The sequence below is a fragment of the Macaca nemestrina genome, chromosome 13, assembly GCF_043159975.1.
Source record: "Macaca nemestrina isolate mMacNem1 chromosome 13, mMacNem.hap1, whole genome shotgun sequence".
Classification (NCBI taxonomy): Eukaryota; Metazoa; Chordata; class Mammalia; order Primates; family Cercopithecidae; genus Macaca; species Macaca nemestrina.
Genome location: NC_092137.1, coordinates 30,957,735 through 31,227,654, shown reverse-complemented (window position 1 = coordinate 31,227,654; position 269,920 = coordinate 30,957,735). Strand labels below are relative to the sequence as shown.

Genomic DNA, 269,920 nt, shown 5'->3' with positions numbered 1-269,920 from the left:
CTCACTCCAGCTGTTCATCATCAGGAAGGACCTGAGAGAGGTAGGGGAAGAAAGAAGAAGCTTAGCCAATTTCAGAGCTACTATCCAGGTTTGGTTTTTTCCCACGCAGCTGGGAAGGCATTTTTGTTCCATCAATCTTGTGAGAAGAAATGGGCACAAGAGATACGGCCCAAGAAGCAAATGGGGCCTTCGGTGAATGAGACAAGGTGTTCTCCACCCAGGTTCACACTATGCAAGACCAGGCCCTTGGGCAGGTGCTTTAAAAATCCCTTTTTTGCTACCACAGAATCTTAATGAACATTCAGGGCACTGCTGGACACAGGACAGGGACGTCCTGGAGGCTCCTTGTAGAGGAAACCACCTTATTGGTAGATGGTAGATCTCCTTGTAGAGGAAACCATCTTATCAACCTGGTCCAATCAAGAGAGAGAAACCACACAGGAAGTTGAACAAGGAAGTTTAGTATAAAGACTTTAAAGTTACACAGAGCATTGGAGTAATGAGGGATCAGGTAGTAAAATGTAAGGGGGATACTAAACAATATAATAGCAGATATAGGGGCATCCACTATCCTACAGCTGAGATAGAGTGACAAGGAAAGAGGTCCCTGCCCTTTACTTAGAGCTGATCCAGACTTGACTGCAGATGGCAGAGGTGTGGTTCATGGAATGGCAGGGAAGCCACTGTGGTGCCATGCTGCAGAACTTGCTGGAAATCTGTCCCCTAGGTGGTGAGGATAGCTGTTCCTGGGAGGGCTCTCAACAGAGGCACTCTGTTACAAAATTGCTCACTTTATGTGTAATTTCCTCACAGAAAATATTGAAAAGACGTGTATTCAGGGGTTGAGATTTAATAAAATTAATCGTTTTTACTGCATCATTGAAGACATTCTGAAATGAAATTGGCTTTTTTTTTTTTTTTTCTCCTGCAAGTGAGTGGTGGTAGAGAACACAATGACTAGTATGGTGTGGTTCCACTGCCTCGATTTGCACACCATCAGCATAAATGCCAACAAACAAGAAAGGAAAATAACAGCTTAGTACTATTACTAAAACAGTTTTGACCTCACAGGCCCCCAAAAGGATCCTGGAATACCAGGTCCAAAAACCACCCATGGAGAACTGCTGAGCTAAATGACTTGCCCAAGCTCCTAGACTAGGAAGTGATGGAGTCAGAATTCAAACATGGGTTTGAATTCAAACATAGCTTCAAACCCTGAGATCTTTCCACAAAACCTGTTGGGCTCCTCAAGAAATCACATATCTCTTCCTGAGAGTGTGTGGTGGTAAAGAACACATAATAAGTTGAGAAATAAAACTAAAGTGCAAATGCTGTTTTTATTACCGATAGAACCAAGTAAGTGATATTGCATTAGGTCTGTTAACCAAGTGGGCATGTGGGCTTGATGATTCCAAACCCCGTCAGCCATGCAGCCCAGCCTGGAAAGAGGCCCTGGGGCAGTGGGAAGAGCACACCTCCAGAGAGGCAGAGCAGAATAGTGCTCTCTGTGGCTGCTCACTCCTGGGAGATAGGAAGGCAGAACTAGTCCTGGCCAGCTATTCCTAAATCAGTTAAGTCTCTCCACCTTCATAATACAGGGGAGAAAACTCAGCCATAGAATAGGATTCTCAGATGCTTACTGCACTCACGTTTCATATTTGAAATGTTTTCCCTTCATCTCACGTTTGTATCCTCATCCTGCCCAGCCAAATGGTCTCAGTAGCCAATTTCCGGTCATTTCTTGGATGTGCTCAGCATTTCTTCTCTTGCCTTTGCAACTTTCTACAAAATAGGTTAAATGCACTCAAATGCTTTTTTAGACAAAGCATATTGGGAGTATAGAAATAACCCCACCCTTATTAAGAGACAGTAGGGAGGTGGGGAAGAGAAGCAGTCTAGTATCCCACTGAGCCTCTGAGGGGCCATATTGTGATGGGGACTTCAGAGCTCAAGGCGCAGGTGCTCACAAATGTCCAGATCAGGGCACCCAGAAGTGACCAGCCTCTGGAAAACTAGGTCCCCACTGGTCCTGTTCATGTCCTTGTAATGTATCAATCAATCCTCAATGAAGGATGCCCCTTTAAAATGACCAGATGTTTATGTCTGCCCTCCGAGAAGGGCCATTCCTGGGTACCTGGAAAAGCAATCACATTGTTAGATGGCTAAACAGTGTTAAGGACCCAGGAGTGAGACAAGCCTGATCCCCTGCAGAACAGTGATGATATATCTGTGCTGCCAGATGTGCACAGCCTTCCTCCCCTGGCCAGCCCTCCACAAGCTCAATGGGCTCTGCTTTCAAAGACTTCATAGTGACCAGCTGTCAGCTCCTTTCATCCATCTGCTTGTGCTTGTCATGACATCACCTTCTTCATTTCAACACATCTCCCTTTCATGGCAGTCCACCCTGTCCGGGTTTAAATATCATTTTATGTTGATTGCATTTCTCGAATGGTTGCTTCCGAGTGGCTCACTCCCAGCCACTCCCACAGCAGAATTTACTCCTGGGAAGATTTCCTTTTAGACAGTTAATCCCTATCAGGAGTGTGGATTCCCATTAGGCCTGATCTAAGTGCTTCCAGAAGACTGCCCTGCCCTTAAAGCACCACATGTGTTGGTTTATTTAACTAATAGCTGCTGCCTTTAATGTTGCCAGGAGCCCATGGGGGCTTATGTAAATATACTTTAAGCCAGAAACAATAGAAAGTATGTATGGGGCTTAAGCAGAGCCATCATTGAGTTTAAGAGTTTGGGATTTTGAAACTGAAACCTTTCCCCCATCTCCTTAGAAAGACTTTTTTTTTTTTTTTTTTTTAAGTAAGCAAACAATTAAATGTTGTTAATAGGCATTTAAGAGCTAATCTTTAGAAGAAACAAAGCCTTAAAGATAACCCTAAGTCTTTCTGTTCGAGTGTGAATTCCCCCTTAAAACCCCGTATTTAAGAAGTTTCATTTGGAGATTATCTATTTGTTCATTGTAGCTTGGTCTCTTAATTGTTTGTAAGAGCTCTCACTACTAAAGCCCATTCCTAAGGAAAGTGGTCTACAAAGGAGCCAGTTTGCTTAAAAACCAGGCTCTTAACTTAATTGAGTACTTGGTTTAAAAGAGTTGACTCAATGCCTTTGGGTAAATTTACATGTTGTAAGATGCCTGGACACCTTTTTGTGTCCAATCAGCTTCCAGGATCCATAGATCCCTGGCTTCATTTGAACACATTGCACTTTCGTGTCATGTCATATTTCTCAGGTTTACAGATAACTTTGTGTTGGTTGCATTTTAGAATAGCTTGTCCCCTGGGCATGCAGGGAAGCACCTTAATTCAGCACTAAATCTGAAATTCTGGGGCCAAGATACGAAAATCCATGTTTTCACAAAAAGCTCTTTCAGTGATTCTGAAGTATGTGAAAACTAGTGTTTCAGAGCTTACCAGACAAATTCTGTCAGTTCTGGTTTGTTCCATCCTGCTCTAAGATGTGTCTTAGGTTTCCAGGACACACCAGACTCTTACAAGATTTCCATCCGAAAGGCAGTGGCAACCTCGAACTTCCAGCACAATGGAAAATGCCGAGTAGTTTGTATGAGTCTGCGTGCTTCCTCCTGCCCTGCTCCCTGGAACCTGGGCTTTCTTTAGGGGTTCCCTCAATCCTGAAAGTGGATCTGAAGATGCTGAATTCAACCTAAGGGCAATGTGTGTATGTTGTAGCGAAGAGGATAAAGAAGCGAGTGTTTGGTTTACTGGCGTTGGCATACACACATTAATTTAGGGTCTTCTTCATCTGCTTTGGTAGACAAATCACAAACATTTCCATGAATAACCGCGTCTGTTATGCAAATTGGTTTCCGTCTGCTGGTCTGTTGAGAATAATCTTCCATAATTACAACAGCTATTTACTTACGGGCAAATCAGCTTTCTCACCACCTTCTCCATTCGAGAGAGGCCTCCAACTGCTTTCAGAGCCCATGTGATTGAAGGCTGATGGACTCTGATGTTGTGAGCCTGTTGTTTGAGTTTGTGGGTCTCAGGACAGAAGGATCCACAATACTGCCAGTCAACGAGTGGGGATTAGGCTCCCCCAGGCTTCTCTGCAATAAGATGTCCAGGACATAGTCCTCACGAGTTTTGTAGTGAGTTGAGGAAACAAGGCATGTGGAACTAATGGAAGAGAATTAAGCCCTGAAATGTGTGGTTCTGCTTAGAATGGATGCAGTGAGCGTTTAGCAAGGAAGATATTAGTGCGGGCTGATGAATTAATACTGACACGGCTTCTGGAGAGAAACTTGCTCTGGGCTTATGAAGAGGGGAAGGATTCCTGGAGAAGTCTCAGATGGCAAGGCCTTCCAGGCCCAGAGCAGAGGCTGGAGGAAGGAATTCATGGAACATGGCCTGAGTGCAGAGGAGGTAGGTTTTTCAACCTGGAAAAAACTGACATGCATTGAATAACTACCATCTGACCTGTGTCATGGCAGGTTCACTTAGTTATCTGCTAACAATAGTGACATAGGTAGGGAAGCTGAGGCAGGGAAAATTAAAGTATATTGCTTAAGGTAACAAAACCAGGAAGATTGAGAGTCAATGTTGGAGATGGAGGCATGATCAGAATACATGAAAGTTCTAGAAATCTGGGGCGAATCACTGGGATATGACTCTGATGGCTCTTGATCTATAGCAAAATTACAATGTTGGGAGCATAAATCATATTGGGGTGCAGTGGGGTAGGGGGCTGGGTGGTCGTTCTTACTTTTCTGTATTTTTAAATCTTCCCTCCTCAACATGTTTTTTTCACAATGATTTTGTAAACTGAACCCAGTTAGAATATTCCCCAGTAGGACAGGACAGTATTTACTCTCCCGTTTTACAGGTAAGGGGAACGAGATTAAGAAAAATTGTTTTGCCAGCCATTTTTTATCTTTTTTTTTTTTTTTTTTTTTGAGACGGAGTCTCACGCTGTTGCCCAGGCTGGAGTGCAGTGGCGCGGTCTCGGCTCACTGCAAGCTCCGCCTCCTGGGTTCACGCCATTCTCCTGCCTCAGCCTCCTGAGTAGCTGGGACTACAGGCGCCCGCCACCGCGCCCGGCTAATTTTTTGTATTTTTAGTAGAGACGGGGTTTCACTGTGGTCTCGATCTCCTGACCTTGTGATCCGCCCACCTCGGCCTCCCAAAGTGCTGGGATTACAGGCTTACTAGTTAGTCCCAAGGTGCCGACTCTCTTGGGATGTGTTCTGTTACTCATAATTAATAATAATATTGATAACATAGGAAATAAACAAGGGTGATTCATTCCATACTTTCTTTACTATCCATAGTACCTGATAGGACACAGTTCTTGTCTCCAAAGAGCTTTCATTCAAAGATGGAAGAATTCAAAGTTTGTATTGGGCAGGGGCTTTGGGGGATGCTGCAGCACAAGCTGAAGAGCTCTCTTCATTTTCCTGACTTCCACCTGGGTGAGAAAGGGTCAGAAATCTGAAAGACTGAGTAAACTTCACACTGAAAGAGTGTGAAGTTATGTAAAGAGGCTGCTAATAGATAAAGTAAAATTTGAATTGGATTCACTAAATATTGTCTTTCCCTGCACACTGTCTAACAGATGGAGGGCAGGATTGAGAAGAGGAGGGGAGGCTTGGAGGGAGATCAGATCAGTTGTCGAGAAAAATAAGGAGTAATGCTTTTTCTGCACAGCAGACTTGTAAGTATCAGTCACTTTGTGGCCTGATTACACTTGAGCACAGGGAGTTTTATGGAAGGAGGGATCTGCATATTGTTCATTCACACATTTAGTCAATGAGTATTTATTGAGCACCTACTCTATGCCAGGAACTGTGCAAGACTGGCATTCAGGGATGAATAGACCCCGTCCTGGCTCTCTGTGGTTCACAGTTTAGTCAAGGAGCCTCAAGGAGCCCCAAATATCCAGGGAGTTAGAATTAGTGCAGTGATCTGATAAGGGGTGAGTGTCAGGAGTCATGCAAACCCAAGGAAAGCTCACAACCCTGGGCCAGGAAGGCTTCCAGGAGGAGATGACATTTACTCACCATACTCCAGCCGTGCTGCTCTTCTTGAAGTTGCACATTCCTCCCCACTCAAGGGTATCTGCCCTTGCTGTTCCCTCAGAATCCAATGCTGTTCCATCTCCTTTTGACAGTCCACTCCTATGCTTCTCCAGGTCTTGGCATAAACACCACCTTTTCAAGGAGGCTTTCCCTGACCTCCCTACCCTTAAATTTACAAAATGACCACTCTTTTATTTTTCTTTCCTCATACCCCATTCCTTTCCATTACAACACAAGTATGTGTATATCTAAGTGAATTTGTAAATAACTGTTTACTTTTTTCACTAGTATAGAAGCTCCTTAAGGTAGACTTTACTCTGTGTAGTGCGGTGTCTACCGCAGAGGGAGCGCTCCATAAATATTAAAGGGGCACACGCATAAAATGACCCCAACACAGGCCACAAGCGTTCTTGACACAAGTTAAGAAGCCCTCTGAATCTTAGTTTCTTCATCTGAAAAACTGGATTTATGCATCCACTTCATAGGATTTCTGTAGTGTTGTAGGCTGAACAATGGCCCCCAGTGATGATTATGTTCTAATCCCTGGAACTTGTGGCTATGTCTTCGCAGATGTGATTAAGGTAAGGATGTTGAGATGGGAAGATTCTCCTGGATTACTCAGGTGGGTCTGATGTTATCACAGGAGTCCTTATAAGAGGGAGGCAGATTAGAGGGGCAGAAGGTGAGGTGATAACAGAAACAGAGAGACTTGAAAATGTTATATTGTTGGCCTTGAAGATGGAGGAAGAGGCCAAAAGTAAAGGACTGCAAGTTGGATGAGGCAAAAAATAGGTTCTTCCTTGGAGTCTTCAGAAGGAACCACTCTTGCTGACATTTTGATTTTGGCGTGTAAGACTCATTTGGGACTTCTGACTTCTAGAACTATAAGAGAAAAATATTATATTATTTTAAGCCTCTAAATATGTAGTAATTTGTTGTAGCAGCAAAAGGAAACTGATACATATAGAGATCAAATAAGATAACGTGTGAGAAGACTCTTAGAAAAGCACAAAGCCAGGAATCATTATTAGTTTATGACAGCTCTCCTTTTGTTTATTCCATTTCTGCACAGTACTATGTAAGTTCCAGCTACCATAATGAGAGGAGATGCTTGAATAATAGCCCTAAACCCCAAGGAAGGATATTTTTTCATGGTTTATAATTGCCATAGAGCTTGAAAATCTTCCAGGTCTTATAGTTCTTAATTATGCTCTCATGCATATGCATCAATTACCCACATGCTCCTACCTAGTTTGTTAATGCAAAGATTGTTTAAAAAAAATTTGGAATGGTTTCCTCCGCATGCATTTCCCTCTGAAAATATCCTATGAAATATTTTATCTCCACTGCAATGATCTGCTTCAGCTGGGACTTGCTTGCCAATCTTCCCCAGCACAACGGAATTAAACCTCCACTCTCTTCTGTTCCAGTCCTGGGGCCTGTTTATTCTACCTGCCAATCCTCTCCACAAAACTCCCAATGGCTTAATTGCAGATTTGGTTCTCTGGGTTTGCGTCTGCTTTGCTGGGTATGGTCTGCAATCCAGGAAAAACCAGGGAGCACCTGACCTAGAAGTTTATATTTAAACGGCAGTGGAGGAGGAAGAAAGGGTGTTGATGTTTTTGCTTGCTGTTTCTCCCTGTTACAAGTGGCTTTGTTGGGTCCGTGATTCAAGCCCACTGAATTCCAGCTGAGTCTCTGAGATAGAGGGGTGGTTCCCCATGCAAATCAATGACTTTGCCACGTGAGTCCATGTAAATTTCCTGTGTGACTCTTCTGGTGACGTTCAGTTCCACCTGGCTCAGTTGCCCAATCTGGAAATCAGTTCCTCCTCTTCTTTCTGCTCCATCTCTCCTTTCCTTTTCCCTTGTTCTAGAGACAATCATAGAAACTATACCTAATTATTTGTGTTGGGGAAATCCAAATAGATCTCCCTGGGGACATTTTCATCATGTGGACCAATGTTGTTCTCTTGGTGAACTAAAGGATAGCAGTCTGCTCTCAGTTTTTGAGTGCTAGACCATATACTTTTTTAAAAATTTATTTTGTGAGAGAGGAGATCTCACCTTCAAAATCTCTACTTTGTAATATTTGAGCTATATCATTAGGTAAACCCCTTAACTTCTCTGTATCAAGGTTTCCTTATCTATCAAATAAAAATAATAATATAATCATTAGGCAGGGCATGGTGCCTCACACCTGTAATCCTAGCACTTTGGGAGGCCCAAGCGGAAGAATCATTTGAGTTCAGCAGTTTGAGACCATCCTGGGCAACATAGCAAGACGCTGTCTCTACTAAAAATAAAAAACTTAGCCAGGCATGGTGGCATGTGGCTGTAGTCTCAGCTACTTGAGTGGCTGAGGCAGTAGGATGGCTTGAGCCCAGAAGATGGAGGCTGCAGTGATCCATGATTGTATTATTGAGCTTCAGCCTAGACAACAGATTGAGACCCTGTCTCAAAATAATAATAATAATAATAACAACAACAATAATAATAACAATAACAATAATAATAATATTATTATAAACATGGTATGTCATTGGGAGAATTAAAATAATATGTAAATGTACATATTGAACATGGTTGTTCTTAGAATACTTGTTTCTTTCCCTGTCTCTCACTCTCGTTTTCAAGCTTGAGGAGGCATGTGCACCCTCTATGAGTTTTCTTTTTTTTTTTTTTTTTTTGAGACGGAGTCTCGCTCTGTCGCCCAGGCTGGAGTGCAGTGGCACGATCTCAGCTCACTGCAAGCTCCGCCTCCCGGGTTTACGCCATTCTCCTGCCTCAGCCTCCCGAGTAGCTGGGACTACAGGCGCCCGCCACCTCGCCCAGCTAGTTTTTGTATTTTTTTAAGTAGAGATGGGGTTTCACTGTGTTAGCCAGGATGGTCTCGATCTCCTGACCTCATGATCCGCCCGTCTCGGCCTCCCAAAGTGCCGGGACTACAGGCTTGAGCCACCGCGCCCGGCCGAGTTTTCTTTAAAGGAAGACTCTGGGCTTTTGGTCTACAGAGCCAGGTTCAGTTGGTCTTGGGAGAAGTCGGGGAATCTGTACTTTGAGCAAGTTTCCCAGGTGTTGTTGATGCTGGTGGTTTTCAAATTCTGCTTTTAGAGACTGTTTCATGGGCTGCAAATCAATAAGCTTGGACCATAAGCATTTTTACGGCATGGCTTCTGTGGTGTCAACTTGTGTTTACTCATAATGCCTATGGCAAAAGAGGTAACCAACACACTCTGGCAGATATCAAATGAGTACCTCTGTACACTTTCAGTATTACCTGATTTATTTTTTTCAAGTTTTACCGCTCATGGCAATTAGAGGGCTATGTATAAAGTACACTACTGCAACAGTCTATCATCTGAGCCTTCAAACATATTCCTAAGAGAAGTTCGAAACTCCCATTCTCTCCCTGCATTCCAGCATGTCCAAATCTAACTGTCTTTCAGTTCGAATGCCATATTCTCTATGAAGCCTTCCCCAGTTGAAGCTAACACTGCCCTCTGCTCCAACCAGTTTCTCTATGTCATTTAAAATGGATTAATTCTATCATTTCTTTTCTATTTGCCTTTGCTCTCTCAGCAGCTTAGAAGTTTTGATGGTTTTACCTGTAATATCTCACAAATCCATCCCCTTCTCCCATCTCGGCCACAATTGTTCCAGGCCCGGCTCCATTATCTTGCTTTTATTAACCAAAAAGCTAGTCTCTTGTTGGCCTGTCTACACCATTCTAGCCCCTTCTAGAAAATTGCTCTTTTTTGCAGCCAAAGGGGGCTTTTGAACACAGGAGTGTGATAACATCATGCCTCCTTACTCGCCTGCACTCCCACTTAAAACCCTTCAACGGCACTGCATCTCTGTGCTATTAGGGTAAAGCCTAGAGCTCCTGACATGACCTTCAGAGCTCTGTTGGGTCTGGCTGCCTCCCCTCCTTCTCCAGTCTCATCTTGCGTTATGGCCTCTCACTCAGGTCTCCTTGCAGTTTCTTGAATGCAACATGCCTCCTCTGGCCATTGGGCCTTTGCATATGCCTAGAATTCTCTTCCCATCCCAGCTGCTAGACTAGCTAACTTTGTTTTCAGCACTGAGTACACTTACTCAGGAAAGTCTCCTCTTGAGCTCAGTAGACAGATGGTGTAAAGTACTATGTCACTGTGAGGTTTGGAGACAAATATTTTCCAGTGAGCAAGAAGTTGAGTGCTGTGACTAGGTAAGTGGAGTGTGAAGGGATGGGTGGGGTGAGAGGTATAGGGTCTCTGGATTGAGATCAGTAATACAGATATTTCATTAATGTTTATCTCCACAAGAGCAAACCTTTGTCTGTTTTGTTTGCACTGTCTTCTTCACCTTAGCTGGTAAGACTTAACACATACCAGGTGCTTAGTATACATTTGGTGAATGAATAAAGGAGTAATGGTGGATAAAGAATGTGCAGTTTTTACTTTGAGTTGGGGCTCTCATTTTGGACCCACTGAGAAAGCATCTGGTTTCATTACATCCTGGGAATCAGAATTAGGCAACTGGTCTCTAGTTAATAAGTCAGAATTGAAAATTTTGGGAACACTAATTCATGGCTTAACTTGGACTCAGGAACTATACTGATTAGTTGCAATACGACTATCTTCAGTAAATTTAGGTCCTCAAAATATTCTAAGAAAGTAAATTTTGTAAAGTCTGGAACAGACTTCAGGAGACAGATGGCTTTAGAGTACTATGTCGATGAGAATTTTGAAGACACAGTGTTTCAGAGAGCGAGACAGTGACTGCTGTGTTTAGGTAAATGGAATGTGGAGGAACGGATCGGGTGAGAGATGTAGAGTTTCTCGATTGAGATCACATACCCTCCATCCAACACTGAAACCTAACAGTAGAATGTAAGAGTAGATATGGCTTGGAGCGGGGAGGTGATGGGAAAATAAAGAACATGTTCCAGAAAAGGATGTTCAAAAGGTGAAAAAAAACACGGAAAAAGAAGGATTGAATGAAGGGCAGCAGTACCCAGAGCCTACAGGAAATAAAAAGGGTCAAGAGAATGACTGGGCACAGTGGCTCATACCTGTAATCCTGGCACTTTGGGAGGCCGAGGTGGGCGGATCACCAGAGGTCAGGGGTTCGAGACCAGCCTGACCAACATGGAGAAACCCTGTCTCTACTAATAATACAAAAATTAGCCAGGCGCGGTGGTGCATGCCTGTAATCCCAGCTACTCGGGAGGCCGAGGCATGAGATTCGCTTGAACCTGGGAGGCGGAGGTTGCAGTGAGCTGAGATCGCACCATTGCACTCTAGCCTGGGCAAGAGTGAAACTCCATCTCAAAAAAAAAAAAAAAACACACAGGAAAGAAAGAAAGAAGGAAGGAAGGAAGGAAGAAAGGAAGGAAGAAAGAAAGGAAGGAAGGGAGAAAAGGGCAAGAGATTCTAATCCCAGAAGCTGCCATTGACGTAGGTGGGGTTTCCTGAACCCGCAACCAAGCTTCCTTCCCAGGCAGCCCCAATTAAGGAGATTGTCCAAGGCAGTCATAACTGCAATGTGCTCTTGTGCCTTATTTCTCATATGATTGCCTGGTCTAGAGCAGTCTCCTGAGCAGAAGTAAGCCATCCAGATTCTTCTCTTAAAATCTGAAATTGGAATAGTGAGGGATTAGGAGAGTTATTTATCAGAATCTGAGCCTAAGGCATATATAGAAATGGGGCCAGAATTGGCTCTAAGGCAAGCCCAAGCTGAAGTTATGGGAGCAGAAATGAGGGGTGAGGAAGCAGATCTGCAGAGAGAAGATAGCCCAGGACAGAGAGAGGCAGAAATGCAGGACTGTTTGCATCAGGGAGAACAGCGGCTTGGGCCCTGTACCTGCCATTTTCTTGGATTCTGTTTCCAAGAGGCCTGCCTGACTGGGTCAAATAACTGTGAATTCTGTATCTGTTCAATAAACTCTTGTTTAAGTGGGCTAGCTTAGCTTAAGTGTATCTCTTGCTCTGTTCTCTATATTCAAAAGAAATTTGAGAAGCAGTTGGTGACTAAACATGCAATGGGGCAAACCATTTCATCCTGAACTGGGGATGTGCCTGAGAAGACCCAGCTTTCCCAAAGGAACCAAGAACACAGCCTTGGAAGAAATGAACTGGAAATATCATGCTCATCTGTAAGTAAGCTGAAAGCCAGTTCTTGTGTGTATATATACAGTGGCATTCTCTATTATTCACACTTGACTTGGGGAGATTCTCCTGATTGGACATCTGACCTAGTGTGAGTCAGGTTAATGCCCTGCAACAGAGGAACAATGCTATGGTGGAGCCCCCAACACCAAGGTCCCAAGTGGAGACTCTTCTTTGTGGACTTGGGAGGTGGTAGTGGAAGTGACCAGGAAATGAATTAGTTTGGTTTTCCTCCCCATGGCAGCCTGGCCTTGCCTAAGTGTTTGTAGGCCCTCTTTCCATGCTTTTCTAGATTATTTTAAGGGATTGGTACCACACTGAGGCTCTTGTAAAATCACACTGGCTGCTATTCCCCTTGGACAGTGTCTCAGTCACCAGCTCTAAACGCCTTCAGATGTTCAAGGCTGCAGACTCAGCACCCACTTCGTCGGCCTACATGTTGTCAGCCAGTCAGCAAGTGTTTCTTAAGCATCCCCTGGGAGCCCATTTCTGTAGCAGGTGCTCTGTGCACTTGACTTCTACATGTGAAGAAAACAGTTAATTGACTGCTTGATGTGCTCTCCTGTTGGAAAGGTTCTGCTTCTTTGGTGGGTATTGCCAGGGCAACCAGACCAAGAGTCTGTTAATTAATTAATGCAACAGTGATTGCACCCAACCTTAGCTTAACAGAAGAGAAAACTGATTAGAATAATTTGCTTCTTGGTGAGGAATGGGTCAAAGAGAAACGCAGAGTTTTACAGCAAAGTAGAAGCTTTGTCCCATTTTAAAGCTAACTGGAACAAAACACAGATAATGGGTGTGGAGGCAGTGATGGATGAAAATAGTTCATCTTATAATCAACCAGAAGACCAGCAGCTAAATACTGGAATGCTGCCTTCAGAAAAAAGGAAATCACAGCATCAAGAGTCAATCACAGGTAAGGCTCAAGTGCAGAGTTAGGGTTCAGACCCCTTGTAGAGGCTAGCCTTCTAATCGGGGATCCTGAAAAGATCCACTTAGAAGGGCTTTGGTGGAAGCAGTTGGGAATTCAGGAAGAAAGACACAGACATGTATGTTTTGTGTAATTTTTTTTTTTGCTTAATTGTATGTATATGTGTGTTATAACAAAAATAATTTGTGATTGTCCAGGTTCTTCAAAGATTATTGATGGTTTATTAAGTTTATTTTATACAAAAAATAAACTACATAATGGTTTTTTACTTAAGGAGGCAAATTATTTTTCCCATAGTCCTAGCTGTCAAAGCACAAAAAGTGCTTTGAGCCTTATTCTTGAACCATAAGTTTTCTGGTGGACTCCAAAGGAACTCTTTTGTAGGCTGCACTAAGCCAATCAGATACTTTCTGTCTTCAAGATTTTACACTAAAAAAGTAAATTAGTTAGTACTGAAAGCTTGGATAAGGTGAGAAAGGAAGTCGCAGAGACTTGGTATTAGGCAGCCTTTTTTTTTTTTTTTTTTTTTTTCCCATGAGAACCCAGAAACAGAGAACAAGACTAGAAATAAGGAGAATTCATTCATTCATTCATTCCTTATTCAAAAGTTTTACTGAATCCCTTCTATAAGCCATACCCTCTTCTGGGCACAGATGATACAATAGTGAATAGAACAAAGTTCCTTTCCTTATGGAATTTACATGCTAGTGAGGCAAAGGAGAGACAAGAAATAAATAAACATATTATATGCTCAGGCAATAATGAGTGCTACGAAGGAAAATAAAGCTGCTAAGGCAATAGAGATTGATGGGATTGAGAGGCTGCTACTTCAGATAAAGAGGGCAGGAAGGTGAAAGAGGACAGTAATCCATGTGGACATCCAGGGGAAAGGGTGAAGTGGGTGGCTGAGAGGATTAGGGACAAGCTTCACGTAGTCCTAGAGAAATGGAGACAGGAAATCTCAAGATCTGGCCATCCTACTGCCCTTGGGTACTGTAAGATACTCTGTCATGCATCTAATGAATTGTCCCTTTTAGCATAAGCCAGTTTGAGGGTTTTTCCTTTTTTTGCAGCTAACAGATTCCATTTCTAAATCCAGAAGGTAAGTCTACAGCAGTTAGCTATGAGCTACCTAGAATTCCGGCCGAGGCTCCCTAGTCAGAGAGTGTGACTCTTCACCACCACCCTATGGCAATATCCTTGCAGCACAGGGGCCTTCACAAGGGCAAAACCCAGTCTGGGAGCCAAAGAGATGCCAAGAGATAATAACTCTGCAGCTGTTTCTTATTCCAGTGTTAGCAAATCTCGAAACTGGAAAGAATTATATTCTTGAAAGCATTAAAAGAGCATTTATTTGTGCCAGGGTCATTCTGTTTCGGCTGGAGGGTTCAGGGAAATGTGGAGAGGTGAGCTGTGATTTTTTGAATTGAGGGCCAGAGCTGGTCCCCGTCTTGGATTCAGTTTATACAGATTACTCTTTGATGTTTCTGAACGATTCTACATGTAAACCTGGGGTCTGATCTATTTCTGGCCTTCTGATCTCACTATAACTGAAAATCCAACCAATAAAATGGGAACTCTCTAGAGTTACATGGATTCTTGAGGCACACATGTACTCAAATGTCAGCAAGGAATATATGCAGCAGTGTAATTGGGGGTTACGACTGCTGCTGTGCTTGTGTTCAAGGGAAATAATATGTATTGAGTACCCTGGTGCCAGACACTTGACATACATTATCTCCTATGCCCAAAGAATTTACCCCTTTCTAAAGATGAGGAAACTGAGCTTCAGAGAGATTCGGTATCTTGATGAATTTAAAAAAAAAAAAATGCTGATTTGCAGCTGGGCCTGGTGGCTTACGCCTGTAATCCCAGCACTTTGGGAGGCTGAGGCGGGCAGATCATGAGGTCAGGAGTTTGAGACCAGCATGGTCAACATGGTGAAACCCTGTCTCTACTAAAAATACAAAAATTAGCCAGGCGTGGTGGCAGGTGCTTGTAATCCCAGCTACTCAGAAGGCTGAGGCAGGAGAATTGCTTGAACCTGGAAGGTGGAGGTTGCAGTGAGCTGAGATCACCCCACTGCACCTCAGTCTGGGTGACAGAGCTAGACTCTGTCTTGAAAAAAAAAATGTTGATTTGCAAACAATTGAAGATGCGTCTGGCTGGTAAAGCAGGAACATAATATTAAAAAGATTTTGGGGTGCTCACAGAGAACCAGGGCTAAGCTTCCAGAGGGGATGCTAACACCAGACAGCTGAACTGGTGTGATGAGGGAACCACGGCTACTCTCATAGAGAACTGCATGCCAGTATCTGCACCACTGCCACTTCCATTCTGGAACTCCACTGGACTGCTTCTGCTCTTGCCGCCGACACTGTGCTTCTTTTGCACCAGGAATTAGACCTTTACTCTGTCACTAGTCTCACTTCTCTTTTGTCTCACCAGCTCTAAGGCAAAAAGTTTGGTGCCAAGGCTTGACTGGCAGAGTGTAAATCTGGGCTTTAGCCGCAAGGAAGGCTAGGAAAGGAAGTAGCTGGTATTTTTCAACTATGTTGGCAAAGGCTGTTTCAGTCTCTCATGAAAGTGGGGAAATTCCCCCAAGATAGAAAGTGGCTCAGAAGGAGGCAGCCAAATAAAAGTCACATGCCCACCAGAGCTGCAGCAGTGACATAGTCAGTGAGGGGTGGGTTTGGTGCTCTATTTCCAGAGCCCACTTCATATTTCCTCTTGCAGGGGTCCCAAAGTGGAAGGCAATGCTCACTTTTTAAGATGTTGTTGAAAAACCATAGTGTTGAGCATTTTCAATATGCCCAACATTGTAACTAAGATGTGAGGGTATAAAGATGCAACAGATATGATGTGATGGTTGCCCTGCAAGTGATAGCTTCATCTTCATCACATAGTCCTGAGCAACAGTAATGGATGACTAGTTTATTGATTACCTTCAGTACCAGGTGCTTTGTATACATTATCTCTAAAGCCTGACAACAACCCTGCAAAAAGATACTCTTAATGCCAGATGATGAAACTGAGACTAGAAAGGTTACATAATGTGTTCAAGTCACACAATTAATGAGTAGCAAATCCCAGGGTAGAAAATGAGGTCTCTCTGGCCAACTCCAAACTGGGGAAACTGGGGCCAGAAAGATTCAGTCGTTTGGCAGAAGTCTGCTGTCAGTTGATAGCAGAGTTGGGATCAGAACACTAGCCTCTGACTCCAGTCCTTATGAGCTGAGCTGACTCCACACAGTGTTCAGCACTGCCTTGTCTGGCATTGCCTGGCCCCTCTTTACCTTCATTGTTCTGAATGCCTTTTGTTCAGTCCTGAGGTTTTCAAACATGTCCTTTCCAGCTCCATTGTTTTGAGGGACAGTGACCATCTCAGCTGATCCTGCCCAGGAGTGGGGAGATGTTACTGAAGCCAGACCACCCAGAGACCTCCTGAGGGCAGGCTGGAGAATCAGGGCATCAGCCAGGTGATCTGTAAGGTCACAGCCTGATCTGCTCTCCATGATGAGGGTTCCTCCCTGAGGAGCGTGACTCCTTTGTGGAGAAAAAGCTCTGGATCTTAACTCCCCTCTATGAGACTGCTGGGCTTTGTCTCAGGTGATCATCTTGACTGCTGGCAAGTTCTGTCCCTAAAGGACAAAGACAGTCAGCTGGTGATGGTGAACTTCCTAGTGATAAAAGAGGACTTTTGAAGAAGAAACCTGTTCAATGAGCACTGTTATTGTCTCAGAGAACCTGTGGCAGGGGCGTGTCATGAGTGAAGTTATGAGGGGGTTCCATGTCTGGTAGGGAGAGACGATATAAAAGAGGTCATGAGAGGCCAGGAGAAAGGAGAGATACATAGAGAAAGGAGAGAGAGAGATAATATGAAGTAGGACAGTTGGTTCTTTACTCCACATCTTTCTTTCACACCTTGAACTACTGTCCCAGTTTCTACCATGATTTTCTAACCTTAGTTTTCATATTGCCTCTTAATGAAACATGATCTATATCTAAGGGCTTATACATTATTATCGTTGCTGTATTAGCATCAATGGGCCATTTCCATTCAGTTTCTATAAATGGGATCTCATACCACCTCTCTGCCCCGAATTCCCCCCCTCCCCTCTCTGTGTGTGTGTGTGTGTGTGTATGTGTGTGTGTGTGTCTGTCTCTCTCTCTGTTACACACACACCCCACACACTAGTGAAAACTGCAGGGTCAATGCTGCACCCTGGAGATTACTTTGTGTTTGAGAGTCCAAAGAAAAACCCATCAGCCGTCAAGGGTTTTAATTATTTATTTTAAATCACACAAGCAATGCATGACTATATTCTGGTTGTAAAAAATTCACACAATACATCTGAAATGAAAGTCTCCCCAAGGGAATAATTTTAAACAGCTCTGGTCCTCACCCACCAGCCCCCGGGTCTGTGGTGGGCCAGTGCTGGGAGATGTCAGTGGACCTGGTAAAGGTTTAGGGAAACACTGAGCTCTTGTAATACAGGGAAGGCTAGGGAAGCAGGGATCACCTGTGAAATGAAATGAGAGTAGTTAATGGAACTTATCCTTTATGTTTAGGAGTTGTTGACTTTGCCAGGGATGTGCTCTTCGATTTTTGCAGTTTTCTTTTAAGGGAGTGAGGAAGAGGAGGCCTGGGCTCCTGTATCTCTGTAGGGACTCACTCTTTTCTCTAACGGGCTACCTGAAGACAGCAAGCATCACAGGCAGACGCTCAGCATTCTGCTGTATTTGCCCATAGCAAGTGGTAAGATTTTTGTCAAATTCATGTGTTTCTCACCAATATCCTAATATTGAGTATTTCCTTTATGACTTGATAAGCCCCTGTACAAATCTGCTATGGGGCCAAATGGAGATGAATGAAGAGTTTTAGTAAAGAAGTCAGAAATGTATTGAATGAAAGAAAGATCCAGATAGAAAGTCTCTTGGAGACCACTGATTTAGTTCTTCACTTTTTAGAAGAAGACATGAAAGTCCAGAGAGGTTTGGTCCAATACCCCAAGTTACATAGGCAGAGTTGGGAGCACAGAGAAAACCAGAATTCTGGTTTCAGACTCCCAGCCTGGTGTTTCTTCCATTACGCCAACGTTGGAATCCAGCCACCACTGTTAGCTACCTAGAAAACCTGGGCTGGTCTCAATAACCCTGGGCCCCAGTTTTATCATCACTCTATCTCCCTTACGGTAGCATCGCTAAAAGCTTCCAATAAAATTGTGACTGTTAAGTACCATGCAAATAGCCAAGCAATTTTCAAGCACACACACAAAAAATGAACTTCTTTTCAGTTACTGGAAAGACACATTCTTCATTAGTTAGTCATGTACAGTAGCGTTTTGCGAAGCATCACCTAACTGGATCAAAGATTTTAGGAATCTGACCCTGGAAGCTTTGCTATTTTATTTTGTTTTGCCTTTTAAAGTTTCTTAAAAATTGGTGTTATGTGATCATAGGACATTATTTTAAATTCATTTAGGTGTGATAATGGTGCTGTGGTTATGTTGGCAGATGTTATTAATTTGAGGAATGCATGCTGAAGTACTTCTGGGTTGTTTAGGGTTATTATTTAAGGGTTATATATTATGACATCTGTAATTTACCTTTCAATGGTTCAGCAATTAAAAACCCACGCATATGTGGGCACATACATATATGGCAAAACATTAACATTTTTTGAATCTAGGTATATTTCATGTGTGGGTGTCGAATATACTATTGTTCTATTTTTCCATATATTTGAAAATTTTTATAATAAAGTGGCCTATAAAATAAATTCTTCCAATGACTCTGGTTCTCTCTAATGTTTTGAGAACCACTGATGTAGAGCTATAGAACATGTGACCAATGACAGTCTGTGAGTGGTCTCTCCACGTGACTGATTATGACATGGGATTGTCTATGCTCCTGGTTCCAGATTAAGAAGAAAACAAAAGAAAATCTTTCAAATTTCCTCCTTGGTGTCTCATCAGAATTGGAACCACTTTTCCTCTGAAATAGTGGTGAGGTTCTATTTTCCTTTGCTTTGTTTTGACAGTCTGATTTGTCCGTTAGTCTGAAATATTGAAACAGTACGCCATCTTTCCCATTTCCAGGAAGGCCTACAGGTGGAACTGATTGGACTTGAAGGTATTGATTAGATCACTGGTTCCCAAACTTGGGTGCCTAGAGACATCATCTATAAAATTTCAGCAGGCTTAGGGTGAGGCAGTGGCATGTGACTCTTAGCAATAACAAGAGATAATTCTAATGTATATCTAGGTTTGAGACCCAGTGTTTTAAACTATGATGACAACAAAGTCAAGGTCATGGATTTGGTTCCCGATTTAAGAGATATTTAGCTTTTCATAAGGAAAAGTTCTATTCCATAGTTACAATCTATACACCATACTCTGTTCTACCATTTAAAAATAGGGGTCCTGGTAGAAAAAAACTGAACCAGGAAAAAGAAAAAGGTAAATGAATCAGGGCAATTTACAACAATGACAACAACAAATATATATATATATATATATATATATATATATGTGCAAAATCATATTATATATAGATATCTATATATATAATATGATTTTTCCTTATTGTTAGAACCTGGTACATTCTGTTATAGAGGTGGCTGCATGTTATTGATGGGTGAAAAGAGGTTTTTATTCGTTGTTCTTTGATTACTAAATGTATCAACTACCTCAGGAATTTTGGATGAAAAGGTAAAAATGTTTTGTCAGCATCAGTGAATCGTGATAAAAATGAGTGATGTTTTTTAATGAAGAACACTCAATGAACACTTATCAGGCAAGCATGAAAGGAGAAACTGAACCTCAGGAAACAGAAAAATTAACCCCCACTCACCCAACCATTTTTATTATTATGAATTAACACTTTCTGGGGCCTCTAAAAGAAAGGAAATGCTGTAAAGGAAAACAAGAGCAGCTCTCTGGCATAGCCTTCGTTTCTGCAGTAGGAATCAGCAGGATCCTTCACTGGCACACCATAAAGCAGCTTCCCTTGTTCTTATGTAATACGTCTTTGCAGCTTAAACCTTTAATTAACCAGAGATGTCATCAAGAAAAGTTTGCCAAGGAAGAGGATGCCTGGTTTAATTAAAAAGATCTTTAATAGTTATTAAAGAAATCAATTTGGAATTCAGGCCTGAGAGCAGTGATGGGGGAAGAAATCACTGAGAGGAACTTTTCCATCTCTCTGGGTAATGGATTTTAACCCTATGATCTGCACTGCTTTAAAACCCCCAGGGCAGTGGTCCAGGGCATGGAGAAGGATGCTTGTCACTCATCATTTTTAAATCTACATCCCAGATCTAAGAGAGCAGTTCTGTCTTATACGGGAGAAGCCCAATCTTTTTGGAATGCAGTTATCCTGGCAATTGAAAGAAATAGGAAACCTTTATAGATTGAAAATCTCCTACCTCATAAGTATAAGCTATTTTTTTCCCCAAAGAGATGCATTATTTCTCCCTGAGGATTTGCACTTGAACTGTACATCAGGCGTTTTCACATTACTGCTCCAACTGGCCTTCCTCGGATCAAGCTAGAAAAAGGGATTTGGCTCTTTGGAGCATAAGAGAAATATTATTTTCACTTGTCTCATGAAAATGATGACACAAAAGGTGAAATAGCCACAGGATGGGCAAAATAAATTGTCTGTATGGCAAAAACTGTAAAAAGAAAAGAGTTTTTATTTTAAAAAACAGCATTCTGCCAACAGGGGAATGATATTAATATCATCATCTGATGCAGCCCAGTTGAGTTCAAACGCTGAAAGCACTTCTCAAATAATCTATGTTTAATTAACATTTGCACAGCACTTAGAGAGGGAAACTGAAGACAGGTGCAGTGCATAGCTGCAAAAATGACTTTCCTGTTGCAATGTAGCTATTTCTCAGGTGGACTGAAGCGCCTCTATCTAAGACTCAACATTACTCAACAGAAACCCAAGAGGAAGGACCAAATCTTTTAACACTCAAGCCTTTGTTCAAATCACCAGCTTACAGAAGAGCTGGAATAGGCCTTATTTATTTGTATTCCTCACAGTAAATTGCCCAGAGTCTTGGTCACAGTGTCTTTGTTCATTGTTTTGCTCATTACCTAGAAACTTCTGGGCTTAGCAGCCTACCCACCCCACTGTAGAAATGCCTCAGCTCCCTGATTCACTTATCCTGTGAAACTTAGTGAGGGATGTCACTTGGGAGCAGTGTTGGGTAATGCAGATATGTTATAGCCCACAGTTTACCAATGAACTCATCCTGCTGTTGGCAGTTCATGCAATTTCTCTGGGCTCCACTTGACTCATTTACCAAATGAGGAGGATTGAACTACATTAGAGTCCAAGGCCCCTCCTAATTTAATCTGGTGCACTCTTTCCCGTTCGTCCTGGCTGGGTAGATCTGTTCCCACATTAGAAAATGGAAACCAGGAAAACTTCAGTACTTATGGAAACACTGGTGGTTGGAGTAGAGGTTGCAAACTGGCAAGCAGCAGGCTGGATTCAGACTGCAGACCTGTTTATTTAGCTCATCCAATGTTTTGGTGGGCTGGTGGTGGGGGTGATTGAATTGGTTGATTACAGTTAAAATCCAGGAGGTTTCACATCGTTATCTGGACTTAGGCTTTTGCTGAGAGGTTGGAAAACTCTGGCAACACTTTACTTGCACTGGCAATGATGAGTTGGAGCTGATTCCTTGCTAGTCCACTGTGGACCCCACTACTCCCTACTGTGTCCTCAACATGAAGGTTGAATAGCGGTTTCAATAATAGCAGTTGTTGTCATTGTGTTTATGTTGTTTTTCCCCTGATCCTATCCCATTTCACGCATTCATGTTACTTTCATGGCCCATGGAGGTATATGAGTGAGAGGAAGAGGTTGTTGGAAGAATGATTGTATTCTGGTGTCAGGAATCCCTTGCCCTTCAAAGAGACAGTGTGCTGCTACTGACTGCTTTCATGAGCTGCAATGTGGGTAAAACATCTTCAGCTGGGTAGATAGGATAAGACTGTCATTGACTGATATGCGCAACCTAATTACTTCCTTAGTTGCTTGAAGCTGGCTTCATTTGTCCAAATTGTCTGTTCTTTGGATAATCATCTTGCCTATTGTTTATTTAGAATAATGCCCCACATGAACATTTAGAGTATCCCAAGTTCAGCACACACGCAAAAGAACTTAAATAGCAAACCTACATTTTTACTCATCTAAGCTAATTTCCTTCTAGAACCATCACCAGAAGTCCTTCTGTTCATTACAGTGGGCTCTAATTTATTGTCTAAAATAGAAATTTCTTGAAAGTAAAATGATGCAGTATTAATAATTATGCCAGAAAAATCAGAATAAACCAGGATTTTCCCAAGCAAACTGGGGCATAAAGCCACCCTGCTCAGTGTGCAATATCTAGTAGTGACTTGATGACAAAATCTGCCATCGGTCACTGGAGGTTATACTGGATTGTCCCACATCCACTCCTGGGGTATGCTTGGCTCCTCTTGCTGTTGAAGTCCTATCCAGACTGGAAAGGCCCCATCACAGTTCCCTATTCCTTCTTGGATCTGAGCTCTCCTGCCCACTTCTACCTTTCACTCATGCCTCTCAGCTTAAGCTTAACAGGAAAGACTGTCTTTGTCAGAGATAATGCAGGTGGCTCTCAGATTTGGCTGTCTGAAATTGGGGACCTGGGGAGTGACATCTGTCCTTAGATCCTTCTATTTCTTCGCCTGTGCTGCCCTCTTTCAGAGTCTCCTCTAGATAATTCAAGGGAAATAATTTTCTTTTTCTTTTCTTTTCTTTCTTTTTCTTTTTTTCTTTTCGTTTCTTTTCTTTTTTGAGATGGAACTTCACTCTTGTTGCCCAGGCTGGAGTGCAATGGCGCAATTTCAGCTCACTGCAACCTCCGCCTCCCAGATTCAAGCCATCCTCCTGCCACAACCTCCTGAGTAGCTAGTAACTGGGATTACAGGTGCCTGACACCATGCCCAGCTAAGTTTTGTATTTTTTAGAAGAGACAGGGTTTCACCATGTTGGCCAGGCTGGTCTCAAACTCTTGACCTCAGGTGATTCGCCTGCCTCGGCCTCCCAAAGTGCTGGGATTACAGGTGTGAGCCACCGCGCAGGTCTCTTTTACTTTTCTTTAGGCAAACTTGGTCATACCTTCATGCTAGAACTTTGCATATTCTATGGGGGTGGGGGGATGTGGGGGAAATTTCTCAGATCGCCACAGGGCACCATCACTGAAGATCAAACCACTTTACACAACCAGCAAAGACATATCATTGTAGCAGTATTAAGTTTTACACTTGGCATTTGGGTGAGGAACAAAGAAAGTTTGGGGCATTTCAAACAGTAAAAGAAGCAGGCTTTTGAAATGCAAAGATACAGATCCCTTTCAAGGAATCGAATATAAGAATAAAAGGAGGGAGAGGAGTTGAGGGTAGTGGGCTGGTGAAAGGAGTTGTTTAACGGAAAGAGAAAGATCCAGAAAGGTGACTGTCAGATCCCTTAGATAAAGCCACCCATCTACCTGTCAAAGATGAGAGGAAAATCCAGCTGGTTTTATTTTTTTGACAAAGATGCACCGATGTGGCAGAAAGATGAGGTAAGGGGTTGGTAATAGCTCATCCTCATTGACCACGTGGTTTAAACTATTCCATCACTCTATAAGAAAGCCTTGCAGGAGACCCGGGACATGCGGTTTTGACAGGATCTACAGTGGCAAGGAAAATGGAGAGGAACACAGAGGAAAGGGGGGTTGACGTATTATTTACAGTGGAGAACTTGAACAGAGTCAACTGCAGGAGTCAGCCCAAAGACCTGTATCTGTATAACTGTGGAATAAAGACAGACAGATCTTTGAATTTTCACTGCTGCTCTTTTTGCTGCTGGGGAACCCTGCCAGGGCTGGGCCAGCATGTGTGCAGCTCATCTTCTCATTGTGTTGCAATCTGTCCTGCTACCGCTTACCTTTCCCTATGGCCCAGAAGAGGTAAAGACCTCAACAGAAAACTGTCTGGGCCTCTGTGGGCGAAATTTCATTAGGTTGGCACAGAGGGTGTCTCGCTGGTTGTGACAGGTCTAATAAGTGTGCAGATGGCAAGACGCAAACACACAGTCACTAGCGCACACACAGCCTCCCTGAAGTCACTCAGTGGGCAGAGAGGAGGGACTTGGAGAATCTGATGCAAAAGGAACAAAGGCTGCAACCTCTGCAGCGGGCTGAGCGAGAATGACGGGGAGACGGCTACAGGAAATGAGAAGCGAAGTGTGAGAATCCACAGCAAAAGCCGCCGCAGAGCATATGCATCGGACTTCACAGCTTCCTCCTGCTTCCAGCTTGCATTTGCTCCATATGCTGCTTTACACTGCTTTCCGGGCTGTAATGGGTTTCATTCCATAGTTTTTATACTAACATGAATGACTCACATCTGCTCCAGCACCCAATTTGCTCTCTAATGTCTTCGGCTGTGAGGAGAGAACAGCTTACACAGAACTCGCCAACAACAGGAGTGATAAAGAAGGTCCTGATCCAAGACAAGAAAGGTCAGAACCCTAAATGCGTCAGCTGGGAGGGTCTTTGAGAGAACATGACATTGCAGATAGGAAACCACAGACCCAGAGAAATGTGGAGCTTGGCTCCACAATATCAAGACTGAGGAGGTAGATCTGTTTTAGGGCACCAGGAGAGTCCTAGTTCAGAGTGTATTTATTTTTTTTCATTTCCTGCCATGTTAAATCTTTTGCTAGGAGCTTTTCTTCTCCATATTGGCTGTGATAAGAAAAAGGTAACTTGGATTAATCGCCAATGATAGCTAATCCCCTGCTGGGATCAGCCATACTCTGCATTACTTAAGCTTGTTATTTTATTTATTCATTTTTTGAGACAGGGTCTCGCTCCATCACCCAGGCTGGAGTGCAGTGGTGAGATCATAGCTCACTGCAGCCTCAAAATCCTGGGCTCAAGTAATCCTCCTATCTTAGCCTCCCAAGTGGCTGGGATTACAGACACATGCCACTTCGCCTGGCTATTTGTTGTTGTTGTTTTTAGAGGCAAGGTCTCGCTATGTTGCCCGGGCTTAAAGCTGGTTATTAAAGAGTTTCAAATCTATTCCTGAGCATGGGGGACCTCTGGATAGACTGGGTGCCTGGAGAGACCTACAGAACTGGGCCCCACACATGGACACTCACTTCACTTCCAGATGTTTGAAGTCCCACTTGAAATCTACTTCAGTCCTAATGACATTTACTGGTTTGACAACCTAAACTGATACGATCTCAGGCTGGATCAGCTAATGACACCTAGCAAAACTGGATTCCCTTGACAGCTTCCATAGGCCCAGGAAGTCTTCCTCACTTGAGTAGAGGACAAAATAACGATTTGAGAAGAAAGTCATTCCTGGAAGGAAATTTCCACTCTCTGAGACATTGCAGGCCCCGCATGGAGCTGCCTTCACCCCATGGCCTCAGTTTCCCCATATGCCAAACAGTCAGAATGAGGCACCTCAACATCTCAGCAGTGTGGTGGTGCTGCACCATCTCAAAAGCTTGGCGGTGTTCTTGTGTAACTGTCTGCCATCTGTTACTCAGAAGCGGTATTACAAAGCACTGAGCAATGGACTCCTGTGCTGCAGCTTCTGTCTGGAGCCAACAGCAGCTCAGCAGCCTGCCTGGGGGGTCCCCTGCAGAGCCTGCAGCAAAACGCTTTGTAGGCCCGAACCTGCAGCTCCAGGGTGAGGCTCCTGAAAGAGGTCCAAGGTGCTTGGGATGCTGCAGAGGTGAGTTCTCTTGCTGCTCCCCCTACTCCTCCCATGATGGTCATTTACCTGGGCCCTTTACTGGGCCAAAGCGTTGGCTGGGGAGCCTGCTCCCATCTTTCAGTGTGCAGAGTTCTGATAAAGGCAAATGCTAGATCAACCCCGGCGTTCTGTGTGATGGTCTTAGAGCGCAGGTAAATCTTGAAAGGGCTGGCAACAGTGCTCACCTTTTCTGGGCTGTTTAATTTCAACTGCAGTTCTCAACCCCAAACTTCTTATCTACAGCTCAGTCAAGAACTCTCTGGGGTTGTGAGGCAGGACTTCCCTGTGGCTGAAAGATAAGGTACCCAAAACAGGAGGCTTTGAGTAGATGCCTCCATTTCTCAGTACATGTCTTTGGGGAGACATCTTATTGGAGAAGGAATTCCGGAGCCCTGATTTACTGCTGTCTCACCTGCACAGAGGTATGGGAGCTTCCTCTACACGGAGCTCTGTGGGGAGACAGGGGCAGGGAGGATGATGGCTGCCACAGTGGGTGTATCATTTTCACCTCCCCAAGAAACTGGATGAAGCAAGCAACCCTCCAACAAAAATGGCATGGTTCCTGCTGCCTCTGCTCCCTAGACAGAGCAAGGTTTTCTCCCTTTGAGTGCTCAGATCACACCAGCACCTTGCATTCAGCTTTCACCACTACTCATTTGCTTGTCAGAGGAGGTATTTTCTCTCCATTTTACAGATGAGGAATCGAAGGCTGGGGGAAGGTAAATGACTCACCCAAGACTCACACAGTGAGTGTGACAGCTAGGTCAGTACTCTCTGGTCAATGACCTGGCCATGATTCCAGCCTACTTGAGCCTACATGGGAACTGGAGTCAGAATTTGCTTTGCTTCTAGATCCAAGCGGTTTTAATCTGCAAGTGGGAGGGGGATGCACTTCCCAAAGGACCTTGGGAAAAGGGGCTTTTGAAAGATCACCCTGTGCACCCAGTATCCCCCTGCCCAGGGTCACTTTCCAAGAATCCCAAGTGGTTGCTCCAACTTTGGACCTCTTTTTTTGCAAGCACAAAGCCCTGATGCTTACAGGGAGAGAAAACCTTCATGGGAGATAATTGCGCCTTAATTTTTTAAAGGATATCTTTAAAGTTAAATTTAGACCAGCTCAGCTTTCCTTCCATTAAGCAGTAAAAGTTACCAGGCACCTGCAAGCAGGCATAGAAACACCCTGCAGGGTTGGCTGAACGCGGCCTTGGCCCTCAGTGGCCAGGCAGATGAACCGCGAGGTTGGGGCAGCAGCACTGACGGCACCCTGGGATCCCAGCGCTGGCTGTGGTAGGACAAGTACCTTGAGGGTGGGACCTCGGCTTGAGCGCCACGTGCAGCCCCCGCGATGAGCGGGAAAGTCCTCCCAGGCACAGCGCCGCCTGGCGCGAGCCGGCTCTTGGGTCCCAGCTGGCAGCTGGGGGTGGCGGGCATCCCAAGTGCACCGCTCCCCCCACGCCTTGCCCCAACCCACGATGGTCTGGGAGCTGCACCCAGGGCTCGGCGCGGGCGGTCCCGCAACAGCACCGAGCGCTTCGGTCGCCGGGCGGCGGTAGCGCCCCCTCTCAGAGCCCCGCTCACTCCCACCTGGGCTCGCTCCGAGTCGGCCTGTCTGTCGGGCCCGCCCTCCCAGCTCACTCCCTCCGCCCTCGTGCTCCTCCCGGGGTGCTTGGCACAGCCTCGGATTCCTCCTTCTCGCTGCTCGAGTCAGTTTCCCTATCGGCGGCAGCGGCAGCAGCCGCGGTGGCGGCGTGGGGAACATCTCGGCAGCCACCGCGCTTCTCGCGCTGGAGCGGGTGTCCAGCTTGGCTGCCCTCGGTCCGTCCCTGCCACGTTTCGGGTCTCCCCGCGCCCCCCACCCAGGCTAGCTTCTCTTCAAAGTGGGAAGGGCGCCTTGCAGGATCCCGCCGCCCCTCCACCCGGATCCTAGGTCTGGCGCTCCCTAGAGCGAGGCGCTCGCCAGGACTCCTGCCCCGCCAACCCTGACCGCCGGGGGGTGCCCCAGGGACGTAGCGCCGCGGAGAGGAAGCGGCAAAGGGGACCATGCGGCGCCTGACTCGTCGCCTGGTTCTGCCAGTCTTCGGGGTGCTCTGGATCACGGTGCTGCTGTTCTTCTGGGTAACCAAGAGGAAGTTGGAGGTGCCGACGGGACCTGAAGTGCAGACCCCCAAGGTAGGCGGCTTGGCGGCTCTCTGGCGCGGAGCCCGCGTGCAGGGTTTCCGGGCTCCCGGGAAACCAGGGCGAGGGTCTGGGTGCTGAGAGCAGGTAACAGCCGCCGGATGTGACTACCATGTGATGTCTCTGGATTTTAAAACGCTCGGGGGCATCTCCGGACCCGCGGTGTGCGTAAGTGGCAGTGGGGTGTGGGTGGTGGGCGCGCGCTCGCCTGCGGAGCGGAGCTCCCAACTTGAGCTGCGCGCGAGGATCCCGGGGCGGAGAGGGCGCTGCCGACTGGCGGCCCAGGGGCTGGCGGTCTCTGGGCGCTGCCAGAGAGTCGCCGGCGGTTGGGTCAGGCGGCACGGCCGGCCGGTGCTAGCGCCCGGGCGAAGTGTGGCGGCTGCGCTGACCTCCTTCCCGCAGCTGCCAGGCCCGACCTGAGGAGGCCGGAGGCCGGGTGCGCCGCGCGCGCCTGTGCGTTGCGGGCGAGCGCCTTGCAGCCTCCCGGGCGGCTGCCACCCCTGTTCTCTAACTGTTTCGACCGTCTCAGCGGCAGTGGAAGTTGAATGTGCCCAGAGCACCACGAAAGAGACTGTAAAAACAGACGCCTTAGTATTGGCGGGGAGTTGAGGAAATGGCAATCCAAATGGGTTTTCCAACTCCTGCCCAGTCAGTTCCTGTGAGGGAGCCAGAAGGTTCCCCCTATAGGTTCACTCTTACCTTCGGATTCAGAGCCCTGTAGGGGCAGAAGAAAAACTTCCCCACGGCTCTCTGAAGATTCACTGGAAATCAGTTGACAAAAGGCAGATCAATAGGCGGAAAGGCATAGTAATTTATTTGATCATAGTTTTTCGTGACATGGGAGCCTTCAGTTTTCTCTTCACAGATTTGGCCTGGGGACACCGAAGGGGGATTTCCTGGCCAGCCAGGATATCTTTATAAACTGGGTCCAGTACAGTTGTCTAGGGTTCTGGGCAAAAGCCTTGGAGGAGCTTACGGTCGGAAATGGGAGACTGAAAAACAGGAAGATGTGGGCGGGAGGTGGAGTCTCACTAGTTAAGTATAGTACAGAGCACCTACTGTGTGCCAGGTGCATAGTAGGTGCCTTCCTCGTAAGTAGTTGTAGGAGTTGGGTGGTAATATGCTTGTTTCATAGATCAGGAAAACAGGTTCAGGGTCTTTAAGTCACTTACCTTAAGTCGTTCTACTGGTTTAAAAGCTGACCTCCACGCTCAGGGTTTCCAGTATATCAAGTTGCCTCTCGGTTTCCCCTTTTTAACAAAGTCTTTTAGCACTTATGTTCTGGAATCTTGCCAATGCTCAGTCGATTTCAACAAGCATTTATTTAGCACCTATTGTGTGCTCAGGCAGTGTGTTAGGTGCTATGGGTAGAGAGAGAGAGAATTTATTCTCCAGAGGGAGAGGAGTTCATTGCACCAGGATGAGAGGTGTGCACAGGGCTAAGATGGTTCAGTGCACTGGGTGTCATGGGAGCCTGAGGGCTCCTTGGAGGAGGACATAGCAGAGCTGAGTTGAGAAGGATAAACAGGTTTGTCAGTAGATAGAAAGGGCATTCCAGGTAGAGGTTAACTGCACGAAACAGGCTCAGAGGAATGACACAGCACGTTGTATGAGTGTGGCATAATTTGAGCACCAAGTGTGTGGAGGTTGGAGGGATAAAGTCTAGGGAGGTGTGTAGGGGCTGGGTGGGGTAGGATCTTGTGGGTGTGAGGACCCCTGGAGAGGGTCAGGCAGTGAGGTGGCGAGGCCAGATCGATGACTTCAAATTGCCTTTATAGCACCAGATCACTTTTCTCACTCAGTCCCTGACCATAGATCTGGAGAGCTTTTCTTCTTTTTCCCTAGGTGGTTCTGCTCCCTGTGATGTAGTTAATGATGCCTGCAGAGACATGAACTTTCTCTGTTTTGCTTCGACCCTCATTACCTTAAGCTCGCTTATTCTTAGTTTACACCAGGGATCTGGGATGAGAGATCTGTTTCCTTCTTTGTGCACTCTTTGTCCCTCCTCCTCTCCTGCCTCTTCTTATCCTGGCGTGTGCTCAGCACACATTTATCACAGGCAGCTGTATGCCAGGCTCTGTGCTGGGTTTGGGGGCTGCTATGCTGAGCACGCTGTGTCCCTGTCCTTTGATGTGGAGATAGGGGGCCACTTAAGTTCCTGGACGAGGCAGAATTACAAACAAATGAGTGGTACTTTGAGGTGGAGAGTGGTTTAGTAGCAGGATTCAGGACATCATACTGTGCAGTCACAAAAGAGGAGGTTCTCTAGTTTTGAACCAGTTGCCCTTTTTCTTAACATCTTATTCCTTCTTTTCCTCATTTTCTGTATCCTTCTATAACCATGAATTTTTATAGACTTAGAAAATCTTGACACCTTTTACTATCAGGTGCCTTCTTTTATTGTTGTTGTTAGTGTTTTTCTCTTTCCTGTTTTCCCCCTGTATGTGTGGCTTTGTGTGTCTACATATATGTATTGTGCATATTTGTGGATGTATTTTGTGTCTGGTGGATGAACGTCACTCTGTATCTTATAGTGTGTATGTACCTGAGAAGACAGGAAGAAAGACAGAGACTCCTTAGGTAACGCCAGAACAGTTTTATTTCCTGTGACTGATGTAGACAGGAAATATGTATGACATGTCCAAAGGAGCACAGTGGTACCAAAACCCGACTGCATGTCAGAATCACCTGGAGAGCTCCATTAACATACATATTTTTGGGCTTACTACAGAGATTATGACTCTCTGAGTTTGGGAGAAGGTTCTAGAATTACCATTTTTAGCAGGGCTGCATGTGATTCTGAAGCAGCCTATTGATGGTTGGCATTTGGAAGCTAGATGAAGAATACCAAGTCTGTTGACTGTGGTTGGTTGGCTCCATGTAAATATAGTCAAATGATTTTCTTCTTGAGTGTGCTCATGAACCTAACCCATGTGAGCCTATGTGCGCATATTAAATAACAGCCCTGAGCATTTCTCTTTACAAAGTCACAGACTCCATTTACATATATTAATTCATTTAATACAACAACTACACAAGGGAGACAAGAGAGTACTTTTATGCAGATGACATTAAGGAGGTGAAAAATTTGGCCCAAGCTAACCAGGCTGTCCAAGTGGCAGCATCAGGACAAAAATGGAATGGGATCCCTCCTGAAACTGCCCACTGCTTGCTTTTTCCATGCCGGTAAACCCAGAGACTGCCTGAATTGACAGCAGGAACTCCCCCACCCACTTCCCAGAGCTCCCATGGCTCATCCCTAGATCCTCACCCTTAGAGAGCTCCAACAGGGTTGTGTAAGGGAGGTTCTAAGGCAGGAGTTACTGCAGAGGGACATCACCCCTGCCCTTGGAAGGCACCATGTGGGGCACAGGAAGCTCCCCTCACTGGAGGGAGCACACCCTGATGAGGAGAGTCCCTGTGATGGGGGGGTTGCAGAGGCGTAGGTTTAGGAGGCATTTGCCAGTGCGGAGATTGTTTCTTCAACAGTGGGAATTCGGATGGGACTTCTATCCATCATAGGGGAAAAAAATGGTTTCTGAGCGAGTTCCGTGCTCTAGGTTTTCCTAGCGTGTAATCATGGGGACAGGTCTTTGCCTTGGACATGCTGAAGCCTTGGAGAGGTTTTCTTCCTGCTCAGGCCTCTAGGCATCTTCCCAGCGTGGGTGAGGGAGTCAGCTTTTCTTCCAAAGCAGAGGAGTGGGCTCCCTTCCCTTGAATATACTCAGAGAAATCTGGAAAGGTGTAGAGATGGGAGAGAGCTGTATTAAGGGCTCCTGGCCTGGGGACCACCCGACCCTTAGATTCTGTGGAGCAGATTGCCTTCAGAGAAGCAAGTTCTGGTTCTGGGCCATCAGGCCATTGTTCTCTTTTCCTCATGGTCTTAGGAAATGTCTCCATTCACCTAATGACAGGATCTCCAAAGTGGGCAGGATGAAATGAAATCTCTGGTTGCTGGGCCCCAGTGCAGGGGAAGTGAAGAAGACATGCTACACTCCTGGTTTAAGGAAATTTATTAGATTTTTTTCTTAGTTTCAAGAAGGGCTCGTTCTTTCTATTAATAGCTCAAGTAAAGAGTTCTTTAAATTTGACTTTTTAATGTTAATTTCATTCTTTTACTGCCTCCCCCCCCCAATTATCCAGCAAAGCTCTAATTTCTAACTGAAAAATCATGTAACAAATTCAGTGTTTTAATTCAGACTGTATTTGAATGGTAAATAGTATGCCACTTAAAAGTAGCTGAAAAATGTTTTAATTTCTTCGCCCTCTATCATTCATTTGCCATTTGGAGAATCATACAATAACTGACTAAAATTTTAAAAATATCAGCAAATTTGTCTCTTATTTCCAAGAAACTAAATATAGGTGCTTAGGGCTTAGTAAAAGCAAAAGAATTGTAGGCCTGAGGGTAATTTTCGAGGAAGGTATTGGAAATGTAAAGGCTTTGAATAAAATGCCTCTGGCCCATGTAAGTGTATTGGTGCTGTACTAGAAATATAACAAACACCATTAAAAAACAGCTTGTCTTTCTGTAACATTTGCATCCCACCAATGCCTTAAGTATATGACACTGTTATTCCTCATTTAGTAGATAATTTCTCCCATTAAAAAAAGTCATGAATTTTAGAGAGAGACCTTATTAATCTACTGATGCTCGGTATGTGCATATTGGACTCTGTCCAGGGAATTTTGTAACCATCCAATGGGTTCTTGTTGCCCACTTCCTAGACAGAGCCAATGTATCAAGACAGGGGAATTGCAATAAAGAGTTTAATTCACGCAGAGCGGCTGAATGGAAGACTGGAGTTTTATTATTACTCAAATCAGTCTCCCTGAAAATTCAGACTTGTTTTTTTTTTTTTTAAGGATAATTTGGGGCCACAGAGTGGGAAGTATTGATTGGTAGGGTTGGAGATGAAATCATAGGGAGTCGAAGCCATCCTCTTCTTCTGAGTCAGTTCCTGGGTGGGGGCCACAAGACCAGATGGGCCAGGGTGGCGCTAGCTTGATCCATCCAGTGTAGGATCTGAAAAATATCTCAAGCACCAATCTTAGGTTTCGCAATAGTGATGTTATCCCTAGGAGCAACTGGGGAGGTTTAGAATTTTGTGGCCTCCAGCTGCATGACTCCTAAACCATCATTTCTAATCTTGTGGCTAATTTATTAGTCCTGCAAAGGCAGTCTGGCCCCCAGGCAGGATGGGGGTTTATTTTGGCAAAGGGCTGTTTTCATTTTTGTTTCAGTGTTCTTCCCAAAGTTAGTGCAGCCTACAACCAGGATTGAACAAAGACAGCTTGGAAGTTAGAAGCAAGATGGAGTCGGTTAGGTCAGCTCTCTTTCGCTGTCCTAATTTTCTCATTGTTATAATTTTTGCAAAGGCAGTTTTGGTGTGACTCTGGCATGACCAGAAGTAGCCCGTGATTAGATGCGTGCTCATCCTTTCAGTTGTTGTGCAGGTGCCTGTACAAGGCGCTGTGCTTTCTTCCATTCTAAGGCAGTTCGCTGGAGCAGGTGTCTGGGTGGTGTTACACAGCTGGCTCCTGCAGAGGCTCTTGTGAGTGACTGAGAAACATGGAGATAGCAGGTTGGAATCCCAGGTTGTCAAGAAATTGTATGTGGTCACTTTCTAGATGTCAAGAAGCTTTTTCTAAAACAAAAACAAAAACACTGAGCCTCTATCCCATGGGTCTAGTATGAAATTCACCCTGGGTCATTTTTGGCCTTATTCTGGGTTGTCCCAAGGCCCAGGGGCTTGTGCAGAGTCCAGGCCTCTGGTTGTCAGCACTGAGTCAGTGGTGGCTGTGCCATGTCCCAGCTCCCTTTCACTGTCCTAGCCCACTCTCTCCCCCAGGTCCCTGCAGGAGGCCCTATCCCAGGGACCCACAGATGTCTGTTCTAGGGTAATCTCTTTTAGTCAGACTGGGGAGCTCTATGTCTCCCTAACCTTTGTTTCCCAAAGTGACCTGATGTTTTTGGAAAGAAATACCAGGAATTCCCGTCTCAAACTTCCCCAGAGGTACAGAATGATATCTACTCAAATCAGAGAAGACAGAGGGGTGAAGCAGGAAGGGAAGATCCATTAACGGCCCTGTCACAAGCCTCCCCAATCTGTCCAGAGACTAACCTTTTTCAGGGCTGCCCATCTGGATGTATCATTTAAAAGCGCTAATTTCCACTCATCAGAGGTCATTTGTAAACTAAACAGGGACAGAATAAGGCTGCCGTGGGCTGATGCCTGAAGCCCAGTATTCCTGCACAGCCCGGTTTTCATGCCCTCTGATTTTGCCTCCTGCGCCTATATCCTTCACCATGCCTCCCCATCCCAACTTTCTAAAGTGGCCTTGAGACCCAGGAACCAATTTTTGAAGACCTTCATTGCTTGAGCCCTTGTTTCATTTCTAATGTTTGCAGTATTGTCACTCTTCTATAGCATCCCAAAGTCCCCAGTGCATTTTTTGGAAAATAATCTGAATTGGAAAGCAGGGCCAGATCCCCAGCTCCTCTCCTGGGGGAGTCTGTGAACCCTGCCATGGCTTTTGAACATTCTACCCCAGAGACCCAGAATCGTAGACTCACCATCTGTTTGGGGAAGGGAGTCTGGACGTGCCCGTGCCCTCTACCACTGGCTGCAGACCCCTGCCACTTGCCTGAGTTTATCCTGGGCTGGGTGTGAGCCTTTTTCCTCGCAGGGTCCTCAGAGACTCATGCTGCATGCAAGCGGCAGGAGATAGAGAGAGTCCCACCTTCTCTTGGTAGCTCCCATCTTGTCAAGATCAAGTGTGTTTTACTCTCTGAGTTTTCTGATAGACATGGCAGCTGGTGTGGCCAGTGGCAGCGCCAGGGATGACTGAGATTCCTCTCTTCCTGGCTCAGTCTCCTTGACTGTGAAATGGGAGCAGCCCACTCTAGAACTGTCTGACCCCCACTTCCTTGCCAGCAGTCTGAGTCTTTTCAGGTTAGTTGTGAATAACTCTGAAGTGAGACCTTACGGCTATAAATAATTATACCGCGGATACTCTGTGCCTATTACTTATCTTTTAATTATTTTACCAGAAATGCTAGATTAACCAAAAAATAAATCAGTCTCAGTCCTCAGATGTTGAGCTGATTAAGAAAGAACCCCTTTGGGATACTGAAGAACATGAACACACACATATACACCCACAGGCACACACACACAGAGGTACCCTGGGGAATTCTACAGGAGCTCCTGCAATGTGCTGGCTCTGGTATTTTGGTATTTCAGAATAAATGGCCTGATGTGACCTTCTGGGGTGACAGTCTTTGCATTTGGCAGTGGCTGCTGTCATCCCAGGGCCTAATGAGCACTAGAGGCTGACAGAGGGACAGAAAAGGGGACATCTCTGTGGTGTGGGAAGTGTGTGCCACCCAGCGCATCCTCTTTCCTCCTGCTGTTCTGTCCATGCTCCATCCTCCCTTTCACATTCTTCCTCTGTCCCCTGAAAAGCCAGCCTGGCTCTACAGCCCCAGGGTCCTGGGACAGGGGCTCCAGTGGTGGCCGGCCCTCTGCCCTCTGCCCTCTGTTCTGTAGGAGCCCAACACTTCCCTGCAGGCCCCAAGGTCAGGAGCAGCCTCCTCTGAGAGCGCTGCTCTGGACACAAAGCTAGTTCTTTCCTGAAGGAAGGAGGTTGCCACTCTGGCCCTTCTATCAGCAGGAGCCCTTATCGCTGGGAATACAGAGCCATGTGATCCCCTGCATCCCGGACAATGCTGGTTTCAAGTACAGAGCCTCTTCTGCATACCATTTCCTGGAGACAAGATGAGGCTCTTAAAAAATAATTAAATTCGCCTCATGTCACTTGTCTTCTTAACTGTAAGCACTACAGAGATCTTTCAAGGAAATGCAGGAGAGCAGGGCACACTCACCATGTCCCTGCCCTGGGATTTGAATGCCCAGATGAAGAGAACAATCACCCTGGCTGCCTTCTTCCTAATGATCCTGCGATTGCAACCCGATCTGCATGCATGCTAGGCCAGGAGAGAGCCTGAAACATCTATAGAACTAGTAGGACCACTCTCTTGACAAGCTCTCTCCAAAGAGGTTAGCTGTCTCTTTTCTCTGTTTGCACTATGGTTTGGAAATAAGGATTTTCTTCCTTAGTTGTCTGGGCTGAAGATTTATGTAGCTTCTCTTATTCCTCAGAGAACAGTAATCATTCATGTCCCTCCCACCCCCCACCTCCCAGCCATAGAGACTGGTCCAATCAATATTTATGTGCCCATCTCTCGCAGCTGCAACATGCAGGCATAATAGATGCCAGATTCCTTGATGGCCATTGAAAAATTAACCGGTGCCTGTATTTCAGGCTCATTGTTTCCCAGGATCTCAGGGAGATCAGGCCACGTGGTCTGTGGATTAATTAAGGCACCCAGATAATTGGCTATTAATAGATGGCCAATTGATGGCTGCCAGCTGGGTGCTGAATTGACTAATGTCCTTATGGTGGGCAGGTGGTCTTTATCAGAAGAGGAACTAGCTGAAAGACTCGACTAATTAAAGGGTGAATCAGGAAAAGAAGATAAGAGGTAGGTTCTTTCCCCACCACTTGGTGTGATGTTTTACAGCTTACAAAGCATTTATATTCACAAATGCCTCATTTGATCCTTACTGTGACCTTGTGAGGTGAGTGTTACTATTATTCTCGTTTTCTGAAGTGTGATGAATCTGAGGGTATAGCAGGGTGGGGACTTGGGCAAGCTAGCCTAGCCAGGAAGTGGGCTTCAACTTGCTCTTTTGACTGTCATGCATATGCTATTTCTGCTAGAGCCACGCTCAACTTCAGGTGAGATTCCTTTGCCAGGGAAAATGAAACATATACGTGCATGTTATATGTTTGTTTTCATGTGGACAAAAAACTAGTGCACTTGCTGAGAAAAGATGCCCTCCCTCTGTGAAAATACCAGCATTGCTTTTTTTTTTTTTTCTTGTTTTCAGTTTTATTTTTTAACTTACAGAAGGGAACTGGAAAAGGGATTAAGGGAGATAGAGAGCTTGTTTCTGGAAGGCCAACAGAGGGTCTGGAGGACTTTGGGTTTTCTTCTAGGAAAGGCCAAGTTTAACCCATGCTTGGGCCAGTCAGGGCCAGTCCACAGGATCACTGCTTTCTGGAGTGGGAAGAACTGGGACTGTAACAGCAGACTCGGTGGTGCGAGAAGTGGAGACAGGCTCTCCACCCTTCCCCCTCCCCACAAGTCCCACTATCAGGTACTGACTCTGGCCTTACCCAGGAGCCCACGCTGCCCTGCTACCACCTCCCTCCTGGGCCCGCAGGGTTTGCTGGCAGGACAGGAGGCTGTGCTGTTCATTCCTAGGCTGCTCCAAGTTAGAAATCAGCAGGGTTGTGGAGTTAAGACGCAAACTGTTTGAGTCCCTTTCTTGTTTTTTTTTTTTGTTTTTTTTTGTTTTTGTTTTTTTTGAGACAGAGTCTCGCTCTGCCGCCCAGGCTGGAGTGCAGTGGCCCGATCTCAGCTCACTGCAAGCTCCGCCTCCCGGGTTCACGCCATTCTCCTGCCTCAGGGCTCAAGCCTGTAATCCCAGCACTTTGGGAGGCCGAGACGGGCGGATCACAAGGTCAGGAGATCGAGACCATCCTGGCTAACCCGGTGAAACCCCGTCTCTACTAAAAAATACAAAAAACTAGCCGGGCGAGGTGGCGGGCGCCTGTAGTCCCAGCTACTTGAGTCCTTTTCTTAATGAATGTGGTCCTTAAACCATCGGAAGCAATTCCCTTCCAAGAGGAAAAATGTAATTTGAAAGAACCTAACACATCCTATTTGAAATGTAAGACAAGTGCCTGGGGAAATGACTCCAGGAAGTGACTTTAGAAGATACCCAACGTCACCTTAATGTAGGGTGTCCTGCCTGCATCTCTAATGCTGGGGTGTCCTGCCCATACCTCTAATGTAGGGGGCACCCTGCCAAGTCTTGCTGGTTAGCCTTGAAAATTGATGGACGACCCCGCAGTTCTGTCTGGTTGGTGGCCTGCTGGTTCTACCCAGTACAGGGACCAGACTCTGTGGAGGATTTGGAGGTTGGGTTTGAGTTATGTCGTTGCTGCCCACGTATATGTTTAAACTTAGGAAAGCATAAGATCAGGAGGCTGCTGATGTCTTCCTGGATATTTTGTCTGCCGTTCCAGTAAGCTCCTGGGCCCATGGTGGTGTTTTTGTGCATGGCCTAAACAATAAAGTTGGTGCTCTGCTCTAAGATCCCAAGCAGAAACATGACTTTTTACTCTTGTCCTTTTTCCCCAAGCATGGCAACGTTAAAGGACACTGCATTTTTAAAAACTATGTGTGGAATAAGAATGAAAAGAAATGTAAACCTAGATGACCCTGATATTTTCCCTCTCCACTTGGAAGCCCTGATGGTTTTCTAATCATTTGCTCAGATCAACTCTCTATAATTCTCTCTGCCTGTCTTAAAACTGAAATTATGATTTCTGCTCCAGATTTTAGCTTTTCTCCTAAAATTGAGTGTATATTTTGGTAAACTTCTTGGCAGTGTCTACTAAAGCTAAACATATGTGTACATCTATGACCCTGCAATTCAACTCCTACATATAAACCCAACAGAAATGCTGTGTATTTTAGGGAATGTCATGCACTTGAATTAGAGTAGGCGAAGTTTTTCTGTCAAGGGCCAGTAAGTATTTTTGTTTTGTTTTGTTTTTTAGGTTATATGGTCTCTGATGTGACTATTCAACTTTGCAGTTGTAGTTTGAAATACAATAAGTAAATGAATTAGTGTCACTGTGTTCCAATAAAACTTTATTTATGGAAGCAGATATTTGAATTTCATATATTTTTCACATCTCATGAAGTATTCTTCTTTTGGTATTATTTTGAAAGATTTATAAATATAAAATCCATTCTTAGTTTGTAGGATGTACTAGGACAGGTGGCAGGCCAGATTTGACCCACAGCCTGTGTGATTCCATATATATAAAGTACAAGAACAGGCGAAACTCATCTCTGGCATTGTAAGTCAGTTCATGGTTACCTTGGTTGGGGGTACTGACTGGATGGGGACAGGACATTTTGGGGCACTGGCACTGTTCAGTTTCTTGATTGCGGAGCTGGTTACACAGGTGCATTCACCTTGTGAAATTCCTTGAGTACATGTTATTTTCTCTTTGTGCATTCTACTTCAGTAAAAAGTTCAAAAAGAAAGATCTGAACTGAGTGTGTGGCTCCTGACTCCAGGTTTTAGCACCTCATTTAGGGTCGGAGCCTAGCAGTTTCCATTCTTTCTATAGCCATTGGCTTCTGTTTCCCAAATAAGTCTTTGGAAAAGGTCTTGGTTTGAAAGTTACCCACGTCTTATTCCCTTTTATAGACAGAGAGACATTTAACAACTGCTATGGCGCAGGCACTAGCTAACCAAAGTATGTGCTGGATCATAGGAAGATGATGGGTCCTAGAGTGGGAAGGCATTCAGGACAATGGGAACTGTGAGTAGGACTTTGGCTGGTATAGTAGCTGCATGGTACATCTGGGATGAAATCTACCTAGAGTTATAGGTAAGAGGTGAAGGTGTGATTGCAGAGAATAGAATTATGTGATGTGAGCTACTGGCTTGTAGAAAACTAGCTTCTTGTTTCTGCATCCAGAAGAACAGGCAGAGAACTGACAAACTGAGCCTGTAGTGTTGGGTGCTTTCTGAGTTAGTCATCTATTCTTTTTAACAACCCTGCATGGCCGGCATTCTTAGCTTGGTTTGTCATGTGACGAACACCAAGGCTTAGGGAAGTTTTGTGACATATCCAAGATCATGCTGTTTATAAGCAAACCAGGGATCTAGATTCCATACCAGGTCTGTCTGCCTCCAGAGCACCCAACCTCTTTCCACTTCCATATGCTCACCCCAAGCTTCCTTCCCTCCCCTCACAGCCACGTTGAGTCTGTGAAAGGCAGGACTTGAATATATTTTTTCCTTTGCAACTTGCCTTTAGAGCTGGGTTCACTGTGTTTGCCAGAGTGAACAGTTTAGATCAGAAATTGTTGAATGAAATAGTCTTACATCAGAAGCTATCTCTTTTGGGATGAGTCATTTTAAAACAATGTTTAAAGAGAAAACTTTACAGTATTTTCAGAGAAATATGTTGTGCTTTCACTGCTATCTGACATCCTCTTATGAATGCTGTCCTGCCACAGATGACTGGGAATGTGTCTGGTCCTAGGGTTAAACTTTAAAAAAGGAAGTCTCCAAAGTATCACATTTTTGAGAGTGTGAAGGTGCTTTAGGAATACCTCAAGACGGATTAAAGAGAGGACAGTGAGGAATTAACCAACAGATGCTGAAAATACAAAGGCCATTGTGGATGGCTAAAAACTGCAGCATCACCCCTCAGAGAGGACGCGTCCTGTGTTTAGCATAACACCACCAATTATTTGGTTGTTTATGCTGAGGAGTTGAAAGCTATCATGTGCCGGGAAAATACTCAGCATGGAGCAGTAATTATGGATCAGCAATTATGGATCAGCTGATAATAAAGGATGTATTGGATTGACTGCTAATTAGATCATTAGCTGCAAAAACAAATACCTGCTATTAACCATAAATAAGCTGCACTTATGATATTTTCTATGTTTTATGCTTACTCCTTTTTATAATGTGCATTTCTTTTCTTTCTGTGCCAAGGCTTCCCATTTTCCCCAGTCATACTGAGCGTATTTGTGGGTCAATAAACATTGAGCCACAATTAAAGTGTTCTTTTTTCCTTCCACTCTCCTGGAGAATGGGGTGGAGAAAGCGGACATGCATCGAGCGTCACGTGTAAGGTCCTTGGTGAAGTGTAGTCTGTTTTCTCAGGGAAGAAATAAGGGCTCTTTCAAGGCTGGATCCAGGTCTTTCCTATGGGCACAGAGTCTTTGTGAGGGGTAAGATCTCTGTGAAATCAATGCTGCAGTTAATTGCCAAAGAAATGACCATGTTGCTCTTCCTTCTTGTGGCACTTTGAGGTTTGGTCCTTGTTTTTCAAGGTGGCTGGGATGAGTCCTTGGGAGCCTCAGGTGCCTGTATCCCCCACTCCTCACTACCAAAGAGGGCCTCTTCCTATAAGTAGGTTGACTGTGTGTCCCCAGCAGTGTGAGGTGCCAGCTGCTTTTCTGCCCAAGCAGGCCCTGAGTTCTGTGGGTAGGATGATCTGCCAGAGCTCCTGGGCGCACAACAGGATGTCTGGAGAGAGAAGTTGCATGCAGCAGGAGGCTCTGGCTGTGCTCTCAGTAAGTGGCGCAAGTGACCGTCAAGTGTCCTGCATTCAGTGCTAGCAGAAGACCTGGTTTGTGACCTCCGTTATTCGCCAGGAGTCCATGTAGAAAGAAGAGGCTTCTAGGGGAGAGGTGAGTGTGAATGCCTTTTAGGAGAAATGCTGGGGGCTTTATCTGCGTCAGTTATTTATTCCTCACAAGCACCCCGCAAGGTGGGCAGGCTAAGATTCAGCTACTGCTACCAGTACAGTCATACTCGTTATTTAAGGCCGGTGCCTTTCTCATTAAACAGTGCCTGGGAGGTTGCAGTGAGCCGAGATTGTGCCACTGCACTCCATCCTGGGCAATAGAGGGAGACTCTGTCTCAAAAACAAACAAATAAACAAACAAAAACAAAAAAACAGTGCCTGAACCACGCTAATTGTTAACATTTTCTTTTTTCAATATTATCTCTGGATGGTGTATCGATTACCTTTATTTTTACCAGTGAGGGACTTGAGCTTCCTAAAGGTCCAATATATTGCCCAACACAACAAGGGTGACATGATTTGGGGAGGAAATCCAACCTTACAGAACAACGCCTGGTAAATATAAATGCAATTGTCAAACGTTTATCCCCATGTATCCCTGCAAAGATTCTCTTCTTCCCCTCAGCCTCACTTTCCACTTTGACTCAAAAGAGAAAACACAGCTATCCATTTTGCAGTTCCTCCCACCATGAATAAGTGGTGGAACTAAGACAGGACATAGGATGCTAGAGCCCTGGTGGGAGTACCACTGGGGCAGTTGGCAAGCGAGAAAGATGGGTGAACTCCTTGGTTTCCTCCTTTGAGTGCCTATCAAGCGTGGGGAGACAGAGTGGGCAAAATCACCTGTCCTAGGCCACTGAACATCCTGCAAACCCATATAGGGCGTTGCTGTGTGGGAAGCCCTGTGTAGGAAGCAGGGGGGAATCCTGAGGGAGTGTGGAGTGTGTAGCAGCAGCTCTCTGCTGGCCCCTCCCTCACCACTTCTGATTCCCGAACACTGTGTTCCTCTTAGATGTATCGCTCTATTACCGGAAAGATACAACTGTGTCTCTGGGGAGGCTGTTTAATGGAAGGAACTGCAAGATGGATAGCTGTCTTTGCTCTCTTTTGAGTCAAAGTGGAATGTGAGGCCAAGGGGAAGAAGAGAATCTTTACCGGGGTACATGGGGATAAGAGTTTGAGACAATTGCTTTAGCTCAGAAAACTGTGTTCAGCCACAGTTTAATCTCATCCTTAAAGCTGTTTCACTAAAATAGGAACCTGTTATTCCACAGGGCTGCTTATTAGAAGAAGGAGGATTTAGGGAGGTCTTTTAAAGTCATTTTAGTGATTTTTTTGAAAGAAGCATTTGTCGGAATCCACTTGTCCCCAAAGCATCTGCTGTTTTAGGAGCATAACACTAGTGGAAGCATAACAGGAAGGGAAAGCCAGTGTCAGGATAGGAGATAGGCTAACTGAGCAACCCACTTTTATTTAGTCAGTATAGGATGCCTGTCATGGGTTCTATACTGTTTTGGGCACCATAGACCAGGTAGCCCATGGGTCAAATGCAACCCCCACTGTCTCTACTGTTTTTGTATGGCCTCCGAGCTAAGAATGGTTTTCATATTTTTAAATGGTCAGAGAAAAACTCCAAAGAAAAATAATATTTCATGACACATGAAAATTATTAATACGTGAAATTCAGACTCCATGGTTCATCAATAAAGTTTTATTGGAGCACAGTAACACTCATTCCTTCACGAATTGTCTATGGTTGCTTTTATGCCACAATGGCCAATTTGAATAGTTGTGATGGAGACTGTGTGGCCCACGAAACTTAGATCTTTACAATGGAAATAGAAAATATTTTGTGTATTTTTTATAGAAAACAAAAATTTATAGAAAATGTTTGCACACCCCTGACCTTTTGTTTCTCAGTGTGGCTCATGGGCCAGAAGGGTTAGTGTCCCTTATAATTCATTAGAAATGCAGAATCTCACTCCATTTCAGACCTACTGATTCAAAGTCTGCATTTAGTAAGATCCCCAGGTGATGTGTGTGCAATTAAAGTTTGAGAAGCCTGCATTAGATGATGTGCTTGCTCGTGAAAAGCCTGTGTGAATCGTACTCCACAAGACCAGCTCTACATTTGGTGCCACTTGTCCTTATTTTCTTGGAGTTACATGCAATTCCAAGCTCCCATTCCCCCATGTGGGGATGGGGATTCCTCTTCTACTCACGGCTTCACAGCGATTCCGGAAGCTTCCTCCATGCCAGGTAATGTGGGAAGAGCTTGTAGTCTTCCAGCTATCACCATCACGACTGTTTCGTCGTTGACTGTGCCCTTCATGTTCTGCTGATCCCGGGCTAGTGGCTTCCCTGTGGTACCCAGACCCCCCTGTGTCCAGCAGCCGGCCTTCCTAGGAGCATCACACAGCCATTTTAATTGGGCTCTGCTACCTTCTGGGACACCTACGACTCTCAGGACTGGCCGTGTTCCATTCTCCTTCCAAGCTGGAGGAATTCTCTCTCTCTCTAGTCCTCAAAGGCATTGCCCTTTTTTTCCCCCACCCCCTGGGCTATTCATTCTTTCAAATAACACTGGCTTTTGTAAATGATAGAAGATGGCCTATTTCCTGGTATCTCTGCTTTGGGCTTAGGAATACGATCTTCCTGGAAGCTAGGGAGCATTTGGATCTTGGTTATCTGCTGAGGTCAGGGGTTGGGGCAAGGCCGAGGCGGGAGTGGGAGGTAGATGGAAGTGAGAACAAGTGCAAACAAATATCCTATTATCCTAGCACCTCTACACCATGTTATGATGCAGTTGAGGGGACACAACTAACACTATCTAGGACAGTACTGAATCTGGGATATCTTCCTGTAGAACAGGAGACAGGTTCTGTGGGAGCTTAGAGAAAGAGAGATTATTGGGCGGCAGTGGACAGGGAGGTGTCTTCCTAAGGTGGCAGGACTCAGCATGAGTGACTAGAGATGAATGGAAACCAGGAGTGGGCCAGATTGAGGAAAAGTTCAAAAATAAAGCCATTTGCTTATTTTTGTTCTAAGACCAGAGGGTGTCGGATTTCCCCAGTTGGGAATATTATACTCCACTCACTGGGGACTTTTTCAGTAAATGCTTTGGGTTTAAGGATTTTAATTGTCTATAGTATGTTTATTGCTCTTAAAGAGGCAATTCAGTGAAATTTGAACTTGGCATTCCCTTTCTCTTACCCTTCTGGCCTAAATGAGAGTAGCTGTGTATGTTCTGTATTTCTCACCAGGCTTGAGTCTGGCTTTTCTTGACCCTGTTTTCAATTTTAATTTGTGTAGCTGCTGTTAGAGAAATTACCTGTGGAGAAGTCATCTTGCCTGTCTAGATTCCTTACAGATGAAGCCTTGGCAGGGCCATGGCCAAAGTCACTTAGAATGCCCTTGGACGGGCATCCTGGGCATCCCGAGTTCAGAAGGTCTGAGTCCATGCACATTGGTTGGAGAAAGCGAACCGTGAAGACATCCCTGCTGGTGTGACCAGGTCCTGGAAGAATTGTTTCTTGTGTATACCAAACAAAGAGGCTGGCAGATCCGCAGAGGTTATTTGAGATGTGTGCTGATCCACTGCACCTCTTTCCAAATTGCTCTCTTAGGAAGCTGAAGCAGGAAGGGTCCTAACACAGTGGACATGGAAATATACTCATCATATACCAAGTATAAAAAAAAGAGGATTCAAAATTGTGTTCATGGCCGGGCGTGGTGGCTCATGCCTGTAATCCCAACACTTTGGAAGCTGAGGTGGGTGGATCATCTGAGGTCAGGAGTAAAACCCTGTCTCTACTAAAAATACAAAAATTAGCCGGGCATGGTGGCACACACCTGTGGTCCCAGCTACTCGGGAGGCTGAGGCAGGAGAATCACTTGAACCTAGGAGGCAGAGGTTGCAGTGAGCCAAGATCGTGGCACTGCACTCCAGCCTGGGCAACAGAGTGAGACTCTGTCTAAAAAAAAAAAAAAATTGTGTTCATAGTAGGATACTAATTTGTTTAAAACAATATATATACATTGAAAAAAGTTGTCGAGAGAAAATAAAAATGGATGATTTACATAAATGGGCTATTGTCTATGTGATATTTCTCACTGCAACTTATTTATCTATCTTCTCCTTTTACTCACCACCCTCTCCTTCACCCCCTTTGAGATAAGCAACATAAGAATCTGGATATGTGAACTTCAGTAGCTTTCTCTCTGCATTGTGTAACTGGTTTGTAAACATGTATAAACATTTACAGATCTGTTTTGGTTGTTATTAAAAAGGAGAGTGAGAGATTGATCACATTATATATACATTGCATCTTCTCCACTTAAGTGTATGTTCTAGAAATCCTACTGGTCAGCTAGCTCATTATTTTTAATGACTGCATAACATTCTGCAGTGTGGATATAACTTATTTCCATTTGATGGGTATACACCTTATCTCTCGTCTCTTGTTGCTACAGACAGAGCTGAAATAATCTATGTACACATATTCTTACATGTTAGAGCTTTTGCTTCTAAAGTATAACTTTTGGGAAGTGGGAATTCTGAATCAAAAGGGGTCTGTAATTTTTATATTATGTGTATTTTAAGATTGCTTTGTAAAACAGTCTACATTTCCATTAGCAAAGTATGCGAGTACTCTTTCCGTAGCATCCTCTTTGGTATAAATGTAGTCATTTTCATTTTGCCAACCTAACCTAAAGAGTATGAAATGGGATCCAATTATAATTTTATATTCCTCTGATTACCAGAGAGGTTGAGTATGTTCTCATATGTTTATTGCAGGTAAGGATCTGCCCTTCTCTGTAGGGTCTATTCATATCCTCTGCCTATTTTTCTACTGTACTGTTTATCTTTTTGTTGCCAATTAAAAGAGCTCTTTGCCTGTTATTGATAGCTCTTTATTGGTCATATATGTTGCAGATTTTTTTTTCTGATTAATTTATTAATACCATTGACTTAATGGTATATATTGCCATATAACTTTTTGGCTTTGAAAAATATAATCAACTATGTCTTTTCAAAAAATAGCTCATAAATGCCCTGTCTTGATTGAAAAGATTATCCTAAGTCCTAGATTGTACATAGAATCTCCCAAATTTCTTCCTTTGTATGATTTAAAAAAAAAAAAAAACTTTTAAATCTTAGGTCCATCTGGGATTTATTTTTATGTCAGGTTTGAGGTAGGGATTCAACTCTTTCTATTCCAAAACGAATAGTCATTTGTGTCAACATCATTAATTAAATAAGCCATCGCTTTCCCCACTAACTAAAAGACCATTTTGTCATATAATTTCCCATAAACATTGGGTTCTAGTTCTGGGAACTCCATTCTTTTCTATGGACCTATTTGTCTTTTACTATGGCAATATCATACTTTTTTACCAGAATTTTCTTATTAAATCCAGTAGTTACTTCTCAGTCTATTGAATTTCCTAAGTATAAAAATCACATCATTATCAAAATAAGTCAAATTTGTCTCTCTTTTTTGAGAGTATCTTGACTATTTTATTGTCTTATTTTGTTGCATTCATGAGAACTTTCAAAATTAAATGTCATGGCAGTATAGGACTCTCTTGATTTTGATGCAAATGGCTTTAGTGTTCATTATTTGCTGCTCACCTTTATTAGATATTCTGTATCACATTTTAACTTGCCTTTTGATTTACTTTGAGTTTTTATTAGTTTTTTTTTGGATTTTTATCTTTTGATTGAATCATATTTCTCTTTTATTGATGCAGTGATTTATTTTGATTTTCTTGTTTTGAATCATCCTTGAATTCCTGGAATAAACCATATTTAGTTACAGTTTATTTTTATTTATACTACTGGGTTGTGCAACTCATTTGGAATTTTAACATCTATTTTCATGAGTTGGATTTGTTTATAGTTTTTTTTGGTACTTTGGTTTTAGATTTAAGTGTATATTGCTTTGATAAAATGAATTAGGGAATTTTTTAGCAGATGAGAATAGTTTAAATAACTTTCACTGATTTATTCTTTAATGATCATATAGAACTCAGCTGTGAAATTATCTAGTTCTGTTGACTTCTTCAATGGTAACCCTTTAGTCACCTTCTTTGTCTCTGCCATGATACCTCTAATTGCTCACCAAATTCTGGTGTCTCGTTGTTTGGGCACACAGCAAGATTGCATTTCACATTCTCCCTTGCTTTAACTAGCATGTAACTAACTTGGGTCCAATAAAATGGAGTAGAAATGATGGGTTCTATTTATAGGCCACACTATAAAACCTCCCATGCACACTCTACCATATTCTTCTCCTTCTGCCAGATAATGTAGGGCCACGTGATGTAAGATGCTTTGGTCTCTGAATAACTGAATGGGAGAAAACTCCCCTGTTGTCCAGAACACCTACCCAAGACTACTGTGTAAGCAAGAACTTCTACTTGTTAGCATAGCCTATCTTCCACTATTGCATATGGTAGCTGGTCTTTTCACGTTTTCTACTTCTTCTTTGGTCAGTTTGGGTAGTATCCATTTTGTTAGTAAATTCACCCATGTCTTTTAGGTTTTCAAATTTTACCAGAGTTGCACATAGTATTCTCTTCTAATTCTCTATTCTACACCTATGGTCAAATCTCCATTCACGTTTCCAATCATATATATTTTATCCTTTCTTAAACCTACTCTATCTCATAAGATGTTTTCAAAGAGCCAGTTTTTGCATTTATGTATCTTCCTATTACATTTCATTTTTATTCATTAATTTTAACTTTTCTTGCTAGTAGTTTTCTCTATTTTTGAATATTCCTGTTTTAGAAATAATTAGGGCATGTAAGGTTGTACATTTCTTTTGCATGCAGTCTTTGCTGTGTCCCATACATTTTGACTGTCTTCCTCTTCAGTTCTTACTAGATGATTTATATTTTTAATTTTGATTTTCTATTTGTCTGAAGAGCTACTCAGGTAGGAGCATGTTTCTCAATTTCAAAATCCTTAGGATTTTTGATACTTTTAATTTTGGATTGTATCGAATTATGAGATGAGAATGTGGCCTATCAAATCTTTACTTTTCAAAATTTTTAAATTTTTATTAATGACCAATTACATAATCAATATTTAAAGTGTCTTTTGGACATAGGAAAGAAAGCCCCTGAATATTCTTTTTTTTTTTTTTTTCCCTGAGATGGAGTTTCGCTCTTGTTGCCCAGGCTGGAGTGCAATGGCGTGATCTCGGCTCACTGTAACCTCCGCCTCCTGGGTTCAAGTGATTCTTCTGCCTCAGCCTCCCAAGTAGCTGGGATTACAGGCATGTGCCCCACACCTGGCTAATTTTGTATTTTTAGTAGAGATAAGGTTTCTCCATGTTGGTGAGGCTGGTCTCAAACTCCTGAGCTCAGGTGATCTGCCAAACTCAGCCTCCCAAAGTGCCGGAATTATAGGTGTGAGCTATCGCGCCTGGCCAAATATTCTTTATTTGATGGTTATATAGTTCTGTCTCTACATACGTATTAGATAAATATTCTTGATCCAACTTATCATTCTTTCTCGGTTTATATCATTTTTTGGTCTGCTATTTCTGTTCAATTCTGAAATCATACATTATAATTTTATTTTTATCAAAATCTTCTATCAAGAGTTTTGGCTTTATGATATTTAGTGCTATTTTGTTTTGTTCTTAGTGATTTGTATTTTAATAAATTGTGCCTTAACATTCACCTTATCTGATGTTAATATCGTCTGTTCTGGTTTGTTTTCATTTGCATTTGACATCTATTTTTAATCTTTCTTTACGGCATAAAATGTTTCTTATAAATTACGTATAGCTCTCCGTTGACCTGAATACATATTTTTATTTTTCAATCCAATCTGATGATATTTGTATTTTAATAAGAATGTTCAGCTTATAAAAATTAGTGAAACAATAGATATGATTAAATATATACTATTTATTTTATTTTTATCTTTCTCCATTTTATTACTTTTGCCAGTTTGGCCAATTACTACTTCAATTTCTCTTTCCCTTTTTAATTTGGACATCTTACTATATACCATCTATGCTGACTGTTATCTTTATTTCTAGGACATTCAAAGGCATATTTCTGTGCAATCAAGATATCAATGATGATTTTACACCCCCCTCCTTCTGCCAGGATGTTTTACTCACCCATTCATTATCATCCTAATAAATATATTTTGGAGACAGGGTCTCTCTCTCTGTCACCCAGGTTAGAGTGCAGTGGTGCAGTCATAGCTCACTGCAGCTTCAAACTCCTGGGTTCAAAAGATCCTCTCGCTTCAGTTTCTCAAGTACCTAGAACTAAGCTGTGCACCACCATGCTCAGCTAATTATTATTATTTTTTATTTTAGAAATAGGGTCTTGCTATGTTGCCCAGGCTCACCTAGAGTGATCCTCCTGCCTCAGCCTCCTGAGTGGCTGGCATTACAGGCATGAGCTACTGTGCCTGGCAGCAGCCTAGTAAATTGAGCCTTTTATGAGTACTTTTACTTCCTTACACTTGCATACACTGTAGGCAGATAGGCTTTTAGAAGACTTTTATTCACCCTACCTTCCACTACCCCTAATTACTGGGCTTTGCTGAGATAATTAAACACTTCTAAAACTAAATGTTAAATTTTTCTTTGCAGAATCCCTCCTCTTTTTCAAGTATTCTTATTTGTCACTTCCATTACTTGTTTCCAGTCACTTTAATACTACCTAATTAGATTTAACTGTACAAATTGCAAGGTTCATCATACCACTGTTTTCTCTTCTTTTTATCTCACCCATCTTGAGATTTCTGTTTGAGTTCATTTATTTTTTGATCAGAATATCTTCTTGAGATAGGGTATGTGGGTTATGTTTTCTATAAACTCTTGCATCCGTAAATATTCTACAAATTAGACAGGTGAATAACATCTGCATTGGACACTTGGCAATGTATGGATGGTTTTGTGGTTTGTTTGGTTTTTTTTTTTTTTTTTTTTTTGTAATTTTTTTGAAACAGGGTCTTGCTCTGTCACCCAGTCTGGAGTGTAATGGCGTGCTGACAGCTCGTTGCAACCTCAACCTCCTGGGCTCAAGTGATCTTTCCTGCCTCAGCCTCCCAAGTAGTTAGGACTATAGGCATGTGGCACTGCACCTGGCTAATTTTATTATTATTTTATTATTTGGTAGAGATGGGGTCTTGCTAGGTTGCCCAGGCTGGTCTTGAACTCCTGGGCTCAAGTGGTCCTCCTGCCTCGGCCTCCTAAAGTATTGGGATTACAGGCATGAGCCACTGTACCTGGCCTGGATGGTTTTCCATTGTCTTCTGGATTCCAGTTTTGCAGATGGCATATGATTGAAGTCACATTATTTTTTCTTTGTTAGTTACCTGTTCTCTCTGTTTGGAGCTTGTGACATTTTCTCCTTATCTTTGGGACTTAGGAGGACACCTTGGTGTATGTCCTTTCCCATGTCTCTTGCAAGAAGCTCAGTTCCATTTGCAGACTCAGGTCTTTCTTCAAGTCAGGTAAATTCTTTACTTCCATTTGTTTAATTCTTGTCTCTTCTGTATTTGTTCCTTTTTCCCCCTTTTGGGATTATTGTTATTCATAAGGTGGGTCTTTAGAGTCTGTTCTCCAAATATCTTTTTGCCCCTGATTTTTATTTCTTTGTAGTTTTGCTCTTGTGTGTGTGTGTGTGTGTGTGTGTGTGTGTGTGTGTTTCTACTTATCTTCTAAGCCTCTAATTTAGGTCTCTACAGCAACTATCCTTTTCATCAACTACTCTGCTGAGCTTTATAGTTTGAAAAATCATGATTTTTATTCCCAGAAAGTCTTTCATGTTCATGTGCTGTAATTGAATACCATTAAGTGCTGTTGTTATTTTTTGTTTGAGTTGCCCTTTGTCTCCTTTAGTAGCTCTGTTTCATCAACAGCTTCCCCTTCTAAGTGTTTTGTTTGCTCATGTCTCCAGCTTCTGGTCCTCTTTGTGGGTGGCCTTTTTTTTTTTTTTTTTTTTTTGGTCCACTTTTTTCAGCTTAGGACCAGCTGCCTTCAGGCAAAGTCGACAGAGAATGGTGGTGTGTGAAAGAATTAAAGAAAGAGGAAAGAAACACGAAAGGTGGCTCACCAGTCAAGACAGGTTTGTTTTCTCTAAAACAAACCTGATAAGAGCTTCTGGCCCAGTTAGATCAGAGGCATACTGTTTTACAGACTAAGAGTTTTTAAGGATTCAGGGTGGGGGAGTTTATTAGAGGCTTGGACTGCTTCTGTGTCTCTTTGCTGTGCTTATCTGGGAGGGAGAGTTGTGTGTCTGTTCCCATACATTGTTCTGCAGCTGCAGGCATACCCCCGCTGCTTTTAGCTTCCCTATCTTAGTGCACCTGAAGGGAAAGGAATGTGATTATTAAGGCCCGCTGTTGTACTGGGGCCCATTGTATGAGGGTGAAGTTTGGCAGTTACCCAAGAGACTTTCCCCCGACCTCCCTCTGTGCCCGGACTGTCTTACTTGTGTTTTACTGTCTGCTCTTTTCGGCTGCTTATAGTTAGAAGAGAAGTGATTTCCTTGAAATGCATGAGGCTAGAAAAGGAGCTGGAACTGAAAGTGGTGGTGTTTGTCCAAGATGATGATGCTCCTGCTCTGTCAGTGTGTTGCAGTCTCAGCTCCTATTACCTTGTAGGAGCAGTACCACCAGGCAGGCTGTCGGTTCCTTGCAGCACCAAAAGGAATCCCCTGAGCTACCCTAGCTCCAGGCTACAGAGGACTCAGTAGGCCTGTTCAGCTTCCCATCCCTTCCTCTGGGCCACAGAGACAGGAGGTCCTCTCAGAACATTCTTGACAGCTGGAGTTGCCTTCCTCCCAGGGGCCTCTCCCACTCTGGGCCAAGCTTTCCCCAGGATTCAGGGACATCTAATCTTGCTCCTGTGTCTGTTCTTAGATGTCGTTCTCTAGGCTCTCTCTCAACCCTTTTCCACCCAGCCCTGCAGATCCTGAGGTCTCACTTAGACTCCACACCTGTGTGCTGCCCTCAGCGGCTCCCTGCAGTTGAATTGGTGCTGAGAGAGACACCACTATCTATCAGCAGGGGCACATTCAAGCCACCATTATCCAGAATTGCTTCATCGATTTCTGAAATTTCGACAGCAAATGATAGAAACTTCCAAGCAAATATTCTTTTAAAATTTAGATTTCTTTGAAATCTAAGGAAAATGAGAAGGTTTCTACCTTGCATTTACTTCTCTATCCTGCCACAGTCTAAGAGAGGGATTTCAGTGTTAGTTTGAAAGGATTTTTATTCATTGGGAAGTGTTCCTAGAATTTTGTTAGTAGCTGCATACAACACCACTGCTGCAGAGGCCTAATTCATCTAGACTGGAATTACTTCCTTACTAGGATCACTTGGGGACTTCTAGGTTTAATCCATCACAAAGTAAGAGTTCCAGAATCACATGGGGATGAGATTCCATAACCAGAGAATGGAGGACTTGGTGAAGCATGAGGATCAAAGTGAGAATCTGGAGATGGCAAGGAGGTTTGAAGTGACGTCAGGGCAGGCTGCGGGGGACTGTGGGCCCACAACAATGATAGTGGATCTTTGTCATTCAGGGGATAGGGGACAAAGTGGATCCTGATTCACTGGGAAATCAGTTGACCAATATATTATCATCAAATATCCTTTCCAATGAGAAGAACTGGAATGTGACCTAGGTCATGGATGTTGGTCTTTTTCTTTGACGATCGTGACATCTAACAATAATTAGGTCATGAAGAGGGATTCGAGAGATCCTAATTTTTTAGCATGTGTTTCATACCAAACAATGTGTCTGGTGCTGTCCCATACATCTCCTGTAATCTTAGCCAAGACTCTTTGTTAGGTAGCGTTTTCACAGTTTACCATGAGGAACGAGCCTCTGAGAAGCTAAGGATCTGTGAATACGAGGTCACAGGTCAGTAAATGCTATGGGACATCTCACAAGCTGATCAGGAGGTTGGCTCCGATGTGCCAGTGTTGTCGGAAAGCACAGGTTTTTGTCCAGCACTGGTTCACACAGTGCTTAGGCTGAGAAAGCAGCCACTGGCTGTTTGCTCTCCTGTGCCTGGAGCTGGGCTCATTGCACTTTGGGAGGGGCATTTTGGAAGACACTTCTGCTGCACGGGCAGTAGCAGGAAGACAGGTGTGACCACAAGCCTTTCCCAGAGGACAGTTTTCTATGGCATTGGCAATTGAAATGGGAGCTCAGTTCCCAGACTTTGGAGGGTCCTCAATGGAACAAGGAGGGATACAAAGGAAAAAAAAAGCAAATACACAGTTTTAGTGGGAGAAGGCATCCAGCCCCATCACTAGAGACAACAGCTGTCTGTAGGACTGTCCTATTGGTGACCATGCTTCTGACGGCCTATTTAAGACATCAAAAAATAAATAACATATGAAAAAGAAGAAAACAAGATGTAGTAAAAGGAGGAAAGTATCAAATTGAAATTCATCTTGCATAGAAAAGTATGACTAACGCCGGATAAGGACCTTTGTCTGAAAAAAAAAAATGTTTTAAGCAAATGTCCGTTTACCTGCAGCATCTCACTTTATTTTAAAAGGTAAAAAGCTTTAAAAGGCTGAAAAGGGATGATGCATGTCAGACTGTCACAGCGATGAAGCCAGGACTCCCAATAGGGGTGGGTTCAGGGCTGAGCTTTTTTTGCAATTTGTGGTGGTTTGTTATAGTTTATTTTCTGCTTAATGGGTTGTAGTTTAAAGCAATGGGTAAAAGCCACACAGAGGGCTTATAGGAAAGTATCCCTAGTCAAACCAGCCTGGTAAATAAGCAGTTAGTCCTCCCTGCCTCTGCCTTTTGGCTTTCCTGTTGTTGATTCAGTGAACAAATTAAATTTCACAAATGTTTAGCCAACATCTACTGTGTGTCCAGTGCTGTGCTCAGCATTATGGCATCGAAGCCTAAGCCCTGGCCCTTTTCCCTGGAGACTTGCGAAGTCCTGCAGGCTAGCCACCCTGGAAGGTCCCTGTCCTGGTGTCCTTGGAACCTGCTGATGAAGAATCTCTGGGTCTTTGTCCTTGATCCCTGCAGGCTTGTGCCCTGCAGGCTGGGCAGCTCAACAAGGTGGCAGTCCCCATCTGCATCCCGGGTAGTCCGCTGGAGCTTCACAGCTGCAGTGGGGAGGAGAATTGTGTTCTCTGCCTCAATCCAGCTGCTGTCTTTGAGAGGCCAGAGTGCCTGTTGTTTTAAATCCTCTAGCTCCGCTGAACAACCATAGGGGTAGGAGACAGTGTGTCTAACTCTGTCTTACAAATGGGGTACCTGAATGAGGGAAGACCGAAGTACTTGACTCCCAAGTCATTCAGGGATTTGGAGTTAGAGTTCAAGTTCCCACCATTTTTCTCAGCCCATCTGAGTCAGGATGAGTCGTATCTTTAAAAAAAAAAATCTGACTTTTAAGAATGGTTTTGCATGAATCTAGTGCCTATGTGAGAGTTGATAATACGTGTCACAGGGTCATTTTCTCCCACTCAGAGAAAAAGACCAATCAGCTTTACATTAATTCCCCCCAATTTTAGAACAGATGGTTTTCTGAGCACTTAGAAAAAAAAAATGTAGTGATTGCTACAGGGCAAGTATGGCTTGCCCAAGAGCCAAGCATGCCGTGTGAACCTTGGTTCTTCTTTCCTGTGGTTGTTTCCCTCGGAGGTCAGGAAAGGATATAGGAAGGCTGACATCTTGCCCATATGCTGCCATTCTCTTTCCCTAGTGATCTAAGTGGCTGCTGTGCCAGGATATGGCCACAGTCTTCATTGCAAGCCAGCATCATGCTTGGTATTTCTTGTTAGGCTCTGATTTTTCTCACTGGAGGTTGCCTTCTGGGTAAAAAAGGTGGTTCTTTTCTTTCTGTGACTTTTAAAATCTTTGGCATATTCAGTTTCTAAGTTGCCTAGTGTTTGGAAGGCATGGCCTTTGGAATCACTCACTGTCTACAGGTGGGACAACCACTGATATGCTTAGCCAGAGAACAGTGAACAGAGTGCCTAGAAACAAGGGTCAGGAGGAAGCTGTGTGCTCTCTGCATTTAGGGATTTAGGAGGTAAGAAAGGGAGAAGGAAGGATCTGCTGTGGCTATTCGGAGGCCTGGAATATTTTTTCAAAGAAAGGCAGTACAGAAATTAAACAAGTTTTTGAAAGATGAGGCTCAAAGACAAGGAAAGAATGGATTTGTTTTTAACGATTTCAAGTAGAATTGAGGCTGTTCCTGCGATTGTTGGAAATAAAATTGGTTAGAAAATGATGTCAGCAGAGAGTGGAGACTGTGAACCAGGAAAATAAATGAGCTCTGAAATCACCTTCTATTTTATAAATATTGTTTCTGGAGCTGAGAAAATTGAGACAGATTATTCCTTTTTCTCTCTCCCAAGCTATGGGTGGAAGAAGCCCTGAGTTTCCCATTTGGACCTTGTGAGGAGCATCTCATCTTGTCCTGGCGCGCTAAGTAGCTTTGTCTGCATTTAGACACACTCCATTTCCCTTTCAAGGACCACTATCAGCAGTAGCCAATTACAAACACACCTCATAACACATTATTGAGACACACTGCACGCAAATAAGCTGGAGAGATGTTTAATGATTGTACCACATTGCGTCCATTACAATCTGTCCGCACTGCCGCAGGACGGAGGGGCCAGTTCCTGTGTGAGTGTCTCTGTGTCTGTGTGTTTATGTATATTTCATTTTCACTGCATCCTAATTAGATATAACTCGAGCCAAGCCAGTTTATACTCTCAAGGAAGGAAAGGGAGAATCATTTCACATTCTGACAGCCTCCTTTTAAGCCAGACACTCCTTGTCTTTAGTTTTCTAAAAGTATCAGTGCTATTAGCAGCCTGAATTCATCTGGGAACAAGGAATGATGCATTTTCCGACTCAATGGGTGGCTTCCTTCTGTTATCTGTTTCTCGTGGAGAAGTAAAAGGTGGGCAATTCAGAGAAATGTTACATAGGCAGTCACTTCCTCCACTCTTTCATCTGCTGGCTTGGTTTTGCAGTGAGAGTTTGCTGAATTTTATTTTCTCTGCCATTTGCCATTGCTGTTGGTTTTGAAGTAATGGCTGCATTTGGCCACAGTAACTAACAGCTGCATTCCAGGCCTGTGTGAAGTGGCAGCTGATTCACCAAGCACAAGGCCTCCCTTTATGGGGTTAGGGGTTGGAATCTGGGAATGAGATAACAGCTGGGCTGAGCGGGGGGTTTAACCAGAATCCTCACATGTTGAGGTTAGAAGCCTTTGAGTTGATCAGGTCTACTTGGCCTCTCCGTAGTTGATGTTGAGACTAGGGAGAGGAAGTTACTTTCTCAGGAGTATCAGCTGGTTAATGGCAGAACTTACCTAGAACCTGGCCTTTATGCCCCTAGTCCAAGCTCTTTTCAGTCTGCCTGTTCCAAGCTGTGCTGTGCTTGCCTCTGTAAAATCCAAAGCTCAGTAGGGAGCAGGGAGCTGCCGACAGGAATGTTGGGTATCTGCTAGACCCTCCAGCCATGACAACTATCACAGAGCATGCATATGATTAATGCTTATATAGTTCTCATTCCCCAAGGACACTATTTGTGTGCTGTAGGGGCTTCTGAAAAAGGGCATATGATTTCAAAGGATTATTTTATCAAAGGATTGTTTTTATCCTCATTCTTTTGGAAAAACCGAATGCCCAATGCTCCAACCGGTGTTGCCTTTCTTGCATTTTGCTCTTGGAGATCTGGGCCTTCCTTGAAGGAGTAGCATAGGGAAGAGAGAACAAACCCTGTGTTTGCCTTTAAGTCAGCTAGAGATGTTTGCAGCCTGATGGAAACTAAACTGGATTAGGTCTTCTAGAGCCTGCCTGTGTAGTTGAGCGGGTGACGTGTCCAGCCTCCCTAACTTGGAAAAAACTTACTGTTCACACTTCATTCATACGTTCCTTAGTCCTTGGCAAGCAAATTGCTTTTGAAGAATTTATGTCCCCATCTGCCACTTCTATTAGTAAGGGCAGTATTTGTGACTGATGTAGTGATGATGGAGTCCTGGGGCCCTGGTGATTTGATGTTGTCCATCTGTAGCCTGAAACTTCAGGGTTCATGTGGGGTCAGAGGCAGGAGTCTGGCCTTGGTATTTCCTGAATCACACTGCCTGGCTGGGGAGCCTATGTTTGCTCACAGCCAGGCAGATGGTGCCAAGTAGTGGCGTGTTCCTACTGCTACTTTTGCAGCCAGCCAGAGATATGAGACAGGACAGCTAGCTAATTGGTATTTTGAAGAATCTGCTGTGTGTTTCAGCGTGAGTGTGTGGGTTGTTGGGGAAGTGGTGAGAGTCTGAGGTGTGGGGTAAGATCCTAGTCCTAAAGAATCAGCTGTTTTTTGGCTAATGGTCTATGGGAGAGCAGGCTTCAAGCTTTAGAGGAAAGTTAAAGGAGAAACAGGACTGAGGTGAAATGATCAGCACCATGGAAAGCACCCTGTTGCTTGAAGTTTAGGAAACCCTTCCTAATGGCAGAGACTTGGCCTCACGTCTGTGCCTTCCCTACTATTCTTTGATAACAGAAGGAGCTAATGAGAAGGACAGCGTTTTGTTTGTTTGTTTGTTTGTTTTTTTGTTTTCCCTTCCCATTCTGCTAATAGAGAGATCGAGTCTCAAGAGGTGACTCGTCTGAGATGTAGTGGTGAGTCAGTGGAACAGGCAAATAGGACTTCCTGTATAATGTGGCTGCTGCACCAGACAACCTCTTCTGGCTATTCCTCCTGGACACCATTACAGTCTCCTTGTTGCTGGACACAACAGCAAAGAGAACAATAGAAAACTCCAAAATGCTATTTTCAGTGGAATTAGAGGATAGATAACATCTGTGGAATGTGCAATGTGTGCAGGGGCTGTCCTGAGCAGGAGGGTTTGGGAGAGGCCATGAGGGGGAAGTAGAGGTTTAGGAGAGTAGCTAGTGGGCTCAGGAATAGCAGGTGGCAAAGAGTGACAGAAAAATACACATCCTGGATATGAGGGGCATCCTGAAGAGCCACAGCAACATCTCTTATTTGTAATCAATGCAAGTAAGGACTAGGGTGAGCAGAACTGAAGAAACGTACCTCCTGGGCCTGCTTTGATTCGGAGAAGCAGAGGCGGTGCATTTATACAAAGGACCATCCAGAAGACACCTATCTGCAAGAGACAATGTTTCTGGCAGCAAATAAAAGAGCCTTCCTTCTTTCCTTCCTTAACATGTTTGAGATACAAATATTTTTCAGTTTGATAAAATTTTGTGTAACCACCATTTAGATCAAGGTACAGAATCTTTTCAGCAGCCCAGAAATCTCCATGTGCCTCTTTCTAGTCATTAGCCCTACCCCACAAAGAAAGCTTACTTTAGTAATGAAAGTCTACTCTGGGCCCTCCTTCCATCCTCAGAACTTCCTGCAAAGAAATGGTCCGAGAAAGCCTATCTCATACAACAATAAGTAATAAAAAAGTAATTAGGGTCATTGGTAGATTAGAAGCAATGTTATTAGAGGGAAGAATGTCAGCAAGAGCCATGAAAATTACCCCCAAATAAGGAACATTCCCAGAAAAATAATTTTAGGAGCAGATGAAAATTCTAATCACGGATTTCACAGTGAATTTAAATAACTCAACAAAGCAATCATTTCTATGAAGAAAGACCCACCAAGCAGAGATAAATTTCAGGAAAGGATGACAAAATGGCAAGAGGTGGTGAAATGTGAGCTGGCAGAACTCAAGGAGGAAATAAAAGAAAAAAGGCAAATTTGTCTCAGAAATGAAGATGAAGTTGGAAGAATCTCAAGGGAAAATAGACACTGTGGAAAATGCAGTGTGGAACATAGATGAAAGGCAAATAAATGAAACATAACTCAGGGAAGCATTAATAAAGATTAGAGAGAAAATGATTGACATAGAAGACAGGCAGTGGAGAGCCAATATAAGCATAATTTTAGTTCTAGAAAGAAAACAAAAAATAACAGATTTAAAAAATAGACACATAGAAAACACAAACAATAGAACAAATATTTAAAATATTAGGCAGGCTTTCATGATATAAAAGAAGACTTAAATCTAAATGTTGAAAGAGCACAAATTTAGGTGTTGGGCAAAATTACCCAGAATAGTTCACACCAAGATTATAGCCTTGGGAAGTTTTAGACAAGAAAGATAGGGAATAACCCCTCCCTTCCCCTTGCCTCCCTTTCCTTCTGTGAAAGTAGGATAGAAAAGTGGGTATGGAGGTGGTGGGCAGGGGACATGGCTAGAATGGTTGGACGATTGGTTAAGAGAAAGAATAATTTATTGAGCAAGTAAATAAATATAAAGAGGATAATAGGAACCGTGTTTTTTACTGTTTGAAAGGGGATTTCTAAACATGGAAAGAAGGAAGCCTAGAAAAAACCTAGCATGCTGAATTGGAATTAGAAGTGTCAGTATGTACATATATACATACATATTTTTCTTAGCTCCTTCGTCTGAAAGCAATGGAACTCCAGTAGCAATGAGTGCATGCTGAGTACTCAGATCTTGGTTTCTTTTTTTCTTTTTTGAGACAGGGTCTTGCTCTGTCATTCAGACTGGAGTGCAGTGGTATGATCTTGGCTCACTGTAACCTCTGACTCTGGGTTCAAGGAATTCTTTTGCCTCAGCCTCCTGAGTAGGTGGGATTACAGGCATGGGCCACCATACCTGGCCAATTTTTGTGTTTTTAGTAGAGATGGGGTTTTGCCATGTTGGCCAGGCTGGTCTCGAACTCCTGACCTCAAGTGATCTGCCTGCCTTGGCCTCCCAAAGTGCTGGGATTACAGAGATCTTGGTTTCTAAATAGTGCCCTACACTGCAAGTTACCAGGGCACCTCAGAGAAGTGGTTAACTTAAGGGATAGGGCAGAAAAAGTATAAAATGAACCTGAAAGACCTTGTCTTTCCAGAAAGTCAGGAAATGCTCAAGAAAAGATGGAGATGTGTCAAAAGGACACAGAAGCCGGCTTCAAGGACTTTCCACTGACCAATTGAAAACAATATGAGCATCAAAGTAAATATCAAATAATCAGAGTATTAGATTACAACCTATTGAATAAAATAGGAATCTGTAAATCCATACTGTTAAAAATAAGTGAATGAATAGATACATAGACAGTAAATAAATAAGTGCAGGAGAAGAGACTCTTCCCTACAAAAGGATGATGACTGAAAAATGTAGAGAGAATGATGGAGGTACATATTCACCACTTGGTCACCATAACTGTGGTAATTGGCAGAGATTGGTAGTTGCTGATGGATGCTGTCTTGTGGGTGGAGGTTTCATAAGAAATAGCACATTGGCACAATATTAGTAAAGCTTCCCACAAAAGTGTAATCAAATAACATGGAAACATGGTGAAATTTCAGTGGCAAAATTTGGCAGACACCAACTTGGCCAGATGATGACGGTTAACATCACTAGCGGTGGGACAGGTTGAGCTAGTGTGCTCCTGGATGTGATGGGCTGAGAAGAACATACTGCCATTTCCACTGTGCCAAGAATGCATAGCTTGTGTTTGGTTGCGAGGAAACATCAGATGGACATAGCCTGTACAGAAGGAAAGGCCTGTACTGTTTCAGACTTTCAAAGATTTCAGAAACAGAGAAAGACTGAGGAATTCCTCCAGACCGGATGAGACTGATGAGACATGACAACTAAATGCAACACGTGTTGGTAGATAGGATTCTGGACCTGGAAGTGAAAAAGAGACATTGTTGGGATATTTGGGAAATTCGCATAGGATCTGTGGACTGGGTCTGTGCTATATCATTGTTGAGTTTTTGACAAGGAGTGCTATATGGTGATGATATAGGAGAAGGGTCCTAGTCTTTGGGAGGCATGCACTGGAGTATTTAGAGATGATGGGAACATGTGAAAAAAATCTGTATCTGTTTCTATCTTCTGTCTCTGCAAAAATGGGGAAAATGTAGCAAAATATAAAATGTCACCATCTAGAGGATTTGTGTGGAGGAGGTGTAAGAATTTGTACTGTTCTTGCAACTTTTCTTTAGGTTTGAAATGACTTCAAAATTAATAAAGAATGGTGAAGTAAACAATAAATAAAAAGAAAGACAGAAAGAAAGACTCCATTGGGAATCCAGGCAAAGAGATCAAGTCACTTAGGAGGAGAAAAATATCAGGTTGGCCCCAGTTTTTTCTGCAGCAACTTCCAAATTCCCAGAAGACAGCGAAACAACATCTACGAGATAAAGCAGAGACAGAAAGTGTGAGCGAATGATGTATATCCATTCTAGCCATCTTTTAAGTATAAAGACAGTTTTTGGACATGCAATAACTCTGGGAATATTGTTCCCAGGAACCCTTCCTGAACAAACTAGTAGAGGGTGAACTTCAGCCAACAAAGTGAAGATGGAGGGTGAGCACTGAATAATTTTAACTGTAAAACTAAACTAAAACTGAGTAAGACAAATATGAGGATTAGGAGAACAGAGGAGAATATAAATGTTCTGTGCCCTGGTGATATAGAAATGACACAACCAACAAATACTGAAAGGCAAAGGGAGAAAAGAAAGTTCTCTGAATGCCTTGTTCTGTAATAGCAGGGAGTCAAAAGATATAATTGAGAACTGACAAATGAAGTAATATAAGCATAATTATACTTAATAAATGGTAGACATTTAGAAAGAGGGTATTATTGACTAAAATCAGGTGGTGGGACTGAGACAACAGCATTGCCGGAGAAAATTGTGCCTAGGGGCTATGTAATATGTGCGTGTGTGTGTGTGTGTGTGTGTGTGTGTGTGTGTGTGTGTGTGTTTTCTTCTCTATAAGCAGCTGCCATTGCATTAACATCTCTGTGCACTTTCACAACTGGCTGTCAGGATGTACGTCTCTTTCTCTCTCCACCCCAATCATGCCTTTGCTATGCTTCTGTGGGAAGAACAGTGAAAGGGAATATACCAACTTTATCTTTGCTTGTAATGTAGAGTTAATAAGTCTTGTCTAAAGACATAGGTTAATGTTGTAGTTATGAATGTTACCACTAGAATAAAAACACAAACCTTCCTGGAAGAATCACACCAGAAGAACAATCACAGAAAGATGAAAAATAATGCCAAGAAACCCAGAAGACATAATATAAAATGAGATCTAGGAATAAGCCTATTTGCCATATCACTAAATATAAATGAATTTAACTTACCTTTTAAGAAGAGTTTCAGAAAGGATCACAAGCCACAACCCAATTCTAAGTTGTTTATAGAGATGCCCCTAAAGCAAAGTGATACAGGAAGGTTGAAAATAAAAGGATGAGTAAAGGAACACCAGGCAAATGCTTTAAATGTTACTTTAAAATAGAGATATAAAAAGTAGTGGTTAGAACTTGCATTAGACAAAGTGGAATTCAGATTAAAATGCACTAAATAAGATAAAGAAAGGAACTGTGTAATGATAAAAGGTACATCTCACAATGAAAAAAACTTAACAGCAGTATTGAAAACACAGAAATTTTAGGAGATACAAGGAGAAATAGACAAAAACATGCTAGTAACAGATCACTTTAATTTACATGTCTCAGTCTCCAGATACCTGGACAAAGATTAAAAATCAATATGGAAGCTCTAATTAAATAAGTAATAAAGTAGATCTGGTTGATAAATAGCAAACCCTGTAGATTAAATGAAGAGAATATATCTTTCAAGGGTCTATGAAACATTCACAAATATTGACCATCTATTAGGGAACATAGATAACCTCAATAAATCCCAAAAGGTAGAAAAAATACAGACAATATTCTCTGATTACAATGCAATTAAACTAGAAATTAATACTAAATCAGAAAAGCAAAAGTCCATTTAACTGGAAGTAAAATCCAGACAAAACAAAAAACACTCAATGCATGGCTGAAAGAGGAAAAGAAAAACTGAAATTGCAGATTTTCTGGAAAACAACAATTAATGAAATCACTAAATAACAGAACAAAGGTTATATAGCTAAAGCAGTACTCAGAGGAAAACTGATGGCCTTAAATATTTACACAAAAGAATGATCAAACATGAATTAATCATCTAAGTCAAGAAGCTGTATCAGAATAAAATGAAATATTGCAGAAGGAAAGCAGAAGGAAGAAATATATAAAAGTAGAGAGTAATGAGTTAGAAAACAAAGCAGTTAAAATAAATTTCAAAGCTGGTTTGGGGGTGTATTCGTCCATTTTCATGCTGCTAATAAAGACATACTCGAGACTAATTTATAAAGGAAAGAGGTTTAATTGACTCACAGTTCAGCATGGCTGGGGAGGCCTCAGGAAACTTACAATCTTGGGGGAAGGGGAAGCAAACATGTCCTTCACATGACAGCAGCAAGGAGAAGTATGAGTGCCCTGCGAAAGGGGAAGCCCCTTATAAAACCATCAGCTCTCATGAGAACTAACTCACTGCCACAAGAACAGCAGCATGGGGGAAACCACCCCCATGACTCAATTATCTCCACCTGGTCCCTCCCACAACGTGTGGGGATTATAGGAACTACAATTCAAGATGAAATTTGGGTAGGAACACAGCCAAACCATATCATGGGGGAAAAAAACAACAATAAAATAAACTACTAGTTAATCCAATCAAGAAAATGTGGGAGCAAGTGCAGATGCATAAAATAAGGAATGATATGTGAAGAACAGTGACATAAACAGGAAACTAAAGGAATCAGGTGACTACTTTGTTCAGCTCTATGCAAATAGATTTGAAAAGTGGATTTTTTTCAAGAAAATAAAAATTACTCAAATGGGCCCAGAAAGGAATCCAAAATTTCTAAGTCAGAAATTTTTTTAAAAATTTAAACAGGTATACAATCTTCAAAGAAAAATGCACTAGTCCAGATGGTTTTACAGAGGAAATTCTACCAAACTTCTAAGGAATAAACATTCCAGTATATGCTAGAGCATAGTAAAAGAAGAGAAACAAGCATAACTTTTACCAAAACTTGACAAAGTAGGCACACATAGAAATCCAAAGACTAATCCCACTTAAGGATATCAATTCAAAGATCATTTAAAAAGTAGCAAAATAATTTCAGCAGTATGTTTGAAGACTAATCCATCATAAGACGGTTTTATTCTTGGAATGCATATATGGTTTTATATCAGTGAACATTAGGAGAAAAAAAGATATTATCTTCATAGATGCTGAAAAGACCTTTGAGAAACTTCAGTGGTCATTTTTAAATTAAAAAATGCACCCAAGAAAGCTTGACTGGCTAAGGTTATACTGGTGGTCCCTGACTCATGATGCTTTGATACAATCTTTTGACTTATTATGGTGAAAAAAATAATATACATTCTATAGAAACCATACTTTGAGTACCCATGCAACCACTCTGTTTTTCACTTTCAGTACAGTGGTTAATAAATTATCGGAGATATTTAACACTCCATTATAAAATAGGTTTTGTGTTAGGTGATTTTGCCTAATCATAGGCTAATGTAAGTGTCCTCAGCTCACTTAAGGTAGGCTTGGCTAAGTTATGATGTTCAGTAGGTTAGGTGCATTAAATGTATTTTTGGCCTATGATATTTTCAACTTATGATGGGTTTATCAGGACATAACTCTACCATAAGTCTAGGAGCATCTGTATAGTTAAGGTACTTTTTGTAAACATGCTAAAACACATCATCTCAGGCTATAAGCCAGCATTATGCTTATTGAGGAAACACTAACGGAATTCTCACTAAAGAACAAGGATTTATGCTATTAGTACTGTTACTCATCATTGCACTGGTGATACTTACCAGTGCAATTAGACAAGCAAAAACAATAAAAAAGAGAGATAGGGAGGAGGCAGTGGTTGCTATATGCAGATGCTATGGTTGCATGGCTGGAAAACAAAAGATTATTCACTGAAAAACTGTTTCAAACAATAAAAGAATTCCATAAACTAACAATGTGCAATAATTAGTAAACATAAATTAATACTTTTCATATATACAGACACCAAACAGAATACAGTAAGTCCTCAACATTGAGGATAGGTTCTTGGAAACTGCAACTTTAAGCAAAATGACATGTAACGAAACCAGTTTTTTTCTCATCAAAGTTATAACAAAAAGATGTTGAAGGAAATGTTATTCAAGGACCTATTTTAAATCATTTTGCTTAAAGTCACAGTTTCCAAGAACCTGTCAATGATGTTAAGTAAGGACTTACCGTATATTGGCAGAGAAAGAGCCACCACTTACAATGACAAGAAATGTAAAAGAGCTAATAATAAATTTAAACAAAAAATATTCGAGATCTATATGAAGATTTAAAAACTCTACTGAAGGATATAAAAGGATCCTGAAACAAATGGAAAGATTGCTCTTGGATGGAAAAACAATAGACATCATTCTATTTAAGTTAATTTATAAATCAAACACAATCTAAATAAAAGTACCAATAGATCATTTTTTAAAAACTAGTTGTTTGTTTTAAAATTCAAATAAAAAGGTAAATAAAAATAGTGAGAAAAATTCTGAAAAAAATCATATGGGGGGACTGGTCTTACTAGATATTAAATTTATTATAGTGTGTCATTTATTGAAACTGTGTGCTACAGAGACATGCACATATAGTTAAAAGGAACCAAGTGGTTAGTCCAGGAATAGACCCAAATGCATATGATCATTTAGTATTTGATAAAGGTAGCATCTTAAATCATTGGAGGAAAAGATTAAATATGTTCCACTGGGATATCTGGTAGCCCTGTGGGGGAAAATAAAATTGCATCTATACCTCATACCATATATACACCAAGATAAGATTCAAAATGAAAATGAAATGTAAAGGTAAAAGCAAGATTATAAGAGTACCAGAAGAAAACAGACAAGGTGTCTTTCTAATGAAGACTTAAATCTTGAAACCATAAAATAAAAATCTGATATATCTGACTAAATAAAAATTGGAGAAAAAAATCTTCTAAGTAGCAAAAAGAATCTGCATAAGTAAACTGAAAAGACACATGACAAAGGCCTAATCAACTTAAATAAAGAGTTCCAAAGGGTCAATAAAAATGAATTCCAATCCAATAGAAAATAATAGGCAAAGGATATAAACAGGCAATGCACAGAAAAAGAAATATGAATAGCCCTAAATTTGTTAAAAGATGTACTTAACCTTATTTCATCAAAACTCAGTTATATAGGAATAGCATGTTTTATCTATTTGATTGCAAAATGAAAAAAGGGCAGGCTGCACAACAGTGTGTATTCTATACTAACTTCTATATAAAAAGTGGAGTCATTGTAGAATTAGAATAAATTCAGAAAAACATGGGTTTGAACTATGCAGATTCACTTATGTATAGATTTGCTTCTGCGTCTGCCACCCCTGAGACAGCAAGACCAACCCCTCCTCTTCCTCCACCACCTCAACCTACTCTATGTGATGATGAGGATGAAGACCTTGATGATGATCCTGTTCCACTTACTAAATAGTAAATGCATTTTATCTTCCTTATGATTTTCTTAGTAGCATTTTCTCTTCTCTAGCTTACTAATTATAAGAATACAGTATATGGCCAGGCGCGGTGGCTCAAGCCTGTAATCCCAGCACTTTGGGAGGCCGAGACGGGCGGATCATGAGGTCAGGAGATCAAGACCATCCTGGCTAACACGGTGAAACCCCGTCTCTACTAAAAAATACAAAAAACTAGCTGGGCGAGGTGGCGGGCGCCTGTAGTCCCAGCTACTCGGGAGGCTGAGGCAGGAGAATGGCATGAACCCGGGAGGCGGAGCTTGCAGTGAGCTGAGATCCGGCCACTGCACTCCAGCCTGGGCGACAAAGCGAGACTCTGTCTCAACAACAACAACAACAACAACAAAAAGAATACAGTATATAATACATATAACATACAAAACATACATATGATTACAAAATAATTGTTAATCAGCTGTTTATGTTATTGGTAAGGCTTCTGGTAAACAATAGGCTATCAGTAGTTAAGTTTCAGGGAAATCAAAAGTTATGTGCAAATTTTCAACTGGGCAGGGAATTGATGCCCCTAACCCCCACATTGCCCAAGGGTCAACCACATTTATACTTAACATCTATATGTATCAGAAATTCTAGAAAGATAATAAAACAAACTAACAATGGTTTTCTTTAAGGGTTGTGGCATGAACTGGGGATGGGCAAGGGTAGAAAGGAAACGTTTCATTGTATGCCTTTTTAATTTTGAACCAGATGAATGTATTCTTTAAAGGGATTATTAAATTAATAGGATTCTGACATAGTCACTGAGGTATTCATGTCAGAAAACAATGCACATCCCCTTGTCCTCCACATACAGAAAAGTATGTAAATGCTTCTATTTCAACCCAGTGAAATTGCCCAAAGGTCTTCCCCCTCTAATAAGCCATGAAGGATAGAGGCAGAACTCGTTAGAGCCCATAGTGAGTTTGGCAGGTAAAATCAGCATTATCTTGAATCACTAACCTTTATTAGGCACTGGAGTGTTTGTTTGCGGAATGTAGTGCATTTACTGAATATGCAGTTTGGATCTCCCCTGATAATATGTATGGATCTGGATCAAGTGTTAAATGCTTGTTCTGCAGCTTTTTGAGATGTAGAATGTGATTGAGGCCAGCTTGAGATTACTCAGTTCCCAATTATAATGTAAGTTTGAGAAGCTCTGATCACATAGAGCATAGGGCACAAAATGGTGGAGGTGGAACAGATCATGGAGATTAACTAGGCAAATATCCCCATTTCAGCAGTTAGTAAATACTCCAGCCTGGGTAGAAGGTACTCAGCTAGTTAGTGCTGAGCTTGAACTAGAAGTTGAGGTTCTGAGTACCAGTTCTGGGCTATTTCCCATCTGTCCATTTCCCATGACACAAAGGTCTTGGCCAGTCAGTACAGTCTTGCTCTACAAACAGGACAAGGAGCTTCAGCATCAGCAGAGCAAAGGCCACCTGTGTTAGGAAGTCTGTTGGGTGTGAACAACAGGAAGTGTGACCCAAATAGGCTTAAACAAAATAAGAATTAGTGAACATAACTGAAAAGTCTGGATAATAATACTCCTGGTCCTTCTCTGTAACAAAAACCCTATTTTATTTTCTTATAGGCCATAGCACTCTCAAAAGTATTTCATTCAATTTTTTTTTTTTTTTTTTTGCTTGTTTGTTTATTTGGTAGCTCCATGACTTCAGGGGACTTGTCTGCCTTGCCTTCATATCTCCCATGCCTAGAGCACATCTTAGGTGCTCAATAAATACTTGTGGAAAGAGTTAATTCTCTGCCCTTGGAGTGGAGAGTGGAGGATGGAGCAAGCACATGGTCTGAGAGTGGGGAGAGGGATTGTTTCCCAAAAGGCATTGAGATGTAACAGTGGGTGCTAAGAACCAAAAGATAACAAATGTCCACTGCACCTCAAAGACTTTCAGGTAATCTCCTTTAGCTCTTTTCTCCTTCCTGTTTCCCAGAAAATGTCTTCACTGTTTTTGTATTTTCTTTTATACTGAACTTAACTCAGGAGGATGGGAAGAAGCTTCCATCACTGTATCTAGTTGTCCTATCTCCCACAAGCAGGAGCACCTTGGGACCACCTGCCACTGTACAGAGACCTTCTCCCTCTTCCACAGTTAGAGGCTCATGACTATTTTTCCTTGATTTAGAACCAGGACTATGCTGATCATGTGTGGTCTCAAAGCAAGGAAGGAGGAATATGGTTGTAGGAAGGCACTTTTAATGGGACGCAATTAGAGGATGGGAATCCAAAGAAAGTGGGGACCTAGATTCCTGAGTTATCTTCAGGGATCAGCATCTGCCATTGCTGTGCCTCTTCATTTAGATGAGTTGTGATATGGCTGGATGGTGGTGGCGGTGCTGGTGGTAGTGTGTTGGTGGTTACCATCTTCCTCATGTGTACATTTCCAAGGTATTCAGAAAAGGTTTTCACGTAGGGCACGTATTATCAGAAGACTCCAATATTAAACCAGGACTGTCATGTCTGGTTATTGGTTATTGGCAAGGCTTCTGGTGAACAATAGGCTGTCGGTAATTAAGTTTTGGGGAAATCAAAAGTTATGTGCAGATTTTCAACTGGGCAGGGGATTGGTGCCCTTAACCCCCACATTGCTCAAGGGTCAACCGCATTTCTACTTACATCTATATGTATGTATAACAACGTATATCAAATACATATCATTTGATAATGTATATCAAAAACATTAGAAGATAATGGCAGCATCTTCCCTATATATTTCTCAGGATTGGTGCAGGGATCAAATGAGACAAGGCATGGACAAGTGCTTTGAAAATTGTAATGCACAAGACAGAGGCTAATCTTTTAATGACTCTGTTTTATCCTCATACACTTATACATCTTAAAGACTGTCTTAGATTAAAGCCCTCAACTTCATAGGAGGAAACTGAAGTGACAAGAGACTTAGCCAGGGCCATATACTTAGCTAGTAGAGGAAAACTTTTCCTAGCCACTGTGAGAAGACATATACTGTAATAGGCAGAATAATATGCCCCCAAAGTTGTGCACATCCTAATTCCCAGAAACTGAATATGTTAGGTTACATGACAAGAGGAAGCTAAGGTTGCAGGTGGAATTAAGTTGCTAGTTAGCTGACCTTAAAATGAGAGTATCCTGGACTACCCAGGTGAGTCTCATGTAATCACAAGAGTCCTTAAAAGTGGAAGAAGGCGGCAGAAGAGGAAGTCAGTGATTCCATGTTAGAATGACTCGACCCATTGTTGCTGGCTTTGAAGATGGAGATGAAGGAAAGAGGCCATGAGTCAAGGAATGTGGGTGACCTAGAAGCTGGAAAAGAGAAGGAAACAGAATCTCTCCTAAAAGCCTCTAGAAGGAACGCACCCTTGCTGACACCTTGATTTTAGCTCGGGGAGGCCCATGTTGGACTTCTAATCTAGGCAGGATAATAAATTTGTCTCGCTTTCAGCTACCAAGTTTGAGGTGATTTGCTATAGCAGTGATGGAAAACTAATACAGGTACCATTTCTCAGATTTTACACATGAGAAAACTAGGCACAAAAAGGTAGAGAGACTTTTCTTGTCATATGTCATAGCTACTTTGAGAACTTTTTCTAGGGAAAGTAATTGATTTGTTGAATACAGTATATTCAATAACCGTTCTATGGGAATAGCCTGGGAAAGATTATGACTTCAAATAGCTGGCCTTGGAAATAAAATTTCCTCTCTTTGTAGCCAGCCTGCAGTACCCTCATGGAGGGTCAAAAGCTTCAAAATTTATTTTTCAGTGATCTAGTGTCCTGATGAGTAGGAAGTGACTTTTTATAGGACCAAGAACATCTTAGGGTCAAGTAAAAAGTAGAAAGTCAAGACAGGGATCGCTTTTATTAAATGGAGTTGGAGACTGGCATATGCCCCTTTGGGGGATGATTTCTTCCATGTCCAATTATTGACTGAGTGGGAAAAAAGTGGCTTAATACAGAACCCACGCTATGTCAGATACTTAGCTTGCAATCGCTCCTTTGTTAGGGCTGATGCACATTTGGTAGCACAACTGGAGCAAGGTTGAAGTTTGTAGACTGTGAGAGCTGGGTGGGATCCTGCTGGTCACCCCATGTTGTCTTTGTGTTAGTGACATTAAGATATCCAACAACAAATCTCTATCAAGACTAATTCACCTCTGTGTTGTCTTCTCTGGGTTGTTGCCACCTGGTTTACTTTTTCCACTCCCACTGTTGTTTCCATGACTTGACTCTGCTTCTGGTACCTCTTTAACTCAGCTCATCACTGGTACTCTTAGTGCTCCGCTAGAATATGTTCATTGACTCCACTCCAGACTTGACATTTTTGTGGTTATTCTTGGGTGTCAACTCCTAGCCTCTTCCTGATTTTGATCTTGATATTTCTATCTTGTGGCTGTGACCTGGCTCCTGGTCCAATCTGTTCATTGGATAGAGGAGTTACTGTGGCCAGGGAAGGGAGATGACTTGCCTGGATCCCAATATCACTGGGGCAGCAATGGGTCCAGAGCTCAGTTTCTCCTACTCTATTCCCTGCCCCTCATCTGGCATTCCCCTTACGGTGAGTGTCTGTGTGGGTCAGAAACAGCCTATGCCTTCCAATCTCAAGACCAGCCTCGTGTTCTTTGTGAAAATTACTTAATAGTGTATTTCCATTCTCCATGTGCAAAATGGGGAGAGTAGAGAAGAAAGTGAGCAACACTTGGCGAGTGGTGAAGTCCGGCATGTGGAATAAACTGGATCAAAGGAGGCCCAAGGCTATCCTATTGCTGAAGCAAAAAGAGTGATCAAGAGCCTCTGGCTACATATTGCCCATGTCTGTTTCCTGTGGTTCTCTGATCACACAAACAATTATGGCCTCCAAATGGGGCTGGGTCTGTCATGCGTGTCCATGTGAAGAGACCACCAAACAGGCTTTGTGTGAGCAGTAAAGCTGTTTAATCACCTGGGTACAGGCAGGCTGAGTCCGAAAAGAGAGTCAGCAAAGGGTGGTGGGATTATCATTAGTTCTTATAGGTTTGGGATAGGCGGTGGAGTTAGGAGCAATGTTTTTCGGGCTGGGGGTGGATCTCACAAAGTACATTCTGAAGGGTGGGAAGAATTACAAAGAACCTTCTTAAGGGTGGGGGAGATTTCCAAAGTATATTGATCAGTTAGGGTGGGGCAGAAACAAATCACAATGGTGAAATGTCATCAGTTAAGGCTATTTTCACTTCTGTTGTGGATCTTCAGTTGCTTCAGGCCATCTGGATGTATACGTACAGGTCACAGGGGATATAATGGCTTAGCTTGGGCTCAGAGGCCTGACAGGGTCAAAGCTTGGAGCTAGGGTAGATCTTATTGCACTAAAATGAATATGAATCACCTGGATATAATGGCTTTCCAGTGAATCAGCATGATTGAGAAGGGCCTCTGGGGTCCTGCTTGGGGTACTTCAGTGCAGGACTTGGAAGAGTATGGCAGCTCTACTGTTCCATGCTCACAAATGTTTTTCTTAATGGGAGACTGCAAGTCTGCAAAAGTGCTTTCAGTCCATTTGCATTCAACACCTGCTGGATGCTACAGAAATAAAGTGATGTATACATGATAGATAATAATAAGAAATGTAACACTTGTCATTTGTTAACGGTGCTATTCATTATTCTTCACAACAGAGTGGCATGATAGATTCACGTTATCTTCCTAAAGAGGAGAGAAGCAAGTGCGATGTGTGCAAGTTGACATGCCATGCCTGTGGTCTGTTCTGTGGATGTGCAGTCCCAGGCTCCTCAGACCCTGCTTCTCAAGGGGGCATGGCCTCTCCTCTAGATAGCTAATAGAACCTTAGATTCCCAAGGCTGGAAGAGAATGAGGACACTGACCAGGTTGTCAAGATCTGAGGCTTGTTCCTCCATAATGACATTACTTCAAGCTCTTTGAGCTGTAAGAGAATCCATCTCAAGCTAGCTTCTGCAAAATGAGACTAATGTGTAGTAACCCAGAAGTGTGATCATGGAAACGAGACCTCATGAAGAGTTTGGAGCCAGGGAATAGAAGGCTGTTGGGAGCCCAGGACTAACTCTTTCTCCATCCCATCTCTCTCCTTCTCTCCATAAATCTGCTTCATACTTCTTTCCTTGCAAGCCAGGTTTCCCTGCTCCTGAGCCTACATGGTGGGCAGAGATATTACACTTTCAGTCATACACAGAGCACCCTGACCTGCTCTCAAGTTCTTAGGTAAAAGACCCTAATTGGACCAACCTCAGACAGGAGCCACTTCTGGTTCAGTAAACTGTGTTAGAATCATATTGTACAAACATAGCATCCAGGAGCCTACCCTTGTGGATTTTCATGGTGTAGTTAAGGAGATCTTTGCAAAATGAGCAATCGATTAGGTTGGTGCAAAAGTAATTGCAATTTTTGGCATTAAAAGTAATGGCCCAAACCACAATTACTTTTGCACCGACCTAATAAAAGGTACCCATGTCACTGACCCAATGGTCATCTCGTCATTGATCACTACATTGTCTATTCACTACACTGTACATTTGTATTTTTATGACTACATGTAATGACCAGGAACTCATCCCCTGAAACAGCTCAGACAGCTGAGGATGCTTCTTTATATTGACTGAAATGGGTCTCCCATCCCAGGTCAACTTTTTGAAGCCATAGAGAAGGAGCCTTATCTCCTTTCATCATGACAGATCTTTGGATAATTGAAGACACCCTGGAATTATTGACCCATTCTTCCTGTGACACATGTCTAAGTCCCAGCATGTTCCTGGTTGTTCTTCAGAATATGATCTGTTTTGTCTATATCCTTCTGCTGGAGATTGAATGTTTGTATCTCCACAAAATTGTTATACTGAAGCTAACCCCAGCTGTGATGATTTAGGAGGTAGGGCCTCTGGTAGGTGATAAGTCATGAGGGTGGAACCCTCATGAATAGATTAGTGCTTTTATACAAGATATCTGTATTAGTCAGGGTTCTGTAAAGGGACAGAACTAATAGGATATATGTATATATGAAGGAGAGTTTATTAAGGAAAATTGGCTCACATGATCACAAGGTGAGGTCCCACAATAGGCTGTCTGCAAGCTGAGGAACAAGGAAGCCAGTCTGAGTCTCAAAACCTCAAAAGTAGGGAAGCCAATGGTGCAGCCTTCAGTCTGTGGCCAAAGGCCTGAGAGCTCCAGGCAAACCGCTGGTGTAAGTCCAAGAGTCCAAAAGCTGAAGAACTTAGAGTCTGATGTTTGAGGGCAGGAGGCATCCAGCATGGCAGAAAGACAAAGGGTGGAAGACTCAGGAAGTCAGCTCCTCCCACCTTCTTCTGCCTGGTTTATTCTAGCCGCACTGGCAGCTGATTGGTCAGTGCCCACCCACCTTCAGGGTGGGTCTGCCTCACCCAGTGCATTGACTCAAATGTTAATGTCACTGGCAACACCCTCACAGACACACCCAGGAACAATACTTTGGATCCTTCAATCTAATGAAGTTGACTGACACTAAGTATTAACCATCACAAGACCCCAGAGGGCTCTCTTATCCCTTCCACCCCATTAGGCAACAGCAAGAAGATGGCTGTCCATGAACCAGAGAGAGCAGACCCTCACCACACACTGAATCTGCTGGTGCTTTGATCTAGGACTTTTCAGGTTCCAGAACTGTGAGAATAAATTTGTTATTTGTAGGCACCTAGTTTATAGTATTTTATTATAGCAGCCTGGATGGACTAAAGTGGAAGTCCCAGAATAATATCTTGACTCATTCTGGATCCTTTGACAGGAGTGGCCTTGGGGCAAGTACAGAGATGATCTCTGTCAGGAGTTGGCAAACTATTCTGTTAAAAAACTAATTAGTAAATATTTGTAGCTTTACAGGCCATGTGGTCTCTGTCACAACTACTCAGCTCTCCTGGTATGGCACAAAAGTATCCACAGACGATATGTAAACAAATGAGGATGGCTGTGTTCCAATAAAACTTTATTTATATATACTGTAAATTGAATTTCATATAATTTTTATGTATCACAAAATATTATCCTTTTGACTTTTTTTCCAACCATTTAAAAATGCAAAAGCCCTTCTAGCTCACCTGTCCTGCAGAAATGGAGGGTGGCTGGGATTTGGGCCTCAGGCCATAGTTTGCTGATTTCTGGTCCACATGCTGTCGTTAAAGGTCCTGATTACCTCCCCCAGTCAAAGCAAACCCAGTTTCTTTCACTCATGCCTGAAATACCTTCACTGCTGAAGGAGAAAGGCATTGTCCTTCATAAAAGAGGAAAAGGACACATCAGAGGGTCTGTTTAAAAGTGAAAATATTTTTGAGGGAGATAATACAGCCTCTAAAACTTAAGTGTGAATTAGTACTCACTTTGTAAAACACTCGCCAGTTTGTAAAACGTGCATTACTTACTTCTCTTCTCACGGTAACAGTGAAGTAGATATTTTTGATGTTCTCTTCACAGATGAGAAAAAAGTCCCTTAAAGATGAAGGGACTGCCTTCCCTTCATCTTTAGGGATGTGGTGGCTCATGCCTGTTTTGGGAAGCTGAGGCGGGTGGATCACCTGAGGTCAGGAGTTCGAGACCAGCCTGGCCAACATGGTGAAATCCCGTCCCTACTAAAAATACAAAAATTAGCTGGGTGTGTGCCTGTAATCCCAGCTACTCAGGAGGCTGAGGCAGGAGAATGACTTGAACCCAGGAGGCAGAGGCTGCAGTGAGCTGAGACCACGCCATTGCACTCCAGCCTGGGCAACAAGAGTGAAACTCTGTCCAAAAAAAAAAAAAAAAAAAAGATGAAGGGACTGCCTTAGGCAGTGCAAGCAGAGCTGGAAGTTTCTCCAGGTGGGTCAGATGCGCTGCCTACCTATGCTGTTAGAATCTAACAAGCCATTCATTGGCCATCCACGTGTGCCTGGCTAGAGAAGAAAAATACAGGTGAATCAGATACAGCTCCAGTCCCAGGGAGCTCTGAGGGCAGTGGGGGAAGAACCTAGTGTTATTGTCAGAGCTTGGCTAGGTGAGAGTAGGGTGGTCTGGGGATCTCAGAAGAGGGGGCCCTCACCCAACCTGGTTGTGACCTGGGGGCCTTCTTCAGGGACACTCTGCTCCATCAGTGGAGGAGGGGTGGGTTGGCCTGATACTTTTGGTGTCTGGAAATGATGGGAACTTGGGAGGGTGGAGCCCTTCGGAGGCTCCATCTTCGGAGCCCTTGAGAGGATGGAGGAGTGGATACCCACCCTTGCCTTACAAGTTAGTCCATGGTGGCCCAGTTGCCAGGCAACAGAGTTCTCTGGATCAGCTCTGTTTCCTCTGCGTGTAACTTGGATGAGTGTTGAAGGTGGCACACAGAACCTTGTGAAACTGTCAGACTGAGACTCTAAGGTCCATTCAGCCAGTTTGACTGAGGCTGGGGAGGCCTTTGAGAACAAGCTCCCTCTGCTATCTTTCAGGTGTAAACAAAGTCTGCATGGTAGCTTTGGAGTGAGCACACCAGCTGCTTGGTATTTCTGGGATCCCTTGCATGAAATACGGGCTCCTTAGCGTCACCTGTCAGATCTGGTGCTTTTTGTTTCATTAAAAATAAAACAGAAAACCCTCTAACCAATGGCATTAAAGAACCTCTAGAAAATAACCCTCTGCTTTCTCAAGAAAGATGTCAGTATGTCCACGGCAGGATTGATGAAAGAATTCTTGAAGCAGTGAAGAAAACGGGCCAAGCTTAAGGGAGCTGGCATAAGAAGTGAGAAAAAAATAAATCCAAACCTGAAAACGTGTCTGTCTCCAGAAACAATAATTCTGCTGGCTAACCCCTTAACAGCTGGTCTTGCGTGATTTTCTTTGGCCCAAGTCAGCTAGTCTATAAGAGGAAACAGTGACAATCACATACTTTTTCTTCTTGAGCCAGTTAACAAGTAATTATTAAGCCTCCTCAGCATGGCCATCACTATGTCATTGGTATTGTGGGGGACTCAAAAGAAGCAAACAACATGATCCAAATGTTTCATCAAGCTCAAGTTCAGCAGAAGGGAAAGGATGTCTAAGTCCTGCTTCAAACAGTGAGATGAGCTAATCAGATGTCCCACTCAAGTTGAGATTGCAAATGCTATAGGAAGGAGAAGGGTCACAGTAGGCTAGGATTTCAAGGAGAAGGAGGGGTTTACTGTTTAGATCTGCAGAGAAAATTAGAAAGGCATTTAAGGAAAGTCAAACAGCAGACAACAAGACACCTCCTCCCCAGGCTAAAGACATTCTCCATTGATGGTCATGCTTCATCATTCACTGAGAAATTAGTCATCCAATCTAAGCTGCTCATCTTTCTTTACCAAACCTTTAAACCTTCTTGTATCTGCATCTGCTATTTCCCCTCTTGTTACAATGGAGGATGCAGCCCTCCTCTTATCTAAAGCCAGTCCCTCCCCTCATCCTCAGGATCTTATCCCCTCTTGTTCTTCTCATAGGCATTGCCCTGCCAAAACTATCTCATCCCTTTCAGGGAGCAAAATCCTCTTTCATCTCAGTACATCATTCCCATTAATATACACACATACTCTAGCATCACCCATCCTAAACATAACCCCATCTAACTGCATATTTTCCCTTGTATTAGTCAGCTTTATCCACAATAATGCTACACAACCAGTAACCACAGCATCTTAGTGACATACAACTAGCATGTGTTTTTTCTTACAGGTGTGTGGGTTGGCTAGAGTTCCACAGATCTAAGCTGGGCTGCAAGTTGTGGGTTGTGTCCCAAGCCTGTGCCACACATCGCTCCTTCTCCTTCATCCAGAGGCTACCCAAGACATGTTCTCACAAAGAAAGGAAGGACCACAAGACGCCAAGCCCCATCAGGCAAGCACACTTCAAAGTCCTGCTCAGGGCATATCTGCATATCCCATTGGCTAAGCTTAACATCAGTGAGATGAGACATACACTCCTCCCATGGAGATTGAGGGAGACGGAGTATTTGCTGAATAATAATCTAACCTGTTCTTCCATCTTGTGTCCCTTTTTTTCTGTTTCTCTTGATAGCCAGACTTCTAGAAGCAGTTGCCAACACATCATGTCCCCATCATGTTCCTTACCCTTCAATATCTCTTCATCCCACTTCAGTGGCCTCTGCCGCAGTCGCTACACCCGTGCCCCTCTTTTTTCTCTGAGTTTGTTTGGGCTGCTATAACAGAATACCATAGACTGGGTGGATTATCAACAACAGAAATGTATTTCTCACAGTTCTAGAGGCTGGGAAGTCCTAGATCAAAGCGCCAGTGGATTCTGTATCTGGTCAAAGGTCCACTCTCTGGTTCATAGACCGCTATCATTGTGCTATGTCCTCACATTGCAGAAAAGGGGCGAGGGTGCTCTCTGGAGTCTCTTTTATACAGGCACTAATCAATCCATAAGGGGTCGACCATCAGGACCTTATCACCTCCCAGAACTATGCCTTCAAATGCCGTCACATTGGGGTTTAGGTTTCAAAATACGGATTTGGAGGGGACACAAACATTCAGTCTATAGCATCATCTGTATTGCCAAATCCAATGGATGTGTTTTCATCCGAATCTTACCTTCTCTGTCTCTCAATAGCATTCCACACAGTTGGCTGCTCCCTCCTTCTTGAATTATTTTCTCTTGGATTTTATTACTTCACCAGGTCTTGGTTTTTCTCTTTCTTCTCTGGCTTCTCCCAGTCTCTTTCCTTCTCTCCCCAGCTCAGTGGTGGTGTTTCTAACGACTTGGTCTAGAAGTCTTCCTCTCCTCTCCTCTCCCCTCCCCTCTGCTCCCCTCCCCTCCCCTCCCCTCCCTTCCCCTCCTCTCCTCTCCTCTCCTCTACTCTCTTCTCCTCACCTCTCCTCTCCTCTCCTCTCCCCTTTCCTCCCCTCCCTTCCCCTCTCCTCTTTTGTCTCCTCCTGTCCCCTGCCCTCCTCTCAGTAGATCCCCTTACTTTTCAGAATTTGGAATATCTTCTCTCTGTTGACTCCTAAATGTGTATTTCTAGCACAGTTATCTCTGAATTTTAACCTCCTCTTATATTCAGTTGTGTCAACATTCCCACTTGGAGGTCATGTATACTTCTAAACTTAATACTTCCAGACAGAATTGCTATTTTTCCTTCTATAATTTGCTCCCTATGTCTTCATCTGCACCCATAAATGTCCTTCAACAGCCCACAGTGGCACCCTGCTCAGAGCATTTGTGAAGTTGTGTCTTCTGCCTGGAATGCTTTTTGCCTTCTTCTCCCCACCCGTCCCTTTCTTATGGCTGATGCCTTTTCATCTTCTGGGTCATATGGTCAAATGTTACTAACCAGAGAAGCCTTCTACCATTCTGTCTAAAAGGCCACATTCCCCCATGGTGCCTCATTTTTTAGATTGGTCTTGGGTTTTTACCAGTTACCATAATTAAGTGGTTACTTTAAAATTTGTTCTCTTGGATTTTATCTGTCTCCCTAATTAGAATGTATCCATCCTAGCAGGTGCTTTGTAAGTCTTTGTTGAATTTATGACCTTGAAAGTCTTTGTTGAATTTATGACCCCTTGGAGGTTGTCTAGTCTGCTGTTTGCCAATCTGCAGGCTATGAACCCATGGGGGAGTGGTGGAATTATTACCCTGGGTCCAAGAGTCCATAGTGCACCAATCATTCCTTAGGTACAGGAGGACTAAATAATAAATCTCACTCATATGTGTACTACTTTTCAAATGATGGGGTTGTAATAAATAAAATATAGATTTATTTGAAGATATTACTAAGTTCACAGGTCCTCTTTATCTTCATGCATTTTCTTAGTTAATGTACGTAAAAGTATACCCTTTCATGGGGTTTTTTCACACTGAAAGGTTGAAAAACTGCTAACATCATTCATATGACTTCTATCTTTACGGTTGTGAAAACCGAGATCCAGGGATGAAGTTACTTGCTCAAGGTCACATTCTTCTGCAGTAGAAATGCCTGGAGCGGGAGGGAAAGGAAAAGGTCAGGGGCCCAGGGAGCTATAAGCTATACAGCCTGGTGATGAGGAGCATGGCTGAGACCAGGCACTGCAGGGACCTGCTCAGCAGGACGGTCCCAAGGCTGGGTGCCTGTGCTGACTTGTGTAATTAAAGGTAGTGACTTCTTAGAGGGTAACCGCGAGTTGAGTGCTAGCAGCTCTATGTGCCTGAAAACCAAGGTTTAGTCCAGAGTAGTGTGTGGTCCAAGTCCAGAGATCCTAGGAGGTAGTGAAGACCTAATGGCTGGGGTGGGGAAATGATATGGCTTGACTTTGTCCCCACCCAAATCTCACCTTGAATTGTAGCTCCCATAATCCCCACATGTCATAGGAGGGACCTGGTGGGAGGTGATTGAATCACGGGGTCGGGTTTTCCGGTGCTGTTCTTGTGATAGTGAATAAGTCTCATGAGATCTGATGGTATGATAAGGGGCAGTTCCCCTGCACACACTCTCTCGCCTGCCATCATATAAGTCCTGTCCTTGCTCCTACTTGCCTTCTGCCATGATTGTGAGGCCTCCCCAGCCATGTGGAACTGTGAGTCCAGCAAACCCTTTTCTTTATAAATTACCCAGTGTCAGGTATTTCTTCATAGCAGTATGAAAATGGACTCATACAGGAGGTGATGGTGGCAGAGCACGTGTCACATGTGGAAAATAACTGGGCATCAGTTCAAGACAGCACAGAGGAGCTGAGGGGTCCCTGCAGTGCACCAAAAGGAAATGAAGAGACTTCTCATGAACCCACGAGGTTGGAGGGAGATACCGGAGGAGACAGAGGTGGTGGAAGTCAGGGATGATAGAGGGGACTGGGTGATAGAGGTGGTGGAAGTCAGGGGACTAAGTTTTCCCAGGTGCTGTGGCATGGAACACATCAGTGCCCAGGCCAGGGTGCAGCAGAAGCTGACTTCCCTGCCTACCCCATGTGCCTTCTGCCCTGTGGCCCTGTGCCTTCCTGTGATTAACCTTCCCTTGTTGTCATTGACTTGGAGTTGAACTCTTCTGCAGCCATTCTTGGGAGCATCTTTTTGAGGCCCTGAAGGTCATGCTTTAGTACCAGCTCCTCCCTCTCTCTGGAGGCCCTTCTCATTATCCTGATAGCTCTGGGGTGCCCTGATGTCCCTGGTAGTAAATGTGCCAAGGAGATCCAAGCCTGCCTTTCTGAATGCCTGGAAGATGAGGGAGTGGGGCATGGAGATTTCGGGTCAGATTTCTAGTTAGACAAATTAGTCTGGCATGGTTAAATGCCACTAATGGGAGAGTCAGATAGCTTTCATTTGGCTTTACCTGGCAGCTTAGCAAATGTGCTTGAATGATGTTCCCCTGCATGGAGTACTACACTGTATCCCATGCAGTACAAAGCATGCCACACCCGTTACTTTTTTTTTTTTTTTTTTTTTTAAGATGGAGTCTCACTCTGTCACCCTGGCTGGAGTACAATGGTGCGATCTCGGCACTCACTGCAGCCTCTGCCTCCCATGTTCAAGCAATTCTCCTGCCTTAGCCTCCTGAGTAGCTGGGATTACAGGTGCATGCCACCACGCCTGGCTAATTTTTGTATTTTTAGTAGAGATGGGGTTTCACCATGTTGGCCAGGCTGGTCTTGAACTCCTGACCTCAGGCAATCCACCTGCCTCAGCCTCCCAAAGTGCTGGGATTACAGGCATGAAGCCACTGCACTTGGCCACACACATTCCTTTAATTCTCACACCAGCTATGGGTGAGCCAGGTTAGATGAAGAGACTGAGGTTCAGGGAGGTTAAATGACTTGCATTAGGCTGCTCAGCTACCAAGGAGCAGAGAAACCCATTATTCGTCTTGTTTGAGATGTCTGCACCCATGCTTCCTGTTAGCAGTGTTTCCAAGAATATAGCCCCACTCCATGGCCCAGGCAAGCTGAGTATCAGCTCAGGGCACTGAAGTGCTTTATAAACATCTGGAGCTAGACACATGAACTGCAGTGCTTTACATGCCATGCTGGCTGCCTGGTCCAAAAAAGTCTTTCCTCTGGCCTTGAGATCCTTTGTTTCCTGAATCAGCCATCATCACTTCAGTACATGTTCCCAGTCCCTGTCCTGCCCCATGTCTTCAAGATTCCAGCATCACCTCTTCGAGCTTCAGCCAACACACTGAACCATGTATATGTAGTATGTTGTCTCGACTGGCTTACCTCTCTTAGCCTCAGTTTCCACCTCTTTGAGACCATTTCCTTATCAATAAAATGGGGGATAATAATGCATTGTGTTGAAGATAAAAGGATAAAATTGAAGAAAGTATCCTACACAGTGGGCAGTCCTGATGCTTGTTCAGTATGTGTTAGCTGAGCTGCATTTGTGGAGTGGCTGAGCTGAGATAAACATCCAGATTCTGACTTTGAATCCAGTGCTCTTTCTCCCCTACTGGGCTATATACAAGCAACCTCTAGATATCATGTTCCTAAATCCACCCCCAAATCCCTGAGGAAACTGCGGGATCCCTGGCAGCTCACCAACCACCCAGCCTTTCACCAGCACTTCTCCGGCTTCTCCTTGCTTTTGCTGTTTTAAGACTCAGCAGCAGCAGCCTGAGCGGGAGCAGGTGCAAGGTTGTGTAACTGCCCTGTCCTCAGATCACACATAGGGAAGGACTTGGACCTCGGGTTGCCTAGCACAGCGCAGCAGTGCCTGCCCACTGAACCATGGCTTCGTCACAGTGATTCCTAGCTGGGCACCTACACCTTTCCACAAAGAGACGTCCAAGGAGGCCGCAGATCTGATCCCAACCCCACTGCTCAGCTTTCTCGGATACTGTGCATATAGATTGAGTGCTTGCCTTGTGCCACACTCATGCAGTGGGGTATAGGCTGGAGGTTAAAACTGGGTGAAGGATGGGACCTTTGAGATCAGCTGAAACTCAGTGAACCCAGACATGGCCAGATCCTGCTTCCTCACCCTCCTCCTCCTCCCTCCTTGTTCTGTTTTCTTATTAACTGGAACTAATGGGAGAAAATGATTAGACCAGACGGCTCGTTAATGATTATCGATTCACTACATTCCTTTCACCAGGTGCCTTGAAGGGAAAAGCCAGACCATGATCCTCATACAACAAACTCAGTTATACCTCCAAGAAGGTGTGGTGCTTGGCTCCCTGCTTCCTCCCTTCTCTGATCCCCACAGCTAAAGGCACTTAAGGCCATCTGCAGGTTCTGACCCAACCCATGCCCTGTCGATCAGGCTGGGTGCATGGCAGGGACAGAATTGTCAAGCATTCCAGTTTGCCTGGCTCTTTCTAGTGATAGCACTGGATGCCCCATATCCTGGGAAGCCCTCCAATCCTGGGCAAACTGGACCACTGGATACCCTAGCAGACTACATTATTATTATTATTAATAATAGTAGTAGATTTCTTTTTTTTTCTTTTTCTTTTTCTTTTTTCTGAGATGGAGTCATGCTCTGTCACCAGGCTGGAGTGCAGTGGCGTGATCTCGGCTCACTGCAACCTCTGCCTCCCAGGTTCAAGTGATTCTCCTGCCTCAGTCTCCCAAGTAGCTGGAACTACAGGCATGTGCCACCACACCCAGCTAATTTTTGTCTTTTTGGTAGAGACAAGGTTTCACCGTGTTGGCCAGGATGGTCTCAGTGGATCTTGACCTCATGATCCACCCGCCTTGGCCTCCCAAGGTGCTGGGATTATAGGTGTGAGCCACCGTGCCCAGTCGATTGCTTTTTTATTATTATTTCTTCCTTTTTATCATCATCATTATCATCAGTAACTAACATTGAACACTTTCCATATGCCAAGACTTATGCCACACACTTACAATTTTTTATGAGGTAGATAATACCCTCAGGCAGCAGAGGCAGAGGTTACAGTTAGTTCACCCATCAACCCTTGCATGATTGCCCTGAGTACCTAATTCATGTTTTCGGTTTCGGGTCAGCCTCCTAGTCCTTTGGTTCTAGAAGCTGGCTTTCTCCGAGCATCTGCCTTGTCCTGATCTCTGGCTTTCAGCTCCATCTGTGACTGAGACCTGCTGACTATTATAGCCTCGGTGATTGAGGCCAGCCTTGTTCCTCACCTCCCGCATCTCAGAGTTCTGCAAGAGACAAGAGTTGCCCTTGAACTGTTTGTAGAGACTTGGCCTTTCTGTCTGCTTTCTGGATCCTGAGGCTGCCTTGGCCCCTGCCTGAGGCCAAGTGCCCTGCTTTTTGTGTGTGTTCTGTAGGTCAGGAAGCATTCTTCTTCCCTGTTGCTGGGACTGTCTGCAGTCCACTGACTGTCCCAGGACTCTGCCTGATTTCAGGTCCTGGCATCCTTGAGACTGTTGGTCAGTCCCTTATTACGTGTAGTTGGTGCGTGGTTGACCTTACTGGGATTATTTGCAACTAGGTAAGTTTGTAGGAGCCTCCGCTCCCTGCCCTGTTGATGTGACATAGACAGTACCACTCTTTTTATATCAGTCTGAGTATCCTATAACTAGGAAGATAAATAGGCTGCTGAAAATAACATCTTGCACTCCAAAGGCACGTATAAATGACTTTTGGATAGGGTGGGCTCGATTAAAATCAAATTGATTCAAATCATGATTTGAATCACTAGTCAGGAAGAGTCGATTAAATCAATATTTTTCCTTCAAAACTGCATTCATTTTTGATATAATTTTAAGGCACAGTCTTCACAACTCTGACAGAGATAGATGTGGTTTTCATTTTTAGAAGTTACATACCATGCATTTTTAAGCTATGATTTATTTTGACATTTCATTGAATCAATTTTGCAGCCACGTCTGAGTCTTGAGTGATGACTTGGTTATTTTATTTACCAAAGCTAATCAAACAAATGTGTATAATTTTCCCAACAAAATAAGCATGTGCACTTTGGAATGTTTAACCATTTTTTGCTATAAGTGTAAAAATGTGTTTTTTGCTGAGATAAATTGGACTGTTTGAGGCAGGTCCAACCCAAAACACTTGTAATATTATATTTTGGAGTTAACTCAGTCTTTACCCTTTCCTTCCTGTTTATTTTTATGTTAGAAAAGAAAGGTAAGCTTTTCAACTTTTGTAGTTCCCAAATGATTTTCAAGTTTAGACTGAATCAGTCTCCTTTGGAAAACATTCTTGTTATGTGTAGAGAAGAAATAGCTGTAATGACAAATTTGATATTTGTCTTCATTATTGCCACGAATCCATATACTTGACTTCTGCCGGCTATTGGAGTGACCTTCACAAGGCCTTATCAATATCATTCATGATTAACTGAGCTTTACCATATCTGAAAAGATTCTCTTCACTAGGATCCACTGGGTTTTATTTTCGGAAAGTATTCTCACAGCAACAATGCGTTTGGAATGAGATATCGTCTTAGATAGGGCTGTGTTAGGGAGGGGCATGCTTCTCTTCCATCGTATTAGCCTCAGAATATTTGGGAGGAACCCCTTACATCTTGAGGCCAAATAACAATCTTGAGTTTATGGTTTTATCTCCATCCTTTCTGAGCATGTTTCTGGCTTAGCCCCATGACATCATTTCTTAGAACGTGGCCACATATATTCTGTATCTGCCAGAAAATTAAGTATCTGCATCTTTCAAGCTGAAACAGGTGTCTTCCAATTTTGTTTTCCTAGGATCTAGAACATAAATACATTTCCCCCATTCACATAGTTCTAATTGGATAGAATCATAACATTAGGGTTTAATAGAACCCAGTGATTTCCTAGTTCTATCCTCAAACTAACACTTTCATGTAAAAATGAAGTGACTTGCACAGGTCACAAAGCCTGGGATGAGAAACCATGTCATCTGAGACTCCCAGGACAGGGGGTTTTCTTTAATAAGTCATTCCTGAATTTAGACAATTTCTTCTCTTCATCTTCCTCTCTGCAAAGCAGTGATTTGTTTTTTAAAGAAAACAGTTCTCTATATACAAACATCTAACTATTACTCATTTACAGCTGACCTTTGCTGGACTTGTATAGGGCTGCACTTAAGAGTCTGAGAATGGAATGGACACCACTTAGTTCTAGCAGGGATGTTAGATTTAGCAAATAAAAATAGAGTACACCCAGTTGAATTGAAATTTCAACCAAACAACAAATAAGTTTAGTATGACTTGTGGTATTTGGGACACACTAAAAAATTATTCATCGTATATCTAAAATAGAAACTTAACCAATGTCCTATAGTTTATCTGATAACCTTATTCTCCCCATTATTCAGCATAATGTGTTTGGTTTGGTTTTTCATCCTTACCTAAGGTGCTGAGTATCATAGTCCAATTTTCAGGTGGCCAGACCCACTTGAGTTAATGTTTTCACTGCATATTCTGCTTTTCTTTGACCTGTTTCATTTAAACTCTTTTTGGTCAGCTCTGATTTTGCTCCATGCACTGTTTTCATTGATGTGTTTCACTGCATCCCTTTGAGTGGGCATCCTGATGCCTGCAGGGCTCATGCCTGCCTAAACCAACCTATTTGGGCACCAGGTTGCAGGGAACTGGCCAAATGCAGGACTGCTGGAAGCCAGAGCAGTTCCCTGAATGTCCAGCTCTTGCCTTCCCTGGGAGCAGCAGGAGGGCCCAGTGCCTGGGAAGTGACCACCAGAGGGAGTAGCTGCAGTAGGGGCTGAGCTACATGAGCCTCCTCTCTGCCCAGAATGGGGGACCAGTGTTGTGTTGCGGGACTGTACCTCAGTAAGGAAGCCCGTGGGGTGCTCTTATCTGATACCGCCACTTTGTTAGTGTTGTGCCAGACCCCTTTTAACCTCAACGGGGGTGACACCATGTCCAAGAGGCTGAAGAAGAGACCTAGAGCCAACACATAAGACGTACGGTTTTATTAACAGGGGGGTAACTTACAGGGAGGTCTGGTGGCAGCAGGCTGGGCAGGAGAATCACAACCACTTACCAAAAGCATGCTGTTCATCTACCGTTTTGACTTAGCACCCTTCCCTTAACAACCTCCACCTGGCAGCCTTCATTTAACCCCAAACACAGGGCCTTGGTCACGTGTACGGCCCGAGTTCCTCAAGACAGTCCGAGGGCTCAGCTCTTCCTTTTAGGTAAGGAATGACTCTCCGGGTTGGTCACCCCCAGATTTCTTAGCTCAGAACTGTGAACACACATTCAGGTGCATCTTCCAAACAGGGTCATTCTCAGGGTATGTCCTGATGCTGTCAGGTGCGTCTGCCATATAACCAGTGAATGGAAGCCTCACCCAGAAGCCATCATCCCTAGAAGTGTGGCTTCCTAATTGGGAGAGAATCCTTCCTGTCCATCCAACTTCCACACTGATGTGGAGCCTGGGCAATGGCACTGCGTTCAAATAAGCTGGTGGCCCAAAGGTGTGGTCACCTGTGCCAAATATTGTAATATGCATTTTCGTGTATTTATGTTTTCTAGAATTGAAAATACTTTGCAGCTGACCCCTGAGCCTACCCATTTCATTCTGAATGCAATTTCAGCACCCCAGTGTAGCTCCCCTGCTCTCCCTTCCCAGGCATGGAACAGCCATGGCCCAAGATGAGGCATGTCCAGTGAGTCAGAACTGAATTTGTAGTCCTTTGCTTTCCTGGTCCCCAAACCCTGCTTTGCTCTGCTCTCCTGTGCCTGGGTTCTCCCAGGCCTGTATCTCGCCCCTTGCCTTCATCTTGTGTGCCTGTGCTGTTCTCGGATGCTGCCTGCTTGCCTGCTTGCCTGCTTGCCTACTTGCCTGCTTGCCTGCTTGCCTGCTTTTCAGCCTGTAGTCTCACCATGCAATCCAGCTTCTGAATGTTTGCCTTGCACTGTCCTGAGCATGCGGTGTGGCCCCAGGGCCTGAGAGCCCCCTGGTTCTGGTACTTCTGTAGGGCTAGCCTCAAGACAGCTCACATCAGCCAGGCATAGCGCAGGGTGAATGGGATTGATTTGATCTGGCTCCAGGGAGTGGGAAGAGAAACCTTTAGAAGGCCAAATCTACCTAGGATTGCTTTGATGAAAAATTCAGGCTTAGATCCTTTATTCTATAAGCCGCTTAGTTGGCTTTAACTCTGAGGACAATTTTCTGGTAGCCTTTAAAACAATAATAGGGTTTTCTTATCAATCTGTGTTCCTTTGATAAGGGGGAGGCCCATTAAGACGGGGTCGGGGGCCTGACCAGATGAACTTATGATCGTCTAATGTTATCCAACCTCATTAACATTTTCACAGCCTTGCTAGAACTTGAAAGTTGGCCAGGAGGATCATTACCATTCAAGTTTTCTCCTCCTAATGAGCCTGAACTTTCCCTGCCGTAGCTTACGCCTGATACTTTTCAGCTGTTGTCCCTATTGACTAATGAACATAATCGGTCCTGGGCTATTTTCCAGCCTGCTCCTTTTAGAACCAGCACTGTCTCCACTGGAGCCAGTTTCTTCTCAAGTTCACCTTTGCCTCTTTCCATTTTGTCCTGCATTTTCACCTCTGGCACATAGCAATGTCCTCAACTTCTGACTTGAGCTGTTTTCTTCCAACTTGCTCCAGCCTCTTGGCCTGGCCTGGTCTCACTCTTTCATTAAGCTAGGCTCCACAACTCCATTTTGTAACCTACTATACATTCCTCTGTGGACACAACATGATAAATCTTGATCAGGTGCCTCAGCCAACCCAGAATAACCTTTTAACCTAGACTGTAACTGAAAAGCTATGCACACGCAATGGAAACTGGGAAGTGATGTGGCTGTCTTCCTAATTAAGGAATGACACCCAAAGGTGATAGAATTGAGTGAGAAATGTGTGTATTTTCCTGGTCATCAGGGAAAAGTTGGTTTAATTAAAGAAAGATAAGGAGGTAAATGAAGATTTCTGGGGATTCTGAAAGGGGACTTCTGGGTACTTTCAATGTCATTATTGAATGATAAAGCTGTTTATCATTTAAAATTTCATTTTGCAACCTAAGCTTTCATTTGCCCTGATAAAGAGACTCATAGACTTATCAGACAAGACTAATATCTTTGGAGGTTTGCAGCAGCAATGAAGATGGGGAAAGAAATATTTAGAGAGAGGATAAAATATTTCCTGAGGTAACTGAAGGGAAAAGGACAGAAGTTAAAGAGGGAGACAGATGTTAAAATGGAGAGAAGGAAACTGCTGGAGATGATAGAAGTTGAGTTGTGAATGGTAAAAGATGGGTGCGTATATTAGATTTCATAAGTTTCTTGAGGAATGTAGATAAAAAGAAATAATGGGAAGACCTGTAGCTTGTAATTAAGATGAGATCCTTTAAAATCAGACTGTCCTGCACTGGAATACTCACTTCTGTGACCTTGGGGTTGTCATTTATCCTAACCTCTTTGTACCTGTTTTAGTTGTCTGTAAAGTGAGTCTAAAAATGCCCACTGCTTATCACTGTGAGAAACAAATGAGGTGATGTTTGTAATAGCATGGCACATTTTCTGCAGAGTGTAATAAACAGAAGCTGCAATTATTACAAGGATTGTTACTATACTAATATAAATAGCAACAATAATCATTACTCTTTACAACATCTACAATCAGTGCTGTTGTCATGAGGGATGGAGTGGCATTGTGCAAAATTCAGCGCTTGTATAAGGCACTGGAAAGCTGAGCGTCCCTCACTTTGGGACTTATGATCATCTAGCTATGATGATCTTAAGTCCTGGTTCATCTTGGCTAGTATGAATTTACACCTGTTGTCCAAGAGCAGTGCCTTTCTTTATTCTTAAAAGTGTTCCAGTTTGGGTGACAAATCATATCATTTCCTACCTTTGATATTTACTGTCTAAATCAATAAGACAGTATTATTGCATTATTCATAGTTTCCAATTTTTTCAAATGGATTGAGTTTCTTGAGGCCACTAAAGGTATATGTACATGTAAAAATATATGTATACACACCCCTATCTAGTGCTTCTTTTGCATTTGCAACAGGGATTAAACGGGACTTACCCCATGGAAATGTTGGTGACCTCATCCTCCAGTGGCCATTTCTGTAGGACCTGTGCCATGCCACTGTATGCTGACTGATATAGGCTTTTCACAGAAAAGGGATCTCTAGAGGATGGTGGTCTCAGAGCGGGAGTGGAGACAGGAGCAGAGTGGGTTCTGAAGTATGGCGCTGTGGATGAGACATTGGGTAGCATCCTTGCCTGGCACTTAGGGCTACGTCCTCTTGGGCCAGTCACTGAACTTCTCGGAGCCTTAGTTTCTTCGTGCAGAGAATATGAGTCATAGAATAGACTTTGAAGACTTGTTAGAAGGATTGTATTGTGTGGTGCATGGTGGGTACTCAATAAATGGGAGGAGACTTGAGTAGGACTACTCACTGAATATTTGTGGGCAGCATCATGTCCTGGTCTCCTTCCTACTCAACTCTTTTCTCCAGTTCTTCTAGCTGTTATCTATACGCAGTGGTTTCCAAGTCTGCTGGTGATCTGTGTCTGCTCGAGTTAAGACAGCTTCTGACCAGGTAGATGGATAGGTCGAATCATTCAGTCTAGAAGTATTCATTAAAGTAGGTGTCAGGCACTGTGCTCAGGGAATTCTCTGCCAGACAACCAGATGCAGCCCCTGCTTTTATGGGACTTGGGGCTGTCAGAGTTGTTTGTGGGGTGCTTTAGAGAGATTTCTTTCCCTCACTCACAAATGTGTCTGTAGAACTTGCCAGAGTTGCAGAACCCAGCGTGGGGGAAGAGTCTTCTGACAGTGGGCTTTGAACTTCCTGCCTGCCTCGAAGTGAAATCATGTTATTGAAATTGAATATGTGTGATTCAGTCATCAATTCAGCAGTGAAAGGAAAAGCAGCAGCCGGGCAGTCCTGGTGGAGTAAATCATCCCGTGAGCACAGAGGAGCAGCAGCCCCTAATAGCTCTTGTAAACACACTGTCACTCTCAGGGCTGGGCGCGGGCCAGCTGAGCCTCTCCCTGCCGTGCCTCTCTATTTCTCGGAAATGCTGCCATATCCAGCTGTGACACACATTCTGCATCATTCAAGAAACACTTTTCAAGCCGATCTCCAGGACGCAGAGATTGTTTCTGATTGCTTCCAGATCAATCAACAAACGTTTTAGGAGCAGCTTCTAGGTGGGTGGAGGCTCAAAGATGCATGAGACACATTTGCATATAAAAGATGTGTGCTAGTTTGCTTTTGCTTTGCTCTAAAGGAATACCTGAGACTGGGCACTTTATAAAGGAAAGAGGTTTAATTGGCTCAAGGTTCTGCAGGCTGTACAGGAAGCGTGGTGCTGGCATCTACTTCAGGCAAGGACCTCAGGAAACTTCCAATCATGGCAGAAGGCAAAGGGGAAGCAGGCATCTCACATGGCCAGAGCAGGAGCAAGAGAAGGAAGGGTGTGCCACACGCTTTTAAACAACCAGATCTTGTGTGAACTCAGAGCGAGAACTCACTCTCATTATCACAGGGACAGCACCAAGCCATTCGTGAGGGATCCGCTCTCACGACCTAAACACCTCCCACCAGGCAGGCCCCACCTCCAACCCTGGGGATTACATTTCAACATGAGATTTGGAGGGGACAAATATCCCAACCATATTAAGATACATGGGCAAAACCACAGTTACATCCTAGATCCTGTTGCCATAGGTTGAGGACAGCATGGCCCCAGTTTTCCTATTCTTCTCAGTATCCACAGCCTTTACAGTCTGAGTCAAGAGAATCAGTGTCTCTACCTCTTGAGTCTGGGCTGGCTGTGATTTACTTCAGCCAATAGAATATTGTAGAAGTGATAATAAGAAAATTCTGAGTCTGGGCTCCAAGAGGGCTTGCATGCGTGTTCTCTCTCCCCCTCCTTCTCTCTTTTTTCTCTCTGTCTCCCTCTTAGAACTCTACCACTGCCTAAGAACAAGTATAGTAGCCGCTACTGCAGGATGAAGGATCGTGTGTAGCAGGGCCTAGACTTCCCAGCTGAGACCATCCTGAACCGGTTAGCCCCAGGCAGACCTATAAGCTGCCCATAGACAGCATGAGTGAGCCCAGCGTGGATCAACCCGCCCAGCCCAGGTCAGCAGAATCCCAAGCTTACCCAGAGATATGAGAAATAAAAAACAGTGGTGGTTTTAAGCCAAAAAAAAAAAAAAAAAAAAACCCAAAGATGCACAGGGGCTGTCGAACCCCTGTTGTGTGCCCAGCTGTGCATATGGACTGTCACGGGCACTCACAGCAGCTGCCCCTTGTTATCTCCATGTCACAGATGAGGAAACCAAAGCTTGGGATGTCAAGTGACTTCTCCAAGGTCAGGCAGCTCAGAGTTGGACCCATCAGGAATGGATCTGTAGGCTGTGTGCTTTGCTTGGCATTGCCTGCTTGGCGCCGTCTCCCGTCACTCTGTGTCCTCTCCTGGGCAGTGAGCTGTAGTCCTCTATTTCCTACTTCCTCTGCACCGTGGGGCCATTTCTCATCCACATTTACCTCTTCTAGGTCCTCAACTCACAGGCAGCTGTTGTAAAACCCCATTTAATCATTGCTATGCACAGAGTACTCAGAGCCCAAATAAATATGCAGGTAGACAAGTAGCCAGCATGGTCTAAGGCAGAAGCCCTGTGTGGTAATGGAAGGAGAGGCTTCTGCTCCTCCCCTTAGCACAGCTGCCACCATCTTCTCTCACCTGGACCATCCAGCAGTCTGTAACGGTGTCCTTTTAGTCTTTTGCCCACATAGGCTAATGGTATTTTAAAATGTGAATCCAAGTCAAACCCCAAGTCACAACCCTCTAGTGGCTGTTTGCCACACTTAGAATAAAATGTACAGTCCTCATCAAGGACTCCAAAGCCACATATGAGCTGGCACCTCCTTCCCTGCCACCCCGACTTCATATCCTTTCTTCTCTCTTTCACTTTCCTGCCCCAGTCCCGCCGGCCCCTAGCTGGTCCTTAAACTTTACACAGCATGTCTCGGGCCTCTGCAGTTGTTTTCCCTCTGGGAAGCTGCATGATTACCCTATTTAGAGGAGCCTTCCCTTGCATCCTTCCCCAAATGCTGCTCCCCCTTCCTCTTTATTCCCCAAATTGATTTTTCATCATAGTAGAGATAATTTATTGACTGATATGTCCTTCTCTTCCACTAGAATGCAAGCTCCACAAGGGCAAAATCTTTGTTTTTTTGACTACTCTATTTCCCATGTCTAGAACAATATCTGCATATAGTCAACATGCAACAAATATTTATATTTAAGTCCCATGTTTATAAGTAACATGTTTTGAGTGCATATCATATGCCAGGCATAGGGCAAAGTTGTTTCTATTATCCAAACCTCACAAAAATCCCATAGAGTGAGTCCCTATTCATCATATTCCCGTTTTGTAGATGAGGACCTGGAGCACTGACCCTGCATATCTTGCTCAAGATCATGCAGCTGGTTAGTGTTGGAGCTGGGGGTGGTTTGATTCCAGATTGGAAGCCTTTACATACTATCCCAGGTGACCAATTGCTGCCATCACTCAAGCAGTCCGGGGAGGAATTCTCCCTGTAAAGATTGCCTGTGCCCTGAAGCTCCTAGTATTTCCCCAGAACTTCGGTTCTTTGCCTGTTGACATCTTCCGTGCATCTAACCCTCAACTGTTTAAGAGCAAAAACCAATTTATTATTATGTGTAAAAAATATAGGGTTCAAAGAAGGCACAAGTAGACAATCAGCAAGCCCAGAGCAAGGCAGAGACGTCACATGTCACAGAAGGAGCACTGGGTTAGGAGTCCTTTTGGACTGAGCCACCCTGTCTGGCACATCTCTGCTTGGTGGCCCAGTCTGCACAGCTCTCGTCTCTTACCTCCTGTCTAGAAGGCTTCGAGGGAAGTCACTTTGTCCCTGTCCACTGAAATGAGGGATCCTGTAGGAGAGATGCCTGTGTCACATTTGGAATTGGACTTAGTTATCCTCTAGGGCTCCTTCAGCTCCAGGAGTTCCAGATTGTAAGGCAGTAAGTCCAGTAAGAGAAAGGCAGAGGAAGGCAGAATTTTCCAAGCAAAACGCAGGAAGGGGCTGTGAAACGGAAAGGAAATGAGAGAAGGAAAGACATAGGGCAGAAAGACGATGAAAGAGAGGAGAGGTCAGGCAAAGGTTCGAATGAAAGAGAGGAAGAAAGCAATGAGGGAACAAAAGCAAAAAAAGAGAGTAAGAGGGAGAAAAATTTTGACCTGTGTATCTCTGCATGTGTGCATGTGTGTGTGGGTGTGTGTGTGTGTGTGTGAGAGAGAGAGAGAGAGAGAGAGAGGGGACATACACACAGTGGAGGAAGTTGACTGGACGCCAGGAAGACAACCAAGCTCCTTCTGCCCTTGCCCTCCACCTCTGTACCCCACAGCAGAGGGAAGATCATGCCTCCAGCCCTTCCATCTTGAAATGCTCCTTTTTGCTCTGGGTTCTCCATGTTCTTCCACGTGTCTCTAGCACATCTCCCTTTCTGACTCCTCCCCATCCCCTCTTCTCCTTTCTCCCACATGTGAGCGGCCCCCACCCTGCAGCCTCACTGTCTCCTGGACACCATCTCCACTGGTGGTTGCTAAGTCAGCATCTCCAGGCTGCTTTCTGGGTGTGTGTCTGCTCATTTGCACGGGGGCCTGCTCTTGGTTTCATGCTCTGTTGTTGCTGTCTTGAAATTCTTAATGACTTTTGAGCAAGAAGCCTGCATTTTCATTTTGCACTCAGCCTTAAAAACTCTGCAGTCCATCCCGCCCCAGAGCCCAGAAACCCACTGTTGGGTCTGAAGGAACAGAGAGCTGTCAGAATCCAAAGGCAGGGGGTGGTCAGAGGAAGGGAGGCTCAGATGAGAAGGAGGAGCCGCAGAGCAACTTAGAGACAGGGGAGCAGATTCCTGGGACCAGGTGAGCCAGGCCATCAGGCAAGGCAGGAGAGGTAGGCCCAGGACACGCAGTGACAGAACTCACAGTGCCTCCACCACTTTGGGTATGGCTGTGTGGAGCCCTCTCTGTCTAGGTGGGCAGGGAAAGGGGCTGGGACAGTTGGAGCTGATGTTACTTGACACCAGTTTCTGAATGAAGCTTTTCCGTCCACCGTTGATTTCAGCTCCTAATTGCTCTCCTCAAAGTCACTGGCTCTCCATTATCCTCTGGATGCTCTGATGTCCTCTGGACTTTGTTCAAAAAAGAGCTGGAAAAGGTCAAGTCCAGGAGGAACTCAGACTCATATTGGGCACATTCTTGGTTGACCCTGGTTCTACTTTCTTTTTAAAAAAATTTTTTTTATTTCCATAAGTTTTGGGGGAATTGGTGGTATCTGGTTACATGAATAAGTTCTTTAGTGGTGACTTGTGAGTTGTTGGTGCACCCATCACCCAAGCAGTATACACTGAACCCAATTTGTAGTCTTTTATCCCTTCCCCTCTTCCCGGTCTTTCCCCGAGTCCCCAAAGTCCATTGTGTCATTCTTCTGCCTTTGCATCCTCATAGCTTAGCTCCCATTTATGAGTGAGAACATATGATATTTGGTTTTCCATTCCTGAATTACTTCACTTAGAATGATCCCATGTAATCTACAATTCCATGACCCTGGTTCTACTTTCATTTTCCCCAAGCCTGAGGAGGCCCTGGTCCCTGTTTGCTAATAGAGACCAGACAGCGCTTACTGCTCCTGCAAGCACAGTGCCTGTCCCTGGGTAGGGCCAGTCTCTCTGCATCCTTTAAACATCAAATTACTCAAACTTCCAAATTTTCCATTTTGCAATTGGACAGAGGATTTTGGATCATCGCACCAATGCAATGATTTGGGCATGTGACTGACTACACGCTGGAATTTGGATGAACCTGAAAAAAAATTCAGACTTCAGGAGGCAAGATTTTGCATTAAAATTGGAAATGCGGTTCACAGCATTGCCCTTGTTTGTTTCAGCTGCGCTGGCTCCTGGCTGTCAGCTGCCTCCCCTTGGGCATGCTGATAAATTGCTGCCGAGCACTTTTCAGGCTGGTAGAAAATGGATGAGTCACAGGGTTTGGGGAGCCTAACTGCAAGCTTGTAAAATGGGCAGGTTTCAGAGGGAGGTGGCGTTCAGGTGAGGGGCACACCCAGCGGTCTCTCAGCATCTCTGTTCCTGAGGACAAGACAGCCTGGGCAAGACCCAGATAGTGTGGCAATATCTAGGTTTCTTCCAGAGGAACAATGGGACCTAAGTGGTCCCCTTTCTAACACCAAAACTGATCCCTTATGTTTATGGGCTCCTTTTGGGAAGCTGGGTGAGTGCCAGGTCCTGACTGAATTTAGGAAGGCACTTTGTGAACGAGTGGATGGCGGAATAGCCCGTGGTCAACCTGGGAAAAAGTCCTTGGTTGAGGGATCCTGCTGTATGCCCTGCCATGGGGTAGTGAGCTTCCTGGGACATCACTCCAGTGGTGGCTTCTGGCCTCTTCTCTTTTCTCCCAGAGGTACTTGGAAGATGCTTTGTGGGACTCGGAGGGTGGGGTAAGCGGACGCAGGAAGGATTGCAACTTTGTCCCTGGTTGATTAAGCCATCCTCCTCCTCTTCTCTTGGTCCAGGCCAGCTTTGATGCATTTCTTTCCTTCCTGTCTCAGTGCCTGCTTCTCACTGAGCCTGACAGTTCATCACCCCATCGGGATGGAGGAGACAAATGACAGCAGTAACGTGAACTGAGCAGGATTAGATAAAACCAAAGAGCTATCACACACAACAGTGGACAGTCGTTTAAAAGGAAATCCATCTCATTGTTGCCCAAGGCCTCTCGGGAAGAAAAAGACATCTTCCTGTTGCGAGTTCAGCTTTTACTTTTGGGTGTCAAGCCTCCAGGAAGCTCAGGCCCTGCTGCTCCAGGGAGGTTGTGATCCTGGGTTGCCATAAATGAAGGCTCCTGGGGCCTTCATTTAAGCGCATTGTGTGTGCTTAAATCCCAGCGCCGGCACTCAGGGTCTGCCCGTCCCAGGGTATCACATTCAACCTCACAGAGACTCCATTTCTTCATTTGTAAAATGGGAATTATAACAGTGTTTCCTTCATAGGGCTATCATGAAGAAGAACTGAGGGAATATAAGCAAAGTGCTTACTACATAACAGGGATGCAATAAATGATAAATACGGTGATTAGAGGGCAGATTCAGACTGTCTAACTTTTGTGTAGACAAGTACACTCTCACAAACACAGAATGTCACCTTCCTTAAGTGGCCTTGTGGTAAATAACAAGAATGTTTAATGCTGTTTCTGAGATCTTGGCCTCTTCCCCATCCCTCTCTATAGAAGGAAGATAAAGGTGGCAATCCCATCTTTTTATTTTTTAGAATAGCTTTTTTGAGATGTAATCTACATACCATACCATCTACCCATATGACAAGTAAAGATCAATGGTTTTAGTGTATTCTCAGGGTTATACAACAGCACCATAATCTAATTTTAGAACATCTTTGACCTCCAAAAGAAACCCTATACCATTAGCATTCAATTCCCATGCCCCACTCAGCTCCAGGTGACCACTAATCTGCTTTCTGTCTCCACACGTTTGCCTATTCTGGACATTTCATATAAATAGAATCATACAATACATGGCCTCTTGGCTGGCCTCTTTCATTTACCATGATGTTCTCAAGGTTGGTCTATGCCATAGCATGTGCCAGTACTTTGTTCCTTTTTATTAGCAAACAATATTCCATTGTATGGATATGCTGCCTTTGTTTACCCATGCATCAGCTGAGGGACGTTTGTTTTGTTTCTGCTTTATTATTCGTCCTCTAGCCTCACCTTAACCTAGGGGCCCCATTGTTGCCCTGTCTGCTGGGGGCAGTGGTAAGCCGCTGAGTTCAGAAACGTTGTCCCAGAACTGTCTCTAGTGTGGCTTCTTTGCAGGGGGAGGTAGAACAGGAGTAGCTCTGCACTATGCAAAGTGCATTTGCTATTAGTTATGGACCTTTCTTTCTTTCTTTTTTTTTTTTTGAGACGGAGTCTTGCTTTGTCACCCAGGCTACAGTAGAGTGGCATGATCTCTGGAGTGCAGTGGTGCAATCTGGGCTCATTGCAACCTTCGCCTGCTGGGTTCAAGCTATTCTGGTGCCTCAGCCTCCCGAGTAGCTGGGATTACAGGCATGTACCACCCCACACGGCTAATTTTTGTATTTTTAGTAGAGACGGGATTCTACCATGTTGGCCAGGCTGGTCTCAAACTCCTGGCCCTAAGCGATCCACCTGCCTTGGCCTCCTAAAGTGCTGGGATTACAGGCGTGAGCCATCACGCCTGGCCAATTATGGCCTTTTTTTTTAGTGTACAGCCTTTGCCTTCTCTCAGAAGCAACTGGAACATGGGGGCCTGCTGGTCTGGGCTCCAGGGTTCTGACCCGTTTCCAGTTTGGGGAGTGGACTTGGAATCCCTTTCTGGCCAGAGCTTGGGGAAAGGAAAAGAATCAGTCTTGAGGCAGGAGGAAGGGGAGGCTCCTGAACTTTGTTTCAGGTACAGAGAAGGAGAGTCAAGGCCCACAGGAAGGAAAAGCAGGTTCCAGAATCAGGGGCCTGTGTCCTCAGCCTTCCTGCCTGCTCCTCCCCGAGATTGTAGGTCACGGGAAGAGTAACAGTGTGCATGCCCAGACCACCTGACTCACCTTCGCCACTGAGTGACATAAGTCCCTGAGCACTTCTGAGCCTTAATCCTTGTCTGGAAAATGGGGTGAGACATGCCCATTTTATAACATTTTAATGAAAATTAAGTGAGCTGATAGTGGTCAAAGCAGAGCACTGTATGGAAGTGACAAAGGTTTACTTTTTGCTGTGCAAGTTGGCTCCAACTCTTAAGTCCTCCCTCTGCTAGAGGGGTAGGCTCTCCTGCCTTTGAAACTGGGTAAACTGAGGCATGGAAAGCCACCTCAGTCACAGAGCTACCATGGGCAGAGCCAGGGACCCTGTTTTACAGCAGGCCCGATGCCCTGAGCGGACCCTGCTTTTCTGAGCGAGTGCACCTCTGCCCGCACAAAACCGGCTCAGAAGAGGATGCTCAAAGTCTGCAAAGTCTGGGGATGTCGTGAAGACAGCCTGAGTCTCTCGGTGACCCCTGCGCCTCTGCACTCAGCACGGCATTCCCACACTCTCAGGGCTTCTCTAGGGGCTCTCATCTTCTCTTTGGCCCCTGTGAGGACATGGATCCCTTGCTCCTGGGCTCACTGCATGGCTGGAAGTTCAGAGGTTCCTACTGCCGTTCCTCTCTGCAGCACGGAGCACTGAGACTGACTATGGCAATCTCCCGTTAGGCCCCCTGCCCTTGCCTATGTGACAAATAAGGGGACTAAGGCCAGGGAGGCTGGGTGATGGGGTGAGAGGGCCCGGGGCTGGTGGGAGGTAATGGCAGGGCAGATACGATAGTCACCGACGGATGATGGTGCCAAGACTGCTGGGGGAAGGAAAAGGAGACTTTTGGCTGAGGAAGGCTGTCCTGGTCCCACTGTGTCACTGGTGTTAACAGAGGGTAGGGAAAGACTGATGTCCAGGCCCCTGGGCAATGTCGGGGTGAGGTAGGTGGGTGTGCAGCAGCCTGCCCCTGTCCCAGCTTGGCTGGGTCTGGAAATTGCATTTTCCACAGCCTGGGCAGCTTTCCCTGTGACTAGATTTCTCCTTTCTATTTCTGGAGGGCAGCCCAGCTCAGGAGGCTGGCATTGTGTGGCACTGTGGGGGCAGGCTGGCCTTGGTTGGGGGTGGGGGGCTCCCAGTGGTGGCAGTGGCGGCCCGGGCAGGCATCTCTGTGCACTTGCAGCTGAGCCCTGGGGGCTGCCTGCTCTGTGCTCCGGCTCTTCACAGAAACCAATATTTGCAGCTGGGTTTATCTTTCCACTGGGATCCCGGGGATGATGATGTTCTGGCCGAGATGTACTTCATGTCCAACTCCTGTCAGCATTTCTGAGGGAAGAGTGCTCATTAAAGTCTTCCCTGCACAGCCCCTCCCTGCTCGCTCGGCCTGAGTGACATAAATAAGCCCCTTGTTTCTTTTTCACGAGCAAACCCAGGCCCTTAAAGATAGCTGGACACCACCGCCCCCCAACGCCCTTTCACAGCTGCTGGAGTCTCCAGCGGAGCCGATGAGTAACAGCCCTGTCGAGGCCCAGCCTTGCTCCTCTGGCTTCTGACAGGCACCTGGGTGCTCTACAACTGGGAGGCTGCTAGGAATTCTTCAACGGTCTCCCTTAAGGGAAATGCCCTGGCCCCTGGGGGTGCCTAAAACCAGCTCAGCTGAGGAGCCAATGCAAAGCATAGAACAGCAGACACATGCAGAATGGAACCTCCATGGGATGGAAAGGGGCAACAGAGCCATGAAAAAGGGCCCTGCCGTGTGTGCCTCCTCCTTTAGGCACCTACAACTATGATCTCCTCTCTCCCACATATCAACCCTGCAGGCAAGGTAAGGTAAGAATCAAGTAAGAATCAGAGAAGTTGAGTCATTTGCTCTAGGTCACACAGCTAGGAAGAGGTGGGGCAGGGAGTGGAATCCTGACTTGAAGGCTTGTACTCTTGTTACTGTGCCCTACTGTCCTCTCATGGATTAAGTTTTTGGATGGTCTCTGGGGGATACTTAGGTAAGTCACAAGGCATGAATATATTCCGAGCTGGAACTCAAACCCAGGTGTGCCTCTTGACTTCTGCCGGGCTCTTCATTCTCCTCGAACACCCAGCAGGAGGGATTTGTAGGAGGGTTGGTTATGGTCTGTCTCAAGGTCAGAGGCTCCCCAGCACGATTTGAATGTGATGCTTTCCATAGTGCTTCAAGTCACACATAACTTTTTCAGTACAGTCTGCAAATCTGAGGCCCTGCCGTACCATCATCAAGTTGACTGGGCAGGAAGGTGTGCAGCAGCATCCGCCCATTCCAAGGCCCTCCTCTTGGCCTCTTGCTGGCCCTGACTCCCTTCCTCAGCACGATGCCATCTGCTCATCATCTTGTCTGCTCATCTTTACCAGGCACCAAGCTGCACGCTGTACCTGTAGCATTTAATTTGCCTTAATTCTTACCACTTTCCTGAAAAGTATTCTCCTCATTTTTCTGATGCAGAAAATGGATCTCTGAGAGCGCGCTACTGACTTGTCCAAGTTCACATCACTGTTCCATCAGTGGAGGGACTGGGACAGACCCACAGGAGTGCTTTTTTCACCGTCATCTCAGCCCTCAGTAGAGCAGGAGTGAGGAAGTGGGAGGCTTGAAGCAAGAGTGTGAAACATCAGACATCACCTCTGCCCTCAGGGCTCTGGAGACCTCAAGCATCCACATAGTGTTTAAAATAATAAAACCAGAGAGTAGACAATACAGGACCAAGATGGATATCTGGGCTGTATATTCTGTGGGTGAACAGAGCTGGGAGGTCTTCTGGGCTGATCTGGAGAGGAGAGACCAGTTTCAGGCCTGCTTCCAGCCACTCCTCCATCTCCCCCACTTTTCATCACCCAAGGAGAAGCTCAGCCAGCCTGAAGGTGTGAGTGCTTCATCTGCCGGCAAGGAGGGAGGAAACAAATCACTTTAAACGTGTGAAGAGTTTTTTTACTACTCTTTCCCTTCTTATCTTAGTTTATTCTGGAGATCAATACAGACAATGGGAAAGTTATTCTCAGGAGAAGACCTGGCTATGTAGTTTTAAAATATACTTATTTCTTCTTCCCCAGTCTCCCTCACCTTCCCCTATTGCATTTATTGAGAGCAGAGCCATTTCTGAGAAGCGACATCACGTAGTAGTGTTCGGATGGTGAGCTATGACTGCTGGTGTCTATCTCCAGGTGCACTTGTGTCTGGTGAGATCCAATAGGATGATCTCACTTCTGCCAGCCCAGCCGAAAATCAGCGATATATTTGTGTCATGTATTTTGGCCTGTGAACATCCAGTCTTGGGTATTCCCTAAATTGAATAATCTAAGAGAATTACAATAGATGTTCATTTTCAAATGTTTCCTCCAGTGGAATCCCTTGAGTTAAATTTAGTCCCCAGATATGAACTGGGTAAAAGTGGAGTTCCTTTGGTTTTTGGGGACAGGGTTTGGGACAACACAACCATAGACTCCAGGCCTCTGACGGAGGTCTGGAAAGCACTGGGGTAGTTGACTGGAAGTCAGTTTCTAGATCTAATATTTTAAAAATTTACCATCTTATATTATTCTCCTCTGTTTTGTGCCTGTGACTGGACTTTCCTGGGAGCCAGTGACAGCTGCGTGGGCAGAGACATTCTTTTACATTTAAGTTGTGTCCCTGCACACAGGAGGAACACAACAGCAGATTTATACCCAGTTGAATTTCAGTCTCTATCCCTATTCAAATCAAGCGTTTGCAGCAGTTTGTCTAGGAGAGAGAGCCAATAGCCACCAGTCTAGATGTGATGTCTACTCTGCATGCTCATGGAGCCGGCCATGAGCCTTGCTGTCTCTCCTTCTTTGCCATCTGTAAAAGCAAACTCTTTGCCCAACAGGATGAAATCAAAATGAAATCCTCAATTGGAAGTTCCCTCTGTAGTGCTGTCTTCTCAAATCTTTTCCATCCAGGCAAAATTATACCTCCGTACTACCAGGAAGAAATGCAATTAATTTTCAAGAATTTATTGAAACTTACACGAATAATAGACAAGCAGAGAGCCAAATCGTGAGTGAACTCCCATTCAGAATTGTTACAAAGAGAATAAAATACCTCAGAATACAATTTACAAGGGACATTAAGAACCTCTTCTAGGAGAACTACAAACCACTGCTCAAGGAAATAAGAGGACACAAACGGAAATGGAAAAACATTCCATGCTCATGGATAGGAAGAATCAATATTGTGAAAATGGCGATACTGCCCAAAGTAATTTATAGATTCAATGCAATTCCCATCAAGCTACTATTGATTTTCTTCACAGAATTAGAAAAAACTACTTTAAATTTCATACGGAACCAAAAAAGAGCCCATATAGCCAAATCAATCCTAAGCAAAAAGAACAAAGCTAGAGGCATCACACTACCTGACTTCAAACTATACTACAAGGTTACAGTAACCAAAATAGCATGGTACTGGTACCAAAACAATATATAGACCAATGGAACAGAATAGAGGCCACATAAATAACACCAGACATCCACAACCATCTGATCTTTGACAAACCTGACAAAAACAAGCAATGGGGAAAGGATTCCCTATTTGATAAATGGTGCTGGGAAAACTGGCTAGCCATATATAGAAAACAGAAACTGGATCCTTTCCTTACACCTTATACAAAAATTAACTCAAGATGGATTAAAGACTTAAACATAAAACCCAAAACCATAAAAACCCTAGAAGAAAATCTAGGCAATACCATTCAGGACATAGGCATGGGCAAAGACTTCATGACTAAAACACCAAAAGCAATTGCAACAAAAGCCAAAATTAACAAATGGGATCTAATCAAACTAAAGAGCTTCTGCACAGCAGAAGAAACTATCATCAGAGTGAACAGGCATCCTACAGAATGGGAGAAAATTTTTTCAATCTATCCATCTGACAAAGGTCTAATATCGAGAATCTACAAGGAACGTAAGCAAATTTACAAGAGTGAAACCAAACAACCCCATCAAAATGTGGGTGAAGGACATGAACAGACACTTCTCAAAAGAAGACATTTATGTGGCCAACAGACACATGAAAAAAAGCTCATCATCACTGGTCATTAGAGAAATGCAAATCAAAACCACCATGAGATAGCATCTCATTCCAGTTAGAATGGCAATCATTAAAAAGTCATGAAACAACAGATGCTGGAGAGGATGTGGAGAAATAGGAACACTTTCCACTGTTGGTGGGAGTGTAAATTAGTTCAACCATTGTGGAAGACAGTGTGATGATTCCTCAAGGATCTAGAACTAGAAATACCATTTGACCCAGCAATCCCATTACTGGGTATATACCCAAAGGATTATAAATCATTCTACTATAAAGACACATGCACATGTATGTTTATTGCAGCACTATTTACAATAGCAAAGACTTGGAACCAACCCAAATGCCCATCAATGATAGACTGGATAAAGAAAATGTGGCACATATACACCACAGAATACTATTAAGCCATAAAATGAATCAGTTCATGTCCTTTGCAAGAACATTGATGAAGCTGGAAACCATAATTCTCAGCAAACTAACACAGGAACAGAAAACCAAACACCACATGTTCTGAGTCATAAGTGGGAGTTGAACAATGAGAACACATGGACACAGGGAGGGGAACCTCACACGTTGGGGCCTTTTGGGAGGCGTGGGGCAAAGAGAGGGAGAGCACTGGGACAAATACCTAATGCATGCGGGGCTTAAAACCTAGATGATGGGTTGATAGGTGCAGCAAACCACCATGGCACATGTATACCTATGTAACAAACCTGCATGCTCTGTACATGTATCCCAGAACTGAAAGTAAAATTTAAAAAAAAATTAGTATGATTTGATAACAACAACAACAACAACAAGAATTTATTGAAACTATCTGTTTTAGGCACTATATTAAATGCCGGGGTATGAATACATGTAAACTGTGATCCCGTCTTCAAGGGTTGTTCAATGCTCATGGTAGCAGTAGGCACCTGGGGGAGGATAAGAGGGTTAGAAGGTGTGCTAATGCGTTCTCAGCAGGTGGAGAATAGGCTGCAAGGACTTTATTCTGAAAAGGACAAGGAACTAAGTTTAAAGGATAAGGAATAAAGGAAAGAACATACTAGGCAGGGGAAATAGCATGAGCCAACACTTGCAGGCATTGCTGCGCCTGCCTTTTTTCTTGAGGTTGCACCGTGGTCTGGGGTACTTGGAGTATCAGGTTTCTTAGGGAAAGTACCTGGAGGTGATAGTGGCCAGAGAGTTTGGAAACCAAGTGGGAAAGGCCATATGAGCTACAGGATGATGAGTTTGTTTCCACGAAATTTATGGTCATTGTTCAGTTTTAGGAAGATCACTCTGATGGTATTTTAGAGAGTGCATGTTGGAGTGAGAAAAAGGGGGCTCAGGTGTCTTTGGGAATGATCATGGGAAGCCAGATTGAGGTGGCATGATTTTATTTTAAATGAGAGAGAGGAAGAGGGTGGATGCCAGAGGTTTTGGAAGTAAAATTAATAAACCTATAACGGATTTGATGGTTGTGAAAGAGAAATTAAGGAAGAGGCCACATTTCTGGTTTGAGAAACTGAATGGAGACAGGAACTTGCTCTTGAAATTGGAGTTGGGTGGAGAATGAGCATCTTGGTTATGGGAGGTGGAGATGAGGCTGTAGATGAGTTGAGTTTGAGGCATCTATAGTTCATCCAAATGGGATGTCTGATAAGGAGTTGAGCTCAGAAAGAAGGCCAGGTTCATGGGTGGTAGCTGACTGCCTGGCTGTGGCTGGACAATCCAGGGATCACTTGAATGGCAGAAGAGAAACACCAACAATTAAAAAGGAAAGAGAAGGGAAGATCAGGAATGCAGAAGGAAGAACTGGAGGAAGTCCTGCCTTCTCTTCAAAGCCTCCTAGGAAGAAAGTCTGCCAATCAGAAAGCAGCCTCCGTCAGTCCTGTGGCCATAGAAGCCCATCACATTGCTGTGTCCTGGGGCTTCCCTAGAAAAGTCCTGGCTGGGTGGAGCACTGGCGAGATGAAGGACAATGCAAAAGAGAGCCAGGTGGTTCTGCGGAATTGGCTGTCTTCGGGCCCCTCACTGGCTTCCCTTGGCGAGAGGTGACCTGCTGGGCCTCAAGCACCGGAACTAATTGAGAGAGCTGTTTAACTTAAACACATCACCCCAGCTGCGCTGTGGCTGGGCCCCTGGTGTCATGTTGACAGCCGCTAGCCGATTGAAGGTGCAGCTAGACTGGCGAGGCAACGTTCTGAGGAGCTGCTATTACAGCATTTAATAGCAGGACTGTAGTTAATGGTTAGCAAATGTTTTATGAACAGGTTCCCCATGCTCTGTGAAGGCTGATTCAGTCTATTCAGAATGGAATTGCCTTCCCCTATTAAGCTTAGGAGTGTATAATCAATTCTTCCCCTCCGCTGAAGGATTTTCCCTGTGGCAGGAGTGGGACATTGGCCCTGTTTAAGTTAAATAGGGCTTGTTCTGAAGAAAAGTCCTTGGTGGTGGGCTTGTGTGTGTCCAGGGATCTTGTGTGGATTTTTGGCAAAGTGGAGACCAGAGTGACTTGTTTCTTTTGGGTGGAGATAGACAGTCTAGAAAAGCTGAATGGTTACAATAAATTCTGCTCAGCCTGGCAGAGAGAACCCTGACCTGGGACCTCCTTGGTTCTGGCTGGCGTACTGGTTTCCTCTTCACCCTGGGCAGGCCATGTAACCTTCCTGCCTTTGGTCTCATCACCTGTCAAGTACAGCTAATAGCATATTTCTTCCTCTCAGCTGATTGTAGGAATTAATGACTGTGAAACATATCTAGTGCAGGGAGCAGAAAGGGGTTGGGATGGTTAAATACTACACCTTCAAGGAGAGTTGGGAATTCCCATTGAAAGAGTAGGGGAAATGTAATTTGGCATTGTTTTAGTCTGCTTGGGCTGCTATAACAAAATGTATAAACTAGGTGGGTTCTAAGCAGCAGAAGTATTGCTCACAGTTATGAAGGCTGGGAAGTCCGAGATCAAGCAGTCAGTGTCTGGTGAGGACCTGCTTTCTGGCTCGTACACGGAGCCTTCTTGCTGTGTCTTCACATGGCAGAAGGGGTGAGGGACCTCTCTTGGGTCTCTTTATCATTTTTATTTTTTACTTTTTTAAATACAGTGTCTTGCTGTGTTGCCTAGCTGGAGTGCAGTGGCACAATCATGGCTCACTGTAGCCTCAAACTCCTGGGCTCAAGCAATCCTCCCGCTCAGCCTCTCAAGTAGCTGGACTCAAGGCAGGTGCCACCATGCCCAGCTCTCTTGGGCCTCTCTTATAAGGGCACTAATCTCATTCGTAATGTTCCTCCCCCATGACCTAAGGCCCCACCTCCTCATACCATCACTTTGGGGGTTAGGATTTCTATATATGAATTTTAGGGGGACACAGATGTTCAGATCATAGTGTCCATTATTCATAAATTTGATATCAAATTGAATTCCTGAGAGTATTTATTCCGGATAAGTAACAGTTTAGGGCGGACACATAAAGCATTAGACTGTTTCTATTCAAAATAGAAATGGGCTGTGATTTCTGTTCTCAATTCCAGGAGAACTAATACTGTTTTTTCATTAATGACAAATGGGCAGGGAGGGTGGAGCCACAAGGCTGGCTTACTTTCCCCTATAAAACCAAGGCTTAAGAAATATTGTCCCTGGGGAAATCAGGAGGTTCAGATTTTCAATCCTCTAACTTGTACTTAAACAGATGTTTCTTTTATTTGTGTACTTTTTACTGAAATTATTTTCACTAAATTACACATTAAGACCACAGACACTCAATGGCTGGCAGGCAGATGACCGTATCTCTTCAGTTACTTTTCTGTTTCTCCGTGGAAGGGCCTCTCTAGCCCAAAACTACTGAAGGGCAGGGTTTTGGTTGAGCCATTTGTATCTGCTATCTTACATCTTCTATTGAAAAAGAATTTGAGATATTGCTTAGAAAACTTGAGAACTCAGCGTGGTTCTGGTATTTGGCAGATAATTGACTTTGAACAAGTCTCTTAATATCTCTGAATTCTGTCTCATCCAAAAAAAAAATAAGTAGTGTAATAAGGCCCACATTATAATGTTGTAGAGATCTCATGGGACATTGTATATGAGAGCTCTGTGCATGTGCCAGATGTGGAGATTCTTAGCCAGAGTGGAAAAGGAGGTAAAGGAGGAGGAAATCTAGCAGTACTATCTAGTGCCCTGAGCCCACATGGCTTGTCTCTCTCTCCCAAGGCCAACCTGACGTCTTCCTTTCTCCTTCTGGGGAGTGGCCCACGCTGAGTGCTTCTATGGGCAGAGGTCTTGGAGCCCTTAGTCCACCCAAAGGCCTTCCCTAGATGATTCTGACCCTGCTGGTCAAAGAATGCCCTAGATGTGTTTACTAAGAATAAACTGCAGAGCAGCCTGTCCTCAGAGCCCAGTACCAGCCTGCAATGAAAGCAGACTCACCAAGAACGCCCTCGCCAGGCACCCTGCTCCCCGCTTGACACACACTGTCCCAGGTAATCCTCCCAGCCCAGCCTGCTGGGAGGTGGGTGCCGTGGCTCGCTTTCCATGGGTCAGGAGCTGAGGCTCAGAGAGGTGAAATGACTTGCTCAATGTCATATAGCTAGTGAAGGGTTGTGCCAGTGGGAGCCCAGGCAGGAAACAGCTGGTGCAGGCAGTGGGTGTGAAAGTCCATGGAAGGGACTTTGAAAAGCTCTGTGACGGAGATAAGGGAATATGCTCAGGTACTAACACCAGCAGGAAGCAGTTACCACCTAGGGCTGGGGAGCAGGGCAGGGAATGGTGTTACTGGTGGAGAGAGCCATCCTGGAGCCCTGGCAGAGGGCCCGGACAGGAGTTGTAACTACTAGGGTGTGGTGCTGAGAAGAAGGAGGTGAGGAGTAAATGCCTAGTCTTTCTTTCCTCCCTCCTGAAGGTCTCCTGCAGGTGCCTCCAACCAGCTGAGGCTCAACCCAACCCTAAGCCAGAGAGAGGGCTGAGAGCCCAGGGGATGGGTTAATAGTGCTCAGCTTCCCACGCTCAGGGAGGGGTGGAAAAAGTCAGAGACAACCTATGGGGAAAAGGGCCAAGGGAGCATAGTCATCATGCAGACCTAAGCCTGACAGCAGACAACATCGGGCCCATTGCCATCTCACTAAGCTGAGTTAGCGTTATCCACTTTCAGATAGAGTGTAGTTGCCACGTAGTGATTTCAGGCTGGATGAATAAAAACAGAAAAGCACCGGATGATTGTTCCCCCTGGTGACTGTGAGAAGGGCCATTGCCTCTCATGTGGTCCTGGAGCTAGGCCTGGTGCCTCAGCTGCTAAGCTGGGTCTCCCAGGCTTGGCCTAGCTTTACGTTTACACAATGTGGCTGTTGCAAGTATATATATATAATTTCAACTTTTTAGATTCATGGGGCACATGTGCAGGTTTGCTGCATGGAGTGTATTGTGTGATAGTGAGGTTTGGGATACAAATGATCCCATCACCCAGGTAGTGAGCATAGTACTGAATAGTTAGTTTTTCAACCCTTCTCCCTCTCCCTCCCTCTTCGGTCTAGTAGTCCCCAGTGTCTATTGTTGCCATCTTTATATCTGTGAGTACCCAATGTTTAGCTCTCACTTATAAGTGAGAACATGCAGATTTGGTTTTCTGTTCCTGTGTTAATTCACTGAGGTTAATGGCCTCCAGCTGCATCCATGTGGCTGCAAAGGACACGATTTCATTCTTTTTTATGGCTGCATAGTATTCCATAGTATATGTGTACCACATTTTCTTTATCCAGTCTATTGTTGATGGGCACCTAAGTTGATTCCATGTGTTTGCTACTGTGTGTAGTGTTGCAAGTATTTTGAAATGTTGTTTTTATCATCACTACCTTGAACCTGCAGCAGTTATTGGACCTGCTGCTAGATCTTGTTTAATGCATCAGTGAAGAAACACTTACATTACTATATCACAAGTTTAAAAAATATGTTGAAATACCCGATTTCAATATGATTTGTTTCCTTTGTAACACTATGCATTTTATTTTTTGCATTTATAAGTGCTATTCTGAGAAGGGATGCCTAGGCCTCCCCATGGCAGGCACACACAAGACTCAGAACCCCTGGGCTGGATGACTGGTACATTGACCTGAATCATAGGTACTAGATTGTGGTGAGTGATGGCTCAGTGATCTGGGTCAGAATGTCTGGCCAGGGGCTCCCCATGCCCGGAGGCCAAGGGTCTTGGACCAACCTTCAGGAGTACACCTGCAATGTTTTTTGGCTCTTTCTGCATCTGGATTCACTGATCTAAACACTGATCCTTTCTCATGACCACACTTCTGAGGCCAGTGTCCTGAGAAAGGAGAGTGGGGACAGATGAACCCGAACCTACCAAATGGACAATGGTAAATCAGAAGATGATCACCTTCAACTTGGCATTTTCTCAAAGTGGGATCCACTCATCACCTGCCTACCTCGTTATCACTTGGGAAGCTTCTTAGAACGTAGGCTCCCACAGTGTCACCCTCTGTCCTGCTGAGTCAGCATTTTGGGAGCAGGGCCTGGGGATCTGCATTTCATGAGCCTCTTGGGTGATTTGGGGCACACTGATGTTTGAGAACCAGAACCACTGCTGTAGATTCCCTGTGCCCCTGGGACTTTTAATTTGACTCAAAGTACAAAGTTTTAATTGAATTTTAAACAACATACCTAACTTTCCAAACCAAGTTGCACGCTGGTTGGATTGAAAGAATGCAAGTCTGGAGAATCGTTGCTTTTAGCACTGTCTAGGTCTCTTCTTGCTCCTGCCCAGCATAACTAGAGGTCCTATTGTCAGGCTGAGCTGTGGCTGCTGTCCTCTCTGGCTGGGCTACTTTTCATAAGAGAAATAAAACAGCCAGTCACCATACTAGCAGGGTCTTTCTCCCACTGCCCTGGAAGGCAGGAGAAGTAACGTTTCCACTGTTCAGTCCTTTTCAAGTGGTTACTCTAGGGATCCGTTGCCAAGGACTGGCCAGTGGGGATCCTCTCTCCTTTCAGTGAGCCTGCTCAAAGCCCTCTCCTTATAACAGGGGGCTCCTGCCAGGACCCAGTACCCTAGCTGGATCAGTGGCACAGACACTCGGTAGCAGGGGCAGACCAGAGCTCAGAAATTAGATAATAGCATAACAGCCCCTTTGGTCTCTGGTAACTGCAGTCTCAGTTGACCTGGACTGTTCTATTTTTCCCCTGAAGTTTTGCATTCCAAGGCCAGTCATTTGATCAAGTGAAATGACGAGGCTGTGGTTTTATATAGCGCCTTTAATTCAAGCGTTTAAAGTGCTATTCAAAGGTTGGAACTTCCAAAGGGATAAGTGCCCATGCCATTTATGTTCTTTAAAATATTAGGATAAATGAAAAAGCAGTATACTGGCACCCCACTGATGGGTTTACGCTTTCCAGATCTTCATTAGTGCTTCTGAAGATTGCCAGCGTTATATGGATGATCCATTTGAGAGCAGCGAGCCTGCAGATACACAGTATCTGTGCTGCGAATAATAATTCCGGCTTTCGTCTAAATTGCTCCTTCTCTAGAGCATGATTTCTTTTATGAGCAATATTTTTATGGCCTAGTCTCATCCTCCTTTGCTTAGATGGTTTAGTGGGCTGAACTCTGGCCCGGGTTTCCTCTGTATGACCTCAAGACTCAGCCTAGCCACCCAGAAAATAGGAGGCTATTCCCAGTCTCTTCTCTCCCATGAGAACTCTTTAGTTCTTTATATATTTTGCTGCATGGTCTCCTGTGTTGAAAGATGTTACCCACTAAATAAATGGCTCTGATGTTACGATGCTTTTGTTTTTCCACTTTTAATAATGAAAATATATTTTCTAATTAGAGTTTCTGATTAGCATGGGGACCGGTAATGCTGAGTTGATATCATTCCAGTCAAAGGCAAAGAAATGTGACATTTTGTTTCTCCTGTGGGACTTTATCAGGAATAAGCAAACAAATGAAGCCTGTTAGGCTTTGGAATATATGGAACATAGTTTGCAGTGACCTGTTATGACATTCAAGGGCCCCTAGAAATTGGGAACTACAGGGTTAGTGTTCTTTCTGTTCATTCACTTGTTTATTCATTTGTGCAGCAAACTTGAATGGGGTAGACGCTGTGCTGGGTGCTGGAGTTGAATGGGATGGACAAGAATCTGCTGTCAGTGGAGGACAGATGAATAAGCAAGAAAAGACCAGGCATGGACAAATGCCATAGTAACAGTAAAACAGGATGTGAGGACTGAGGGACAGGCCACTTTAGATCAGGCAGTTGGGGAAAGAGTCTCAGAGGAAGGGACATTTATGATGAGACTGGAATGACAGGTAGCAGTCAGCCACGCTAAGATCATCCTTGATGGCATTGACAGAGTGGCCAGAGTAAGCTCACACATATGTAAATGTGATTTCAGTCTTATCGCAAACCACTTTGGAAAAAAATCAGTACAGCCATTAAGCAGACAGCTCACCCCAGGGGATCAAAGCATGCGCTGGACTTCCTCGAAGTGGCCTGTTTACTTTTACTGTCTCCGTAAGTAACGTGTGATCTCCTTGCAGGCAGGGATGCTGACTTGCTCTCTCTGGTAGCCACAGAGCCTAATGCAGTGCCTGGCACAGAGGAGGCATGCCTGAATGAATGACTGAATCAATGAACCATATGGATTTTCACTTTCCTTGGGTTTTGCATAACTGCACTATAGTGGGGTTCTTACCAAACAATGGCAGGGGCTCAAGGGTGTGTAAGATCTGGTAAGAGAAGCCCAGAAGGGTCTTACCAGCCTTCATCAGACTTAAATGCTATGATCTAAAGACCAGCATGAGAAGAAAACATTTAGTCCTCAGTAAAATACGAATGCCCTGCTATGTCTCTGGTTAGAAAGCATGGATGCCGAGGTAGTGAAGAAGCCCATGTAATCAGAAGCTAAGTATTTGTGGGCTTTGAGCTCCTGGGAAGCAGCAATAGGGGAATCTAGTAATGGAAGCAGGAAACTGCTTTTTAGTGGTGGCAGGACTGTCCTGGGATTCAGGCTAAAAAATGGAGCAGATGCCTCAGGGGAAGTGCTGGGATTTCTGGTGTGGCATGGTCCCTGGTTGCATTTTTCTTGGCCTTATTTTGAAGAGTGGTTTTGATCAAAAACCAGACTTAGCTAAGATCTGAACCACGGCTATCAGGGTTGGAGCTGGGCAGGACAGGAGGGCATGACAGGGCAGGTGGGGAAAGACTGGGATTTGAGAAGAATCCCACTTACTTGGGTGGGGAGTTCACCCAGCTGCAGGTGCTAGTGGGTGAGTTGGCACCTATAAGTTCAGGCATTATAATTGTCTTTAGTCTCGGATCTACCAGATGAAGTGACTGACTACCCCCCGGAGTCAGGGTTCTCTACCTATTATGTTGGGGTACAGACAGTGGATGTGAGGACAGGCAAAGAACCTAGTATTATCAGGCAGGTCCCGGGCCTTGAAGAAGTGCCCAGTGGAACACCGGCACAGGCATATAGGTCCAAAAACTGCCACCCAAGACCAGGGCTTGGGGGCAAGTGAGCTCTTTGGGAGCCTGGGGCTCTGCTTTCAAGTGGGGCCAGAGCTGGTTAAACCCTTTCTGCCTCAGCTTAGGGTTAGGCCGGGCTGAGTGAGTGGCTCCAGCTGTGAGGAACTGGGACTAGGTACTCAGAGGCTGGTGACAAGCAAGGACTGATGCTGTAGCCCTCACCGCTGTCCTCCTTTTGAAGGAGGAGGGACACCAGATGAGATATTGGACACCCAGTTCTATTTCGGTTTCAGAGAAACAAATAATTTTTATTACATATCTCAAATATTGCATGAGATGTTTTGTGGTGGATCTGAAATTCAAATTAATTGGGTGTCCTTATTTTTATTTGCTAAATCTGGCAGTCCTCACTTGAAGGCAAAAGAAGCTCCCAAAGAGGCCCTGGATTTCTAAAGCGCCTGCCGCCAGTGCCTTCCTGTGCAGTGGAGGCTGATTGAGGCTGGAGTTGCTCTCCCACCTCCCTGAGGATATGTGCCTCCTGGGTCAGCGGTGAGCTGAGGGCAGGAGCTGGAGTGCTGGGCTGCTGCGGTGGGAAGGGGTCTCTTGGCCGAGCAGAGGAAGGATGCCCTGGTAGCCTGCGGGAGGCCAGGCTTCCGTGGAGAGCAGGCCGCTGCTTTTTGAAAAAGTGTCCCGAGTGTGGTGGTATAAGCCCTGGACAATACCCAGCTACCCACTCTGTTTTTTGACCTCTAGGGTATGTTCTAGTGACCCCTAGGATGTGACATCTCAGCTTTCATCCACCCAGTTGTAAGAGTCATACGTGTTTCTGCCAGGTAAAGGTTCTGTGCTTTGCAGAGCGGGAACGCCGAGGCTCACAGAAGTACAGGGAGACAAGGACTTGGTGCCATGTGGAGCGCTGAGGCTGCAGCTCAGATCTCTGGACCCCTAGGTCAGCTTAGAGTCCACAGGGTGGGACAGTGTCCTGGGTGCTACTTCTGACTTTGCTGCCAAGGACATACAGGTGAAGGGATGCCTCAGGATTATCAGCCTATTCCCGCGGGATGGTCCCGTGGAGCGCCGTCGGCTAGCTCAGCACTCGGTGGGGTATCTCCTTGGCAGGTGGAACATTTGGGTCACCATGGAGGAAATGCTGTCAGCCCAGGGGTCACACAACTGGGGCAGGAAGTTGAGCAACATGTTGTTTTTAAGTTAAAAATGAGAGTTGGGTGCGCAGAGGGGAGGGGGAATGTCCACCAAGCTATTTCCGAAATCTTTGTCATTTGCTGTCACTTCTGAGTACACGGAAAGACATCCTCTAAGACAGTCAATGTGAAGTCTTCATTTCAGTGATTGAGAGAGGAAGCAGTGGAAGCCCCAGTAAAGGGTGTCCCAGTCCCTGAACCCACAGAGGCAGTCGCAGCAGGGCAGCAGAGAAGGGGCCTCTGACGCCTGCCCACGATCACCAGGCCCTCTGCTTCTGTGGTATTAGTCAGGGTTCTTCCAAGAAACAGAGCCAGTATGAGAGAGAGCTGGACTGATTTTAAGGCATCAGCTCATGCAGTTGTGGGGACTGGCAACTCTGAAATCCGAAGGTCCGGCCAGCAGGCTGGAAGGGCCGGTGAGAGTTGGTGCAGTCTTGAGCTTGAGATCTGTAGGGCAGGTCCAGCAAGCTGGAAGCTCAGACAGGGGTTCTGTGTTGCAGCCTTGAGGCAAAATTCCTTCTTTGGGAAACCTGACTTTGCTCTTAAGTCTTTAACTGATTGGGTGAGGCCCACCCATATTATGGAGGGTAATCTGCTTGACTCAAAGTCTGCTAATTACGAATGTTAATCACAACTAAGAATGCCTTCACAGCAACATCTAGACTGGTGCTTCACCAAGCAACTGGGCACTGCAGCGTAACCCGGTGGATGCACAACATTCACTACCGTCATGCCTTCCCTCTTCCCTCTGCACCATCTTGATCCGCTGGATCCGTTACTCCCTGACTATTGCCTTAAGTGAGGAGAGGGCCAAGGAAGGGTGTAATCACATGTGCCCAGAGACAGAAATCTGGGGGCGTTGCAGCGGCCAGAAGGTTTTCCACCCTGTTCATTTCATTGCCTCCATCCAGTGGACTTTCTTGCCCCGAAGGTGGTTTCTCTGAGGTGACGCAGCATCTCCTGGCCTGATTCCTTGACTTCGTCTCTGTGGGAAGAGCACCCCTCTCTGTCTCCTGCCCCTTTCCTCTTTAATTATAATTTGGTCATGACTCGCAGGCTGTCTCTCCAGTGAGGTCCCACACAGGGAAGTTCCCTGTGGGGTGTTGGGCTATCCCCAAATGCCAACAGCTGTCATGGAGAATCCCTCACCTCCAAGAAGGCTGCACATTCGCCATTTGAAAAAAATAAACTTTTTACTTTATAATAATTTTAGAGTTACAGAAACGTTATAAAGAGACTGGGGAGTTTCCACATACCCCTCACCCAGTTGCCCCTGCAGTTGTCATCTTAGTTTACTGCAGCACATGGTCACAAGTAAAACACCAGCACAGGTGCCTCGCTGTTAACTGAACTCCAGACTTTATTCAGATTTTACTAGTTTTCCTCCCGATGCCCCTTTCTGTCCCAGAGACTGATCCAGGTCCCCACGTTGCATTTAGTGCTCCTTCCCTTTCGAGGCAGGCTTTGTCTGCCTGCCACTTGCTCCTTCTCACTCTGCCCCTTTCCAGTCCTCCCCCATCTACATGATATTGACCAGAAGTTCCTGGTCATGCCTGTCCGTCTGTGTTCAGAGGCCTAACCCAAGGCCCTCTTCCTTCTTACATGCTGGGAAGAAGGGAGCTGCCTCTGCCGCTTGGTAAACATTTTACAACACCTAATGGAATCAAGTTGTTTGCTCTGCAGGAAACAGAAAGACATTAGTTAAGGAAAGTAACAAGCTGGCTGTTGCTGATGCTTCAGGTTTATCGAGAGGCCTGGGAGCTTGAATGATTTCCGCGTAAGGAGTAGTCATGCTGGCCCACAGCTAGAACATGCCAGAAGTGGTTCACTTCTGCTTTTTCTTGGGGCAGGACTCTGGCCACCAAAGCCCCGAGAGGCCAGGACATGGGAGCCAAGCTCTTCGTGGTAAGAGAGTCTGGGAACCCATGTGTCCCCACTGCTGCCCATTGTATTTATTTTCTGTTCATTTGGCCCTCCCACCCCTACCTCCTGGTCCCATACTTTTCCATACTTTTCCATACTTTGCCCCCCAAGAATTTCATTTCACAGAAGAGTGAAATAAAAATGTTTATTATTTAAACCAAGGCACATAAAGGCTGCCGTAAATTGTTTTGATGCTGTTTACAAGCTGTGCGTTGTAGTAAAGTTTAATGTGAAGTCAGAAGGGAATCAGTGAGGGAGGGCTGAGCAGAATCCCCAATGAAGGGGAGATGGATTTTATAGACCACGAGTTTGTGGTCAGGTCCCCTCCTTCCAGCCGGGCTGCTTGTCTGCTGCTCTGAGAAGAGCTGCCTGCCTTGGCCCTTCCTGCTTTTCCCTGTGGCTGCTTCTCCCACCTTCCAGCCTGACATCTCCTCCAACCTCTGACCTCCACTCTCACCCCCTGCCACACACATCATAAGTCTTGGGATTCTCCATGACCTGAGGGCCAGAAAGTGAGCTTCCAGGATGGTTCCATGTCCTGGCTCAGCAGGCACACTGGCCACTTGCTCCTTCTCTGAGACTGCTAGTGTCCCCTGGTGACCAGGGTGCTAAGCAGCTGAGCCAGCTCAGCTCTGGCTGGGAGCGTTCAGGAGCCCTGAACACTGGACTGGACTTTGGAGATGGCTGAGGAGCCTCGGGTCATCTTTCTGGGTAGTGTTGAGCAGAAATCATTCCTGTTTTAGGCATTTAGTAAGTGTGAACTTGCATGGGATAGCATAGAATGAGCTGAAGACATAGAGCGCCCCCCTCTGAGAAGGGGAGTCCAAGACAGATGACACCAAAGACAGACAGACAGCCACATCTGTAGTAGAGCAGATGAGGACTGCAAAGAAAGCATGCAAGTGGGTCAAGGTGTTAGGCTATAGAGAATCACTAGATAAAATATACGTTACGGGAACTTCAGGGACTTGCAAGGCAAGCAAGGGAGGTTTCTGAAGGCAACGTGCTCTCTCCCTTCTCATTCACGAGGGAAAGCTGGCTGGACAGGGCAAGGGGGAAGGAACAGAGGTGGAACCGAAGGTTGGAGGGGACATTTGGCCAGTGATGGGCCCCTGTGGGAATGAGCAGGTCAGGCACAGGGCACTGGTTTGAATCCTGATGAGTGGTAGGGAAGTCAAGTTTAGTCCCTGATCTCAAGGATGCGGGGTACTTCTCTAGGATTTGGGATAGTGAGTTGACCTGGCCTACAGTGAAGAGAGCAATGTCAGCAACACAGATCTAGGGGGGTCACATAGAGCTCCTGGCACATCATGTGGGCAGGGGAGAGAGGTGAGACGTGGTTCTGATGGGCAGCTCAGCCCAGAGGGGTGATGGCAGAACTCCACAGAAGGATGCTGACATTGCTGCTGCAGAGAGGCAGAGGAGGCAGGAGTAGGGGTGGGGAGGCAGTCCCAGGCCTACTTATCTCCAGCACTCTATTATTTTTGCTCCTAAGAATCTATCCATTCAGTGCTTTAGCTTCCAGGGAGAGGTCCTTCCCAGGCTTAGGCTTCTAGGCTGGGTCTTGCAACCCCGCCACCATTAGGGATCTCTGCTAATAAAGAAGTAGATCCCTGCCTTCCTTTTGCTGAACTCCCTGATCAGGCTCCTCGTGGGGAGAAGTGGCTGGTGCACATTTAGGCATTTCTGTGTCCCCTATTCAAAAGTCATAGAGCCAGCGGGGCCCCAAGTCTTCAGTTCCTAACAGAAAGTAAGCAAAAAGATCCATATGGGCTTCCTGTCCCCATACCCCCAATCCTGGTATGGGCAAAACATATACCTGACAGTCCTTGCGGGTGATGAGGTTATCCCTGATTCTGCACGTCCCCCTCTGGCCTCAGGGCAAATGGTTTCATGGCCCTCGGGTCTGGCCCTTTTCACTCAGAGTGGTGGGAGCTGGCTCTTGGGCATTTGGAGGCATCTCACATGCTCAGCAGCTTTGGATTAAAATGTTCTAAATCTTATGGACCCTAAGCTGGAGCCCCAGGGGGTTGGTGCTCGGCTGCCAGCCGATGCTGTTCAGGACAGGCTGGGTACCGGCACTGAAATGAGCCGGAGTTGAAGGAAGGTGGGCCAGCTTCGGTGCCCACCCCATAGCTCCTGGTGTGTGCCATTCCCTTTGTGTTTGTGGCTGGGAAGAAGACTCCATCACAACCTGTCCCTTTAGGCACAGGACTCATTTGCAGAGCTGGTGAAAATGCAGATTCCAGGACCTGCTTGCAGAGTTTATGATTCAGTACATCCTGGGTATGGCTCAGGAATCCACGTCTTGAAAATACTCTCCTGGGCCATCCCGATGTGCAGCTACATTTGAGAAACCTTGTTCCAGTATACCTCCTTTTCTAGAAAGGAACCCCTCAAGCTCACTAGCTCAGGGTCTCATGACTTTGGGTCTGAAAGGGAGACTAGGGAATGCCTTGGGGCCTAATAAATGTTGCTTGTAGTGTCCGTCATCTCTCAGAGTACAGGGTCCTCAGAAAGAACCAATTCTGAAGCTGTTCAGGGCCTAGAGAGTAGCTCCAAATGGGAATCTGTGGCCTTGGGATGCCCTGTGTTTTGGTAAAGTTGTAAGGTAGGCAGCCACGTGAGGATGATGAGAGCATCTGGGGCTTGGGATGAATTAGGATTCTCCCAGCAGAATAACCCACTTCTCCAGGGAATGATGCTACACCACAGAAAAGCCTGGCACACAGGCCACTCGCAGATATCATGTCAGGGGTTTCCTACTTCCCTTCCCACCATACCTTGCTGGGTCTGATTGGGAGTGGGGGCAGGGCTACAGGTGAGGCTTCCTGGACCCCTGTTCTCAACCACCTGCTGTCAAGCCCTGCTCTGTGTTCTCCTAGAGGAGCATGCATTCCCCTACTAATCACTGCTGTTAGGCAACCTGTGTTCTTCAGGGTTCTGTGGGGAAGGTGATCTATGCTGTGAGATTGCACCCCACACAAAGAAGGTTCTACTTCCAGCCAAGTCACTTCTTGGCATTTGAGCCCACGTGAGGAGTTCAACTGCCTGGAACCTTAGTTTCTCCACCTGTAAAAGGAGATTTTGATTTCTGTGTTGCCTCGGTTGTAGGAACATTTCAAAGACTGAATGAGCTGATAGATGCGAGAATATCTTGCAAATGCTAAAGCAAGGTCCATGAACTTGAACTGAGTGATATGAATGAGTGAGCCAGGCAGTGAAGAATGGTGGGCACTGGGGAGACCTGGAAAACAAAATTAGGTTTGATTTAAAAAAATACTGCAGGTTCCTGATAACTCATACCTATGGGCCAAATTTGGCTGGTAGGTCATTAACCTCTACTGCAAACTATGGTTCAAAAGCCAGGTAGTTATAAGTTTCCATACTACGTTCATCAACTATAATATAGCAATGTGTTATATTATAGTACTTTGTGCCTGGATATATATATGTGTGCAGTACTTTAAGAATATGGGTTCCAGGCCAGGTGTGGTGGCTTACGCCTGTAATCCCAGCAATTTGGGAGGTCGAGGCAGGCGGATCATGAGTTCAGGAGATCGAGACCATTCTGGCTAACACGGTGAAACCCCATCTCTACTAAAAATACAAAAAAATTAGCTGGGCATGGTGGCACGCACCTGTAGTCTCAGCTACTCGGGAGGCTGAGGCAGGATAATCGCTTGAACCCAGGAGGTGGAGGTTGCAGTGAGCAGAGACTGCACCACTGCACTCCAGCCTGGGTGACAGAGTGAGACTCCGTCTCAAAAAAAAAAAAAAAAAAAAAAGAATATGGTTTCCAGAGTCAGCCTACTTAGGTTCAAACCCCATCTCTGATACTTGGGCACATTTAAACTTCTATTCTCACTTTTTTTCTTTCTTATGTGTAAAATATGGATAGTAACAGCACCTACCTCATTGGAATCCTGTGAGGACTGAATGAGATAATCCAAGAAAAGTGATTAGCACAATGGCTGCTCATAACTTAATTTGTTCAATGAAAGTTTAATATTATTATTTTTGTTGTTACTCTTCTCTACTTTATTCCACAAAGGATTGGAGTGGCCTATGCAGCAGTGGAAACAGGATGATAGTTTAGAATAAAAGATACAGGTAAAAAAGAGTAGGAACTTAAGAGCAGATGGAGATGACCACAGAGGTTTCATGTGGTTCCTGTTGTAAAATTTTACACTTTACTTTAAGCTTCCTGATAACCTCAGGAGACAGGAAGAAATGGCCAGTTAAAATCAGCTTATCAAGGCCAGGCGCGGTGGCTCACACCTGTAATCCCAGCACTTTGAGAGGCTGAGGTGTGCAGATCACTTGAGGTCAGGAGTTCGAGACCAGCCTGGCCAACATGGCGAAACCTTGTCTCTACAAAAAAATACAAAAATTAGCCAGGTGTGGTGGCAGATGCCTGTAATCCCAGCTATTCGGGAGGCTGAAGCAGGAGAATTGCTTGAACCCAGGAGGCGGAGGTTGCAGTGAGCCGAGGTCACGCCACTGAACTCCAGTGTGGGCAGTGGAGCGAGACTCTCTCTCAAATAAATAAATAAATAAATAAATAAATAAATAAATGTAAAATAAAATCAGCATATGAAAATGGGGGAGGGGTCATGGAAGTTCCTCCTGGGTCCATCCTTATCTTTCGTCCGAGAAAAGAAGTCAAAAAGACTTTGATCCTTGATTAATGGGCAGTGAGTGTACCTGGATACCTCAGTGTGTGGATGTTAGAGACCAGTGTTTCCTCATTTGGCATGTCTGAGCTCAGCGTGGCACCATAATTATTAAACCTCAGCTGGTCTCTTGATTCTGGGACACGTAGAAATTGCTAGGCCTCTGAAGTTCAAGGTTTGGGCCAGTTTTCTCGTCTTCCTGAACACCCCAGATCATGGATGCTGCTCACATCTTTCAGTAGTCTCATCCCTGCCTGCACCTTATACCTAATACCCTCCCTGAGCAGCCTGGTCATTCTTCTCTACCCCTCATCCACGTGTCTCCTGACATCTGACCTCTGCCTCCACCTCCCCTCTTGAAGTCTTTTCTAAAGGGTTCCCAGACAGTGCTTTCCTGTGAACGTAGCTGGTTTGAATTCCCAATACCTGATGGATCTGCTACCCTATATATATATATAATATATGTTATTATAATTTTTTGGAGATGGAGTCTCACTCTGTTGCCCAGGCTGGAGTGCAGTGGTGCAATCTTGGCTTGCTGCAACCTCCACCTCCCATGCCCAAGCGATCCTCCCACCTCAGCCTCCTGAGTACCTGGGACTACAGATGTGCACCACTGATGTTTGTATTTTTGTAGAGATGGAATTTCGCCATGTTGCCCAGGCTAGTTCTGAACTCCTGGACGCAAGCCATCCACCCACTTTGGCCTCCCAAAGTGCTGGGGTTATAGGCATGAGTCACCGCACCCGTAGTATAGCTGCTACCCTATACTTCTGTCTATCCAAAAGCACTTGGAATCAAGTGTAGCCAGTATGTAATTTCTAGAAGAATCTTTTCTAGTTTGTGCTGTTAATAGGGAGTATTGAAGTACAAGTTCCTAGAGTGGCGAGACTTCACATCTGTTTTTCTTGCTCTGAATTACATCCTAGGCACAGAGGACACTTAATAAATCAATGTCCCCGTGAAGATGGTGGTGGTGTCAGTAAATGATAATAATCGAGAATCCAAGAGGAAAACATTACTTGCTTTGAATGCGAACCCTGGTTTTCAGGGAAAGAAAGCTGTATCTTCTGTGTTTATTTTAAGAGGGCAGTGTGTTGAGTTTGCAAACACAATGAGACTGCCTGGGTGAGATGAGTGGTGTATTATTTTACTGCATGTCCTTCCAAATGTTTCTGGGAACTCTGATGTGTCAGGACAAAAGCCCTGTCTTTCTGTAACAACCTGTGGCTTTAAAGGCTTACTAATGGGAACATGAAGAAACAATTACATGAAAAAGTTGATCTTTGGGTGATTAAAGGGTCTTCTAATAAAATATGATGCTAGTCCTTCACTGTGCCTTGACAGTACGGTCCATGAAGTTGGCAGTCTGCAAACTTAACAACAGCACAGAGGGTGGGGCCTTCCAGTGCTGGTTTCTGGGATGCAGGGAGCACTCTGTAACTGCACGGCCACTCCCTGGTCATCCTTTATTCTTGCCCACCCCACCACTGATTTCATCGCTGTTGTATCTATGATTCCGCTGTACCTTGTATAGATAGATACCTGCTGTCATATTGTATTTTCATTATTTACAGATCGTTCTGTCTGGACTGTGGGAAGGACCAGTATGGTGTGCTATCTTAATCATCTTTATATGCACAGGACCTAGTAGGTAACAGGCCTTCAATATATACTTGTCGAATGAATTGAATAATCTATGGAAAAGCACTAAAAAAATCACCTGATCCATCCCTTCCTTGTAATGTGGAGGATCCTAGAGAGTTTTAGTATCTTGTCTGGAGCCGCACAGCCAGACCGGGGCCCCTGCAGGGACCAGATCCATTGCCTCCCATGTTCAAGCACAGTGTTTTTGGCTGGAGTCCTTGAGCTGTGGATTTTCCCTTCTTGTTTGTCTACACTGTTTCTTCTTCACTTATTCATTAATTCATTCCTATCTTATTTATTGAGGAACTACTATGGATAATACGAAGTAAAACAAATTTTAAAACCCCACTCATTTTTATTTTAGTAAGGGAGGATAGCCAATAAATAAGCATAGTTAATAAGGTAAGTCAGAAAAAGGTAAATGTAAAAAAGAAAGAAAGAAAAAGAGCATGGACTGGGGGAATATTGAGGCAGGAGCAGGCTGCAGCATTACAGGGGGTGAGTGAGAAAGTGAGATTTGAGCACTTACTTAAGGAGGTGAGGGACTTAGTCTTGCAGATATCTGGGAGATATATGCTCCAGGCAAAGAAAACTAAAGCAGAGGCTCCAAGGTAAGAGTGCTTGGAGCATCTGATGAACAGCAAGGGTCAGGTATAGCCAGAGTGGAGTGTGCTGGGATTAGGAGAAAGGGGAGAAGTAGGAGGTGAGGTGAGACAGGTGACCGTGGCCATATCCAGCATGGCTTTGTAAGCTGTAAAAGGGACTTTGGCTTAGGTTCAAAAGGAAATGGGGAGCCATTCAAGGGTTTTGAGGAAAGGAATGACATGATCTGAGTTGTTTTAGAAAGGACCATTCTAACTGTTGTATTGCAAATAGACTTTGGGAGAGCACAGGAGGAAGGAGGGATACCTATTAGGAGGCTATTAAATAATCCAGTCCTGAGACGATGGAGGTTGGAACCAAGGTGGTAGCAGCAGTGGAGGTGGCGAGAAGAGTCAGATACTGGATATGCTTTGAAACAAGAACCAGTGCGATTTCCTGATGGATTGGTTACAGAGAGTAAGGAGGAGGAAGGGAGTGAAGACTACCCCAAGGTTTGCATCCCAACAGATGGGTGGATGGAGTTGCCATCAATGGAGATGGACCAGGCTGTGGGTGGGACTGGATTCCCCACCTCCCATCCAGGTATAGTTTCATCCCAGGAATGAAAGAGGAGCAGGGAGTCTACGGGAGGCTTCCCATCCCAGGGAGACTGCAGACCCCACACTATGTCTGAGCCTCCTTTTTTCTTCACCAATTCAGACATCATCCTGTCAGTATTCCCTTTATGATTCATCACTTCCTTCATGGCACCCACCTCGATTAACTTTACCTGGCTCAGGTCTCCCAGTTCATTCCATATTCATACACAGATATGCTTTACTTAACACAATAGATGAGTTTTTGAAAAGAGAGGTGTAAGTCACCTTTAAAAAAAATAGTAAAGTCTATTTTATATTCACCAGGGGAGCTAACTATTTAAAGTACCCTATTATTAATCCTTTGTTCAGGTGAAGAATCCTTTTGCTGGGTGACTATAGATCTCCACTAATTTATCAGTTTTGAAAGATCAGGTTAGAATGTATAAAACCGAGTGCACACTTATATAACATGTCTCTCTGTATACGATATCTGCTAAGCATCTCATCAGAGTTCAGGACATTAGGTTCAGGACATTTTATCCTGAGCTCATCATTTTTTCCCTAAATCCTCTTCTTCCTGTGCTCTCTGTTTTAGCCAGGCCTGAAACGTCAGGTTTCTGTCTTGATATTTGCCCTCTTCATTGTCCCCTCAACTTGGCTCTGCTTCACATCTGTGAATGTTCTCACATCTCCAGTATTCGCTGTGAGACCCTCTGCCTCTATTATAGTTCAGGTGCCCAGGACATTGCAATGGGCTTCTTAAATTTTCTCCCATGACTATTTTTCCATCTTTTCAAATGCATATTCCCACATTCAGGAATTCGAGGAAACCCCCAAGAGCATGATTCTTATCATTCCCCTCCCTGCTCACCTTCTTCCCATCATCTTGCCTATAGTTCACAATCTGAATGCCATAGCACGGGATCTTAAGCCCTGCCTGCGACCAGTGCATGCACCTCTCTGACGTCATCATCACTAGGAGGATTCATGCACCATGAATGGAGACATGGATACATCCTCATGCACCATGAGGGACAGCCACAATGAAACTTTTACTCTACCCCTGCAGCCCTGAGTGTGACAGATAGGGCCCCGTATCTTCATCTCTCCTGGCCTGCAGTGCCCTTTAGACCACCTCATTCTGCTCACATTCTGTCCATCTTTCCAAGACCAACGCAAGCACCTCATCTTCTTTGGAGCCTTTTTCTTCTTCAGGAAGAAATAAACTCTCCTTCTATAGTACTTTAGGCAAATCATTTTTATAACACATATCCCTTTTCTGACATATTATTATTCCCCTTCTCATATCTCCCTCACCAATCTGTACTCTTCTTGCCCCTGGGTGCTATCTTAATCCTCTCCTTTATCTTTTTGCCTTCTAGCATCTGCAGTGAGTACTTAATAAAAATGTGCCAATGGCTGTATGAATGTCCCTGTTCTTATTGATGTTTTATTATTGACACATGCTATGCTGAATTGTTAGCTTTGTGAGGTCTGGAGCTGTCCCTTTGGCTCTCTTACCTCCATTCCTTCCCATACAGTCCCCACAGATGGTGTCTATTGTGCTAATGCTGAATTCTCCAGTAGCCCTTGTGTGTTCAAGGTTACAGGACCCTGATGTTGGATACACAGCAAATTGGGAATTCATCCCAGGCACTCTGGCTTTGGGTTTGTTTATTGTTTCATTCATTTATTTATAGCCCATGTGGTGGGCATGAATTTCAGGCCACAACAGTAGGGTGCAAGAAATGTCACATTTTTTTATTTCTCTAAATCAAATTAATCGGTGCCAAGCTTCCACCTGCAGGGCTGGCAGGAAATTCAGCCTGTATTTTGAGAGTCCTCCCATTCACCTAGGATTTTACAAAAGCCTCAGGGATTCTTATCAGTTCTGAAGAGTTGAGGAAGAGTTCTTTGGGTTGAGGATCACACTGGTCATCTCCTAGCCCATGTGGTCTGCAAGCCAGTGGTTTCCTCTGTTTCCATGTTAAGAGAGCTTGAGAGCTGAGGCTGGGAGCATCTAGTCCCTTCTGAAATCCCGCAGAGTTCCAGAGCACTGTGAGAAGAGACCCAGCCTCCACCACTCACGGTACCTACCCCTTCACAGTCTCAGGAACTCTTCTCAAGACCTACTCCCTCCTTGAGTTGGTTTCTTCCCACTTTGAGGCTGGATGAGGCTGTCTTTTGGCATCCAGCAGCTTTTGCCTTTAGCCAGACAAACTGATAATAACCTCTGAGGCTAAGAGATATACAGTTCTGTAGACAAGGGAAGGAAAATACCTCTTGTTCCTTTTAGCCTCTTTCAGTAATGTAAAACAAAAACAAAACCCAAGAACAAAAAAACCCCAAAACATTATCTGAATTGTTTCTCTGTCATATATCTCAATAAAGTGATTTATACTGAGTACATTTGTCATAAATTTATGACAGTATAGCAATAGAAATAAACAGTTTGTTCTAAGAAAAAGTATGGATACTTTTGGGTTTGGAAAAGAACCCAAAATTCCATTAACTATACTTGCTGTAGTTAAGCTTTATATTTGTCTCTAAGCTTCCTGGTAGCCAAAGTGAAAAGGGAGATGTGGTTTCATGACTCTCTTATTAGAAAGGGAGAAACAATCCATTTCTCAAAATAAGCACAGTTTTCTTATTACTTGGTTCTAAATACATTTCTCATGTGAGGTTTATAAAGTAGATTAGAAGCATAACGTCTTCTGCAAAATCCTTAGACTATTGCATGAAGATCTCTGCTTCTTATGGCTTGTGCCTTCTGATAACACCTTAGGAGGGTAAGTGTGCCTGTGGGCCTGCACATTCTTTTAAGTTACCCTCCTATGTTTCATGAATAATGTAGAACTAAAGAAAAACAAAGAGATCTAATATGGACTCTTCTCCCTTCATAGATGACAGGACTGGGAAAATAGGCCTGAGGTTCTATCAGTGGTTGAGGGAACATATGAGGAAGAGGGTATTGGACCCTCAGTGAGGACAGTGAGAACTGATTGGCCACTGTATGGAAAATATGAGATTGTGGGAAACAGAGGAATATGAGATTGGTAAGCAGGCCCGATTCAAGTCTTAGAGTGAGTCTTTACTGACTGTGAGAACTTGGACAAGTCATTAGTTTCCTCATCTGTAAAATTAGGACAGTGTTATCTACCTCAATGGTTTTTTTTGTGCACTAAAAAGGTTCTCTGTTAACTGAGAATTGCTAAGGAAATGCTTCTCATTATCATTGTTGTTACTGGTTGTAGTTGTAAAAATTAAGCATTCCAGGCAGGAAAAAAGCATGAAAGGAATCTTGGCAAAGAATGAACAAAACATATTCAAAAGTCAGTGATTGAAACACTTCCAGAATGACAAAGTAGGTACCTCCAAAAAACCATGTCTCCATAAAAGCAACAAGAACACTGGCAAAAATTGTCAAAATCAATTTTTTTTCTTTTCTTTTTTTTAGAAATTAACCAAAGACTTGAAACAATCTGGGGAGCATTGTTTAAGAAAGATGGCTGAATTGGCCAGGCATGGTGGCTCACACCTGTAATCCCAGCACTCGAAGGCTGAGGCGGGTGGATTGCTTGAGGCCAGGAGTTCGAGACTAGCCTGGCCAACATGACAAAACCCCATCTCTACAAAAAAATACAAAAAATTGGCGGGGCATAGTGGCACACGTCTGTAGTCCCAACCACTTGGGAGGCCGAGGCATGAGAATCTCTTGAACCCAGTAGGCAGAGGTTGCAGTGAGCCAAGATTGCCCCACTGCACTCCAGCCTGGGCAACACAGTGAGACTTTGTCTCAAAAAAAAAAAAAAAAAAAAAACAATGCTGAATCTCACTAAGAATAAAGAGCTTCATGAGATTTTAAAACTTGCCCTATACCCATTCACCTCTCCTCAGCTCTGCAGTAGTCTTAAAAACCAACAGCCTCACAACCACAATAGCTGTGAAAATCAGCAGGCTAGCAGCCACTAGAGGGGGCAGAATGGACTTGGAACACCCAGCCTCCCCCTCCCCGCCGCCAACCCCAAACTCCATCTCCAGAAGTTATTACTCTATGGCCTGTCTGGTAACTCCCTGGAGATGCCCCATTCTTAGGGCTTCTCTTTATTTTACCAGGCTCAAGGCTTACTGAGTTCATACAGCCCTATCACTATGGCATTTGTCAAAAATATCAATGGTAATGCTGGATGCAGTGCCTCACACCTGTAAGCCCAGCACTTTGAGAGGCTGAGGCAGGTGGATTACTAGAGGTCAGGCATTTGAGACCAGCCTGGCCAACATCGCAAAACCCTGTCTCTACTAAAAATACAAAAATTAGCTGGGCATGGTGCATGTGCCTGTAATCTCAGCTCCTTGGGAGGCTGAGGCAGGAGAATTGCTTGAACCTGGGAGGCAGGGGTTGCAGGAAGCTGAGATCATGCCACTGCCCTCCAGCCTGGGTGACAGAGAGCGAGACTCCATCTCAAATATATGTGTGTCTGTGTGTGTGTGTGTGTGTGTGTGTGTGTGTGTGTGTATGGCAAATAAAGGACTGACCAAAATAATTAAAAGAAAAATCTGGAGAATGAGATGCCACAGGGGCTTTTAAAAGCGTTGAAAAATTTCTAAGCATCTAGAATGCCATGTGCACAAGTAGGATGGTGCACATACCCAGGAAAACCCTAAGAAGGATCTAATATTTAACCTTTGGCTGATTCTGAGGCTATGAAAACAGGAAGTGAAGAATGAGGCAGAGTTGTAAACAGCTAGTGTTGAAGGTGTGCTCCAACACACACACACAGAGCCTCTCAGCGAAGTCTGGGAGACATGGATTCAAAACATTTATGGAAATCCCTGTTCAATCAAGGCTTCAGTGACTGCACTGATGAAGAATATAGACTTTATAGAATTAGTTCAGGAGAGTCACTAAACCACAAGCAGCAGTAACAGCAGCAGCAACCACAAATAGTAGCAAAAACACACCCTGGGGAAAGACTTCCATAGTTTCCACATTATATCCATTGAAATGTTTAATTTTAAACAACAACAAATGGAATTAAGAGATATACAAAAGTATGGGAAAGCATGACTCCTATAAAGAGGGGAACAACGCAGTCAATAGAAACTGTCCATGTAGAAGCTTACACTTTCGACTTACTAAACACAGACTTTAAAATCTGCTACTTAACATATGTTCAAATAACTAAAGGAAGTCATGTGTAGAAAACCAAAAGTGAGTATGAGAACATTGTCTCATTAATTAAAGAATACCAATAAATAGGTAAAATTATTGTTTTAAAAGAACTAAATAGACATTCTGGAGTTGAAAAGTACAATAACTGAAATGAAAAATTCACTAGAGGGACTTGACAGCAGATTTAAATTGACAGAAGAAGGAGTCAATAAACTTGCGAATAGGTTAACTGAGATTATCCAGTCTGAGGAATGGGATGAAAAAAGAATGAATGTAAATGGACAGAACATCAGAGATCTAAGGAACACCATAAAGCATGCCAATATATGCATAATGGGCATACCAGAAGGAAAGGGGAGAGAGAGCATGCTTGAAGAAATAATATCCAAACACTCCTCAAATTTTTTCAGGTTGCAGTGAAAGAACAGTAGGCAGTAACTCAAATTCACATGAAGAAATAAGAAGAGTAGTAAAGGTAACTACAGAAGTTAACGAAAAAAGTAATATAAATGTATTTTTGTCTGTAACGCTTTTCCTATCTAACTTAAAAGACAGCCACATAAAGCAATAATTATAAAACTGTGTTGATAGGCTTATAATGCATGAAGATATAATTTGTATGACAGTTCTCTACATAAAGTGGGGAGAAGGGAACAGAGGTATGAGGAAAGTTTTTGTATACTGTTGACATTAAGTTGGCATTAATTCAAACTATACTGTTTTAAATTAAGGTGTTAATTGTAATCTCCACGGAACTACTAAGAAAATAAGTAAAAAAAATAGCAACGAGGGAACACAAACAGTATGCTAGAAGATATCCACCTAATATAAGATAAGGCAGTAATGGAGAAATAGAGGAACAAAGACATAAGGCATATAGAAACCAAAAGCAAAATGGCAGATATAAATCCTACCTTTTTGCTAATTACATTGAATATAAATGAAATAAACACTTCAGTCAAAAAACAGAGCATGGCAAAATGGATTGAAAAATAAGATCTAACTATTTGCTATCTGTAAGAGACACACTTTATTATGTTTTTTAATTTAACTTCTAAGTTCAGGGTTACATGTGCAGATTCATTATGTAGGTAAAGTTGTATCATAGGAGTTTGTTGAACAGGTTATTTCGTCACTCAGGTATTAAGCCTAGTACCCATTAGTTATTTTTCCTGATCCTGTCCCCTCTTCCACCATCTACCCTACAGTAGTCCCCAGTGTCTGTTGTTACCCTCTACATGTCCATGTGTTCTCATCATTTAGCTCCCGCTTGTAAGTGAGAACATAAAGTATTTGGTTTTCTGTTCATGTGTTAGTTTGCTAAGGATAATGGCCTCTGGCTCCACCCGTGTTCCTGCAAAGGACATGATCTTATTATTTTTATGGTTGCATAGTATTCCATAGTGTGTGCGTGTATATATATAATGTGTGTGTGTGTATATATATGTATATTTTCTTTATCCAGTCTACCATTGATGGGAATTGATTGATTCCATGTCTTTGCTATTGGGAGATACGCTTGAGATTCAAAAACACAAATAGCTTGGGATAAATGGATAAATGTTGAAGATATAACATCCACACAGTAAACAAAAGAGAACCATATGAATATTGAACAGAATAGACTTTAAAACAAAATTTTTACTAGAAACAAGAACACTTTATAATTAAGGGTCAATCTATCAAGAAGACATAACAAATGTGAACATATATGCATCTAATGGCAGAGCCCCAAAATGCTGAAGCAAAAATTGACTGAATTTAAGGAAAAAATACACCATTCAATAATTATAGGTAGAAACTTCAATACCTCACTTTTGATAATAGATAGAATGGCTAGACAGAAGAACAAGGAAATAGTAATACTACAAACTACTTGAACAACACCGTAAACTAACTCGGCCTAATAGATACCCATAGAACAGTCCACACAGTAAGAGCAAACTGTATCTTCTGAAGTGTACATGGAACATTCTCTAGGATAGGCCATATGTTAGACCATAACACAACCTGAATATGTTTAAAAGTATTGAAATCATACAAAGTAGATTTTCCAACCACAATGGAGTGAACTTGGAAATCAATGACAAAAGGATATTTGGGAAATTCACAAATAAATGGAAATTAAGTGACACACTCCTAAATAATTAACAGGTTAAAGAAGAAATCACAAGGGAAATTAGAAAACAGTCTGAGACAAATAAAAACAAAAACACAACATATACAAATTTATGAGATGCAGCTAAAGTAAAGCACTGCTTAAAAGGAAATGTAAGCTTATACATGCCTTGCTTTAGAAAGAAGAAAGATCTGAAATAAATAACCTAAATTTCTACCTTAAGAAATTAGAAAAAGAAGAGCAAACTAAACCTAAAACAACAGAAGGAGAAAATTAATTAAGATTAGAGCAGACATAAATCAAACAGATAATCAAAAAAACAAACAACTAGAAAAAGATCAAAAGTCAGTGACTGGAATAGCCACTAGGAGCCAGAGGGTCTAGTCAGGTAAAGCTGCAAAGGACAGTGAGTGAGGCTGTTTTGTGAAGGGCTCTGGTGCTAGGCTGCATTCTGTTTTGAAGGGTGAGCTGGAAGGAGACGTTGAAACTTTCTCCCGAAAGAGAAATAAAATAAAATAAGTATTATAAAGGATTATTTTGGTGGCAGTGTTCCAGATACACTATAAGTAGCTAAAGAATAAAATTAGTAAGGTAAAGCAAGAGGCCATGTAATAATCCAGGCAGCTAGGGACAGAAGCCTAGAGTGGAATAGTGGCATAGAGGGTCAGGGTCGGTGCAAGGGAGATTAAGAAGGAAGAGCGATGTCACAGGATTTGATGGCTATTTGGACCTTTGGTCTGAGAAGTCAGAAAGGAGAACAACTGAGTTAAGTCCTGGCTCCATAATTTTCTGCCATTTGATCTTAGGCAATTTCTCTGAGCCTTGTGTCCCCTCAACTATGAAATGAGAATAGCAATGCTTGCCTGGTCTACAACACAGGATTTTGTATGGTTTAAATGAAATATTGTATATACTATACTATATTGAAATATAGTATAAACTAGGCATAATGGCCAGTTGTGAACTTTCAGACGCTTGATAAATGTGAGGGTTTGTTTGCTGTTGTCATCATGAGTTCAGTTTTTGACATACTTTTTCAATAGTGAGAACATTGAAGTGAAAATTTTGAATAGGGAGCTGAAAACATGGGAGGGCGTTCTAGAGAGAAATTAGTGCCAGAACTAACGTGTGGGCATCACCTGCCTATCTCAGGGAAAGGAGAGGAGGCTGGAGTGGGCTGGGGATAGGATGGACAAATACTCACTGGAGAAATGAAAACGGTTAGGGATACAGGCAGGCCAGGGTGGGAAGGAGCCAAAGGCTCAGGACAGGCTTCACGGTGTCGCAGGTCGCCAGTACCTGAGACATGAAAGAGAGAAGACAGCCGGTCTCGGTATGAAGAGGTATATGTCAACTACACACAGGAGTTTCCTTAGGAAATGAAGGAAGCAAAAATAGCACTATCAGAATTTAGCTGGAGGATCACGAGGAAGGAAAGGTAGCCAACAGGGTAGACTCCACATGTTAAACAATTGGCTTTGAAGAAGAGAGAACTGGGACAATTTCAGAGTCTTGTGTTGAGATTTCAGAGTTCTTTATTTGTGTGGTTCTGCTGTTAGTAGAAGTGCCAGGGCCGTGAGGGAAGCCACTAGGAAGACAAGGACCTCATCTTATGCCTGCCTCTGGTGCTCTGAGTTTTACAAAGGGGGAGCTATACCACGTGTGATAGATAGGTGGGAGCCCTTGTCCATGGAAGCAGGAGAGAGATGCCCAGCAAATCAGAGAAACCCTGGGGTGTCTGTCAGTCACTTTTCAATGACTTGAGCCTGAGTGTTGGAAGAAGCAGCCCACTCAAGCCAACAGAGCTCATTTTGGAGGCTTGATTCTTCTCCAGCATCTGCCCTCTCCCCTGTGGTGCCAGCCAGAGTGTGTGTGCCCAGTCAGTTTCAGGACCTTAGGATATTCACTGATGACAGTATGGTGCTAAACTTGGCTGGGGTGTGATTCCCGCTTAGGGCTGCTCTGGGAGCTGACTGTTCCAGTGGGCCCCCTTAGGGCATGGCATGCAACCTTCCCAGCTCCTTCTTCTACAGAGTCCAGGTGTTTCTCCAGCATTGAGCGAAGTATAGCCTGAGGCAGAGCAAGAGCTTCCTGGCATCTGTGGCACATCATACCTTCTGCTCTTCACGGCAAACTGTGATCACTTAGCAGTGCTGCGCGGTTGACCTTGATCGCTCAGCAATGCTGTGGAGTTGTGCTGAGGAGGGACTTCCTGTGCTGGGAAAGAGGGAGTGTGTGGGGGTTGGGAAACAATCTCAGCAGCTTCCCTGGAAGGAAGACTGCAGAATCAAGTTGTGCACTTGCTTACATGGACCTCTGCGCTGCTCAGTCATTTCGCAGCCTCAGGATGCTTCTTAACATGCTTGACCTCAGAAAACACCAGTAAAGTAAAACAGCAACAACTGAGCCCAGCTACTCTGCCTACTTCATCTGTTTCTTGCAGCCTGGAAACGAAAAATATCCTGCCTTTCATTGCAGTTCAGTGACATTCAGGAGCTCTGTGCTGCAGCCCTTGTGGCCACTCTTGTTCTCCCTCCCGACAACTCTCCCATCTTTCTCATTCCCAACCTTGGGCTTAGGTGGAGATGAAAGTGCTGGGATGTCAGTGGCTGGGCGGTATCTTGAGTGAGTGGATCCCCAACCAGCCACCCTCACCAGTTCCCCAGGGATCATGGGCACAGAGGACCACCGGAGAAAAATCACTGTTTTGTAGGTTAGGTCTTTGCCCTCGGCCCCTGGCTGGTCCCCTACATCAGGGAGCTGGCCTTATTACCATAGCCTCAAGGACCCATTTTGTATCCATGAGAGTCTGCTGCCTGGGTATTCCTTTCAAAACCCCACCATGTTCATCATGGCCTTCCATAAGGACAAATATGCCTCCTTCCAAGTGGAGGCAGGTCCTCTGCAGCTGAATGTGGCAGCCATGAGAAGTTCCCAGAGGAGAGGGAGCAGGCACAGCTCAGTAATTCCAGAGACAGAGCTCTTCAAAACAGGAAGACTCTTGCTAGAGAGAGAATAGTGTACCCCAGCATTTTGTGTCCAGCCATGCTCTTGCCCCTCTTTGGAGGTGGGAGGGGAAGTGGGAGCCTCTGCCCCTCCATGGAAGTTGGAATGTATAGCCAAGAGCCTACACTCAAAGTCACATTTCCTTCTAGGATCCCAAGGATGGTAGCTATTTTCAAGACTTAAGCAGAGCACTTAAAGGCTTTTATTTTTTTCTCCATATTGATCTTGTTTAGATGGATCAGTGTTGTGAATGTGTCAATAAACTGTAACAGTTTGGGGACTAGGTTTCTTCAACTTGGTGAGTTGGGGGAGGGAGAAAGTGGTGAGCAAAGTAAGCAGAGGTACCAGTGGCATTGGTGCATGAGAGGGAGTCTTGTCAAAGGATTTGTAGGGCCATGCAAAGATAGACTGGACCAAAAGTAAGATTTTAGTCAACTTAGTGAGCCTAGATATCATTTCCTCATGACTGATGACTAATAACCTGTAAGGTTAGAATCATATCTAATAGTAATTGTTTGGAAATGATGGTCCAGTAACCTCAGAGTTGAAATGTGACCAAGTCATGCGCTTTCTTTTGTAAAGTTCCCCTGCCACCTGCTTGAAGGTTTAGTTAGGACAGAGAGTTATTGGACTTTCTCCCCAACCTCTGGGGCTACCTGTTCTCTGGGGTGACCTGACAGGACTCCTAAGACAATTCAGAGGTTCGCCCCTTCAGTGATCACATGGCATCCAAATAGGGCTTAATATGTCTACCATTTTGAGAAAGAACTTGTGGCCTTTTAAAGGTTATGACACTAAATTACCTGAGCACAGAAGGATCGCCATTACAGGAAACCCCATTCTCATATTAGAATCATACAATTGGAGCTTGCTGGTTTGAGGAGGGTGTGTGACTACACACATGCACTTTCTCATGATGCTTGAATATTAGTGGCTTTCTGGCCTTCAACTGGGGCTATCAAAATCCTTCAGCCCCCAGTGAAGGCAAAATACACAGATAAATAGGCATCCCAAGGAAAAGAGTTGCTGATGGATCTGAGCCTTAAACCATGTCTAAATCTAGTCTGTGAGAGATGCTGACAGTTGGTGATCAGTACTGTCTCTGTCCTTCTTGGCTGTCTCTTATATTCTAGGGGCTGGAAGCCTGCAAACATTTCTCAGACTTCCTCACTATAAAGAATCCACCAGGGAGAAGTCTGTGCCTGAGATTTGGAAGGTAGGAGAGAAGCAGAAGTCATTGTTGCACCAGCAGGTCAGTGGGAAGGCTCACAGGCTTCAGCAGATGGCAGACATGAGGGTTTGAGGTTTTGCCAGTGCTTCTGGGTATCCTCCTGTGAATGGTGATAGAAGCGCCACCCACTTCTTTGCTGTATGTAGCTGAGACCATTTGTGACAGTCTCCTGCAATTCCTGTATTTTTCTTAAACACTAGCAGTGAACTTTCTTGACTTTGCTTCCTTAGTTTTTTCAACAATTTTATAAGCCTCTAAATGCCTCTATTAAGTCCCTTTGCTAAACATACCAAGAGTGGTATGTTTAGCAAAATCAAATGCCTTGGTTTTTCTTTTCTGTCCAGCCCTGGACTTATGTGATTTCCACGAGAGGAGTGGACAGATACTGCTGACATTTCTTACACTGGCAGTTAAGAATGGCACCAGTCCCACAGATCTTGTTGGGCTTCATCCCTAACCTGTCAGTTTAGGGAGGCCCCACTGCTTTCCTCTTGTGCTTTTCTGAAAACTCAAAATGGTCAGGCTACTGGAGCTTTATCCTAATGGTGAAGGCACAAGTTCTGTTCTCCAGCTGCTCACAGTCCACAAGACACAAGAGTAATAACCAAATAGTTCTGTATGATGTGCACAATGCTGTCATAGAAATGATGTTCTGTGCCTGTGTAGACCAGAGAAGGACTCACTCTTTCCCAAGGACGATGGAAAACTTATTCTCCAACTCAAATTCTCCAACTCAGCCAAGGTAGTATTTCATTGGCATGATAGCTAGTAGGGATATGGGTTAATCTGTTGTAACAAATATACAAAAAAATTAGAGTAGTCAACCAAGATAGAAGCTGTTGCTTTTGTCTCTAAACAGTTTGAAGGTGGTGCAAGGTGAGTAGCACTCTGCAACAGGAGGTCACGTGGAAAACTAGGGATTGCTGCTCCTCCGGGATGTAGAGTGTTGTTCTTGTCCACATGATTGAGACTGGCCATCAGCATCACATCCGTTTCCTAGACCAGGGGAAGGGGAAAGAGAGGGGTGGAGGACAGCTCATTTTCATTTTAAAGGTTGTGACCGGTGTGTTGTACATATAACTTCCACTAACCTTCCATTAGTTATGTGGTTCAATCTGGTTGCAAGGCAGGCTGAGAAATACAACTATGTTATATTGTATTACAAATAAAATAAGTAAGTCTTCATGTGAGATTGGCTCTGTGGAGGACCAGATGGTCAGATGCTGGTGGAGATGATGAGGTGTGTGAAGATGATGGTGGTGGAGGCAGTGAGACGATGTTGGTTGCAGACGTGATGACATGGCCTCTGTGACAGGGAATGTAGAGGTGGCAGGGTCTATTTAAAAGTCTCTCTGACTGTTCCTGACTTTAGTTCCTTATATTCCTGCACTTTAAATAAGAGTCATAGAGCTTGTCCATCCCTTCCTTTTACAAATGACAAAATAGATCCCGTGAATGACTTGCTCACGGTCACCCCACTAATAAGTTGTAGAACAGAAACTCAAACTCAAGCCTGTTGTCTTCTGGGCCAGTCCTCTTCCCTCTGCACACATTAGAGTTCTTGTTGGGTGGGGCAGTTTGAGAAATGCGGGCTCAGGGAGCAACCCCCAGAGAACTGAGGGTAGGGAAGAACACCTGAGAACTGCTAATAAATGTTCTCATCCCTAGCCGTCATTCTTCATTCTAGAAAGCAGCTTTTTTGGTTTTTGAACATGGCCAATCCCTCAACTGTAAGCTACTCTCAGCCATTGCTGCTTAGCATGGGACCCGTCCTTCCCTTCTCCTCACCTTCGCTTCCCCACTAGATATCATGCCAATGAAATACCACCTTGGCTGAGTTGGAGAATTTGTCATTTTTACATCTCCACATCCTAGTGTCTTCTGCTCCCAGTGACAAATAAATCCCTGGGCTGATGGCTGGCCCCAGCCATTCATTAAGCAAATAAAGCCCAGCATGGGAGTCGGAGGCTCATAAATAACCCCTGGTGTTTCACTGCCCCCCGCCTCCTGCTGCCTCGTAGGCTTTGCATATTGATAATAAAGCAGCAGTGTTTCTGACACACTGTTATGTGTGGGAGCACCCCGTGGGGAAGGGCAGGCAGCGGCGGCTCTAGCTGAGATGGAGGGGGCCCCACTAATTGGACCTGGTGGATGGCGGTTGCCCTGAAACCCTCAATCTTGATGCCCTCATCCCAGCCAGGCTGAATTAGGGTCTCTTTCTAGTTCAGCACAGAGCTGACCCTAGATGGACTGAGAGTTCTGATCTGGCTTTCCGCCATGGTGGAAGGAGGGAGATCTGGGGTGAGTAGCAGCTCCTGCCTGTCATGTCCTGGGAGAGAGGCTCATCATCATCTCAGAGGAAGGAAATGGCTGGGAGACTTGTGGAGTCCCTCAGAGAGGCCACACATTCTCACACCTGGACAACAGCCGACCAACCTCACCTGAGCAACCACATGGGTGAGGAGCTCGACTTCCTGCACTGAGGAGCAGGCAGAAGAGGAGAAAAAGTGTATGTCTGTAGCAATGAGAACAATGGGAATTATTAACAGGGATATTTAGCATTAAAGATGGGGTTAAGCTTTACAAGCACACTTACCTGCATTATACACCTCACTACATACGCTCATTAGCTATGGACTAAGTCAGCCTCTTACCTGATGAAGATGCCACTGATGAAGGCTCCCCTACCCCAAGCACGTGCACATGCATGTGTGCGTGCACACACACACACACACACACACACACACACACAGAGAACACACTTTGGCCCTCTTAGAGTATCATATCCCCCAGGCAGTAATTGTTGCTTAAAGCTTTCCAGAGGCAAAAACTATTGTTTATAGAGTTGCGCAGTCTACATGAGTACACTGTAGTGGATGTGAATTTAATTTACATTCCCATTTCACCATATAGGGTGGGGACATAAATTGTGATGATAAACATAAATGCAAATAATGAGCAACTATTACTATATACTAATCCTGAAAGGAATTCTTGGAACATGCTAATATCACTCCACTGGCCTCCACGTACCAGGTTTCTTCCTAAAGTTGCCAAGGTTGGCTGATCTCAGACATGACCCCTTTTGTCCAGAATCTTTTGCACTATGCTAAGACCCTTGAGGTTGAAGGTGTATGATCTCTGAAGAGGCGTTTTGGCTTCTCAGATTAAGAAAATGCTGAGCATGGGGACTGTTTTTTTTGTTTTGTTTTGTTTTTGTTTCTGCTTTGTTTTGTTTTGTTTTGTTTTGAGATGGAGTTTCACTCTTGTTGTCCAGGCTGGAGTGCAATGGCGCAATCTCGGCTCACTGCAACCTCCGCCTCCCAGGTACAAGCGATTCTCCTGTCTCAGCTTCCCAAGTAGCTTGGATTACAGGGATGCACCACCATTCCTGGCTAATTTTTTTGGTATTTAATAGATACGGGGTTTCACCATGTTAGTCAGGCTGGTCGCAAACTCCTGACCTCAGGTGATCCACCCGCCTTGGCCTCCCAAAGTGTTGGGGTTACAGGTGTGAGCCACCGCACCTGGCCAGGGCCTGTCTTTAACGCTCATGCAAGGGCCTGTGTTTCCTGGTTTCTCACCATACCTGGATACAGTGCCAGATGGACCAGCATTTGTTTGTTTTAATATAGATGATGATGCATCAGTGAATTATACCTTTTAAAGGCATGAGACAGAAGGGGAAAGCATTACAAGTGAAAAAGGAGTTTCATTCATAAAATGTTGGTCTCCATTGCACTTGTAGGGTGTGCATGCTGTGTAGTGTACTGGATGCAGTGTGAAATGTATTTCTTACCTTGGGTTGCACTCAAAAAAGTGGGCAGCCCTGGGAAGACTGAGGAAGAAAGGACTGTGGACTTGGAGCAGAGTCCCTTTCTTTGTATATGAGTGGGACATCAATGACCTGCTGTGATGGCATGGGAGAACATCAGACTGGAAGAAACCTTGGAGATTACCCAGGTCAGTGGGGAAACTAAAGGCCAGAGATTGAAAAAGACTGGTCCACAGTCTCCCGGCACATTAACAGCAGAGGCAGGACTAGACCCTATTGTGATTCTTGGTGCAGCATCTCCTCCCTATAAGTGATAAGCACAAGAGCCTCAGGAATCTCTTTAGAAGCAAACGTCTTCATGTGGCTGCCAGAATGACTTGGCGTCACCCCGACCGAGGGCTAACTCATCTCTGAGCCAGGGCGGGGCAGCCACTTAAACTATCACAGGCCACGCTCCTTGTCTATCTGGGGAGAGAAAACAAGACACTCTGCATCCAATTAAAAGCAACAGGAGGGTGTAAGGGAGACAGAAAGTAATTCTCCTTCTTGGAATCCAGCCAGAGCATCCTCGTGCTAAGATTAAGAAGGATAATAACAACAGCCATAATCGTGGGAAGAGTAAAGGCTTCTACAAGGCCTCAGAGACTTGGCAAAGTAATATAAGAAAAAGGAAATCAACATGGACACTCTGACCTTTGCAGATCTCCTGTAAAAAAAAAAAAAAAAAAAAAAAAAAAAAAAAAAAAGCCAGTGGTCCAGCCCCTTACTGGAAGAAATATCCTTCTGAAAGTACCTGATATTCAACAGGGGTCTCTGGCGGACTTAGCATGTCTGAGGACGAGCTCTCTGTGATGGTCAATGTTATGTGGCAGCTCAGTTAGGCTGTGGTCTGGTCAAACACCAGTGTGCCATGAAGATATTTTTTAAGATGTGTTTAACATTTAAATCAGTAGACTTGCGTCAAGCAGATTGCTCTTCATAATGTAGATGGGCCTCATCCAATCCACCAAAGGTCTTAAGAACAAAGACTGAGCTTTCCTGAAGAAGAAAGAAATTGCAGTTCTCAAGACTGTAACGTAGAAAACCTGCCTGAGTTACCAGCCTTTGCACTCAACTCTGGTTGGAGTTGGCCTAACCTGCAGATTTTGGACTTGCCAGACCCCACAATAGCATGAGCCACTTTGTTTAAATCTCTCTTTTGTACCTATACACACATACTCTGTTGGTTCTGTTTCTCCGGAGAACTCAAATGCACTCACCCTCTCATTGCCACCATTCTTTCATGTTACAGATGCCTTCAACCTTGTCCTTACCCAGCTTAGAACTCTCGGACTCTGGTCTTTTCCACCTCCTTCCACCTATATCTGGTTGGCTGACAAGACTGCCAGTATTTTCTCTGCTCCCTGTCTCGCATCCAGCCCTGTCTTGTCATTCTCCAGTCAGTTTCTTTTAACCCACATCTAGACAATTCCAATGGCTTCCTTAGCTCGTCACTCTTGTGCTCTCTCCCCATCCATCTCCCTATGCCTGCCTCTACCCATCTCTCTCTCTATAATACAGAGTGTTGGTGATGGGTGGGCGCCTTGCAGGTCATGAGATCCAGACCCTGCTTATGGGTCTGGATCAACAAGGTGGGAGGGACAACGGCTCTGGGGTCAGGTCTTCTGCAATGGGATCGAGGCCTATCGATTTCCTAGTGTTAATATAAACCTTTGTGCCTCGGTTTTCCCACCTCTGAGATAGGAATAATAATGATAACTACATCTTAGAGAGTTATGGCAAGGGTGAAATGAGATGATCTATGTGAAGTACTTAACCCAATACAAGTACTCAAATCAGTCTTAACTGTCTTAATAACTACTGTCACAGAATATTTAGGAAGTTGGCCCAAAGAGATGAAGTGATTGGGCTGCTGCACACAGCAGTCCATGGTAGAGTGGAGTCACATATCAGGTATTTTGACTTTTGGTCTGGGCCTTCCTCTATGCCATCCCACTACCTGCCATCGCTGCCAGCTCATGGTTCCAGAGCCCTGCTGTGTGGGGTCACACTTAGAATTTTTCAGTGGTTCCCCATTACTTCTCTAATAAAATTCATACTTTGGGCCTGGTATTTGTTCAGCAAATATTTATGGAGTAGAACCATTTGCCAGGGTCTGGACTGGGTGTTAGGGATACCCAGTGGAATTTCCTGTCCTCATGAGGCCAACGCTCTAGCTAAAGGAGACAGAAAGCAAAGAGATATATACAACCTCTATGGTGGTGACAAATGCTATGAAGAAAAAACAGGTGAATAAGGGGAAGGTGGTCCAGACAAGTCTCGAAAGAGGTGAGGTTGAGGAGGGAGTGAGCCGTGCAGAATCTAATGCATTCCAGGTAGAAGGAGCAGCAGGTGCAAAGGCCCTGAGGTGGCAGCTCGACTGGCCTGGGGAGGAGCCCAGTGTGGCTGGAGTAGAGTGAGTGAGGGGAAAGCAGTAGGAGGCAAAGCATGTGGGGCCTTTGGGCCACCGTGAAGACTTGTCTGTGAGTGAGTTGTGCAGCGGACAAGGTTTTGAGCCAAGATGTGACGTGATCTGACTTGTACTCTTCTTGGCTGCTGTGTGGGGAATAATCTCTAAGGGGAAAGGGGGGAAACCAGGGAGATCAGAGTTCAGGTAAGCGATGGACTCAGATGGCAGTGGTGCAGGTGCTGGGAGATGGCATGGGGTATATTTCAAGGAAAAGTCCACAGGGTTTGCTGACAGTAGGGATTGAGATAGAGGAGTCAAGGGTGATGCCTTTGTTCAAGGCTGGGGAAACAGGAAGCATGGATTTGCCTCTACTAAGATGGGGAAGCTCAGTAGGAGCAGGTCCAGAGGGAAACCAAGACTGGGTTGGGGCCACACACTCAGGATATATTTTAGACCTTAAAGTGGAGGTGGGGGGCAAGTTGTTGGATATGAGAGGGTTGGAGGCAAAGATATAAATTTGGGAGTCACCTCGGAGTCTGAATCCTTGGGACTAAATGAAGTCAGGTAGGGTGCTGGGTGCAGAACTGGAATGCTTCAGTGTTTAGCTGGAGGAGGAGAGTGAGGAGGGGCTGCCAGAGAGGTGGGAGGGAAAGCAGGAGTGAGTGGCATCTGGAGGCAGAGGAGGGAAGTGTCCCAGGGGAGGGATGGGGCTACTGTGCCAACCATGGATGCTGCTAGATCAAGCAGGATGAGAGTCAGGAATGCCGACTGGATTTAACCATGTGCAAGTCATGATGATTCTCAGGAAGGCAGTTTCAACTGGGATAAAAGCCTAATGGGGTTGGGGTTCAAGAAAGAAAGCGGAGAAAGTGCAAACAGGATTCCCTTTCTGTAAGGGAAACCGAGAAAGGAGATGACTGCTGGAAGGGGTTCTGGGGCTGAGGGGAGGGAGGGTATTTTAAAGGTGGGAAATTCGTACATGCTAATGGGAGTGGTCCAGCAGAGAGGGGAGCTTTGACGATGTAAGGAAGGAGGCACTGTTACAGGAAAGAGTTCCTTGAAGAGGTGAAAGGAGGTGAGACCCAAATCACACAATGGGTGATGAAGGCCATCCATGATGTGGTCTTAACCTAACTTACTAGGATTATTTTTCATCCACTGGAAACTTTACTCCAGAGAAAATTGAGGTATTCACCATTCTCAGTTTTGGTTTGAACCTTCAGATATACCTTTTGTTGTTGTTGTTGTTTTGTTTTTCCCCCACTATAGCTTTATTGGACCAGTCCATTAGCTATCTTAGAAAACTCTCCCATGTCTCAGTCTGTCAAAATGTTACCCCTTCTTCAAGGCCTCTCTCAAATGTACCCTTCCTTACCCCATGCTGAATTCCCACAACAGCCCTGCTGGAAGCAGTGCCTCCTGAGCTGCTGGGCCCTTTGCTTGGGGTCTCCAGACTGTCAGTGCTGAGTTCCTGGATAAGCAGACAGAGCTCATGCTGATAGCAGTAGCCTGGCAGGGCCCCCATAGGCGGGGAGTAAATGAATTAAGCTCCCGTGAACTTACCCAGAATTTTGGCATTAGAAAATCTACAGAGAACCTCTGTCCATTTCAGCATACTCATAAGTCGTGTTTAATGTTGCCTATTGTTTTTGTTTAGAATTACATATTAGGGAGCACCATAATTTCTTTTGTGCTTAAGGCCCCCAATGATCCTTACCTGGCCTTGTTTGCCCTCCCCAGTTCCCTAGGAAGCTCTACGCTTCTTGAGCAGGAATTTCATCCCACCAGTCTTGGGCCCCCTGAAGCACCCTCTTAGCTCCAAATATACATGTGCTAAGTGGGAAGACGTTGTTTTGTGGCAGTGTTACATGGCAACTGGAGGCCCTTTGTGGGATGGGATTCTGACTTGGGGAAAGGTAGAGTGTTGGGGAGAAAAAAAGCCTTATTCCAGAACTGGGAGGAGAAGGAGAATGTAGGCCTGCCTAATGGGTCAAAGTCCATAATACTCAGCCCAAGGGAAGGCTGACCCCCAAGCCAGTTATTGAGATAGGGCCCAGCATCCCACCATCCCCTACTGAGGGGGACCCCCCTGAGGGGTACACGGCCATATTTGGGGTATGACAGTGTCTATGTTTTAAAAGGAGGCAGGCTTTGATCTGCCTGTCATTATTTCTTCTGAGAAAATCAAGTCTGTGCCAACTTTTCGTTCTTCCCTTCCTTCCTCCCCTTTCTGACCCCCACTTCCCATCCATACACACCTTTGCAAAATACATGCAGGGTCTCTGACACTATTCTAGCCTACAAAGAATAGAAGACCAGGAGGCAGTATTTCAGAACCACAGGGAAGACGGAATCTTTCTTCTGTCTATCTAATTATGTATTGGTGTGTCTGTCTTTAAGGCCGTCACTCCATACACAACTTACCACCTTTTTATTGATTATGACAACATCCCTATAGGGTAGTTATTACATCCCCACTGTATAGATGAGAAAAACTAATTTCTAGAGAAGTGAAAGGACCTATCCATATCACATGGCCAGGATGGGACAGAATGCATGTTTAACTTCAAGTCCTCTGACTTCCGGCCTCCCATGCCAGTGCTCTTTCTGCTACACCAGGACTCAACAAACCTTTTCCGTAAAGGGCCGGATAGTAAATACTGTGGGCTTCGTGGGCCAGATGGTCTGCAGAGTGATTGCAACTACTCAGCTCTGCTGTTGTAGTGAGAAAGTGGTCCTAGAGAGTATGCAACCAAATGGGCATGGCTATGTTTTCATAAAACTTCTATTTATAAAAGCAGTTGGCCGGCCACGGTGGCTGACTCCTGTAATCCCAGCACTTTGGGAGGCCGAGGCGGGTGGATCACCTGGGGTGAGGAGTTCAAGACCAGCCTGACCAACATGGTGAAACCCTGTCTCTACTAAACATACAAAAAATTAGCCAGGTGTGGTGGTGGGCACCTGTAATCCCAGCTACTTGGGAGGCTGAGGCAGGAGAATCACTTGAACCCAGGAGGCGGAGGTTGCAATGAGCCGAGATCACACCACTGCACTCCAGCCTGGGCGAAAAGAGAAAAACTCTGTCTCAAAAAAATAAATAAAAATAAAAATGCAGCTGGCAGGCCAGACTTAACCCACAGGTCTGAGGGAGAAGACCCTAGACTGCCTCCAAAGTTGCCTTCTACCTTGCTCCCCTTTGGTGACCACAGCTCCACATGGGCCTTGGAAACATCCCTTCCACATCTCTAAAATGGCCCATCTGTGCAGCACCTGCTGCCTATTCAAGCTCTTGTGTGAGTCTCTCTTGGCTCCAAGATGGGCATTTGTGCTCCCGCCTTCCCTCCAGTCCCATTGGCAAGTGATTAAGATCCCACCTATACTTTTCTGACAGCAGTGGCTGGCAGAAGGGGCCACATGGCTGAGATAAGCCAGGGTGTGCTGGAGAAGGGGCTGGCCACGTGGGATGTGGGTTTCATTCCTGGAAAGGTGTAATAAGCATGTAATTGGCATTATAGAAATGTGCCTGCTGCTGGAAAGCCTATTTCTCCCGCACACCATACTCCCTTCAGAGCAGCTAAAGCGTGCTCACCAAGAGAGAGGATCAGCTAGATGGATCCTTCATGAGCAGGTGGAAACGCACGTGTCCTAAATGATCATAAGCCGTATGATGTGTGGGAGCCAAGAGGCTGATTAGGGCAAGAGAGAAGGTGGGTTGATCCTACCAGCAACACACTTTCCCTCCCAGAGGGGAAAGGGAGACTGAGCCTGGGGAGGCCATTCCCAGGCTGAGCATGAAAGTTGAGGAGTAGAAGATTAAAAATAGCTTCCCTGGGGTGGCAGGTGTCTTGGGTGTATAGATAAGCCCATCCTTATGTGATCTTGGAGGCCATCTTGAATTTTAGGCATAGGTGGGCCCTCCCCAGCTTTGTGCTACCCAGAGAGGGCGCTCTGACTTTCCTGAGGGGGACCAGGGACTGCTCAAGGTATTTTGCTTCTTTCTAAACCTGTTTGTTCCCTGGGGTGTCGTTTACCCACATGAAAATACTATAAACTATGGCTTATAAAAATATTATAGCTTATAAAAAAAACTATAGCTTATATAAACTATAGCTGTTTGCATGAAAAGTTCTAGCAAAATCAGCTTTCCATTTAGCTTCATTTTTGGTTCAATCCCCTTTTAATGAACACTGTTAAAAAATACAGTTCTGTGGATTGAGTGTATTTTCATATCCTGGATAATCATCCAACACTTTTCCTGTGTGATAGCTGCGAAACACACTTCTCTAACATGCGTGTTCCCAAGTCCCTGACTGACTCGCTCATTTCTGACAGCAGTGGCTGGCAGAAGGGGCCGCATGGCTGAGATAAGCCAGGGTGTGCTGGGGAAGGGGCTGGCCATGTGGAAAGTGGGTTTTATTCCTGGAGAGGAGTAATAAGCATGTAATCGGCTTTCACAGAGATATATTCATAGAGTAGACTGAGCCGCCGCTCACCCCTTACCCTAGTGCAATTTCATACTTAAATTCTGACCCAAGAGTAAACCTTTCTATTGTAGAAAGCTCTTAGGTTGTTAAGGCACTTTCACAGGTATCCTTTCACTTAATTCCCGCAATGACCCTGTGACCTAGGCAGGCCAGGAATCATGATGCCCATTTTACAGAAAGACAGTCTGAGGTTCCAAATAAGTCTTCTGGGGTCACACAGCGAGTGAGTGCAGAGCTGGGACTAGAATCCAGTATTCATTCTTTCCTCTGCCTCAAGCTGCCACTCCTAGGAAGGTCCAGTCTCCAGGTTGAACCCCGAGTGCCCGCCTCTGGAAAGACAGTGATACCACTTAACCTCCCCGAGAAACCCTGGTTTCCCCTGGGACTATCCCGTCATAATCCTCATGACTGTAGCCTCCTTGAGTGCAGGACTGTGTTGTGGGGCTGTGTGGTGGACCTGTGTTCTTCTGCTTAGCCTAGGCCCTGCAGAGCACAGTTAGCTTCTCAGAAAGTGGTCATTAGACAAGAGAATGAATGAGCCCAAGTCCCCTCAAAACGACAGCATGGCTGGGGCAGGTGAGTTAGGTGCCAGGCACTAGGCTCTGCAGTTCTGGAAGGAAGGCTTCCTTTCAAATGAAAATTAAAGCGAAACCCACTCGAAATAAACTCTGATACCAACAAATTATCAACCCAAGTTAGAACTGAAATTAAGACGACATATTTCAAGTTGAAATAGACTTTTAGCAGAAGGGCTGAGTGGAGGCATCACAGCTGTGTCCTCTCTGAAAGGTGCCTACTCTGGGGCTTCTGTCCCCACCCTCGAGACAGTGAGGCATGTGGAGTGGTGGTTAGGAGCCCTGAGTTGAAGTCTGGCTGCCTTATACCAGGTTGTGGCCCTGGGGACATACTTAATCTCTCCTGCCTCATGGAGTTGTTCTCAGGATGATGTGAGATGATGCCCAATAAAGCACTGAGCATAGTACCTGGAGACAGCTGAGTCCCCATCACCAGCCCCCTTCATGCTGTCATTGTGAGGGGGCCTGGGGTCACTCATTCATTCTTTTGTCTAATGACCACTCACTGAGAAACTGTCTGTGTCCTCCAGGGCCTGAACTAGGTAGAGGTCACAGGCCCCATCACACAGCTGCTGAGCCTGCAGTCCACAATGAAAGGTCGTGAGGGCTGTGTGCTGAGTAAAATTAGTTGTGCTTTTTGGTTGTTGTCATCCCAAAGAACCTGCACAAATTTCCTCACCAACTTATTTCCATCCTTCTATCCCCAGAAGCCCTCACTGTTCTAGATGTCATTTGTAAACTACCTTAAAAATAATAAAATAAAAAAAGCAGCCCCCATCCCTTCTGGACTCTTGACATGGTTTGGCTTTGTGTCCCCACCCAAATCTCATCTCTAGTTTTAATCCCCCTGTGTCAAGGGAGAGACCTGATGGGAGGTGACTAGATCATGGGGGCAGTGTTCATGTGATAGTGAGTTCTGATGACATCTGGTGGTTTTATAAGGGGCTTTTCCTCATTTGCCCACCACTCTCTCTCACCTGCTGCCATGTAAGACATGCCTCTTCCCTTTCCGCTATGATTGTAAGTTTCCTGAGGCCTCCCTAGCCCTGCAGAACTGTGAATCAATTAAACCTTTTTCTTTATAAATTACCCAGTCTCAGGTATGTCTTTATAGCAGTGTGAAAACAAATTAGTACAATTCTTTAGCAAGAGTGAATAATACATGGTAGTCATTCCTCTCAAGTCCTTTCGGAGCTGGCTCTTTCTTGGCCTGGGCTGGGGGTACCTGGAGGGCCCTGCTGCCCTGTTTGTGTTAAATCTGTGAGCCTCTGTTGCACCCTTCCTGCCGCTTGCTCTCCAAGGATTTCTTCTGCTTACACATCTCCAGGCCCCTTTCTTGTCATGAAAATTGTTTCTCCTGAGGCTAGGAAGCGCTGAGTGGCTGGCCCTGACCCTACTCAGGAAATGAGTGGAGTACGGCCCCCAAGGCCAAGGCCCTGTGGCAAGGGTAATTTTACCCTTGTCACCATAACTACAGGTGCCCTTATTACTCACACAGACATCTCACCTTTGTTGAACAACATATTAAACTATTAGTCTCCATGCCAGTGGGTTCAGTTAGTTCACAGTGGCAAAAGCTGATCATTAAATCCCCTTTTCCCTGCTTAATCTCTTTTAAATTGGTTGCCTTTTAATTTCATCGAGTGCCCTCTTTCTCAGCCATTCCATTGTGCCCCGTGCAGTGGTGCTGGCATCTCTCCAAGTGAGAGATGCTGGGCTTTCTAGGCCTTCTCAGGTGGTCTCTGTGGACTGCGAGATTTGGGCAGAGGCTAAAGAGGATTTCCTTGCAAAGTGGGCCCCCAGGGAGTAGTGAAGGGGTGACAGATTTTGCTCCCATCTAACTCTCCCCTGACTCAGTACTTGGAGCAGAGGGTCCCAGTCTTTAAACCCTTTGCTTCACCAATCTATCCAAGAACCTGGATCCCCTGTGGGTAAAGGTAAAAATCTTGTGTTTTCTCAGTAGGAAACTTAAATATTTACAAAAATGGATACTCTGTTATATGTATTATTTACAGTAAATTTAGCTGTCATTAAGATCATAGTAGAGTTAGGAGAATTCATATTGCAAGAGCCCATCAGCAATGCCTACTATGGGCAAGGGAACAGGAGATGGCAGGCATATGCTGGGTGGCCACAGTTGCTACTAGCAGGCCTGATGGCTTACAGGAGGGACATCCTGGCTTGCAAGGGGCCAGGGGCCAAGTCATATCTGTTGAAGGCCATGGACATGGAAGAAGATTAGAGTCTTAGGAACCTTTCTGAAAATGCGGGAACAAAATTTATATATGAAGCAGAAATGGCATTAATAGAAAGAGCATGGGCCAGACAGACTGGGGTCCAAATTAGAAGTCTGCCATAACTAGCTTTAGGACCCTTGCTCAATCATAAAATGATCATCACATTATTGGTCTTGCAGGGTTTTTGAGGATTCAGTGAATAATGTGTATGGTGCGCCCAGCACAGAGCCTAAGCATGTTGTAAGGATGATAGCTAACACCTCATGATCCCTTTTGTGTGCCAGGCACTATCCTAAGCTTTGTGGATAGTGCTTTGTGTCTTGAGTCAGATTCCACAAAAGCAGAGCCTTGTAAATTTAATGAGAGCACTCCCAGCGGGAGGGGAGTGAGGGAAGCAAGACAGGGCAGGCAGGGGAAGATGCTCCGTAAGGATGTATCTCATAGTAGGAGATTAACTTCAGCCTGGTTCCAAGGGGAGCCTTGGAGAAGAGATTGCTTAGCCACTGGTACCAGTTGCTCCCTGGAGTTGGGGATATAACTTCCCAAGAGAGGCAGGTCTTGTTCAGGGGGGCAGGTCTCTGTAGAAGTTTGCAGCCAGCACTCCTAGTAGCTGAGGGATGGGCGTGCAGGCCCAGTGGAAGGAGTTCATATGGGGCACAGTGCCACCCACTGTGGTTCACCCCTCTATCCTAGTACAGCTTCTCTGGGATTCTAGTTAGTCCCAATTTCTAGGAAGTCCTGTAAGGCAAGATTTGATCGCCTGAATTGTGTCCCTTCTCTATCCCCCACCATTCATATGTTGGAGCTCTAACCCCCATGTGACTGTATTTGGAGAGATGGCCTATAAGGAGGTAAGCAAGGTTGGCATAATACAATCTGATTGGTGTCCTTACAAGAAGGGAAGATTAGAAATCCAGAAAGAGACATTGGGGATGTGCACACACAGAAAAAAACCACGTGAGGACTCAGCCAGAAGACGGCCATCTGTGGGCCAAGGGGAGAGGCCTCAGGAGAAACAACCCTGCTCGTGCATTGATCTTGGACTGATAGCCTCCAGAGCTGTGAGAAAATAAATTTCTGTTGTTTAAGCCCCGTGGTCTATGGTATTTTGTGATGGCAGCCCAAGCAGACCCATGCAGAAGGACTAGTAGAGCAAACTCTAGGCCTGTTGCTGCAATTGTTTATGACTCTCACCATCTCCCTCCTCCTCTGCCCATTCTAGATTTCCTGCCCCCTCAGCCTGCTTCAAGGTCTAGTCTAGGCAGCTTGTCTGGTGGGATGATCCCAGTGGCTCTGGTTACCAAGCCAGGATCTACCTTGCATTTAATTGTAATAGTCTCTTCCAATCTGTGACTGTCTTTCCTTGTCTTGCATGACCTCGACACTCTGAAGAATTCTAGTCAGTTATTTTGTAGAATGTCTCTCCATCGAGTTTGTCTGATATTTTCTCCAGATTAGATTAAAGTACATGTTTTTGGCAAAAATACTACAGACATGGTGTTGAGCCCCTGTCAATACATCCTTGCAGAGGATACGAGATATTGATATGTCTTATTACTGGTGATGCTAACCTTGATTGCTTGGGTAAGGTGGTACTGGCCAGCAGTCTCCATCATAAAATCACTTTTTTCCCTTTTGCCGTTAGTACATTGGAGGATGTACTTTGAGACTTTGCAGACATTCTGATTCATCTCAAGTGTCAGCCCATCAATTTTAGGATAGATGGAGGCAGATTTTCCTGGACCCTTTTTATAAGGTGGAGTTGCCTTCTTTCTGCAATTCTCCTGTCAGGAGTAGATTTGGGGTGCCCTGCAGAGGCTGCAGGTACTAACTCTTAACTCTCACTGGCAGGGAGCCAGTTCCCACCTCTTTTTTTTTTTTTTTTTTTTTCTTTAAGATGGATGTTAGCTCTTGTCACCCAGGCTGGAGTGCAATGGCGGACTCTCGGCTCACTGCAATCTCTGTCTCCCAGGTTCAAGTGATTCTCCTGCCTCAGCCTCCCAAGTAGCTGGGATTACAGGTGTGCGTCACTATGCCCAGCTAATTTGTTTGTATTTTTAGTAGAGATGAGGTTTCACCGAGTTGGTCAGGCTGGTCTCGAACTCCTGACCTCAGGTGATCCACCCACCTCGGCCTCCCAAAGTGCTGGGATTAAAGACATGAGCCAGCATGCCTGGCCAAGCTTCTGCCTTTTAAAGCTAGCCAGTGGTTGGTTCTTCAGAGGCCACAGAGCTTTAACCCTTCCCTGCCTCCTTTTTGCATCCCCTCACCTGCTAATTTACACTTCTGTCTCATGTTTCCTTCTCCTTCCTCTTCCTTTCTCTGGGGTGCTTGTTGAATTAATTTTGGCAGGAAAGACTGGTGTGAGGGTACAACTCACACAGAACTTTGCACTCTATAGACATGGTAAATCCAGGGGTGTTTTAAGGATCACTGACTCCAACCCTCTTATTCTACAATGAGGAAATAGGGAGAGTTCAGGTGGTTTGCTCAAGGTGACACTGCTAGCGGGTGGCAGATAGATTGGGTCTAGAATCTGGCTTGTTGACCTATGTGTGCCGTGTGTCCCAGCATGCTGCATTCCTCAGGGCTGGTCACCCGGAGACCCGTCCAGGCTTCAGAAGGGGGCATCCACTGGCAAGCAGCTGGATCCACACTTCTTCTCATCATGCCCCTGCCAGGAGGTGAAGTCTTGCTTTTCCTTCAGTCTTCGGTTTCTCTGTCTCAGTCCTGCGGAAAGGAGTTTGCCCTCTGTGTGATTGGAAGCTGGGGGCCCAATGCCTCTCTGTGGGAGGGGCTTCTCCCTGCAATGAGTTGGAACATTGGGAATTGATACAGGAACCTACTGGAGAGCCCAGAGTCTCACTAGCTATCCAGATCCAGAGCTGATGGGTCCCCCCTTGCCTTTTTTGGGGAGGAAGGGGGAAGGGAGATGTTCACTTTTATTGTCACCTTTGGTCAGCTTCAACTCTTAGTGGACATTTACTGTGTGCAAGCCACTGCTTTTTACATATAGTATTTTCATTTAATTCTTAAAACCCTGTGAAGTAAGCATTATTCTCCCCGTTTTACAGGTGACAGAACTGAGGTTAAAACAGGTTAAGTAGCTTCCTCCAAATCACGTAAATAGTAAGTGGTAGAGCCAGTGTCAGAGCATAGGTCTTGAGAACATTTAGGTTCATCTGTTTTCATTTCTTAAGTGCAGCTTTCATGAAATCTTACAGGGATAGAAGCTTAAAGCCATTGTCTGCACAATCATTATTTTTTGATTGTTAGAGTCTACAACATTTTTGTGGTGTTTCACAACCATTCCCATAGCTGTTTACTTTTAATTTTGTAATTACATAGATTCAGTGTTCTACTGGTTCTTCTGCTCCTTTCCTGGGTTTTTTATTTTGAATCACCTCTTCACTGACTGCGTGTAGGAACAAAATTCATATGTAAAGCAGAAATGGCATTAATAGAAAGAACATGGGCCAGACAGACTGGGGTTCAAATTAGAAGTCTGCCATAGTGGATTCTAGTGGATTCTTCAAAATGGGCTCATAGGTGCTGTCATCCCTGAGCCTGGATGTGGGAACGTCACACTCCTGCCGTCCGTACTTGAACAGCCCCCCAGCAGGTTAAAATGCTCCTGGTCGCACTTGGACTCAGCCCCGTGGGTATTGCTTCATTATCCGCTGACATGGAAAGCTGCCGCAGGGAAGTCTGAGGTCAGCTGAACATTTCCCCTTCTGTAGGTAACTTGTTGGTTCTGCCTGGGTGCTTGATAATTTCTTTCTTGCATTTCATAGTTCAATACCTAAACCAGGAAACGTCTTCATGTCAATCACTTTGTATCAATTTTTTATGGAACGTGGTGCGCAATTTGGATGTGCAGACTCAGTTCTTTATTCATCTCAGGAGCTTTTTATTTTAAAAGGTGAAGACCGTTTTGTGTGTTCCATCTGTTTCTCTGCTTCAGGTTCATCAGTTTTCTGATGTTGGATCACCTTTGCTCTTTCTCTACATTTTATTCTCTCCTCTAGTTGCTTTAATAATTTAAATCTTTCTCCTCTGAGTCCCAGTGACTTGCCCAAGGTCCCTTTGCTCATGGGTGGCAGAGCCAGGACTGGAACCCTTTAGTTGGTCTCAGTAATTAGATTTCCTGCTGTGCCTGTACTGCTTCTTGGAGTTTCGATGTGTATTTATTGGTTCTGCAAAAGTGTTTTGTGGTTCTCAGTATTATCATTCTTTCTTCCATTGCTTTATTTAATCATCTAATCCTTTAGCTCTTATTTTATTAAATTCATGCTCTTAAGCTATTCCATAGCATGAAGCACGTTTGGGTAATTTCCTTCCGTTCCTTTAGTTGTTTTTATTTAGACTGGGGTTTTTGTTCTGTGTGTGGGGGTGGTGGTGTTTTTGGACTTTTTCATGCTGTGTTCCATTTTGTTAGTTTGTTTGGTTTGGGTTTGGGCCCCACCCCCACAGGGGCATGTTTGCGTCATTGCCATGAAGTTCCTTTTCATCTTGCCTGACCTATGTACCTTGATTCAGGGAGAGTTCATTCTTAACACTTTTCTCACCATGTCTGAGCCTGTTCATTTCCTCCACAAGGCATAGTTTGAGGGCTGTGAGTTCTGTGTCTGTCCCCTTGTCTATAGCCTGAGGGCCTTGGCGGAGTGAGGTGGGGAGGGAGAGCTGCCCTGAGGCTGTGAGCAGTCTTTATTACCAACCTCTCCGAGAGAAAAGCCACACTCCTGCCTCTAGGACACCTGCTGTTTTGGGAAAAAGACCCAATAAACAGGTAACTGTAGGCCCTGCCATAAGAAGAGGGGACACTATTAGGTTTCAGGGACCAGATTTGCTTGACTTCCATCAAGTCATCATGGTGGCAGTTTAATGAAAGGATGCCAGTGTGTGGGAACCAGGGTTAAGCCAGACCGAAAGTCCAGGGCAGCACTTGCAGGCCACGGCAAAGAACTTGGCCTTTATTCTGTGAGTGGGCTCCAGCTGTGTCTCAGAAGAGCCATTCCAGCAGCAGTATGAAAAATTAAATACAGGTTTTAAGACATAAATCCCCAGCGCTTATCTGTTGGTCAGCTCTGCAAATAGGATGAGGAAAACCTTCTTTACTGGAAACTGTCACCAAGGAGCAGAGAATTTCCTGAGCAGACTGGTATTCCCCACCCTTCTTTGCCCCTGCCCGTTTCAAACACCTTCAGCTCCTGGGCATCAGCTGAAGAATGCCCAGTTTTCCCCAGAGCTGTGGATCTCTGGAGATGTGTTTCCCAGCTGAGCATTATGGCAGCCAGGGCCAGGCGGCACATCGAGAGAACACATCTCAAGGTTGTTGTTTGAAGCACAAACAGAGCAGGGACCAATTATGGAGTCCCTCTGCACAGCATGCCTCCTGACTGTGCTCGGCATGGGGTGGGCAGCGGCTGGCAGAGCTGAGGAACCAGCTTTGGCCCCCTGAGGGGTAGCTGGGAGGGAGAAGGGAGAGGAGCTTAGATTTCTTTGCTGCCAGACAGGTCTGCTGGTGTGAGCTCATTTTTTCAGAGAGGCGCCTTCTCCTCTTAACAGCCAGGTGCCTCCTGTGGCCCCAGGGTGGCACTGGATCCTAGATCCTGTGAGCAGAATGTTGCATCTATTTCTGGGGAAGAAAAGACCATGGCTTCTATCACTCTGAAAATAGGGCCCTGTCTCCTCAAATAGTTAAGAATGCCGGTTCTATCTAACCCCTATTTTTATAGGTGGCAAAAGTAACCAGAGACCCAGTGAGCAGAAATGGTTTACCCGAGGATTCAAGGTCGTGGAGGCCAGATCTAAAAGCCACCTCTTACTGCCCCATGGACATAAAACATCGTCTTCACCTTGCTACCAAAGTGGTAGCTATTCTTTTTTTGAGTGCTAAAAGTATGCCTGGCACAGAGCTTAGTGCTTTACTTATTTTAGTCCATTAGATCCATAAAATGGCATCATAGTTTTGCAGAATAGACAGCCAGACAGCCAACTCTCCGTTGAGGGAGAGAGGTTAGGTCAATTCCCAAAGTCACAGAGACAGTAACCGGAGGAGAGATTGCAGACCCAGCTCTCGTGTGTGTCCACCCTGCCTGTTCCTTCCTTCCCTCCTTCCTGTGCTTCTGTCTCAGTCCGGTTCATTCCTGTAGGCCTAGGCCAAGGCTTGCCTCCCCCCGAACCTCTCCTTGATGGCTCCAGCCCTTGCTGGTCTTCTCTTTTCTGAAAAGCCAGGGCCATTGAAAGTTTTTTGTAGGCAAATGGTTCTGGTTTCCCATCTTGCCACTTCCTTGCTGCCCACCGTTGATCAGATGAAGAGTATTCCAGGCAGAAAGTCCTGCGAGATGGGATGAGATGGATGGGCAAGGGAAGAAAGGCCAGTGTGGCTGGAACATAATGAGCTAAGAGGGATGGGGAGGGCTGAGTGTGCAGAGTTTGCAGGTTCTGATCAGGCAGGGCCTTGGGAGCTGCAGGAGGAAGTGAGGACAGCATTCTGAGTGCAGTGGGAGCCACTGGAGGGCTTCTGAGCCAGAATGGGAGAGATGGGAATGAATATCATTTTGAGATGGAGTCTCACTCTGTCGCCCAGGCTGGAGTGCAGTGGCACAGTCTCAACTCACTGCAAGCTCCGCCTCCTGGGTTAACACCATTCTCCTGCCTCAACACCATTTTCCTGCCTCAGCCGCACAAGTAGCTGGTACTATAGGCACCCCCCACCACGCCCGGCTAATTTTTTTTTTTTTTTTTTTTTTGTATTTTTAGTAGAGACAGGGTTTCATCGTGTTAGCCAGGATGGTCTTGATCTCCTGACGTCGTGATCCACCCGCCTCCGCCTCCCAAAGTGTTGGGATTACAGGCATGAACCACTGTGCCTAGCCACAGGTGTCATTTTTAAGAAGGTGACTTTGGGCCAGGTGCAGTGGTTCATACCTGTAATCCCAGCACTTTGGGAGGCCAAAGCGGGTGGATCACCTGAGGTCAGGAGTTTGAGACCAGGCTGACCAACATGGTGAAATCCCATCTCTACTAAAAAAAATGCAAAAATTAGGCGGGCATGGTGGTGGACGCCTGTAATCCCAGCTACTCAGGAGGCTGAGGCATGAGAACCACTTGAATTCAGGAGGCGGAAGTTGCAATGAGCCGCGATTGTGCCATTGCACTGCAGCCTGGGTGACACAGCAAGACTCTATCTAAAAACGAAACAAAATAAAACAAGGCGACTTTGGAAAATGAATTGGAGGGGCCAAATGCAGTATTCCAGAATGCAGTTGGTGGTGGTTGGGTATAGTTGTAGAGATAGGAAAAGGAGGGTGGATGGATGGAGGCATGCTTTGCAGATAGAACCAACAGGACATGGGGATGGGTTAGGTATGTGTGGGTTCAAGTGATTAGAGTGAGGTTTAGAATGAGGAAGAAGGAATTGTCAAGGTGACTCTCAGATTCCTGACTTGTGCAGCTATGTGGCTGGTGGTGCCATTTCTTTACTTGAGAAAGCCTGGAAGAGGCACCAGTTCCGACGGGCAAATCAAGAGTTCCATTTGAAATCCATGCAAGGTGAGATGCTTGTGAGACCTTAAGTGGGCATGTCCAGTAGGTATTTGTTTGATATTGTTCTGGAGCTCAGAAAAGAGATCTGGGCTGGAAAAGTATATTGGAATTCTCCACCTATAGAAGGTTGTCAAGGCACAGGAATGGAGGAAGTCACCTGCAGGGAGAGTGTAATGAGCGGAGAGGAGGGACCAGGGCTAAATCCATGCACACTTCCAACAGTGAGAAACCAGGGGAAGGGAGGAGCCAGAGAAGGAGATGAAGAAGACACCAAAGTCTGAGAAGCCCAGGAGAAGGGATTCTGAAACAGACAAGGGCACTCGAAGCGGGGCTTTTCCAGGGGGTAGGATGTTGCTGAGGGACCAAGGAAGATGAATGTGCCAAATTGTGGCTCACTGCTGAGCATCCAGTAGGTGCCCAGTAAATGTGAGATCCTCTTCCTTGCCCTCCACCTTCTTCATTTGTTCTTCATTCTTTCTTTTTGCATGTCTGTTGGCCTTTTCCCTCAGCTTACAGTAAGAACTCAAGAAATAATGAATAAATAAATGAATGCATGAAGTGAATGAATGAAGTGAATTGCAAGTTCTTCTGTCATTATCTCCCCTCCGGTAGCCCGGGGCATTGATTTTGTTCAAGGGCTAAGCCAGATGCAAGTTTCTTGGGAACCTATGGCCCTTGTCTAGCAGAGGGCCCTCCAGGGAGCCATTTCTCATGCTTTTCTGGCATCCTGGCCTGAGCAGTGCCACATGGTCCCCGGCCACCCGTATAGGGAGCCGCCTCCCCCAGCAGGAAGCTAGAGTCCCTGTCGCCTTTCCTCCCGGAGAGGTGTCGACTGCACTGTAATCACACAATTATGATGCCATTAAAATGTCACATTTGAAGAAATCCATATAAACAGAGCATTAACAACCGCTTGAAAATTGTAGTCTTTTCCACTAATGACCTACTTTCTCTAAGCACCACGCCCTCCCACCACCCGTGCCGGCTGCCTCTCTTCCAGACTTGATTTTGGAGGCAGGCGAGAAGGTACAGTCATCTTTTCTGCCTGGAAAGCCTTAATGTTTAATGTGCTGAGAGTGACTCTTTGACAGGGCTGGAGACAGCAAGGCCAGGGGGAGGCATTTAGTGAGTGAGACGAGGATGTCGCACCCATGCAGATCTACGGTTCTGAAGGAAGGGGCCTCAGAGAGAATCTGGTCCTTGGAAACTGAAGAGAGCTGATGGTGTTGAAAAATCTGAGGGATGGCAGGGTGCAGTCGTTCATGCCGGTATTCCCAGCACTTTGGGAAGCTAAGATGGGAGGATTGCTTGAGGCCAGGGATTTGAGACCAACCTGCGCAACATAGTGAGACCTCATCTCTACAAAAACATAAAAAATAAAGAAATTAGCCAGGCATGGTGTCGCGTGCCTGTAGTCCCAGCCAGCCTACTCAGGAGGCTGAGTCGGGAGGATTGTTTGAGCCCAGGAGTTTGTGGCTGCAGCGAGCAATCATTGCACTACTGAAGTCCAGCTGAGTGACAAAGCAAGACCCTGTCTCCGAAAAAATAAATAAATAAGTAGATCTGAGGGTTGGGTTCATCCCATTGGTTTTGACTGCCTCCTCTTGGGAAGAAGAGATTTATTTTGAGACCTTGGCCACTCTCACAGCATAACAAAATTGCAGGAGGGAAATGTCCTGCTCAGAGGTTGTGGGCCAGAGAACTTTGGATCCCTGCCACTGCGAGTTGAGGGCAAGGGCATAGGAAGGCAGAGGCAAGGGGGTGACAGGGGTTTTGACAATTTTAATCTCATTTCCAGAATATGGCTCTGGAAAAGTTGTTTGGATACTAAATTTCCTTTGTCTCCAAAATCTGATCTTAATGCACTAAGGAAATGGATAACTTAAGGGAATCTTGCAGTGAGTACTTTTATGAAGTAAAACGTAAACCAAAGCAGCTCTAGTGAAGTGATTAATCTGTTTCCAATGCATCTGAATTGCAAATCTGGATTCCCATCCAGTAACCAGATTTGATTAAAGAGCACACCTAATTCTGAAAAAGCGAAAAGAAGGCCACTGTGGATGTAAAGAAGTTGAATTCGTGTGGGAGACATTCGAAATGTCACTCCAATACCTTACATCCTTCCAACAGTTCAGGATGCACCTGCAGAAAGGATCGTGCCACCAGTGCTTTGATGAATGGACAAGAATGATTGGTGACATGCATGTCACTTGGGGAGCAATTACTTATGCTTCCCAAGGTCAGGGAAATGTCCCTGTAGGTCTTATTTACATAAACAAGTGCATCATAAATCCCGTTCTGATAATTCATCTACGATTCCCTGGGCAAGGTTCCTGCTGCGTTTTGGGGATGGCTAGTGTTGAGTTCAGGTACGTAGGATTTCTTGCAGCTTCTCAGCCCACTGCCGTGATCACTTGCCGCGTCTCCTGTGGCACTAAAATCACCCTCGGTTGAGGCAGGTATCCTGCCCTATCCATATTCAGCAGGCATAGCGTCTGGGTACTTGGGGTCTGCTTTTGATATAAAAAGATCCCATTCTATTAAAAGCCAGCCAGCAGCCTCCATAGAGTCCCACGAGATAAAGTCGTTTCAAAGTCATTCGCTCCCATCCCACACCTACATATTCAGCAGCTGACCTAGTTTTGAGAGAGCTAGAGGGTATCTGGATGTCACCTTATTTACGAGAAGACAGAAAATGCGCTAAGCTCTGGGCCCTTGCTGCACACACTATCTGAGGAGATCTATCCTCCCCCTAGTAGGCATAGAAGATCAGGGAACAAATTCTGCTCAACTGAAAGCTGGAAGCTTCTTGCTAATGTCACCTTTGGCGATTGAGTGGCAGGGCTTAGGGGCACTTGACTCTGAAACTGTCTTCCTAGCAATATTCCAGTTTAACATCTTTGGGCATGTGGATTAGGGAAGGGGTTTCCAGAATGACCTTGGCAGAAAATGTACAACTGTGCTTCCTGCCATGCCTCCTCCTTCATCCTTCCTGGGTCTGTCTCCAGGCAGGCGCTAATTTTGGAAGCCTCACTCTGTGAATGATCCTCTGTCATGGCAGGGACTTTGCAAGGGTGTGCACGAAGTCTGCCTGCCTGGGTTTCATCCCCGCACCTCCACTGACTTGCTGTGTGACCTTGGCCAAGTCCTGTTAGCACCATGAAACTCAGTTTCCTCTTCAGTAAAATGGGATTAATAGGAGCACCTGCCTTGGGTTTGTTCTGAGTATAGAACGAGGGACATTTTTAGGATAGAGCCTGGTGTGTAGTAAACGCTACACCACTATTAGTTGCAGTAGTTGTTGTCATTATTCTGGGTGATTGTGTCCAGTGTGAGAAGTAGTCACTTTTTAAAGCCAATTCTTTTGCCTGGCTTCCCACAGCTTCCCATCTTGATTTCTCTCAAGGTTATCTTTGCCTGGCAAGAACCTAGAGGGAGATTTGAGGAAGCTGCCAACCATGCTAAACACATTACTCATGAGTGTGGCTGTTGGACCGGCCATTCCAGCCCATGGAGCCAAAGTCCTGGGAGGCACGGAGAAGTCCCTTCGGGGCTAAGTTCAGAGAAGGAGAAGGGACCAGAAGTCAAGCAGGAAGCTCTGAAGTCCAGGTTCCTCGGGGTATGGGGTCTCAGGCAGGTCTAGGCTTCTAATCTCACCCGAGTCTCTCTCCAGAATCACCCTGCACAGCTTCTGTGCTGGCTCCAGCCCCCACTCTCCACGTGCATAAAAAGCAAGTTAGCACAAAGCTCAATTTCTAGCCTTCTAAGCTGATAATAACCTTATGTATTACGCTTCTTAAAATAGTTTTCTTGTCTTATCATTTGCATGGCACTGTGCTCAAACTCATGTGAGATGGAGCTTTGGGTAGAAAACACATACTGAGTCCCAGGAAGCTTTCGCATTGATAATGACCAATTCTCACAGACGGACAGTGAGGTGAGGCACCTGGTTATCCGTGAATGCTGTCAGAGACCCCATTTCTGCTACAGGGAAGGGAGAAACAGCTCAACTTAAATTGGCTGACTGTAAATTGCCTTTTCCCTCCATTAGCGTTCAGTCGCCAAAAGAAATAATTGTAACCACAGCTATGTTGTAATAATAATATGTATGCGTTATGTTTTACCAAGCAATTTTTCATGTCTCATCTCATTTCTGAAGCCTAATGTGGGCTATGAAGCTGGGTGAGGGTGAAGATTAGTATTGTCCTTGCGGGGAGGAGGAAACTGACCATGAGGTTCTGAAACTGACCAGAAAGGAAATGTTTAGCTGAGCCAAGCTCAGGACCCAGCTTTCTGGGGCTGTGCTTCCCTTTTTAGCCCATCTCCAATCCCCACCTCCACACACAGACACTCTTGGGGCTGCATTTCTGTCCAGGTAAAATTGGGTTGAAAACAAAAAAGGATCCCTTGAAGGAGAAAAATCACAAATGCATAATGTTTACTATGATCACTTTTCCATTGTTTGATTCTTCCCTCCTTTTGCTTTCTTTACCCTTTTCCTTGTATTCCCTTACTGTCCCAGGGGTCACAATTTGGTGATTGGCAGGCCAAAGTCAGCCCATGGGCATGTTTTGTTTTGCCCAAGAGCAGGTTTAAAGCAGTGTAACCAGGCAGGTATTGTGCGGTACCTATAAGCCATCCACTCTCGCTCACATTTCTCAGTGACTCCAAGTCTGCTCATTCATGACCCCTGCTAGATACCTTGGCTCAGAGGACCTCTTGAAAATTGCTTGGCCCCATAGCTATTTCTTATGGCTAGAGAGCTTTCTGATGGTGCCTTATGATATTTTCTAGTCCTTTACAGTGAGCTAAGGAGGGGAGAGAAGCCTGACCTTGGAGGGAGAACTGCTCTGCTCCTGAGAAATCCAAAACTTATTTTTAGGGTTATTTTCCTCTGAGTAGTTTTCAGTGGGGTGGGCATCTGACTCGGCCTGTCTCTGTCCTGTTGGAGGCTGTTATGGCCACATTGTGGGGCCACCCTGGGAGGATTTGGCCTCCTTTCTCTCCTATTGCTGTCTCTGAGATGGCTTCAGCCTAACCCTTGCAGACCTGCCCTCTATCTGATGAGGTGACCCTGCATCCAAGATGGCTCAACTGTGCGCACCAGAGACAGCGTGTTTCAGCATCCAGCTCCATCCGGCTCCATCCAGCTGAAGCCACCCTCTCTGAGTCACTTCCAGCTTTGCTCTACCTATATCCAGTCCCTCCCCTTGGACTCTCCTGGGTACTGGTTCCTGTTCTCAGTGCCTGTTCTCTTCTAATGTTGGCCTCCTGGTTATAGGCAAATTCACCCTCCTGTGCTTCCACCCAGTCCACCAAATCCTTTTTTCCTGAGTCCCCTCTGAATATTTGGCTCTCTCCCGCCTTGATCTCATGCTCCCTGGGTACCAGAGCTGGAGGATACGGAGTCTTCTCCCCAGTGACCAGCTTGCTGCTCTGGTCTCTGAATACAAACAGAAGGAGATGCAGAAATAAAGGGTGTGGCGGGACTGGGCACAGTGGCTTACGCCTGTAATCCCAGCACTTTGGGAGGCCAAGGTGGGCGGATCACGAGGTCAGGAGATGGAGACCATCCTGGCTAACACGGTGACACCCCATCTGTACTGTAAAAATACAGGCGTGGTGGTAGGCGCCTGTAGTCCCAGCTACTCGGGAGGCTGAGGCAGGAGAATGACGTGAACCTGGGAGGCGGAGCTTGCAGTGAGCCGAGATCGCACCACTGCACTCCAGCCTCTGCAACAGAGCAAGACTCTATCTTAAAGAAAAAATAAAAATAAAAATAATAAAAATAATAAAAAATAAATCAAGGATGTGGGTAGGACCAGCTCTCTCAGTCCTCATGTCCCCCAGCATTTGGGATGTGTTCTCCAGACAAGTGACTAGCAATCCAGGATGCCCGTCGACGTAAGGGAGTTTTGGGTTAAGTCTTTGGTGGTGGAATTTACAGGGTGTTGATAGGAAGGAAGCAGATACATCAGCATTAGAGCTCACACTTCCTGGCACATGCCCGGGAGCCAGGCCCGCTTCCCCAGTCATGCTGACTTAGACTTTTCTGGCACCTCCTTCTCGTGCTAATTTGTAAGTAAATTAATCTCCATAGAAGGTCCAAATGTGTGAGTTGTTTTTTTTTCTTTTTTCTATTCCGGAAACAAAAACCGGGCTTCTGTCCATTCAGTTAATCATATTATGTTTCACTGTTGGAATTTTTAGGCAATTATAATAATTATTGGAACTTTTCGTCTTCCAGAAAGCTGGAAGCTTCTCCCAAAGTTGTAATGCATGTGGAGTGCAATTGAGATGTGGGTGGTGAGAGTGTTTACGGGCGAAGTGGTGGGGAGGAGAGAGCTGGGCAGTGGTTGCTTTTGTTGTCAGAGACTAAATGAGACAGAAATCAAATGGAAAAAGACTCCCACACTAAAGAGGGATCCGGGCTTGGTGTCCTGGCTGGCAGACCCTCCGGGGGCTCAGAGATACCACAGCAGAGCAACTCTTAGCAGACATATTTTCTAGGCACCTGGCTGTTGAGGGAGGAGGGTGAGGAGGAAAGTGGGGAAAAGGGACAGGAGGAGGTAGAACAGAAAAGTAAACTCATCCCTGCTGAATTATGTGCTACCTCATTTGGTGTGAGAAATAGCCCTTTCTTCCTCTATTATATGTCCATTCTATCTATCAAACTATTTAAGGAGTGCCTTTCATATAATTAATACCAACCATTAAATGACAACATTGAAGGAGCAATTGCTTAATTCTGAGGAAAATTTAAATTTATTACCAGCACCCGAGATAAAAATGAATACTAAAGAGAAGGAGAGAAACCCCCACAGAAGATAAATAGAAAGCCAAGTGGGATATTGACTTGATCCTTCTCCAGTGCAGGGTAATTTGGCTTCTAAAGTGAGTTAGATCATAATAAATTAAATTTAGATTTCTGCACATCAGTTAAATAACTCCCAAGACAGAATTCCAGTGAGAGGAAGAGGTGATAATACATGGAGGAAATATTAAAATGAAGATCTTATCTAATAATCCATAATTGATGTGCAGTCCCTCGGTGAGGGAAAAGGATTTTCCAGCTCTTTCCTTTGCATGAGCCCAGGCAAGCGAAGGACTGGGTGCCCCTCCTTCCTCACTGGAACTTGTTCTATACGCTGTGGGGAATATCTGCCACTGACAGTCTTCCTCTTCCCAGACCATCCATTCTCTGCAGGTAGGAGTTATATTAGCAGTATGAGATGGGAGCATATGCTGATATGTTAGCATTTCACTGGGGATTATGTTGCACCGTCTCCCTCTCTTGCCTGGCCCTTGGAAAAATAAAGTCACTCCCTAACTGGCTGGACAACAGAAAGGCATAGGGGTAAGCAGATACTTTTGTATTTTATGACTAGCTGACAGTGGGTCTTATGGATGACTGGAACATCTGGTGATATGGAAGGAACACAGTTTTGAAATGAAAAGTCTTGGATTAGAGTCTCAGTAGTGAAATCACTTCTTCTTTTTTTTTTTTTTTTTTTAATGGAGTCTGACTCTGTCAAACAGGTTGGAGTACAGTGGCATGACCTCGGCTCACTTCAGCCTCCGCCTCCCCACTTCAAGCAATTCTTGTGCCTCAGCCTCCCAAGTAGCTGGGACCACAGGCACACGCCACTACGCCTGGGTAATTTTTGTATTTTTAGTAGAGATGGGGTTTTACCATGCTGGCCAGGCTGGTCTGAAATTCCTGGCGTCAAGTGATCTGCCAACCTCAGCCTCCCAAAGTGCTGGAATTACAGGCGTGAGCCACCGTGCCTGGCCTGAATTCACTGTTTATATGATTTGAAGAAGCCTCTTTGCTTCTTTGAGCCTCAGTGTTTTCATCTGTGAAGTGGTAACAGTATAACCAGCCTGGCTACTTCATAGGGGTAATAAAAACGAGATAGTCAAGTGAAAATGCTTTGCAGATTATTAACAATTTTCTTGGGCCTGTTTGGTATTGACTTTCCATCATTATTCTTTTATTTCTGAAAGTTTGGTTTGGTTCTTTTTCAAATCTACCCAGCCATTTTTTGTCTTTTGTTCTTTACTAATTTTTATTCCATACTTTATTTTACTTATTTTTATTTGTATAAATTTGGGGAGTACAAGTATAGTTTTGTTACATTATACCATATTTTAAACATTTTATCTACAATTATGGCTTATTCTGTATCTAGTATTCCTGTATCCAAAGTCCTTGGAGTATCTAAATCTGTTTATAGTTTCTACTGATTCTTACACAGTAGACTTGCCTTGTCTTATCTTAGAGTGACTTGTTTCCTTGTGTGTCCGGTAATTTATTATTGTATTATTGTATTATTATTGTATTATTGTATTGTGATTTCGTCTTTTGATGAGCTTTGTGGGAATTCTGGGGTCCTAAATTGGAGATGTTTTCCTCCACGTAGGACTTACATTTGCTTCTTCTGGGAGCCAGGGTACAACTGATCTGGACCACTTTGTCCCCTTCTTGGGCTTAATTTCAGAAGACTCAGGTTCAGCTTTTTTACCTTTTGGGAGCCAAGGTTTATTTTCTCAGTGACTTTTACCCTGAGGGCAGCCTCACATCTTACCTCTGCTTATCATTCAACTACCCTACCTCTAGTTTCAGCATCCTGTATTTTTTTCCTGGCTTTACTACTCCTTTCATGTTGAAGATTTTCCTTCTAGAAAGACCAGAAGTGCATCAGAACCCTTGTAGAATCTAGTTAATGGTTTAGCATGAAGAGTCCCCTGGGAGCATGTGGTTTTCCGTGGTGCTGGATAACAGAAGCTTCCAGCTAGTGGAAAGCAAGGGCACTCTGAGGGGTATCAGGTAGCCAGAGGCTGTGGTCCTGGAAGTAGAGTGGCTACATGGAGATGAGAACTCCAGGGCCCCACAGCTGCTTAAAACTGGGTCTGTTGAAAAGAGGGAAGACAGTACAGACTTTGAGATAGACATCAGTTGTGTGAACTTGGGCAAATCATTTATCCTCCCTGTACCTCAGTTTCCTCATTTGAAAATTGGGAATATAGTTTCTTACTATATATTAAGTTTGTGGGGGCTAGAATTCATTTGAGGTACCCCTCACTCACTACTTCCCTCTGAGGTTCTGATAAGGGGAGATGTGATGGTTAATTTTATATGTCAACTTGGCCAAACTACAATGTCCAGGTATTTGGTCAAATATTATTCTGGCTGTTTCAGTGAAGGTGTCTTTTGGATGAGATTAACATTTACATTGGCAGACTTTGCATAAAGCAGGCTACCCTCCATAATGTGGGTAGGCCTCATCCAATCAGTTGAAGGTCTTAAAAGAACAAAACTGACCTCCCCAAGCAAGAAGGAATTCTGCCAGCAGACCACCTTAGGACTTCGACTGCAGCTGTTCCCTGGGTCTCCAGGCTACTTTGAGGATTTTGGATTTGTACCTCCATAATCACAGGAGCCAATTTCATAGAAATCAATCAGCCAATCAATCAATCTGTCCTCTCAATTTACGTGTAAACACACACACACACACAATTGGTGATAATTTCTGTAGAACCCTGAACAATACAGAGGCACATACAAGAATCGGCAAACAAATGGGAAACAAATAATAATTTTATTAATTTCATGACCTGAGATAAGCAAGCTCCTCTAACCCTAAGGAAAGGCTTTGGGTAAAAGCTGAGATGGACAATGTGGAATTGCCTGAGGATGAAGTGGAGCTTCCTATATCCCCACTTCGACTCTAAACCGAGGGACCGGAACACTCAGGGTTTAGGGAGAGATGGTGGCACAGACCCCAAATCTACATATTCAAACAGCCGCTTGGGTGAGATAGAAGGCTTGCTTCTAGAAGGCAAGCCTAGTGCGTGCTTTCTAGCTAGGGACAAATAGAACAGGACAACCTGCTCTACCTGGACAGTGGAAGTGCATGCTAGAGGGCTAGGCCATGGCTGTACCACACAGGAGTCCTGCCCACCAGCAAAACGTGTGGCTCCAACCGGTGAGATTAGTTTTGCCTCCCTTAGAGAGGAGCACGAAAGGATGGAAAGAAACACTGGAAGTGTTTACAATACTCACAGCAATGCCCTAGATAGGGTTTTACATGTTCTCCTGCACTGACTGTGCCAGGCTCCACACCATATTTTATTTTCTTGGGAGATAACTCTTCCATGGAAATATGATTGGGTGGGTGAGGAGAAAAGGGTTCTCTTCCTGATAAAATATGGTGTAGAGCCTAGTGCATAATAAGTGCCCATTGAATGGCAGGCATTACCATAGGCACAGCATTTTCACAGAACGACATCTCTCCATGAAACATTGATATAAAAGGCAGCCTCTATGCTGGGCAATATCTCCCTTTTCGTAGCACGCATATGGGAGAGTCTCCACCGTGTTTGAATTCCTTGATGAACCCATCTGACTTCAGTTGGTCTAGGACTCTTTGTTACCTGTTTCACACTCCTCTGTGTTAATTTTTCTGAGGTGCAAGTCTCAGTGATGGTACCACGGGTTGGAAGATCTGGGAAATATAATAGCTGCCACTAAATATTTGAAGACTATGAAAGACAAAGATAAGACTAGTACCAAATGGCCATGGGGGCATAACCAGATCCAAAAGGGAGATATTACCAGGAGACAGATTCTTGATCAATATAAGAAGGACATATCTAAAAGTTACAGTTCTTCAAGGTTGGAGTAGGCTATTTGGTACCTCTGTGTCACTGACTGAACCCAGGAGGGATGTCCGTGGGGCAGTGGCATGTTATGCTGAAGCTTCCAACATTGGATGGATAGATGCATGATATCATCTTTAAATAAGAAGTTACATCACTGTTTTCTACTCTGACCTTCTTCTACGTTAACCCAGCAGCACATCCCCACCTTCCTGCAGGAATCCAGCTGCAGAATACCTCCTTTTTTGGCCCTGGCTGTTAGTAATAAGCTCACTGCTGGGAGGAGGAGGGTTTCTCAGCAAGGAGAGTGAAGAGTAGAGGGGCTGATGGTGAAGGGTGTGCAGACATCCTTTGAAGGAGGAATAGCCCGAAGCAAAGAAAGAAGTTGGCTGAGGAAAATGACAGGAAATGCACAGATAGTGAGTCTTTGAAGATGGTCCAAGAAAATGGCACTGAGGCTGTGATAAGGCTGTGCTGCCTAATGGCAAAGAGCATGCAGGCTGGAGCCGGCTGCCGGGGTTCTAATCCCAGCTCCAGCACTGACAAGCTGTGTGATATCGGGCACAGGACTTGGGACCTGTTATTCCTGTGCCTACATACCCGTAATTATGGAAAGGTAACATTGGAACCTATTATTGTGAATATTAAATATAAATGGTTATGACACATAGTAAGTACTCTTCCTGGGTGTTAGCTGATTTATTACAGGGTAAATCTGAGACGTTCTCTTCAGGATCAGACACAGGTCATGGTAGGATAGAAGCTGTATCAAAGGGATAAAGAGTTTCTCATTTTCAAGGTGAAAAAGAAGACAACTGGGACAGTAAGAGAGAACTACTAGTACCAAGCTCAGGAAAGAAGGGAGAGAGACAAAAGCATGAGTGGGAATGTAGAACAGCTTTAAATCCTAACAGAAGGGAGGGATACCAGGATTTCAGAGCCAGATAATCTGCTTGAAGTGAGAGGGAAAAAAACAGTCCCAGGGAAGGAAAGAGAAAAGGAAATTCAAGATTTCTCCTTGAAGCATGGTGGGAGGAGAGAAATTAAGCAACTTAACGGATGTGCCATCAAGCTTTAGTTTTTGATGCCAGATTATTTAAGCAATGGTCTTGGCCAGGGGTTTGGCAGACTTAATGAGACAGTTTCTATTGAAAAGATTATGTCTTAGTCTTTCTGTGCCTGGTTTATTTCACTTAGCATAATATACATCCATGTTGTCACAAATCACAGAATTTCCTGCTCCTTTAAGGCTGAATAATGATCTTGCTTGTATGTGAAGCCTAAAAAAAGTCAAACTCACAGAAGTAGAGAGTAGAATGATGGTTACCAGAGGCTGGGGGAGATGTTGGTCAAAGAGTACAAAGTCAGTTAGACAGGAGGAATAACTATAGTTAGTAATAATAGTATATTGCATATTTCAAAATAGCCAGAATAGAGACTTTTAAGTGTTCTCACCATAAATAAATATTTAAGGAAATAAAAATGTTAGCCGGATTCGATCATTCCACAATGTCTACATGTAACAAAATATCACATTGTACCCCATGAATATGTATAGGTATTATTTGTTAATTAAAAATAAAACTTTAAACAAGATAATGTTTGTGTTTTCTGTTTGTGGCATCATACTTTTGAAACACATTCCCTCTAGATTGAATACATTCAGGTCAGAAGTGAAGTGGGGGCTTGCTTGGGTTCCATGGGCGCTATTGAGGGCCCCACAGGAGTGGACCCAGTTCTGAGTGGAACCCTTTGGGAGCTCCTGGGTGTTTGTTCTTGTTTTCCAGGGACATATCACTTCCTGCACCAAGGAAGTGTGGGAAGGTGAACATGTGTGTTCAGAAGCTTTCACGGATATTCGTATGAGCCAGGAAATGGAATTCACAGTATAGATACAATGTACTGCAAAGGCCCCATGCAGAGTCAGGGAGGAGGCTGGTGTCCTGGGATGGTGTGGCCAGAACACCCCACACTGTGCCCTCCTGTGGCAATTTGGAAGCTGGATGTGGGGACTCATGAATGGAAGAGCCTGGAAGCCAACTCTCAGGGTCTTTCTCTGCCCATGGACCCTTAGTAGAGGAGATGCTTCTTCTTCTTGTTTCTGTCTTTGGTGTTGGGAGGTTTAAATCAGTGGTTCCATCACTTAACAGCTGGTGACCTTGGATCAGCCACCTAACCTCTCTAAACTGATCCCGCCCTGCACAAATGGGGTTGGGTGAGGATTCTGTGATGATATACGTCCAAGCTGCTTTATAAAATGTAAAGTGCTATTGAAATAGTGATATTTTATTTTATTTATTTTTTATGTAGTGGTATTATTTTAAACACACCTTCACCATTATTTAATACATTCAGATATTGTTGTAGAAAAGCCCAGCTCCCAGTATGGGCTATTCTCCCTCAGGGGGTCTTGGTGCAGCAAACTATGACTGCGCTTTGTGCACGTGACAATCTGAGGGGAATAGGCCCCTCCGAGGACACCTTCCATGACTTCTTTCAATTTCTCATGCCAGCCTGGCTGCTGCTCTGGCTTGCTAGGGGCCAGAATTCCAGAGTTCCAAAATTCTGGAGAGCTCACAGCACATGGTGCTCCCAGAAGGCACTGCAGCCAGGGATGCTGGGATGTTCAGCTGCCCCGTAGGGAAACCAGCAGCCTCAGGCCCTCTTGGGCCCATGCCTCTATCTGGTATGAATAGAGAGTAGAGGTGGGGTGAGGCCAAGAGGTCAGTTGCACCCACCCTTCCTGGTGTTGTCATGCGTGCCTGCCCCTCCACCTGCCTCTCCAGCACAAGGAGGCAATGACCCACTAGGCACCCAGCAAGGCCCCAGTTCCAGTGTCCGTTCCCACCTGGCTACACGGCTGAGGCCACTTCCCAGACTCACTGGGTATCCAGCAAGGCCCCAGTTCCAGTGTCCCTTCCCACCTGGCTACACGGCTGAGGCCAATTCCCAGACTCACTAGGCACCCAGCAAAGCCCCAGTTCCAGTGTCCCTTCCCACCTGGCTACACGGCTGAGGCCAGTTCCCAGACTCACTAGGCACCCAGCAAGGCCCCAGTTCCAGTGTCCCTTCCCACCTGGCTTCACGGCTGAGGCCACTTCCCAGACTCACTGGGTATCCAGCAAGGCCCCAGTTCCAGTGTCCCTTCCCACCTGGCTACACGGCTGAGGCCAATTCCCAGACTCACTAGGCACCCAGCAAAGCCCCAGTTCCAGTGTCCCTTCCCACCTGGCTACACGGCTGAGGCCAGTTCCCAGACTCACTAGGCACCCAGCAAGGCCCCAGTTCCAGTGTCCCTTCCCACCTGGCTACACGGCTGAGGCCACTTCCCAGACTCACTGGGTATCCAGCAAGGCCCCAGTTCCAGTGTCCCTTCCCACCTGGCTACACGGCTGAGGCCACTTCCCAGACTCACTGGGTATCCAGCAAAGCCCCAGTTCCAGTGTCCCTTCCCACCTGGCTACACGGCTGAGGCCACTTCCCCGCTGGTCTCCTTGTCCTCCACGTGTGGCCAGAGACGTTTTCTCCATGACCTGCTTCAGGCAGACTCAGCTACATTCTGGAGTTTTCTTTCACTCATGTCCTCTTTGCATTCTGAAGTTTTCTTTGCATTCATGTCCTCCACATTCTGGCCTCGCCATTCCTGAACTAGCCATTCCCTGAACAGATTTTTTTTTCTCTGGGCCTTCCTGCCTGTGATGGTTCATTTTATTTGTCAATTTGACTGGGCCACAGGGTGCCCAGGCATTTGGTCAAACGTTATTCTGGGTGTGTCTGTGAGGGTGTTTCTGGATGAGATTAACATTTGAATCAGTAGACTGAAGAAAGCAGATTGCCCTGCCCAGTGTTGGTGGCCCCGTCCAATTCAGTGAAGGCCTGAATAGAACAAAAGGCTAAGCGGGAATTCCTCCTGCCAATGTCTTTGAGCTGCGACATGGCTTTTCCTGTGTTCAGACCCCACTGGAAACATCAGCACTTTCTGGATCTCCAGTATGAGCACCACAGATCCTGGGACTTGTCAGCCTCCATAATCACATAAGCCAATTCCTATTTATAATAAAATTTTTTCTGTGTCAACTTAAACTATATATATATAACATCATAGAGAAATATGCAGTGGCCAGGTATGGCAGTCCCTGTAATCCCAACACTTTGGGAGGCCGAGGTGGAAGGATTGCTTGAAGTTAGGAGCGTGAGACTGGCCAGGGCAACATAGTGAGACACCGTCTCCACAAAAAATAAAACGTAAAGAAAATGAGCTGGGCATGGTGGTGCACACTTGTGGTCCCAGCTACTTGGCAGCTGAGGTAGGAGGATCTCTGGAGCCCAGGTGTTTGAGGCTGCAGTAAGCTATGGTTGAGCCACTGTACTCCAGCCTGGGTGACAGAGTGAGACTCCATCTCTAAAAAAAGAAACATTAGGCAATTTCATCCTTGTGTGTGAATGTCATAGGATGTACTGACACAAACCTAGATGGTAGAGCCTACCACACACCTAGGCTGTAAGGTGTAGCCTGTTGTTCCTAGGCTATCGTACAAATTTGTACAGCTGTTCCTGTACTGAATACTGTAGACATTTGTAACACAATGGTAAGTATGTGTGTATCTAAACATATCAAAACAGAAAAGGTATAGCGAACATACAGTATTATAATCGTATGGGACCAGTCATATATGCTGTCTGTCATTGACTGAAATGTTATGCGTATGTGGCTATATACATATGCACATGCACACACACACACACACACACACACACACACACACATCATTGGTTCTGCTTGTCTAGAGGACCCTGACTAATATACTGCCTTTTATCTGGCTTTTTGCTACATACTTATTTCCCCTCTCTATCCTCCCTTAAGCAAAGTAAGATCCCTACTCATCCTTCAAGATCTAACTCATTTGACACCTGACTCAAGAAGCTGTCCCCAGTTCCCCTCACTCCTCTGCTCTCACAGCCTTGTCATCGCACTCATGTAATTGAACTCACTTCGCGGTGTGTTGCAGGCATCTCCATGTGTGTCTCTCTGCAACGTTGCAATCCCCTCGAGAGCAGAGGCCTTCCAGCTCCACATCGCTCCTCCCCAGCTCGGAGCACTGTCAGGGCTCACAACTTATTTAGAAAATTGCGATGAATTAAATCGGAAGCAAGCCAGTGGGAGACAGTTCTATGGCCCTTCCCATGAGGATGGGATTTCAAGGTCACCGTGGGTGATGTTCCAAGCAGAGATGATAGCTATCAGGCTGTGACATTGCCAAGCACAGGCTGGGGGTTTCACACCCCCACCGATTTCCTCTAGAATATTCTGTAGCCACAGTATCACAGGACATTAATAAAATCAATTATTGGATAAAAATCTCTGGTCTCCAAAGCTTCATTTTATGCTATTAGCAGGAGAATGCTGTTTTAAAAGGAGATAACAGAGAGAGAGAGAGAGATCAATTACTGGATAAGCTCACCATGGTGCCCCAGATGAACATGGACACTGGCCAGCAGCCCCTCTTACCTGCCACATGGACCAAGCCCCTGCACTGCTGTCTGTGGATCCTGCCCTGGGCCACCCTGTTCAGGTTTCCCAAGTGCAGGAGGTGCATTCTACTCAGTAACGGGATGGGCAGCTCTCAGCTCAGTGCCCTTAGTACCCAGGCAGCTTGAGACACTTGCATGGCCACCGGGGTCAGTAACACATGAATGAGCACCCCACCCTCGGGGACAGTGTCAGCCCCAGGACACCAACCCTCATGTTCCAGATCAGAACCTGATCAGCACATTCTTCCTGGAAACACAGAGTCTTATATTTTAAGAACTTGAAAGGTCTGAGCTGTTTTAGATACAGACCAGCTCCTCCCCAGGGCTGAGAGTGCTAACATGCATTGGGAAGTGACCACCAAATTTAGGTGTCCAGCTTCTCAAGGCCTTGAAGTCCACACCTCCTGCTGGCTATGTGGACAGTCTCTGTTGGCTGTGGAGCTGGTGTGGGCAGGGCAGACCCACACTAGGCAGCCTGGGCTGTGGCTGAGAGGCATTCCCTTGCCTCCTCTGCTGGAGGGGCCCAAGAAACTGAGCTCTGCTTTGAGCTCTGCCACTTTCCACCTGTGTGACCTCAGACAAGCCAGTAAACCTTTTGGAACTTCATCTTCCCTACTCAGTTCAGAGGGTTTTGGTGAAGATGAAATGAGATCATGAATACAGAAGCCACCTTACACATTATAAGGTGCTCTCCACGTACAGTGAGGGTTATTACTCACTACCCCATTGATGCTTCTTAAAAATACCAGATTCCTGGGTAGGAGGAAGAAAGGAACAGATAGGGTGGCGGTGAGTAGCACACCACTGTAGATGGAACTCCTCCTCCCTTCCCATCACTGCCTCTTCTACAGCCAAGGAGGAATGACAGTCATTCATGAAACTGTGCCAGCCGTGGGGCCAGCACTTTCACACCAGGTATTCTCAAATTGCCCTGGAGAGATGTCCTCTGGGGTTGGGATACTAGAATTCAAGTTCCAGTTCTGCCATTTCCTAACTGTGGGATCTTGGGCAAGGTCCTTACCTCTCCAGGCTGTTATCTCATCTGTATAATAAGGGGATGCACAGTATCCCTCTCATAGAATTGCTCTGAGAACTACATGAAGTAATGTGAGTCAAGATCCTAGAACAGCACCCAGTATATAGAAGTGCTCAGAAAATGGTGGCAGCCATTGTTGTCATCGTTCTGTTTTTATTGTTGCTTATGGTTTGTTGCTGTTCTGCCTCTGACCCCATCTTTGAGCCAGACCTTGCCACTATAAGCTTGGTCTCTGGGGTTGGGTACTGATAAGCCGACCGGGGCTAGTGGAGGACAGGGAGCCGTTCTCACAGACTACCCATTCGTGTTGCACAGCCTTCGGACGCTGACTGGGACGACCTGTGGGACCAGTTTGATGAGCGGCGGTATCTGAATGCCAAAAAGTGGCGCGTTGGTGACGACCCCTATAAGCTGTATGCTTTCAACCAGCGGGAGAGTGAGCGGATCTCCAGCAATCGGGCCATCCCGGACACTCGCCATCTGAGGTACCTCCTCCTTCTCCCACTCTGTTACCCCCGCAGTCAAGAGATCAACAGCAGGTTTGATTTGGGGCCTACTGTGTGCAGCGCCCAGTGCTAAGAACTGGGTTGGACCACCTGCTGCTGGTTGGACACTAAAGGGATTTGGATTTGGTGATTGACCCCGTCTTTGCTGCCTATTGCTTACTGCTGAGAGCCATCCCAAACCCTCCAATTCCCACCAGGAGGTTGGGGGGCAGGGGTGGCCTCTTTCACTTTAACCTGCTCCTCACCCTAGGGATCATCTGACACGAACCCTTAGAGCACCAAAAACACTACAGCCAAGGCCTGTTTTTCCCTGGCAGATTCCCACACCCAGGCCTGGGTTCCAAAGTAGGGGAAGGCAGGATGATCGGACCCTGGGGCAGGTAGGTGGGCGGTGTCTTCTGTGACTGGGAGAGAGCCTTCCTGTGCCAGCCCTTGGACATTTTGCCATGTGAGAAGAGGAGCCAGCTTGCCATTGGTTCTTCTGTCTGCCTGCGGAGGGGCTCGTTCACACAGCTCCATCCTGCCAGCCTTTAGTCAGGCCATACCTTCAGTAGGTTGCAGAGATCAGGCCTGGAGCTACGTAGAAAGCTTTGTTTCCCAGCGAGAAGAGGCTTCGTGAAGACTTTCTGCCTCACGACCAACCCTTTTTAGAGTCATAGCAGCCCTTATGCACCCTGGTGAGACCTGGTAATCAGGTTCAATCTCAATCCCAGCTCCTCCACTCACGGGCTCCTGGCCTCCAAACTGGGGGCCCAGAAATGCCAAAGGCCTGTGTTGGCCTTTCTTGTCTGCTGCAGGAACTTGACTTTGCATCAGCCTTAAATAGCAGACTGGCATGCTGAGAGGCTGTGGTGCTGGTGTTAGCTTCTTAGTATCTTATATTTGTCTGGGTCCATGGGTACTCACATTGTGGAAATGGGTTTATGAGCAGAAGAGCAAGAATTTTCATGACTTATGAGGCTGATTCCTCTGGCAGTTCTTAAGTTGGTACCCTGTGAAGGCTGGCGGACTCCATGTCCCCATCTAGGTTGCACTACTCAGAAACCTTGTCTTCTACAGCATGTATGCTTTGGAGTGACTCAGCCAGTCCTTGTTAATCACTATCATTGCCAAAAGCAGCTGAAGTCTTGGTTTCCCTATGAATATAGCAAGGGGGGTGAACTAGATGATATTACAGCTTCTTCTAACTCTGACTTTCTGTGAATTTAACTCTCCCCTCGAGGGACCCATGAGACTCTGCCTTAGCAGCAGTTCCTGGCAGTCCCCTACTGCCAGAGACCCAGGGCGTGGGCTATACCTGCTTACTCCCTTCTGCTGGCCTGAAAGCATTTGAAAGTCAGAGTCTTGTATTATTCCTGTTTAAATTTCTGGGCACTTGTCCTACTCCTTGGCATCTGAGAGAATTTTATTTAAATATTAGGTTATTGTATTTCCCCGAGCAGAAACTGCATGTAGGAGAGACGGGAAGAGGGAGCAGACAGGAGACAGGAGCCTGAGAAGCTCCACTGGGTCTTAGGCAGGTGGACGCTTGTCCTGAGTCCAGAGGCCAGGGCTCTCTTGAGGGACAAAGGGAGGTCTCCTAGCCAGGAAAGTTGCTGGCGCATCTGGATGACAGCCCCCTGAGAGACACCTGTAACTGCTCCCACCTGCAGAAAGAAGCAACAAGTAATTCACTGAGTAGGCAGGTACTTGGGGATACTCTGAGCAGGACTAGTTTCTGCACTTTCCTTCTTCTACCATTTAGAGGCAGAAACTAACATTTTGCAAGGCCTGGGCATATATAGCGGTAGGTGATGAAGAACTGAGCCTGTTTCCAAGGAGCCCAGCTCACGATGTCCAGTTCCAGACTTTGCACCTAGCCCAGTGTGTTCCATCTGTTAAGAACGTGTGATCTGCTGGGATTACAGCAAGAAGGGAAGAGAGGATTTAGACAGAATTTAGACTCCCTTTGGGAAGACAAAAAGGGAAAGTATATCAGCCATATATCTGCCTCAGGGCACCAGCCTTGCCCTGTGGGAGCTGGGATTGTGTAACTCAGAGAATTTCAGGCTTAAAGAGCTTACTCTGAATGTTCATGAAAAGGAAAGGTCAGGCGATTGAGAATGAGGGCAAGCACATGGGACCAGCAGCCATCTAGGGGTATAGATCACCTACTATGTGCAAATCCCCAGGCTAGCACTGTGAGGGGCCACCAGTTGGATCAGCCATCTCCAAGCCAAGTTTAGTCACCATAGTGGTGTCACCCTTGTAGTGATGAGAGCTCCAAAGACTGCCAGCAAAGCCCTGTTTTCTTCTTTCAACTGGGCCCTTCTGTCTACAGGATCTCCCACTTCCAGCTCTTGGTTCTCAGGGAAACCTTGACTGTAGGTTGGAGTCATCAGCTATGTCCCTTAATCCTTCTGTGAATCCAGTCTCCCTATTGTGTCCCAGTTTCATCCTGATGCAATTCCTGGAGTTTGCCTGGCCTTTTGGGCCCTGTCTGCCTCAGATCTGACCAGCTGATGCTGTTGGTGACCTGTGTTCTGGGGACCAGGGATTCTGTGCAGCACTACTGACATTTGGGGGTAGATCATACTTTGTCGCAGGGTGTTCTGTGCATTGTAGGTTGTTTAGCAGCATCCCTGGCTTTTACCTACTAGATGCCAGTAGCACACTCACCAAGTTGTGACAACCAACTATGTCTCCAGACTTTGCCATAGACATCCCCTTGGAGACAAAATTGCAGTGAAGATCTCTGCTGTAAATCCAGCCCTGCTTTTTACCTGAGTTCTCAAAAATGAAATGTAAACATGCATTATCAACCCCATCACCAGCAACAGGACAAGGCCAAGCCTTCTTTGTAAAAGCAGAGTTGAATGGAAGGCAGTAACAGCCCAGGGGCTAAGGATACTGATCCTGGGATCAGATTGCCCTGTTTACAGTCCTGGTTGTGCTGCTGACTAGGAGTAAACTTAAAGTTGCCTAGCTTCTCTGTACCTCAGTTTCCTCTTTTGGAAAATAGGGGTAAAAATCACAATAATGATCCTACCTAATTCAGTTTTTATAAAAAGCAAATAAAATATATATAAGGTATTTACCTACCTAATAGTAAATATTTATCAAATTCTAGTTGTTGCTATCATTACAGGGTATGTGGGCAGGCTGATACTGAAGGGCCAGGAATGGAAGGAGAGGTCTCTGCCAGAAAACTCAAGATGATCAGGCAAGAGACGCAACTAAACCCCCAAAGTGAGCACACATCTATACCCCGAGTACCAGGAAAGAGCATTAAGATCACTAAGTTGTCAGGGACGGTGACGGGGGCAGAGGAGAACAGAGGTGGGTTTCAAGGTCAGGTTCAATTCCAGAGAAATGGGAGTGAGTGGTGTCAAATCCCCATGAGTGTGGGGTGCTGGTCCTTAGCATCTGTCATAGCGTTTCTCAATCCAGGCTTCTTACAAGAATTACCTGGGGTGCTTTCTTTCAGTGCTGATACCCAGACTCCAACCAGCTGAAGTACCTCTTTTCTAAGCTCCCCAGCCAGGGTTAAGAACTACTACTCTAGGTAAGCGCTTCTTAAACTTAAATAGGCAAACAAAGAACCCCTCTGAGGATCTTGTTAAAATCTGATTTAGTACATCTGAGATGGGGCCCTAGCGTCCGCATTTCTAACAAGCTTCCAGGTCATACCAACGCCGCTGGTCCATGAATCACACTTTGAATAGCAGGGACTTAGAACAACCATTCTCAAATTCTGGTTCCCCAAACCAGCAGGCCACCAGCATCAGCATCACTTGGGAACTTGTTAGAAACACAAACTCTTAGGTTTAACCCAGAACTACGGGGTCAGAAATTCTGGGGGTGGAGTATAGCGATCTGAACTGATTGCGTCTCGGCAAGAGCTACAGGTGATTCTAATGCTGGCTCGAGTTTAGAAACCACAGAGCACCTGCTTGTACCTGTGGCTTATTTTTGTAACCCAGGTGAAGTTCATAGGTGGGATTGGTGCGGCCAAAAGGTTGAGGGTCTGAGTAGAGAGTAGAGGCCCTGGAATAAGGCCACCACCTCCCCACACACTACAGCCCTCTCCATTTCTCCAATGACATGAATTCTGTTTCTGGCCCTGCAGAGACTTTGGCCTCTCTGGTTCCTTCTTGCCCCTCCCTTCTTTCCCAGTTCCTTCATTCACAGGCTCCATGTCCTGCCATCCTCCTAGCAATTGGCATCACCTCTACCGAGAAGCTCCTATTGTGGGGTCACTCCTGGCCCCATCGCCATTGGCCCACTCTGGACTTCTGGTTCCTTGAGGACACCCAATCACACTGATACAGTCTTTGCCCCTGCTGGGCCTCCTTTGTGTTCCCATCATGCCTTGCAGCTAAGGTCCTACTGATATCAGTTGCCCTCTGGGGTAACACGCTGAGCATCTCCTACAGTGCTTTCCTTGTGTGTGATAGGAATTCAATAAATGTTGAATAAATGAAAGGGAGGATAAGACTGGAAAGGCAACTGACCACTCTCTCTCACCTGCTTTATGTATAGCGAGGAAAAGAGGAGCTAAAGGAAGCCCCTTCTCATCACCCTTCAATCCTCAGGGGCCTCGTAGAAGGAATCAGAACAGACTCCGAGTTAAAGGAAAAATGCTTTTCCCTTAAAGAGTTCTCATTACTGAAAAAAGAAGGGTGAAGAAACCGCATGTGGGAGGGGTCTGAGCTTATTAAATTTGCTTCCAATTTTCTTACCACAGTAATTGGATTCTGATTTATAGGATGCGTTTGGACAGCGCCTGAAACAGAGAACTATTAGCTGAGCATTAGAGCAAGTGCTGCCAGGAGGGCGGGTGTTGGGGTGAGCAGCTCAGAAATCTGAAGATGCCGCATGATGGAGGAGGCAGCAGGTGGGTGAGGAGGGGGAGAAAGGAGGAAGGCTGTAGAAGTTTTGCCCAGCAGGCAGCTGTGCTGATTGAATCCCCAGATGCACCGGCGGTGTGGACCCCTTATAAGCAAGCCATGCAGGGCACCATGTGATTTAAAAAAGCCCAGAGAGGCCTGGGGGCTTAATTTCCCTATATCTGGAATGGAAGCTTGTAGCCATTTTTCTTTTAGTTCTTCTCCTGTGAAGTCCATGATATTTTACAAGAGACAGTCCAGTCTATGTGGAATGTGAGATAGCAGAGAGCAGGGGTAGAAGGAGCTAAGACAGGGGCAGGCTTTGAGCCTTTCCCAGGATTTCCAGGGTCCTTGGCGGTGGGCACTGAGTGACGCCACATCCAGTATGGCTCAAAAGGTAAGTTCTACAGCTTCGCAGGCATGCCCTGCTCCTTCGTGCTTGGGGTTAACGGCCTTCCCGTGCCCACCACACCCCTTACACGCGTTTGATGTGATCTTCACTGCTGAGATGGAAACCTCTGTCATCAGCCTGTAGACATGCATGTCTCTGCTGCGGCCTGGTTCTGTCATCCCTAGTCCCAGGCTAGGTGACAAGGCGAGAACAAGGTACCCCTCAGTGGCTTTCAGCATATCCCTGCTCCTCTCAGCCTCGTTTCTCAGCTGCGAAATAAAGGTGTTGGACTGACTAACCTCAAAGCTTCATCATTCCTCAAGTCTCCACACCATTATAGATGAATGCATTCTTCCATTTATAGTCTCTTCATTCCAGATACATACACATACACTGGCCCCCACTCACCTCAGTTGAACAAAACATGGAGCTTGCCTGGGGACATCCTAGCTCCAACTTCCCCTCATGAGGTCGACAATTGTGCTAACACAGAGGAGAGCCTTCATTGCCAGGTCACTGCTTAAGTCCTGTGAGATCATGAAGATGAATAAAATGGGGCTACATGTACTGGGGGTGAGAGGTAGGTGATGTGCTTTAACTATCAAATTCACTGTAAGGAACAGACAACTTCTAGCTGAAGTGAGTCTGAGATGATTGTCCAGAGGAGTTCTGCTAGTTATGTATTAGGTTGGTGCAAAAGTAATTGCGTTTTTTGCCATTACCTTTAGTGGCAAAAACCACAATTGCATTTTAATACGATAGAGAACTATTAGCCACAATTACATTTCAATACATAAAGCATTGACTGGTCCAACAAGTAGTCCTCATTTTCCAGTCATCCCTCTTCCATCCCATTACCCATTCTGGTGACAACAGCTGGATTTGCCATTATCCAAGTGGTACATAAAACATCTGGCAGACAAGTAGCCACAAATAGAGACACACCCCTCCAGGAGGGAGGGAATATTTTGATAAAGCATATGTGTGTTCTTACTAGCAGTGCCTATTATGGGGTTGCTTTGATTGCAGAGAGCAGGCATCAGGGTGGACTGAGCTGGTGAGCTATGGGCTAAAAGCTCTAGCTGGGGAAGCCTCATTGGGTCACCTCTGCCTGGCTTGGCTGGGTCTCTGTGTTTTCTTCCGCATATTCTCCCAGCCTTTGTCCAGTGCGGTGCTAAATGACTCAGACAGTGGGGCGCCCATCACTTGCCTGGAGGGAAAATTCCACACTTTGATACATCCCACCAGGAAGACATTTTTCCTTGGCTCCTTTTCCTCCTGGGAAATGAGGGGGCAGTGGCCCAGCCTCTCGTAGCATTTCTCCCTCCTTCTATTTACTCAGTTGGAATGGCTGCCAAAGATCATCATTTCTCTCCTTGTACTCGTCACTTAGCAGTAATAGGATAAAAATCTTTACAGCTGGAATGGCAAAGCATAAAAAATGTTCATATTGCCTCAGAGTCGAGGCTATTCCACTAGCTCAGCACAGCGTTAGTGATTCCACACCATGCAGCCGTGGGGAGGGGAGGGAGAGCCCATCACAGATACGTAGCTTTTGCAAACAAGCTAGCCCCCTCTGTGACATTCTGGTCCCCCCGTGCGCCACTTTTCAATACAGGATGTGAGCCTGTTGATAGTGGGCCTAAGTGCCTTCACTCCAGAGCATCTCTGAGTTTGATCTCTGAGTCACTCCAGAGCATCTCCTCCTCTGGGGGAGGAAGGGAACAGCAGGAAGAGTTGCAGGACATCCTGGAAGTGGCTCTGCAGCAGAACTGTGTCCACAGCCTGGGGCAGTTGGCAGTACCATCTTGCCAGGGTAAGAGGGGAGGAATGACCACAGGGGCTCCTGCCATGTCTGTTTTCTGTGTAGTTAGTTTTGTCTTGGCCACATAGCAAAGCACAGGAGTTAGCAAGGGCCTCTGGGTCAGGATTCCTCCCCAGTCTTGGTCCCTTGATTTCCTTGAATCCTGAGCCTGCAGGCCCCTCCTGCTGTTCTTTGAGTGCCTGTTTTTTTGAGTTTCTGGGAGATTTCCCAAAGGGGTAACTCCTCAGACTTCAAAGGGGACCAGTCAACAACACGAATGAGAATTCATCTAAACTGCCTTAGCTTAATTTATTTTCTTGCACCTTGTTTCTTAGTGAATTCCTGCTAATGTTGACCTTGCATTGTACATTTCATTCATTCATTCATTCATTCACTCACTCATTTGCTCATACCTTTACTCCACACATTTATTGAGCAATTGCCATGTGCCAAGTCCTGTGTTAGGAACTAGTGTGCACTCCCCAGGGGCTCATGGCCTAGTGGGAGAAATGGACATGGGACCAATTCCTGATGTTCAAATGCAGATTATGTTAAGGCCATAACCTTGCTCTTGGAATTAATACATGAATTTCCTGCCCTCAGTGTTCAAGCACCCAGCTCCTGCCCTGTCCCTGGTTTGGGTTTAGTTATTTCCATCTTGGCCACGTAGCACAGCACAGGAGTTAGGAGCTATCCTGTGAAAAGGACAAAATAGCATTAGGCTGGCCTGTGAAGGAGAAGGAATTTACACATGGCTGGGAGGCAGAGGCTTTTGGAAGGAGATGGCGTGGGCTGCAGTTAGTGTGCTGGTGAGTGGGGCATGTAGGATTTTACCAGGTAGTAGGCATTTCAAGTTGAGGGAAAAGCATAAGGAAATGTAAGGAGATAGAAGAGCCAGTGTTTTATAGGAGTAAGCCCAGTTACTTAGGGTGTGGAATGATGGAGGGGAGAGATGGGGGAGAATATTCTGGAAGATAACCTGGGGACATGTGGCAAAGTCTTGAATTCAGGATAAGGAGATTAGAGTTTATTCAGTAAACCCTGGAATGCTTCCATGTTCACGCTGTCACTGCCTCATTGTCACAGCAACCCTGGGAGATGCCCTAAGTAACATATTCCTGGCCAGCACCATAGCCAGGACGAAAGAAGCCAAAGTGTGACGGAGCAAAGCAGTATCAGGCAGGAGTGGTGCCCCCACCCCAAGGCTGGACAACTGTCCCAAACAAAGTGCAGGCTGAACAGGCGGCTGGCCCGGGAGCTAGAGCCTGATATGGGAACTTGGCCTGAAAGCATTTTCATCCTCAGAGTGGGGGCATTGGATCTTCCACTGGGGAGTTCGTTCTGAAGCAAGGCAGGAACAGTGAGAAGCAGGAGCTAGTCTTAGGGGAGAAGGAGCTGGTAGGGTCTGGAAAAGGAGTCTGTCCTTCATCCCCAGACTCACTGCTAGGTTTCCAGAATGAGCACCAGTGTGGGCTGCACAGACTTGAGCAGAACAGCAAGACTAGCAGATTAACCGTTGCACACCTAGGTCAGGGGACCCGGGCTCAGAGAGGTTAGGGGGCTTGTCCAGGGTCACACACCTAGTCCATGCTTGGCTGAAGTGCAAAATCAATTTTTCAGATTGTGGGTCCATATATTTTATATTATTTTATCACAAACATAGAACTTATTATTATGTCTAAAGTTCACTGAGTTAGAAAGTGTGTGTGTGTGTGTGTGCGCGTGTGTGTGTGTTTGACTTGTGATTTGGGGCAAAGAGAAGAGGTGATAGATGAGGATTCTGGGTTTCCTAATTAAGATAGTTTGATTATTATATTTTAGCTTTGCCCGGAGGTACTAAACTAATACATTTCAGCCATCTAATTCAATAAATAGTGTCATCTGGTGTTCTGCTATCTGGGCCAAATGCCTGTGGGCAGGTAACCCAAGAAGAACCTTGTGTGGCTTTGAAAGGTACCAAGTGGTCTTTGTTCTGGAGACAGATTTACCTTCTCCCTCCCTAAGTTTGCCTCCTACATTTCACATTACCTGGGGAACGAGGCAGGGAAAAGAGATGTGGAAAGAGATGTAGAGATATTTTCAATGCCCAGGATGGAAAACTGATTTGGATTGAATATTTGCAAGGAATAATTCATTATACAAGTTATTGAGTCTAAGACTATTAGGTATAGATCAGTTGAAAACAACAACAACAACAACAACAACAAGACAGACTGAAAGTTTGCCCTCATGGAACTTGAATGCCCCCAGTGAATAAATCCCCCAGGTGGACACGTGGGAGCTACCTTACTACCCTCCCCAGGCCACTAGTACCTCCCCACCTTACAGATCACTTTCCACAGGAGGCATGACCCCTTAAGCTAGCCTTGAAAATAAGCCCTGGCCCATGAACTCAGGGTTTCAGTAACACCAAGGGCAATGTGGTATCAGTTCTCTCTCCGCTGAATTATCTATCTTTAAAGTACAGAGGAAGAAGGATGAAGAAGATTCCCTGGATTTGCACTCTGCATTCCGGGGGTGCTCTCCTCCATGTTATGGGGAACACAGGAGGAGTGGAAAAGACAACGCTGTTGAGTTTGGCTGCAGCTTTTGTCTATTTCATGAGCTTTCCATGTTCCAGTTCAGTGGCTTTTGAAATCTTCCAGCACAAGCAAAATCTGCCCCAACACCAGAAACTCTCTTCATCTTTTCTCAAGGAAATCTTTTATTGAAATATAACATACATATGGAAAAGTACCCACCTCCTGCAGGCACATCTTGAAGAATTTTTCCAAAGAGAACACACCTATTTCCTGCATCAAGTGTCTACATCAGGTTAAAGAATATTCTCAGTTTGCCAGGAGCCACTCTTTTGCCCGTGCCCCATCAGAATCCTTCGTGGCTACCTTGTCCTCAAAAGCTGTAGATTAATGTTGCTTGGTTTTGAACTTTATGTAAATGGGATTACACAGTATGTACTCTTGTGTATCTGGCTTCCCTCAAAGTTCTGTGCATGAAACTCAGCCACATTTTGCAAGACACAGTTTGTTCATTCTCACTGCTGTGTAGTATTCCTTCATATGAATATATTACAATTTCTATATCTACTCAACTATCAATGCTCCTTTGGGGTTTTTCTAGCTTGGCTTTTATGACTAGAGCTCCTATGATTAAGCTTCTACTTGTCTTTTGGTGAACGGGCATATGCGTTTCTGTAGGCTGTACCCCAAGAAGCTTTTGTAGATATCATTAAATATTTAATGAAGTGCTTATAGCAGAGTCCCTGTTGCTCCAAGTCCTCATTATCAATCACTTGCTATCGTCTGTCTCTTTCATTTTTGCCTACCGGGAGGCTGAGTAGTGGTGTCTTATTGTGGTTTAAATTTGCCTCTCCCTGCTGATCAATGAAGTGGCACACATTTTCCTGTTTCTGAACCATTTGCATGCCTGAGCAAGTGTTGTGCCCCTTCTCTCTGCATCTGTCTATGCCTTTTGCTCAAGAAGCAAGCACAGAGGGCCTGGTTCTCAGTCCCCCCTCAGTAACCTGCCTTTCTTCTGGTTATTTTTTGCCATTTTGTCCAGTATTTTGAGGCAGCATGATAAAGTAAGGGGAAAAAATAACTGGCCTGAGCCTGAGAGGATGCATACCCTTTCTAAGATACTGCCCAACAATGTCTTCAGCTCTCTGGGTGTCTGTTTCCTCCCATGTAAGATGAGAGAAGTAAGCCAGAGACGCTTATTAAGGTCATTTCCAGCTCTGTCTGCTGGTTTGAAAAGACTTCTGCCGGTAAGAGCATGCAGGAACTGGCTTAGGAACTAAGTAAGTTGGACGCTATTTCCAGAAACATGAAGCCCTCCTGCTCGGCAGTGCCGCCCCTCCCCCTGCCCTGGATCACTCTTTCCAACTCACATACTTCCCTTCCTAACAGGACTCCAGGGCCCCGCAGAGCATCAGAGCCCTTTTTATTGCCACCTTGTCCATTTCTTCATGCGGGCTTTCTCCACCCTCTCATGCCTTCCACACAGTGCAGGTCACCAGACGTCTCCCAGCCTGAGGTGCACATGTAGGCTGGTTTGACATGTCTTCTCACTTATCTGAAAGCCCCAGACCTATTAAACACAGCAATAGCAGAGCTGCTTGCTCCTGGAGTTGGCACATCATGTAGAAGGCAGCTTGACTGCAAACATTGGTGACCTGCCCACATTTTTCAGTCTAGAATAAGGAGCTGGAACACACAGATGTCTTCTCTTTAAAACCCGGATCACTGTCAAGTTCCATTACCATTTGCCCCCAAGTGCTTCAAAGAACCATTGGCTCTTATGATATAACACATGTGCCTCTACTGCCAGGAAGAAATAGGGCTGGTAGGATTGGCCTGAGGAAATTTCAAGGAGGCTCTGTGCCGGGACCAAGGTCCTGGGGCAATTCCTACAGGAGAGGATGAACCATGCAGGAAGCCCTTAGAGTAAGACTCTTCATGCCCTGTATTTCTTTCTCCCAGCCTGGAGTGAAGTGGCCTGATCTCAGCTCACTGCAACCTCCGCCCCGCCAGGTTCAAGCAGTTTTCCTGCCTCAGCCTCCTGAGTAGCTGGGATTTTAGACACCTGTCACCAAGCCCAGCTAATTTTTGTATTTTTAGTAGAGATGGGGTGTCACCATGTTGGCCAGGCTGGTCTCGAACTCCTGACCTCAGGTGATCCGCCCGCCTCAGCCTCCCAGAGTGCTGGGATTACAGGCTTGAGCCACCGTGCCCGGCCCATGCCTTGTATTTCTATAGGACTTCACAAAGTGCTTTCCCATCTCTTTCTCACGTCCTCAGTAGCACTTTGGGTGAAGAGGTCATTGCCATTTCACAGAGAAGGAAGCTGAGACCCAGGCAACATAACTGGTTGACTAAGTGGCTGGGCTAGGTCTCCTAGTGCTGTGAACTTTGACATACAACACCTCTGTCACTTACTACCTGGACCATGGGTGAGTTACTCAAACTCCTAGAGACTCCATTTCTTCATCTGTAAAATGGGAATAATAATGGCCCTCAGGGTGAGGTGAAATGATTGATGTCAAATGCCGAGCCTCATCTTTAACCTCTAGTAAGCACTTGGTGACTGTTTGCTAGCTGTGGGCCTCAGTAGTCAAGTTAGTACTGGCATCAGGAGGGCAGGTGGGGCCTGCCGCAGTCACCCAGGCAAGAGGGGGCATCAGGACCAGCAATAGCTCTGGCTTCATCATCTTTCCCACTGCTCCGCAGCTGTGAGCCAAAGCAGGTCTGGAAGGCAGGGCAGACAGGTAACAGGTCCAGGGGTGGAGAAATGGGTGACGTGGATGAATGTGGAGAGGTCCTGGCTCTGCACCCTGCTCCCCAGCTCTGAGTCGGGGTGCTGTGGCTCATGTGAATCACAGTGGAGCTGAGAACAAGGTGGGCTGGGTGCAGGGCATGTAGGCAGGGAAGTCCTTGGAGAGCTCTGGGCCTCAGCCTTGGCTCCTGGTGCTGAACGTCCCACTTGTCTGAATGTCAGACTTACTTTAAAAACTGGAAAGCAAAATGAGCAAGGAGGCGACTGCAATGTCACATCTGGTAAAATTTGTGCTTGCAAGATACTGGGGATGGAAGCCAAGGCCAGCAGAGGGAGTGATTTAGAGCCAGGGGTCAGCAACTGCAAAATGTGTTTGACAAGAGATGAAAAGAGCAGGAGAGATGACAGCTGGGTGGGGGCTGCTGTGGGAGGGAGACCTCTGAGCCGAGGGTGGTAGATGCGGGATGGAGCGCTGAGGGCCACATGAGGCCCTAGGCAGCTGGCAAAGTAAGCGGAGACCGTAGGATGTGATGGAAGTAGGACCCAGCTGGGGACCCTGTGGATCACAGAGCAGTGAGGGTCCCACTGGGCTAGCGAGGGGCAAGATCAGTAAATGTCCTTGAGCTTATCTTTGCTGTCCCTGATCTCCATGGAAACTTTATTGTATTATCCAAACTGCTCTCCCCTCCTGACCTGTCTGACCCTCATGATAACTGTGGCCTGGCCAGAGCAGGCCTGGTGGTTGAGTCTCCTGCCTCCCTGCTCCTCCCTGTCTCTCCTCCTCGATTCCTCATAAGGTCGCATCATGTACTCCTTGTCCCACACCTGCCTGCCCTGCCTCTCAAGATAGCAAGCACCCTCTTTGCTCCCGTCTGCTTCATCTCAGGCCGGTGCCACCACCCTTCAGACTTTCACCCAAGCCGTGATCTGTAGCATCATCCTGCTCTCCCCCCACCCTCATTTTGTGGTCTCCTCTGATATATCTCTTGCTCCATAAGATATCTTGCTGCCAAACTCAGCCACTGCCCCCTCTCACCTGGGTGACTGCGATAGGCCCCAGCTGCCCTCCTCATTGGCTCTGGCTTTCTAAATGCAGAAGGATCACTCCTCACCTGAAACTCTTCACATGCTGTGGGCACACGGCGCCTGTCTCCACCCCCACCCTGAAGCCAAGGCCACCCCCATCAGGCCATGGCCTGTGCCGACTGTGCTGTGAGGATTCAGGCCTCCTCATCATTGCTGCTTTCTCTGTTCAGGATGCCCTTTTGTGTTTTGGGAGTCTGTGTGGAGGGTCTCCTCTTCGGGAAGACCGCTTGCCCCTCGGACTGAGTTTGGCAGCCCCTCCGTCCTCCATGCTCACCCTGAGCAGCACCCGTTGCTGTGCATTGCAGACATCAGCTTACTGTCTATCTCCCTTCCAAGCCCCTGAGCAGCTAGGACAGGGATGTTGACTTATCTTTGCATCTCCCAAGCCTAGCACGGTGCCTGGCACTCACACTGTCCATCAGTATCAGCTGAGTGAATGGGGCCTGAAGAGCACCTCGTGATTCCTTCTCAAGCTACTGAGAATATCAGGGATTGGGAGTGCAGGTGCAGGTGAGCGAGTGAATCCTCAGAACAGAGGGAGAAAATCAAACCACAGGAAATTTAAAACCATCCTCGCTCAGCAAAGAATTCTCCGTGTTCACACATAAATCCAGCGCCACAATTGGCAAACACATATTGATCATACCATTCCCCTGATGTGTGGGAGGCACCATATATATGTTCTCTCGGTTCAGCCTCACAACTTTGCTATGACCCTGGTTTTAGAGATGAAGAAATTGACTCCAGTAGCTTGAATAACTTGTCCATAGGAATTTAAAGAAGTGGAAAAGTGGCCCCTGCCTGCAAGAAGGCAGCAGTTACCTAGGAAGATGGTACAGTGATTTAGACAGGGGAACAGTCATACCAGGAGGCCACGTGGAGTGTGGTGGAGGAAGTGATTTCAGCGGAACTGCAGAACAGTGACAGTTTGGGCAGCTGGAGGAGGGAAGGTAACAGAATCTACGGAGGTTTGTAGAGGTTGTGACTCAGGTACAGACAAGGGCAGTGACTGGGCTGGTTTAGCAGGGCCAGGAGGCTCCTGCAAGGGAACGTGGGGGCAGGGTGCTGAAGAGCTAACACAAGGGTGGAGGCCTTGGGATGCTGGTGAAGGTTTAACTCCAGGTGGCTCTGAAGGTTGGGGGAGGCTCCTACAGGAGCAGTGTGTTAGGAAGATGGAACAGAGAAGGGCTGTGGAGAGGGTGGGAGGAGTGGTTGGAAGTGATTCTTCCACAGGTGGGAAGAATAGTCAGGCAGCTGTTGCAGGAGGACAAACTAGGGGGTGTAGATCAGGCTTGAGGATATAAAAAAGAGGCAGATTTGACTGCAAGATTGGCTCAGGGGTGGATTGACTGTAGGAAGGTGCAGGAAGGTATGGGAAGCCTTTGCTTTTTCCCTCCCTGCTTCAGACCAGAATGGCACACGGATGTGAGTCCCCTGGGGAAGAGGCATAGACCGCTGGCCCTCAAACAGACCATTCCTGAGCTCAGGGTGCTGAGTCTGGCATATTCCTGGAGTTCCTTGGCTGTGGGCCTTACCTTTGCTCTTTACAGCTGTTGCAATTGGAGGAACATTCCCCTTTCAGGTGAAAGGAGGGAATGATGCTTCTCTGATCTTTTAGGTGGAAAGTCTGAGAAATATCAAGAAATAGCTCTACGAATATCAAGGGGAGATACTATGCTTTAGCAAGCGAGGGATGACCCAGACCCATGATTTTCCATCTTTCCAGAATCTTCCAGCATGCAGCATTCAAGATAAAAGACAGAAGGGCTGGGTATGGTGGCTCACGCCTGTAACTCCAGCCCTCTGGGAGGCCGAGGTGGGCGGATCACCTGAGGTCAGGAGTTTGAGAGCAGCCTGGCCAACATGGTGAAACGCTGTCTCTACTAAAAATACAAAAAACTTGGCATAGTGGCGCATGCCTGTAGTCCCAACTACTCTGGAGACTGAGGCATGAGAATCGCTTGAACACGGGAGGCGGAGGTTGCAGTGAGCCGAGATGGTGCCACTGCACTCCAGCCTGGGCAACAGAGTGAGACCCTGTCTCAAAAAAAAAGAAAAAAAAAAAGACAGAAAAGCCAATATGGAATAAAGGGTTTCAGAGGCAGTGAGTCTGGATAATCTTCACAGGGCATTCTCGTAGAGCTCGTGAGGGCACCGACTGGGGAGCCAGACCATCTGGGTTTATGTTGAGGCCCCACCACTCACTGACTGTGACTTGCCCTCTCCACCACCATGAGAGGAAGAATTACAGCACGCACCTCGGGGAGTAACTGTGCAGGCTGAAAGCTCTGGAAAGAATACCTGAGACAGAGTGAGGATTCAATTGTGTCATCTATTATTACTGTTGTATGATGTGATTTGAGCAGGGCTAAAATAAGACATGAAGGAGCTCTGGTCCCAGACACCAAGGTATCTTTTTTAGGAAACGCTTCAAAAATAAGTCTTGGCCCAACTCCGCACTTTCTGTCCCAGCTAGGCTCTGCATTTGCCTTTTGAGAAGATTCTTTTTTGCACACACATACAGACATGCACATGCACACACAGCTGCTATCTGGGTGGTACTTGGTACCGGCTAACACAGGTCCTGGCAGTGTTCCAAGAGAAACCTCTTTGCAGCCTCCATAGATCTGCTGATCTTCCTGGAGAGCAGACGCTGCCGCTTGCCTCAGGGTTTCCACCAAACCTCAGGGTTCCACTCACTTGGAAGGGGCTAGGCAATGTAAAAGATCAAGATTAGTTGTTTGGAAAAACAGAAGGATCTTGGTTCATTGGAGTAATGGTCATTTCTAGGAGGTCTCTAAATGCAGCCAGAGGAGTCGACATTCTTTAAGTCAGGTGGTCCTTCTGAGCCCGGATTGCATGAGTCAGCACAGGCAGCAGAACTGCTTGATGAGGTAGATTGGGGCCAGAGATTGAAAAACCCTGTCAGCTTGCTACCCTGAGCAGCACTGAGAACTGAGATGGATCTGCTGGTTCCAGAACAAAGAGTGGGAGATGTCCAGCCTTCTGTGTTCAGTAATTATGTTTTTTGCTGAGGGTGGTCAAAGGCTTGTCATAATTCAGTGGAACAAACCCTTAAACAGTTCTTTCAGATGCCAGTTGGTAAATGAATGCAGGTGTGATCTATGGAATTGGGGAAGAGAGGAGACAGGAGAGAGATTTTCTTAAAGCTACATTTACAATTCAAAGAGCTATTAATTATTTTGAGATTGTGGCCTTTTCTGGTGTTTAAGTACTGTTTCTTTTTGAAAGGATGGTGATGGGAAATGATGGGATTTTAAAAATATATACTTTCCCACAAAGTAAAATGTCATGAACCTAATTATTGTCTCTATAATGTTTTTATTTTACTTTACTCATACCAGAAAACCAAGACCTAGAAACAATTATCTGGCACTAACGTTGAAATTTTAATTTGTATTATATACCAATTAAAGTTCAGGGACAACTTAGGACAATGATGTCCAATAGAAATAGATGTGAGCCACATATTATTTAAAATTTTATAGTAGTCACATTTAAAAAGGTAAAAGAAGTGAAATTAATTTCAGTAATATATTTGATTTACTCCAATATATCTAGATACTAACATTTTGACATATGATCAATGTAAAAAATATAAGTAAAATATTTCACTTTTTTTCATACTAAGTGCTTGAAATCTTGGGCATATTTTACATTTACAGTATATCTCCATTCAGACCAGACACATTTCCAGTGTTCAGTAACTGCGTGTGGCTCGTGGCTGCCCTACTGGATAATGCATGTCTAGGAGAAGAGGGTGTCTGGGCCATTCTGTTGAAGGCTTCAGTCTTTCTCCTCTTGCTTCATCATTGGCAGTGTTCATCATTCTTGGAACTTTGGTAAACAAGGACATCCCAGCCTTTTAAACACAGTTGAGTATTTCCAGCATGATAGACAAAACTTAAGACCTCTCCACAGACACCAGATGCCACCTGACATTCCCCAGGACACCCTTAGCCCAAGTCTTCTTTTCGCCAGCCCCCTCCCCAACTCATGGCTCCGTACTTCAGCTTCCAGACTCTTCTTCAGTTTGGGCAACTTATTTGGTCTCTCTGCTGTATCACTGACCTTGGCCTTTGCTTAGCTTTTACTGCTCTGGAGCTCCTTGTGAGGGTGTCACCCATAGCTTGGCAAAGGACATTTTCCTCTCCGGCTTTGACCCCATGTAAGCCTAACCTGCCTCCCACCTTCACTTATCCCTCCACTCATTCTTCAGACATTTATCTTATGTCTAGTATGTTTAGTCACCATCCTGGGTACTGAGGTTACAACTACAAATAAGTCCTTGCCTTCACGGTAGCAACAGTCAGTAGAGGAGACAGAAAAGTAATTTCACAGTGCTTGGTAATAAATTACAGCAATGGGGTGAACACAGGGTCCTAGAGAGGCACGTTGGAAAAGCCTTGGGAGATTGAAATGCTTCCCAGGGGAAGTAACTTCCAAGCCAAGATTAGAAGAGGAAAAAATAGCCAGGCCTTGGAAGCGAGGAGAGTGCATTTCAGATATATAGGAGAGAGACAGCACCTGCAAAGTTCCAGAGGTGACAAAGAGCAAGTGAAGTGGAACGTGGCTAGAACTTTGAGAGTGCAGAGAGCAGGAATCAGAAGTGGTGCCAGGCCACTAAGGATGGTGAGCCACAATTAAGAGTCTCGATTTGATTTTGTGAGCAGTTAGGCAGCACTGAAAGATGTTAAAGATGCAGTTCTGGAAAGATCATTCTAGCTGCAGCATGCAGGGTAGATTGAAAAGGGATACAGCCAGAGAGGAAGTTGCTGCAGTAATCTAGAAAAGACAGAATGGAAATGGAGAGAAACAGCCAGATGGAGAGATAAATAAGACAAAAGCCCAAGACTACATTTGATTACATTGGGTCTGGGGCAGAAAGAGGCAGGATTAGAGAATATCTCTTGGTTTTGGCACATAGTGCATAGTAAGCTGTGGAACTCAGGAGGGTCAGCAGGCTTGGCTGAGGTGTGGGAAGCAGAGGGATGACAAGGTCATCTCATGGGGTCAAGAGAAGATGCTCATCAGGGTTAGGGTTAGAGGTTAAAGGAGGTAGACACTGGGAACTCTTTGAAAGCTGCCCACCAGAGCACCCAACCAAGTTCCTAAGCAGTTCACTTCTCTGTTCTGACCCACTTATTCCCTTCCTAGACCACTGGAATTAATAACACGTTCAGCAATTCAAAGGTGGTGATATAATGGAATAGCATATCTCACTGTTATGTTAAGTGTCTTTTCTGAAACACAGGATTTCTGTAACCAGAGTGAGGGTGGCTATTGAGGCAAGAAGTAAGAGCAGTATATGTTTATGTGAATGAACAAATTAATCTGCATGTGAAATCCTGGCAAAATTGACATGAAATAAAAATTTCATGCCTTACAGTGTATCAGTGTTGCCCATGAAATGTGATTAAAAGGAATTTTTGATTTTACAGTTGTCATACTTTTTATACTGCTTGCATTTTTCTCTTCTAAAGAGTTCAGTTTGAACCAAGGGGCCAGCCACAGATTCGGCATTTTATATTTTTCCTCATAGCTGAGAGCAGGCTTCCTTACATAGATCTGAGCTGGGGAGGTGTTAGATGTTCTCAGATCTAAAAATGAAATCTGTGATTCTAAAAGCCGGTAGCAAGATCAGTGCCCTGAGTCCTGAGAGAACTGACATTCTGGAAAGGTCATGTGGCCAAGAGCTTTTCTCCTCTCATTCTTTCTTCCTCACACACATTGGCTCTGCGTTGCGGCTGGTGGTGAGGAAAGGAAGGGATGAACCATTGTCCATGAAGCCATCTGTGCTAGCACTGGTGATGGAGTGACAGAGGGATGTGGGGGAGGGAAAGATGTGCCCACGCCACCTGCAACTGGGATCCATAGATTGTCACCTCCTTGGGGACAGAGAGCTCTCTCCCAGGAAGTTGGTCTCATTCCCACTTTATGTCTTATGCTTGTGTCTCTCTTCGCCTTTCTGGCCCTGGAAATTAGGGAAATGGAACATGATGAAAATGACCCATTCATTTTCTCTGTCTGGGTTTGACCTCTGCAATGTGTGCTGGAAGTGCAGGACTTGGGAGGAAATCCTCATTTCTAGTTAGACCAACATAGCTTTTTGTTTAGTAATAGATGTGCATGAACCACCTCACCCAGGGCCTTGCTGAGGTCACATCTTCACCCACCTGGTCAGACTGCAGTGGAAGCCCCTGGCTAGGATGTGCCTGTGGCAGCCCAGCCGGCGGTTTCCCATCTTCCTGTTACCGAGGAGCAGCAGCCAGTCCCTCCCTCCTGGACAGGTCGCTGCACCTGCTGGTTTCCAGAGCTCAGTAGAAACTGCCTCTTCGGGTGGTCATTCAAGAGTGGGTACATGAGTATACACAGTGTACAAGGCCACAGAATAGACCTGGGTCACAGCTGGAACAGTCCTGGTACAGAGGTATTACAACATGTGACAAGGACGCTGGGTCCAGCAGGCCTGATTCAAATTCCCTTCGCTAGTCGGAGTGAGTTCCTTAGCCTTTCTGGGCCTCAGTTTCCTCATTAGTGAACCTGTAAACCAGTAGCAGCCTCATAGAGTTACTGTGAGCAGTAAAGATGTGAGGTGCTCTGTATGGTACCTGTTGGGAAGGGTTCAATGAGCAGTAGTCTAACAGCTTTCCAGGAGGTGGATACCATCATCACTGTAAACTGGGAACTCCAAGCAGCGAAGGTTCAGTCCCAGCGTGTCTCACGCCAGGCCTGTTTGATTTCTGTTTCATTGTGCTGTGTAGTTGCCTGACCTTTTCCCATTCTCTAACTGTCTTCAGACTCCCGTCTGGGATGCCAGAGCCCACCTTTGAGATTCAGAGCTGTTGTCAATTCCAGAGAAGCCAGAGCAGCTTCTCTTTGGCACCGACATTTCAGTAATAATAATTATGCTCTCCACTCTGCTTCAGAGTTAGTGGATCTGCCTCTCCATCACTCCCTCCTGGTTTCATGCTGGAGAATAAAATCCCGAATGTTTCTAATTTATGACCAAGTCTTTTCTCCCATCAAGGCAGCATGCCACAGGAGGAAGATCATGTGTCTGGGTGTCCCAGGGCCTGGGTCCTGGCCCCGGCAGGCAAGCCACGGAAGCACCGGGAGCCCTGACTGCTCATTGATGAAACGGGTGTGATGATGATCATCGTCATGCTTTCCGTTATAGGCTGCTGCCAGGATGTAACGAGCTTGTGGGATAAAATAAAAGGCATCGCACGCATCATGACATGACTGTGATGACTGACAGCGACCATCACTGAGCATGTTTCTGACATGCCAACTTGTCACATATTCAGGTGCAGGGTGGAGGGTGTTGTGGGGTGAGCAGGAGGCAGTGACTGTGCAGAGGCAAGAGGGGCCACTCTTCCCTAGACCCTGGGATTAACATCTCAGAGCACCTCCCTGGAAGCATTTTCAGACAGTAAGTGGCACTGAATGCTCCAGAGGTTGGCAGTCCAGGAAGCCCTTGGAGCCCCAGTTTAAGTTGGGGGAAATCGAGAGTCTTCGCTGAGTCATTCATTAAAAATAGAAGAGAAAGAAACGGCATGTCAGCGATCAGCTCAGAGAAGCATGCCTTCATCATGTGCTGCTGTGGCCATCGGGTCTAGAGACCCCGGGAGTCTGTTTCCCCAGGAGGTAAAGCTGAGACCAGAGTCTCCTCCTGGCTCATGGAGACTCTACGGTGTCCCCCACCCCACCCCCAATCTTTCCTGCTCACTGGCTCTTCTTCCAGTAAAACACCGCGTCTTTAATAAATTATCAACATACTTTCTCGTCTGTCTGCCGGCGCCAGAGCTCGGTGTTGGCAGGGTTTTCCATTCCCTCCTGCCCCTAATAGATCTCACTGTTTGATTAATCTTTTAGATGTCTCCCACAGAAACCCTGCTCTCTGGGCCAACTCTCCCCACCATGTCCGGCTTTCCGGATTTTTTTCTCAGACTCTCAACCTTGTTGCTGCCCATCCCCATGCTCATCCCTTGGTCCTTGGACCACAGACAACTCCTATGTAGGGCTCCAAGGCAGATGCCTTTAGCCCCAGCGAGTTCACAGGGAGACTGTAGGGACGAGCACCAGATTAGGAGTCATAAGACGTGGATTTCCCTCACCCCAGTTACTCACCAGGTGTGCCACCTTGAGCGAGATTCTGAGCCTTAGTTCGGCTCATCTGTGGAGTGGGGGCGGTTGTGAGGGTCACCTGAGGCAAGGGGAGAGTCCAGGCTCCTGAGCTGTGAGCAGGGGCAGGAGGGGGGTCCTGTGAAGCTTTTCGAGCCTGTGAGGTATGGGATGGCACTGCACTACCTGCTCTCCCTGGGCTTGTGCGTGCTGGAGGAGCTCGTAGGGTATAGCCCTGTTCTTTACTCTGCAGGGACAGAGGCTCAGGGTCTCAGAGACCAGGAGGACAACGGCTCAGGCTCCAACCCACGCCTGCTGTGTCAGTAAGGTGGACCCAGTTTAGGAGGTTAAACTGTGTCGTCTCCATGGTCCTTTCCTTTTCTAAACCATGAGCTTGTGATTCTAGTCAATGAACTGAACCTGGCATGCAGGCCGGCTCAGCCACTCCCTGGGCGTGATGATAGCAATTCTAGCTACCATTTCCTCAGCACCCTTTAAACACCAGGAGCTCACATGCATCTGCAGTCTTCACAACAAAAATGTGTATTTATCCTCATTTTACAGGGAACAATCTTGAAGCTCAGAGAGGGTAAATGACGTGTCCAAGGGCACACAACCAGTTCTTGACATGTCCAGACTCAAATCCAGGCATCAGAGCCCAGGTTCTTTTCACTCACATTGACACTGCATTCTTTGATCTCTCCTCCTCTTGCCTCTCAGTGCCCCTTACCTGCTTGAGGGACATGATGGAACCCCTCACCAAAGATGCATTTCCAGCCCCTGTGAGATCTGGCTCCACCCAGCAGGCAAAGTCGTCTGCAGATTTGGGCTGATGCTAAAAATAATAATAGTTACTATTTGTCAAGCATCTGTAATCACCTAACATAATAATAGTCTGAGAGAAAAAATCTTCCAGAATTGTTATCTCCATTTTCCAGATGAAGAAACTGAGGCTTGGGAAAGTATCTTCGGATGCCCATTGACAATTGAGCCTCAGTTACAAAATGGCATTTGTGACATTCCATTCAAATTAAACATGCGTATTGAATGTTGGCTACAGTCAGAGCTTCTGACAGCTGATGCTGTGAGAGCGTTTAGCAAGAGAGCCTTGGGTCCAAGGCTTACAGAGGAGCAGATGGAAAGCTGGAGAGGTGGGTGATTGGCTCACGGTCCCACAGCTGGCCAGTGGTAGCCTGATCCCCCAACCCAGGATTCTGGGAACTGCCTCACATGGTCTACAGGTCTAGATCTGTGCCCATAACTGGGATTCTGTGCCCCATTTCTGTCTGTCCCTCCCTACTTCACCCCCATGAGATCCAGCACCTCCTCCTCCATGAAGCCATCTTTGCCACCCCAGGCAGAGTTATGCCTCTGCATAGCTGTGTGTGTGCATGCATCTGTGTCACTGTGGTTAATATACCTGCCTCCTCAGCCGGTCCTCCAAGGCAGGACAAATGGCCCCTGTCCTCAAAAGCTCTCTAAGGAGATAACTCTCAGTACCACCCTCCCTCTCCAACTTGCCCTGAGTAACTTGCACTGCAAAAGCTGGTGTGTGGGGTCCCCCTGCCTGCCAGCATGTGGAAGAGGAAGCATCCCCAAGGCAGTGCCTTCGTCCTAACCCCAAGAGGGGTTTCCAAGCATCTTCCCCCATGGCAGGGACCACAGCAGCCCGGAGCAGCTTCAGGCCTGGCCATTGGACACACCCTGTCCTGATGGTGGCAGCCTACTGAGTCGCTCTGCTTGGGCTCTTCTTCCTCCGCTGTCTCTTATGGAGACACCAGGAGGCTCTGCCGAGCTCTGTGACTTGTCTTCTGTTAGAGAGATATGACCTCCTCCCTGACATCTGCCTTGTTCCTCTTGGGGCTGACCATGCTGGCTCCCTCCCCTCTGCCTGGGCCTCTCCAAGCCCCTCCATGCTCTCACAGACCTGCCACCTGCCAACTAAGACTTCCTTCAGGTCTCCCTCAACCCTGGTTCCGCCTCAACCACCTACGAGCAATGCCCTCCCTCTCCTCCACTCCTAAGTGAGTCAGGTCTGTGTCCAAAGATAAGCAAGGCCAAGGTCTCCTCTCACTGGGAGCTGTTTCAACACATTCTCCTTCCCTTTTTGTACTGGTTATCTAATGTACAACAAATCACTCCTGATTAAACTTCGTGGTGTAAAACAACAAGAATCATTGATTATCTTCACAGTGTCTGTGGGTCGGGAATTCAGAGCATCTTGGCTGGGTAGTTCTGGCTTGGAGCCTCATTGAACTGCAGTTGGAAGTCTGCTGTAGCCACTGTCGTCTGAAGGCTTGACTGGAGCTGCAGACCCACTTCCAAGGTGGCTCATTCATATAGCTGGCAAGTTGGTGCCAGCCTTCAGCAGGTGGCAACAGTTCCTCTCCACCTGGACATCTCTCCATAGACAGGGCACTCGAGTGTCCCCACAGCATGGCAGCTGGCTTCCCTCCAAGTGGCCAAGGCAGAGCCTGCAATGTTTTTGTGATTTAACCTTGGGAGTCACACACTGTCACTTCTACCATATTCTATAGGTCATATGAGCTGCCCTGCTTCATTGAGGCAGGGGCTACACAAGGACATAAAACCCAGTTGGTAAAGATCAGTGGCAGCCATCCAGGGGGCTGGCTGTCCCACTTTAGAAAGCTGGAAAAGGCTGTCTTCAGCTGACCTAGGAACGCACTTCCTGACTTACTTTCTCCCTTTCTCCATCAATGGACAACTGGTTTACTTAAATCCTGTTCTAGTGATGTAAAGATGGACAAGGCCATGGGCCTTCCCTGGAGGAACTCACAGTCAAATTGAGGAGAGTCTCATCACAAGAACTGCTTCAAAAGAGTTATGTACAGAATGATGGCAACACAAAGGACAGGTTCTTACCTATTTGGGGGAGTATGGAATACCTTCACAGCAGAGGGGACATTTGCTCTGGGTCTTAAAGGTTGAGTAAGAATCCTCAGGTAGAGGAAGGAGAAAGGATATGGCTCCATGCAGAGGTAATAGCATGAGCCATGGCGGAGAGTCATGGCAGCATACAAGACTGTGATTTTGAAGGGTCTAGAAGGCTGCGATAGGGAGTTTGGACTTCATACATCAGGAACTGCTGGAGGGAGTCAAACCAGAGGAAGCTCTGGCAGAGCTATGTGGTGGACAGGACATGACTGGCAGGGGCAGAGGCTGAAGACAGAAAGTCAGGTCAGGAAGCTGCTGCAGTGCTCCTCTGAGAAAAAAGGACTATCTGAGAGACCATGGGCATGACAGGAGGGGTGAATTCAGGAGGTGGGGCAGAAAGGACATGGTGAGAAATTGTCTCTGGCAGAGAGGACAGGCTTGAAGGACAAGACTTAACTTTTCCACCATCTCTGCCCCTGGGGCCTTCCTTCCCTAACTTTTGGCTCCTCCCGGATGACCCACACCCAGCCCATGCTTGAGTCCTGAACAGAGCTACCTGGCTTTTTCTAAATAAGTTCTCTGGACCAACACCGTGAGCCTTCAGTGTATGCCCCTGTAGAAAAAACTGATCAGAGTTATGTGAGAGGCCAACATGACATCAGGACTATTAGCCTAGGACTAAGTATCTTAAATGTTTTGGCCACAGACTTTCTTGAGACTAGTGAAAACTATGAACTATCTTTCCAGGGAAAAAAAATGCACATTTGTACACACAGTTTGCAAACAATTTCAGAGGCTCACATGTCCCTCGAAGTCTGTCCCTGGGTCTCTGAACCCTACCTTAAAAGCCCCAGGTCCAGGAAAAAAATAGAAAATGAAAAAAGCAAATATTTGACTCCCTAAAGTCTGTTATTTACTTCCTCTTTTAATATCCCCCAGCCCCCTGCAATAATGGAACATCCCCCGAAATAGCAAGAAACAGGAGGAAGCATTTACCCAGTGATAGCCCCTGGTGCCACCAGCCTCACTTGGCGGGTTTATTTTCATTATTATAGTAATTTTCAAGCTGCAGGCTACAATTTTCACTTGCAGCGAGGTATTAAATTGAAATTACCCCAGATGTAATTGTCATAGGAAATAATCCTGGATACATGGAAGTGAATGCCTTTTCAAGATGGGGTTTTATCACTCATACCAGGGTTTGGGGCTCTGCCTCTTTTACATGCCAGATTTAGGTGTGTGTTGCAGGGGCCAGGCGTCAGCACAACATGGTAGCCTGAAGCTGTTAACCCAGAACACAGTGAAGCCTCCGCCTACTGGAATCTACCCACTGGCCAGTGGCATGGGCAGATGGGCTGAAAGGGCACAGAGTGGGGAGCAGAGCCCAAGACTTGGGGTTGTGTTCATGCAGCTACCAGGAGCCACCGTACGCTAGCTCAGGCATGCAAGAAACACCACACTTATTTTCCGTATATCAACTCAACTTGTCTCCAAGCCCAGGTTCCCCCAAGGTGGAAGAAAATTCAGATTTAGTTATTCTTGGAGCTCCCCAGCCCCTCTTAGGGCCTGGTGAAGCCATGGGGTCTTACCTAGTGCTTTGCAGTTGGGGAAGCCCCTCTAGATATCAAGCATCTGGCATAGGGGTGCCCACCCAGATGCCTTCGGTTCTAGCCCTGCAGATATGCTCTGTCCCTGAAGGTCTCACTTGTCCTGTGCCTTTCCTTCCCTAGATGCACGCTGCTGGTGTATTGCACGGACCTTCCACCCACTAGCATCATCATCACCTTCCACAATGAGGCCCGTTCCACGCTGCTCAGGACCATCCGCAGGTGAGGCATCCTTGCTCGTCTGTTGGCCAGCTCCGGGCCAGCAATTGGTGACAGTGTGTCTGCTCCCCTGGTGCCCGGCCCTGTCCTAGGAACACCAGACACATCTAACTACATGCCAGGCACTATTGTATATGTCACATGTGTCCACTCAATCACTCCTCACATTCCTGTAAGGGAGGTTATTATCTCATTTTATAGAAAGACAGAGGCCTGTGGTGTTAGGTAATGTGCAGAAGGTCAAAGAGAGGAAGTAGAAGAAGCAACCTCAGAGCCCTCGGCCTGCCTACTCTGCCAGGCTGCCCCTAGAGCGTGGGCTCTGACTTCCACAAATGAGGAACGGGCTGAGGCCCTGAGAGGCTGAGTGCACACCCCAGCCCCAGCATCAGGCTGGGGTCAGTACCCAGCACCCTGACTCTCTGCCCTCCCACACACTTGCCAGGGGCCATGCAAATCAGAACGGCCTGCAGCAATCACTAAGGCTTGCCTTCCTGACCATCTACCTGCAGTTCCATCCCTGGTGCCCTCGGGCTTCAGTCCACTTATCCTCTGGGTCATGTTCTTGCTCTAATAGGTATATTCTGCTACAGATGGCCTCTGGCCTATGTGGGTTTTTGATATGCCCAAGTCCCAGTGCCAGGCCCTAGCAGAACTCCCCTCAGAACGTAGAACTGCACTCAGAAGACTTACCCAGGAATTCCTCCCCCAGATTCTCCAAAGACTCTGGCTGTTTCACCCTCCTTCCCCCATACCCACCCTCCTCTCCGGAAGTCATCTGTCCTCCTCTCCCTCCCTCAGGCCACCAGCAGCATCTACCTCTCAGATGGCAATGACAGCAGCCGCCCTCACTCCAGCTCCTGTGCACACATATTCTGTGCACCTCAGCTGCAGAGGTGAGGAGGCCACTGCCACGCCCACTTGACAGCTGAGGAAACTGACATTGGAGATACTAAATCAAGGTCCCGTGTCACCTAGCCAATGATAGTGAGGCAGGATTCCAGGCCTTGCACTCTGATCTCAGAGTCCTCCTTCTTGGCAGCCTGAGCAGGGAGAGGCTAGTCCCAGTGGTGGCATTCAGCATCCTTCGGGGCCAGGAGTGCCACAGCCACATCCCACAGCTGAGCAGGAACCCGCAGTACCTCCATGTCCCCATGACACACGGCTCATTAGACCCTTCCTGTCCTGCTGAGCAGCACATCAGCTGGTGCCGATGCCACAAAGAAGGAAATATGATGAAACATGGGTCAGAGAGCACCAAACAGCAAAATCTCTTACTGTTTCCATCATGCAGGCCACACTTTTCCTGTCTCTCCCACCCCCGCATGGCTGTGGGCAGTGGGAAGTTCTAGGTGATTGGGAGGTAAGTCCTGCAGTAGGGTCACCCTGCGGGAAGGCACCAAATCTTCAGCTCCATCTGTCACGAATGATGAATGTCCATGTACAGGGTCACCAAATCCCTTAGAGACATAGGGAGGGACCTGCCCAGACACACAGTTTTTAGCCCAGTGCTTCCACTCATCCAAGGGGACAGCCCTGTCTGCTGTTAAGACATCCTCGGCAATGACAGGCTGGCTTCTTCCTCCAGCCACATGCCCATCCTGGCTTCTGCAATCACCCCAAGAGCCACCTGATTCAAACTTGATTTCCCAACAAGGCAACAGCTCTTGACAAGAAAATGTGCCAAGTCACTGTCAGGTGTCACCGGGAGTCTTGGGGTAGATTAACAATAACAAAGTGCCTGGCTGGTTAAGTGTGGGGACAACAGGGATGGAGGAGGCCCAATTCTCTTGGGTCTCCTGTGGTGAGGGGAAGAGCGTCTGGGGCATCCAGGCTGAGAGAACACACGGGGAAGTGGAGGTGGCTGGTTCTGAAGTGCCAGACCACAGCCCCGCCGCTGCGATCTGCTGGGGCACCAGGGCGGGTTCATGGAGCAGGCCAACTGCAACCTCTGCCTTCCCCACCACTATGGTGGCTGCTCCACTGGTCATGACTGGGCATACCTGCCAGATGTTTCCATGAGAACAGCGTTAGCGTCTGAGAGAGGCCCCTCGCTTTCCAGGCCGGCCTCTCCCTGCCCATCCTGCAAGAAGCTCTCTGATGCTGGGCGCCTCCATCCCCTGACACAGTCACACACATGCAACCAATCAGGGGCTTCCTCTGGGCCCTTCTCTGCATATCACTACTGCAGTACTTGCTGCATTTTTCCGGCCTGTAACCTTCAGTAAGCTCCTTTAGGGCAAGGGCTTATCTTATCCATCTCTTAACCTCCCCATGGCTCAGTTTCCTAACCAAGGAAATGAGAATACTAATCCTACTTAGTGCATAGGGTTGATAGGGTTGCTACGGGTTCATTCGGCTAAAGGACTGAGAACTGTGCCTGGCATGGAGTAAGTGCTTGATCAAAGAGAAGAGGCTATGGGAGACTTAAAAGGGTGCCACACTTGGAGTCAGAAGCCCTGGAGTCAAATCCAAACCCTACCACTGTCTAGCCGTGTGACCCTGGGGCATGTTATTAACTACATCTGCAGAAAATGATGATAAAAATATCTTTCATGTTTCTAATTCTATCACATTTCTCACAGTAAACTTTCCTCTTGGGAATGTCTTGGACATTTGGGGGCATTACAGTGTATGTAATATGGGGGCTTCTAGGCCCCCCAGGCCTCCCTAACAGTGTTTATGTCCTCGAGGGTACTTTAGCTGCTGTGCTCAGACTCTAAGACATGTTTCTCCTCTTCCTGCCACTCCTCCACCTCTATATGGTATTAATGATACTTAATAATAATAAGATTACTATGTTAAATGTATCCTGAGCTTTGTGGCCTGCAGAACACCTTCCTTCTCTCACTCCAGTTGGAGCCTCATCCTGAGCCTATGGGGCAGGTGGTGCACATAGTGAGAGCAGAGGCATCAGGCCTCAGGTTTCCTGGCTTTCCCGGAGGTACAGCCCAGCTCCTCTGTATGCCCGCCTGACGGAGGGCTGCCCCAAGGCCCTGGAGCCCTGCACTCTGGGAGGGTTCTCGGGGCCCATCAGCCCCGTACTTTTCAGAAGACACCCATGACGTGCCAGATGACTTAGCTGAGAGAGCCCATTTCCTGCCTCCTAGGAACTTCAGATGTCAGCCAGCCTCGAGCTCAGACCCAAGCGTGACACACACAAACAGCAAATCGGGGACCTGAGAGCCATGTGTGGACAACCAGGAGCTTATATCAAAAGCAGGCAGGGCAGAAATGAATGTTAGGGGTGGAGGCAGGAAAGATTACTTCTAGAAACTTCCATGCCTTAAGATTCTATACCTCCCTTTCACTCCCTATCCTGTTGCACAAATGGATCACTAGCCACTGAGAGGGGACTGACTGAAGGGCATGTCCTGTCTCAGAGGTCTTCAATAAAGGGATCTTCTCTAAGGTACCTTTCATTGTTAACTTTCTGGAATTCTGGACAGGCTTTGTTGTCAGGCTCTTTGCAACCCCCTGCCCGGACCCTCTGGCCCCCTAAGCTCTTGAGTTAGCTGGGGACTAGATAGGCTCACGTGGGGCACTCAGAGGCAGGTGGAGGCTCAATGGGATACACAGATGACGGGGTGGGGGTAGAGAAGCATGACCTTGATGCATTAGGGGACCTTCTCACTTAGAGAGGAAACAAGCCCTGAAGAGTGGTTTATGTTGACTCCTGCTGCAGTGAGTCCTCATGTTTATGGGAGACCCAGCGCTGTCCCCTTCCTCTTGGGGCATCCTTCACCGCCACCCCTCCCATCGGGGCTCCGAGGCATGTGTTGAATCTTCTCACTGTTGCTTTTTTATAATATCCTAGATCTAGGGGAGCCATTTCTCAGACTAAGGTGTTTAAGAATTTGGACTCTGGGGACAGATTTTCATGGCTCTGCCCCTAACAGCTATGTGACCATAAGTAAGCAAGTTAGTCTTTCTGCCTCAGTTTCCTTTTCTACAAAACAGAGACTGCTAATAATTACCTGACATTATTGTGGAGAAGGTCAAATAATTTCAGATAGGGAAAGGACTTGGAGCAGTGCCTGGCATATAGTGAGCCTGAGCGGTGACAACAGGTGTACATTGTGAGCCTCCAGCCCTGGCAGACAGCCAAGTTCTAATGCAGTGGCTCTCAAGCTTGAGCAGGCATCAGAAGCTCCTGGAGGGCTTATTAAAACACAGTTTCTTGGACCCCATCTATAGAAAGTCTAACCCAGGCCGGGCGCGGGGGCTCACATCTGTAATCCCAACACTTTGGGAGGCCGAGGCGCGCAGATCACCTGACATCAGGAGGTCCAGACCAGCCTGGCCAACATGGTGAAACCCCATCTCTACTAAAAAAGTACAAAACATTAGCTGGGCGTGGCGGCAGGTGCCTGTCATCCAAGCTACTCGGGAGGCTGAGGCAGGAGAATCACTTGAACCTGGGAAGCAGAGATTGCAGTGAGCCGAGATTGTGCCATTGCACTCCAGTCTTGGCAACAGCAGTGAAACTTCATTTCAAAAAAACAAAAAAGTCTAACCCAGTAAGCCTAGAGTGGGGCCCAAGAATTTGCATTTCTAACAAGTATCTAGGTGACGGTGATGCTGCTGGCTCCAGGATCCCACTTGGGAAAGTTACGCATATTGCTATTAATAGTTTCAATATTATTAATATCAATACCCCCATTCAGAGAGCAGCTGCTGTGTGCCAGGCATGGTAAGCTCTTTTCACACAGCTGAGGAAATTATAGTGCTGAAGGTTCAGTACTTACTGAAGCTCTCCCTGTTAGTGAATGGTGGATACAAAGAAACAGTACTTGAACCCAAGTTAGTCGCACTCCAGAATGACTAAACTCAACTGTCAGCCGGGCTTGGGTCTTCATTCTACTGGTATTTATGGAGCGTTTGATAAAACCTGCCTGCATAGAGCACCGTGGAGTTCACAAAGCAATTTCAAATACATTTCCTCATTTCACACGCACAAAAGCCTGTGAAGTAGGTCAAGTATTAATATCGCCTGCTTTTACAAGGAAAATGTAATTACAGGAGGAAATGAAGGCTGGGAGCGAACCAACATCTATCTGGTTCAGGATTGCACAGTTAGTGGGTGGTGCAGCCCACCTGGTCTCTGAGCCCACACTGCCCACGCTGCCCTGCGGCCTCTGGGTGCTCCTCGAGGGCCCATAGTTAGGGCGCAGCAGGTGTAGAAGCCGCCTGTGTACCTGCCCTCTGGCAGAGAGATGAGCTGCATGTAGAAGACTGTTCTAGAACAATTCCAGGCAGAGTGAGGAGAGCACTTATTCCCATGCTGAGGCAGAGTAAGGAAGGGTGTGGGGAAGGCAGCTGGAGTGGGAGTGAGGCTGAGAAGAGCTATCCTGTGCTGGGCCTGGACGAAAGAATGAATTTGCTTTGCTGTAGAGGCAGTGGTGAGAGCAAGTGGGGGAGACCTGAGCAACCATTCCCTCCCTGGGTGGAGGGAATGAGAATGGGTGTGCACGAGGGAGGGCCCTGGAGGACCACCTAGGCCAGGCCAGGTCCCTTGGACTGGACTTGACCTTCTCCTCTGACCACCCAGAGCACATGCCCACCTCAGGCCCTCCCAGCCGCAGGCCATGTTTAAGGGGACTCCACCGTCGCTCCAACTGTTCCGATTAGAGAAGCAAAAACAAGCCAGGTGTTACCAGGAAATGGTCTAATTAGCACTCACTGCTGACTATTTCTTTTTTTTTTTTTTCTTTTCTGTTTTAAACCCTGGACATTTTTTATTCACTAATCATCTCTCAGTTCAACCAGTGCAGAGCCGCACGCGATTTACCTTTTGATGTTCTCAGAAGAGAACTCTTGAATTTCAAAGAGCTGGCAGGGATTTAGCAGAATCGAATGCAGAATCTACAGCCGTAATCAAACCTCATTAGGAGTTATTCTTCCAGCAAGTTTTCCGCTGTCTCCTGCCTCCCTCCCTGATTAGAGGGCTGGTTGTTGTTTGTATGTGTTTTCTTTGGGACGATCATGGTGAACAGTCCCCTTCCATCATCCTCTGGCAGAGGCTGCAGCCTTTCTTTCCCCTCCCTGACCCCGAGCTCCTGAAGACAGAGACAGTGGGCTCAGGACTTTGTGTTGGGGTTCCTCTCTCCACCTGATACTAGTTGCCATGGTGAGAACCAAGGCTTCATAAATATGGGAGCTCCAGGCTAAGTTCTCTTCCCAGAGAGTCTGCATCCTGCATAGAAGGGGTGGTGCACTCCAATCAGGGCTCAGAAGGGCCCTCCTGGGAGGAGGGCTGCACACAGCGCCTCCGCCTGCATCCATTCTGAAGCCCCTCTCCAACATACATGGGGCTCGGGGAATCCCGTGGTGGCTGGTGTGGCCCATGCATGTTTCTGAGAAGTCACGTGGTTTGGGGTGTTCAGGAGAAACAGGATCCAGTCATCTCAGTCAGGCCTAAGACCCAGAGTTAACCTTGCCCCTGGGTAGAGATCCACAGCACAGGAGGGGTAAGTGAGTCAGTTAGATTCAAAAATCATTAATGATGCACCAAATTAAGTGATAACGAACAATTGCAACCATTTGTTATCACTAAGTGCCAAATATCATGCTAAATGCTTTTTATACACTTTCTCCTTTAATTTACTCAACTGCACTGTGAAATAAGTACTCTCCTATTATTATCCCTGTTTTCTAGATGGGATCCTTTGCTACACAGAGCAGTAAAGTAACTTGCCCAAGATTACACAGCTTGCAGTAAGTAGCTGCTACACCACAAGCTTCTGGAGGGTAGAATCATCATATGCCCAGTGCTGAGCACATAGTAGGTGTTCAGTAAATATCCCTCAAGGAAACAGTTATGGACCAAGGTGCTGTGCTGGACTCTGGCAATAAAGAGAGCAATGGGTCAAGGGTCTTACCCTGGGATATTTCCCTCCAGAGGGGGCCACAGGCAGGCGAGGTACAAAACCAAACTTCAGGGCTGGGAAGTGAAAAAAGCCATAGGATCAGATACAAACTGCTAGGAGATCTCAGAGGAGGAAGCAATTAATTCTCACTAAGTGGCTTGGAAAGCTGTTAGGGAGGAAGTGACATTCAAACTGGTCCTTGTGGGCAGCACAGGGGCATTTCTAGCAGCGGCGGCGGCAGCAGCAGCAGGAGAGAGGCTCTCAGTTATGAATGAGCAGGATAGCTTCAGACAGCGGCACTGAGCATGGGAGGTGGGAAAAGGTGGGCCAGCTTCCGATGGCAAAGGCCTTAGGAACGTGCTGAGGATTTGGGATGTCAATAGTGAGGAGCCCCTGGGGGGTTGTCAGTTTATTTATTTGCATTGGCGAGGAGAATCACACAATCAAAGCTCCATGTCAGAAAGTTCACTCTGGAGACCACGAGGAAGATGGCCTGGGAGAGGCTGGAGCAAGTTGAGGCATAAACCAGACAGAATAGGTTAAATCAGGGTAGAGCTATAAGAAGTGAAAGTGATTTGAGTGACATTTGCCAGTCAAACCAGCCAGTCTTTACTGATTTGCTGTGGGGTTTCAGGGAATAGGAGGGTTGCCGAGGTTAACTCCTGGGCTTCTGTCTGGATGGCTTTGCGGGTAGTGGAGGTATTCATTAAGATGGTAAAGGCAGCATTACATTCCTGCTGGCTCACAGATAAGCAATATGACTGGACAAGCCCTTTGGTGCTCTGATTTTTCATTCCTCAAATGCAATGGTGTTTATTTAAAACTCAGATTAATGACATATATTTTGCCACTAGAAGTCACAATGATTTTTTTTCTCTTTCCATCTTGCAGTGTATTAAACCGCACCCCTATGCATCTGATCCGGGAAATCATATTAGTGGATGACTTCAGCAATGACCGTAAGTCTTGTCGCTCACTTGCTCTTTAAACACCAATGTCTGTTCTCAGCCACTCTGTAACGGGCAGAGGTGAGTCCACTGGTTTTCTGGGAATGCGGAAAAGCCCAGGTTTGTAATAGGTATGGAAGTCTTTGAGTGTCCGTGGCTAGGCTCAGAAGGAGAGAAGCTTTATATCCAAAAAACAGTTTCTTGGGTTCTCTGCAATCATCTGCAGTCTGAGCTAAGGCCCTCTTCCTATCACTCCCTGGGAGGTCTGGGTGGGCCCTGTCTTTGTGACTGCCCCTGCTGCCGTGGGACATCCTGTCACCTGGCCATGACACAGTGAGGGCTGCCTTCCAACCTTTCGGCACACTTGCTCATCACCATTGCCTACCTTGTGTCCTCCAGTTATCCTATCAAAGAACCTGGGTCCCATTCAAATTCACAGCAAATCCACTCTCCTCAAGAAAAACATGGGTGTCTTTCCAGACACTGTGCATCAAATTTGAAAGGTACAATAATAGTCGAAGCATTGTCAGAATTAATGTACTGGTAGTGCCAACACCTCCCGTGAAAGCCTGGGTACAGTTCTGTGCAGTCAGTCATAACCAGGCAGAACGCCCTCTTCCTGGTGATGAACTGAGGGAAACGGAGTGACCACTGTGGACAGCTCCGGGTCCGAGCAGAGTGGAGCTCACCCACACCAGCTGTGAGGCTGGAAGGTGGGCATGGGGACCCACCCCCACACTGGGGTCTGCTGTATGAAGGCTGGAAACCCACACCCATTGGTGCAGCCTCGGAACCTCTGGAGGTGATGCGGAAGTGGGCTGTACACGAGGCCCAGAGCAATGAGATCAAGATTCTGAGTTCTGGAACGTGAGGATCTGCTCTCCCTTCCCTAATGAGGAAGAGCTTGGAGGTGGGCAGACACTGGCCCTGCCGAGGGGTAGCCCGGCACTGAGGCAAGAGAAGAGAGTGCTGCTGGATTCACTTGCAAGCAGAATACAGCATGGACTCTGGAGCCAGACTGCCTAGGTTCAAATCCTAGACCTGTAAATCACTCACTAGCTATGTGCCTTAGGCAAATAATCAACCTCGTGCGCGTCAGTTTCCTTGTTATAAAACAGAGATAATCATAGTATATATGGTTTATGTAAGGAAAAAAAATATGTTGACACGTTTGAAGTGTTTAGAACAGTACCTAGCCCAGAAGCCTGTGTAGTTCAGAGCCAAGCAGAGAGGCCAAGGTCAATAAACTAATAAAGCAAAACCAAGATATGGAGTTCAGAGCCAGGGAGCTGGTGAACCAAAGGAATGAGGAGCAGCAGGCAGGCCAAGGAGTGACAGGGACAGATGCCTAGGATGGGGTTTCCTGTATGGTGGAGAGGTGAACCAGCTCTGTGTAATGGGAGGCATGCTGAGTGGGACCCTTCCAAAAGCAGGTCTGTGAGCTGAAAGGAAAGTCAAAACTCTTATCTATTCTTGGCCTTCCAGCAGTTTTTACCAGACCTACTAAAATGACCAGGACTCTAATCTTTTGCTTTGAATGGACTATAAGAAAAGAAAAATGGGGACGGGCACAGTGGCTCGTGCCTGTAATTCCAGCACTTTGGGAGGCCAAGGTGGGAGGATCATCTGAGGTCAGGAGTTCAGGACCAACCTGGGTAACATGGTGAAACCTTGTCTTTACTAAAAATACATAAATTAGCCAGGCGTGGTGGTGGTGCATGCCTGTGGTCCCAGCTACTCGGGAGGCTGAGGCAGGAGAATCGCTTGAACCCAAGAGGTGGAAGTTGCCGTGAGCCAAGATCATGCCACTGAACTCCAACCTGGGTGACAGAGCGAGACTCCATCTGAAAAGAAAAAGAAAAGAGAAATGAGATTGTTTGTATTAATAACAAGGATAAATGCTTGAGGGGATGGATACCCCATTCTCCATGATGTGATTATTACACATTGCATGCCTGGGTCAAAACATTTCCTGTGCCCCTTAAGTGTATATACGTACCATGTGCCCATAAGAATTAAAGATTTAAAAATTAAATTAAAAATTGTTTAAAGAGAAAAATCACAAAAAAGAAAAGAGAAATGTCCCCAGGTGACTAGGCCAGGATTTTCCACCTGGAACATTTTCAAGCAAGTATACAGGTGCCACTGTGTACTGACCTGTTCCAAAGTGGCCCAGTTGAGGCCTCTTTGCCCTAGACTGGCCACCTTGTATGACAGCAGTGACTTGTCAGCCCCTCACAGCCTGGAAACACCCTGGAGTCAGAACTGCGCTCTGCAGTTAGGGGACAGTGGGCAGGGCTGCCACACCTACACTTCAGGTTCACCTGCAATGCACACAGTTGTAACATGCAGGTCCATCCCCAGGCGCTCAATTGGCTTAACCTTTTGTCTTTGCAGCTGATGACTGTAAACAGCTCATCAGGTTGCCCAAGGTGAAATGCTTGCGCAATAATGAACGGCAAGGTAGGTCTGAGCTGCTGTGCGGGAGCCTCCAGGGTCAGTGTGTGGGGGTCGAAGGTGTGATGGTGTGTGTGTGTTGGGGTGTCAGTGGGGAATGCTGGGTGGCTTCTCCCTAGTCTCGCTGGACAATGGAGTGACAGTGGCACCCACTTCGTCATTTGTTCCTGACTGCAGGTCTGGTCCGGTCCCGGATTCGGGGCGCTGACATTGCCCAGGGCACCACTCTGACTTTCCTCGACAGCCACTGTGAGGTGAACAGGGACTGGCTCCAGCCTCTGTTGCACAGGGTCAAAGAGGTGAGTGAGGCTGAGGAGCAGGGCCGGGCCTCATGCCCCAGCTTTCTCCAGGCTGTCTCTCAAGCTCATTACTTCACATATGCACCCCCAGTTCTTCTGGGAGGTGGGCAGAACAGGTCACAGTCCTGATTTTATGGATGAAGGAACTAAGGTAGAGCAGCCTGTGTGAGGTCACACAGCATCAGTGGTGGAGCAAGGACCGGGATGTGTTGTGACGGACTGTCACCCAGAGCAGGCTTGCACTTGGGACAGCTGGGACATAACGTATGCAGTTTCTTGGGCAGGAATGAACTGCCCAGAACTGGTTCTACCGGAGAGCAGAAGGTTCCAGAATGGGAACCCTTATGGGCGTCTTTTATAGAAAGGAGGCAGCAAACCTAACCAGGGTTCATCCCCTAATTCCTGGGGCCTCTGTCTTATTTCTACCCTCACCCAAAGGCTACACCAAGCAGGCAGGCTAGATGCTAAGAGACCTGACTTCCTTGCTCCTGTTTGCCCTTAAATTACTCTACAATTCTGGATGCTTCATTCCTCCAGTGTCTCAGTTACTCCCCAAAAAGTGAAAGGAAATTTAATTTTTCTTATTATTTTATATTCCCTGAAGTCTATCCACTTCCCTACTGACTACAGAATGTGTGGCAATTGCAGATGGCAGTATCAATTCAATGACTAGCATTTGTACTGTACGTTCCTCTTCCTGAGTTATTGACTCCTATAGCCATTCTGTGAAGTAGGAGGTCAGGTATTTTGAATATACCCACTTCACTGAAGAGGAAACAGGGCAATTACATCACTAGGTCTGATGTTTTCTGGTTGGTACCACCAGCACCAGATGCCTGGCGTTGCCTCAACAGCATCTTCTCTGTGCTGTGGTTATTTCCTGCTCACTCTTCATGGTAGCTCCTAAACTCCTACCTGCATAATGACAGTGTTAAGAGGACTGAAGAATAAGCTATGTCGTCTGCTCAGAAGAAAACAAGGAAATCCTTCCCAACATTGTTCATTCCAAAGAGAGAACCTCAGTGGGTTTACAAAGTTCTGTCACATGGGCCTAGATGTTAAGGCCCATCAGTAACCATTTTCTCTGAGATTGGGATGGCTTGTCGTCCACTTAGTGTTGTTTAGAAAAATCTCCTCTCCAGAATCACTTGAACCCAGGAGGCAGACGTTGCAGTGAGCTGAGATTGCACCATTGCACTCCAGCCTGGGCAACAAGAGTGAAACTCTGTCTCAAAAACAAAAAAGAGGAAAAAGAAAAATCTCCTCTCCTACTCTTTTTTGATGTCTCCTAGGCAAAGAGGTCTTGATTGGGAAATGTTGCCATGAACAGATACCTGTTGAAGGGCCTCTCCTGGCACTGAAGTCCCTTCCAAATGCACCCCTCCCTCCATGCTCTCTTCTGCAGCCCCTTGTCCCTGGACATGCCCCGACATTCCCATTGCTCCAGCTCTGTCCAAGCCCTTCCTGTCCCTGGATGCCTTTCCCCTCCTCTCCACAAACCCCCTTGCTCTGTGGGGCCTTGTCCATGGCTCCCTTCCTCTAGGCAGTCTTTTCTGACTTCGTGGCCAGCTAGGGTCATTCCTGGCAGTCGTTGCTTCCTTGACCCACCATTTCCTCTTCTGGGTTAGTCCTTTGCCTCCCCTAATAGCTTACAAATCCAATGGGGGCACCAATGCCTCCTTGTGGCCACGCTGCCTGTCATAGAGTAGGTGCTCAGTGTTCGGAAATGATAATAAAAAACCAGATGCCATGGGGAGGTGTTATGGTTGGAAGAGGAGAAAATCAAGCTTGCTTCCTACCCATAAATGAATCAACAGACATTTCCTGAGCACCTATTTTGAGCAGAGTCCCAAGGGTTGGAATGGGCTGTGTAAAGGAATCCATACCCTGCTTAGTAAGGTCCGCTGGGTTCCTTGTGCACTGGTGCCACACTGGTTCACAAATGACCTCCAGTAAAGGGAAGCACAGTTTAAGTGACCACAAGTAGAAGCAACCACAAAAACTCTAGAAAGAAGGAAATTCGGCCAGTGTGGTGACTCATGACTGTAATCCCAGCACTTTGGGAGGCCGAGGCGGGCAGATCACAAGGTCAGGAGATCGAGACTATCCTGGCCAACGTGCCGAAACCCTGTCTCTACTAAAAATATAAAAAGTTAGCTGGGCGTGGTGGTGCGGCACCTATAGTCCCAGCTACTCGGGAGGCTGAGGCAGGAGAATCACTTGAACCAGGGGGGCAGAGGTTGCAGTGAGTCGAGATCGTGCCACTTCACTCCAGCCTGGGTGACAGAGCAAGACTCTGTCTCAAAAAAAAAAAAAAAGGAAGGAATTTATTTATGAGGAAGAAATATGGAAAACATTTGCGCACCTCCTGTTTATGGAAGTAGAGGAACTCTACTCCCCAGCAGGAACCTTTGCCTCCCCAAAAAAGTCTTTCTGCCCGTGAGTTGTTGACACTACCCTAGGGCCAGCTATGTCATCCTGCTGCCCTTCATGCCTGGAGTTAAAAGGAAACTGGAGTATAGTAAACAAAAACTAAGGTTAAGGTTGCAGAATCAGAACTAAGTCTAGGAGTGCTTAGCTGGGAAGAAACCGGTGGGAGTTGGAGATAGTGTCTCTGTTTACAGGGGATTTTACACAAAAGAGACAAGGTATTCCTTACTTAAACTAAGGTCATATTTTTAAAGTGGATTTCAAACTCAGGGACTGCGGTATAATGAAAAACTCCTTGGCAGAGGATGGAGGAGGCTGCGACCTCTCATTTTCCATTACAACAGTAACCCATGGTCATTGCAGACATTTTGGAAAATATGGAATCGTAGAATGAAGACAAATCAACCAAAACTCTATCATGCAAAGACTTCCACTGTTAACATTTCCATTCAGGATCTTTTTGCCTTTGCAGAAAGTGTCTTTTTAAATAGTTATTATAATACTGTATTTATATGATTTTTGTATTCTGCTTTTTTCCCTTAATGTTATACATAAGCATTTTCCGAGCAACGTTTCTAAGGCAGCTTGCTCCTTGCCGAGAGAATGGCAGATGTGTTGTTGTGTACACTTGCAGTCAAGAAGTTCATCTCTGAGAAGAAAATGAGGGGCTGAGGTCCAGGGCATGGTGCAGTGCACACTTGCCACTTCTGTCTCTCCTCAGGCTGTTCACCCCCAGGACCTCTGCCTCTGACCAGACCCCTTCCCCTCTCAGTTTGCTGGCCATGCACCCTGGAACTGAAGTTCTTGGGACCCCAGGTCTCCTTGGATGGTAAAGACTCAGACCTGAACCCAGGAGCTCTCTGCCCAGAGCTGTGCCCAGGCCTCTCTGGGTGCAGCCATCACAGCAGTGGACTCGGTCCCCATGGCCACTGCCCCCAAACTGATTTCATATGAATGTGCATGTGTGTATGTGTGCGCACGTGCATGTGCACATGTGTGCGCGTTTTGTGTGTTGTGTTGTAAAATATATATAATGAAAGTTACCATTTTAACCTTTTGAAAGTGGGCAATTCAATGATTTTAATGTATTCACAGGGTTGTGTAATCTTCACCACTATTTAATTTTAAACGTTTTCATCACCCCAAAAGGAAAAGTTTTTATTACTCCAAAAGGAAACCTCATACCCATTGGCAATCACTTACTCCTCATTCTCCTCTTCATCCTGCTCCTGGTCACTGCTAATCCACTCTCTGTCTCAATGGATTTGCCAGTTGTGCACATTTCATATAAGTGGAATCACACAACATGTGGCCTTTTGATCCTGGTTCCTTTCACTTAGCGTATCTTTGGGTTTTATCCGTGTTGTATGGATATTGGCATACTGTTTCAAGTATGAATGCATGTATTGGCATTCATTTTCATGGCCAATAATATTCCATAGCCTGTGTATGCCACATTTTGTTTATCGGTCCATCCATTGATGAACACCTGGGTTGTTTCCACCTTTTCACTTTTGTGAATAGCGCTGTTATAAATATTTGTGTACAAGGTTTCGTTTGGGTTCCTGTTTTCAATTATTTGGGGTGCCTATGTGAATTGCTGCTGGCTCATATGGTAATTTGATGCTTAACCTGCAGGGATCCCCAGGCTGATTTTGTCCCTGCGGAATGTGTTAAGGGAGCCTTGCTTTCCTCGGGCAGTGAATGAACCTGTGAAGCCCTTTCCGTCCCAGTGGCCCCAAGTTCATCTCAGAAACCCTCTCCGAAAAGTGCTATCCTTTCTACATCCATGGCCAGCCTTACCTGCTGGTCAGGCCAAGCCTTCATCTCTTCCTTTCCGAATGTGAGCGATGTCTGCCTGCTGCCAACGCTCCTTCTCCTCCTAAACTAAGCTCCTGGGGTCCTCACCCCTATCTGAGCTAAAGCTTTTGTAGCAAAGAGATTAGCGAAGAGACAAACCCAGGAGCCGTGGTCCAGCTCTCACCCTCCCAGGTCTGCAGAGGCCTTGTGGACTGCAGAGGTTTTTGCTAAGACTCTGACTCTTTTAATGACCTGGAACAATTCCTCTGGGCCAGCCCTTTGGGGACAGGGAGGGGGGGCATGCGTCAGCCTGTGTTTCCTGGTGTCTTTGGATGTGTCTTGTCTCAGAGTAGGACATGATTTGATCCTGTGAGTGGAAGTGGAAATTTTAAGCTGTAATTGGAGTTTGGGATTTTCAAAAATAGAAAGAGATAAGAAAGAGGCTGGGCTTCAGCTGTCATCCGCTGTCCTCAGCTGGTGTTTTCCACATTGAAAACCTCCCCAATTTTCCTTCTTTTCCTTTCAATTACACGATGATACTTGAAAGAAGTACCAAGTTGCGGTTTTTTTTAAACATAAGCTTAGTTTTTTTTCACTCTCCTTATCCACATAGTTCTTTAGTAGGAAAAAAAGATTTTAAGAAACTCCAATCTCTGCAAAGCATTTGGTAAATTTATATAAATCATAGCTTACATATTCTTCAAAGCCTTCTCACATGCCTTTCTCTCTTGTTTCCTCACAAAAGCTCAGTTAGAGAGGCAGGATGGTTTTGCAAATAATAGTTTGTCTTTCTTTTATAGATGAAGAAAAAGAATCCCCGGAACTGGCTGATTTACTTAAGGTCACACATATTCTAGATGGCAGAATCAGAATGGGAACCCAGGTGTCCTGTCAACCCAGGTGTCCTTGTCTTTGCCCCACAATGTCACCTCCTTGAGGACTCCTCCCTGTGTTCCCCGCCTCTCCCTTCAGGTCAGGTTAGAGGCCCCCAGGCTGTGTGTCTATACCCACATCAGAACCATCTACTCACCTGTCCTCACCTTCCCTAGACTGTGAGGTCTTACTCATCCTTGTACCTGCCACGATTCCTAAACCACAGTAGGTGCTCAGGAGTGCTGGTTGATCACAAGAGTGGACGTCTCTAGGAGCTTTTTGATTGCCCATTCACAATATGGTTTTAATTACATGACTCAGTGGAGAAATGAGAGGCCTGATGGCAGGGGTGATAGATGGCCAGGGGCTGATGCATTCAGCCTCTTGTAGTCGCTCCTGGTGAGGGTTGGATAGGAGTCGGGTGGAGAGTAGGGGCTTGAATTTGCTTGGAGGAGGGGGGAGGAGGGAGTGTGGTCCAGGATCTGCGAGGGTTCCACCAGCTGCCTGCTTGAGCCTAAGCATGGACCTTGCTTTAAAGATACATCCTGCTGGGGCATGCACACAGAGAGCTCAGTGTGCCTTGGTGCTTTAATTGAGAGTCCCTCCATCACCCAGCCTACAGGAGGAGAAGCCATCTTGTTCAGCTGTAATTGACCCACCTGCTTGCTGGCAGCACTGACACAGTGTCCTTAGAGGGAGCTAAGAGATGCCCTCTTTTAGCCAGCACAGATTGAACACATGCTGCCCGCCAGGCTTTGGGCCGGGGCTGAGGGATACAAAAGCAGAGCAGGTACTGACCTCCCAGGGCACTCAGAGAGGTCGTGTCCTGGCTTTGGTGACTCATTTAAAAAGGCTCCTGCAGGCCTATTCAAGGTCATAGCTTTATGTGTACTTAGCCCCAAATATCCCTCAGTACCTATCTGGCCTCCAAGACTCTCAGCCAAGCAGATGCCACAACTGAGCTATGACAAGAATAATAGAAGGACAGAAACCCTCAGAGCTTATAGGAGGAGTGTACCAGAGCCTGTTGCAGCCCTGGAGGCAGAGCCCATGCATGGCTTCTGGGGAAGTCTGTGACCAAAGTAAGCAACCAGCATTTTATTTTCCATTGCAGTTTTTAAATACTGGGGAAAGATTTTTTTTAAGTCAAAGCAAAACAGGATTGCAATCTGGGGGTCCCCAAGACTACCCTCAGGTTTAATAATTTGCTACAAGGACTGAGGACTCAGAAAAACTGTTAGAATCATGGTTATGGCTTAACTATAGTGAAAGGATACAGATTAAAACCAGCAATGGGTAAAGGTGCACAGGAAGAGTCCAGGCACAAGCTTCCAGTTGTCCTTTCCCAGTAGGTTGTACAGATACCACTTACTTCTCCTAGCAAGGTTGTGAGGCAACATCACAGAGTATTGCCAAAGGGGAAAGCTCCCCCAAGCCTCGATATCCAGGGTTTTTATTGGGGGTCAGTAAATAGACATGGCTGACTACCTCATGGTCTCCATGCCTTTCCAGAGGTCAAGTTGACTTGGTACCAGATGGCCCAAGGTCTTCACTATAAACCACATTGTTAGCATAGATTATCTGGTGTAACCCACAGCCCCAAGTAAACAAAGACACTCTTCTAGGCAGGACATTCCAAGGGGTTAGAGGTTACCTCCCAGGAGCTGGGTAAGGGCCAAACGTATCTTTGGGCATGATTAATTCTTTATTGCATAAGAGTCACAGAAGGACCTAGTACAGCTGCAGAGGCCCCAAAGCTCAAAGCAAAGGCAAAATCAAGACTTTGGCAGACATACAGAAGATATCTCTGAACTTCTGAGGTCATTTCAGAATTCAAGGAACAATTGTGTGTGTATTTGTGTGTGCATGTACAGGTATTTGTGTGGATGGTGGTGTGTGTGCCTGCAATGTGTATCCATATGGATCCTGTGGACATATCCACAGACACACAATGACAGTGGCCCAAGAGCCCCAGAGGAACTGTGGCAGCTGGGCAGGTGCAGTGCTGACTGTGAATGAACCATCTGTGACATCCCAGAGGTAGAAGTAATGCATTGAAAATGAGCATTTCTTTCCATGTGGGCCAATTGGTTTTCAGAGGCACCTTGTTACTGTCAGAATGAGTCACATGTGGGAGGCTGAGGGCCAGATTAAGTCTGTGAACTTAAAATCAGGCACTCAGTGAATCTAGAGTTTAAAATAAGAAGACAACCTCATTTGGGGGAAAAATTGAACCAGGAAATTAAATGGCTTCAAGGAGAAACAGAGGTTCCTACCTGTGCTGGCCAAAGGGTTGTTGGTGCGGAGGATTGGAAAAGCAGTCCTGCCTGGTTCCCGGGGACCTGCTGGTTTTGATGGGCTGTCTGATTCCCATTTAGCTGTCCAAAAGTTTCGGTGTTCACAGCTCGTTGACACCTCTCTGAGCAATGTGGGGAGTTTTCCTCACTGCACATCAGGTACAGGGCTACTCACCCAGAAATGAGAATTTTGAAAAATACATATACAGTGGCTTGATGGCTCCAAGAAGCTGGTGACTTAGGCTTGCATATTTTGACAATGTTTCCCACTATATGATTTTGATGCTATAGATGGGGTGGCCTGAGGGACGTAGCAAGTAATGAGGCTGGAAAGCTAGAGACGGGCCTATTCTTGATGGTCTGGGATGCTATGCTAAGGAGTTTGTACTTATCTTAGAGGCAGTTAAAGTTTTTAGCAGCTGAGTGGCAGAGTCAGATTTGCAAATCAGAAAGACAACTTTGGCAGCCATACGTGGAATAAAAGGGGAAGAGCAGGAGATAGAGTGGGGTTGGGTTTAGGAGTCCACTGTAGTACTCCAGGCTTGAGCGGAGGGAGGAGAAGCAGGCTGAACTCAAAGAGCAGTTTTGGAGTTAGAACCAGCAGGATTTGGTCTCGTTAATGGGCTGGGTGAAGCTTCATTTAGTGCTGCGGGGAGGGGAGACAGGTGATGATTCTGTTAACAGAAATAGGGGAACTTAAGGAAGGGAGCATGTTTGGGGAGAAGACAATGAAGTCAACCTTTGAAGGGTGAGTGAAATTCACATGGAGGTGGCCAATGGCATATTGTATCTGAGTCTGGAAGCTAAGAGGAAAGTTGGGGCCTGGTACAAATTTGTGACTATTCGTCTGCAGGAGACAATTAAAGTTAGGACTCTGGGAGATGCTGTTCATCAACTTATCCATGAACCACAGGCCTAGAATGAAGCACCATGGGTGTACGGTTTTGCTTCTTGGGGCTGCAGTCTTGGGGTCACCTTCCCAGCTGTATTAGTCTATTCTCACATTGCTATAAAGAAATACCAGAGACTGGGTAATTTATAAAAGAAATGAGGTTTAATTGGCTCATGGTTCCATAAGCTGTACAGGAAGCATGATGCTGGCATCTGTTCAGCTTTGGGGGAGACCTCAGGAAACTTACCATCATGGCAGAAGGTGAAGGGGGAGCAGGCTGGTCACATGGCCAGAGCAGGAGCAACAGAGCAAATGAGTGGGGAGGTGCTACACACTTCTAAACAACCAGATCTCACAAGAAGAACACACTCTCTATCACCAGAACAGCACCAAGAGGATGGTGCTAAACCATTGATGAGAAATCCACCGCCATGATCCAGTCACCTCCCACTAGGCCCCACGTCCAACACTGGGGACTGCAGTTTAACATGAGATTTGACTGGGGATGCAGATCCAAACCGTATCACCACCTGACTATGTCCTCTGCTTTCTAGAGCCCCACTCATGGTGAAGGCCTTCTGGAGCCCCTTCTTCTCGATTTCCCCTTTCTGGGTGTGCAATACTCCCTGGCCAGCCTCCATCATGTCCACCTTTCTTAGGTGGCCACTGTGGCAGGAAGGTCCCAGCAGTCAAGGAAAACCTCTTAGCATTTTAGGCATCAGAACTGCAGAGGTCCCAGTGCCCAGTGCCCAGTGCCCCCTTTTATAGATGGAAAAATTAAGATCCAGAGATGAAAGGACTCTATGAAGGCCACAAAACTCATCTCTGGCACTACCCTCCCAAGGCCATCCCAAACTCTGTGACTCCCAGCTGGGCTCCTCTCCATAAGCTGAGTGCGGGTCTGTTGTCTTACAGGACTACACGCGGGTGGTGTGCCCTGTGATCGATATCATTAACCTGGACACCTTCACCTACATCGAGTCTGCCTCGGAGCTCAGAGGGGGTGAGTCGGGCTGACACCTCCTCCCCAGTAAGGATTTTCTTTTCCTCCCAGTCACTGCTTTTAAGTGGGGAGAATGAAGGAAAAGCTCTTAGTGGCTTGTCGAGAAAGCTCAGCCTGCAACCTGTACTGTAATTACCTTAGCTTGGCCCTTACCACCAGGACTGTGGATGGAAGGGCTAGGGAGTGGGCAGGATGCTCCCAGCACCCCGAGCTCCAGCTCTAAGACTGGGCTCACCTCAGGGCCCAAGAACGTGATGGGAGCAAGGATTTCCCAGCTACATGCGGCCTGCATTGTCCTGATGCCAGCAGCGAGTACCACCCTCTCCTAGAGACATGTGATTATTCTGTTAACAGGAGTAGGGACCTTAGGGAGGGGAGCATGTTTGGGGAGACCCACCCCAGCTCTCCACACAGGGCCCACTGTTGCCCCCACTGCAAGAATGACTTTTAGGTGGCTCAGGTAGTCTAGGAGCCTCTCGCCAACCTCCTGCTCACACCTTCCTGAGACTCAGTGCCAAGGCCCACATTCCATGACTATCCATCCTGTCATCCTCGGGCCCCACCCCTAGCTCTTTGTCCTCTGCCCTTTATTTCTAACCCTACACAGCAGGGAAGGCTCAGAGAGGCAGTAGTGGGTACAGGAAGAGCAGGAAGCTGTGAACGGAGCTTTGACAGCCATGCTGCTGACCAGCCTAAGGAAACCTGTAATCCAGGGACCGGCCTCTTTGAGACCTGCCTCTCCAGGACCTGGGTGCATTCATGACCTTCTGGAGAAGGTGCAGAATGAGCAAGTGCTTTTGAGAGACCAAAACAAGTGGGTTGGTGCTATGTTGTAGGGTTTGACTGGAGCCTCCACTTCCAGTGGGAACAGCTCTCCCCAGAGCAGAAGGCTCGGCGCCTGGACCCCACAGAGCCCATCAGGTAAGTGGGAAGGGTCTGTGCGGGGGTGGGTGGACCATCACCACTGAATCCTGTCGAGTGTAGGGAGGTGCTCAATATCAGATGTCAAAGCATCAAGCAGACAAAGGGAGCCCTTTGCCAGGCCATCTCCACTTTTGCCTTTATTTTAGGAGGTTTCTATCCTCTTGGGGACTTCTCGTTAAGGGGATGGGGGCTGCCCACTTTCACACATGGCGTGATGTCCTTGTGCCTCCTGCTAATGTCGGAGCCCAACATTGGTTGAATGGTCCCATTGGGCCTCTAATGAGGGGAAAGATGGTCCTTTAGGGTCAGGAGCAAAGTCCCAGGGTCTTGGATGTCAGGATTCAGCCTAGGAAGATTGAGTCAGCCGCTGCTATAAGTGGAGGGCAATATGAAGGCCACTGTGACGTGTTCATAAGCACAGCTGCCCTGTTCTCTGCAGGAACATGACAGTGGCTTGAACTCTGGAAGCTTTGCTGGGCTGTGGATGGCTTTGTCCTGACCCACATTCTCTTTTCCAGGCCCCACTGTGACCCACAGCATAGGGTGGCTAGGGCTTTGCGTGGGGCCCGGGGGCCAGCTGAGGGCTTGAGGTAGAACAGAGCAATTGGCCACTACACAGGGGAGCCTGTGGTCTCAGCAAGTGGCCACCACACAGGGGAGCCTGTGGTCTCAGCATCAAGAGTGATGGCCTTGGTGTCCTACCTACTGGACAGTAAACCCGTCCCAGGCCTCTTGGGAATACTTAAGCTAAAACAAACCTGCCTCAGGCAGAGCAGCAGGAGAATAAGAAGTGCAGGGATAGAAACAGAGGCCACTGGATTTCTCAGTCCAGATTAGGGATGCCCAGGACTAACCAAAGGCATCTCTGTGTCTCTGGTGTTGGCACATAGTAAATATTTAATCAGTTTTGGTGCATTGGCTTAAGTCAAATTGAGGACAAAGGGACTAGCAAGAGCCAAAAGTGGGAATATGAATGGTGACCTTCCAGATGGGGGTGGGGACTCTGAGAATTCTACTGTGGGGCAGGACCTTGGTCTCATCTACCTGACGGCCCCTCCTTGCTCCTCCAGGCTTCTCTATTTGGACAGATACCAAGAGGGAGATTGGAGCCAGATGGCACCCGGGACAAAGTCCTTCATTTCTAAAGGGAGAGGGATGAGGAGCTTCTTCTTATGCTGAGCATCACACAGCTCATATCAGCTCCTCACCAGGGGCAGTGCATAGTGTGGGCGTGGGAAGAGCAAAGGGTCAAGGTGATGCTGTGCAACTCCCATGGGGTTTTCCTGCCTCTATCCCAGGGGTGTCGTTCTCAGGACAGGTTCTCTTCTTGTGGGACAGCTCTGGTCATCAGAGGGCACTTGTTTCCCAGGATGAAGCCAGTTCTCAAGGAACAGCAGGATGTGGCAGCATCAGGAGACCTGGGCTTCTGACCAGCTGTCCATCAATTCCTTGTTTGATATGGAAGAAAACTCCCTTCACCCTCTGGATCCACTGAACGGGGGCCAGGTCTTTGAGGGCTTGCCCACCTACCCAGCCACTGATTATTAGCTTGGAATCTGTTCCCCTCCTGCCTTCCTTGGTAGCCCCTTTTCAGGCATTTCTCTGGCATCTCTCCAGGGAAGGTTGGGAACTGGGGCCAAGAAAAGGAAAAAAAATATGAGGGTGTGTGAGTTTGCTAGGGCTGCTGTAACACCATACCACACACGGGGCTCCTTAAACACCTGAAATGTATCGTCCCACAGTTCTGGAGGAGAGCTCTGAGATCAGGTGTCCACAGGGTTGCTTCCTTCTGAGGGCTGTTCTAAGCCTCTCTCCTTGGCCAATAGATGGCCGTGTCTTCCCTGTATCTCTTCACATCCTCTTCCTTCTGTGTGTCTGTCTCTGAGTCCAAATTTCCCCTTTATATAAGGACACCAGTCCTATTGGGCTCATCGCCTCATTTTAACTTGATTACCTCTGTAAAGACCTTGTCTCCAATTACAGTCACATTCTAAGATACTGGGAGTTAGGACTCCAGCATATCTTTTTAAGAAGGAATTCAACCCATAACAGAGGCATAAAGAGGAAAGAAAAGGAGAGAGAGCCCAGTTTCAGGAAGCAGATGTGCTGCTACCAAGTGCTGCCTCAGCCCTTCTCCTCTGCATGGTCACTAGCCCACTGTCCCTTCTCCCAGTAACAGAGCTCCCAAGAGAGCCCTGCTGTGCAGATCCTGTGGAAGAGGCTGGGGGAAGCTCCTCGGGTCATCAGAATAGCTGGGGTCCGGAGTGAGCCCTGTGTCCCCATGGGAGGTATGCTAATGAGTGAATTTGCCGGTCTGCAAGGTCAGGAGATTGATAATCACAGGGAAAAACCCTGGAGCTTGTTCTCATTTTAGGTAACTGGAAAATGTACTGGCCCTTCTCGAGAAGAACAGAAATGGGAAGGAAATGAGAGTTTTCTTCCCCCAGTGGGGTTTTCTTTCCCCAAATGGGAAATGGGTATTTCAGACTCAAGGGGCCGAAGAGTTTGAGAGTGATCCCCCCACTAGAACTGATCCCCTCTCTTTTTCTCCCAAATGCACAGGACTCCTATCATAGCTGGAGGGCTCTTCGTGATCGACAAAGCTTGGTTTGATTACCTGGGGAAATATGATATGGACATGGACATCTGGGGTGGGGAGAACTTTGGTGAGTCCCTGCCTCTGCATCCTGACCTATGCTGTTTTATACACCCTGGGGGCTGGGGCGGGGACCTCTGTGGTTTTGGATCCAGCACCAAACTCTCAGAGAGTCACACGTGCTTGGGATGAGGTCTTGGGAGATGGTGAGTTACTCTTTTGGGGTAAAGCCAGTAGGGTGCCAAAGGAATAGTTGTTGGAGGGCGTTGATAACAAGGGAATCTCTCCATGGGGCTGCATGGATGTTGAGGACCGGGAAACACGCTCTGACAGACTGTTAGGGGAAAGCTGAGATGCAACAGCCAGGAAGACCAAGGAAGAACACCATGTGTGAGGGGTCAAGTACCGGCTTGAGCTAGGAGTGATACACTTGAAAATTTGGAGTTGGAAGGAGCTTGAGGAGAAAGAATGAGGAACAGGAACAACAGTGACATCCATTAACATCCATTGAAGTCTGTTGGCTTCTTTGATTGCAGCACTCAGTTTTGGATAATAAGGAGGGTCTGGGGATATTTCGCCCTTATCTTATAGTGGGAGAGGAAGGGGGCTGGGTTACAGGAGCCAAAACTGTACAAACAGATGGTTGAGTCCGGTCATGGTAGTATAGAGCTGAGGCTTGCAGCCACAGGAGAAACAGCACAGTCAGAAAGACCCATTCCATCTAGCTAGTGATACTTAATACCTCATTTCCCTTGGTATTAAAGGTGTGACTTCAGGATACTACCTCTACTTCTTGGGGTTGTTAAAAGCCATTGAAGTAAGTGTGTAAAATCTTGACACCATGCAGGCATAATACATGTCAGTTCCCTCCAGCAGGTGAGACCTAGGAGATCAATCACTAGGATAGAAGCTGCATATCACTAGGATAGAAGGGTAGGGGTTGGGGTCCATTTTGTTCCTGGCTGTCTCCAGTGTTTAGCATAGTGGCTGCCAGGTAGGAGGCCCTCTGTAATTATTTGTTGAATGAACACATCATGGTAGAGTAAAAGGAAGCATCCCAAAGTGTCAGGACTGTCCCCTGTCTGGGCACTGCGGCACATGTCTAGCACGGGCTCTCTAAGCAGGGGTGCAGGCCAAGAGAATGATCCATGGGGCACATCCCAACATTTAGCAGTAATCCATGCATTGTCCGCTGCCATTGTTTTCTCCTGTTTCTGCCACCAGGGTGTTTTATGGCTTTCTCCCTCAGTCACTGAGAGTTATTTCCTGGAAATTTATGGCTTCTGGCCTGACCCACAGCATCTGTTCTCCCAAACTGGGCAGTGTAGTGAAATGCATCAGAAAAGTCAGTCTCCTGCCATACAGGGTCCAGACTGGATGCCCAGCAAACAAAACAGAAAAACCCCCCAACACCCGCACAAAATCGAATCCCTTCCCTGGGACCCAGCCCACGAAGGCCTTCTGGAGTGTGATAGGGTGCTGTCGGTGTGGGGTTCGAGGCTGGGTCTGCCTGCACCAGCCCAGGAGAACTTGGAGCAGGTGGACCTTTGGTGTTCTCAGTGGGGCAGGGATTTCTCTCTTATGGGGCGGAGCCCATTTTTATGTCTTGACGACCTCAGTATTTCTTATAGTTAGTGATTTGTTCCAGCCTTTCTCTCAGCCATCAGATGAATCTTCTCTACAGCATTTCTTATAGACCGCAGCCATCCAATCTCTGCTGAAATGCTTCTTATAGTGATGCGTTCACTACTTCACAGTTTGGCATATTCTGTTGTAGATAAATTTTTTGTTGAACTATTAGAGAATTCTTCTAAGTCAAAGCCCAGCTGCCCCATCTTCTGTCTGTCGGGGCTTGTTCTGCCCTCTTGAACTGCACAAAGTGAGTATGATTCTTCTTCCACATGGAAGTTCTGTTTGGATTCAGGCAGCATGAATTTCAAGGATGGCACAGTGTGGTCCATTTTGGTATCGGTAGCAATACCTTTCCTTATAGCAATGTTAACACACATCTGCTCAAATCAAGTAGCAATCTCATCTAGCTGGCTTCCGACTCTTTTGGCATCAACAAGGGCTGATTGGAATAGAGAAGTTGGAAAGGGTGCAGGGAGGTGTGGGAGAGACATTTACAATCCATCACAAAATTTTTAAACCACAAAAAAAGCACTGCCAACAGCTATCACAGGAAACACTTCGTTTTTCCCCGCCCCAACATTCCATTATGTTATAGCCAGCTAACAGCACTTTGAAAGCCATTTCTGGATTTTGTTTTTGGCATTTTATATGCCAGAAAATGCAGTGCTTTTCCAGTGGTGGCTGTATCACGTGGACAGTGTTACATCTGCAGGTGGGGTTAACAAGGCACCTGAGTACGTGAAGGGGGAATTCGAAAGAGGGTCTCCGTGAAGATCAGGGATTTGGATGGGGTGTGCGAGTGATGCTCCAGCTGCGAAGGGGAGATGGCACTAAGGGGTGAAGAAAGGAGTCCCGGCTCCAGAGTGTGGCAGGAGGGGCCTCCTACCCACCAAGTCACCAAGTCCTGCAGATCAACTGACATCAGCATCACTCACATCCATCGCTATCTCTCCATCTGCCCCAATACTCTCCCCAGTGGTCCTCCATCTCTATTGCACTATGGAATCTGAGCTCTCACACACCGGCCAAAGTGCTTGTTTTGAAATGTAAACCTCCCCGCCCCTTCCTGCCTGGCATTCTCAGTGGCTCCCTCTTGTGCTAAGGGGACACCCACACTCCTCAGCTGGATCCCTCCCTCCCATGACCTCACCTGCCTCTCCAGCCTCATCAGCCTGCTCCTGCCTCAGCCTTAGGTCCAGAGGTACCAACAGAACCTCCCACCCTTCCCAGAGTGAGCCCAACCCGCTATTAGGACCTAGCTTCCCTTTTCTACCGAACTCACTCTGCTGCAGAAGCTGACCTTCTGCAGGACTCAGCCCTGGGGCCACCTCCTCTAGAACCAGGAAGCTTTCCCTGCCCTACCTCTGGCCCACCCTCCCTCACTGTGCACCCTTCAGCACCAGGTTCTCTTCTCCGTCACTGCACAGAGCCGTTGTATGTGTTTGTCTCTTTCTTCGTCTGTGCCTGCCGCCCAGCCTTCTACCAAACCTGGGGCTCCTTACAGGCAAGATCATCCACCTAACTTCTCATTCTTGAGCCAGCAATGGTAGAAACTGCTCACTAAATGTGGGTTCAAAAAGCCAGAGACTGAATGGGAAGGAGCTTCAAGATGGGAAGGGCAATATATATGAGGCTCCATTTAAAATAAGTTTCACTGGATTAAATGGAACCCTACAGAGACATGTTTAAGGATTCCCTTTAAACACAATAGCAGCTGGTAGAGACCTCTTTCCTTTCTAAGTAATAGAATTTCTGTGTGTTCCAGACATGTTTGCGTATGTCGTGTTGTCTTTATTTCACAGCACAAAGATGCATGAGATGATTGGGACAGGCCCTGGCCAGAGTGACTGTGACCTACTCAATAGCATGTTGCCCCCGCCCTACCCCATCTTGTTTTTCATGAGTTAGAAGCAGCCACTGATGGATTGGCTGCCGTGGCCATGTGAAAGCCGTGTGTCTCACACACTCACATGCCCTGACCTCAGTGCCACCATTTCCAAAGTATTTCTAAGGTGAGCTGAATAGTTTTGATCATTACATGTGCATTTCAGCCTATGAGCAGATGTTAGGGAAATGTGGCTTTTAGATTTTTTTTTTTTTTTCAGAAGTTGATTTGCATTAAAATTGGATGCTTAAACTGCAATTTACATAACACAGTGTACATGTAATGTATCTACTTTGAGTTGCATCCTACTTTTAGCTTTTGGTCTTTAGAGATAAAAGGAATCTGTTAGAGAGAGAGTACGTGTGTGCGTGTGTGTGTGTGTGTGTGTGTGTGTGTGTGTGTGTGTATGTGTACAAGGAATCTGTTGCCCTAGTGTAAAGTCTGTGTGTGTGTGTGTGTGTGTGTAGGGGTGTGTGTGTGTGTGTGTAGGGGTGTGTGTGTGTAGGTATGTAAGTGGTACATATTTCCAAAAAGGAGCCCTTGGCACATATATGAAGGGCAAATATGGGATTCCTGAATTTAGAATGGGGGATTTCCAAAGCACAGCAGGCACAAAAGACTGCTGAGAAGAGAGGGTGAGTTGGGGCCCAGAGAGGAACTACCACCACCTGCTGTCCCAAAATGTAGTCAGGGACACCAGGCTATGTCAGGCTCAGCTCTCCTGAGTGTGTGAGTATGTGTGTGGTGGGGAGTGGGTGGGTGGGTGAGTGTTATGGGAAGAATGTGGGCTGTGGAACCAGGTAGGCCTCAGTTTAAATCCTATAAACATCATTAAGCATTCGTAGGCCTGAGTTTAAATCCTGTAACCATTGCTAGGCATCCTTGGGAAAGTTACTTCACCTCACTGAGCCTGTTTTTAAGTCTTTAAAGTGGAGATTGATCCCTATAATGGGGACAACAGCCGCCTCCAAAGATATCCACACCCTAATCCCTGGAACCTGTCAGGATATTACCTTACATAGCAAAGGGATTTCCCAGATGTGTTTGGGGTCATTAATCAGTGACCTGAAGGTAGGAGATTATCCTGGCGTTTCTGAGTGGACCCAATTAAACACTTGAGCCCTTCAAAGCAGAGAACTTTCTCAGGCTGGAGGCAGAGGAGAAGTAGCAAATGAAACTAGAGAGATGTGATGCCCAAGAGGGACCAACCAAGCTGCTGGAGGGGGCAACATGGAAGTAGCCGAGAGAGACCCCAAAGGTGACAGCCACGTGGAAAAGGGAACCTCAGTCCTGCAACCCCAAGGAAAACTGAGTTCTGCAAACAACCTGAATGAGCTTGAAAGTGGATTCGCCTTCAGAGCCTTCAGAAAGAAGCCATCCTGTTGACACCTTGATCTCAGCCTGAGACCCTAAGCAGAGGGCTCTGCCAAACCCACCCACTAAGTCTGTGGGGATTTGTTATTGCAGCAGTGGAAAATGGTAGTAGGCCCCACGTCACAGGGCTGTTGCGAAGATTAACTAGTTAATGAAAGTGCCTGTGCTCCACCAGGGTGAGCTGCCTTCTCTTTCAGAGAGCAAGATTTGTTAAACGAGGATTATGTGTGACCTGCTGGAGTAGTTTATTCCTTGACTTTCAGCCGCACCCTTTCCATGATTGGTGGCTCAAGATTAGGGGCATGGTCTCATTTGAGAAGAGCACCCAAGTGTGATAGAAAGTCAGCTTTTCCCCCAGATGGAGAGTAAAGCTAATGCAGCCAGCACTCTGTTCCTTGTCTGGGCTACTTGCTAAAGCCCCATGCCCAAGGGAGACCCCTTGAAGCTGTCCTTTCCTGCTGCTTCTCAACTTCCCTGAGTGTAATTGAGTCCCATCAGACACTGGTTGCTCTGTTTGAATAGAGAATATGGAAAGGTAAAGGTGTCACCTGGCATTTGCAATCGTATGGCCATTGCAGATCGTGGCATGCCTGTGGTCAATATTTGTCTAGAGTAAGAGGTGTGGTGGAGGCTTGATTGTCCCAGTCATGGATGAAATGCAATTTTGCTCAAAGATTCAAGGCGATGTTTTGTGGGCCAATAAGATTATCTCTACTCAAGTCCATTCGTTCATTAAAGAGTAATAACAGAGCTTGCTTTCTAGCCCAGCAGAAGCTGGGAACTTAAAAATTACTGAAAGGTAAGGTTCCCCATTGTACATAAATATGTGTGGACTTATGAATGACAATAGCCAGGTGAGTGTCTCTTTCTCAGACAGAAGTTTAAACTTGGCCAAAAGTAGAATGGACAATGCTATTGTATATACAATACACACACATATACATTATATGAGGCTCCATTTAAAATGTGGTACCCATGTGTAATAATTCTCTTTGCCTTTGTTTAGAAACCAGGCTATAAAACGAAATTAGAACCTTGACCAGTATGGCCAAGCAGTGGCATGTGAATAGTCGTGGTTTGCTTCCTGGAGAGAAAGCTGCCCCTTCTCCCCTGAATTCCTGTCTATCATTCATGGGCTTGCCAGGTAGAAGTTGGTTCTGGTGAAGGGCTAGGACCCTGGGAGGAGTGGTAAGAACTGCCGATCAGCTGATGGAGAGACAGAAGGAAAGAGGGGGAAATGAAGGGCAGGAGGGCAATTTGCTCTCAAATATTTACCTGACGCTTAAAGAAAGTAAGATTATAACAGTGCCCCCGATGAGGATGGAATAATTACACATCTCCATGCCTGGAATTCAAAGTGGATTTGGGTCTCCATGAGGCGGCATTCATCACCAGGGAGATTATGTGGGCGCTGACTCAGCAAGAACCCCCTGCAAACTCCCTACACAAATTTTTTTTTGTTCCCTTCTCCCTCACTTCAGAAATGATGACTCTGCAGGTGCTGCAGCCTCGAAGATCAGAGGCCCTAAGCTGTACCAGGAAGGTCCGCCGCCTCACACATGAATCTACAGCATTTCCGATAGCACTTGTGCAAGCCCCTTCACAAGACCTCAGGACTGCAAGACTGTCCCAAAGGTCTCAGCAGATATCTGTGAACCACCAGGCCTGGCCTGGCCTGCAGTCCTGAGAGGATACACATCATTTCCTTGAAGTCAGTGATGTAGATAAGGGTAGAGCACCTGTATAGCCTAGGTTTTAAATATCCCGCATTGTCATCCCTATAAATCATCACACTAATCTGAAAACTCCAAGCCGCATCCCTCAGACTGCCTCTTGACTCTGGCAGCAGCACAGCGATCCATGTCAAGACACGTGCCTCCAATAATTCCAGGCATAACAATCTGAACTCCAGAGTAGAGACACTCTTAACTCATCTCGGCTGCAAGTTCCTCTGGGCGGCAGCAGCTGGCCCGAAGGAGACCTGAGACGGACATCCTTCAGGACTGGATGAATGAGTTGACAGGGTAGGCATGTGACAGCTAACTATATATTTGTCACTCTTGTTAATTTGTGAGTGCCTTGAAGTCGGTATCTTTGCATCCACAGCTGTACTGGCTGGTGGAAGATGTTCAGTATGGAGGCAGGGTGGTGTTGGGGGAAGAGCATGGATTTTGGAGTTGGGGAGATGTGCTTCCATGCTTTTGAATGTCACCAGCTCCTCGCTCTCAGTTGTCCTATCAGAGCTGCTTCTGCATCGCAAAATAGGAACATTAATAACAATGGAGCAGGGTTGTTAGGACTAATCAGCTACTGCCTGCCTGGCCCAGAAGTAAATGAAGGGGTCATTTTCCTCCCATGGCTAATGCTTGCAGAATTGCAATACTCAATTTTTGTACTAAGGCAACAGACATAAGAAAATTAGAAGGAGGAGGAATGTCTTTAGAGGAGGCAGGGCTGCAGCGGGCTGTGGGAAGATGCCGAGGGCATAGGAGATGTCTTGGGTGTGATAATGTCCCGTGCACCTCAATAGATGCCTCAGCCAATCGTGGGAAGTTAGTGCCAGAGCCTGGGGCAGAGTTGGGGCTGATAGGATGGAGGTGAGTCCTCAGCATAGGGCGAACTCTGGGAGCAGAGGCAACAGCAGTGTCAGGAAAATGCTCGGAGGCAGAGCGTTGAGGGGATGTAGAAGAACATAGGGAGACCAGAAGGAAGGTAGAGAAGGATCAGGGCCAGGTGCTGGCCTAGCTGGGGACCTGTGCATGCCTGTGGCAGAAGGGAGGGGTCAGTAGATTCAGAGAGAAATAAAGAGCTGGGACGAGGGATCATAGGAAAAGAAACAGCTAGTGGGGAATGGGGGTGGGGCATGGGGTGGAGGCACAGGTTGGAGGGATTCACTTTGCAAAGGCAAAGGGACATATGTCTCATTTGAATACAAGGAAAGGAAGAGACTGTAGATGAAACCCATACATATCTTTAGAAGAAAGCTGGCACAAGATGTGTAAGTTAAATCTAGCGAGCAAGGACTCCATCTCTAGTGTTGAGGAACTGGAGGGTTTTCCATTTTGGGAACTGGAGCAGGCCCTGTTCTGAGTCTCTGGAGAGGAGTTGATTGGAGCACAGACATGAGACTGAAATTCACACGTGCTGACACAACTCCACGCACCGACCTCCAGTTTCCTCTATGTGCTACTGCAAGATGGGGATGTGGGTGCCAGGCAGTTGGCTGAGCTCACTCTTTGCTCAATGACTCATGTGAAAAACGATTCAAATAGTGCCCCAGCCAAATGTCAACTCCCGCTATACCATGGGACTTTATGGAGAGTCGAAATCTCAAATGTGAAGTGTAGACATTTCAGGTATCTCGTGCAGTGTGGCAGAAGATGGGAAGAAGCATCTGTAAGTCGTCTAAGAAATTAAAAGGGGGCACAGGTGGGTGATGTCTATGTTTTAACGAGATTGGCTTCAGAGGGATGTCTCATAATAACTGCTGCTGATCTTTCAATCACACTTAGTGTTTACACAGTTGTTCTCAAAATTCTGTTTCATTTGATGCTGATGGCAGTCCAGTGGAGTGTTTTTATGATATTTGTTTGATATAAGAGTAAATCAGGCCTCCGCAACCCAAGGTTGCAGCTAGCCGGTTACTGCAGACTTGGGCCTGCTGACTGTGAAGCTAAGTTCTTCCTGTTCCTTTCCCCCATGTTATTGCCATGATTCAGTAGCAGTCACAAGAAGTCCTGTCTTCCTCCTTGAGTCTACATGGTCCCCACCCTTAGGGGAATCCAGGCTTCCCGGGAGTGAACAGCAGTAGGCAGAGGGGCAGGTGCAGAGAAGGTGATGGAGTAGGGCTAGTGAAGGAAGTCTTACCTCAGTCCAGGGGCCTTTACAAGGAAACGTGGGAGGAGACAGGTAGATGACAGGTAAGAGTGGCTGGGGACAGGTGAATGAGAGCAGGGTGCAGGACACGCATGTGATATGAAGGCCCCAGAATACCTGCCTTCTTGTTCCTGCCCCTAAACACCCAGCCTGCTTCCCCATGGCCCCTCACATGGGCAGCCACACACCTGAGCTTGACTTCAGAAGCATTGGCCAGACCAGAATACCTACAGATCAGGAGCTGCCTTTTCTACCAGCGATAGGCCCAGTGGGATGCAGGAAGCAGGCTGCCCTCGCCGCGGTCAGTTAGGGGGTACATTATCTGTAGAAAATTTAAGAGCAATGTTAACACTAACAGTCATTCTGCTTTTGAATGTCACCATGCACTGGCAATTTTAACCAATGGCAGTGATAAAATCCCCTCCCTCCCTCCTTGGTGTGCCACTGCTTCCTTCTCAGGGCAGAAGCACTACTTCAAGCCAGCTCGGGTGTAGTCCCAGGGAGAAATACACTCATCACAACTGCCTCTGCTAACTCCATCCCACCCACCTCCCTGAGGGCCCATAGCAGCAGCCAACCAGGAAGAAACGGGTGTGTGTACAAACCTAGGGGACACCAGCAACAACAGCTTTGAGGCTTCCAGCATTTTCTAGAGCTGCTTTCAGCTCTAATTAACTGCACAGACTTTCTCCTCCTGGGTTATGATTCAGGTGGCTCTTCCCCAGTGGTAGAATTGCATTCACTGTGGAAGGAACTTTTGTGGACACCTTGCCCTGAGGCCTTCTGGGGACTCAGTCCCCTCTGTTGCATCCTTGCCATGGTTTTCTAGCCTGTCCCGAGTCTTCTCACAATGGTCACCTGGTCCTTGATTGTTAGAAAATTCTCCTGTATTCTCGACTGAAATTTCTTTCTCTTTGGTCCTGACTCTAACCCTCTGGGATCACAGGGAGTGCATCTAACCAGACTTCCACAGTGAATTCTTTTGCAAGTTAGAAGGCAATTCTCTTGGTGCCCCAAGGCTCCTCCTTTCCAGGCTAAGACATTGCAGCAGAGCCCCTGCCCCGCCATGCTGGCCCCTGAATATGCTCCAGAGGCCAGCGTGCTGGTTGGTACTGTTTCCCTGCTCACTTATACCACCCTCCGAAGTGGTAGGACTATTCCCATTTATGGATGGAGAAACTGAGGTCTCTCAGCCAGTGGAGCCTACAGACTGGCTGCAGAGTCTGTTCTTTGGCCTCTGTGGGGCCCTCACCGTTTCATTAGACCTGGGGCCTCAAAGCTGGAGCAGCAGTAATAAGAGGTCATAGGAGGGGCGTGACTGTCTTGCAGAAATCTCCTTCCGAGTGTGGATGTGCGGGGGCAGCCTAGAGATCGTCCCCTGCAGCCGAGTGGGGCACGTCTTCCGGAAGAAGCACCCGTACGTTTTCCCTGATGGAAATGCCAACACGTATATAAAGTAAGTGCCCAGGGGCTCAGTGCGGGTGGGCAGCAGCACAGGCAGCCATGGCTGGGCGGCTGCTGGTAAGGGTTGCAGCCGTCCCTGGTGCTCTGTTAGGCTGCCTGTGTGATTTGGACTGGCCGGGGCTGCACCTCGTACTACCCAGACTCTGCTTGGGTAGGGAGGGCAGGCCTGTCATATCCAGCATTAGGGCCAGAGACTTCCCTAATACTTCTGAGGCTTTGGAAGGCCCCACATGAGGCCTCGTGGGCTTCAAGAAACCCATCAGTGCCCTTCTACAGGGCATGGGCTCCAGATATTTGGGGTTTTGTTGGATGGAAGAAGGAAGCCCTTTTTACCTTGGAGTTCTAGAAGAGCCGCTGCCCCACCTTCAGGCTGGGTCACTAGGGGAGAGGTCTTTGGGCAGATGCAGGGGAATGGGAAGGCCCAAGGGATGTAGCTTAAGTGCCTGCTCCAGGGCCTGGCCAGCACAGTCAAAGGGTCCAGGCTGGGGCAGGGCCTGAGACCCTGGGCTCCTGTCTGCTGTTGCACTCTCTTCTCCTGTCTGGGGGGTGGTTCTTACCGGGACTCAGAGACTCAAGGGTGCCCACTTGGCTGTTCCCTGCTTCCTCCCTTCATCCACTCTTTTTTCCTCGATTTCTCCTCTTTCGATCTTTCTCTTCTCCTTTCAGAATAATTTGTTCCATCTTTGCCTCTTTTCCTCTTGATTCTCTCTCTTTCCCCCAACCTCTGTCTCTTGTCATCTGATAGCTTCACTCCGCCACTTGGTCCCCTCTTCCTTTTTTTCTGTCATTTGATCCATTGGGGTAGGGGGAGCTGTGTCATCACGTCCTGACACAGCCACCCCAACACAGCTGTCCTGGAGGAGACATGGGTTTGAGCAATGGGAAAATTGGCCACACCTTTTGCAAAAACGTGAAGGGCAAGGGTAGGGCAATGAGAAAATCAGCAGGCCAGGAAGCAGTGGGGAACAAAGGCAGGGTTGCCTCAGCTCTCAGGTTTTAAAAAGGAAAGGTGAGCTGGGGACGTCTGGCACAGGGAGGTGGTGGCTGTGCAGGAGCCATGTGGCCGCCTGGAGGGGGGCCGGCCTGGGAATGAGGGGCAGAGCCTGGGGCTCCAGACAGTCATTGTCTTTGAGACTGGGTCCTGGCCAATGGACATCCTGCATGCCACTGGTAGGTCATTCAGTTTCTACAGGATTGTGGCACGGATGTCTGAAAAGCAGCTTCCAATGTGCTGATGGCTCGGCAGTGGAAGGGGCCAGGGAGGTGCTGTTAACTGCCTCTGGTGCCCCATGGACAAGGCTGTGTGTGCATAAACTGTCATTGCAGGTCCCAGCTTAGAAGGGCTTGCCACCCTCTTCTTTTGAATGCTTGTGCGCTAGAGTTAGCATCTGAAAGAGCACCCCCTTTTCAGTTAGGCCCCAAGTTCCCTTACTTGCCTCAGCAGATACCACTGCTGCCCAGGCCACCAGCCACCTGACTGTTTTCTGACATCTTTTCTCTCTTTTCTGGGGCTCTTTCTAGTGCCCCTGATGGCTGAGGGATGTCATCCTTAGTGTCTGTCTCTCCGTCTGTCTCCTTTTCTGTGATTTGTGGGGTCAGAGTCAGGGCAGATAACCTGATTTTAAAAACTAGAGTGCTAGCAAAAAGTCTGGAAAGAGAAGCCTGATTACTTAGTTATTTACACCTGCAGCAGGCTAACTGCACGGCCTGCAGGAAGACCTGTGTGTGCCGACTTTCCCCTTGGAGAGCTGGGACCTGAGCACTTCCACTATGGTAAAGGACAGAATCCAGGACAAGAGCCCGAGGACAGCCAGAGGCTAGATGCCCACGCAGGCCTTGCCTTTGTACTCTTGGTTACTGGCAGTGAAGGGATGTGTCGGATTCCTGAGCCTTTTCTCCCTATTTCTTTGAGAGCCACAGAAGTTCAGTTTCTGGCATGATTTCCCTGGTATGTATCTTTTGGGGGAAAGGTTTGTTGTTATTAAAGGTGGGCATCCCTAATCCAAAAATCTAATATCCAAAATGCTCAAAGATCTGAAACTTTCTGAGCACCCACATGATGCGGCAGGTGGAAAATTCCACACCTGACCTCATGTGACGGGTGGCAGTCAAAATGCAGACAGACAACCCACAGTTTATTCAGCATCCCCAAGGGAAAAATATAATTACCTTCAGGCTATGTGTATAAGGTGTATGTGAAACATGAATTAATTTCATGTTTAGATTAGATGTGAATCCCGTCCCCAAGATATCTCATTATGTGTATGCAAATATTCCAAAAGCAAAACAAAACAAAACAAAAACACCCAAATCCAAAACACTTCTGGTTCCAAGCATTTCTTGTAAAGGATACTCAACCTGTACTAAAATCTTGTGTCTTGGGGTAAAGACCCCTTTGGAGATTGGGTGGGGCTTGGCTAGGCTCAGTGCCCTGGGAACAGGAATGATAGTGGGTTGACCATGGTGGAACCTAGGTGGTGCTGCCACCTCAGCCCACACATGTGTATTTTAACTGACACTCACAGGGCCTCTCAGACAGCCCCTTACTGACACTCCTTGTCACTCCTTGTCTTCCCAGGAACACCAAGCGGACAGCTGAAGTGTGGATGGATGAATACAAGCAATACTATTACGCTGCCCGGCCATTCGCCCTGGAGAGGCCCTTCGGGAAGTAAGTGTTCCTTCAGGTTGAGGAGGGCAGAGAGTGCAAAAGAGCCCAGCTCATAGGACTGATGTAAATGGGTGCTGATAGGCCAGTCAGCTTAGCTGCCCTGTGCTCCCGCAGGGCCCAAGGCTGTGGCTTCGTTCCTGTTCCTCAGAGCTTCTGCCCAGCTCTGGATGTGCAGGGCTTTAGGCAGCTCTTGTGGAATGACTCCTGGCAACCTGGACTGCCACCTCTAGGGGAGCTGAGCTGTCCCTTGTGCAATGGACCAATATTTCCTGCTTTTTGCAGAGAGGAAGGAGGCAGGACTAGACAGCCTTAGTCCCTCTAGGTGGGACTTCCTCCCTCCAAGTTCTACATCATCCAAGCCTAAGTTCTCTCCTTCTTTGGAGGAACAGCGTGTGTACAGATGTCCTCTACAGCAGTGCTCAAGTTTCACGGGAGGAGAGGACAGAGAAAGGAATGTTTATTAAAAGCTAGATACCAGGCTGGGTGCGATGGCTCACGCCTGTAATCCCAGCACTTTGGGAGGCTGAGGTGGGTGAATCACAAGGTCAGGAGTTCGAGACGAGCCTGGCCAATATGGTGAAACCCCGTCTCTACTAAAAATACAAAAATTAGCCAGACGTGGTGGTGGGTACTTGTAGTCCCAACTATTTGGGAGGCTGAGGCAGGAGAATCGCTTGAACCTGGGAGACGGAGGTTGCAGTGAGCTGAGATCATGCCACTGCACCCCAGCCTGGGCGACAAAGTGAGACCCCATCTCAAAAAAATAAATTAATTAATTAAAAATAAATAAATAAATAAAAGCTAGATACCATTACATAAGGCATCTCATTAATCCTCCCAACTCTGAGGAATGGGCATAATGACTTCTGGTTTACAGATGAGGAGACTGAAGCTTCTACAGGTTAAGCTTCTTGCCCCAGATGACACCATGGCAGAGGGGGATGGTGGCTCTAACCACACCTGTCTGATTTCAAAACTTGGAATGACCTTGCATTCCCCAGCCCGGGGCTGATTAGAGTAGAGAAAAATAGCACCTTCACTAATGCTATCATTTATGTTTCTTTGGGGGCAACCAATGGCTTTTTGTCATGCTAACATCACCCACTCATCATACGAAGGCTGTTGAGCAGATGGGTTTTTTTGCAGCCTAAACTTCATAGGTTGAACCCATCACTGAGTGGGAGGATTAAATCAGAACCCACCAAAATGGTTTGCACCTCTGAAACCATAAATCCATGCCGCCCCTCAGGTTCTCTCACTCCAAACCTCCAAGGCATTCATTTTCAGTCCTCATCAGAACTTCCAATCTGTTGGCCATATCAACCACATCCCCCTCACTGCCTTCCCTCTCTAGCTTGGATTCTACTCTTTTAAAAACTGAACTAAAAGGTCTTGTCCTCAGACCTTCTGTGCTATTGTCCATCCAGCAACACCATCCCCACAGTTCTTCCAGGTTCAACCTTGGATGAATCTGACTTTGCACCCTGTCCTCCAGTGCACACAGGCTGCTGAACAGAACTGGGAATGCCAGCTGGTGCTACTAATAATACACCATGGTCGTCAGTCTCAGCAAGGCCTGCAGTCTGCCCACTGGCCCTGCTGCCTCTCCTAGCTAGCGTTCTCCCTCGATCTTCATTAAATCTCCACTCTTCCCAGCCCCTAGTCCACCCCCCTCTTTGGCTGGCAGCAGATGACACCTTCTGTTTTACAGATGAAATAGATGACATCAACTTCCCAAAACAAACCAACCCATTAACTTCACTGCATCTGCAGCATCCTTCTCTGTCTCTTGTCTCAAAGGACAGGCTGTGCTTCCTGCTGTGGTCTCCATCCCTCCACCTGTACTCCGGATGCACCATTCATCGCTGCATTCATTCATAAATCAACATTTATCGAGCTCCCACTGCCTGGATTCATCTCCTCTTGCCTCCTGGCGCAGGGCCTCTCAAACATTAATGGGCAAGCAGATTTCCTGGGGATCTTGTTAAAATGAAAATTCTGATTTTGGAGGTCTGTATTTCTAGTAAGCTGCGGGTGATGCAATGCTCGTGGCCTGAGTGCCACAATTCGAGAAGCAAGGTTCTACCAAGGAGGTTCCCAAACTAGTCTGCATATGGGAGTCCCCTGGGGAGTTTCAAACTGACTGCAGTCTGTGCCCCTCCTCCAGAGAGTTGGTTTACTTGCTCTGGGGTGTGGCCTGGGATGTAGAATTTTTCTAAAGACCCCACACCAGGTGATTCTAACATGGGGACAAGTTTGGGAACAATGCTCCTAGGGGGCTTTGCCCTCTGGGTGCCTCCACTCTCTCCCTGATCCCTGGTCTCTCCTCTGCTGTATTATGCCCATCACCATTTAAACTTCTTAAATGTCTTACATCTTAAAAAAAAAATAGGAGGGGAAGGAAAGAAAGCAAACTACAAAAACCCTCCTTCAGTCCAACATTGCTCGTCATCCACACTCTGTCTTTTCCACTCCTCCAGTGCCCAGCTTCGTGAAGCAGTGGTCTGCTTTCCTCTCTCCACTCCCCTCCTCGCTCCTGGCCCGCAAGCCCTGAGACTGCTCCCACCTGGCTCCCTCGTGACTTCCTTGCACCCTGTACTGTCCTCTTACGCTGCCCCATCAGCATGAATCTTCTCCCTCCCCCGGCCCCTCTGGTGTCCCTCGGTCCCTAGGCTTCCAGAACTCTGCAGGCATGGCGTTTCTTCTGCTGCTAGGCACTGCTTGCTTGGTCCCATTTGCAGGCTGTTTCCTCTTGGTGGTCTTGCCGGAAGGTCCGTTAGAAAGCCTCTTCTGACTACATATTCTCCCTGGCATGAAGCACTATGTCTATGCTGCTGATATTTGCATCTCTATTTGTCAGCCAAACCTATCCTTTGAGCTCCAATCCCTTCTATCCAATTATCCACTGGACACCTCCACCAGGATATCTCCCTGGCGCCTCCAACTCAACAAGTCCTAAACTGAACTCATGACGTTTGCTCCTAAACTTACTCCTCATCCAATATTTCCCATCCCCGTGAAGAGTTTTCCTTGCACCTGTTGCCCAAGTCAGAAATCTAGGTGTCAACCTTGAATCCCTCTCCTTCTCTTTCCCATCCAAATGATCACCAAGTCTTGGTAACACTGCACCATCATGCAGTGAGCACGCAGGCCCTTGCTAAACACCCAATATTCAGCATTTTAGAAACCTGACATCCTTCCCATCCCGATGGAGCTTAGAGTCTGGTGATGAGCTGTGGTTGGTGCTCTATGAGAAGAAGTTCTAGTGCAATATTGAGGTGGGGAGTGGAAGGAAGTGAGCTGGACAGGAAGCAAGGCCAGCTCTATGTGTCTTCCCAGGAAGAACAAGATATGGATGTAACTTAGGTGGGTGCCGAGAGGTGTGGAGGCACTCAGCCTGTCGTTCTTCATTCCCACCCCCCACTTCCCTATTTGAAAGCATAATCAGCACCTGAGTTTCCACAGCTGCCTCCTCACTACCCTCCCTGGTCCCAGCTTTTCCCATCAGACCTATTTATGGACCAGCACTGAGATGCTGTCAAAGTACAAACCACCTCTTGCCCTGCTTAGAACCCATCAGTTTCATCCCAGTGCCCTTTAAACAAGTCCAAACTCCTTGGCAGTGCCTCACAGGACCCTTTATGGTCTGTCTTTGCTTTCAACTCACCCATTTCTGCTCTTCCAAATCACCACCCCTACATTCACATACACATCTATTTTAAGACCCTGCAGCACTCTTCCTGCCCGCAGAGCTTCTTTCGTGTCTTCACATGTGCTCATCTCACTCTCCCCACTGCCTCTAGCAGGGGCCCCTACCTCTGGTTTGTCTAGATAATGTCCCCTTTTCCTTCCAGATACCAGCATCACCATTACTACCTTGACCACCATGGACCCGACAAGCAAGGGACCCCCTCTGAGTTGTTCCCATAGATCCCTCCTGCTCATCCTATGTCACCTGGGCTGTGATGGGTTATTTCATTATCTTTGCCTATTGTTCAAAAGCTTTCCATAGTATCCCACATTGGGTATAATGCCTGACACACAGTAGGTGCTCAATGAATATCTGATGAACAAACACATGACCAGGCCCCAGAAACGGTGAAATAAAAGGGTTTTTTGAGGCTGGGGCAGCAGGGAGTGGTGTTTCGGCTGCAGAATCCAAAGAGAAATTGTGACTAAGCAGGCCCAGAGCCCCAGCGGTGAATTATTGACAACACACTGAATGTTCTTGCAGCTTTGTTTCGAATGAAAAGGAAAAACACCCCCAAATTCCATCTTCAAGTAAAAGCACCAGTCCTCGCTGTCATTACTGCACCATTGTGAGATATTGCTAAGTGTTTCCATAGCTCTGTCTGCAGTTATAGAAATCTGTTCTTGCTTAATTTCCCCAGCACCCTCCAGAGAGATGTGAGCACAGAGCATGGCTATGAGTTGCGCTTTGTGCTCTCAGTCTGGACTGGCGTTGCTGGCGCCTGCCTCTGACAGCTGTGTTTTGTCTTTGTGTGTGTCCACAACCCCGTTGCCCCCAGTGTTGAGAGCAGATTGGACCTGAGGAAGAATCTGCGCTGCCAGAGCTTCAAGTGGTACCTGGAGAATGTCTACCCTGAACTCAGGTATCCGTCCTACCTGTGGAGCTTTGGCTGGCTGAAAGGAGAGGCCCTCAGCTGGCTTGGTCTGGAGAAGAGGCAGACAGTGACCAACTAGATGAGGGCTTTTATGTATATCGGAGGTCTAAGAAGACCAGTTGGCTCCCTTCACCCCTAAAACCAGAAGGGACCTTATACTGAATCAGTAGCATGAGGGGTTGCTGTTAGCCAGTGGCAGTATTTCTCACCTGCTTGCGTTTGAGCCCTGGCTTATGGACTCACTGACACTAGCTCCATTGCAGGCACTCATCCCCATCTGTGGCTCCTGGGTCTTTCCTTGCCGCCTCATTCTTAGTGGCGCCCTGCCCTTCTCCGAGCTGTGCAGATCTTTTGTAACAACCCAGCCCTGCCATTCTCAGAACGCTGCCCACCCTCTCCAGCTGGTAGTCTTGCTAATCCAATGAGCAGTGGACTCTCCTCTCCCTGTGACTCTCCTCCAGCATCCCCAAGGAGTCCTCCATCCAGAAGGGCAATATCCGACAGAGACAGAAGTGCCTGGAATCTCAAAGGCAGAACCACCAAGAAACCCCAAACCTAAAGTTGAGCCCCTGTGCCAAGGTCAAAGGCGAAGATGCAAAGTCCCAGGTAAAGTAACTGGCTGGGCATACGGGACCGTGTGTCACAGTAGAGGGAGGCGGCCAGATGACTCTGCCTCCATCACCTGCTCTTACATGACATCAGATGCCCATTTATTCCCAGAGATCAGTAGTGAAGCATGAGAGGTGTCGTCCCCCGACTCTGCCACTGTGCTTACACTGCTTGCTTTCCAAGTGCATAGAGTTCCTCTGAAAGACAGCTTAACAGGCAGCATCCTGCCTGCAGGAAATTGCCCATTAAGTTAGCAGGAGCTTAATGAGTTTGTTGTAGTTGGTGTCCTACCTGCTGGCAGCAACCGTGGGCAGGGTCAGGCAAGGCCAATGGCACAGCTAGTTCGCAGGTGTGAAATGCAAAGGGGGAGAAGGCTGCTGCTGGGTGACACTGCCTCCTGGGACAGGACGGAATGCCTGCTCTGTGAGTCTCCCAGCTGATTTAGCTCTGACTGGCAGGTAATCACATCAGATTTCGTAAAACCATCACTGTCCACCACCCTGTCTCTGGGCAGCATCCTTCTTCATCCCCAGCTTCACCTCTGCATCTCCTGCCTCCCCTAAGTCTGCAGGACCATTTGTGGTCCCTTCTCTGAAAGGTTTCCTGTGCTTTACTTGATTCATCGACAGAGTACCTTCCCCTCCCTGCCATGATTTTCCGGACAGTCTTCTCCCATCTGAGGCTAGAACTGTTATTTTAAAGGTCACGGACAAATTCACAGCCTGTCTTGTAGCACTCGGCCTGTTGACTGCATTAAAGCACAGTGGCACACACCTGTAATCCCGGCACTTTGGGAGGTCAAGGCAGGTGGATCACCTAAAGCCAGGAGTTCACAACCAGCCTGGCCAACATGGCGAAACCCCGTTTCTACTAAAAATACAAAAAATTAGCCGGGCAGGGTGGCACGCGCCTGTAATCCCAGCTACTTGTGGGGCTGAGGCAGTAGAATCGCTTGAACCCTGGAGGCAGAGGTTGCAGTGAGCTAAGATCACACCATTGCACTCCAGCCCAGGCAACAATAGTGAAACTCCTCAAAAAAAAAAAAAAAAAAAAAAAAAAAAAAAAGCGCATTTGTCTATGGCTTCTCACCTGGCTCTGTGGCTCAGTGCGATCCCCCTTCTCCTACATTCCTGTTCCTTTCATCTGTTTTCCTTGCTAACTCCTCACCCCCACTCTCATACCCTTCTGGCGGGTATTCCCCAAGATTCTCAGCTCACTGTTCATTTCTCTACAAACCATTTCTTGGAGACTTTTTTCATGCTTCCAGCTTTGACAGTTTCCTGTTTGTTGATTCACAAATTCCATATCTTTATCTATCCATGAATTCATTTATTTATTCAACAGCTACTTGCCTGTTAACTATGAAGATGCAGAGATGAAAGACTAGGTTGCAGGCCTGAAGGACCCCTCAAAGGGCCTAAAGTAAAAATAAGCTAGAAAGTAGCCATTGTGATGTAATCTCTGTCCTGGATGGAGTTTTGTCCGGGGTACCATAGAAGTTGCAAGAGATGGCATCCAAGTTAGGTGTGAGGCTCAGCGAAGGTTTCCAACCGGACTTGGAAATGAGTTGTATTCTCAGAGATGAGTAGAAATAGGCCAGGTTGGGAAGGGAAGAAAGGGTGGCCCAGGAAAGACCTGGAGCTGAGCAAGGACGCTGGCGAGGATGCTGCCTTTGCAGGGCTGTGGGAGAGTAGGGTTGGAGAATGGGATGTGAGGGGAGGGAGCAGCAGACGGTGTGGCTGGAGAGTAAGCAGGAGCCAAATCCTGGTCTCTCTTCCCATGCTGAAGAGGTTATGTTTTGTTCTGGGGAACAGGATGCTATGAGATCTCAGGAGAGGGTTGGGAATTGCAGATTTGCAGGTGCTGAAGAGGTTGCATTTTGTGCTGGGGAACAGGATGCTATGAGATCTCAGGAGAGGTTTGGGAATTGCAGATCTGCAGGTGTAGATCTCCCACCTGGACTCTCTCTCAACACTGGCTGATTGAGTGAGTCCATGGCCACACTGAACTCACTTGTGACTCAAGTCAACAGATGGCCATGAGCACCTGTCAGGCACCCTGGCTGCCTCCTTCGTCCCACTAGCTCTCTCCACGTGACCCCCTTCTCCCAGGACCCCCACTTCCAGCCTGGTCCAGCTCCTGCAACTCTTCTTTCTCCTGCACCCTTCATTGTCTCGTTTCTCAGAAGGGCTGCTCTTAGATCCCATGTTCACTTCTTTATGCTAGATCAGCATTCCTCAATCTCAGCACTCTTGACATTTGAGCTGGACATTTCTTTGTTGTAGGGGCTGCCCTGTGTGTTGTGGGTGGTCTAGCAGCATCCCTAGCCTCTGCCCACTCTTGCCAGCAGCACCTCCCCCAACACAAGTCAACACAAGTCACGGCCATCAAAAGTGTCTCAGACATGACCCAATGCCCCCTGAGGGAAAAACCACCCCAGTTGGGAGCCACTGGGTTAGATTATGGCAACAGCCTCCACTTGCTTCTCCTGCCCTGGCTGCAGCCCTGCCCCCACCCTGATGTTGCATGTGGTCACTAATCCATTGTTTTCAGTCTCAGCACAGACATCGATGGCTCCTAGTGTCTACCACAAAAGCCAGACTCTTGGCCTTGGTACTTGAGGCATCTCAACCCAGCTCCAACTTGCGGTGGCTTTTCCAGGACCCATATCTCTGCTTCAGTAGGGCAGGGGAGGGAGCTGCTTGAGTCAGACAGGAAAAGGGGAAGGAAACTGAGGTGTTGATTTTGCTTTAGGCGTGACTGCTTGGCTGAGAATGACATAATTTGCCCAAGTGGCATTTTGCAAAACGTTGTGAGTAGGTGACACACATCCCTCTCTTCTGAATCTGTGTGTGGGCAGTGCTGGTAGGCAGCAGCCAGAGTGTTGTCTTCCTCCTTTCCCTGGGGCAGGAGTGTGCTTGGTCTGTTTCCAGCAGAATAGGGGGCTTTTCTGGTACGTGACGCCTTTGGCTGCATAAGGAAGTGGGAGGAAAGGAGCCAGGTCTCTATGGGCCTCAGAGAGGGGCCCTGCAATGCCCTGGCCCCAAGAAGAGTTGTCAGGCCATTATTTGACCAGAGGGTAATAGTGCCCATCCCAGATGACCCTCCTGTCATGTGAAAAAGAGTAGGGACAACAGTCATCTTTGGGCAACTCACACTCATCCTGGGCATGGCCTACGCGTGAGCAAAGCATCTTCTCTGGAAGATGGTATTGAGCTGCCCCTCCTCTCTGCCTTGGCGAGAACAACTGGGTTGGTGTCACCACAGTGTGAATGTGGGGTGCTAGGGGAATACTCCATGACAGGACAATGCTCAGTCCACTTCACAGAGTGTACCACGGTCCAGGGACCACTCCTGCTAAGATGCAAGGTGGCCTGATGCTGGGTGAGACACAGCCCCTGCCCTCCAGGGCTCACAGCATGACTCAGATACATTTCCAAGTAATCTGGAGGTGTTAAACCCACGTGGGACGGATAGAAATCCACATGACCAGGCCAGCTAAGATAATCTCCCTGAGTATGTGTACCTGTGTGTATGTGTGTGTAGTATACACTGACTTATATGGCCTTTCTCTTCTTTTCAGTGTCCACTCCTCCTTCCCATATAAACTACTATTCCTGTCTTCCTGCTTCCCAACCCCTTCTGCTAACACTGGGCTTTGTTGCATTCTCTCCTCTTACAGCTGCTTTGCCCCCATCACCTCTTCCCACCTCTGTCCTCCTACTTGTCCTGCCTGCTGGCCTGTCCAGAGGGAGTCACATCTGCCCCTCAAACCCCTAAACATGGTTTGTTCGGTCTTCTCTGCTCCCACTTCTTTTGTCTCTGAGAGGCCATATCAGGGAAGTGACATAAAAGCCTATTAAGTAGATGTTGCTATTATCCCATCGTACAGATAGGGGCCGAGGTCAAAATGATGAAACCACGGTTTGGAGAGGTTACCCAAAGTCATATCCTACCAATAAGGGTGAAGATGGATTTGGAGAATCTGGCCACATGTCATAGCTCTGCTCTTGCTGATGCTGGAGAGTCAGGGCTGGCTCTGAGCTCTTTTAGACAGGTTTAATCAGGGGAGAAGACAGCTGCCCCTGAAATTCCTCTTCTAGGTCGTAAACATTAAAACCATAAATCAGCTCCACCTTGACAGGGGAGAGTGGCAAGAGATTCTTCTTCTTGGCCAGTTTCCAATGACAACCTTTATGAAAAGATGAACGAAGGTTGTACCCCCATGTCAGGGTCTAGGCTGGAGGACCATGCCAGAGAGTAGTCCCCTCCCTGATGTTGTGGGCACTGGGAAGAGCATGAATGGAGGCTCCTACTCCCGATTCCACACCAGAATGTGGGACACACACCGCGCTGGCTTCCTGTCTTGCCTGCCCCCATTTCTTCACACCCTGGCTACATATCCAAGCTGGGTCACTCCCCACTAAATGGTCCCCCTTGGGCCTAGGGGTGTGTACTAGGAATATAGTCTACCCTCAGAGGACAAGGTCAAAGGTGAAGAAGCGAAGTCCCAGGTAAAGTAACTGGCTGGGGATACAGGACCATGTATGAACCCAGGGATGAAATCTACATAGGTTTTTTTAATAAGACTTGGTCCTTTTGGCCTGGAGACTCTAGGGTCCTCAATTGTGGAGTAAAAGCACCAGAGAATGGGAACCAAGGGCTGAGTTCAGCTTTAGCTGCCCACACTCTCTGCAGGCCGGTGAGCCCCAGGCTCTGGGGCATCCTTATTGTTGAAAGGAGACTGTTTTGTCCTCTGGTTCTGACACTGGCTCCCGATGCTGCTCCACCCCCAGCCCTATCCATTCCTCACCCTGCCTTCCCTCCCTCTCTTGGCTGGCTTGTCAACCTTGAGAGCAAAATGTTTAATCTGAGTGTGTATTGAAGATGTCGGAAAACTGATGCCTTAGGTGAAATGCGAGAGAAATACATCATCCGTTTGTAAACATGTGAAGCCCGAGAAGTCTCCAGGTTAACAAGTTTCCTCTTAACTTTATTGGACTCCAGAAAAATATTTGTGAAAGGTAGAAAGAATATAGGTGCACGAATCTATAAAATTTCCATCCCAATTTTAAAAAAGGGGAAAAACATAAAACATATTTTTAGCTCGTCATTTTACCTGTCTCCCAGTGTGTGGGCTACTGGTTGTGGAGCATGCAAGTTGGGTACCCTGGGTGGGCAGGTGAAGATAAAGTCTCCTCCTAACCTGGACTGGCACTGGTGCCTTGAGGTGTGTGAACCTGAGTCTGCTGGCGGGACAGGCTGCCCGCATACCACCCTTCCTGCCCAATACCACCCTCCCTGCCCAATGCCACCCTCCCTGCCCACACACCACCCTCCCTGCCCAATGCCACCCTCCCTACCCAATGCCACCTTCCCTGCCTGATACCATCCTCCCTGCCCAATGCCACCCTCCCTGCCTGATGCCACCCTCCCTGCCCTATGCCACCCTCCCTGCCCACATACCACCCTCCCTGTCTGCTGCCACCCTCCCTGCCAGATGCCACCCTCCCTGCCCGATGCCACCACCCCTGCCTGATGCCACCCTTCCTTCCTGTGCTTTCTCAACACAGCCTTGGGAATGGCTCCATCTCTTCCTCCAGCATAGCAGCATCCCTGACCCCACCCGCTGGCAGCTAGTAACACCCCTTCACCCAGCCATAGAACCAAAAAATGTCTGCAGACACTGCCAGAGGTCCACTGAGTGGGGAGAGTTGAGAGCTGCTGCTCCAGGCTGATTGCTTCTTGCCTACCAGAGGTGGGGGCCCTGGGCCATTCCAAGACCAGCTCCTCTACTGAGGCCCCTCGTCCTCACTCCTGCATTTTTTTTTTTTTTTTTTTTTGAGAAGGAGTCTTGCTCTTTTGCCCAGGCTGGAGTACAATGGCATGATCTCAGCTCACTGCAACCTCTGTCTCCCGGGCTCCAGCAATTCTTCTTTAGCCTCCCGAGTAGCTGGGATTACAGGCACATGCCACCACACCTGGCTAATTTTTGTATCTTTAGTAGAGATGGGGTTTCACCATGTGAGCCAGGCTGGTCTTGAACTCCTGACCTCGTGATCTACCCACCTCAGCCTCCCAAAGTGCTGGGATTACAGGCAAGAGCCACCGCACCCAGACCTCTTTTAGTTACCTCTTAAGACAATCTTTCATCCCTGCTTCGCCATCCTGTGCAAGACCACAAGCCCCAGGCTGGGTGCTGTGGCCCTCTGCATCCCAGCTTCCACAGCCGTGGCCAGACTGGCATCTGCTAGAGAGAGAAGGTTTCTGACCCCCTGCCCGTCCCGTCCCTGCTCCCACCAGCAGTGGCTGTCTCCAGAGATGTCCTCCAAGCACAGGTTTTAAGACTGTCTGGCCCAGTCGATCCCCTCCTCATTCACTGGTGACTCCCCTCCTCCTCAGCCCCCAGCTGGCCTATCCCAGTAGAGGGGGCAGGGCCACCCACATCAACCCCCAGGACAGTCTCTGGGTTGCCCTTCTATGGCTACAGCTTTGGGATAGGAGGGACAGTTCCTGGACCAAACCGAGGGTTGGGCTGCTTATTCTCATGGCCCAATAATGAGATGCAGATGAACTGGGAAAGAAGAGAGTTTATTTCTGTAACCGGGTACAGAGAGAAGACCTGGAAATTATTGCCAGACCAACTCAAAATTACAAAGTTTTTCAGAGCTTATATGCCTTCTAAGCTATATGTCTAAGTGTAAATTTACATTCATCTAAAGACATAAGTGATTAACTTCTTTTAATCTATAACTAAGGCCTGAGTCCTGAAGACCTTCTCCTGGAGCCTCAGTAAATTTACTTAATCTAGATGGGTCCCGATGCCAGGGGTGATTAACTTGTCTCCTGCTAAATCATGGAGGTTTAGGGAGTTCCTTCAGACCCCAATAAAACTTGTTTGTGGAGGTCTGGGGAGTTTCTTCAGACCCCCAATAAAATTTGTTTAATCCTAAACAGGTCCTGTGAAGAATTCCTTCATTATCTTGTCATGCTTCAAGGCCCAGGAAAAGCCTTGACAAACTCTTGGTGGGCTTTTGTGACATTCCAGCCTGTGTAAGGGCACTGGCCCTTTCAGCCTTTAACATTTAACCTACCCACTCAGGGCTGAAACAGTGGTCGGGGAGGCCTGCCTGTTCAGCTGTTAGGGAGACCTGGCCTGCCACAGGACCTGCATCATGGGCTAGGCTTTTGCCAGGCCCCCAAACGAAGCCACCGGCAGAGGGCCAGCACTCAGCGATCCAGGCCAGACCTGCTGAGCAACCTCTGCTGCCTTCCTGGAGTCCGTTTCTGACTGCAGGATTCTCTTAATAAACCCATTCATCACGGCCCTTCTGGGAAGTCTGACAGGCTGCAGAATGGAAATCTGAAAATGCTCTCCTTGCTTCCCGCCTGCGTGCTCCTGTCTCTTGCTTCTCCTCCCTCCTCTCCTCTTTCAGATGTGGCCAGACATCAGCCTTCCTCTGGGACATGAAGAGGCTAAATTATTGAAATGCCAGGAAATACCAGCTAATGGAAAGTCCACTTAACATGAGGGCTTCATTATCTGTGCATGTTCACACATTCTCCTTGGGGGTCTTTGAGATGTTTTCATCAGGCCTTAGCCTGGAGATGCACCAGCTGCCCAAATGCATTTCTTCCTGAAAGGCATCTGTGGACAACAAGGGTCGAGGATGTCAAAAGAACTGCCCACCCGCCCACCCATCCAGCACTTCCAGTTTTGAGACCCCTAGGATATTAAAAAAGAACTGCAAAGTGAGCTCTCACAAGAGGCTTTTATATTTAATCAGTTAATGCTTTTAACACAAAAAACACAATGTCATTGTATGATGGTGACTGTAAGATAATGGCAGGATTTATTTTTGAAATACTAATCTGTGGTTCCTTACAGACTCTACAGTCAGGTAATGGGTCAGAAGGAATGAACTTCGTCTTCCCCTGTCAGTGACTGTTTCTTTAGCCTCATTCCAGAGAATGGTGAGAAGTCTAAATCTGAGGTCAGTTGTACTGACCTCAGGGCATACGGCTTCCTGGTAGTCCAACTGTTGCATTTGACTTTTTGGCCCTTCTCTCTCCTCCCCACAGGCCAAGGAATATTCTAGGCCCACACCCAGGTGCCCACCTTCTAGATCACATTCTGGATATTTAGGACTTCAGAATCCCCCACTCAAATGGCCCCAGCCTAATTCAAAGCCCTGCGTGGGTCTCTGAGGGTGGACTGTGTCTCAGTACACATCCCCAGGTCCAAGGGAGACCATTTAGAGGGGAAGACTCAGCTTGGATATGCAGCCAAGATGCGGGAAGACAAGGGGGGCTACTCAGGCTAGAAGCCAGCACTGTGTGTATCCTATGGTCTGGTGTAGAATCAGGAGTGTGGGTCTCCATTCATACTCATGGCCCAATTACTCTACTAGAGAGGGTACTATTCTCTGGCCTGCCCCACCCCAGACCTTGGCAAGGGTGTACAACCTTTGTTCATCTTTTCATAAAGGTTGTCACTGGAAACTGGCCAAGAAGAAGAATCTCTTGCCACTCTCCCCTGTCAAGGTGGAGCTGATCTTTGGTTTTAATGTTTACAACCTGGAAGAAGAATCTCAGAGGCAGGCATCTTCTCCCCAGTTTAAGTTGTCTCAAAGAGCTCAGAGCCAGCCTTGACTCTCCAGCATCAGCAAGAGCAGAGCTGCTGGAGAAAGTTGGTGTGGGGGCCACTGGCTGGTGTATGACGTTGGATAGCCTCTCCGAACCTTGGTTTCATCATCTATAAAATGAGGATAATAGTGATACCTACTTAATAGGATTCTTATGAAAATTAATCAATCTGTGTAAAGTTGTCAGGATAATACTGGGCACATCACAAGCACTCAATAAATGTCAGCTCTTATTAGCAGCAGCAGCAGCAGCCTGGTCATTGCACCACCTCTGTGTGGACAGACTTCCTTCCCCTTTCAGCTTATCTTGGAGAAAGGCAAATGGGATGTGTAGAATGTGATGTTCACAGGGCCAGAGAAGAACTTCTTGATATGTCCCAAGGAATGTATCTCATGACTTTATTATAGAAAATTTCAAGTATCTATAGATACAGAAGTCGAATAGTATAAAGAACTATATAATAGTATAAAGAACGCCCTTCTCTCTCCTCCCCACAAGCCAAGGAATATTCTAGGCCCACACCCAGGGGCCCACCTTCTAGACATGGACACCCGTTGCCCTGCTGTAAGAACAAGACTCATGGACAGTCTTGTTTCATCTATATTTGCATCCCTCCCCAGCGAGTACTTTCTGATCTAGGTCTTCTCCCAACACCAGCAGTTTGAAAAGGGATAAAAGAATCCTTACACAGGAGCCATTCTCCCGCTAGGCTGGTGAGTCACAGAACAAGAGAGCCAGGCGTCATTGTCCAGCAAGTCAGGTTGACTCAAGGTGGACGAATTCAGGACAGCAGAAGGTCCTGAGCCTATGGGAGTGGTTCCTCTGAACCAACCAGGTCCCAGAAAACAATAAAGTCTTTCAGCAGCCTGTGGAGGTCAGGAGAGGACCAGGGACCAGGAGGGAAGGTGCAGAACAAGAGGCAGATGACCACTACCTCTGCCTGGGAGACACCTTGTCCTAGAGTAGGGGGCTGGCCTGCTAAGTGGACTTTTTTCATTCTTGGGCCAAGGGGAAGTAGCCAATGAGTAACCTGGTCCAGAGGTTCAGGGTCAACGTGTTTCAGGGATGTAGTGAAAATAGATACAGCCCTCAAAGGATCCTCTGCAGTTTCCCCAGGGGACCCAATTCAGGAATTATCTTCCTTGCCCCCAGATGGAGGCAAGGGGTAAATGTTATCCTTATTTACAACCTGGGAATAAAACTGCTTCCACCAGCACTTTCTGCCCCACTGACTTAAGAACTGGGAAGTGCTTGTGGCTTCATAAGCCACAGTTACTCTGTGATCTCTGGCACTTTGGAGGGAAAATGTTGGAATCATTTCTCATAATGAACGACACAGCATGCCCTTCTTCCTGATGCCAACAGAACTCTGCTTGTCAATCCGATTTCTCAGTTTTTCTCCCTGCAAGAGCTCAGGGTCCAAAAGATCTATTATTCTGGCACATGCACTCTCCTGAAACAATTTTAATCCTCATAACATTCTTCATTCCCTCAACCCTTCTTCATTCATTCCCTTGGAACACTTGTTCCATTTGTCCTTCCATCTGCCTCTTGTCGTAACTCTCATGTGCTCTAGACACTGACTCAGACTCCCTTTCAAAGAACAGGGGACAGCCTAAAGGTATCTGGTATGGAGGGGTTGGGAGTTGACCTGCTAAGTGGCTGCTTGAAATGCCAAGTGCTAGGAACATACCCTCTCAAGACGTTTTCTCCAGACAGAAAATGTGGAGCACACAGCTCAACTGGGGTTGTTGTTCAGGCTCCTGCCCAAAGGCCAGAATTGTTCAGGACTCCCAGAGGCAGCCTGAATGGCCCAGGCCCAGGCCCCTTCGTGGGGTACGGGAGGGAGATTTCCATGGAGATATGACCTCTGAGTCTGTGGCACTTGAGTAGCATTTTCCAATGTAACCTTGGTGATCATTGCCTACTGGGACCCTTGGTGCTTCTTATCAACCTGTGCTAATCACGCCCATAGGTGTGGTTGTATCCCTTGAGTGGTGGCTTCCTAGATCCTGAACAAACCTTCCTGGTCTCTTTCTCCCCAGGTGTGGGCCTTCACATACACCCAGCAGATCCTCCAGGAGGAGCTGTGCCTGTCAGTCATCACCTTGTTCCCTGGCGCCCCAGTGGTTCTTGTCCTTTGCAAGAATGGAGATGACAGACAGGTAAGTGCTCAGCAGGTCCCTGGGATGTGGCCATCTCCGTAATGTGACTGCCTGTTTAGGGCTTAGTATCATGAGCAGGAAAAGAGAGAAATTGTTAGAAGAGGAAGAGTTGATAAGAGAGGTCAGGAGAGGGAGGGAAAGTGCTACCTAGGACCCCTTCTGTGTTGCTAGCAGCAATGGCAACATCCACCCTCACTGGTCAGCCTGCCCCATGAAAGCCTATTGATTTCCACTGACCACACCATGCCCATTCATCTTCTATTTTCCTGTCATTGCTCTGTTCCCCACCTGGGATCCCAAACAAGGATCTCAGGGTCACAAGGATGAGCAAGACTTGACCCTTGCCTTCAGGGCCCTGGGCTCTGGCAGTGTGTCCCCCAAACTTCCTAGCATTCTGGGCACATGAAATGCCCAGTTCCTCTAGCAGCAAAGTGATGTCTCCATTCAGTTTCTTGCCAACTGGGTATTGGTGTTAGAGAGAACAAGATTAAAATGCCTGTTTTATGGTTTACTGGCTGTGTGACCCATGGCAGGTTACTGGACCTCTCTGGGTGTCCATTTCCTCCTCTCTGAAATGGGGTTGAGGAGGTCCACTACGCAGGGCAGCTGTGACTGTCTCTTGGCAGTAATGTGCTTAGTGCCTGCTCCGGGGTGCTTCCCCTGATGTGTCCAGTCCCTCCTTTGTCGTGCGAGGTCAAGTGTGAGAACCTGCTGCATGAGACCCGCCTCTCTGCTCTGGCCCCTCGTGTGCTGACACATTTTGAAGAAGCCCCCAGCCCCTCCTGCCATCACACTCGCTGCTCCCACCACCCCAGCTCTTCCCCACTTCCCTGCCGTCATGCAGATGCTGAGTGTAGACCATTTCTTAGGTTGCTCCTGTGACTAACTCGCTTCACATTTTCTGGGCTACTGCTTGGAAAGTTACTGCCTCCTAATGAGTTTTCCTAGTAAACATATTGATTTTGCTTTTAACTTTTTTTAATCCAATTTAAAAAAAGAAACCAACAATAATACCTGGCAGAACAATTAGTTACAGTTTTAGTGCTTATGAAACCATGAAATCAAGTCTCTGAGTGACCCTAGACATGAGGTACCTACCTTTCTGATAATGCCAGAACTCATTCATTCACTCTCCTCTCTGTCTTACCAGCAATGGACCAGAACTGGTTCCCACATCGAGCACATAGCATCCCACCTCTGCCTCGATACAGATATGTTCGGTGATGGCACCGAGAACGGCAAGGAAGTCGTCGTCAACCCATGTGAGTCTTCACTCATGAGCCAGCACTGGGACATGGTGAGCTCTTGAGGACCCCTGCCAGAAGCAGCAAGGGCCACGGGGTGGTGCTTCCCTGGACCAGAACAGACTGGAAACTGGGCAGCAAGCAGCCCACAACCACCTCGGACATCCTGGACTGGGAGGTGGAGGCAGAGTTCCCCGCCCAGGATAGGAGTAACTGTCTCAGGGAGGACAGAGGAAAATACCACAAGCCAATGGGGCTCAGAGACAAATCCCACATGTTCTCAAGGCCATTAAGTTCCAGTCCTGGCCAGTCTTTTCGTGATTGGTATCTGGAGACAGAAACCTAATGGGAAGTGTTTGTTGTTCCTTTTCTTACAAAGGAAGCACTCTCTGGAGGCCAGAGGGAAAAGCCTTCTTTGTCACTAGGCCAGGACTACATTGAGAGACGAAGAATGGAGGAAACAAAACAAATAAAGAAAACCTTAGAAGTTGTCTCTGGACATCTCTTGCTCTTTTCTTCTTATGTTGGCTCAGGGCTAAGCTGAGCTCTTCACAGAATAGGGGTAGGGGGTGGGGAGCACCTGTGGCAGAGTGGACAAAGATAGGGAGACGGGAGACCTGTGCCCTTATCCTGGGCTGCCACCAACTAGCTGTGGGATCTTAAAATGACATGTAACTTCTTTGGCCCACCATTTCCTGTTATGTCAAAGTGGGAGAGTGGGACCAGATCAGGGGTTTCTATTGATGATGCACACACACCTGCCTCATTCTGGGGAATTGTCTAACTTGGAGGCTCTAGGCTCCCCTGTGGAGATCCTGGTTCAGTAGGTGTGGGGTAGGGTCCAGACATCTCAGCTGATTCTGACACCACTCCTTGGTTGAAAACACTACCCTACCTAGATGGTCTCTCTAGCTGCTAGGGCTTTATGGCCTATGGCCTTTGGCATAGAAGTTTCTTACTCTAATAAATCCCCAGCTTACTGGTGTGCCCTGGGAATGGGTTATGGTTGTTGTCCATTATTATTAACTAGAGTTTAAGAGAAGAACCAATCCATATGAAGTTCCCAAAATATGGCCATCCCTTCTCTGCCCAGGTGAGTTTCCTACATGCTGTTTGGTAACTGACTTTGTTATCCACTGCTGCATAACAAATGACCCCGAACTTTAGCAGCCTAAAGCAACACACATCTATTCTCACATGGCTTTTGTGGGTCAAGGATACAGGCGTATCTTAGTGAGATCCTCTGCTTCCGGGCGTCTTACAGGGCTGCCATTAAAGTGTTGGCCAGGGCCACCGTCATCTTAAGGTTCAACTGGATGGAGCTGGATCTGTTCCAAGCTCACTCAGCAGTTGTTGGCAGGATTTGGTTCCTCACAGGCTGTCGGCCAGAGGCTGCCCTCAGTCCTCTGCCATGTGGGCCTCTCCAGCATCACCGCTTGCTTCACCCAGGTAAGCAAGCCAGGATGGCAAGCGTGTCACCAAGATGGTCTTTTATAAACTCATGTCAGTTAGAAGTTACTTGCCCTCGCTTTTGGCATATTTTATTTTAGAGAAGCAAGGTATCAGGTGTAGCCCGCACTCAAAAGAAAGAATTAATGTCAGGAGGCAGCGATTGCTGGGAGCCATTTTAGAATCTGCCAACCACAGGAACTATTATATTCTAAGCAGGTATCCGTTTCCCCTTCATCCAGAAAGCCCTTCAGTGATGGGAATTAGTTCAAGCTCATCATTATAAAATCCATTACTGCAGACTGCTATAGACTTGGAAAGTAAAGAGTCGAGTGTGTGCAGCCCCAGAAGCTCCTTCGGTGTTGGATCTGTTTGTTTCTGCAATGCCCTGGTGGCCTCCCGTAGTTAGGATGTGGCTCTTTTGTTGAAGCAGTTTCGCTCCACACAGGGAAAAGGAAGAGAGGTCATGGGTAAATACAGCTATCTATAGAAGACATTCTGATGACTCCTAAGCTCTGTGTCCACATAGTTGAAACCAGACCTGCAGAGAAGAATGAGAACAGACACATTCACCAGCAACCTCTCCCCTATGTAGTGAAACAGGTACTGCACTGGAATAAATATAAGAGAGCCCAGGATTGTCCTCATCTGTCCTCTGTTGCCCTCAGTGTATGTGCCTGTCTTTGAGCTCCCTGGTGGCAAGAAAGTTCTCTCTTCTTTATCCCCGCCGCTGGGCTGGGCACTTCAGCCTCTCAGTGGGTGTTCTCCTAAATGGATGATCGAAAAACTATTCCTACTTTGGGAGGCCGAGACGGGCGGATCACAAGGTCAGGAGATCGAGACCATCCTGGCTAACACGGTGAAACCCCGTCTCTACTAAAAATAACAAAAAACTAGCCAGGCGAGGTGGCGGGCGCCTGTAGTCCCAGCTACTTGGGAGGCTGAGGCAGGAGAATGGCGTAAACCCGGGGGGCAGAGCTTGCAGTGAGCCGAGATCATGCCACTGCACTCCAGCCTGGGCGACAGAGCGAGACTCTGTCTCAAAAAAAAAAAAAAAAAAAGAAAAACTACTTGTCTGAGACAAGTGACATTATTTACGTTTTACTACCCCTATAAAGTCACAGAATGCAGGTGGCGTCGGGTGTTTCTCAAACACCCAAAGGAATGGGGGCAGAGGAATAAAGGCCTCGGCCTCAGAGGGGCAAATGCACCTTATCTCAGCCTATTTTGATGTGGCTCAGTTGGCTCCCTGGCCTCCCTCTTACAGCCAAAGCCCTTGGGATGATAATGAAGAGTCACCTTAAAGGATGTGGAGGGTAATCTGCTAAAGGAGGTAGGATGGCTCTCACGTGAGCTGCCACGCCTGCGTCTTAAAAAGCCTCCTTAGTGGAAAATGGAGGTTCAAAACTCTGATGGTGCAAATAGGAATCTCTACAACTGTGCAGAGATATCCAAATGCTCTCCAGCCACTAACCTGAAGGTGATGCAGCCAAAGCAAGACGAGTTGGGGATTTAAAGGCAAGCAAAGCAGCCATTCTGAACCTCTACCAATTCAAGGCAAAGCTGACAATCACTGGATGGGACAGTAACATTCTCCAGTCCCAGGGATGCCTTTGCCTGCAAGTGTGCAGCAGAGAATGTGCATGGCCAAGCTTTCCCTGGCTGGCTGGTGTTTTGGTGGATGCTGAATGAGAGCCCTCAGGTCAACTCCGAATATTGAGTTTGAATGCCAAAATGTAGTAACCGGGACTAGCCCACTTAGTAGGTCACCAGTAGCTGTGAGTGAAGGTGAAAGTTTGTCAAATGATATCAGCCTGTGTCAATAAAAAAGACCGACACTCAAAGGATCTTAAGCGTTCACAAGATTTAGACCTCAAACCATGCTTGGAGAGTCATCACCTTAGAGCGGTCTCACCATACTGCCAGGTGACGAAGTGGCCAGGTGTGGCAGAAGCCCCTTCCCCCGAGGTTGTATCTGGTAGTGGAAACAGTATGGACATCTGAGGATTTTATTGGTGTGATGTGTGTATTAAAGGAAATTGAATTTATATATATATATAAAATATTTATTTATTATTTGAATATATATTATATATTATACATATTAAAGGACAGGGAATTTATACATATATATGAATATATATTATATATATGTTGTGTGTGTGTACACATGTGGGCATATATATATGTTTTCGTGTGTGTGTGTGTGTGTGTGTGTGTGTGTACACATGGGCATAGCAGGCATGCTCTGCTATTTGGATTAGAGTTGAAGTCATGATGGTGTTGAGTGAATGGGGAGAAATGGGAGTTTTCAGGTCAATCTGCGCTCAGTATGGGTGGCTGAGCTTGGTGCCATATTGCATCTGAGACTCACTCTCTTGAGTGATCTGAGACTCACTCACAGTTTTCTTCTGTGCTTTGTAATTTCTCCCTGTGAGCTCATTTTCAGCAGGAGTTTCTGCCTCTAGGTATCCCAAGTGCCCCACTTGTGGAGGCATGCCTCAGGGAAGGTTTGCCTTGGCCTCTGCTGGGGTCCTACCAGGTTTCATAGACTCCAAATGGACTTGTACATTGATTTCTCTGTTGGTGGTTTCCACACTGTGAGTGATGAGAATTTGGACCCCACCTCTATTACTTGGCACAAGCTTGGATTTTGATCTTTCCCAGATTGTCATTTTTCTACCCAAAATCGTAGTCCTGCTCCATGCCATCACCGCTCATCCAGCTGGTGGGTGGGGTGTGTCTAGCCTCTCTAAGCATACAACAATAGTAGGGCCCCATTTCTGGCCTCTGCCACCCAAGAGGCTGTGGTTTTCACATCTGCCCCTGCCTGGGTGTTAAAGCCCCAGCCCTGTTGATATGCACCTGGCTTCAATTCCCCTTCAGTGCTCATTCATGACTGACTCTGAATTCCCATTTGTTTTTAGAATCTGGAATTTCTCCCTTTTTCCTTTCAAATGCAGCTGTGATTTCAAATTGTTTTATCCAATATTTACATATGTGGGGGAAAGGGAGCTCCCCGCGCCAGCTCAGACCAAAGTCCCTTAGTGCTGTAATTAGCTGTCACCACTGTCTTTCCCACTGACTGTGAGACCATATCTTATTGTAGACACTCAATAAATTTCTATGAATGAGTGAGAGAATAAGCCTGTGATTCTTTAATACCACTTTCTAATTACCTCCTGGCTACAGTTATCAAACGTTAGAGTTTTAAAAAGACAGCAAAAGCAGAAACAGAGGACCGAGAAGACAAATTTATAACAATAAAAATCTTGTGATAATACACATAGATTTAGGGATCATGCATATTTTACTTCATAATGACAGAGTTTAATACTGAAAATGCTAACTGGAAAGAACTATCAGTAATGGAAGTCTTTAACACTTCAGTAGAGCCCAAAAAGAATCTGTTCTTATGAACTCTGGGGGATGGTGATGGAAGGGTTGAGGGGAAGCCTGTATTTCATCTGCATGAATCTCAGGCAGATTCACTCACATCTGGCAACCGAGGCCTAGTGGTCCAGCTTATACCTACGGTCCACCATAGTTTACCCATAGTAGAGTTAAGCACCCCGTTTTCCCCGACTCCACAGGCTGAGCCATCATCCTGCCCTAACCCATCCATTCTCTTAGTACCCAGGACAGCATCTGGCACATAAGGGTATGGTGAAGGTTTGTGGGTTATATGAAAAGTCTAGCAGCTGTGCAGACGTGGCCTCTGCGATGCCCCATGCGACAGATAGAAGCCTCTTCTCCTGCACCATCCAGAGCTAACTGCCCGAGCTCCCTCGTGGTCTGTGGACTCTGGCAGCCCAACTCGGATTAGCAGACTCCAAAGCTCTGAGCACTTTTCCATTTGCCATGGAGCCGACTAATTTAATGAAGCCGTCACAGTGCAAACCTCAGGGCTTATTGGAAAAGGACTTGAGCACGACATTATTTCACAGCAGTAGATTGCATCATTTTCATTTCACAGCTTTCCAATGGGAAATAATAAAACAAAATTACAAACATAATGAAGAAAGAAAGAAGGAGAAAAAAAAAATCTTGGGTGAGAGACGCATCTTCTGTGCTGTGACAGGGCTGGTTACCTTATTCATCTGAGCCAGTAAATATTACCTGGCCTCACTCTGCAGGAAGGAGCATCCCAGAATGCCTGCACCTGCTACTGAAGATAACGGGCTGCAATAACTCACTGTCCAGATGCAGCAAGGAGCGGTGAGTGCCCCTAGAGATGGCTAGCTGGATGGCCCTCCAAGAAATTCCATCCTCCAAGAGCGGAGCCTTCCCTGGGCCAGCCACAGTACTGGGCCGAAGGGCTACCATTGGTGAGGGGGTGGTGGGTTCTTCCCTCTGGAAGACAAAGCAGCTTCAACAGTGGAGCTTCACCCATTCCTGGGATGAAGGAAGGAAAATGGGTTCCCGCCTCCATTCATCCTGCAGGATGCTTTTGGTGTAACCGTGTGTGACCTGACAGCCAGAGGCTAAATAGGAATCAACAGAGAGATGAAGCTCTTTCCAAAAGCTGTTCTCATTAATAGCACTGAGGTGTGCAGATGGAGGGCGGCAACAGAACTTGACTGGGCCTTCTATTTTATTCTGCAAGCCTGTGCCTCAGCTCAAGAGATGCCCCAGGCCTGTCCCTACAGCAAGAAGATGGTGCCCCTCCGTTCCACCCAGGCCCCAAATTCCTTTCCTTTCACTGAAAATAGCTTTTCTCCTCCAATAGCGGAAGAGTTTGAGGACATCCAGGATGAGCTCCCTCTTCTTTGCCTCCAGAGTCTCCTCCAAGGCTGCCTCTCACCTCGATTCCCCCTCCCTTCTTGATCCCTCACTCTGCCTCCCCCTCTGCCAACCCCTCCCCAGCAACTGAGTGGCAGAAACATCCCTCCTCCCCTGACTTAAAGCAAAAAGCCTTTCTGTGAGCCGTAGCTTCTCTTTCACTTTGATTGACATGCCCTGCTAAAGCATAAAGGCTAGTCCTATGGGCTCTGGTGGTAGATAATACAGGTTCAAACCCTGGCTCCTCTAGTTCTCAGCTGTGTGACTAAGAGCAAGTTACTTAACCTGACTGAACTCAATTTTTCTCCTCTGTCAAGGAGCTAATAATCACACCTGCCTCATAATTTCACCGTGAGATTGATTGAAATGATTTATATGAGGTTCTCAGTACAGAGCCAGGCACGTATATATGTCCTCAGAAATGTTTGTCATCCTTGTAGTTCATCATAAGGATTAAACATCAGGTCCCAGAGTTGAGGGCAGTGCCTGTGAGTGTCGAGGGATGACCCCTCGTCTGAGTCTGTGCAAGCTGCTATAACATGTCACACCCTGGGTGGTTTAAAGAGAGAAACATTTATTTCTCATAGTTCTGGAGGCTGGGGAGTCCAAGATTAAGGTCCTAACACATCGGTGTCTGATGAGGGCCCACTTTCTCCCTGTGTCCTCACTTGGCAAAACGAGGACGAGAGAGCTCATTCTCTGCGGGTCCCTTTTATAAGGGCACTAATCCCACCCACAGGGCCTCCACCCTTGTGACCTAATCATCTCCCTAAGGCTGCACTCCTTAACACCCTCACCTTGGGGGTTAGGATTTTGACCTATGAGTTTGGGGGGACAAAAACCTTCAGTTCATCGCACTCTTCAATCCTCAGACGTCCATTAGAGGCCAGGCTGAGACTCCCCTGTGCAGTTGCCTGGGGCATGGAGTCCTGGAGAAGACTCAGACATCCTGCAAGCACCACTCATTGGTCCCAAACGGGATGAGATCAGGAGGGAAAGTAAACAGAAAAGGGCAGTGGGGATCAGCTCTGGGAATGGTGCCCCCTGCTGGTTTGCGGCCTGTCATTGCATGCAGTTCTTAGGCAGTCCTAGCGCTCTGTGTTCCTTTCCCGCCTCTACACAGGAAACGGGTCCCTGCCTCCTCTGCTGAGCCCTGTGGAGAAGCTACGCCATGTGCAGTGTCCGTGTGTTGCCAAAGAAAAGGGCGGGAGACACCACAAAAGAACCTGGAGGCGGGGCCCAGCACCCCCAGAAGCTCCCTTCTCCTCATGGGGAGGCCATGCCTCTCACCAACATTTAGGGAATATTGCTAGCTCCAGCTCTCCTTCTTACCCTTAGTTGGAAACTTCTGGTCTGACCCGTGAGTTCAGCTCTCACGCCTTACTTCTGCCTCTCTTCAGCCTGGCACCTGCATGATTTTCAGTTTGGGAGCTACCCAAGATGTGCCAGAGTCCAGCCTGGGCTTCTACTGCCTACCCAGGGGGCATCTGTTCCAGGTGTGGGGTCTGCTCCATCTTGCTAAACCGGGGGCAGGAGTCTTAGACCCACTGAAGCTTTTGTCCCCTTGCTCTGGACAGCTGGTCCAAATGTGTCCTAGGAGGTAAGAACAACGGGAACACAAGCACTGAAACAAGAAAGGGCCAGCCTTTTCTCAGGGAATGGAGGGCAAGTCAACAAGCCTGTGGTGAAGGAGACATGGAAAAAAATGGGGGGCAGGTAAGGCTGGGAAGGTGACCTTGAATGCAAGGCAGAGGATTCTGCACTTAATAGAGTAAAGTAGCTGTGAGCCACTGAAGGTTTTGGAGCAAGAGAGTGGCATTGTAAGAAGGACGTAAGAAGAGGAAGATTGACTGAGTAGCATGGAGGAAGGTGTTTTACAGGCGAGGTTCTGTGAAGACAGGGCCTGTTAAAGACTCCAGAGATGTGAGACCTGAACTATGTTACTGACAGTCAAAGCAAAAAATAGACAATGGCTATTTTTCCAATTGTGGGGGTGGATGTAGGAGACAGAGAAGAGGGAGGAGGAAAGGTGGAGCAAAGTGAGAGAATGGCCTTCATGCCAAGTAGATTCTGCTGAGCTTACTGGGTAAATTCCTTCATGGCAGCCACATTTAATTGATCCATTTGAGTATCCAATAACCAGGCTTAATTTCTTAATTGCAAAACACAGACACACAAGAGAAATACTAGTAGCATAGCAACCACTTATACAGTGCTTGCTTGGTGCCCGGCATTGTTCTTAGAGTTTTAAGGAATTTACCTTAGTCAATGCACATAAAAATAGTAGCTCTATAATAATAGCTACTCTTATTATCTCCATCTTAGAAGTGAGTAACCTGAGAACCAAGCAGGTTAACTAACTTGTCCAAAGTCACAACTTGTAGTAGAAGTGAAATTCAAGTCCAAGAAGTCCACTCTTGAGTTCTGGGTTCTGGTTCTAGGCTTTGCTGCCTCTCACACTGAAGATAAAATAACAACTCATCTTCTTATCAGAAAGAAAATGCTACAAATACAGTTGAAGTCCCTTGTGGAAAACTCTTTCACGAGCTGACTTTTAAACTTGAGTAGTTCTACGTTGCTCATAACTGGTTAGCCCCACTGACTCAGAGTCATTCACTCACGGACCATTTGTTAGGTAGGGAAGGGAGAGGGGATGAAGCATTTAGTGAGCTGCTATTACGTGCCAATGCTATGTTTATGTGTTTTATGTTCACTCTTTTATTTACTGCAGGCAGTGTTCCAGATAGATATCATCATCAGCTTTACAGATGAGGAACACGAGCCTCAGAGGAGTTAAACAACTGGTCGAGGTTGCCCAGGTGATATATGGCAGAGCGGGAGCCTCTTCTCAATGGCCATGCCTCCCAATTGATGTGGCATCAGCCCCCCAAATGTATATGTAAATCACCGAGCAATAAATATTTACCAGACACCTGCTATATAACAGGCACTATGCCAGAAAGTGGCCACCGGTCCTTGCCTTCAAGGACAACAAGCATGGGAGAGGAGGTTTTATTTGAGAGAGAGAGCAGGGAAAGAGAAGGTGGGAGGGAGGATGTGCTTGGTGGGATCACTGCTATCCCAGAGGTTGCTTGAGTCCAAGGGGCACAGAGGAGGGAAAGGAAAAGCTTTGCAGAGGATTGGAGGGCTGAGTTGTGAGGTTGACAGGACAAGAGGAAGAAAGGGCAGAATTCTAGATGCAGGAGCCCACATTTGCTTCCCCACACTGCCTTTGAGTAGCATGATTAATCCCCTTTGTGTCCCCATAGCACCCTTGTGTCCTCGTGGAACACTGTGTCTCCATGGCCTTCTGTGTTCCCAGGGGACTCTCTGCACAGCCCACCTTAAGATTTACTCCATTACCTGCATGTCCTCTGTTCATGTGTTGGTTCCCCCACCCCTACTGTGTGTAAACTCCTCAGAGAATGGGACCCACACTGCCTCTGGCAGGGTCTGGCTCTCAAGGGTGCTTGTCAAACTGAACCTGAATAGACCCAGCCAGGTCTTCCAGATGCAGCTGCTCCTTCGTCTGCTTCCATGTCTAATCAAACAGGTCAAGATTATTTCTTGGTCCAGAATAGATCCTTGCAACTTGGATAGCACAAAGAGGCTGCAGTGCATTCTAACTACTCTAAGAACTCTCTGTGGGGTCATGAAGCTGATGAAAAACTCTCAGACGCAGCCTCTGCCAATGGACAATCAGATGCTCCTGTGCTGCTGCTCTGGGCAACTGATAGTACAAACCCAGCAGAAGCCTCAGAACATTCCGAAGCTGCCTGGAGGGAGCAGGGTCAGAGAGGACTCCCCCACTGTCCTCCGGGTTCCCCGGGATCCCCGAGAGGGCTGGCCATCTAAGAATGGGGGGCCATAGGCTAAGAGTCCAGAGGGATGACCACTCACCACCCTCCCCAGTGACAGCTGGCTTCGAGACATACAGACCGAGGCAGCTTCGGGGTAACAGCCAACCAGAGCTGGCCATAGGCAGACATGTTCCAACCACGGGAAGTAATTCAGCTTTCAGAGCCAGAAGCTACAATGTCAGGAGCATGACTTGAAGATTTCATCCCTTCAGCTGCTGGGAATTCTCCATTATAAAACAAGCCATTCCTGTAAAAAACAAGTGTGATGATCTCTGCCTCTTCTCTCTTGAGTCTTTCTAACTTCAACAGCCCAACTGTATTGCCTTGAATTCTGTATTTCTATGGCAGAATGAAACAAAAAGTATAGAATACTGAGCATGAACAGAACTTTGAAAAGAGGATCCCTAGTCCAATTCCGACTTCATGCAGCCCTGTCCCCAAACTATAGCAACTACTTGCTTCCATTTTTAAAACAACTTGAGGAGTCATTCTTAATTTACTCAAATCGAATCAATAATTAGTGGGCACCTACTAAGTGCAAGTAACCAGGTCTACTGAGGCTACAGTGAGCTAAGATCCTCAGGCCCTGCCTGTAACTGCTGTGAGAGGGAGGTGGTGTTATCCTGATCCACAGGGCAAGAAACAGTGCTCAGAGAAGTGCAATAACTTATCCAAGGCCACACAGCAAGTAAGGGGGCAGGCAGAGCTGGAACCCACTTAGCTACAGATTCCAGGTCCCTGTTCTCTTTCCTTTTCGGCCCCTGTTCTCTTTCCTTTTCATCTAGAAAGTTGCACTTTTAGAAAAATCTAATTTAAAAAACCTTGAGAATAATATTATATATAGTGTAACTGAGAAGCTCAAGATGTAACATACTTTTCAAATTGTCTTTTCCAATCATGACAAGAAAAGTCGAGGTTGTGAGATGACAATACCTTGGCCAGTTTGATTGAATAAAAGGATATTCAGCCCACTAAAGGGCCATGCCAGCTAGCTTCGTCTCTTTAAAAAGCTCAAGTTTCTATTTTTTTAAATCAAGGTAATAGTTGTTTGAAGTGATGCTTACACTTCAACAAAGGGAGTCCACAACGACTCCCTTTCCCCAGAGACAGCTATCCTTCACACTTCTAGGTCCTGCCCCTGGCATTTACCTTGACAATTTAAAAATTATTCTGCTATTTCTTGAAATATGAGTTTTAGACATTATCTATTGACTTCATGCTGTGGTTGATAAGGACTTAGTTTTTCCACACCACTGCTCACATTTTTCTCCTTTTATCCTTGTGACATGTTTATAAAATAATTTTTGGCAAAATCAATAATCAGCGTTTATGTGCTAAGCCAAATAGTGAATTACAATAAACCTCCTTTCTTGTACAAGCTTTTGTTTTTCCTGGAATTAATAATGGCCTCAGTATTTTTTCGCTTCCCTAGTTTTCTATCTTTCATGCTTTTCTCCAAATTTTCCAACATGTCATAATAACGCTTTCCATAATCTCAAGCAAATCATCATTTCCTTTTTTTTATTTTCCATAAGAGCCTTCACACAGGAGGCTCTCTGATCAAATGTTCCAGTATTAGTTGCTTTCTACATGTGCTGCATAGCAAACATCCTAGGAATTTTCTTCTCCAGTCTCTAATTTTGGTTTCCCTCTTTCCTGAATCATAAAACCATTTAGCTTCTTATTTCATAACTTACTTCTTTTTCGTTTCTTTGTGTGTTTTTTTGTTTTGTTTTGTTTTCTATATAACGTTCTCATGTATATTTCTAAGAATGGATGCATCAGAGGTCCATTTTTTGAATTTGATTTTGTAGAGGTATTACATTTGAATTTGAAAAATGTCTTTATTCAACTTCACATTTGTTTTCTACTTTGATTGTATATTAAATTCTAAGATGAAAATCATTTTTCTTCCGAATCCTGAAGGCATTGTTGTCAAGTTCTATGAAGAGTCCTGAGATTTCACCCTATGTGTAAGCTAACAAGTTAGCCTGCCACAGTTTCATGGAGACTGATAGAAGACACGAGACTCCTGGGTCAGAGATAAAGGCAGTTTAATACTCATAGCCGTTGGAGAAGTCAGGATATCAGCATTGTTTGCACTGATTCCCCTAACGAGGGCCAAATGATGCCATAAACACACAATGAGTAGCATTACAAGAAAGGAACCCTGAGCTCAGGGAGGCCAAACCTTTATAATGGGTATGCTTGCCTTTTGCTCTGGAGGGAAACATTGTTTCTACCTTCCAAGGCTGTTCATTATACCAACATGCTGGAAAAGGTAGTCCAGACAAAGGGCAGTCAGTGCCACTCTCCTGAGACATTGAGAAATGAACAAGATATAATAAATTGCTTAAAATTGTTTTATTGTCCTCTGGTTTCCACTACTGCCCCCAAGTAGTCTGATATCAATGTAATCATTTTTAGCTTGTTACTGTTTCCCCCCGTCCCTGGAAGCTTTTAAACCATCTCTTTATACCTGGTTTTCTGATCTCTCCATATTTCAATTTGGAAACCCTACATCTCATATTTTTGGAGTTTTATTCTTATGCTATTTCTTTGATTGTTAGATGGCATCTTTCCCTTCATACACCCTTATAGAATTCTCTCATTTTCTTTGGATTTGTTTCTTTGCTTTGTTCTCTGTCTTTCAGCTTGGAAGATTTTCTCAATTTTCTAATCTTCTATGGCTTTAAGAGTATTTCTAAGAACAAGACACTAAAACAGCTGCAAATGCTGTGTCCTTATTAGGCAGCACATACTGTCTGGTGAGCTGAACCATAGGGTGATCTAAGGCGATCTGGCCTTTTCATTGGTGGAATCGCAATAGTCAATATTCATAGGTGTTCGCTCTTGGTTTCTCCAGTTTCTCTAGCAAACAATCCATTGGTTTCCTGCCTAGGAGATTTATGCAAGGCTTGACTTTCTGGACATAATGCAGAGGAATAGAGTGAGGTTACCACATTGGAGAAACCACATTTTTGTGGAAGAGAACAAATAAATGCTTTTGACAAACCAAAGCCTCTTTACACTGGTGTCCTCACTGTGCTCTACCCTCATTCTCGGGGAGAGCCTCAGACTTCTCTCATAATGCAGGAGGAAATCACTTAAAAATAGATTGAATCAACAAGGTGCATGATTCAAAACCTTACCCATCCTCATTGACTGTGCTCTGTCATGCAGACACTGCTATTCTTTGAGGGTCTGTCTGAGGGGGCAACACTGATGCAGGACAGCCTGAAGAGAGAACTAGGGTTCATGACTGCATTTTCACATGAAGCTTTCTTTGGACAATGCTGCTTCCCTTTTTCTTTTTATGTAAGCTGACCTTGGTTTCTTGAGCCTCAAGGTGTCATTTGCTTTGCTTTTTAATTTTTTTCTTCACCAAGTGTTCATTTTATCTCATTCAGTTTCCGAGCATCTGTTTCATGAAGACCTTGAAGCCCCCCCCACCTGTTAGTAAACCTTTATGAAGTCTCTAATTAAGTTTCAAGGCCACTGCTATGATGAAGCCTTCTTCAGTCATCACCTGGCAAGCATAGGCACTCACACAGCAAGAAAGCCCATAATCTCTTCTGACAGCGCATCTGAATCTCAGAATCTCAGTGGCTGGAGCCTGGGAATCTGTATTTTGAGAAAATCCTCTAGGTGATTCTGGCAACCTACTAATTGACAAGGGTCTATGTGCCTTTTCCTCCCATGTCTCATGCCTGAATTTGGGGTTCTAATATTGTAGGCCATATGTCCCTGGTACCAACTACCTGCACTTGAACCTGGGCTGATCCACTGCCCTGGCTAGACAGAGCCTAAATGCCAGACTTTGACTTTTGCATGATCCCTCAGCTATGGTCCTCCCAGCATGACTTTTCTCTGTCCTCCCACTGGCCTCCTGGTCTCAGGCTGGCTTTATGGACTTACCTGCCCTTGCCAGGCATCATGTCCTGACCTCTCACCCACCACTCCCCCAATCACCCACACACTCAAGTCCTGATACCTCTCCCCACTCTGCCTGGACCATACTGATGCCTTCTGTGTATCCTGCTGCCTCCAGGTCCAGTGAATAGAAAGGATGCTATTGGTAGGTTTGCTTTCTCTAATGAGAGATGCAGACAAGGAACACTGAGGAAGAAGTGATGGCTTCAAACTGGCATCTCAGGGAGGTTTCACACTGAAATAGGATTTCAGCTGGAGTTTTAGTGGAAGAGCATTTGTGCATATTCATAGAAGGGGAAGTCAAATCTAGGAAATACTTCATACATGCCTCCTACAATTACAATACAAGTACCACTATTACTATTTCTACTAATAATCATGTATCTCATCATTGAATCTCTACCATTGGATAAGCACAGCATATATATTCATTTACATATTTTGAGACTTTTCAACAACCCTACAAGGGAGGCATGATTATCCCCATTTCAGAGACATAGAAAATGAGATACAGAGAAGAATGGTTTTTCTCAAGACTTCAAGAGTACTAAGTGTTAAAAGGAAGACTAGCAGCTCAGTCTCCTGACTGATTTCTTTGCATTTCTCAGTATGTCCCGCTGCTTCCCTGAAATTGAAGAATGCAGCTCTCTCCCCTGGGAGGAACAGTCTCCTCTCTATCTTCCCAGTGAGAAATCTGCAAATAAAACTCAAATCAAATCATCCTGTAAGTCCCCGCCCTCAGCATATAGACCACCGGGCTCCTCCTTCACTGGTGGCCATTACTGTGGTGGGTGAAATGTGGCAAATTGTGATACTGAGGATTCCATGGCCAGGAGAGTTGTCTGAAAGGCAGGGTGGCATGGGGAGACCATGGACTCATTTCCTTCTACAACCCTCTTTTTCATTCCCCAAAGCTTTCTGAGACATTTGCTCCAAGACTAAAAATACTCATGGTTCAATGCAGCCTTAGATCCAAATTATTTTGTAAAACTTGTTAAGTGCTTTTAGAGTTAGGCAAGCAAGAAAATACTTGACTTTTGTTCTAATGAAAGCCATTTTTAACATTTAAAATTATAGAAAGCAGCCATACTCCTGCCCTTCAGACTCCAGTATTTGCCAGCATGCTGTAGTACAAAGGCCTTTAAGTATATAATACATGAAAATCTAGGTTTACAGAAAAACTAAATTAGAGGAGATTATTTGCTCTGTGCAGGATGCCTTTGTACAGGAATTCCAGAAATGGAAACACTTGAGTCCCAGGTCTGCCACTGGCTGGCACAACCTCTCTGCACCTCAGTGTTCACCTCTGTAAAATGGAGAGATGTAGGATGAAGCTGCTTCCCATCTCCCACAAGGTGCTAATGAGAATCTAATGAGATATGGATTGTAAGCAGTGGGGTTCTATACAAAGGTAAAGCATCTTTGATGAGACAAGTGGAGGGCTAGGGTAAGGGGAGAAGTCCCTGTCCAGGGTGATACCCCTGGGTTGTTGGGGGGCTGGCCTCCTATCTAGTCAAGCTTGTGAACAGTCTAACCTGGGTTCCCACAGCAATGGGGAGAGGAGCCGTTCCAAGTTCCATTATCCTGCACAGTATACCCCGCAGCCCTGCTATTCAGTTAAACACCGCAGCTCCTGAGTACATTTTAATTTCTGATCATTAGTTACAAGATTTTCTTGTTAATTCTGATTCAGCAGATTTTGCTGAGACAGCTCTATTTTTCTCACCCTTTATTTTGGTCGTGTTGCACAGAGCCTATCTAGACAGACAATAAATCCGGGTGGCTAACCTCCCTCCCAGGAATGAATCATCTGCAACTCTGAAAAGGACACAGACGCAGGGGTGGTGACAGGGAGGAGTCCTACTCCCAGGCTTCTTTACAGACAACTCTGGGGGATCTTTGTGAATTCTGGCCCCAGGACACAATCCTGTAAGTAGATAACAAGATTCACCCAGAACTCAACAGCAGGCAAATTGGGAGGTGGGGGTGATGGGGGGACAATACAACTCATGACAATTCAACAAAATAAGGCTCCTGCGTTCTGCCTCTTTTATTAGATCACAGATATCATGTGACTGAATTTGCTGTAGATTTAGCTACCTGGGAGACATCACCAGAATTTTGCAACCAGCAAGATTAGTTTGGGGCCCTGCTCCCTCCTCTTCTCCTTCTTTCCTTGTGCCTAGTTACCTGCCAATGGCCATTGGTAGGAGCAGGTTTATTCTCCTCCTTTCAGGTAGGCAATTTCCATTCCC

General features: G+C 46.2%; 1 protein-coding gene and 1 long non-coding RNA gene across 4 annotated transcripts; one reads left to right on the top strand and one right to left on the bottom strand.

Annotated features, from left to right (window-relative positions):
- The first annotated feature begins 27,564 nt into the window (after positions 1–27,564).
- LOC105479700 (polypeptide N-acetylgalactosaminyltransferase 14) lies at positions 27,565–254,141 on the top strand. 3 transcript variants are annotated; one of them, XM_011737834.2, is made up of 15 exons: positions 27,573–28,100; positions 173,584–173,753; positions 199,971–200,069; positions 207,824–207,891; positions 210,277–210,342; positions 210,514–210,635; positions 219,843–219,930; positions 220,767–220,851; positions 223,417–223,520; positions 233,547–233,673; positions 236,260–236,352; positions 240,882–240,965; positions 241,439–241,583; positions 252,278–252,397; positions 253,548–254,141. In XM_011737834.2, exons 1-15 carry the CDS (start codon positions 27,972–27,974, stop codon positions 253,704–253,706), a joined length of 1,659 nt encoding a protein of 552 aa, XP_011736136.2. In that variant the 5' UTR covers positions 27,573–27,971; the 3' UTR covers positions 253,707–254,141. The 3 variants fall into 3 exon arrangements, with proteins under 3 accessions (XP_024648012.1, XP_011736136.2, XP_070932563.1); XM_071076462.1 differs by lacking the exon at positions 27,573–28,100 and adding an exon at positions 28,197–28,274; XM_024792244.2 differs by lacking the exons at positions 240,882–240,965; positions 241,439–241,583 and having other exon boundaries at positions 27,565–28,100.
- On the bottom strand, positions 230,471–234,375 carry LOC139357804 (uncharacterized). The gene is made up of 3 exons (XR_011611584.1): positions 234,239–234,375; positions 232,449–232,539; positions 230,471–230,590 (listed from the first exon to the last, which is right to left on the bottom strand). It is a non-coding gene; the product is annotated as an uncharacterized lncRNA (long non-coding RNA).
- Positions 254,142–269,920: the final 15,779 nt, after the last annotated feature.

Bases quoted from the DNA above. Each gene is read 5' to 3' on its own strand.
- LOC105479700 (XM_011737834.2), top strand. From the start codon at position 27,972: ATGCGGCGCCTGACTCGTCGCCTGGTTCTGCCAGTCTTCGGGGTGCTC. The intron at 223,521-233,546 runs GTGAGTCCCTGC...ACTGTCTTGCAG, and splicing joins CTGGGGTGGGGAGAACTTTG to AAATCTCCTTCCGAGTGTGG. The intron at 241,584-252,277 runs GTAAAGTAACTG...CTTTCTCCCCAG, and splicing joins GCGAAGATGCAAAGTCCCAG to GTGTGGGCCTTCACATACAC.